This window comes from Tachysurus fulvidraco, chromosome 1 (assembly GCF_022655615.1).
Source record: "Tachysurus fulvidraco isolate hzauxx_2018 chromosome 1, HZAU_PFXX_2.0, whole genome shotgun sequence".
NCBI classification, from domain to species: Eukaryota; Metazoa; Chordata; class Actinopteri; order Siluriformes; family Bagridae; genus Tachysurus; species Tachysurus fulvidraco.
Genome location: NC_062518.1, coordinates 45,133,711 through 45,422,068, shown reverse-complemented (window position 1 = coordinate 45,422,068; position 288,358 = coordinate 45,133,711). Strand labels below are relative to the sequence as shown.

Genomic DNA, 288,358 nt, shown 5'->3' with positions numbered 1-288,358 from the left:
GGACAACCACCTAGCAATGCATTACAATAGTCTAGTCTGGAGGTCATGAATGCATGAACTTGCTATTCTGCATTAGATACAGCTAAGATTTTACTATAGTGCATGTGTTTTTCTCTAACCTTTCTTAATAGGATGGGGCAACAGTCTGTGTGTCTCACTGTGGTGTACATGCTTTGTGTCTCTGCAAGAACACAGGAAGTGTTTAAGGAAGGTTTTAACACACTCCTTTGCTCTATTAGGCAGTCAGTCATTAGAAGAACAGAATGGAGCTCAGTCCATTATCTGTGCTGCTCTGTGAGTAAATGTTCTGTTGGTGTCCATTAAGTTATATTAAGTTCATCTGCTGTTTGAATGTGTTTAAATGATGAGCTTGTTCTGTGATTAGGACATTGTGTGTACTTGGATCTAGTGTAAATTAGTCAATTAATTTGTGGCCTGCTGTTACAACTTCTCATGATCATTTGATCTGCTAAAAAATGACTGGAAGGTATTTATATTTATGCTCGTTGAAATGAGCCTGTAATGAGCCTTCTGTTGCTGTTTCCTGTTCAAAAATGTTTTAAGTAAACCAGTGATCAGTGACTCTAATTCGAGGTAAGAACTCTTTCATTACATCTCTACATTTCACATAACAAGCATCATGACTTTAAATAGTGCAATAAAAACATTTTTACATCAGTAGAAGCAGATTTGACTGACAGACACTTCAGTCAGTGTGTCAAAGCATCTCAAATAAATATATAAATATAGTTCTTTAAGGAATACACACATTTTTTCAGGTTTTAATTTATTTAATATCAGATAAATTGGACCTAATATATTATAATAGACAATTTTATATGTTATGATGGATATATGTATCCATCATAGTTACATGATTAAGATAATTAAATTAATTTATGAGGTTTTGAAAGGAAGCAGTATCATTTGTACTACATAGAAGTAGTATAACAGAACACAGGTAGTGTCACGACGTGAAACAGGTTAGATCCAAATGCTGGTTTATTAGGCAGTATCCAAGACAGGCAAGGGTCACACATCAGGCAAACAACTACATCAAAGGAAATCCAAAAGCAGAAGTCAATAGTCCAGGCGTAGGTCAGGGCAGGTAGCGAACGTTCACAAACACAAAAAACAAGCAAGGTAAAAAACAGGAAAACAGACAGAACAGAATAAACGCTTAGTATGAAGACAGTGCTAACAATACCTCACAACACGAAAGAGTTCTGAGTGAGCTTAAATAGACCGTGTGATTACAAATAGGAAACAGGTGTGCTGTGCCGGGAGAACAGGAGGCCAGGGCGGCGCCGGCAGAGCAGGAGGCCAGGGTGGTGCCGGAGGCGGGGCCAGAGACCAGAGCAGGACCGGAGACCAGGGTGGTGCCGGAGGTGGAGCCAGAGACCAGAGCAGGACCGGAGACCAGGGTGGTGCCGGAGGTGGAGCCAGAGACCAGAGCAGGACCGGAGACCAGGGTGGTGCCGGAGGCGGAGCCAGAGACCAGAGCAGGACCAGAGACCAGGGTGGTGCTGGAGGCGGAGCCAGAGACCAGAACGGAGTTGGCAGCCAGGGTGGTGCTCTGGGCCTATAGACAGGGACAGGAGGTAGAAGGGCTGGCAAATCCAGCGAAACGAAACACCGGTCGGGTAAAACAGAAATGTACATAGGTTCAGGCCAGGCAGAGAGTTCAGTTAGTTTGGGTGTCACGATGTCGACTGCGTTCTCCGACTCAGTCATTTCGGTCGACTCGGCCAATTCGGCTGGTTCCGTCGGTTCGGCAGATTCCGTCGACCCGGTCGGTTCCGTCGACCCGGTCGGTTCGGCAGGTTCCGTCGACCCGGTCGGTTCGGCAGGTTCCGTCGACCCGGTCGGTTCGGCAGGTTCCGTCGACCCGGCTGGTTCGGCAGGTTCCGTCGACCCGGCTGGTTCGGCAGGTTCCGTCGACCCGGCTGGTTCCGGCAACCCGGCTGGTCCAGCTGGCGGCTTAGGGATGCCGGCCGCCCGAGCCGACCTCATCGGGGTATCCGCCAGTTTGGAGACCAGCCGGTTAGCACGGACCTCAGCTGAGCTCGCCGAGGGTTAGGGTTAGGGTTAGGGTTAGCTGAGCTTGCTTCTTTTTTTGTTAATCAGCGAATTGTGTTTAGCAGAAGGAGGTGTTTAAATGATGTGTGAATGTGTTAGTCACGAAAGAGACTCAGAGCTTTAATGCAGATGTAGGAAGAGTTTAATGACACACTAGGAAAGGAGTGAGTGGGGAACAAAGAAAGCAGCAAATCAAACAGTGAAGAAAAAAATATAAATATAGAACAATTAAAAGTATTGAAACTCAAAATGATAAAAGAAACAGAAATTGTTCCAAAAAGTGATTCACATCGATGTCAAAGCAGTCCAGGGTCAATACTGGAAAGGATTTAAGATAAATCCAAAAGAGCAAGCAGAGATCAAAAATGGAAATCAGTAAACAACACAAAAGCTCAATGTGTAACCTGTGTATTTTGTCACATGCTGGAAGAAACCAGTTCATGGCAGATAATCCTGTAACATTTTTGGAGCAATGTAATGTTTTGTGATCATGTGAAATGCAATTGTTTAAATTGATTTAATTGGCTACTCAGCATTCATGATGTGAACACACTTTTGCCTCTTACCTTTTATTAATTCCCGTACATGGTAAAAAAAGGTTACGCGTTGTTCAACTGAGTGCCAGGTGATTTGTGTCTTTAATTTCGGCAACAAAAGCCATGTGGTGTCAGAAGCAAAAACTAAGAAGTAGTCAGAATTTCGTGTTTCGGGAATTGATATGTGCATCGCCATGGCAAAGTTTCCCCCTCTCGAGCAGTACGAGTTTTCTAAATCCAAAGTATGGACGGACTGGAAACAGAGATTTGCTATGTATCGAGTTGCTTCATTGCTTACAGAGGACGATAAAGTTGTAGAGGTTAAAGCCCTAATTTATTCTATAGGAGTGGAGGCCGAGCACATATTTAAGTCATTAACGTTCAATAATGTTCAAATACTCTGTGGTAATGGCCAAATTATTTATGTAACATTATCTATAAACATGCTAAGTTTCATTCTAGAGTTCATCTTACTGTAGAAAGTGTGGAAGCATTCGTCAGACAGTTGTACGAGTTTGATTTTCCTTGAGAATGGCCTTTATGTTAAGCTTGAGAAATCGCAGTTCCATGTGAATACCATCTGTTTCCTAAGTTTTGTGGTCTCTTAGGATGGCCGGAGCATGGATCCCCTCCGGAACAATGCGGTCAAGGAATGGCCTCAGCCCTCCTCAGTCCGGGTGGTCCAACGTTTCTGGTCTTCACTAACTTTTTCCGGGGCTTTGTGCACAATTTTAGCACCTTGGACAGCCCACGTTGTGACTTGACCAAGACGCTTCAGGGGAGGTTTGTATCAACTTTTGAGGCCCAGGAGGCCTTTGAGGCCTTGAAGGAGAGGGTGATTTCCCGTGCTTCGGGCCCCTGAGCCAGAGATCCAGTTAATAGTGGATCCAGTTAATAATAAACACATTTTTGAGGGCACCCAGGAGCTGTGAGAACCTTGGAGTTCCTGCAGCACCGTTTCTGGTGGCCTTCGTGGCACAAAAATATGGCATTTAATGAATGAGACAAACACAACATAAAACTAACTACACAAACAAACAAAAGAAATAGAGAAACGAAGATGAAAATAAAATAAAACAAAAGAAATTAAAATTGGGGAAAGGGAGGAAGAGACTGGAAAGTAGATACTAGAGAAAGGAAGGAAAGGAATGGCAAGCTTAGACTCAAAAATTAATCGCACCCTAACTGGGAAATCGTCACAGAAACTTAAATTCACCTTAAGATTCAATGAAAGATTCCTACTTAAAATTATGCATCTAAATTGGTTGGTAAAGGAAACGGTTACTTGCATTGGCTTACTGCACAAGAGTCCGGATGCAACAGAGAAATCTCTGAAAAGTCAGTTAGGGTGGGGTCAGACGTTCTTCCAAGTTCTCCTGAAGATCAGAATAGTTGTCGTTCTTGGAAGTGAAGCTTGCCGGAACTTCTTTGAAGGAAGATGGAGCCATCTTGAAGCTGTTCCGAAAGTCTGACCACGGATTAGTGGTGTTTGTGACAATTTAAGGCTCAGAGCCCGACGGCATCGTCCGCGACGTCACACGGGACCTCCGATAAATATTCATATTATTTAATGAAAGTTTTATCGATTTTCTTACCGTTTTTCACAGCAGAAAGCTAACGAGCTAGCCATCACGGGGGTGTCTTTGTAGCCTTTACAGAAGGTTTTCTATCCAGCCTGGAACATGTGCATCTTTTCGGAGTTGTTCAGCAATAAATCAAAACGCTTACATCCCAGATTTATCCACTTGATGTCCATAATTTATAAATGTTCCATCATTTTTGCCGCTAGCTTGATGCTAGCTGCCATTTTGAATATCTCATAACATATTGCGTGAGGCTTTAACCAATGACAGGCTGATCCGTCTGCCACATTGGTGTGCGTCATTACGCATGAACCCCAGCTCTCTCCCACGGCAAGTAGTGTTGAGGAGAGAGAGAGAGAGAGAGAGAGAGAGAGAGAGAGAGAGAGAGAGAGAGATGCACGGCAGTTTTGAGTAGTTTTGTGGAGAAAGTTTGAGGAGAAAATTTGAGGAGAAAGTTTGAGGATACACGGAGTACAATGGATCGTCAGAGATATATTGACGCAAAGCAAGCGCTGGCCTTTTTTGAAGCCATGCAGGATGATGAATATTCAGGAGAAGAGAGCTTTTTGACTGATGAGGAACTCGATTACCAGGATGGTCTAGACCCCTCTGAACAGTAAGTGATATTTATTTATTTACTGTAAAAGTATAAATAAAAAATGTAATATGATAAAATAGAAATGCGCACAGCATTGTTATCTTATGTTTGAAATAAAATACAAAAACACTCATTGATCTGATATGTATGATCTAATATTATTTATTTGTTTTACAGTCGTGATAATGAAGAAGACACCAGCCCACCCACCCAAGCCAGACAGGAAAGCTCCGATTCTTCCGCTGTGGAGGGCCCTTCCACTTCTGCTGCAGCACCCCAGCCTTCCACTTCTGCTGCAGCACCCCAGCTTTCCACTTCTGCTACAGCACCCCAGCCTTCCACTTCTGCTGCAGCACCCAGCAGCTGCCAGGAATAGGACGGCTGCAGACACGGTCACGAGGGAGAGCGCTGTCAAGATCCAGATCCGGCAGCTTGAGGGGTCGACAGGGTCCTGAATCCACTAGGTCGAGATCTAGATCACCACAGCCAGCAGCCCCAACTCCATTATAGAATAGTGAGAGTCAGCCAGACATCCCACCAGTGCCCAAAAGGTTCGTCCCCACAAGAAAGCCAGGACATCAGCTCAGCCCCACATCCACATACACACCATTGGACTTTTTCAAACTTTTTGTCAGTGACAGTGCAGCAACCACTTTGTGTAATAACACAAACACAAACGCTGCAAAAAACATTGCCAGTGGCAAAAAATATTCCTGGAAAAACCTCACTGTTGAAGAATTTTTCAAATATTTAGGACTGACTTTCTTTTTTTGCACTGGTGAGACTGACAAATATCCGGGACTACTGGAGGACAAATACAATTTTCAGCCAACAGTTTCCCCACTCAGTGATGGCACGTGACAGGTATCAGGTCATTTCCTGGAACATCCACATGAGCGACCCTGATGAAGATGTCCACAACGACCGGAAGAGAGGGACACCAGCTTATGACCGGCTGTTTCGTCTGAAGCCCCTTTTAGATGACATCAAACATGCGTGCAGAGCATTTTATCACCCACAGCAGAACCTTTCAGTGGATGAGAGGATGGTGGCAACAAAGGCTCACACTGGCCTGACGCAATATATGAAGGCGAAGCCAACTAAGTGGGGCTTCAAACTTTTTGTGCTGGCAGACAGCAGCATTGGGTACACTGTAGACTTTGCTGTGTACACGGGGAAGTCTGAATTTGCTTCTGGTGTAGGACTGGCATACGACTCTGTTATGTCCCTCATGAACAAATCATCCCTAGGGAGTGGCTACAATGTGTATGTAGACTTCTACACAAGTCCAAAGCTATACATGGATCTCTACAGCATGAACTTTGGAGCATGTGGCACCTACAGGGACAACAGACGAGGATGCCCCCGCACAACCACAAATGCCATGACCAAAAAGGATCCTAGGGGCACCATCAGGTGGATCCGTGATGGCCCTCTGGTTTTTGTAAAGTGGATGGACACTCGGGAAGTCTCTGTCTGCTCCACAATTCACCTGGCCTTTTCTGGCAACACAGTTCAGAGAAGGGTAAGAACTCAGGATGGAGGCTGGGACACCAAATCTCTTCCATGCCCAACTGCTGTAACTGAGTACAACAAGCATATGGGAGGTGTTGATCTTTCTGTTCAACTCATCCAATACTACTCCGTTCACCATAAAACGAGATGGTACAGGACATTGTTTTACCATTTTTTGGACATTGCTGCGACCAACAGCTACTTACTTCACAAGGAAGTTTGTGCAGAGAAGCAGCAACAGCCCATGACCCACAGGGATTTTCTGGAGGAGCTGACTGCCCAACTCTGTGGTGTTACCGTTGCTGTTCCCACCACCCAGCAACAAAGTGACCATGTACCTGTGCCAACATCTGACCAAACTGATACCAGCAAGAAGGCCTCCTATGGTAGAAGGCAATGTGTGAATTGCAAACAGACAAGGCAAGTCAAACAGGCCACCCCCTGGAAATGCAAAGCCTGTCATGTGGCCCTCTGTGTGATTCCTGATAGGAACTGTTTTGAGGCTTGGCACCTGTAAATATCCAAAATCCAAAGAGGCCAAAAACACCTGGACTTTTTTTGGAAAAATGTAAATAGTTTTTCTTCTGTATAAGTTCTCATGTTTATTCCATGTTGGAGTTCCAGGACTCCAAAGACTTGAACAAACTGTTTTCCAGAGGAAATATGCTTAGCTTTTATTTATTTGTGTGTGTTTTCAATAAATATTTGAGTGATTTCCGTTTTATGTTTTCATTTGTCTTATGGTGCCATTACTTATTTTACATTCAGGTGACATCAATGCAACACAAATATACTGACAGTGCAACTTGTCTTGAAAAAAAAGAGGTGTGTCAATTGTCTGTGCACAACAGGGTTGATGTTTTACAAGCTTTTTAGTAAATAAAACCAGGCGGAAAATTAATTGTAAAAATACCTTTAGGTCTTAAAGGGTTAAAGGTCATGAACTCCACCCATCTTTGGGGAGATGACCAATACTTCGGTCAAGGTTTTGGAGGGAAAAACTCCCTTTGTTTCAGGTGTCTGTGGGCGTGGTTTAGCTATCAAACTTTTAGATGACTTTAAAGTTTGATCCAGTGTGTATTAAGACGGTATGGCACCTTTCGTGCTCAAATAAAATACACCATTGTTTTGAAAAAAGAGAAACCGATAATTTTGTGGTCATTTGGATACTAAACATGAAGGGTAATGACAGTATGAAGGCAGCGGTACATTACATACACAGATCAGTAATCGAAGGGTAACTGATGTTAATACGCTATTGTGTTCTTATAAAGGCAAAGAAACAAAAATGAAACATAGAACAAGATGCACTTTCATTAGGGAAGTAAAAAGAAAACGATAGCTTCGTATGCATTCTGACATCAGACCTTAAAGGGGCATACGGCATTAGAACAGGTATACATTAACATGCCATGATCAGTAAGATATGATGATAGAGTATAACAGATTTTAAAATACAATGTTGTTTTCTGACACATGAATAAAATACACCCTTGTCAGGAAATTAAGGAGCAAATAATTTTAAGTCAGGCAAGCCTTAACAGAAGAACACATTACAAAAAGGGTTATAAGAATGAGAACCTTATCTAACCTTAAGAGTACCTTATCTTCGGGTTTTATTAGTAAAAGGAATGTCTCATTGTGTTGTGTGTGTGTGTGTGTGTGTGTGTGTGTGTGTGTGTGTGTGTGTGTGTGAGTTCTGTTTGCAGACCCCAATGAGCCGCATGGGGTTATCTGGTCTTTGTGGAGGCTCCAGACATTCTGGAGCCAGGTGTGTGTGTAAAACTGGGTTGCTCATCGGTTAATTGAGGAGTAGATGTTGAAATTTAGGGTGCCTGGGACAAGAAATCTAAAATGACCTGTACCAGACGCTACATAGTATATCATATTCCTTTATCTTTTCTATGTTTACATCATTTTCTGTGTTTCTGTTTGTTTCAGTGCTGATTTCACTCATTCCAGAAACACATGCTGAAGGTATATATATTATATATTGCATTATTTTAAATTAATTTAAATTCATTTATTTATGTGTGCATTTCTGATTTGAATTAGAACTGAGAAGGGTGTGTTTGTACATTGACATACAAAGTTTAGCAGTTTCTTTAAAAAAAAAAGCAATTTTACAGGTATGAAGAACAGAAGTCACTTTAACTCAGATATATTTAGTCTTTTCTCTTATAACAGTTTATCTCATGTTTACTTTTACTTTGAAATCTCTGTGTATTCTCACACATTGTGTGGCTGCTGCTGAGAGAGACCAGAAATTTAGGGAAAACATCCTCATGAGTGACATTGGATAGTTTGACTATAAATTATTACTCTTCTATAACTTCATAGTACAAAATCAAATAGTGTTAAATGTGTTAAAAGGAACTTGAGTATCATTAAAGGTTCGAAGTCTATATCAAACTGATTTATCGACTGTTCAGATCTGAGACTCAACAATAATTGGAAGATAACCGTTCCATAACTGTGGGTCAGAAAGCTCTGCCACCGTTTGTAGTCTACATTATGGCACCAAGAAAGTTCTTTATGTGTGTTTATTAACACATATTTATTTTATAGGGCAACCTAAAGCTGTGTTGTCCATAAAGCCTGATAAACACGTGTACAGTGGCGAGACTGTTATTCTCAGATGTGACATAGAGGGAGGAGACACTAAGTGGACATACATCTGGTTTAAGAATAATTCCAGTCTCAACACAGAAGGAGGAAAAGGCAAACGGTATAAAGACATCAAAAAACAGGAGTTCAGTATCAAGTATGTTAAAGACCCTGACAGTGGTAACTACACCTGCAAAGGACAGATAAATAACTCTAAGAGCTCAGGGATCAGTGATGCAGTTACACTGACTGTATCAGGTGAGTCTGTGTCAACAACATCTGGATAGTTTTACACATGCAGTATAATTATAGTGAGTTAGTGTGATTAATAGTACATAGCTAACATTAAAGCAATAAATCTCATCATGTCTTGCCGCTGCTGTTATCTAACTCGTTAGATGATAATTTAATAAAACTTTCTGTATTTCTGTTATTTTAAACCAAATCATGAAATTAACTGTGTTTATGAGGGAGAGATTCACTCTCATATATGACAGACTAATAAAAGGTGATTCTACTTCTTTAGCAAAATAAATAAACCCCTGACTGATGATGACAAGAAGAATGAACTCATTCCTAATGCCTCCTCTAATTACATAATACAATTAGACTTATATAGGTATTTACTTTAAATATCTTTATAAATATTATTTTTATTTACTATTCCTTACTCCCATTATCTATTATAAATAGAGAGATTATGGTGTATGTATGACTTAAATGTACAGAGTTAAGAATAATTGTGTATTTAATGTGTAACAGAGAGACCACAGGCAGTACTGAGTGTATCTCCACAGAGCTGGCTGACTGAAGGAGACTCAGTGACTCTAAGCTGTGAGGTTACAGGCTCCTCTACAGACTGGACATTCAGCTGGTACGCAGTTGTTCCCTACAGAGACGGATTAACTGCAATAAATAATCATCTTGGCTATACCGTTCTTAATACCGTGCTGCTCTTAATCACACAGGAGTTTATAGGTGTTGAGGAGAGACAGGAGAACCACCCTTTAACACAAAATACAGCTATAGAAAGCCCACTGGTGAGGAAAACACAACAATGGTCTATTGGAATTGTTGAATATAGATTCATAAATTAAATATAAATGTGACAGCACTAAATTTAAATATGGAGAATCACAGCTGTGTTAATGTTTGATGTAAAAATCTTTATATTTAGCCTCCTGAATGAGGAATGTTTTGCGCAGCTGAATAACCCTAAGCATTGTAGAGGATTATTCTCATTCATATAGCACTGTGTAATTAAATGAGGAGTAAATGTGTTCACGTTATGCAATGAAAACACAATAAAAATAATACATAACAATAATTATAATGATCTGTGTTTAAGGTGAATCTCCTCCAGTCTCTCTGATCATCAATCCCAGCAGAAATCAACACTTTACTAATGACTCTCTCTCACTGAGCTGTGAGGACCAGAGTAAGTCTACTGGATGGACAGTGAGACGATGCACACGCAGTAAGAATGAGTCAGATTGTTCACACTGGGGATCAGTTACAGGATCTACATGTAACATCAGCTTCCTCTCCACATCTTACACTGGAGTTTACTGGTGTGAGTCTGAATCTGGAGAAAACAGTAATCCTGTCAACATCACAGTGCATGGTGAGTCTTCATGTAGTGTGTTTAATGTTAAAGGAAAAGGGAAATGATTCATTACAGAATATTTAGAACTCTGAGATTCTAACTGGAGAAAAACTGTTCAATGAGACACTTAACTGGGTTTTACAGTAAAATCAAACAGTGGTATAAATTCTCTCTTCTAGATGGTGATGTGATCCTGGAGAGCCCTGTGCATCCTGTTACTGAGGAACATCCTCTGACTCTACACTGTTTATATCGTACACCTAATGCCTCAAACCTCACAACTGTTTTCTATAAAGATGGATCAGTTCTCCAGAACCAGACTACAGGAGAGATGATAATCCAAACTGACTCAAAGTCGGATGAAGGTTTCTACCACTGTAAACACCCAGAGCAAGGAGAGTCACCGAAAAGCTGGGTCTCAGTCAGACGTGAGAAATCCATTTCTTCTGAGTTGATTTTCTCTTAATTTTCTCTGAGTTGATTTTCTCTTATATTTACAGCACTAATAAAACTTAAATCCTGCTTTCTTCTTTTCCTCTGTTATAGGTTCTAGGTCCACTAGTACAACCTTAGCTTCTATTCTGAGTTTGGCATTTCTGATCATTTTATTAATCGTCCTGCTGGGGTTCTGCAAAATAAAGAGAGGTCTGATAAATGCTTTAACTTTTTAGCAAATTTTAAGTTATTTGGAAATATAAAATTTATATAGTTATAGTTTAAAGTTTTTTAATATCTATTTAACTTACTTTCTAAATCTTGTTTAGAATATTAGAAACATTGAAATTAATTTGGTTCTTATTGAGTCCTGATTACACTGTATGAAATAAACTGAAGATTGCACAATATATAATTAATAGTTGCCAGTACAAACTACAGTAATCCATATCTAACAAAATTGTTATTATCATTATATACAGTTAATATTTGTAACTAATCTTCATTCTTTGGTTTTTGTAGTTACCCTACAGAGCTGTATACTTTACTTAATACTGTTAAAAAAAAAAAAAATTCATTAGTATTTACATGCTGTTCAGATATAGAATCTGTATCTCTCTCTTTATAGAAAAGCAGAAAACCAATAAGACATCAGAACTGAATCAGAGCCGATCAGGAGCTGAAGACTCTCAGTCAGGACAAACACCACTTCAGGCTGGTCAGACACTGTCTCAATGACTGTTTATTTCCACATTTGATTCTCAAAAATCTTTTTCGAATTTAATTTAACTTTTTTTTAGATATATTTATTCTGTTTTTGTAGGAAGCGATAATATTTATGACACTGTGGAACAGGCAGATATGTGAGCAACATATAGCTTTATTGCATATAAAGTGTGACTCTTGCATTAGGAGATTTAACTCTAGATTAACTCTATACAGTAAAGTACAGAAGTGTCTTGTAGAGACTAACACACTGCACTGTGTTCAGGTGAAGCTGCAGCTGATAGCAACGAAGCCACTTATGCGCAGGTCATGAAGAAAAAGAAGGCAAAGAGGAACAATGGTATTTTATATTAAATATGTATTTTATAGAGTATTTTTAATGCTACCAAAATGTATCCAAAAACATGTGTCCTTTATTACACGGATAATCTCATGCTACTCTTACTATAATACTATAATGGACAACATCACTGTGATGTGACCTGATGCTGTAATGACTAATGTATTAGGAAGCTGTTGATCAGTGTGATGTCTTTGTTCTCTGCTTCTGTAGATCTTGATGGTGAGCTCAGTGGTGGTGATGTGACTTATGCTCAACTTGAATTAAAACCAAAGAAGTCATCTATGCAAGAAAAAGGTACAGAAATTCATGTTAAATTTTGATACATTAAATTTTTTTCTCTAATTTAATTCAAGATATTTTGTTCTAATTAGAAAAAGCCAGTGTGGATGCTGATACTTTATACTCAGCAGTGAAGCTGAACAACCAGGTAAGACTGGTTCTCATTTTAAGCTCAATAACCATCTGATGTCATCAAACACAATGTAGTAAATTTATGTATTATATATGTATTATAAAACATACTTTCAAGTTAGCTGGGTCCAAGCTAGAGAGTTTTCCATTTGTTGTTTCCTTCTTCTGTTAGACAGTACTGTACATAATACTGTGAAAGCAAATGCTATTTACTTAAGTTACAATTATATTGCTCTCATATTGTTTCACTCAGAGCAGTTTGAAAAAGGTAAAGTTCATGTTCAAGTATAAATATTGAGCAAGGGAGACTGGTTCAGTGTGAAAGGCTGGGCAGAAGGATATTATCTGATGTTACACACCTGAAACTGGTTTCCTTATCTGTATTTATATGATCGATTTCTCTCTCTGCAGTGAGTCGGTGTATGGAGCTGATGGAGCTGTGGTTATATGACATGTTATTTCTGTAACTTCTGTTTTCTTTTGCTTATGAGCACTTTCTTTCACCTATCCCCCACATATGTAAGCACATACCTGCATTTAACTGTGTACATAGATAGAATAACAGTCTATTAACAATAATAACAATCTATTACATTATTTAGTGCAGTCCATCATGGTACACATGAAAACCTGTTTGGCCAGATGCAAAACCTGAGCTTATTAGTGAAACAGATGAGGGTGCTGGGAAGGAGAACCCAAACGCAGGCCAGGGTCCAAAAAAAAAAAATTTATTAACATAAAGGATAGTAATAAATGTCTATATATGAAAGCATAAATGCACAGAATGTAACCAGGCAAAGTCTTGGGCTGAACCCCCTACAGAACGCAGCGGCAAATGGATAGTCTAACGCCACGGCGTAACAGTCTAGAAACCGGAAGTCCGATATGACGAGAAAAAAAATAATCCAATCAGAAAAAGGCAGTAATCCACACAGGAAAAAGGTTAATCCGAAATGTCAATAACCGGAGCGCAAAAAACGGAAACAAAACAACCGGCAGCAGAGGATGAAAACGAAAGAAAAAAACTCACGTAAGGAATGACAGGAAAAAAAAGATAATCCGAGACGGGAAAATCCACACGGAAATAGAAAACGCGAGGCACAGATAACACTCGGACCGGAGGCTGGCAGGAGTGACTCAACAAAGCGACGTAGCGACGAGAGATCATCTGGCGAGAATCAAGCATGAACGGCGTGCTTAAATAGCACTGCCGAGTATAAAAGTCATGCGACAGGGAATGACGTCACCAGAGTGCGCCGCGAAGGTGAGCTTCGGATGAGTGCGCTGACAGTACACCCCCCTCCACGGGGCGTCTCACGACGTCCCACCTGGCTGGTCGGGGTGGTCACGATGGAACTGGGAGAGGAGGTCCGGGTCCAAGATGTGGCGTGCCGGAACCCAGGAGCGTTCCTCAGGGCCGTAACCCTCCCAGTCCACCAGGTACTGTAGACCCCTCCCACGGCGTCTGGAGCGCAGGAGCCGACGGACAGTAAACGCAGGGCCGCCATCAATGACCCGGGCGGGAGGAGGGGGTCTGGTGGAGGGAACCAGTGCACAGGCCTGGACAGGTTTCAGCCTGGAAACGTGAAAGGTGGGGTGGATGCGCAACACTCTGGGCAGCTTGAGCCGGACCACAGCTGGATTGATAACCTTAGATATAGGGAACGGTCCAATGAAACGGGGAGCCAGCATCCTGCATGCAATCTTCAACGGGAGGTTTTTGGTGGAAAGCCACACCCGTTGCCCGACACGGTAAGGAGGAGCGGGGCGGCGTCTGCGGTTGGCCCAGCGAGCATAACTCCGGGAAGATCTCAGCAAGGCGAGGCGGGCTCTTCTCCAGACTCGACGACAGCGCCTCACGAGGGCCAAGGCTGAGGGAACTGAGGCTTCTAGCTCCTGTGTGGAGAATAATGGGGGTTGATAGCCATAGGCAGCCTGAAAAGGGGAAAGACCCGTGGCAGCAGTAGGCAGAGAGTTATGGGCATACTCGACCCAAACAAGGTTGGAGGCCAAAGACGAATGATCCTCGGCACAGAGGAGGCGGAGCCCCGTCTCCAGCTCGTGGTTGAGCCGTTCCGTCTGCCCATTGGACTGGAGGTGAAACCCAGAGGAGAGGCTAATGGAGACGCCTAAGAGCTGGCAGAATTCCTTCCAAAAATTGGAGGTGAACTGGGGTCCTCTGTCCGAGATATTCCGGGGAATGCCATGGAGTCGGAAAACGTGTTGGAGGAGGAGCAACGCCGTTTCCTTGGCTGAAGGGAGTTTGGTCAGGGGGACAAAATGGACGAGCTTGGAAAAGCGATCGACCACAGAGAGGATAGCGGAGTAGCCATCAGAAAGAGGGAGGCTGGTGACGAAATCAAGTGAGATGTGGGACCAAGGTCTGCAAGGGATCGGCAGGGGCCGCAGGAGGCCGGCAGGGCGAGATCGGGAGCTCTTGTGTTGCGCACATACTGGGCAGGCAGTGCCAAATTCCCGTGCGTCATGTCTGAGCGAAGGCCACCAGAAACGACGCTGGAGAACCGATAGGGTCCGAGGGAAACCGGGATGACAGAAAAGCCGAGAGTTGTGACACCACTGAAGAACTTGGGAAAGGAGCTGGTCAGGGACATAAAGTTTGCCTTCAGGACAGTCAGTAGGGACCGGCAGGTTAGACACGGCTTGCTGAACCCTTCTCTCTATCCCGAGTCGAAGCGCCCCAACAGTGACAGAGGGGGGAAGAATGTGTTCAGCAACGGCCTCGACGGGATCGGGGGAGAACTGACGAGAGAGAGCATCTGGCTTCCCATTCTTCGTTCCCGGCCGATAAGACAGCACAAAGTTAAACCTGCCGAAAAAGAGTGCCCAACGAGCCTGTCGGGGTTTCAGTCTCTTGGCAGTCCGGAGATATTCAAGATTCTTATGGTCAGTCCAGACCAGAAACGGTAGTTCCGCACCCTCCAGCCAGTGCCGCCATTCCTCCAGGGCGAGTTTGACTGCCAGTACCTCACGTTCGCCGATAGTGTAGTTACGTTCAGACGAGGAGAGACGGCGTGAAAAGAAAGCACACGGGTGAAGTTTATTGTCCTTGACGTCCCTTTGAGACAAAACGGCCCCAACTCCGGTATCAGATGCATCAACCTCAACCACAAATTGTCGCGTGGAATCCGGCAAGGAGAGGATGGGGGCAGAGGTAAAAAGCTGCTTCAGCTTCTTGAAGGCTTGCTCGGCTTGAGGCCCCCAAGAATAAGGTTGAAGAGGAGAAGTGAGCTGGTGCAAGGGTGCAGCAACCGAGCTGTAACCCCGGATGGATCGCCGATAGAAATTAGCGAATCCCAAGAACTGCTGGAGCTGCTTACGTGTTCCAGGGCAGGGCCAGTCCCTAACAGCCTTGATTCTGTCAGGATCCATCCGAACACTCCCTGCTGCCAGAATGAAACCCAAGAAGGTGGTTTTCGTGACATGGAAATCACATTTCTCAGCCTTCACATATAACTGGTTCTGCAAAAGCCTCTGGAGCACTGCACGGATGTGACGGATGTGTTCCTACGGTGTGTGGGAAAAAATGAGGATGTCGTCCAAGTAAACAAACACAAATAGGTTTAACATGTCCCGTAAAACGTCGTTAACCAGTGCTTGGAATACTGCTGGGGCATTGGTGAGGCCAAACGGCATCACCCGGTACTCGTAATGGCCAGTGGGAGTGTTGAATGCGGTCTTCCATTCGTCGCCCTCACGGATGCGGACTAGGTGATAGGCGTTCCGAAGGTCCAGCTTGGAGAAAATGGTGGCCCCCTGAAGGAGCTCAAAAGCGGAGGCCATGAGAGGCAATGGGTAGCGATTTTTAATGGTGATGGCGTTCAGACCCCGATAGTCAATACGGGGTCGTAGAGTCCCATCCTTCTTCTCCACAAAGAAAAAACCCGCACCGGCTGGGGATGAAGACGGGCGGATAATGCCTGACTCTAAGGACTCCTGTATATACTGGGTCATGGCTTCCCTTTCAGGCTTGGATAGGTGGTACAGGCTCCCCCGGGGGGGGCAGTGCCTGGCAGGAGGTCGATAGCACAGTCATAAGGTCTGTGTGGTGGTAGGGAAGTGGCACAAGCTCTACTGAACACTTGTCCCAGATCATGGTATTCAGCAGGCACCAGAGAGAGATCGGGGGGCAGGTCCTCCTTGACTGATAACGAGCGGGGTGCCAAGGTGGTCAGGCAATGAGCCTGGCAGTAGATCCCCCAACCAAGGACCCGGCCACTGGACCAATCCAGGTGAGGGTTATGTTTCTGCAGCCAAGGTAATCCAAACATGACTGGTGCGTGTGGCGAAGGGATAACGAGGAAGGAGATCCACTCCATGTGTTCATTGGTGACGGACACCAGCAGGGGCTTGGTGCGGTAGCGAGCTCGGTGAAGGATATGGCCATCCAGGGCCCGTACCTGGAGACTGGCGGGTAGAGGTTCAGTCTCGATCTCCAGCTGACGCACTAACTCCTCATCAAGGAACTCCGCGTCAGCTCCAGAGTCAACGAAGACCGCTAGATCATGTTCTTGGCTCTTGATCTGGAAACGGGCTCGGAGAAGTGGCTTGGGGGAGGCTAAACACCAGAGGCTCGCCGCGGGCTCCTCCGTCAATGGCGAGCCCTGTCTTTTGCTGGGCATGCGAAGGCAAAGTGTCTTGCCTTGCCACAGTAGAGACAGAGGTCGTGGGCCTGGCGCCGCTCCTTCTCTGCTGCGGACAGGAGACGCCGTCCTATCTCCATGAGTTGAGGAGGTGGAGGCGAGTGTGATCTGTAAGACTCCGAGCGGGTCTTGACATATGGGTTTCTGGGAGGCCCATATGACCTGTCTGGTTCGACAGGGGGCTTGGCATACGGGGTTCTGGGATGCCAGGAACGGGTTGGGCGTCCCTCCTCTCTTCGTTCCTGGATACAGCGATCGATCCTGGTTGCCAGACAAACCAGGTCGTCAAGCTCTTGAGGGAGTTCTCGGGCCGCGAGTTCATCCTTCACCTGGGGGGACAAGCCGTGGTAGAACGCGTCGTAGAGCGCCGTGGGGCATCCACAGCATACTCAGCCACTGAGCGGGACCCCTGAGATGATTCGAACAAGGCTCGAGTGGCGTCCATCTTAGGCAGAGTGGAGTCGAAAACCTTGCGCAGCTCAGCCGAAAAGGCATAGAACGAGAAGCAGATGACTGACTGACGTTCCCACTCTGCTGTTGCCCATATCTTGGCCTTCCCAGATAACAAAGAGATAACGTACGCTACCTTAGACCGATCCGAAGGGAAGGAGGAGGGTTGGAGCTCGAAGATCACTGAGCACTGCATCAAAAATGCACGGCAAAGTCCCGCCTCACCAGAAAAACGCTCGGGATGGGGCAGATGTGGCTCCCGAATGGGGTTTATGTTCTGCTCGACCACGGGTCGGGCGGGCTGGGCAGGTGGCCTCGTAAAAGGCGAGGAGGCCTGTGTCGTGGTGAGCATGCTCATGTGCCGAATGAGCTCACTGGTGGATGCGGCTATCTCTTTGAGTTGGCGCTCATGCGCAGCGGAGGATTTGGACAAGGAGTCGAGCTGGGACTGCATCTCCTGAGATCCTGCTGGGTTCATTATTGGCCAGATGATACTATCAGTGAAACAGATGAGGGTGCTGGGAAGGAGAACCCAAACGCAGGCCAGGGTCCAAAAAAAAGAAAATTTATTAACATAAAGGATAGTAATAAATGTCTATATATGAAAGCATAAATGCACAGAATGTAACCAGGCAAAGTCTTGGGCTGAACCCCCTACAGAACGCAGCGGCAAATGGATAGTCTGACGCCATGGCGTAACAGTCTAGAAACCGGAAGTCCGATATGACGAGAAAAAAAAATAATCCAATCAGAAAAAGGCAGTAATCCACATCGGAAAAAGGTTAATCCGAAATGTCAATAACCGGAGCGCAAAAAACGGAAACAAAACAACCGGCAGCAGAGGATGAAAACGAAAGAAAAAAACTCACGTAAGGAATGACAGGAAAAAAAAGATAATCTGAGACGGGAAAATCCACACGGAAATAGAAAACGCGAGGCACAGATAACACTCGGACTGGAGGCTGGCAGGAGTGACTCAACAAAGCGACGTAGCGACGAGAGATGTCAGGATGCAGGGGGGTATGGACCCAAAAATGCAGAACACATACGACTTCCACAAAAAATAGATTTAATAAGGGAATGTTAATAATGTCAGGGAATAATCCAACACAGAAACAAATAGTCACAGAAAAAACAGGCCAAGCAAAATGTTCCAACAAGAGACTAAGAGAAGAATCCACAAACAAAATCAAGAAGAGCGAGTCCAGGAAAAAATCTTGAAGAAAACAAATGAATAATCCAACAAGGCCCTTAAGTCCACAGAAGGAAAAACAAAAAATAAATCCCACCAAAATGTCAGAAAAATAGGACTGATCCACAAATGAAATAAGCAAAAATACAAAAAAGTGTCTCTGGCTGACAAAGGCAAAAATGAGTAATCCAAAAAATAACAAAAGGGAAAATCCACGGTTTGACACACACCCGGCTGAAATCCAACACGGAAAAATGAAAGTGAAACTTACAGGCTGGAAAGGCATACACGATCGGTAACGCGATGAGACAATCTGGCAAGGAGTGTTTGCAGACCACGTGCTTATATAGTGAGGTGGATTATAAATTAGTGTAACCCGGAAGTGCCACAGCCAAGATGGCTGCCGCCCGGAAGTGGGCGTATAACATCTGACAGGGTAGGAAAAATATGAGAGTACCCTCCCTCCTATGGGCGTCTCACGACGACCGACCAGGCTGGTCGGGATGCAATCTGTGGAACTCGGTGATGAGGTCAGGATCAAGGATGTGACGAGCTGGTACCCAAGAACGCTCCTCAGGGCCATAGCCTTCCCAATCGACCAGGTACTGTATACCCCTCCCACGATGCCTGGAGCGTAGGAGGCGCCGGACAGTGAAAGCAGGGCCCCCATCAATGAACCAGGCGGGTGGAGGGGGTCTGGAGGAGGGAACCAAAGAGCAGGCCTGAACGGGCTTGAGGCGAGACACATGGAAAGTGGGATGTATACGTAAGCTGCTAGGAAGCTCGAGACGTACGGCTACTGGGTTGAGTATCTTGGCGATGGGGAATGGTCCGACAAAGCGAGGAGTGAGCTTGCGACAAGACCCCTTGATAGGAAGGTCCTTGGTGCATAGCCATACCCTTTGGCCGACACGGTACTTAGGTGCCGGACGCCGGTTGCTGTTAGCCCACCGGGCATAGTTCTGTGAGGACTTAAGAAGCACCTCACGAGCTCTTCTCCAGGTGTGACGGCAACGTTTGGCTAGGGCGAGAGCAGAGGGGACAGAAGCCTCGAATTCTTGGGATGAAAAAAGAGGTGGTTGGTATCCATAAGCAGCTTGGAACGGAGACATGCCTGTGGCTGAGGAGGGCAAGGAGTTGTGGGCGTACTCCACCCATACCAACTTGGTGGACCAGGACTCAGGTTGCTCAGCACATAAGATGCGAAGACCTGCCTCCAAATCTTGATTACAACGCTCAACCTGACCATTGGTCTGGGGGTGGAATCCAGATGACAGGCTGACTGAGGCCCCCAGTAGTCGACAGAACTCTCGCCAGAATCCTGATGTGAACTGAGGTCCTCGATCAGAAACAATGTCCCTAGGCAAGCCATGCAGTCGAAAGACGTGCTGGAGGAGAAGCAGAGCAGTCTCCTTGGCAGAAGGGAGCTTGGGTAATGATACAAAGTGCACCATCTTCGAGAACCGATCCATGACAGAGAGGATGGTGGTCTGGCCAGCCGAGGGAGGTAATCCAGTAATAAAATCCACGGCAATGTGAGACCACAGTCGACGAGGGACAGGAAGAGGACAAAGGAACCCAGCAGGTGGAGTATGAGAGCTCTTATGTTGAGCACAGGTGGTACATGCCCCCACAAACTGGCGAACGTCCCGGCGGAGGGTGGGCCACCAGAACCGCTGTTGAACGGTTGCCAAGGTGCGGGACACACCGGGGTGACAGAAAAAAGGCGAGCAATGACATCCCTGGAGAACCTGGGAGCGTAGACTATTGGGGACAAAAAGTCTGTTTGCAGGACAATTGCTGGGAGTGGCTTGCCCAGAGGTGGCCTGACGGACCTTCCTCTCGATATCTAGTTGAAGAATCCGGACGGTCACTGAAGTGGGAAGGACACTTTCGGTGCTACAATCCTCCTCTTCTGGGGAGTATAAGCGTGACAGGGCATCAGGTTTACCATTCTTGGATCCTGGACGATAAGACAGGGTGAAGTTAAACCGGCCAAAGAAGAGACCCCAGCGAGCTTGCCGTGCGTTCAGACGTTTGGCCGTTCTGAGATATTCCAAGTTGCGGTGGTCGGTCCAAACAATGAAAGGTTGATTCGCCCCCTCCAACCAGTGACGCCACTCCTCAAGGGCGAGTTTAACAGCCAGAAGCTCCCGGTCCCCAATGGCATAGTTCCGTTCTGCTGGGGTGAGACGGCGAGAGAAGAAGGCACAGGGGTGGACCCGATTGTCCTTGGATGACCTCTGAGAGAGAACGGCTCCTACCCCCTGATTAGATGCATCGACTTCAACGATAAACTGGAGGGCTGGATCAGGTAGAGTCAATATGGGGGCAGAGGTGAAGAGCTCCTTAAGCCTATTAAAGGCCAGCTCGGCCTCCGAGTTCCAGGTGAAGGTCTGAAGAGTGGAGGTGAGCCGATGGAGAGGGGCGGCAACCCCACTGAAGCCCCGTATAAATCGCCGATAAAAGTTGGCAAATCCTAAGAACCTTTGAAGCTCCTTGCGTGACCTAGGGCGTGGCCAATCCTTGACTGCCGTAATACGAACTGGATCCATCTGGATGCTGCCTACTGAGAGAACAAACCCCAGGAAGGTGGTCTGTTTAACATTAAACTCGCATTTCTCAGCCTTTACAAACAAATGATTCTCCTGCAAGCGTTGCAACACGGTCCGGACATGCACTTGATGTTCCTCCAGGGAACGGGAAAAGATGAGTATATCGTCGAGATATACAAAGACGTACTGGTTAAGCATCTCCCGTAGAACGTCGTTTACCAGCGCCTGAAACACCGTCGGGGCATTGGTGAGGCCGAACGGCATGACAAGATATTCATAATGACCAGTGGGAGTGTTAAAAGCAGTCTTCCACTCATCACCCTCCCTGATGCGCACCAGATGATAGGCGTTCCGGAGATCGAGTTTGGAAAAGATAGTGGCCCCCTGGAGCAGTTCAAAAGCAGAAGACATAAGAGGCAGTGGGTATCGGTTCTTAATTGTTATGGCATTAAGTGACCTATAGTCAATGCAGGGTCGCAGTGAACCATCCTTCTTACCGACAAAGAAGAACCCGGCTCCAGCCGGGGAGGAGGACGGACGAATAAGACCAGCAGCCAGTGATTCCTGAATGTATGTAGTCATGGCCTCCCTTTCTGGCCCTGTGAGGCTGAATAGACGACCACGAGGAGGAGAAGTCCCGGGAAGGAGATCAATGGCGCAATCGAGTGGTCGGTGGGGGGGTAAGGAGGAGGCCTGTGCTTTACTGAAAACCCTCTTGAAGTCATGGTAAACAGGCGGCACTGAACTGAGGTCCGGAGAATCATTGGGGTCAGAGGAGGAACTGGGTGCAGGGGGCTGGAGACAGTGAGATTGACAATAGGTACCCCACTTAAGGACACACCCACTGCTCCAGTCCAGATGAGGATTGTGTTGGCAAAGCCACGGGAAGCCCAACATGACAGGTGTCTGAGGGGAAGCAATGACCAGAAATGACAGCCTCTCATGATGATGTTCTGCTATGGTGACTTGGAGCAGCTTGGTGCGATGAGTGGCCTGATGGAGGATATGACCATCCAGGGCACGAACGATGAGTGAACAAGGCAAACGTTCAGTCTCAATACCCAGTTGATGTACCAGTTCACGGTCCATGAATTGTGAATCAGCTCCTGAATCTAAAAAGGCCGCCAAGTCGTGAGTCTGGCTGTCAAGCGTGATCCGAAGCTTTAGAAGAGGCTTAGAAGGGACTGAGTGCTGTTGGCTCACCACTGCCCCCTTGCTCAATGGCGAGCCTGACCTTTTGCCGGGCAAGAGAAGGCCATATGCCCAGCCTGTCCACAGTATAGGCATAGTCCGTTGACCATGCGCCTCTCCTTCTCACTGGCTGGAATGTGCCACCGACCAATTTCCATGGGTGTGGCAGAGGATGAGGGTTGTGGGGAATTTGGCAGAGGAGAAAAGCTGGGGTGAGGGGTAGTTCTCCAGACATGCTGAGGAGTTCTCACAGCCCTTCGCTCCCGGATCCTTCGGTCGACTCGAGTGGCTAGAGAAATGAGATCATCCAATCCATGGGGTAGCTCCCGGCCAGCGAGTTCGTCCTTAAGCTCAGGAGAGAGTCCCCGATAGAAGGCGTCATAGAGAGCCGTGGGATTCCATCCACTATCAGCCGCGGCTGTGCAGAACCCGACTGCATACTCTGCCACCGAACAGCTTCCCTGTGCAGTCTCGAACAGTGTCCGGGCCGCATCTTGCTGCGGGAGCGTGGTGTCAAAAACCCTCCGTAATTCAGAGGAGAAAGCTTCGACTGAGGAGCAGATGGGTGACTGCCGTTCCCATTCTGCAGTGGCCCACAACGTTGCCTTGCCAGACAGGAGGGAGATAATGTAGGCCACTCTGGAGCGCTCTGAGGGAAAAGAGGAGGGTTGGAGCTCAAAGACGACCGCACATTGCATGAGGAAGGCTCGGCACAATCCTGGTTCACCATTGAAGTGTTCAGGAGGTAGCAGATGTGGCTCTCGGACCGGGGGCATGACTGGAGGAGTTTCGGGTGGTGTGGGGGCTGAGGCAGCAGGACTGGAGAGAGAGCCAACACGTCGTATGAGTTCATGAGTGACTTTGGTGAGATCCTGTAACTGCTTCTCATGGGCTGCAGAAGATTGTGATAGGTTCGAGAGAATAGTGGGCAAGTCTGGTGCTTCTGCTGAGTCCATGGTTGGCCAGATTGTACTGTCAGGATGCAGGGGGGTATGGACCCAAAAATGCAGAACACATACGACTTCCACAAAAAATAGATTTAATAAGGGAATGTTAATAATGTCAGGGAATAATCCAACACAGAAACAAATAGTCACAGAAAAAACAGGCCAAGCAAAATGTTCCAACAAGAGACTAAGAGAAGAATCCACAAACAAAATCAAGAAGAGCGAGTCCAGGAAAAAATCTTGAAGAAAACAAATGAATAATCCAACAAGGCCCACAGAAGGAAAAACAAAAAATAAATCCCACCAAAATGTCAGAAAAATAGGACTGATCCACAAATGAAATAAGCAAAAATACAAAAAAGTGTCTCTGGCTGACAAAGGCAAAAATGAGTAATCCAAAAAATAACAAAAGGGAAAATCCACGGTTTGACACACACCCGGCTGAAATCCAACACGGAAAAATGAAAGTGAAACTTACAGGCCGGAAAGGCATACACGATCGGTAACGCGATGAGACAATCTGGCAAGGAGTGTTTGCAGACCGCGTGCTTATATAGTGAGGTGGATTATAAATTAGTGTAACCCGGAAGTGCCACAGCCAAGATGGCTGCCGCCCGGAAGTGGGCGTATAACATCTGACAGGGTAGGAAAAATATGACAGAGATCATCTGGCGAGAATCAAGCATGAACGGCGTGCTTAAATAGCACTGCCGAGTATAAAAGTCATGCGACAGGGAATGACGTCACCAGAGTGCGCCGCGAAGGTGAGCTTCGGATGAGTGCGCTGACAGAGCTAGGCAAATTAAAAGGCTCAATAGAAGAAGAACAGAAGACAAACTTCTCTTGGAGTACAGATTTAGCTATGAGTTTTAAATGCTTTAGTCAATGCCTTCTAGACTGGATACTTGCAGTCTGTTCTTCACTGTCCTGCTGTTTCTTTAAGCAACCTTCAGCTTACCCTTAGCACCAGGAAAGTCACAGCATATTACCTTCATACTTACTTAGACTAAATTGGTTGGCTATTAAATTCTACGTTGACTGTCATTCTTATGCCATATAAAGCTCATATCTTGTTTTGTTTATAGAATATAACAAATAATTCTTAAAATGTATATATATATACTGCAAAATCCTTTTATTATTAAGCTATAGTTATTTGACTTAAGAAGCTTATTTTAGCACTGTAAGGACATGCATATAGATGTATAAGTATGCATTTATGAATTAGTTATAAAGTAGTTATTAATGAATTTCTAATTAGTTATTTGAAAATTACTTTTTTTTACATAATCTTTCTTTGCCAACTGCAATTTGTAATGTCAATAATGTACTTTTAGATCTATTCATTAATTAAAATAGTTGAATCATTCAATCCTGTTACCATGTGACTTATTTAAAGACCTCCTTGCAAAAAAACTGCACCATTTCCTACATTAATTTTGTTTGGCGGTCAAGTTTTTACCAATAGTTAGTAATTAGCTTGTAATTAGTTTTGGTGCTTTGCATGCAGTGTGGAGAAGGTACACGCAGACTATGAAAACAGTGGGGAACTCATGTCTTAAATAAAATGTCATGCATATATCAGTCACAAAGTCTACCAGTAACAAGCAGTAATTAACAATGAAACAAGCACAGTGTTCTTGCTCAAGTCTGTTATGATGTAAACAAACGAGTCCCCAACAAAATACTTTGTGCAAAAAGCTGCATTTCTTTTAACTTGAAACCAAGAGAGAAGTCTAGCTGAATTTCGAGATTCAAGAACTCTGTTTCTGAGCCACTTCTCTATCAGAACAAAGGTGCAGCAATCTCTAAACACATGCCATGTAGTCTCCTGGAGCCAAGTGTAATCCAATATGCAAACATTGGAGAGTGGGGTGGACTGGAAATCTAGCCAGCTTGGTTTGTTTGTTGTTGGTTTGTCGGAGGATTGTTTACCCTCTCCTATCATGGACTCCCACCATCTAGCCATGATTCCACTTTCTTTGCATCACTTTTGCTTTACCCTTTTCCAGCCCTCAGAAACTGGGAGGCCTGGATGGCCTGGTCCACACAGCAAGCAGCGATTGCTTACCTTCCCCAGCAAATTGTCATGTTGACTGTGGCATGGTTTCTGTACTGTATCATTGTTTTGTGCTCGTATACATGAACACCATTTTCATGATGTTCATGTGGAAAGCAAAAGTTGGGCTCCAGAATGGCAGCATCTGTTGGGCCACCTGAAGGCCACCTTGTCAACCTCTGGAGGGGTCTCTGAGCTGGAGGCCACCTGTCAGCCTCTAGAGAGAGCTTGGTGCTGGAGGCTGCACTGTTGGCCTTTGGAGGCTCACTGGGTCCTATCTAGGTGCCTAGATTTCTTTTTGAAAATAATGCTTTGCTGAAACCTGTCCAAAGGATAACTTAAACTCTGGATTTTTTTTTGGTCAGAGATACTAAAAGATGGAACAAGTAGAACAGAATTTTAGGTTTACTATTCAAACACAGAATGCTGTGTCAATTTTATTATGTAAATTTGTTCTCATTTATCTCTAATGAGCAAGCCTGGGGTGACTGTGGCAAGGAAAAATTCCCTTAGGTTGTATGAGATCATGAGAGGAACCAGACTCAAAAAGGAACCTACACTTTTTTGGGAAAAAACACAGTGTATTTCTAAATTATTGTAAACACTGGAGAGTGAAATAAAATTAATTAATGTACTTTTTACACTTATATACAGACAATTTGGTATGCAAATATGCGGGGGTAAAAACGGACCCGAGTGCAGGATAGCGTAAATAAAACAGGGATTTATTAACTAAAAAAAAAACATGAAACATGGACACAGACTGGCGACAGGACAAAACAGAAGACAACAGAGGATTCTGCACTGCTCAATCCAATGATTGTGCTTCAACTGATGAGCTGACATGATGATATGTCTGCTAGACATTCTGAAATTTGAGCAGAAGATGTGGTATATTAGGGGAAAAAGGATAGGATAAATTGAGTGACATCAGCAAAGTAATGACAAGAGAACCCATGTGAGGAAATAACTTACAAGATAGTAAGGATCTAAGGAGAAAAGAAGAGGTGTGACAAGAGTGTCTTGTCGTTGACTGCAACAAATGCTGCCGAAAGGTTGAGGAGGATGAGGACAGGTGACGCATGTAGTGATGCATGTAGTTTCTTAGAAACAGCCAAAAGGGCAGTCTCTGTAAAATGTGGATGGTAGATGACGACGATGATGAGGTTGATTGGAGAGGTAACTGAAACTGCAGGGAATTCAAAAGAACTCCATGTCTGTTATAAGAAGGGTTTAGTTTGATGTGTAAATACTCTCAGTAACTATGATAGTTCAACAGGTAAGAGTACAAGTAGAGAAAGCATAAAACACAGGGTTTAAGTCATCCAATGAGAGTAAATGTTGGACAGTAATGTTGGAATCTGTACCTTATCTTATTTGTCCTGCTTTCATCTGCTGCTCTGTGACTGAAATGTCTTTAGCTGCTGTGTTGAGCTTCTGCTGGTGTTTCTGGTACACAGAAAGGTTTTAATAAAACCATGTGAGCATACAGCTAGACATACTGAGAAAATGCCTTTCAACCTACATTTTCATTTTTGTTACTGTTATGGTTATATGGATCCTGCAGTATTATTCAGTGTCAGTAGAGGATCTCAGTGCAGTGAAGGTCAGGAGTAAATAAGGAATCAAAGAGTGTTATTACTCTTTCTGCATGTCTTCACACAGGTACACTGATGTACAGGACTAACACAACACTTTAAATAAATCTGAAACTGTTTCACATCTCAGCTGATTGCTGTTTTGCACAATACTTTACATGTAATATAAGTATCATGTAACTTCTGCTATAATACTAATGTTTATTCCAATGTTTCCTCACACGCAATATTGTTTGAACATAGAGTATGTACACTGGTCTGCACAGATTCTGTTTATTGTGTATTGTCTTTTGTGTGATCTCTTGTATTTTTTGTTTGCACTGTCTTTTTGTCCTGCACTGTCTATCTGTCTTTTTGTCTTGTCCTGCACTGTTTGCACTAGGCACTTTATGTGGCTAAGACTTACTTACTAAGTCCTTAGCTATGTCTTTGATTCTGTCAATGTAGCACCATGGTCCTGGAGAAACATTGTCTCATTTCACTGTGTACTGCAACAGCTATATATGGTTGAAATGACAATAAAAGCTTCTTGACTTGACTAAAATCCCTAGACCTGCTGCTCTGTGTGTTTAGATGGATGGAGGTTTGGATGTTTGATTTAAGGTTGCATCTTGTAATTCCCAACATGGAACAGAAATGAAAATGCCTTCTAAACTTGAAAAACCTATTAACAGGGTAGCTTTCACATCTATGTGTTCCACACCAGTTTCTTTATTTGCTTTATTTTACCTCTCACCACTCTAGTTTTCTGGGTTTATCAGGTACAATGACAGATGCACAATGATATTCAGTCTTAATATTCCTTTCTCCAAGCACACCATCCAGGTTAGCATTAGAGCAAACTGGACAACCTGAGAAAAAGCTTTTTAAATACTTTGATGAGAAGAGAGAAAATAAAAACACTTGGATAGGCGAATGTCGCCATCTGGTGGCTAAAACATTTAACAATAGTGGACGTGGCTCCATGATGTCACACTGAAAAAAGGAAAGTAATAAATCTCACTAGCTTTCAGTTTCTTTAACAGACACAACACAAACTTCAGGATCCTGGAATATGTGTGTAAAGACGCTAATGTAAGCTCAATCTCAGTTTTATATATTTTATAAATGTATAAATTTCTCAACAAGGCAATGGAGAAGCCTTTTAAATTTAGACGTACTCTAACATTGAATACCTTAATGCTGGCTCACTAGGTTACATACTGAAGATACCATTTTAAAACTTTTGTTCAAAGTTGCAATGAAAAAGTGTCAAAGGTTGTATTTTTTTTTTGTTTTTTTAATGCAAAAGATAAAGAAAGAATAAGAATAAGTAGGTCTTCAACCGCCGCTTGAAAATAACCAGTGACTCAGCTGTCCGGACCTTTAGGGAAGTTCATTCCACCACCTTGGTGCCAGAACAGAGAAGAGTCTTGTAGTATGCTTGCCTCTTACCCTGAGAGATGGTGGAACCAGTCGAGCAGTGCTGTGCGGTTGCAGTGCGAGGAATGATGAGGGCTTTGAGGTAAGAGGGAGCTGGTCCATTTTTGGCTTTGTAGGCCAGCATCAGTGTTTTGAATATGATGCGTGCAGCTACCGGAAGCCAGTGTAGGGATCACAGCAACGGGATGGTATGTGAGAACTTTGGCAGGTTGAAGACAAGCCGGGCAGTTGCATTTTGGATCATTTGCAGAGGACAAATTGTGTTCATAGGTAGACCTGCCAGCAGTGCATTGCAGTAATCCAGTCTAGAAATGACAAGAGACTGAACAAGTACCTGAGCAGTCTGTGTGGACAAAAATGGCCGAATCCTTCTAATGTTGTAGAAAAGAAATATTATATGTGTATGACCTGTATTCTCTTGCCAAATGAATGATACTGGGTGACAGAGATTCAGTATGAATACAAAGGAAAATTTTATATAATAAATAAACAAACAAAATAAATAAACAAAAACTATTTTGAAAAAATCTTAATCTGTGGCCTTCCATTAGCATTGACTTCATAATACACAATCCCTGTGTCACAAAGTGACATGGTGAAAGAAAGGCAAGTGAGGATCCAATTGCAGTTACTCATTTAATAAACAAAACATAAACAGGCAGGCAAAACACTGAACGGGACAGGGAACAGGAACAGGCAACAGAATACACTAAACACCAACAACGACTCACAACAGGGGAATGAACAAACAGTGTATATATAGTAAACAGGGACCAATCACAAAGCAGAGACAATCAGAGACAAAGACAAAACACCTGGGGAAGAGATGGAATGCAATTAATGTCCATGGTAAGGAATGAGTGGGTGGAGCAAACAATTAACATCAAGGAGAGACGGCAGAGAAACAAGGGGAAACACAGACAGACACGTTACACCCTGTTTGTGTTTCAAACTGCACTTTTAACACAAAAATACATATTAATCACAAGAATCAAACTTTTGGACAATAAATAGATTTTTTTATTATTTGTTTTTTCTGAGCCAGAAATCGCTAAAGTTAATACAAAAATATCTAAGACATAAAAACTATGCAAGTTTTTTTGTGTCTGTGTGTTTAAAATGGTCTATTTTTAAAATAAAAGTGTTGTTTATCACAATGTTTCATTTGATATAAATGTTTACTGCCACCTATTTTTTAATACCAATATTTACCATATGCCTGATCGGATTTATTCAAATAATTTCATCTAATAAAAAAATCTTATTCAGAGAGGTTTCCTCATAATGATTAAGCTTTCACTATTACATATTAATTGACTGCTGCATATCTTAAACAGCTACAACCTGTTTTCTAGTTTCTGAAGGCTGATCCATTTACAAATAGTTCAAGGTCTGTATGGTGTCTCCTGCAAATTAGACCTGCAAATTTAATTTACAACTGTTACATGGTCGTGATGTTCTCCATCAACTTCTGTGAAAGAAGACTGACAGAGTTTAGCTGTCATGATTCAGCCCTTACTTTGGCTACGTGCAGTTGTTTGTTTACGTTTCTCGTCACGTGTCTGCCCCGCCTTCGTCTGCTCCTCCCTGTCTACACACCTGTTTCCCATTGTTATTAACCTGTCTATTTAACTGTGCCGCGTTGCCTTGTGCAGCGTGGAATCTACTTTGGTCTTTGTCCTGTCTCTAGTCTGTGTCCTGTGTCCTGTTTCGTGTTCCTCTATTATTAAATCCTGTTTGTTTGGCTATCCTGCGCTTGGGTCCGCTTCCTTACCACGCGTCATGACATTAGTACAGTACAGTGTTTTATTTTAACATTTGGCAGTTCAAGTAAAATAGTGTGAAATCTCAGCCATCGTGCTGTAGACATATAGGGTAATTTCACTGTATTCTACAATGTCTTTGATGTACATTGAAGCATTTATTGCCTTTTTAGCTGTTCCTACAGACCCTAAATACTAAGGCAGTCCCACTGCCACTGGATCCAGTTTAGTTTAAAAAATGTCTACTGGCCTTAATTTTTCCTTCATGATTTTGCCATAATACTGATCTCATACTTCCACTTTTTTATTCACACATATAGATCTACTATCTGCATGAATAATTTAGTTTGGACCTGGTATATCTAATCTGGGTGTGGATTGTAAGTTTAGTTTCAACTCTTACAAAGGCCTTTTCTTTTTCAGATGTCCTACTAAGTGCACTGTGGACCTGTAGACCCTTCCCATGAGCCATTGCACTCAAGGGAGCCTCGAGGATTGCATAATTATGTATAAAGGTTCTGCAATAAGAACACATGTCTAAAAATGACATTAGTTTCGTTATTTTGGGCGTTGGATTGTTTTGTATAACTCTGTTTTCTTGAGCATGAGCATGCTCAATGTCCTTTAGTGCCCAGGGACGGTGTACTAGCATGGGGTCTCCATCCTTCCCCACTACTTCCACCATGGGCATTTTAATCACACTCTGAAGTTGCTGTTTAACGTCCAAAGTCGAAGCCTTTTCTTCAACTGGCTCAGGATCAGCATTCTCCTTCTGTTTTCCTCTCTGAAGTGCACACCTGTTGACATGACGTAGCCGCTCCCAGACGTGGTCGAGGAGGCGGTCCATCCAGGTCAGAATCATCTGAAAAAAGACTTAAGAAACTGGAGACTTTGTGAGCTTCTCATTGTACTCTGTGTATTCTGTAAATATTGTGTAAATAATCTCTTTGGATTAGATTGTGCTTTTCTTAAAACTTTCTCCTCACATGTGAAAAGATGTCCTTTACATTTACCCTCTTCGTCTTCTTATCTTTTTCAATTTGGAGTAGATAATATTTCTGTGAGTGTTTCAGGCTAACACTGCTTCCATCAGCGAAGACACACTCCGTCACTCATCACATTATTTGTGATACAGAATCAGGACCATAATTAGTTCTCATATAATTCATATTAGGTCATTTGACACACACTGTGTTTTTACTGAGCTTGCTTACTGTTGCCCATCTTAGTTTAATGTTGACAGTCTCTGTGCCTGTACTCTGTGATGTGTGTGTGTGTGTACTTTATCTTTTGTTTTGGCCTTTTCTATTTTCCCCTAACCTGCCTTGCTCTCCGGAGAGTCTACGCCGAGCTCGTCAGCTCTTAGCGGCGAGTTTTCTGAAAACCTCGCAAACAAGACACCTTTAGCACCTAATCCCAGATTAGTGCCGTGCTTTACTTTTTATTTCTAGGCCATGCACTAGGTGCCAATCCAGGTACCTGACTTATCGACAGATCCAGATCTAAATCCTGTCTTTACAGCCCTTTTCACACAGAGACAACCAACAATATAGATTTACTATTCAACAGTAATAAATTTAACTAGGGTTCTCTGGAAAAACACTTACAACTTTACAATTCAAATAAAAAAAATTCTCTCACCTTCCACGTGTCCAATTACTTTTGATTCCAGCGTTGAGGCGGCTCACGGTGAACTCCTGAGTCCTCTCATGCTCATGGCCAATTTTGCAGTTTGAGGTAAAGTTAACAGCCTCCATGTCGCCTGCAGTTCGCGTGCTCAGGAGTTCCCATAGCCGATCCTCAAGCACGGAATCCTGCCGACAACGCCGGCCTGTAGTGGAAGTTTTGAGGTTTGAGAGAATTTAAGCATAAAATATCACACTGGTAGGCACAGGCAAGAGTAAAAAAGGTTTCACATATTTATTGTGTTTAGTTGCGCAGCAAGACCCAACACTCCACATGTAACATGAGAGAGGAAGGGCCCTCCTCATGTATAACATCAGGATTTTATAGACAGAATTTAAACAAAGAAGACATGTATGTGCAAAGAAGACTGCTGATGTGCTAGCATATTAGCTTAACAAAATATTTATTCATTGCTAGTCAGATCAATTATTGGGGCATATGTTGTGCAAAGTATTAGTCTTAACAGATCAGTTTTAATGTGTTACATGAAAAAAACTGCCGAGTGTGTATCTGTGTCCACTAAAATACAAGTAGTACAACAGAACACAGGAAGTGGTAAAACTTTAACACACACCACTGCTCTGTCAGTCAGTCAGTCATTAGAGGGACAGGATGGAGCTCAGTTCACTGCCTGTGATGCTCTGTGAGTAAATGTTCTCTTTGTGTCTTCATTAGAGTGAGTGGTGGGGTATAAAGTTGTTCATCTGCAGTCTGAATGTCCTGAGTGATGATCTTATTGTGTGATTAGGACATTGTGTGTACTTCATCATGACTGTTCAGGTAGATCAGTGTCTCCATATCTGTTATGAGAAGGGTTTAGTGATTTTGATGTAAAAATACTCTCAGTAACTATGATAGTTCAACAGGTAAGAGTACAAGTAGGGAAAGCATAAAACACAAGGTTTAAGTCATTTAACGAGTGTAAATGACTCAGTAATGTTGGAATCTTTACCTTATCTTCTTTGTCCTGCTTTCATCTGCTGCTATGTGACAAATTCTCATGATCATTTGATCTGCTAAAAAAAATAGTTGCATTTGTACTTTCATATGTAATTTATAATAATTAATATTGTTGTGACTGAAATGTCTTTAGCTGCTGTGTTGAGCTTCTGCTGTTTCCGGTACACAGAGATGTTTTTAAAAAAACATGTTAGCATTAACTAGTCATACTGAGAAAATGCCTTACAACCTACATTTTCATGTTTTTTACTGTTATGGTTATATAATTTACTTATTAGTGTTAAAAACAACTTTGCAGTTAAATACACACATCAATTGCCTTTGATACACAGAGGGCAGTGACGATGTTAAAGGCCTGTGAGCAGAGACAAGTTGCCAATTGTGGTTCAGCAAATTTTTCAGCAGAAGGAGGTGTGAAAATGATGTGTGAGGGAGATAATTGACTTTTAAAAAATGACCCTAAGTATGGTGGAGAAACATAATTCCACTAATAAGTATTGTACACAAAGTTCATCAAAAAAATTAACCATATGAGGAAAAAAAGAAAGATTAAAGCCAGGTCTGTGCAGAAGAGACTCCTGGGTAATAGAGTGTGTTCGGAAAGACAAGAAGTATATATTTATTATGTTCTTGCCCAGTCTTTATGAGTGCAATATTTATTTTTAACTGAGAGCTACACTTGGGCTTCCTGAAGAAATAATATTGCATCATGCAGAACATGCAGCATGCTCTCTTCCACAATGAAAGGCAAAATTTTTGCAGAAACAAACACATCTCATTAGCCTTGCACACACAGGGAAGTTACAGAGGCCTGAAAGCAGAGACAAGCTGTCAGTTGTGGTTTTGCTTCTTTTTTGTTAAATCAGCTAATCGTGTTCAGCAGAAGGAGGTGTTTAAATGATGTGTGAGAGCATTAGTCACGAAAGAGACTCTGAGAGGTTAAATGCAGATGTAGGGAGAGTTTAAGGACACACTAGGAAAGGAGTGAGTGGGGAACAAAGAAAGCAGCAAATCAAATAGTGAAGCAAAATATACAACAACAACAACAGAACAAAAGACAAACAGAAATAGCTCCAAAAAGTTATTTACTTCGATGTCAAAGCAGTCCAAGGACAATTGCGGTGAGGCATAAGAGATAAATCCAAAAGAATAAGCAAAGATCAATGATAATCAGTAAATAACACAAAAGCTCAATCTGTAATCTGTGTATTTTGTCACATGCTGGAGGAAACCAGTTCATGCCAGATAATCCTGCAACTTCTTTAATGTTAATGTTGGTCACTCTACAACATCTTTTTTTTTTAATCCCGCACATGTTTAATAAAAAGGTTACGCATTATTCAACTAAGTGCCGGTGATTTGTGTCGTTAATCTAAGCAACAAACGCCACGTGGTGTTTGAAGCAAATACTAAGTAGTAGTCTGTATTTTGGGTTGCAAGTTGTTACGAGGACTGAATTGTACATCGCCATGGCAAAGTTTACCTCTCCTGAGTAGTTAAACTTTTCGAAGCCGATGCATGAACGGACTGGAAACAGAGGTATCGAGTTGCTTTGTTGCTTATGGAGGAAAATAAAGTTGTACAGGTAAATGCCCTAATTTATTCGATGTGAGCGGAGGCCGAGCACATATTCAAGTCATTAAGGTTTTATAACAAGTTTATTGAAGGAGATCGGTAATCATTATCTTGAGCGATTGTGGTAGTCTACCCACACCAGTAAGTTGTTATTGTTATAGAATATAAGAATAATAATAAAGCGTCCCCACATGTTTAATAAAAAGGTTTCGTGGATTTGTGCAGTTACTCTCGGTCACAAAGGCCACATTGGTGATGTCAGGTTTTTCTCCACATCTGAATGATGATATTCAAAGTGTTACCTGGTACATGTACTGTTTTGGAAATACTTTTATACCCATCTCTTGATCAATATTTTTCAATCGCTTTGCAGAACATGATATTTACTTTAGTCTTTTCCACTTAACTTATAAATTATGCAAATTAGTATATCGTATTCCTTTATTACTGTACATGAGTTTAGTTTGTCAAAGCTGTTCTGCTTTCAGTCATACACCGTATCTTTTCTATGTTTACATCATGTTGTGTGTTTCTGTTTGTTTCAGTGCTGATTTCACTCATTCCAGAAACACATGCTGAAGGTATACAGTATATATATTATATATTGCCTTATTTTAAATGATTTAAATTAATTTATTTATGTGTGCATTTCTGATTTGAATTAGAACTGAGAACGGAGTGTTTGTACATTGACATACAAAGTTTAGTTTCATTAAAAAAAGCAATTTTACATGTATGAAGAACAGAATTCACTTCATCTCAGTTATATTTAGTCTTTTCTCTTACAGTATAACAGTTAGTTTTTCTTTGAACTCTCTGTGTATTCTCACACATTGTGTGGCTGATGCTGAGAGAAACCAGACTTTTAGGGAACACATCCTCATCTGAGTGACAATGGATAGTTTGACTGTAAATTATTACTCTTCTATAACTTCATAGTACTGAATCAAATAGTGTTACATGTGTTAAAATGGGTCTTAAGTATCATTAAAGGTTTGAAGTTGAATCTATATCAAACTTATTTATCGACTGTTCAGATCTGAGACTCAACAATAATTGGAAGACTGTTCCATAACTGTGGGTCAGAAAGCTCTGCCACCTTCTGTAGTCTACATGATGGCACCAAGAAAGTTCTTTATGTGTGTTTATTAACACCATATTTATTTTATAGGGCAACCTAAAGCTGTGTTGTCCATAAAGCCTGAAAAACATGTGTACACTGGCGAGAATATCACTCTCAGATGTAACATAGAGGGAGGAGACATTAAGTGGACATACATCTGGTTTAAGAATAATTCCAGTCTACAAACTGAAGGAGGGAAAGACGGACAGTATAAAAACAGCACACAGCAGGAGATCAGTATCAAGTCTGTTAAGGACAGTGGTAACTACACCTGCAAAGGACATATTGGAGACTCTCAGAGCTCAGAGATGAGTGATGCAGTTACACTGAATGTATCAGGTGAGTCTGTGGCAACAACATCTGGATAGTTTTACACATGCAGTATAATTATAGTGAGGCAGTGATTAATAGTACACAGCTAACATTAAAGCAGTAAATCTCATCGTGTCTTGCCCCTGCTATTATGTATCTCATTAGATGATAATTTAATAAAACTTTCTGTATGTTATTGTAAACCAAATCATGAAATTAACTGTGTGTTTATGAGGGAGAGATTCAAAATAAATAAAACCCCAGCTGATGATGACAAGAAGAATGAACTCATTCCTAATGCCTCCTCTAATTACACAGTACAATTAGACTTATATAGGTATTTACTTTATTACATGATTGTATCTTTATAAATGTTATTTTAATTTACTATTCCTCACCCCTTACATGATCTATTATACATAGAGAGATTGTTGTGTATTTATGACTTAAATGTATAAGAATAATTGTGAATTTCCTGTGTAACAGAGAGACCACGGCCAGAACTGAGTGTATCTCCACACAGCTGGCTGACTGAAGGAGACTCAGTAACTCTAAGCTGTAAAGTTACAAACTCCCCTACAGACTGGACATTCAGCTGGTACAGAGTTAATCTCAGTAGATCCAGTCCTGGCTGTATAAAGACTAATCCAGTGCTCCTCTCAGACAGCAGCAGAGGATCTGGTGGTTCCTACACTCTCAGTCCTGCTGCTCTTAAACACACAGGAGTTTATAGGTGTAGAGGAGAGACAGGGGAACGACCCTTTAACACAAACCACAGCCCTAAAAATCCAGTATGGATCACTGGTGAGGAAAACACAACAATGGTCTATTGGAATGTTGAATATAATCAATGTTTGATGTAAAAAAATATATATATTTAGCCTTCTGATTGAGGAATGTTTTACACAGCTGAATAACTAAATTAACTAAAATATAGTTTCATAAATTAAATATAAAAATGTCATCAATTAATTTAAATCAAGCATCGCGGTAGTTCAGGCAGGCCACGTAATAAGCTGCATCAGCTCCTAATCAGCTGTCCACGAGGCGCACCAATCTGGCACGACTTCCGTAATTTCCCCTCCTTTAAATCCTCGCCTTCGAGCCGCTCCTATGCATCGCTGCTGCTGCGATCCAACACCCTCCTCTGTCCCCGACTCCTCCAGCCAGAACCTGTCGCCAGCGCCGATTAAAATCTTCACGTATCGCCCCCATTTATTTATGCATCATAAAAAAATAAAATAAATAAAAAATAAACCTGTAACAAGCTATGCGCACTTCGCGCATTTCCGGCGCAGGCGCACGGACAGGGGTATGGGAAAAATTCTCCCAGAACAGAACCATCCCGCCAACACTAACTGTATGCTCACTAACCTTCATTTACAAAGTGGTCCTGACTTAATTATGGAGAATCACAGCTGTGTTAATGTTTGAAGTAAAAATCTTTATATTCAGCCTCCTGAATGACGAATGTTTTACACAGCTGAATAACCCTAAGCACTGGTAGAGGATTATTCTCATTCATATAGCACTGTGTAATTAAATGAGGAGTAAATGAGTTCAAGTTATGCCACTAAAACACAACCATAATAATATATAACAATAATTATAATGATCTGTGTTTAAGGTGAATCTCCTCCAGTGTCTCTGATCATCAATCCCAGCAGAACTCAACACTTTACTAATGACTCTCTCTCACTGAGCTGTGAGGACCAGAGTAAGTCTACTGGATGGACAGTGAGACGATACACACGCAGTAAGAATGAGTCAGATTGTTCACACTGGGGATCAGTTACAGGATCTACAAGTAACATCAGCTTCTTCTCCACATCCTACACTGGAGTTTACTGGTGTGAGTCTGAATCTGGTGAAAACAGTAATCCTGTCAACATCACAGTGCATGGTGAGTCTTCATGTAGTGTGTTTAATGTTAAAGGAAAAAGGAAATGATTCATTACAGAATATTTAGAAAGCTGAGATTCTAACTGGAGAAAAACTGTTCAATGAGACACTTAACTGGGTTTTACAGTGAAATCAAACAGTGGTGTAAATTCTCTCTTCTAGATGGTGATGTGATCCTGGAGAGTCCTGTCCAACCTGTGACTGAGGGACATCCTCTGACTCTACGCTGTTTAAATCGTACATCTAATGCCTCAAACCTCACAACTGTTTTCTATAAAAATGGAACAGTTCTCCAGAACCAGACTACAGGAGAGATGATCATCCAAACTGTCTCAAAGTCAGATGAAGGTTTCTACCACTGTGAACACCCAGAGAGACGAGAGTCACCGAAAAGCTGGGTCTCAGTCAGACGTGAGAAATCAATTTCTTCTGAGTTGATTTTCTCTTAATGACAGTTGATATTTACAGCACTAAATCCTGCTTTCTTCTTTTCCTCTGTTATAGGTTCTAGGTCCGCTAGTACTACCTTAGCTTCTATACTGAGTTTGACATTTCTGATCCTTTTATTAATCTTACTGCTGGGGTTCTGCAAAATAAAGAGAGGTCTGATAAATTCTTTAACTTTTTAAGCAAATATTAAGTTATTTGGAAATATAAAATTCATAAAAAGTGGATTTTTACATAGTTTTTTTTATATCTATTTAACTTACTTTCTAAATCTTGCTTAGAATATTAGAAACATTGAAATTAATTTGTTTTATTTAATTCTGATTGAGTCCTGATTACACTGTATGGAATAAAATGAAGATTGCACAATATATAATTAATAGTTGCCAGAACAATCACAGTAATCCATATCTAACAAAATTGTTATCATTATATACAGTTAATATTTGTAACTAATCTTCACTCTTTAGTTATTTGTAGTTACCCTACAGAGCTGTATACTGTACTCAGTACTGTGTAAAAAAAGTTTCCATTAGTATTCACACCCTGTTCAGATACAGAATCTGTCTCTCTCTATAGAAAAGCAGAAAACCAATCAGACCTCAGAACTGAATCAGAGCCGATCAGGAGCTGAAGACTCTCAGTCAGGACACACACCACTTCAGGCTGGTCAGACACTGTCTCAATGACTGTTTATTTCCACATTTGATTTTTAAAAATCATTTTAAAATTTAATTTAATATTTTTTTATGTATATATTTATTCTGTTTACTGTAGGAAGTGATAATAATTATGACACTGTGGAACAGGCAGATATGAGAAGAACAGGTAGCTTTATTGCATATAAAGTGTGATTTCCTCTGGCATTAGGAGATTTAACTCTAGATTAACTCTATACATTAAAGTACAGAAGTTTCTTGTAGAGACTAACACACTGCACTGTGTTCAGGTGAAGCTGCAGCTGAGAGCAACGAAGCCACTTACGCGCAGGTCATGAAGGAAAAGAAAGCTGAGAGGAACAATGGTACTTTAGATTAAACAGTATTATATAGAGTATTTTTAATGCTATCAAAAATGTATCAAAAACATTTGTCCTTTATTATACTGATGATCGATTTCATGGTACTCTTACTATAATACTATAATGGACAACATCACTGTGGTGTGACCTGATGCTGTAATGACTAATGTATTAGGAAGCTGTTGATCAGTGTGATGTCTTTGTTCTCTGCTTCTGTAGATCCTGACATTGAGCTCAGTGGTAGTGATGTGACTTATGCTCAACTTGAAGTAAAACCAAAGAAGTCGTCTATGCAAGAAAAAGGTACAGAAATTCATATTAAAATTTAATAGATTTCTTTTTTTTTATTTATTTAATTCAAGATATTTTGCTCTAATTAGAAAAAGCCAGTGTGGATGCTGATACTTTATACTCAGCAGTGAAGCTGAACAACAAGGTAAGACTAATTTGCATTTTAAGCTCAATAACTAGCTGATGTCATCAAACACCATGTAGTAAATTAATGTATTATACATGTATTATAAAACATACTTTCTAGTTAGCTGGATTCAAGCTAGAGAGTTTTCCATTTATGTTTTCCTTCTTCTGTTAGACAGTGCCGTACATCATACTGTGAAATCAAATTATGGCTCTCCTATTGTTTCACTCGGAGGAGTTTGAAAAGTAAAGTTCACATTTGATCACGTTTCACTTTTCAATGAAAGATCAGAAGTAATGTGATGTCGGTTTGTAAGCAAGCTTCATGTCACAACTTACAGGTGCTAGAGAAACACCTATTAGTCAGAAGAGAGTCTGAGCATTAATTCCAGTATAAATATTGAGCAAGGGAGACTGGTTCAGTGTGAAGGGCTGGGCAGAGGGATATTATCTGATGTTACCCACCTGATCCTGGTTTCCTAATCTGTTTTAATATGATCGCTTTCTCTCTCTGCAGTGAGTCGGTGTATGGAGCTGATGGAGCTGTGGTTATATGACATGTTATTTCTGTTACTTCTGTTTTCTTTTGCTTATGAGCACTTTCTTTCACCTCCCACATATGTAAGCACATACCTGCATTTAACTGTGTACATAGAATAACAGTCTATTAACAATAATAACAATCTATTACATTATTTAGTGCAGTCCATCATGGTACACATGAAAACGTGTTTGGCCAGATGCAAAACCTGAGCTAGGCAAAATAAAAGATTCGATAGTAGAAGAACAGAAGACAAATTTCTTTTGGGCTACCGATTTAGCTCTGAGTTTTAAAATGCTTTAGTCAATGCCTTCTGGACTGGATATGTGCAGTCTGTTCTTCACTGTCCTACTGTTTCTTTAAGCAAGCATCAGCTTATCCTTAGCACCAGGAAAGTCACAGCATATTACCTTCAGACTAAGTTGATTGCCTATTTATTTCTACATTGACTAATGTCATTCTTATGCAACTTAAAGCTCATATCTTGGTTTGTTTATAGCACATAGGAATAAAATTCTTAATATTCTTATATATATATATAACTTTATACTGCAAAATCATTTTATTATTAAAGCTATGCTTATTGACGTATTTTAGCACTGTAAGGTCATGCATATAGATCATGTATAAGTATGCATTCATGCATTAATTATAAAGTAGTTATTAATTAATTTCTAATTAGTTATTTGGAAATTACTTTTTTTTTACATAATCTTTCTTTGCCAAATGCAATTTGTAATGTCAATAATGTACTTTTAGATCTATTCATTAAAATAGTTGAATCATTCAATCCTGTTACCATGTTACTTATTTAAAGACCTCCTTGCAAAAAACTGCACTATCTCATACATTAATTTTGTTAGATGGTCAAGGTTTTACCAATAGTTAGTAATTAGCTTGTAATTAGTTTTACTGCTTTGCATGCAGTGTGGAGAATGTACATGCAGACTATGAAAACAGTGGGGAACTCATGTCTTAAATAAAATGTCATGCAAATATCAGTCACAAAGTCTACTAGTAACAAGCAGTAATTAGAAACAAGCACAGTGTTCTTGCTCAAGTGTGTGATGATGAAAACAAACGAGTCACCGACAAAATACTTTGCAAAAAGCTGCATTTCTTTTAACTTGAAACCAAGAGAAAAGTCTAGCTGAATTTCGAGATTCAATAACTCTGTTGCTGAGACACATGCCATTTAGTCTCCTGGAGTCAAGTGTAATCCAAGGAGCAAACAATGGTTTGTTTGTTGTTGGTTTGTTGGACGTTTGTTTACCCTATCCTATCATGGACTCCCCCTATCTAGCCATGATTCCACTTTCTTTGCATCACTTTTGCTTTCCCCTTTTCCAGCCATCAGCCACTGGGAGGCATGGAGGGCCTGGTCCACAAGCAGAGATTACTTACCTTCACCACCAGATTGTCATGTTGACTGTGGCATAGTTTCTGTACTGTATCATTGTTTTGTGCTCGTAGACAAGAACACCATTTTTATGATGTTCATCTGTGCCTCTTTTCCACCGGAAAGAACCGGGTGTTGGTTCAGAGCTAGCTCTGGTGCTGGTTCAAAGTTGGTTCCACTGGCAAACCTTCTAAGAACTGGTTTGCCTTTCCACCGGCTAGAGAGCCATCAGAGCGCTGAGTGTGACATCACTGTATATGTGTCACGTGTCCCAGCAACACTAGCGCAGCAGCGGCAAACACAAACACAACAACAATGGCAGATGTTGCTTTACTGTTAATGCTCATGGCTTTGCGAACATACATTGTAATCGAGGTTGTAATCGATAAAGTACATAACGTTATTTTATCATTACCACAGAAAAACGTTAGCCTTAGCATGTAGCTACCTACTATCATGTGTGCTGATAATGTATCATATTGCGGTAAAGTAAAAGTGTATTAAACATTAGTATACTTAAGGTATGTTATCAATTGCCTGAACAGTAGCCCCGCCCCCCAGCCCTGCCCACAGCCCCTGACACAAGCGGTTCTTAAGTCTAAACCAGCAACTTTTTGGTGCTACTTAAGAACCACTTTTCCTGGTTCAGAGCCAGTGCTTTGGCGGTCAAAACAGAAAGAACTGGTTCTAAATTAGGCTCTGGCTCCGAAAGAGCACTCAAACTGCCTCGGTGGAAAAGGGGCAGTGGAAAGCAAAAGTTGGGGTCCTAAATGGCACCATCTGCTGGGCCACCCAAAGGCCACCCTGTCAACCTCTGGAGGGATCTTTGAGCTGGAGGCCATCTGTCAGCCTCTAGAGAGAGCTTGGTTCTGGAGGCTGCCCTTTTCGCCTCACTGGGTCCTTTACTATAGATTTTCTAAAAGCACATTGTGTTTGCCTAGATATCTTTCTGAAAATAATTTGCTGACACCAGTCCACTGCTCTGGTCATCAAGACGTGTGTCGGGGGTTGTGCTCGGCCCATCAGCTTGGCTGTGGATGTCGCTCGGCCCTTCAGCATGGCTGTGGACATCGCTCGGCCCTTCAGCTCAGCTGTGGACGTCGCTCGGTCCGCTCTGGCTGCCTTGCCGTGTGTCTTGCTCCCAAACCTGTCTTGCCGTGTTTCTCGCTTCACCATCTACCTCGCTATGTGCCTTGCCCCCATCGGGACTGTCGTTAAGATGGGATTGGTGCCTCGGGAGCCGTGCCTTGAGGGGGGTACTGTCAGGACTCAGTCCGGACTTTCGGCTATGTGCGTTTGTGTATGTTCCGTGTCTGCCCCGACCCGCCTTTGTCTGCTACTCCCCGTATCTACACACCTTTTTCCCATTTTTAAATGTTTGTGTAGCCGGTCAACTCAATTACTTATTACGTATGTATCAGAAATAACAAAATACTCATTAACAGTATGAAATACATTAAGTATTTATACCAACATCTTAAGCGATACAGTTTTATATCTACATACAAATATAACAAACACAAGGTTATGCACCAAGAAAATAAAGAAATGGCGGATGTTGCTTTACTGTTAATGCTCATGGCTTTGCGAACATACATTGGAATCCAAACGCGGCGTGTACGTGCAGGCGTGTACGTGCAGGCGTGCTAACGGACAACGTGGCACTGCATTCCCTCAGTTACAAACACAACTTCCACTGCAGGTAAAACACTTTCACATTATATTCTGACACAATAAACAGCGTTTTATTGTACTATATATATATATACAGTCTCGTTCAGACTGAAGCGAGAGCGTGCAGCACTGACGTCACAGACGAAACGCCCACAAAACTTAAAGAAATAAAATAACTTCACTGTTCCCCATTTCCCTTTTATTCTTCGAATACATCATTATTGATCTCAACCAAAAACAAGGATTTTGCGTGAATTAAAAATAAATAAATTAATACACATCTCTTTTAACACCGGTTACTGTACATAAGGTGTATTTAACCGTGTCATTGTACCGTCATTGGAATGTACAGTGTTCGTCTTTATTTCATCGTCCTTTGTTTTGTTTAGTTTTCATCTGTGTTCCTGTTATATGTATTTTGTATTAAACCCTATTCATTTGAAGCTATCCTGCGTATGGGTCTGTCTCCCTCCTCCCGGTTGTGACAACTTAACAGTTAGCCAGTATAAGAAAATTGAAAAAATTGAAATGTAAAATTGAAGTTACATTCATTTACATTTACAGTATTTGGCAGATGCCCTTATCCAGAGCGACATACAAAAGTGCTTTAAAGACTCTCTCAATTAATGCATTAACACTGGTGCACTAGTTTACAGAACTGGGATACCATCAACCTAAACGTCTGTTTTTTAATATACACATGAAGCAAACAGGGTAAATAAGTGCTAGTTCAAGTATTTCAGGAAGCGGTAGTTATTCACCCATCATTTGAAAATAGACAGTGACTCAGCTGTTCAGACATCTAGGGGTAGTTTATTATTCATTGACTGAACAAGCACCTGAGCAGCATGTGTAAATAAAAATAGCCAACACCTTCTGATGTTGTAGAGAAGCAACATGTGAGGAAAAGGACAGTTGATTGTCCATGTTTACCCCAAGCTTGTGAGTCATGACCAAAGGTGATATCAGATTGTATAGGGATATTGCAAGATCCTGGCCTTGGGATGAATGACCTGGGATGACCAGGAGTTCAATTTTGCATGGATTGAGCTTCAACTGATTAGCTGACATCCACAATGATATGTCTGCTAGACATTCTGAAATCTGAATTTCAGTTTAAATTATTTGATGCAGTCAAAAGATTGAGGAAGAGGAGAGATGACAACTTAGGTGATGTAGCAGTGTGTAGTTTCTTAGTGACAGTCAAAAGGGCAGTCTCTGTAAAATGTGGATGGTAGATGAAGATGATGATGAGGTTTATTTGTTTATTTGTTTATTTATATGGATCCCATTGGCTGAAAGTTAGAATCAGCTATCAGCTAGTCTTCCTGGGGTCCACTCTAAAAAAAAAAAAATTACATTACAACAATAACAACATTTCAATCATCACAATTGATAATATATATATATATATATATATATATATATATATATACACACACATATGCATACTCATACATACATAAAATCTGGTTTTAATTCATACCAGGACTAGACATAAATACAATATGATTTATAATTACATTAATCAAGACATATAAAAACCTACATCAACACATAACACCGTAGACTACTTTTAAATGACAGCTTATTACGAAGCTTACAAACTTCAATGGGAATGTTATTCCAGATGACAATAGCTCTATACAGGACAGTTTTCTTCATAAAATTAGTTTTTGAGTGGGGAGTCATTTTATGACCTTTATTTGCCTTTCTGGTGTTATGATTGTGCACAGAATTACAGTACACTATCTGATTAAACAGAGAAATAGGCATTTTCATTGTCAATGTATTATATAATATGGTGCTTAAGGTAACTGTTATTCTTTGGTTTAATACATCTGATACATCTAATCTCTACTTGTTTTAATTGAGCAGCCCAGAACAAGTCTTGCTGCTTTATTTTGCACAATTTGTATTTTTGTCAACTCCTTTTTAGATGCTGAGGACCACACCTCAGTACAGTGTGACAAATGACATAATATTAATGACTCTGTAACTATTTTTAAAGTGTCCTGATTCACATAATGACAACATTTTTTAGTTACTGCAATGCCGCGTCCCATTCGGTTACAGTAACAATAGTATTTATGTGATCTGTCCAAGAAAGACTACTATCAATAACCAAACCCAACAGTTTAGCCTTCTCTACTTGTTGTATTCTTTGCCTGGCTATACATAACTTTAATTCCGATCCAAGCATCATTATATGTTTTGATCCAATAATCATACTTTTAGTTTTGGATATATTTAATACTAATTTGTTTCCACTAACCCACTCATACACCGAATCTAATTCTCTAGAAAGAACATGATTAAACTTATCACATGAATCTGAAGCATAGTAAACAGTTGAGTCATCTGCAAACATCGTCATTGATACTTTTTTAACAGTTAAAGGCATATCATTAATAAAAACAGAAAACAAAAGAGGACCCAAACAACTTCCTTGTGGTACACCGCATGCTAAAGCTTTATAATTAGATAAAGAACCATTATAAAAAACCTGCTGAGTTCTGTGGGAAAGATAACTTTTCATCAATGCAACAGCAGAAGGAGTGAAGCCATAGCTCTTCAATTTCTCAATTAAAATATTGTGGTCTATTACATCAAAAGCAGCACTAAAGTCCAACATGACACTCCAACTACTTCAGAATTATCCATACTTCTAAGCCATCCATTGGTCATCTGTGTGAGAGCTTTACATGTAGAATGTGCCTTTCTATATGCATGCTGAAACATAGTCATCAAATTATTTTTCTGGAAATAATTACTAATTTGTGTATGAATAATCATTTCCATATATTTACTGAGTGCAGGCAAAATACTTATAGGTCTACAGTTCTGCCCATTGGTCGATTGTCTTTTATCAATGGAATAATTTTCCCTACCTTCCACAGAGTGGGATAAATCCTACTCGCTATACACTGATTAAATATATGACACAATGGATCAGTAATATACTCTGCTGTTTTATTCAATACTAGGCTGTCCAAGTTGTCTGTGCCTGGACTACCATATGTTGGAAGAGACTTTAACAGGGCCATCACTTCTGCAGTTTGCACACAATTAAAGTTAAAGTTATACATTTTATTAGCCATGATTTCATTTTTGATCAGTTTACAGTAATTAAAGTCTTGTGTTCCAAAACCTTTTCTTAAATTACTAACTTTATTTATAAAATAATTATTAAAATAGTCTGCAATATCTTTAGATTCTGTTATAAAACCTCCATCAGACTCTACAAAAGAAGGGGATGCATTTCTTTTTCTACCCATAATTCCATTTAAGATATGCCAAAGCTTTTTGCCATCATATTTAACACTGTCAATTCTGTTTTTGTAATACTCTTTCCTTTTCCTTTTATTCATTTTAGTAACTTGGTTCCTTAATTTACAATATTTTAATCTGTCCTCTAATAATCTTGTTTTCACAGACACTTGTTTAGCCTCATCTCTTTGCGTCATCATATTTTTCAATGTTGAATCAATCCAGTATGTGTTTTGCAGTATGTGTTTTTATTACCATATTTTTCATCGGTGCATATTTATCAACAATGCTCAAAAGCATACTCATAAAAATATCCAAGGAAGCTCCTGGGTTGTGGCCACTGTACACATCTTTCCAATCGACATTTTTTACTTCTCCCACAATCCTTTCAATTGCAAACACTTTATAAAACCTTTTTAAGTACCAAAAATAGCTTTAGCTTTAGGGACTTTAACTTTTTTGTTAACAGCAATGAGATTATGATCACTAAACCCTACTGGTGTTGACACAACGTCAGTACACAGTTCTGGTACAGTACATTAGTGTAAATGTGGTCAATAAATGTTGCTGCTGTAATGCCCACCTTGTTGCTAAAGATTCTTGTTGGCACATTAACTATTTGATGTAAATTGCAGACACTTATATAGGAAACTAATTTCTTTTTTCTTTGTGCATCTGTTATCATTCCAATCAATGTTCATATCACCAAGCAAGTAAAGTTCACAATTTTCATCAGAGACATTATCGAGCATTTCACCTAAGCATGTCAGATAGTCCACGTGTGCATTGGGAGGTCTATAACAACATCCCACAAGCACTGGTTTCATATAAGGTACATGGACTTCTACCCATATAGCTTCAATGTCATTGTGTATTAAATTTTGTTTTAACTTACAAGGAATGTTACTTTGCACAAAGATGGCCACATTTATTTCTATCCTTTCTAAACACATTAAAACCTTTAACTGGTAATTCAGAGTTTAGAATAGAACTGTCAAGATGTGTCTCAGATAGGGCTAATATATTAATTGAATACTTGTACACTAAATTATTAATGTCTTGTATTTTGTTCTTTATACTACAAATGTTTAGATGTGCCAAAACCAAACCTTTACTAGTTTTGGTTGTACACATTAGTGTGATATAAGAATCTAATTTAAAATACGTCAGAATTATAATATAACATTATTTTACACTGAATTATGTCTTAGTCCCAGATCCTTTCCTCTCTAGGCAAAATTACCAATTTATCATACCTTAGTATTGCCTTTTCACCTTGGGCTCTAGCAGCTTTAAGTTTAGGCCACAGTTCCTTTCTTCTCTGAAGCACAGCCCCAGAGAAATCTTCATTTATGTAAATGTTAGTCCCCTTGAGTTTTTTAGCAGAGGAAAGAATACGTTGTTTGTCTTTGAGGCGCAGCAGATTCACCATAACTCTCCTGGGCCTTCCACCCTCCTTTTACTGACCTATCCTTTGGACACGCTCTGTTTCAATCTTCCCATCCAGTCCCAGATTATTGGAGAACATGTGCTGCACCTTCTGTTCCAACCCACTCCAACTCTCTTCCTTATCATCCATTATACTGTCAATGACTAAATTTTTCCTTTTAAGTTGATTTTCAATGTAGTCAAGCTTAGTGAACATTCCATCAATGTCATGTTTTAAATTCATTATGTCGTTTTCAAAAGATTTTATTTTGGCTTCAGTTTCTTTATGTCCAGATTTCATCTCCTCCATCATATGTTGTGTGAATTCCAAACTTGTCTTCAACTCCTGTATATCCCGTATAACACCATCCAGTCTCTTGTTTGTTCCCTCCATAATCACTTGCATGAACATTTTAAAGTTTTCTTGTTGCTGAGTTAGCATGTCTTTATAAAACTCTCTCTGCTGCGCCAGCATTTGGGAGAGTACATTCATGGTGACAACAGACTCATCCTCACACAATGCAGCTTTAGTTTGCTTAGGAGGCATGATCTTACCAAGATGTACAAAAGGTGATTGTTGTAGTTGAATGTTAGCAAAAACTACTGATGTCCAGGCCCTTCTCCAGCAGAGGCCTACTAAGCCTACTAGGCCAAGAAGCCTCTTGACTTAGTTTAACACCACGCTCCTTATTTAGAATTTTTTATACTCCACTAGACACAAAAAGCATAAATAGAACTTGCTTCAACAAATAAGTCACTGCTAAGACTTCCAAAAGGATTTCACAGATATTTGTTGGATGTCACAGAGATGCTTTTAGCTGTGAATGACTGCTATGAGCTCGGGTTTAGATTCAGTTGGCTGTATGGACAATGAAAATAGAAAAAAAGGTTGATTGGAGAGGTAACTTAAACTGCAGGGAATTCAAAAGAAGAGATGATTAAATGAAACAAAACCAAGAGGAAACAGTAGACCTGTACAGGTACCACCACCCATGCCTGTTTCTCATGGTGAGTGAGAGAAAGCATAGACAGTGGATAGGGCAGCATGTGTAATGGTGCAACACCTTCATATTTCTTATATTGGGTCATATTTTCTTGACCTAGTAGGAACTCTGGTGGCTGCATTTTGGACTTACTGTTGCGTGTTTATTGAACATGTAGGACAACCACCTAGCAATGCATTACAATAGTCTAGTCTGGAGGTCATAAATGCATGAACTAGCTTTACTGCCTTAGATACAGATAAGATTTTACTATGGTGCAAGTGTTTTTTTCTCTATCCTTTCTTGATAGGATGGGGCAACAGTCTGTGTCTCTCTGCGGTGTGCATGATTTCTGTCTCTGCAAGAACACAGGAAGTGTTAAAGGAAGGTTTTAACACACTCCACTGCTCTATCAGACAGTTAGTCATTAGAGGAACAGAATGGAGATCAGTCCATTCTTTGTGATGCTCTGTAAGTAAATGTTCTCTTTGTGTCTTCATTAGAGTGAATGATGGGGTATAAAGTTGTTCATCCGCAGTCTGAATGTCCTGAGTGATGAGCTTATTGTGTGATTTAGGACATTGTGTGTACTTCATCATGACTGTTCAGGTGGATCAGTGTCTCCATATCTGTTATTAGAAGGGTTTCGTTTGATGCGTAAATACTCTCAGTAACTACGATAGTTCACCAGGTAAGTGTACAAGTAGACAAGGTTTAAATCATCTAATGACTGTAAATGACCCAGTAATGTTGGAATATGTACCTTATCTTCTTTGTCCTGCTTTCATCTGCTGACAAATTCTCATTATCATTTGATCTGCTAAGAAAATAGTTGCATTTGTACTTGGATAAGTGGAAGTTATTGTTGTGACTGAAATGTGTTGAGCTTCTGCTGGTGTTTCCGGTACACAGAAATGTTTTAAAAAAGAAAAAGCATTAACTAGACATACTGTGAAAATGTCTTATGACCTAGATTTTCATTTGTGTTACTGTTATGGTTATATAATTTACTTATTAGTGTTAAAAACAACTTTGCAGATAAATACATACAATCATTAGCCTTTGATACACAGAGGGCAGTGACGATGTTAAAGGCCTGTGAGCAGAGACAAGTTGGCAATTGTGGTTTAGCAAAGTTTTCAGCAGAAGGAGGTGTGCGGGAGATAACTCACTTTTAAAAAATTACCCTAAGTGTGGTGGAGAAACATAATTCCACTAATAAGTACTGTACACAAAGTTCATCAAAAAATGTAACCATCTCAGAACAAGAGAAAAATTAAAGCCAGGGTCTGTGCAGAAGAGACTCCTGGGTACTAGAGTGTGTTCAGGAAAGACGAGAAGTATATATTTATTATGTTCTTGCCCACTTTTTATGAGTGCAATATCTATTTTTAATTGAGAGCTACATTTGGGCTCCCTGAAGAAATAATATTGCATCATGCAGAACATGCAGCATGCTCTCTTCCACAATGAAATTCAACATTTTTGCAGAAATAAACACATCTCATTAGCCTTGCACACATAGGGACGTTACAGAGGCCTGAGGTCTGAAAGTGGGGTTTTGCTTCTTTCTTCTTCTTCTTTCTTTGCTTCTTTTTTTTGTTAAATCAACTAACTGTGTTTAGCAGAAGGAGGTGCTTAAGTGATGTGTGAATGTGTTAGTCACGAAAGAGACTCTGAGAGATTGAATGCAGATGTAGGAAGAGTTTAATGACACACTAGGAAAGGAGTGAGTGGGGAACAAAGAAAGCAGCAAATCAAACAGTGAAGTAAAATATAGAACAATTAAAAGTATTGAAACTCAAAATGATAAAAGAAACAGAAATTGTTCCAAAAAGTGATTCACATCGATGTCAAAGCAGTCCAGGGTCAATAACAGTGAGGAATTAGAGATAAATCCAAAAGAGCAAGTGGAGATCAAAAATGGAAATCAGTAAATAACACAAAATCTCAATGTGTAGTCTGTGCATTTTGTCACATGCTGGAAGAAACCAGTTCATGCCAGATAATCCTGCAACTCTATTAATGTTTCTGTTGGTCAGCATCCATGATAAGTTTTCTTCTTGGCCTTTAGTCATTTTTGGAGCAATGTACAGTAATGTTTTGGTCGTCATGTGAAATGGAATTGTTTAAATTGATTTAACTGGCTACTCAGCATGTATGATGTGAACACACTTGCGCCTCTTACATTTTTTTTAAGCCAACAAGGTTACACGTTGTTCAACTAATTGCTGGGTGATTTGTGTCGTTAATCTCCACAACAAACACAACATGGTGTCAGAATTTCGGATTGCGAGTTTTTGCAATGACTGGCAAAGTTCGCCATGGCAAAGTTTACCCCTCCTAAGCAGTTATGCCCCTTTTTCCACCAAGGCAGTTTGGTCAGACATCTAGAGCACTGGCTCTGAATCAGGAAAAGTGGTTCTTACTGTAAGCGGCACCAAAACATTACTGGTCTAGACTTAAGAACCGCTTGCGTCAGGGGCTGGGGGCGGGGATACTGTGACCAATAAGACAAAAGAGAACTTTCTGGTGGAAATGGGGGCATTAAACTTTTCCAAGCCAGAAGGTAGGTATCGAGTTGCTTCGTTGCTTATGGAGGAGGATAAAGTTGTACAGGTAAAAGCCCTAATTTATTCGATGGGAGCGGAGGCCGAGCACATATTTAAGTCATTAATGTTCAAGAACGAGGTTATTAAAGGAGATAGCGAGCTAAGCGGGATGAGCTAGCTAAGTTCCATTCTAGAATTTAACTTCCTTGAGAAAGCCTCTTACCTTTTTTTATTATACGTGTTAAAGTAAAAACAGTTACGCGTTGTTCAACTGAGTGCAAGGTGATTTGTGTCGTTAATTTCGGCAACAAAAGCCATGTGGTGTCAGAAGCAAAAACTAAGTAGTTGTCAGAATTTCATTTTGCTAGTTGTTTTTGGGATTGATGTGTGCATTGCCATGACAAAGTCCCACCCCCACCCCACCCCACCGAGCAATTTGAGTTTTCCAAACCTGAAATATGAACAGACTGGAAACAGAGGTTTGCTAGGTATCGAGTTGCTTTATTGCTTAAGGAGGAGGATAAAGTACAGGTTAATGTACAGGTTAATGCCCTAATTTATTCTATGGGAGGAATCACTGAGCTGGAGGCTGCCCTGTTGGCTCATGGAGGCTCACTGATTTTCTAAAAGCACATTGTGTTTGCCTAGATTTATTTTTGTAAATAATGCTGGCACCTGTCCAAAGAAATTAAACTCTGGATTTTATTATTATTATTTTTTAATAATACATATTATAATATAATATAAATTATTATAAACACTGGAGTGTGTGAATTACGATAAACAACAGAGTGTGATTACAAATGATGTCCTTTTTTCCATTATATTGAGACAATTTGGAATGGGAGCTAAAGCTTTTAGAGCCTTATAAGTAAATAGCAACAGTTTGTAATTGTTTCTATACATAACAATTAGAAAGAATAAGAGTGATAAAATTGAATTTATATGTTCATTTACATTTACAGTATTTGGCAGATGCCCTTATCTAGAGCAACATACAAAAGTGCTTCAAATGAAATGCTTCAGCTCTCAATGAATACATTAACACTGGTGCACTAGTTTATAGACTTGGGATACCATCAACCTAAAAGTCTGCTTCTGCAGCGTGGAAGTCATTTTTCTTGTCGTTGGTGAAGTTGGAACAGAAGTCAGACAATATCAAAAACTTAACCCGAATGATTTGTTGCAATAGTGACTGTGGAGGTTCTTTGTGGACATAGCACTTGCATGGTGCGTGGTCACGAATAAACAAGAACTCATAAACTTGTGTTGCTGCTTTTAGATAATATATATACTTGTTTACAAAAGTAAAAGTAGATTACTACATGTATAATGTCAAATTGTTTAGATTGAGCCAAAACCAGTGACAGACACTGACTTTTCCAAACCAGTCAGGCAAACAGTAGAGTAGTTCAGAGTAGGAGCTGGTCACCTCTACTGTAGTCTCACCAAGGAAGATTTTAGGTTCTTGAAGGTAAGAAAAATATTTGCTGATGAATGACAATACAAAACAAATGAATTATGTACTTATTGGGTTTCATTGCTAGTCACATACATAAATATAGCCACACACACCTGTATACAGTATGAGGGCTCAACATGAATAATCTCTGGCAAGTGGTTTAATTTCAAAATAATGATAAAAGTAAACGTATCCTTGCATTTTTTAGTAACATGTAAAAAAGTTCAGAAAAATACATTTCTGAATTGCTAGGTGGACTCCAGCCTTATCACTTTACTGCTGCAATGCAGGTGTTTTTGAATGCAACAACTAGCCAGAAACAGAAAGTTTCAAGGACCAAAGACATCACCGTCCAATCCAGTCTTCTTGTAAAAACACATTTTTCTCTTCTGTTTTTAGTTTTCAAAGTCTCTACGATTAGGAAATGTAATCTCTGTCCAAATGTCAGAATTATTATCTGCTACCACATATTTACTCTTGGTATATAGTATTTGGTACAATACTGCATTTTTTTTTTTTTTTTTTAGTTTAATGCATCGAAATTGTGGTATTTTCACACGCTGAATCGTTGTAATATTTACATCATGTTCTTTATTTCTGCTCATTTTTAGTGCTGATTTCACTTCCACCAGAAACACTTGCTGAAGGTGATTTTATAAACAATTACTATGTAAAACTTAATTTTAATTAATTTATTCAAAAAAGAATTAACTCTAAGTTAATAACAAATAGTATATATGTTTTCAAATGTTTTTGTCCAGTTAAATTTCTAATTTTCATTAACAAGAGATTTTTTTTATAGGGAGTCCTAAACCTTTGGTGTCCATAAAACCAGATAAACATGTTTTCACTTGTGAGAGAGTTATTCTCAGATGTGACATACAGGGAGCAGATGATGTTGAGTGGACATACAGCTGGTATAAGAATGGCATTCTCTATGCGAGTAAAGATAAAATCAACACAATGCAGGAGGTCAGTATCAGCTGTGTTATAACAACTGACAGTGGTACCTATACCTGTAGAGGACATGGGAGAGACTCTCAGAGCTCAGCGATCAGTGATGCTGTTACACTGACTGTATCAGGTGAGTCTGTGGCAACATCCAGATTTTACATTTGAATTTCTTAGAAGTTGATTTGAGGGCTTTCTAATGAATTCCAAAGTTTTATATGAGAATTTAGTCATTTCAAGAGACTTGGCCTTGCGATTTTGACCTACAAATATAAAAGCAGATTGTTAATACTTAACAGTGTGTAAGGTGTTTCATAAAAACAATATCATAAAAAATGGTAGAAGAGGAGATGTGTTACTCTACATATTGATTAATTGTGCAAGCACTGCAATTATTCATAGACAGGCAGATAGATAGAGAGATAGATAGATAGATAGATAGATAGATAGATAGATAGATAGATAGATAGATAGATAGATAGATAGATAGATAGATAGATAGATAGATAGATAGATAGATAGATAGATAGATAGATAGAGCATCAATGATACCTTATAACAGACAGTGAAAATCCAGTTATCATTTTGAGCAGCTTCCCATTAAGAGAAACTGCTGAGTTACAAAATGCATCAGTTTGTGTTATCAATTAACAATTGGTTATTTATTTTTTTTTTTTATTAAAGAGTCCCATTAACTGCACAAGTAAATCAAATACGCAATATCTGCATTTGCATTGAGGAAATGTTACACTGAGCTCTCCATTACAGCCGGTCTACACATGCTCACCATGTTCTTAACTTACACAATGTGCTTGTGCAATGTTACCTCAATGAAGTCTTTATGAACAAAGAAGAAAAAACAGAGGCCTGGCACACCAAAGTAATCAACACTGAGCACCTCCCACCCTGAGCAATGGATTAGAGATTGATTGATCGTGAAATATTTTAAACAATTAAGTACATCATTATTAATAAGTGTAAATACATACATGTATATTTCAATATTCACAGCATACTTGTGAATGTGTATATATACATACAGATTTATAATGTATTTCCTGTGTAACAGAGACTCCGCTGCCAGTACTGAGTGTATCTCCACAGAGCTGGCTGACTGAAGGAGACTCAGTGATTCTAAGCTGTGAGGTTACAGACTCCTCAACAAATTGGACATTCAACTGGTACAGAGATGTTCCCCAAAGACACAATGATGGCCATATTACCTACAGAGCAGTTCTTCTTCCAAACAACAATAGGCGCTCTGGAGGCAAATACACTATCAGTCCTGCTGCTCTTAAACACACAGGAGTTTATTTGTGCAGAGGAGAGAGACGAGAACCAGCCTTTCACACATTTTACAGCAATCTACAGCCACTATTTATCACTGGTATATCTAGATGTATATATTATTTGTAGTCCAAATGTTTGGTGTAAAAAAAGCTTTCTATTCTTCCTGTATCACTCTCTGTCACAATTTTCATAATAAAAATCTCTTTCCTTTCAATCAGTTTTTATAGTAAAAATACAACTAAACATCATAACAATAAAGAAACCCATTTAAATTAAATAAAATGTGTTCAATGTCAGTTACAATGTCAGTAATTAAATGGAATTTAAATCATAAACAGTCATAATAATGCATGTGATTTGTAATGATCTGTGTTTAAGGTGAATCTCCTCCAGTCTCTCTGATCAGCAATCCCAACAGAACTGAAAATTTAACTACTAATGACTTTCTAACACTGAGATGTGAGGACCAGAGTAAATCTTCTGAATGGATAGTGAGACAATACACACAAAAATGGGGACTGTCAGTTTGTTCAGATTATGGATCAGTTACAGGATCTACATGTAACATCAGCCCCCTATCTACATTCTACACTGGAGTTTACTGGTGTGAGTCTGAATCTGAAGAAAACAGTAATCCTGTTAACATCACAGTTCATGGTGAGTCTTCATGTCGTTTGTTTAATGTTAAAGGAAAAGGGAAATGTTTCACTGCAGAATTTTCAGAACTCTGGGCTAAATTATTCAACGAGAGATACTTAACTGTTCTCACTGTTTTAATTGTTCTATATGTTTTACCATTCTAAATACCAAATATAATTTTGAGTTAATCTTTTGATCTCTTTACATAATTGAAGAAATATTGTGTTCAGTTTCTGAAAATCAGTTGAAAAAAAATTTCTTTCTTAAAAAAAACAAAAACAAAACAAAACAAAAACCCAAATAAAATATGATTATAATTATAATTAAAGTGACTTATACTGCTTCAGGTCCATCACATGTAGAAGCTCCATTCTCCATGCTGGTGACCATCATTCTGCTGGTCATATGTTACAGAGCTCGAGGTAAGACCTTTTTCAGTACATCTGGGCCTCTGGAACATGCACCCAAAGCACAAGGACTTTGGGTGCCTCTCCTCTCCTGATTTCACAGCCTCTCCTTTAAGTCCTCAAAGGCCTCCTGGGCCTAAACGGTCTATACGAACTTCCCCTGAAAGTTTCTTGGTCGGGGTGTAAAGTGGGCTTGCCAAGGTGCTAAAATTGTGCACAAAGGACTGGATGAAATAGGTGAAGCCCAAAAAGTGTCTCTAGGGCTGCAAGGACTAAGGAGGGCTGAGGCCACTCTTTGATTGCCTTGGTCCAAAGTCCGTCCTCTGGGACAGGTCCATTGGCCCTGGTGGGGGGGGGGGCAGAGTGGAGTGACCCTCTGAGGAAGCTCTGGGGGCACTGACAGACCCTTGCTCTGCGTAAGGTGAGCTGGTCTGTCTGCATAGTTATGGGCCTCACAGCCAATGGGTACCCATCCAGGACATGAACCGGTAGGGGCTGCGGAAGTGCCTGCAAAAGCACCTTCAAGCTGCTGGCCAAGCCCTCATATATAAAATTTCCTGCTGTCCCTGAGTCAAAGAAGGCCCGGAGGTTCACCTTCTTACCTCCCCATAAGAGGAGGGTGGCAGATAAGAAAAGGCCGGAGCTGTGAGGTGTCACATCTTGGACCAACGCAGGCCCCTCTACCTGAGAGGGCCCCTGCCATTTTAACTTGTTGGAGTGAGTGCTCTTGGGCAGGGACCAGGGGGTCTCTGAATGGGATGGGTTGTTGTACTGAGTTAGGCCCGTGGAACCCACCTGCATAGGTTCTGATGGATGCTCCAGGTACTTGGGATGTGCATAAGCAAATGCGTGTTCCTGCTGGGGCTGCCTTTTTGCTTGTCGCTCGGTTCAACGCTCCAAAAAGTGATTGTCTACGTGTATAGTATGGTGGTACAGGCCGGATTGCGAGCCACTAGCTCATTTTTTAGCTCCTTCTGGAGGGCCAGATAGATCCATCCTGAGCCGGCCGCAACAGTTCGTAAATTGATGGTATAGATGGCAATCATATGGCAAAGATGGTATAGATGGCAAAGCACCAGTTAGTGCTTCACAGAGCATTGACTGCCTTGCCAAATGACCGTAGCCCAGGCCAGCACCCTGACTGATAAAAGAGCGACCATATAGACAATTGTGGCCTTCTCAGAAGGGAACTAAGAGGGCTGCATCTCAATCAACAACAAACACTGCATGATAAATGTGTTGCAGCCTCCCAAATGCCCCACAAAGGGCTTGGAGAAACTTTGTCTTATTTCACTCTGTACTGCAACAACTAAAAATGGTTGAAATGACAATAAAAGCTTCTTAACTTGACTTGACTCTCTGTGCACTCTGATACGTATTACCACCCAGAAACTTTGGCACAGACTACGTCCACACACCGTGCGACGAAACTCGGGGTCAAAAAGCATCATGCGCAGGTGCCACAAGTTGCGCTAATTACAGGCAAATGACCGAGTGGCTATAAAGAGGCATGGTGGTGTCCACGATTTTGTGATGTTAGAGTGGTACAGTAGCATTTAATGCAGCAATAGGACACCCTGATATATTGTGATTGTATATTTATACTCACACCCTCCAGTGCCACCCAAATGAGGATTGGTTTCCCTTTGAGTCTGGTTTCTCTCAAGGTTTCTTCCTTCCATTCAAGGGAAATTTTCCTGTAAAGCTGCTTTGTGACAATGTGAATTGTAAAAAGCGCTATACGAATAAACTTGAATTGAATTGAATATTTTATTTGTACAACAAGAATCGCTGACATAGTTACTGATTATGCCTGAATAAATTATATTTATTTTCCAACAACTTTTTGCTGAAGAATGGTCACAAGCATTAAAATAATTACTCTTTAAACTGTGTTTAGGATGATAACAGATGCTGTTTGGTTTTTTTTCTGGTATAAACACTTGGAATAAACTGACCTTGTTATATCTTTAACAGCTCGCCCTGATGAAAACAGAATTGAGAATGCAGTCATAGAAGAATGAGCAAATTCCACGTATGAAAAGAGGAATTATTTTCAGGATTTAATAATAATGCTGATTTATTGTTTGATTGGTACAGTATGTTGTTTGTAGTGCAGTATCTTACAGTCTGCTTTGTTGTTGTAATATTTTGATGCAGTGTGTGAGAATTGAGAATCTCAAAACATTTCATGTACCATTACTGGTGTTCATTGCTGAGTAGCTTTAAGTTTTGTATTTTGTTTGGCTTTTCTTTTCGGGTGTATGAACTTAAATTGTAGTTGTGTGAAGAGTTTGTTTTTTTTTCTGTTTGCAATAATGTGTCATATATAATACAAGAAAACTATAGTAAACTCTTGTCTAATTTGTTCCTGTTTAAATATTTTAATTTTGTATTTTTTTAGAATGGCTTCTTAAATATTCATTGAGCACAAATAAACAAACAAATAAACAAACAAATAAATAAGTAAATAATAATAATAATAATAATAATAATAATAATAATAATAATAATAATAATAATAATAATAATAAACCAATGTGTACATTGTTTCTATTGTGACAGCAGATAACTCCATCCTGCAGTATTATTCAATGTATGTGGAGAATCTTAGCGTAGTCAAGTTCCCCGGGTAAAATTGAAGGGAGGAGGAGCACAACAAGTGCAACGAAAGAGGGTGGTGCATATGACTTGAGAGGACTTACAGGATTTTTTGCTTCAGCTTGTATTACAATCGAGAAAAATATTTCCAGACATAAATATTGTAATCTACCTCAGACAATGAGGTATCAGGAAAATCTTACTGGCACTCAAAGTTTGTAGTGATTCCCCAGTACCAGTTCGTGTAAAATATCTGAGCTTTGTTGGTCCGTTGGTTTCACCTTGTGGTCAAAATTATGCTTAGTGCAATAATTGATTTAATTCCTCTTCAATATACAATTTATCATGGTGGCAAACAGTTTATACAATAGGGGTATAACTTTTTCAAACAAAAGTTCACCTGTACCATGAATAAGTAACACTTTTTCTTATTTTTCTCTTTTCATGTTAAAAAAAATCACCTGGCATTAAGAAAATGGAACAACAATGTAATGACAATGTAATTAATGTTGCTGCTTTTTAAACATTACTTTTTACAGTGTGCATATCACCACTAAAATAGAACCCTGCATCCACACAGCCCTGACCATAAGCAAGCACAGGAAGTTGTAAGTGGTAAGGCTGTAACACACACCACTGCTCTGTCAGTCAGTCAGTCATTATAGGGACAGGATGGAGCTCAGTTCACTGCCTGTGATGCTCTGTAAGTAAATGTTCTCTTTGTGTCTTCATTAGAGTGAGTGGTGGGGTATAAAGTTGTTCATCTGCAGTCTGAAAGTCTTGAGTGATGATCTTATTGTGTGATTAAGACATTGTGTGTACTTCATCATGACTGTTCAGGTGGATCAGTGTCTCCATATCTGTTATGAGAAGGGTTTAGTTTGATGTGTAAATACTCAGTAACTATGATAGTCCAACAGGTAAGAGTACAAGTAGAGACACAGGGTTTAAATCATCTAATGGGTGTAAACTATTGTGTAATGTTTAAATCTGCACCTGATCTTCTGTGTCCTGAAGTCATCTGCTGTTCTGTGACAAACTCCCATGAACATTTGATCTGCTAATAGCGAATGTTGGTGTTTCTACTTTCATCAAATTAATTCAAGGTTGTGACTGATATAAAATATCAGCTGCCATATTGAGCTTCTGGTGGTGTTTCCTGTAAACAGAAAGATGTACACAATAGCATGTTAGCATTAACTAGACTTACTGAACAAATGCCTTATAATGTACGTTTTCGTCACTGTTAATTATATTATTTACTTATGACTTTAAAAAAAAACAACAGATATGCAGAAACATACATATCTCATTATCCTTGGTCACCCACAGGGCAGTGACATCGTTAGAGGCATGTGAGCAGAGATAAGTTGGCATTTCTGGTTTTGCTTCTATTTTTGTTCATTCAGAAACACAAAAGAACAAAAGGAAAACACAAATAGTCACAAAACATGATTCAAGTCAAGTTCAAAATAGTCCAGGTTCAATAAAGGCAAACAGGGTAATCCAAGGCGAGGCAAAAGAAACAAAACTGAAAGAACAAAATGGAATAAATAGTAAATTCAAAGGCTTGGTATATTTCCAAGCATCCCTTATACATAGTGGCATATAAAAGGGCTTTGATGTCTCTAGCAATGAATACATTAACACTAGTTCACTAGGTCACAGACTTAGAATACCATCAGCCTAAAAACTGTGTAGGGTGGAATCATTTTTTTTTAAATAACTAGATACAGCAATACATAAAAAATATGTGTTTCGTAAGAGGTAGGTCTTCAGACGGCCAATGACTTAGCTGTTCGGACATCTAGGGTAAGTTCTACCACCCTGGTGCCAGAACAGAAAGGAAAAAAGAAACTCCCATCTCTTGATAATGTTGCAGCCACAGTAATAGCACAGGGTGCATATTTTGAAACCAACTGAAAGTTCAGAGTACATATAGAGAGTGCTCTGTAAATGGAGCTAGATCAGTCCCAAGTGTGAGTCATTAGTAACCAGGGAATAAAGAATATAGAAGTGCAATGCAAGTTTTCAATTCAAGTTTATTTGTATTTACAATTGACATTGTCTCAAAGCAGCTTTACAGAACATAAACATAGTACAAAATGTTAATTTAAAGAATAATATCAAGATTAATATTAGATATATTTAGTTCACAAGAAATGCAAGTGGGTTCTAGGCTTTGGAGTCAGTCTACCTGGTTGTTTGGAGCTGGGTGATTTTTACTAACATGGAGAGTATGGTACATGTGTACAACTGTGTGTTGTATGTCTTTATACATGTGGGGCCATCAGAACTTTGATCTCAGGAGGTGTTAGGTTCTCTGGGTTCCAGAGTGACAGGTGGCCAGGGAGCTAGGGGTCCAGGTGATAAGTGTAGTATGAAATGGGGTGATAATAAAAAGATAACTTGGCAGCCAGGTAGCTGGGATCAAACGTGTAGAGATGTAGAGGGGACGATCAAATTGGGCTGTGGCCAAATGAGGCATGAACAGAGAAACAGGTACTAGACTCAAGACAATGGAAAGGTCTTTGGTAAGCAATCATAGGTTTAAAGGTTTGGTAACAATACATGTGACAATAAAATAGAATACATGTCAGGGGTTAAATAAACAGATTAAACAAAGGGAAAAACTCAAAAGGTGCAGGCAATAAGGACACGTAAGGGAAACAACCAATGACAGAACATGGCAGGAGACAGGAAAGAATCAAAACAAAACACACATGGTAAGATATATAAAGCAATAAAAACAAAGAACAAAAGTGGAAATTTTCTTGATAATGTCACTGTGGTGCACCATTTTCTCCATGACTGGATTTTCAAAGTGTTTCATGGCACATGATGTTTTTAAAATTCCTTTATACCCCTCTTTTAATTTCTCTTTTTAGAAAGTGAGATCTCATACATGCTGTGCAAGCTGTTTGCAGACTGTGACATTTACATTCAATTACAAATGAAGTAGCTCAGTGTATTTTATTCCAGTTCAGTTTGTCATAGCTTTGCTACTTTCAGTCATCTTTTCCATGTTTACATCATGTTCTTTATTTCTGTTCTGTTTTAGTGCTGATTTCACACATTCCAGTGCCACATGCTCAAGGTGATATTTGTGATTGTGTGTGTGTGTGTGTGATATTTAAATGTATTTTTTATATTTATTTATTTAGTTAACACACCCATCTGCATGATCTCTGGATAGTTTGACTATAAATCATTATTCTTCTACATTAATGAGTCAAATAGTGCAAAATGTGTTAAAACACCATTTGAGATTTGAAAATCAACTTTAAGTAAAAAAAAATTGAGACTGTTGGAACAATAATTGGAAGACAGTTTTATAACTCTGGGTCTGTTACAGTGAGACAAAGGCGAGTGAGGATCCAAATGCAGATTTAGATTTTTAATAATCCAACACACGAAACAGATAAACAGACAGGCAACACAAGGCAGAACACTGAGCGAACAGGCAACGGGAACATAGAACAGAAACACACAATATACCAACAACGACTAACACCAGGGAAGTGAACAAACAGAGTAGATATAGCAAACAGGAACCAATCACAAAGCGGAGACAATTAGAGACTAAGACAAAACACCTGGGGAAGAGATTGAGTGCAATTAGTGTCCCTGGTAACAAATGAGTGGGCGGAGCAAACAATCAACAGCAGAGCAAGACAGCAGACAGAAACAGGGCACAAACACAGACAGACTCAGTAGAGGGTCATACAACTCCTCCTTCTGTAGCTTTAATTATTTATGGCACCAACAACCTTCTTTATGTGTAGTTTATTAACAGCATATTAGTATCAAGTCTGTTAGAGACTATTACAGTGGTAACTACACCTGCAAAGGACATAGGAGAGACTAGTCAGGTGAGTCAGTGAAAACAACATCTGGATAGTTTTACACATGCAGTATAATTATGGTGAGTCAGTGTGATTTAATAGTACACAGCTAGCATTAAAGCAGAATTCAGTAAATCCCATCTTGTATTGATCCACAATTATGTAATTCTAAATCTAATTTTTTTGTCAATCTAAAAAATTATAGTTTTATTTGGGAATTCAAACCATTTATGAAGAGACAATGACTACTACATTGCTTTCAGTGATTCATTCAGGATTACAGTGAGAGATACTTTCACCACGGCTTTCAAATCAATGATTGCTGTTAATAAATATTTTACATAACTGTTCAAGTTATTCTAGACCAGGGGTCAACAACCCGTGGCTGGTCTAGAATAACGGAGCCACAAGTGGCTCTTTCATCCCTCTGCTGTGGCTCCCTGTAGATTTGGAACATAAATATTTAATTTAAATTTCTTAAATTTTTTATTTAGTTATTTTTTTTTTTTAAATCTAATTTTTTTTAAAGAATGAATATATATATATATATATATATATATATATATATATATATATATATATATATATATATTACAATAATACATATAAATCTTACATTTTTTAATAAACGAATATAAATATAAATTTTTTTAATAAAAAATGTAATGTAAAAAGCAGACGCATTTTTTTGTTTGCTGCAGCCGAATTTCAAATTTTTATGTTATGAATACGAAGAGGACTCACTTAGACATTGAACATTTTATTTGAAAGTAGCCTTCAACGCAGCGTCTTTTTTTGTTAAGTTTAGTTTAGTTCAAACTGTTCAAAATATTTTTATTTGCTTGCAGAAATAAAATTTTGTTTACTCTGTAGCATTCATTGATTTTATAAATGCAACACACTACAGTTTTTTTATATAAAGGTAAAAAACGTATTATGCAGGGTTATCTTCATTTTAAATGTCAAAAGGGTTTTGTGGCTCCCTGTGTTTTTTTTTTCTGTGGGAAATGGGTCCAAATGGCTCTTTGAGTTCAAGGTTGTCGACCCCTGTTCTAGACTGATAAAACAAGATTCACTCTCATATGCTAAATACGCACAAGGGAACACAAGATAAAAATGTTCACAGCATTGATTTTATTTATAGTGTATAACATCAAGCTAATGTTTAGTGCAAAAATCTCTCATCACTCTCCTGAGTAAGGAATATTTAACACAGCAGAATAAAACTAAGCACTGGTAGAGGATTATTCTCATTCAAATAGTGAATGTGATTTATAATGATCTGTGTTTAAGGTGAATCTCCTCCAATCTCTCTGATCATCAATCCCAGAAGAACTCAATACTTTATTAATGACTCTCTCTCACTGAGTTGTGAGGACCAGAGTAACTCTACTGGATGGACAGTGAGACGATACACACACAGTGAGAGAGTGTTAGATTGTTCACACTGGGGATCAGTTACAGGATCTACATGTAACATCAGCTTCCTCTCCACATCCTACACTGGAGTTTACTGGTGTGAGTCTGAATCTGGAGAAAACAGTAATCCTGTCAACATCACAGTGCATGGTGAGTCTTCATGTAGTGTGTTTAATGTTTAAGGAAAAGGGAACTGATTCAGTACAAAATATTCAGAATTTCCAACTCAGAATTCGCAACCTTACGTATTTAACCCGGTTCCTTGAGAAGGGAACGAGACGCTGCGTTAGTGCTGACGCTATGGGAGTGATTTGCATCCCAGGGCATGTAAATTTGGTATGGACGTGGCCGATGCTCCGTCTGTGCGCCTTCCCCCGGTAGCTCTGCTCCTGCAAGCCCTAGCCAGAGTGTGCCACGACTGGGTCAACCTACTCCTAGTTGCCCCTCGATGGCCCTCTTGAGTTGATTCATGGGAGGTTCCCGTCAGGGAGGATCCCCTCTCTCAGGTGCAGGAGGCAATCCTACATCCCCGCCCAGAGATGTGGAAGCTCTGGGTCTGGCCCCTGAGGGGGACCAGTTCCTAGAGGCAGGCCTCTCATCTGAGGTGACCGAGACTCTACTGAATGCTAGGGCTCCCTCCACTAGGAAGCTATATGCTCTGAAGTGGAGGCTTTTTCGCCTCTGGTGCGATGAACACTGTCAGGATCCAGGTCACTTCCTGGTCGGTACAGTGCTGTAGTTCCTGCAGTCTTGCTTTTCTCTGGGCCTGTCCCCATCTACTTTAAAGGTGTACATGGCTGCCATCGCTGCAAACCATGAACCTGTCCTCGGGGCCTCCTTGGGTAGGCAGCCTCTGGTCTCTCGCTTTTTGTGTGGTGTTAGGCGACTGAGGCCTTCCTGCAGACCATGCCTTTCTTCCTGGGACCTCTCTGTGGTCCTGGAGGGGTTGCTGGAAGCCCACTTTGAGCCCATGGAGTCAGCCTCTGAGAAGTTTTCCCTGAAGTTGGCTCTGCTCCTAGCCTTGGCCTCTCTCAAGCCTTGTCGATCGCCCCCGCCTGCCTATATTTTTTCCCCTGGCATGTCCAAGGCTATAACCGGTTGTCCAGTCATACTGTGGGCCTACTGTCCCCCACCCCATGAGTTGGCGGACCAGGAGAGGCTGCAATTGCTTTGCCCACTGAGGGCCTTGAGGACTTATTTCCATCGCACTAGCTTGTGGAGTAACTCCTCCACCCTTTTTGTCTGTCTTGGGGGCCAGAATAAGGGTAATCCGGTTTCCAAGCAGTGCCTGGCTCCCTGGGTAGTGGAGGCCATTAGCTCAGGCCTTTGAGGTGCGCGGTCTTGGCTCGCCTCTTGGCATCAGGGCTTGCCTCGTCCTGTGCCTTGGCCAGGGGTGTTCCCTTTTGAAGATATTTGTGATGCGGCAGGTTGGTCCTCTCCGCACACCTTTATCAGGTTCTATAACTTGGACTTGGACCCCACTCCAGGGTCCCAGGTCCTGCAGGGCCTTTGATGGTCTGTTCCCGGTCTGTTCGCGCTCTGTAATGGCCTCTGGCACAGTCATCGACCGGTGCATGGTGGCGTGGGTATTGGCATTCCCATAGCGTCAGCACTGACACAGCATAGAGTTCCCTCGAAAGGGAACTGTTCAACAATGCCCCTTTTCCACCGAGGCAGTTCGAGTGCTGGTTCGGAGCCAGAGCCTAATTTAGAACCAGTTCTTTCTGTTTCAGAGTGAAAACAAACAGTTATGTAAATTCTGTCTTCTAGCTGCTTATGTGATCCTGGAGAGTCCTGTCAATCCTGTGATTGAGGGACATCCACTGACTCTACAATGTTTATATCGCAACCCAAACACCTCAAAACTCCGAGCTGATTTCTATAAAGATGGATCAGTTCTCCAGAACGAGACTACAGGAGAGATGATCATCCAAACTGTCTCAAAGTCACATGAAGGTTTTTACTACTATAAACCCCCAGAGCGAAGAGAGTCACAGAGAAGCTGGTTCTCAGACAGATGTGAGAAATCCATTTCTGTTGATCTGATTTTCTCTTAATGACACAATTTAGATGTACATTGTTCAACATCTTAAATTCTGCTCTTTTTCTTTCCTCAGTCTTGGGTTCTAGGTCCAGTAATCGAATAGTACTTGAAGCACTTTTTCTACTGCTTTTATTTTTGTTCCTTTCATTAATCTTCCTGCTGTTGTGCTGCACAAGAGGTTTGATAAATGCTTTAGTTCTACAGAGTATAGTACTTAGTTAGAAAATAGAGTATAAAGTAAATATTGAGTTATTTTGAAATATTAATTTGATAAAATTGTTTAATAAACTTGTTAAGATTATTGAAAACATTTAAAATAATTTAGCCAGAGTCCTGAAAATTTGTAACTATTACTCACTGCTTAGTTGTTTTAGTTTTTACCCAACAGAGCTATATGCTGTACTCAAGACTGTGTAAAAGAAAGTGTTTCCATTAGTATTTACACCCTGTTCAGATGTAGAACCTGTTTCTCTCTATAGAAAATCAGACAACAGAGCAGAATCAGAGCCGGTCAGAATCTGAACCCATACCACTCCAGGCTGGTCAGACAATAACAATAACATCTCAAAAATTGTTTATACTTAAATTTCTTTCTAATTTCTTCTAGTATTTCTTTAAAAAATGTGTTCTGTTTTTTAGTAGGAAGTGCTAATATGTGTGCTGCTGTGAATCAGGCAGATATGAAAGAAACAGGTAGCTTTATTTCATTTCTGACATTTCCTCTTGCATTAGTAGATTAAGTAGCTCTAGATTAACTCTATACAGTATAATACAAAACTGTCTTGTAGAGACTAAAACACTGCACTGTGTTCAGGTGAAGCTGCAGCTGAGATCAGTGAAGCAACGTGCATGCAGGTCACAAAGGAAAAGAAGGCAAACAGGAATAATGGTATTTAACATTTGTTATGTACAATGGGGCGCGGGGTTGTCTGATGTTGCAGATCTGATGCTGCACACCCGAATCTGTTTTTTACGTGATCTCTTTCTCTCTCCGCAGTGAGTCATGTATCAGTGTATGGAACTGATGGAGCTAAGGTTATATGACAGATGGCTGAAAAACTGTAATTTGTGTTGGTCTGTTTTTTTTGTTTTTTTTTTTGTTTGTTTTTTTTCTTATGAGCAGTATAATATTCAGCTTTTAAATCTATAAGCAGGTGTAGGGACTGGGGACTGTTATGTACAAAGTGGTGGAGGGAGATGATACCAGTTCAGTACAGCATCACTGAAAATAAATGTTTGGCCTTGATCCTGATCCTTAGCCTCAGCAAAGTCCTCTTAAATTAAAGCCATGCTTATTGACTGTTTTTTTAAGCACTGAAATGTCATTTAGTATAGCATGCATTACAATGTAAAACGTGGTGTGTTTTGCAGCTAATTGTTTAAAAAGTAGTTACTATATAGTTCTAAATTACTTATTTGGAAATTAGTCTGTATGTTTTTTTTTTTTTTTTACATAATCATTTCTTTGCTATCTGTCATTTGAAATGTTCCTTTTTAATGTATTCATTAATTAAAATCTTTTAACCATTCGCTCAATGTCACTTGTTTAAAGACCTCCATTCAACAAAAGTGCACCACTTCAGAAAAAACTTTAACAGTTTAATAAAGTTGATCAATAGTTAGTAATTAGTTAGCACCTAATTACTTATTAAAAAATGGTTCTGTACTTTTTACATCACTATTTTTACATAAAAAATCCTTTGCATTTCAGGGCATCATGAAGAGAATGATGGGTGTCAATGATGGGGATTCTATCCAGAGAAGAAATTTATCTATGGAAATGTTTTGTTGGATATGTCAGGGATATTAAAAGTAAAATGCTTTTAATATAAAAAGCATATTTTAATATTATAAATGAAGGCTGTGTTCTTTTAAGATGTGTTGTATTATTATAATTGGTTTCCTTACAGTCTTCTTTTACTTTTGTCTTTTCCCATTAGAGGTCGAATCATCTGTTTCCACCTTACTCTATCCTCTGCATCCACTACTTTTGCACCAATTACATTCATATATATATATATAAATATATTCATATATCTCCCCTTTGGCCTTCCTCTTGACCTCTTCGCTGGAGACTCCAGCTCCAACTAGAAACACAAGATGGGACACATGGACTCGATCACTAAGAACTTTACTTCCAGTTCTTGTTCCCCCTTCCAAATACAGTGGGGCAAATTTGTAATTGATACACTGGCAATTTTTCAAGTTTTCCCACTTACAGTACAAAGCATAGAGAGATATGTAATTTTCATCATAGTTACACCTCAACTGTGAGAGGCAGAATTTTATAAAATTAAAGAAAATCACATTGTATGATTTTTAAATAATAAATTTAAATTTTATTGCATTAAATAAGTATTTTATCACCTACCAACCAGCAAGAATTCTGGCTCTTACAGACCTGTTTGTCTTTAAGAAGCCCTCCTATCCTCCACTCATTACCTGTATTAATTGCACCTGTTTGGAATCGTTACCTGTAAAAAAGACACCTGTCCACACCCTCCATCAGACTCCAACCTCTCCACTATGAGCAAGACCATAGGAAACCAGGGACAAAACTGTAGACCTGCACAAGGCTGGGATGGGCTACAGGACAATAGGCAATCAGCTTGGTGAGAAGGCAACAACTGTTGGTGCAGTTATTAGAAAATGGAAGATATCCTAGGTAACTCATGGAGTCATGATAATATCATTGATCCTGAGAAAGGTAAGGGATCAGCCTAGAACTACATTGGAGGACCTGGTCAATGATCTGAAGACCTCACTTTTGCTTCACTGACTTTTTCCAGTGTGAGCTCAGGGTCAAATTGGCAACTTTCAGACAGTCAAGCACCCTGTATGCCAATAACAATTCTGTCCCTTATCAGTTTGTCCATTAGGGCTCCAAATTGACAATACTGTCTCCTGCTTCTTGATTATGTCTATTCAAAAATCATGTTATGTTTGCTTACACAGGCCGTGTGAATGCCGTTTTTAGTCTCATATGACTTTTTTCTCCTCTGTCAGGGGAAGAACATTTATGATATCCTCAGCTTTGTCGCCGATGGTATTCATAAATGTATTAATTGATATTCTTGTGACTGCTTATCCAAACATCTATTTGGGCCATTTAATAATTTGGGAAAGAGAGTTCCCCTTTCTTAGTCCTAACACAACAGATTTCAACATGTAACACACTTTTATGTGAGGGTGCTAGGAAAAAACCCTTCTTTCCAAAAATGAATATGTCTGGGACTTAGTTTTGCGAAAGTACAGCTAAAAAAAACACAACACCTCTGAAATAATATCCTTTGTCCTGATGAGACCAAGATGAAGATGTTTGGACATATTGGCAAATGTCAGACACAGTTTATTGACATAAATGCACCATATGGTGGTGGAGCACAGATTTGGACTTGATTTGCAACCAAAGAAAAATTGGGACCTGGGAAGCAGTCAGTGAGACAACATAAAAAGTGTATACCAAAATATTCTTGATACAAACTGTATAATTCAACAGGACAATGAGGACAATTTCTCAAACACACAGCAATGTGAATAGCTAAATAAGAAAAAAAAAATCTAGATGGTGCAGATTTATCTCATGGAGGCTGTGTGTAAATAAATGCCTTCAAATAGCAAACTTGATATTAATATTAAATTCCTAACAAAAATGTTAAACAAACATTAACTGTCATTAATAAATAAAAAATCATTAAAAACATTAACTAAAAAAGAGGGGATGGGCTAGATGGGCATACAACTATAACTTCTACTTAATGGCTAGATAATTAGAGATCAAATGAAGTACATGGCCTGTTTAGTGAGACAAATGTTAGTTGTGTGAGTTAGTTGTCTGTCAGCTGCTCGTCGACATCCTGAAGTGTATTTCAAGCAGTTACTGGATGGTAGTGGCTACACCCAAGTGAAATAAAACAGAATTGCAAAGCCATTTCATAATCACAATTCAGGTTCTTTCAACAGAACACCATCTTCTTCTCCAAGTGTAGACACTACGACTTCCACTGAAGAAACTAAAGATAACATACAGCAGGTAAATTCTGTGGGAGTAGGAATAAGTGGAAAATGAATAATTTTTTAATTTTTTTTATTTTGTAGCCCACAAAAATGCAATATTTATTTTAGATTTCAGCTGTCTTGTTTACCCTGTTAAAGGTTTGTGTAAGTTGTTGGGATCGGGCATGTATAGAAGGTATATTATGCAATAAACTGGTTTAACAACAGTTTTTAGAAGAGGTGAATAGGGCAGCTGTTTATTTGTTCTAAGAAGCATATATGTATACAATATGTCACATTTTCTCTAATGGAAAGCTTGCTTATAAGCTTTAAATAAAGAATGTGCCTTGGATCAAGATAAAAAAAAATAAATGAGTGTGAGGTTTTTATTTTAATGTGACACTTTATAGCACATCTTGTGGCAGGTTTTATTAAAATTCCCACTTTGGAGGCGACTTAGGATCCTCAATCATATTCAACTCATCCTGTCTCATGATGGGAAACAAGTGAAATACTGACACATATAGCAGAATCTATCTGATAACTCAGAGAGGTTTAATTATGCCTGTGTGTTGGGAAAGGAAGGATTCTCCACTGGGAGTTTTTACTATGAGTTGCAGGTTACATGGAATGCATTGTGGGATTTAGGAGAACCCTGAGAGTCTGCTAACAGGAAAGTGCAGAATGCATACAGCCCCCAAGATGGATACTTGTGTGTGTGGCTGAGGAATGAAACTGAATATGAGTCTGGTGAATCTACTCATGTTTGCCTCTCAATGAAACAGCCTCCTCAGAAAGTGGGGATGTTTGTGAATGATGAGGAAGGTCTAACCTCCTTCTATGATGTGAATGGAATTTCTATCGGTTCTTTCAGTGGCCAGACTTCCACTGAGAAACATTATCCATACTATTAGCCCTTGTTGCAATGGTATTGAAAATATAGCACCTCTTTGTCTTACCCTTTAAAACTTGTAATGAACAATTTTTACATTAAAAATAATAAGGAAAATCTGGAGAGTCTTCATTTTAGCATAAATAAAAATCTATAAATGTATTAAAAAGAAAGTAAAATGTTAAGTTATTAAGTGACATTGTTTTAGTGACATTATAGGGTTTCGAATAGGGATTTATTAGTTGTCTAGGATGTTTTTTCAAGGTAACATGTTGGCAGTAACAACAGCATATAGCTTCTGTTGCTGGGGTAAGAGAGACATACTGTATCATGTTTCATTACAGAGGAAGGAAGACATTTCGCAATGTTTTATCTTGACCTAAACAGTGAGAACAGAATCTCACAAAAGACTAAACTAGCTCAAGTTCAAGTTCTCAGTATGTTACATTTGGTTCACCTTAATGTACAGTAAAATTGATGCAAACTGATACCATCAGCGCCAGCAACAAGCTGTCTCCATTCGCAACAACTGTCATGGATGGGGGACTGGCTTCGTCTCTGTTTATATCCTGATGTGTCTTTTGTTTGTTCATGTGTTTACCCAACTTTATTTATACCTGTTCCCACCTCTGCACACCTGTTCCTCATGTCTCCCCAATTACCTGCCTATTTAATCTTGTGGTCTTGCATCTGTTTTTGTCCTTGTTGTTCTGTGCCTGTGTCCTTGTTGTTTCTGGGGGTTTGTTCTCTGTTTTTTGCTCTTGTGTTTTGGTTTTGTTGTACCCTGTTTATATTGTATTTTTGCTTAGTTTTTTCCTCTCATATTTCACTGTGTTAGGTCAATCATATATTTTTTTAATAAAACCACTGTTGGTTAGCACGTTTGCCTCACACCTCCAGGGTTGGGGGTACGATTCCCGCCTCCGCCATGTGTGTGTGGAGTTTGCATGTTCTCCCTGTGCCTTAGGGGTTTCCTCCGGGTACTCCGGTTTCCTCCTCCGGTCCAAAGACATGCATGGTAGGTTGATTGGCATCTCTGGAAAATTGTCCATTGTGTGTGAGTGTGTGAGTGAATGAGAGTGTGTGTGTGCCCTGCGATGGGTTGGCACTCCGTCCAGGGTGTATCCTGCCTTGATACCCGATGACGCCCGAGATAGGCACAGGCTCCCCATGACCTGAGAAGTACGGATAAGCGGTAGAAAATCAATGAATGAATGAAACCACTGTTTACCTGCCATCCCTGAATTTGGGTCTGATTTTGCTCCTGTGGAGGAAACAGAATTCAAGATGAATCCAGATGCATTTTTCTGTAGTATAGAATGCTGCATTGAGATCAGTTAGTACAAGGAAAAGAAAACAGCCCTAGTCAATAAAATGTAATTTACTACTTTGCTGTTCTGTAATGTGGCCTGAAATCTAACTCATTGCTAAGACAAAACATTACAAGCTACAAATCAACATCAATTGTAACAAATCATTAAAAGTATATTTACAGAGATGAAGGATATACAGAGTTAAAATAATGTATTTTTGATATATTCTTAAAAAAGTAAAAAGAGAATTTGTGTCTTTCTTTCTTCGCCATTTAGCCTCGCCAACAACTTTGTCAATGGATGATATAATCATTATGGAAGCTGCTTCAGAGTTCTAAAGAACAGAACTGTAGTTTGTTGTTAATATGAAGAAATATATAAAAAATATAAAGTACCTGTACTGTAAAGCATGGTTGGAAAAAATATGATCCAACACATTTGCAAGTTTGTTTAATTCAAAGGTAAAAGTGGTTGAATCAATGCACATTTGTAGATGTAATTTTGGTCATTCAGTGATTAAAGCTTAGAGTTAAAGAGCAATATTTTGCACACAAGGCCTCATTCCATTTGCCCATAATAACCCCCCCACCCTGCCGACAACACACACACACACACACACACACACACACACACACACACACACACACACACACACACACACACACACAGCATGTTGCCATAGCTAGAGTATGTTAAGAAAGACACAGTTCAGGAACTTTGGCAATCTATAAGCTTTGGCCAAGTCAAAATGCTACCCTGCATGTGCACCTTCTTATCTTTCCACCTCGAATTGTGAGTATTTGCAGTAGATCACTTTTTTTTTTCAACATCCTACACTAATTTACAGTTAATGTTTAATTTACATTGCATGTACCATTTGCAATTTAGCAAAATAGTAATATTTTTTATGTTTATTCTCCTAATTTTCATACTTTACAGGGCAGGTTGGCAATAAATTACTGTTAAATCTACAGTACATTTCCACATCCAGTTACGCCCAGTGAAAATGTGTTCAATCTATGGACAAAGAAAAAGTGTGGATATCTAAAAATATATATATATATATATATTTTTATAATATCCAACACAAAATCCATTGACCTCCTCTGCCGTTATTTTTACATTTTTGTATGTGACTGAGGGGGTGAAAAAAAGCAAGTGATTTTTCTTGTAAGAGGAAGGAACAAGCACAGAAATGTATGTAATAAAAGAGAAGTTAACGCACACACCCTCTCTCTCTCTCTCTCCCTGTGAGAACACAGGATGTGGTAAATCTTTAACACACACCTCTGCGCTGCCAGTCAGTCAGTCATTAGAGGGACAGGATGGAGTTCAGTCCAATTCCTGTGATGCTCTGTAAGTAAATGTTCTCTTTGTGTCTTCATTAGAGTGAGTGGTGGTGTATAAAGTTGATCATCTGCAGTCTGAATGTCATGTGTGATGAGCTTATTGTGTGATTAGGACATTGTGTGTACTTCATCATGATGTCTCAGGTGGATCAGTGCGTTTGTTGGCTGTTCTGGATTAACTTCTCTTTTTAGTTTAGTTTGGCAGTAAATAAGAGGAGGTGGTGGGATATGTGAGAGAAATAAACTGATTTAAAAATGACTGTAATGCTGAAAGATTGTCAAAATGAAAATTGATCATTCTTGTTCACATTTGAATATTTAAAAAATGTACACATACATTAACTGTGGTCTTGCTTACTTTTCTGAAATGAATTACACTTTGTGTGACTAGGGATCTGAGCATCACTGTATGTAATATACGCAGTGTTTTATCATACACTGAATCTTTTACATGATAACATCATGTTCTGTTTTTCTGTTCTTTTTTAGGGCTGATTTCACTTATACCAGCAGCACAAGCTGAAGGTGACTTATATATGTATACATTGTATTGACATGTACATGTTTAATTGAATTAGAGGAGAGACATTATGTATTGTTAGATACCATATTGAGATTGTGTTTGTTTTTATCAATATCATGTCATGTCTGTAAAAAAAGGAAGTTACTTTAACTCAGTTCATCTCGTGTTGAGTTTGACTTTGTGTTTCTTGGTGAATCCACTCACATCATTTTGCTCTTGATTTTCCTTTTTGGAAATATTTCAGTCAAAATAGGTAGAATTATACAACAATAAAAGAACGGCCGACAAAACTGTAGTATGGAAAGGAATGCATAGTTTAGCTTTACTTTCATGTGACTCTTTAGTTATACATCTATTCAGTGTTAAAACTTTTATTTTTAATGAAATCTTTCATAGTTTTATGTGAAATGGTTCTGATCATCTCTGTAGACTGTAAAGCTGTTGTGTCCATAAAACCTGCTGCGCATGTGTTCACTGGAGACAGAGGTGTTACTTTCAGATGTGACATACAGGGACTAACCACTGAGTGGACATACAGCTGGTATAAGAATAATACTCTACTCTACCAAGAGGGAGAAGGTAGAGGCAGTAAAGGCAGCACAACACAAGAGTTTATAATCAAGTCTGTTAAAGCCTCTGACAGTGGTAACTACACCTGCAGAGGACATATTGGAGACTCTCAGAGCTCGGAGATCAGTGATGCAGTTACCCTGACTGTATCAGGTGAGTCTGTGGCAACATCTGGATTTTATAACACTTACAATCTTGTTTCAATTGCTTAACTTTCATTTTTTCTGACAAAAACTGTTCAAACGAAGTAAATGTAACAGTTTTACAGTTGTGTATTTCCTGTGTAACAGAGAGACCACAGGCAGTATTGAGTGTATCTCCACACAGCTGGCTGACTGAAGGAGACTCAGTGACTCTAAGCTGTAAAGTTACAAACTCCTCGACAGACTGGACATTCAGCTGGTACACAGTTGTTCCCTACAGCGACAGTGAAGGTGCTATCAGACCTACTCCAGTGCTCCTGTCAGATAGCAGCAGAGGATCTGGAGGCTCCTACACTCTCAGTTATACTGCTATTAATCACACAGCTGTTTATAGGTGCAGAGGAGAGAGAGTAGAACCAGCCCGTACCTCAAAGTACAGCAATCTAAAACCACTATGGATCACTGGTGAGGAAAATTAACACTGGTGTGTTGGAATGTAAACTATAGTAACATGATTTGTTTAAAAATCTTTATATTCAACCTGAGTGAGGAGGTTGCCAATTACTATCCAATTATCCAATTAGATTATTGTCCTCATTCAATTCAAAAAGCACCACATAATTAAATGAGGTGTAAATGTGTTCAGTGCAATGAAAACACAATCATAATAAAACATGTGAATCATAATGTGTTTAAGGTGAATCTCCTCCAGTCTCTCTGATCATCAATCCCAGCAGAACTCAACACTTTACTAAAGACTCTCTCTCACTGAGCTGTGAGGACCAGAGTAAGTCTACTGGATGGACAGTGAGACGATACACACACAGTGAGAGAGTGTTAGATTGTTCACACTGGGGATCAGTTACAGGATCTACATGTAACATCAGCTTCCTCTCCACATCCTACACTGGAGTTTACTGGTGTGAGTCTGAATCTGGAGAAAACAGTAATCCTGTCAACATCACAGTGCATGGTGAGTCTTCATGTAGTGTGTTTAATGTTAAAGGAAAAGGGAAATGACTCATTACAAATTATTCAGAAATATTCAGAATTCCATTCCAACATTCCAACTGGGAGGAAAAACTGTTTAACAAGAGACACTTAACTGATTTCTGGATACTTAATGACACATCTCTAGGTTTATATTGGAGCACAGTACATAGTACACATTTGCTGAGGGGGTGCAAGATCAGTGTTGAAACTCCCACCCCATGTGACCCCACTCCATTCCCAATATTAAGAGATTTGACACTAAACAAAATCAAAAAGATATAATAAAGTCTTTAAGACATATCTTTTTTCTGGCACTAAGCAACCATCACCATTACATGCACATCAGTAGACCTATATTCAGCACTGTGCAGTTCTTTCTGATATTGTCTTGGACAGCATTCTGCATTATTCGAGGATGAGGCAAGCCAATAATAATTCATCTTTGTATAATTTTAAACTTTTGCTTTGTTTCTTATGTTCTGTAAATCTGCTTCGAGATGATGTCCATTGTTAAATGCAATACACAAATACATTTGAATTGAATTGAATTATAACTATGAATAACTATGTTGTGCTTGGTGGTGGGAAGCTAAATTTAAATGCTTTGCTCCTCAAGATGATCATTTTGGTCATGTGTCAGTGATAGAATTACAGAGTAATGTCAGAGGCTGGGCAGAGGATCTCTTAATATGAGATCATACTAATTTTGAATGAACTCATTTCAAATGTTTCCTTTTGGTATTTCTTTAACAAATAATGTTTGCCTTATGTTTTACCATAGATTACCATTTTGCCACTGCATACCCCATTTGTGTGCCCCTTGCTTTTCACTCCTTATTGAGAGTTTTCAGTCAATTCCAGACCTCAAAACACACTAATGAATTTTGTTTTCACAATGAAAATTATTTCTAGATAGTGATGTGATCCTGGAGAGTCCTGTCAATCCTGTGACTGAGGGACATCCTCTGACTCTACGCTGTTTATATCACAACCCAAATTCCTCAAACCTCCGAACTATTTTCTATAAAGATGGATCAGTTATCCAGAACCAGACTACAGGAGAGATGATCATCCAAACTGTCTCAAAGTCAGATGAAGGTTTCTACCAGTGTAAACATCAACAGAGTAGAAAGTCACTGAAAAGCTGGGTCTCAGTCAGACGTGAGAAATCTATTACTTCTGATATGATTTTCGATTAATGGCACGGTTTTAATGTACAGTGTTCAACATCTTAAATTCTGCTCTCTTCCATTCTTCTGTCTCAGGTCCTAGGTCCACTAGCAGAACAGTAGGACTGGCTTTGGGACTTAGTTTGGCGTTTTTGTTCATTTTATTAATCTTCCTGCTGTGGTTCTACAAAATAAAGAAAGGTTTGGTAAATCTTTCCACTCAGTTCTACAGAATATAATCAGAATTTTGATCATGGGGCATTCTGCAAATATTAATTAATAAATATTAACTTAAAAAAGAATCTTTAGTATATTTGACACATTTAAATTGATCCAGAATGTAACCTAACTATAATATTATTATGTTATTATGTTAAATTATATTTATAGTGATAATTAGATTTATTATATTTCACTGTTGACTTGAGTGTTTTTATGTAGTTACTCTACAGAGCTGCATGTGCACAAGACTATGTAAAGAAAGTGTTTCCATTAGCATGTACACCCTGTTCAGATGTAGAATCTGTTTGTCTCTCTACAGAAAAGCAGAAAACCAATCAGACATCAGAACTGAATCAGAACCGGTCAGGAGCTGAAAACTCTCAGTCAGGACACACACGACTTCAGGCTGGTCAGACACTGTCTCAATGACTGTTTATTTCTACATTTGATTTTAAAATGTCCATTCCTGGTCTTTGGAATATTTCTTCTGTTTTCTGTAGGAAGTGTTCATATGTATGCTGCTGGGGATGAGTTTTTGTGTAATTTCATTTCCGACATCTCCTCTTGCATTACTAGGTTAACTCTAGATTAACTCTATGCAATAAAGTACAGAAGTGTCTTCTAGAAGAAGACTAACATACCGCACTGTGTTCAGGTGAAGCCACTTACACAGAGAAAAAGAAGGCATATAGGATGGCTTTGTGGTTAGCACGTTTGCCTCACACCTACAGGGTTGGGGTTCGATTCCCGCCTCCGCCTTGTGTGTGTGGAGTTTGCATGTTCTACTCGTGCCTTGGGGGTTTCCAAAAACATGCATGGTAGGTTGATTGGCATCTCTGGAAAATTGTCCCTGGTGTGTGAGTGAATGAGAGTGTGTGTGTGCCCTGCGATGGGCTGGCTCTCCGTCCAGGGTGTATCCTGCCTTGATGCCCAATGACGCCTGAGATAGGCACAGGCTCCCTGTGACCTGAGGTAGTTCGGATAAAGCGGTAGAAATTGAGTGAGTGAGTGAATTTCCTCTATCATAACCCATGTGTGCTTTTTAATACAATCAACTCTGTTCTTGATGCCTCACAGTCTGCTTGCTTGGAAGCCTCCTCTGAGTTGCCACTATCAGGCCTCTTATCTCTCCTACTGGTACTGACACCTGTGTTGTTTTTTGTTTTTTGTTTTTTGACTGTTTTCAACCGGTAACTATGTCACGTTTAAAGGATGTGGTTTGCCATAACAACCCCCCAGGTTCTCCCTGTGATTCTGCTACCCCTCAATTGTCTAAAAAGGTTTTCCCTTGTATAGGGCATTTGGTTCTCAATATTGTTAGTTAGTTTATCCTCTGGTGTGGTTCCTACTGATCTTAAACATGCAGTAGTACAACCACATATCAAGAAACGTGGTCTGGTTCACTCTGTGCTAGCTACAGTACAGCTCCAGGCCTACCTCCAGACTGCCCTTCCTTTCTAAGGTTTTAGAAAAAAATCGTATAAACACGACATACTGGATGTTTTACAATTCAGCTTTAAAACATGGCAAAGCACAGGGCTTTCTTAAGGGCTCTTAATGACATCCTCATTGTGTCTGATGCTGGTGACTTTGTGATCCTTGTCCTGCTATACCTTACTGCTGCCTTTGACACAGTTGACCATTCTAATTAATATTCTAATATCCCGCCTAGATCAAATTGTGATTGGTATTCGTTGCCCTGTTTTAGAGAACTTTTTCTGTGGGTCTTGCTGGTATTGGATCCTCCACTGCTTCTTTGTCCTACGGGGATCCACAGGACTCGGTTCTGGGACCATTAATCTTTTTGCTTTATTTGCTTCCACTGGTTGCCTGTATTTAATTGAAAGTTGAAGGTTTAACTGAAAGTTCTTTAAAATGTTTTTGAACCTTTAAATGGCCTCACCCCATCGTACCTTTTCTGAACTGCTCCACCCTTACACTCATGCCCATTCGCACAGGTCAGCTGATCAAATGTTCCTTGACACTGAAGATCTAAGAGGAAGCTCAGTGGGGACTGTGCCTTCTCTGTTGCTGCCCCTAGGCTATGGAACATCTTGCTTCCGCACATCAGACAGGCATCCACTGTTTCCATGTTTAAAAATGACTGAAATCTTATTTTTATTCTCTGGCATTTGTGCAACCATGAATTATTATTGCTATTATTTTATTTATTTATTATTTATTTATTTATCTGCATTTTATGGTGTACAGCACTTTGGGTCAGCTGTGGCTGTTTTTAAAGTGCTTTATAAATATATTATTATTATTATTATTATTATTATTATTATTATTATTATTATGAGCATGATGTAAGGAATAAAACTTAATACGGTGCTTTCGATTAAGAAAATAATCAACGGTGGGATGTTAGGATAAGTTATTGTTATTGCTTAGATGTTGATTTTTTTTATTTGAATTTAGAGGTTGTTTCCTAATCAGGCTCTTGTGGTATATGTGATTTTATTGACTGATGTATTCCAAGGTTGTTCATGGAGTTATTCTTTACTACTGCAGATGCAGATGCTGAACACAGTGTTAGTGATGTGACTTACGCTACTATTGAAATAAAACCGAAGAAAAACTCAGAAACAAATAAAGGTACAGCAAGTCAAGAATTAATGTCAGTTATCGTCTGAATCCTTCCATTTGTTATTATGTTTTAATTAGCTATGATGTTATTTCCAGATTTTGTTCAGTATAATATTTCAAGATTTCTTCCAATTAGAAAAAGCCAGTGTGGGCGTTCATACTGTATACTCAGAGCTGAAGCTGGGTGTGAAGGTAAAACTTGATAACAGCATGTTTTAAAGCATAACAGACAAATCAAACAACATGAAGTAAGGAATATGTGTTGGGTAGAATCTGGTGACGTGTTTACACCTTGTACACAAAAACTCCACCTCCAGCTACCTAGAGAACTTTCCATCATCTTGTTTTGCTTAGTCAGTTATAATAGCTAGCTATGAACATTCGAAGTAGTCAAAATGTTTTTATGACACTGTTTTTAGAATCCCGCGTTTGTCTCTTTTTCCCTTCCCTGATTAGAAGGTAACTCCTGCCTCTGGCTAATCAGAACCCTCCACACACACTGGCACAACTGAACAGAGAAAAACACTAACACAGGAGAAATCTAAGTCTGCATCCAAATGTATTCCAGTATTTCAGGAAGGGGGAGTGGTTTACAGTGGAGAGGTTAATGTTGCACACCTGAATCTGACCTTGATTTATATGATCTTGTTCTCTCTCTGCAGGTGGCACTGGACCGAGCTTGAATATCTGGACACTTCCGCTATGGTGTGCAGGGGTAGCTGTGCCAGAGCCGGAAACAGTTTTGATCAGAATGGTGTGTGTGTGTGTGTGTGTATATATATACACACACACACACACTCACGCATATTCTTATATAATTGCATATATTTAAATATCTATTCAAATATAAGTAGTTACTTCCATCATAGAATGACGTTTTAGATGAATTGGAATGTTTGGGAAAGAGGTATTTGAGAGGCATGATTGCAAAATGCAAACACATTAACACACACACACAAATTAAATTAGTACAGTTGAACACAGGTGATTCCAACATCAGGCCATCCTTGGCTCCACCCTCCTTTCACAAACCAGCACTTCACCACTCCCCACACTTCCACAGATGTTTTCTACATCAAAGGATTTATATATATTATAGAAGAAATAGTTATATCGTTAACTATGAGTGTTTTATCTGCGTGTCAAAATGTTTTCTTTTTTATTGCTTATTTTATTTAATTGTGCATTAATACATTCTACTTTTTGGGAAATTATTTACTAGAAATTTTAATCTATTTTCCTACTTTGACTACAGTGTGTAGTTCATCACATCGACTATGGATTAACTGTAATGACCAGAATAATCTGAGATAGAATTACATCTTTGAGTCATTTATCACACTCTCTATTTTTGCTTTTAGACATCATTTTTTTCATTGTTCATCTTGAAATGTTCATCTTGTTACCTGTCTTTAAATAAAGGCCACGTTGTTTGATGTTGTTTCCCATATGGAAAAGTTTTGTTAAAAACACATGATACTTATCTGCATATATGGTTATACCACATACACAAATTGCATAATATTAGTGTATTTTAGTTATTTAGTTTAGTTAATTAAATGCAAGAGTGAATGCACATTGCAGGTTATCTGATCTTTGCCATACAAAGACTGAACTGATATAACTCTAAACTGATACTGAGCTGAACAGATAAAGCTCTAATTTAACAAGACTCTGTAAATAGAGCCTCATGTGCGTAGTTAATGTCCTCTTAGCTAATATCCGTACCTAGCAAAATCCTCATGCCCTCCACAAGTTAGGCCCGGTGGAAAAGATACTAGTTTGGAAGTATCCCATTCAGGATCGGCAAACTGTCATAAAAGCCAGTTCTGCCATTCATAAGCTTTTTAAAACCTTCGCTCAACATTAGACCGTGGGACTTTGGAAAAAACACTTGTAGTATTGTGATTTGTCTACAAATGTCGTCTCTAGCATGTACTTGCTACCTGGGATGCTTCAAGTTCAAGTTTTCTTTATTGTCAACTCTTTCACATGTACAATACATACACAAAAAAAAAAAAGAATTGAAAATGTATTTCTCTCAGTCCCAAGGTGCAAAATAGCAATGAAATTTAAATAAAGTGCAAGGCATATGTAGATACAGTGAAGCATATGCAGACCAATGCTGCACAAAGTGACTGGTGCATGTTTTCGTATGTTAGTGGGAGGGGGGAGTGGAAGGACCTGGGGATGCGGGATCTGAAGGGGTGTGTTGGGTTCATAGATCTGTGGTGCCTGTGGCAGAAAAGAGAAGTGGAGGCAAGTTTGAGAGCGAGTTCAGCTTCCTGACAGCCTGATGAATGAAGCTGTCCTTCAATCTGTTGGTCCTGGCCCGGAGACTCCCCAGTCTCCTCCCTGATGGCAGCAGACTGAAGAAGCTGTGTAATGGGTGGGTGGGATCACCTGCAATGCAGAGGGCTTTTTGGGTGAGACGGGTCTCGTAAATGTCCTGGAGGGAGGGGAGAGAGACACCAATAATCCTCTCAGCTGCTCTCATTATGTGCTGTAGCGTCTTCCGGCAGGATGCGTTGCAAGCATTGTACCACACAGTGATGCAGCTCGATAGTATGCTCTCAATGGTGCCTCTGTAGAAGGTGTGCATGATGGGTGGCGTGGAAGTAGAGACGCTGCTGTGATTTCTTGGCCAGTGCTGCTGCGTTTCCAGTCCAGGAGAGGTCCCCTGTGATGACCACACCCAAGAACTTGGTGCTATTCACCATCTCCACAGTGGCACCGTTGATGGTCAGAGGAGCATGCTGAGTGTGCGTTCTCCTGAAGTCAACAACAATCTCCTTCGTCTTCTCCACGTTCAGAGAGAGATTGTTGTCAGTGCACCACCTGGCCAGGCGTCTCACCTCGTTCCTGTAGTTTGTCTCATCTTTGTTGCTAATGAGACCCACTACAGTCAAGTCATCCGCAAACTTGATAAAGAGGTTGGAGTTGTGTGATGGTGTGCAGTCATGGGTCAGCAGGTTGAAGAGAAGGGGGCTCAGCACACATCCTTGGGGGGCGACAGTGTTCAGTGTGATGTTGCTGGATGTGTTGCCGCCAGCCCGTACTGCCTGAGGTCTTCCAGTCAGAAAGTCCAATAGCCAGTTGCACAGTGAAGTGATGGACCCTAGCTGAAGCAGTTTATTACCGAGCTGTTGAGGGATGATAGTCTTGAATACTGAACTAAAGTCGATGAACAGCATTCTAATGTACAAGTCCTTTTTGTCCACATGAGTGAGTGCTGAATGCATGGCAGCATGGCATCATCAGTCAAGCGGTTGGGCCGATATGCAAACTGGAAGGGGTCCAGAGAGCGGGGGTAGGGCAGACTTGATATGGTGCATGACTAGCCATTCAAAGCACTTCATGATGATAGGAGTAAGTGCAACAGGACGGTAATCATTGAAGCATGATGGAGACGGCTTTTTCAGGACTGCAATGATGGTGGCAGCTTTGAAGCATGTGGGGACAACAGCTTGACTGAGTGAGATGTTAAAAATGTCAGTGAGTTCCACTGCACAGTCTCTCAGTACACGTCCAGGAATGTTGTCAGGACCCGGAGCTTTGAGTACATTGATCCTGAAGGATCTCACACTATCCGGGGTCAGCATCATTACCTGGTCACCGGGAGGAGGAGTTTTCTGGGCAATGGTGCTGTTTTGCTTCTCAAAGCGAGCAAAAAAGGTGTTCAGCTCATTCAGCAGAGAGATGTTACTGTCACAGGTCCGTGGTGGAGGCTTGTAGTCCGTAATGGTTTGTATCCCCTGCCACAGGCTCCGAGTGTACCACCACCAAAACCAGTCCTTCGCCCCTAGTGCTCAGGCCCTGCCAAGAAAGATATATGGTATCAACCACAGTCACATTAAAAACTAAAACAACAAGAAAACAAAAGTAAATAATTAAAGTTTCACAACCAATAAATAATTCCAATAAATCAAATAAAAATTTTAAATAAAATACTTCAAAAATAATAATATATTGTAAAACTAAAAAACAGATATGGAACAACCACAAAAGGAAAATAACCAAAAGATAACTTAGAAACCCGTTGAAAACAGATCTGGAAACACGTTTAGAAACATGTTTGGAAACACGTTTGGAAACAAATCTGGCAACCGGATTGAAACCCCGTTTGGAAGCTTGATTAAAAAAACCCGCTGGAAACAGGACAGCACTGCAGCCATACAAACGCGGAACACGCCAACTGGAATAATTACAGGCCGTCACGACACCTATAAACAAAGTGAGACTGTTACTGTTAGACATGTTCTCCCATTCTAATGCATATATGACTAAATACCTACCAATCGCAGATGTCAATGTTTTATAGAAAGCCAATGGAATCTTTCAACGCCGATACAAAACAGTGATCCAGCACTGTGTCAGGTTATCACAGCTTCTCCAATATCTATGCCCAATTTATGTGACAATACTAAGCAGATATTGCAGCGCGACTCGTAGGGTCAAGGCAGAAGTGCTCTCCAAACAAATCGCAGTCTCAAACACATTAAAACAAAGCACTTCTCATAATCAAGCACATGCAATAGCCAAGAAAACAACCAACAGCACGTTCTCCTTACCGTCTCAAGCACTCGCATCTAGTTCCGGGAAGTGACGGAAGCGCGTTAGCAACGCAGCAAATAACCAAGTGACGCATGCCAGGTAACCGTGCATGCTCCTGTTTTTATAACTCAGAGCTGCCAATCAGCTAATGCTGCACCTGCACCGTGACGTAATCAAAGTCACTCCCCCGCCACAATCTACCCCTTCATTTTGCATCGGCGCCCCGACGATGGACTAAAGATAAATGGCAATGAATGAAACTTCCTAACTCCAAGGCCTAAACAAAGCTGAAATGGTGTTGGACACAATCTCGGGATTACTGGTAACTCTATTCCTCACCTCTCCTACAGCTCGGGGAAGATGATGGACATTAGGATGCTGACCTGCCCCAACCCTGCCTGTCCGCCGAGGAGCAGCCACCTCCTCATGAGGGGAACCAAGTGGTACTTCACTTTCCCTCATGGCAAGATCCACACCACGTTCCGCTGGTTCTACCAAAACTACACCCACAGGAGGGATGCCCCCTGGCAGCGACTCTTGAACCTCAGGCAGGACTGAGTACCCAGCTTCCCGAGACACCATTCATTGAATAGTCCGAGGAGTCTCTGGCACCAATACCACCAAATAAATAACGGCCTCGTCGTACTCCTGAGCGTCTTCCTGATTCTCCACGCAATCAACAGATTGATCAACAGGCAAAACCTCCTTTTGAATGCAAGCCTTTAGCAGAGAACGATGCACTCTCCGTACCTTACCCAGATTTGTAACTGGTGCAATGGCATACACCACACCTCCCTCTTCGGGAGAACGGACCACCTGGTATAATACCGAACTCCACAAGTCTTGGATCTTGTGGTGCCCCGCACTACATGGTCTCTTAAGTAGACTAACTGACCTTCAGACAAAGGTAGATCTCGAACACCCTGGTCGTGCTGCGTCTTTCGCCGGTCTGCTGCAGCCTTCAGCCGTTCACGTGCCCCCTCAAAGGCGACCTGCAGTCGCCTACAATGTTCCACAACCCAACTGTGTATACTTCCTGCAGCTGGTTCGAACACCCTACCAAGCAGAAAGTCTACTGGCAACTGGGGTTCTTGACCAAACATAAGGTAATATGGGGTTTCTCCAGTTACTTGATAAGGAGTGGTGTTATAACAAAATACTACCTGTGACAAACAGGAAGCCCAGTCTCTCTTCCTAGAGCCTGGCAAGGTTCGCAACAAGTTATACAACGTGCGATTAAATCGCTCACATTGCCCATTACCCGCCGGATGGTATGGGGTACTACGAGACTTTTTCACCTGATAAAGCTCACAAAGCTGGCGAATGAGAGCAGATTCAAAGTTACGGCCCTGGTCTGAATGAATCCGCCCCAGGACTCCAAACTTATAAAACCACTCCTCAACCAAAACTTGCGCTACCGTCTCAGCTCTTTGATCACGTGTTGGGACTGCCATAGCGAATTTACTAAACACATCAGTCATCACTAATATGTTTTCCTGCCCAGAGTATGAAGGTTCATAACCCCCTCGTGTCACACTGGGGAACCAAATTCTGTCGGGAGAGAGCATCAGCATTACCATTACTCCTTCCTGACCTATATCTTACCTCAATGTCAAATGCAGCCAACTCAGCAGCCCAACGCTGTTCCGTGGCTCCAAGCTTCGCTGTAGCTAGATGACTCAGGGGGTTATTATCAGTGAACACAACACACTTGTGCCCCAAAAGATACTCCCTGAATTTTTCAACCATGGCCCACTTAAGCTCCAGAAACTCTAGTTTCATCGAGCTGTAATTAGTCATATTGCGCTCAGTGGGCCTTAGGCTCCGACTGGCATACGCTATAGGTCGAATCTTCCCTTCAAATTCTTGGGAGAGAACTGCCCCCAGACCCCCATGGCTCGCGTCGACTTCTAGAATGAAGGGCTTAGAAAATTCTGCATAAGCCAGCACCGGGGCAGATGTCAACCTCCCTTTTAGGGCCTCAAATGCAGTCTGACACTGCTCGGTCCACGCATGGGTCAAACTCTGCCCTCTTCGTTTACCTGACCTGCCTCCCACCTTTTCTGCAACCAGCCTATGTAGAGGTGCCACCAATTTGGCAAAACCCTCCACGAAGCGCCTATAATAACTTGCAAAACCAAGGAAGGTTCGTAACTCGGACACATCCTCAGGGCAACGCCATTGTGCAACCGCCTCAATTTTACCTGGATCAGTTGCTACCCCTTGTGCAGATATAACATGTCCCAGGTACTTCACTTCCGGCTTGAAGAAAGAGCATTTCTCCAACTTTGCCTTGAGTCCTTCCCTCTCCAGACGACCCAAGACCATCTCCAATCTCTCCAAGTGCTGAGCTGCAGAAGAAGAGAACACTACAACATCGTCAAGATATAGAAGCAGGGACTGACTCCGCTGATCACCAAATAGTCGCTCCATTAGCCTCTGGAATGTACTTGGAGCATTACAAAGGCCAAACGGCATACGGTTCCATTCGAATAACCCAAATGGTGTACAAAACGCAGTCTTTGACTTATCCTGCTCGGAAACAGGGACCTGCAGGTACCCGCTGGCTAAATCCAATGTGGAGAACCAGCGAGCCCTAGGTAGTGAATCCAAGGACTCCTCAATACGAGGCAGTGGAAATGCATCCTTCCTAGTCTTAGCATTCAGGTGACGGTAGTCTACACACATGCGCAGACTACCGTCCTTCTTTTTAACCAGCACTATCGGTGATGCATAAGGGCTGCAGCTCTTACGAACTATCCCAGCTTCCAACAACTGATTAATATGGGTTTTTACTATCTCATATTCTGAAGGGGGAATCCGTCGATATCGCTGATGCACCGGAACATTATCCAATAATGGGATATCATGGGAAATAAGGCGAGTGCAGCCTAGATCGCTCTCGTGACCCGAAAACACTGTCTGATATTTCTGCAATAGAGCTCGAACTTGACTCTGCTCCAGACTGGGCAAAACTGATAAGTCAAGAGATTCAATTTGTTGGAACAAGGGGGAACCCTCCACCACACACTGGGACTGGACTGCAACAACTACTGGCTTGTCTTCACTGACCCCTACTGGCAAACTTACCATATAAACCTCCCTCAAATTACCCACCACGGTTTTAGGGCGAAGTATTACTTCCACTGAGCCAAGATTCACTACAGGCACATAAACGGTCCCCCGTATTACTCTCACCAAAGCAGGTGATGCTAAAAGCCCAGCTGGAAGACCTGACTCGGGGGGCTCAAACAAAATGGTACCGCCAGAATACTGGGCCGAACAGGTTGCAGCAACCAGCTTCATGGTGCCACCTGGGATATGACACACCCTACGTCTGCGCACCCGCACCCACCCCACATGCTCGGAGAGCTCCCTAGCACTTACTTGATGACAATATTGCAAAGCACTTGACACACCAGGCAATTAGGTCACCGCAGGTAGATCAAAGAGAGCACTGCCATGCTGCCCAAAAAGCTCCTGATAACACCAGCCAAGGATGTTCATCCCCAACACCCCAGGGACATCCAGGCTCATGCCATCAGGAGGATCTCGAACCACCAGGACACCACACCCACTGACCAACCTTCCACAAAGTTCAACATCTTATTCCAAATATCCGACATACGGAATGGCAAGCCCATTGGCAGCACGATGTTGTAACCATTGACAATTTTGAAGGCGATCTTGACCCCACGGTTCAAAATGCCGTCGAAAACAGCTTTCAGTAATTGTTGACACCATCGAACCTGTATCCACTAAACAGGGCACCGAAACACCCCCCATAAGGGCACTTATAAGGGCACTCATATGTGGACAAGAGGAAATCAGGTTAGAAGCTATGCGGTGTGCACCTATCTTACTTGAGTCAATTCCTTCCCCACCCAGGCTATGACTTCGTAACCTGGTGGGAACTAGTTTTCCGACGGTCGGGGAGAACGTGGGCATCCATTCTCAGCTGTAGAGAACCTAGTCACAGGCTGGGGAGGGTGTGGGAACCTTCGCTCCCCATCACACTCTCGAGCAAAATGGCCCAGTCGTTGACACCGTCTACATATAACTGGCCCAGAATGAGGGGAACGACTACTTTATGTTTGAAACCGGGTGAAAGTTTGTGTGAGTTGGTTCAACTGTCGTTGTTGCTGTTGTAACATTTCCCTCAACTCACCCAGCTCTGACTGCTGTGACGCCCTAGCAATTTCGACCGGTGCTTCACCACGAACCCCATATTGAATGCCATATGCTAGTGGAACTGACTGGCTATGCCCTCTTGCTCCTCCAGGCATCCCCTCCTGTTCCCACCTAATTGCTTCGCTGCGAACCTCTAGTAAAGTAGCAGTAGGCTGGCAACGAACCAACTGCTTCAACTCTACGACATGTTCGACAAATTGATCCCGCAATAGGGTTTCTATATTAGGGATAGCATGAGGCGCCTTGTTCTTAACTTTTTCTACCAAACCCATAAGCGCGAGAGAAAATTCTAACAGGGTCTCACCCTCTTGTTGCTTTCTAGAAAAGAAGGCCTCTTGTAACGATACATACGACTGAGAACAGCCATAAAGATCACGCAATGCCCTAATAATCTTATCAGGGTCTCCGCGTTCTAAATCAGGACGATACCGGATCTCTTCCCGGGCCTCTCCCACAAAATGGTCAAATAGAAAGAATGCTTGATCTGCATTCGACATATAACGTACCCTCATGCACGCCTGTGCCTCCTCGACCCATTCGTCAATGCCCTTACCCGTTTTACCATTAAACTTTGGGCACCGTCGATCTCGCGGCATGAAAACGAAATGTTCAGGTGCACCAGCACCAGATGGTTGCGTTGTAACAGGCAGAACAGTGGAGGTACTAGGTAAGGCAGCATCAGGGCCAGGCAGCACAACCGGTGCCTGGGCCTGCTGCAACCTTGCATTGTCAGCTCTTAACTGGGCTACCAAATCCCTCAGTTCTTGTAATTCATCCTCCATCTTTGTATTTACAAATTTCTTCCTAGAGAAAACTTACCACAGGAGAGAAGAGAACACTGAATGAGACAACTCTGGCCCAATGCACTGCTGCCCTGTTTCCAAAAAAACAAAACCCAAAATACACAAGACAAATCAAAACCAATGTCTCTGACTCAGAATTATAGTGATCCTGCCGACTACGCCACTATGTGGCTGTACGAGGGGGGGGATATGAAGGTGCTAGAACATTTATTACTAAAATACAAATAAAGATATCCGTTTCGACTACGCCACCTTGGGAATTTCACCCAAAGAATTTAAAAAGGGACACCTACAACTGGCATTCACAAGTTCATATAATCAATTAGAGTCAGAGACATAGGTGACAATACAAAATTCTCTTTATTGACACCATTAAAACATTAGAATAACTAAAAAAATACATTCAGCCAAACAAGCTACAATTCTCGTTCTTGAACAGGTTGAGAGACAGGGATTAGAGCTTAGCAGCATAGAAAAGCAGAAAATCAGACCATACTCCTAAATCACTGTACTTCACTGTGTACACACACATGCACCCACACACAGTGAGATAGCCACTGCACACTTGTGAGGAAATACCACCACCAAAACCAGTCCTTCGCCCCTAGTGCTCAGGCCCTGCCAAGAAAGATATGGTATCAACCACAGTCACATTAAAAACTAAAACAACAAGAAAACAAAAGTAAATAATTAAAGTTTCACAACCAATAAATAATTCCAATAAATCAAATCAAAATTTTAAATAAAATACTTCAAAAATAATAATATATTGTAAAACTAAAAACAGATATGGAACAACCACAAAAGGAAAATAACCAAAAGATAACTTAGAAACCCGTTGAAAACAGATCTGGAAACACGTTTAGAAACATGTTTGGAAACACGTTTGGAAACAAATCTGGCAACCGAATTGAAACCCCGTTTGGAAACTTGATTAAAAAAACCCGCTGGAAACAGGACAGCACTGCAGCCATACAAACGCGGAACACGCCAACTGGAATAATTACAGGCCATCACGACACCTATAAACAAAGTGAGACTGTTGCTGTTAGACATGTTCTCCCATTCTAATGCATATATGAATAAATACCTATGTGGGAAAATAATTTTAAGTCATTGTTTTATTTCCTTTTAGTTCTAGCATATTTCTGTGGATAATATAGAAGCCCAATCAAGTGACAAGGCTAGTTAAATTCAAACTTTACATTAGACTTGTGGTTTCTGTATCTCATAAATATCGAAGGAAAGGGGCAAGGTAACTCAGGGTATCATCTGTCTCTTTGCGCCATTTATCCTATTGTTATGTTAATGTTATTAAGGGTGGGTGAAATTCCAGGATCTGGTGTGGGGGCTTTTACATCCTTTCATGTTTTGATGGTCCACCGAGTGTTTTGTCGCTATCTGATGGAACTGCCCCTAAAATGTGTATATTTACAATGTATTACAACTTTAAGTCAGACTTGATGACTGCAGCGCCCGTGCCAGTACGCTCTGACTTGCAGACTCGTTTCATCGTGTATCTACAATAAAGACTACTGCACAAGGATATCCAAGTCTGGTCTTCTCTGGAAAAAGTTTACAACACCTAGCAATCGCAGATGTCAATGTTTTATAGAAAGCCAATGGAATCTTTCAACGCTGATACAAAACAGTGATCCAGCACTGTGTCAGGTTCTCACAGCTTCTCCAATATCTATGCCCAATTTATGTGACAATACTAAGCAGACATTGCAGCGTGACTCGTAGGGTCAAGGCAGAAGTGCTCTCCAAAGAAATTGCAGTCTCTAAAACACATTAAAACAATGCACTTCTCATAATCAAGCACATGCAATAGCCAAGAAAACAACCAACAGCGCGTTCTCCTTACCGTCTCAAGCACTCGCATCTAGTTACGGGAAGTGACGGAAGCGCGTTAGCGACGCAGCAAAAAACCAAGTGACGCATCCCAGGTAACCGTGCATGCTCCTGTTTTTATAACTCAGAGCTGCCAATCAGCTAATGCTGCACCGTGACGTAATCAAAGTCACTCCCCCACCACATAGGCAGTGACAGTTTCTGTGTACTCTTGGAGGTCTGTGGTGTTATTGTATGTGGCAGCCTGCTTAAACATATTCCAGTCGGTAGTGTCAAAGCAGTCTTGAAGAGCCTCCTATGACCCCTCAGGCCACACTTGAATTTGTTTCTGAACTGGTTTGGTGACTTGTATGCATGCATTAGCATGACAGTGATGTGGTCTGATGCACCAAGGTGGGGGAGGGGGAGGGCTTTGTAGGCTCCTTTCTGTGGGGTGTAAACAAAGTCCAAAATGTTATAACCTCGTGTTGGAAAGTTAGTGTGTTGGTGTATCATTTGAAATCCCCAGCTATGATGAGAAAAGCTTCAAGGTGTGCTGTCTGCTGCTCACTGATGTGTTGGTACAGTTCATACATCGTTCCTGTTGCTGTTGTTGGAGTTTGAGGGAATGTATACAGCAACGAGCAGAATGGCTGTATATTCCCTCGGCAGATAGAACGGGCGGCACCTAACACTCATAAACCCCACCAGGGGTGATCAGTGTTTGCAGACCACAACAGCATTGTGGCACCACGCATCGTTGATGTAAACACAAAGCTCACCGCCGTGAGCTTTTCCTCCCTCGACGAGAGCTCGGTCTGCTCGATAGCATGTTAGCTGATCGAGCTGAATAGCGTCGTCCGGAACGCTGTTGCTAAGCCATGTTTCCGTGAACACAAAAACACAACAGTCTCTTACAGATCTACGAGCCGAGCGTAGTAGTCGGATGTAATCCATTTTATTGTCTAAAGAGCGTACGTTAGCCAGTACGATGGTAGGGATAGCTGGCTTGTGTGGGTTAGCCGTTAGCTTGGCCCGGATACCTCCACGCTTACCCCTCTTCTGCTTTCTCTCACGCCTCATGTGGCGCTTCCGCCGCGGGCGAGATGTAGTAGTGGGGGTCGGTGATATTGTAGGCCTCCGGAGAAGACCGAGGTCCCGTAGCTATTCTATGTGCGCGGAGTTTAACTAAATGTGGTTCTTGCGACATCCAGCAGAAACTCACGGCTGTATGCGCGCTTAAGGACAGGTGGACGCGTTGTAGACGTCCAAAAACACTGCGACTCACGAGGTGAAAAACACGAAAGCACTGTTTTTCCGGGAGCGAGAGAAGCCGCTGCGTGTGCACGCGCCGCCATCTTGAATCTGGTGTCCAAGCCGCTTGCAGCATATCCCCACTACATAACATTAACAGCTTCAGCAGGTCCTCTAAAGCGGTGGTCCCCAACCTTTTTTTCGCCGTGGACCGGTCAACGTTTGATCATTTTACCGCGACCCGCGGTATAATAAAAAATAAAATTTTAATTTAATTGTATTTAAACATGCCCTTTTAACTCACTACAATGCTAAATCTATGAGAACCCTGAGCTTGTTTCTTTGCAACGAGACGGTTCCATCTGGGGTAACAGGAGACACCCGAAGTGTGTTGCTTATGTCCAGTTTATTCCATTGTTTTGTTTTGTTTTGGTTGCTGTCACTGCAGAAAACCCGCTTCACACAGATAACATGTCGGAAATGGCAATAGGGATTTAAGTGCTGAGGTGACAATCTCAGGGTATTCCGCCATGACTTTAATCCAGAACACCGGCATAGATTCTAACTTTCTAACGTCTGTTTCATGCTCATTTTTGCTCACTTTTGGGTTAAATTTGAGCAAACACAATATACATGTACACCAAGCACTGTTAAACATGACAAAGTACCGGTGAACAGAGAGAAGAGCGATACACACCTTCTCTCCACCAAAGCTACAACGCCACTGCCATGCATTCGTAAAGTGTAACTGAAGTGCCAAAAAACTTTATCATAATATATACATCACTGGATGTCACTAAAATTTGGTTCCTGCTTTAGATTGACTTCAACTAAAACTATAATGTATAAGCATAAAACACTCTCAGAGAATTAATCAACACCTTCTGACCAAACAGAACCTAGAATTCAACAGTGCGGTAAACAGCAAAGCTTCCTTATTCATCAGAAAGAGTAAAACAGAAAGAAAAGAAAAAAACACACACCTTGATGAAAGACAAACCAGGAACTCATCATCACCATCATCATCTTTATTCCCTGATCAGTTTCTTCATGTGGAAATGTTTATTGTTTCAGCTCAGTGATGGTGTACAATAAATTATATAAAGGCCATACAAGAATCTTTTCATTCTAGACAAAACCTTCAACTTAAGGCACTGAACAGTCAGTGAAAACATCATTGTCACTGTTGGTCATTTTGCCAAAATTCACACTTTGCTTAACAGTTAAAGCTCCATAAAGATAAGATCTAGATCTAGATAATGTTTCTTATCCTGATATTAAATAATATTGTAAGGCTTTTTTTCTGGTAAGAACAACAGTTAAATACACAAGAGTTAAAATGGATCTATAAAACTCAATGTGAAAATTTTAGCACCCTGAAAAACACCTTGCTTTTTAATTGAACAGTTAAAATAAGGCACTTGTGTATACGTTAATATTTTCCACCTGTGTAATATCACTGCTGGAAGTAAGTAAGACATTAAAAAAGTGCATTTTTTTCCCAGTATTATTAACTTAATTGTGACTATGTTAAGTTAAAGATATTCTGCTTTGGTTTTAGCTTTCAGTCTTTTTTTCTTGGCTGTTTACTGTTTCACCCCCTCATCTCTCAGTGGCAGTTCTGACACTTTGGGTGGCATCTCTGTTTATTCACATTACATCGGCAGCCTCCACTCGTGTCTCCGGGACCCTGTGACAAAAGACACGCAGTTCATATCCAAATTCCAATTGACTATCACACCGACTCTCTGAAAGACAAATGGGAGTCTTTCTATTGTTTGTTAAACCCTAAACCTAAAATGTTCTATTGTATGGAGTATAAAGCACACTATATGACCAAAGGTATGTAGACATCTGACCATCACCACCATGTGGTTCTACTACAAAGGCTTTAGCACACTATTGTCTAGAACGTCTGTGTATGCAGTAGAGTTACAATACTGTACAATACTAACAGTTTGGAGTAGAAGAACTCAAGTTTCCTTCACAGAGCCCTGACTCTGATCAAAAACTGGTTGTCTCCACATCCTTTGGCCATAAGGAAGCTTTTCAGCATTCTACACACACACACACACACACACACACACACATACACACACAGAGTTTCAAACAAGTGAGTGTTTGGTTCTGTACCCCGGGGCCCCAGCGTGGACCTCTGGTGACCCAGCAGATCTCGGTGTGACACACGGTGCAGCGCAGCCAATCACAGCCTTCCTTCTTCTGCACGATGATTCCACACTGAGGACAGTGCATCGCCTCGCCGGACTTCACCAGAGTCTGTTGCATGGACGGACAAGAAGTAAGCAAAAACCTGAAGGGATTTAGCACTGTGGAGTAAAAATCTGCACAGAACCATACTGAGATGATTCCACCTCATTCTGATGGCCAAAAGTGGTGCAGTGTGATGGTGGATAAATGTTTGGGGAAATAATAAACAATATTAGGGGCCATAGTTTACATTATATATTTGTATATGTAAACTATACAAAATATGTATAGTTTACATATTTTACATTACATTACATCTGATGACAAAAAAACAACATTCTATTCAACAGTATGTGTGAAATCTGACTCCTACATTGTTATCTAGCTGTACTACATCGCTGATGGTGACTTATTTACAATCTGATAAAGGTTAACCTCATGATATGCTAATTATCTGCTACTATGTCAAATATGATTGGCAGCAAAGCAGTTGGTGAAATAGAACGATTGACTTGTTGGTGAATTAGAATGATGATGATAGTTTGTGACCTTCAGAAGGTCTCTCGTTCTCCGGGCTGCCATGTCATTGATGGCACGAGCAGCAAGATCATCCTGGTACTGTTTACAATTCATCCCTTCATGAATTGCCTGACAGAGAGAAAGAAAGAATGTAGTTTGATTTCAGAAGTGTATTACATTATTAATGTGTGTGTGTGTGTGTGTGTGTGTGTGTGTGTGTGTGTGTGTGTGTTACCTTGCAGAGCAGACAGTTGTGCTTGTTACAGACGGGGCAGTGGAAGGTGTTGACCGTGTCCTCGTACACACACCAGCCTGGACAGTCAGTGGTGGCACAGTGATAACTGCCCTCACAGCGCGACTCGGCCATTGAGAGTCCTCGCTGCAGCCAGCGCTCGTACTCCTCACCCGAAACCAACTGACACACACACACATAAGAGAGAGAGATGTGAAGAACACATTATTTATACACAAAACCGATCCTGTTTATTGCAGAACTAAGATACAGAACATGTCTTTGTATTAATTAAATGATGCCTTTTAACATAATCAAGAAAAGTGCATTTTTGTGTTGACTGTCAAAAGAAAACAGCTGTGTGGGAGTGTAAGGATTTGTAGAGTGAATGAAAGTGTCTCACAGCTCGGATCTCTCTTTCCTGCAGTGTGCAGTCACATGCATATGCCTCGTCTCTGTAGGGACACGCCACCTGAGGATCCTCTGACAGCAGGATTACTGAACGCAAACATTCTCTACACACACACCCACACACACCCACACACATTTCTGATGTGATCATGTGATCAGAAGACTAATATTCACCCAATAATTAAGCATTCATTATGGAAATAACTTTAATGCATGCATTCTGGGCAGACAGACTCTTTCTGCTGAGGAGACTAAGGTGTTTTGGAGTGCAGAGAGAGCTACTGAAGACCTTTTTTGACTCTGTGGTGGCCTCAATCATCTTCTATGGAGTAGCCTGCTAGTGCAGCAGCATCTCTACTGCAGACAGGGGCCAAACTGATAAGGAAGGTCAGCTGAGTCCTGGGGATTCCCCTGCACACTGTACAAGAGGTGGGAGAAAGGAGGATGGTAGCTAAGCTATCATCAGTGATAAAGAATGACTCTAACCCCTTCATCTTTGAGCAGCTCCTGCAGTGACAGACTGTTACAAGTGTCTGAAGGATCCATACCAAAGGTCTTTTCTCCCTGCTGATATTAGATTATATAATCAAAGCTGCTCCCAGTGAACCAGACACCATAATGCACACTGTTATTACTGTCTTTTAAACTGAGCAATATTACCTAGTGTAATTTGTTTGATTGGATTTATACACTGTACTGTATATATTTGTACTATGTTTCTACTCTATATTTGCACGTTTTTTTGGTATATCTTATCTTAAACATTCCTCCAAAAAAAAACCTACCAACCATTCCCTAACAATCAATTATCCAATCACCCATTGACCATCACAATCTATCAGTCATTAACCAATCATTCCCCATCTATGAATCAGTCATTGAATCACCCAATAACCGTCACCCTGAGAAACCTTCTACTTCACAATCATCCACTGACCTTCCTCCAGTCATCCACCCAATCATCCACCAACATAACATACTGACCTTTCTCTAGTAATCCACCGATCATCCACCAATAACCTATTGACCTTCCTGAAGTCATGCACCAAACACCTACTGACCTTCCTCAAACAATACTCCAATCATCCACTGACTTTCCTCTGGTCATCCACCAATAGCCTCCCTATAATCATCCACAACTTGTTCACCATTCATCCATCATCTGGCCACCAATTACCTACAAACATCCACTCATCACCCAGCAAACATTTCTGAACCATCTACCACCTGTTCATCACCCAATCACTACCTCTCATCCAGTCACCCTACCAAGTACCAACCCCCCAACTCTCCATACTGGGTGTTCTTACCTGCAAAAGCAGTGAAGACACTCGCGTAGCAGGACTCCTTCTCCTGACTGAAGCTGTAAGTAACAAATCCTGCATTCGATGCTCTCTGCGTTGGGCACCAGCTCCTGACCATCCACCTCCACCAGCCGAGCATAGTTCTCCCTGCGCTCTGCTTCCTGGGCCTACACACACCCACATACACACACCATAGTGTTTTAATGCCCTTATACCACAATGATCAATTACAATGTTCAATTCATTAAACAACTTGTTATATAATAATACAAGAACATTTTGGGAACTTGAATAAACTATCTAGTGCATTGGACAATCTTTTAGGACAAATAACCCCTAATAAGCACTGCAACCATTGGCATTTTGTTATTCCAGATGCATAATTGTACAAATTAGGACATTTTCGATAAAATTGTCTGCCATATTTTAACATTTATTTTCTTGTCTTTTGTTGCATCAATGAATCAGAATCACTTTACACCGAGGGTTGAGGAAGTAGCAAGGTAAAACGGCAGAGAAACGTCTCCATGTTTGTCGCTTAACTGTTACATTTGTACAGCATGTCGGCACTGCGTAGTTTCAGTAATTAGAGGGTTGCGTTTCCTCATATTCAAAACTGGTTTAAAGTAAACACATCTGTGTTGAACATTAGAGAAATGCCATTTAAATTTTTTTCCCTTAATTTCTTGTCACACTACACTAGCGTAGACATTTTAACTGTGTGTTATATGGCTACATATAAACACTAAGAATTCCAAAGATGTAATGCACACTACTAAACAGAGACACAGATATACTAGCAAATATCCTGTATACTGAAACGTGCAGTGAAAATAATCAAGAAACAAGAAATCATTTCCTGTTTACATCACATGGTTTCTTTATTCAGCATACAGACATAAATAAGGCAGAAAGGTTTCCGGAAAGATTTGGTAGAGCCAAAAGTATGCAGTGAGACAGTAAACTGAAAGTAAGCATACGTTGCATATTTAATATCTCTTACACGTGGTGAGATATTATCCAGATGCATTATCCAGATGCGGAAACAAGGCTCTTCACTTCATGAACTCTGTATAGGTTCATGACTGCATAGCTGTCAGTTAACATCTCAACCCATCCTGAGCTTGACTGAATGTATCGCGTTAGCCGTAGTTGTACTGCATGCTACTGTACTGGCTCATGTGTCCACCAGTGTACATTGTCCATGTGGATAAAAGTCCCTGATTGTTTCATTCTAAACCTATTGTAAACCTATTTCTATAAGCCCAAGACACTACTATAAACTAGTGCTGTGTTATTAACATTTACTTCACATTATTTAGCAGATGAGATTAGTCAGCATTAGTGAGCATTAGTCCAGGTCTATGAACAAGCTAAACCCCAGTTACAGAGAAGTGAAGGCTGTAAGAGAGTATCCATGCGACTTCTTTATCATTACTTGGTATTAATATCCATCTTGGATGGAAGTGGAAAGAGAGACATTTACAAGCTGTATTTTTTGGGCTCACTTACAGTCACAAGGTAAAGCAGAACATAGCTGAGCCCTTCAATGTTGAAGGTGTAGGCACTTTGATTATTTTCTCGTGTAATATTTGACTTAAAGTCGTTTAGGAGTGATCGTATGTTCTTGCCGCTGCTTGGCTTTTAAAACTGATTCTGTTAAATAATCGTTACATCAGTGTGCGCATTGTATCAGCGTTAGTGTTTCTATAATAATTAACTTTCTTTTAACGTTCACAGTTGACATTCAAGTCTACGAATAAATGGATTTTAACATAAGGTGCCGTCATTCTGACGAAGTGAAGCATTGAGAACATTTACGGAAGGAGTTTCCAGTGTCAGCACTTTGTATCCTGAGACGGTCTTCATGCTCACACCCGTGCTTAGCGCCAGGAGCGATGCAATACATGCAAATATTCATAAAATTGTAAAAACCCACAAAATACCTTTCGAATTGTATGTTAGCCCACAATAGAACATTTGTCTTATTATCATCAAGGAATTTAACAGTAGCTAAAGATAAAGTATGTCCGAATAAACCGAACCAAGCATGATTACGTTCAGTGGAAGAAAGTCCCTCTAGCTCAGTTTATCATGCTAACAGCCCAGAAATCTGGTGTCTGAGAGGAGTTAATGTCAGGGAAACCCTTTATAATACATACATACTATCAAAACAAAAGTGCTTTGAGAATTAGAAGTGCTTTAAAAGAAACGGTGACCAAAAACCGCTGATTATATATTATGACGTGATTAAAACCGATGAGTTATCTTTAGCATTAAGTATAAATTCACTCCTTGTTTTCTCTAGGTAGCATTTCAGCTGAAACACGATAGATGAGATTGGCATGCATAAAGAGTACTTTGGCATGTTTTTTTTTTTCCCAGCTGTCCTGTGCAGATGTGCACTTCCTGTTATTGAAAAGTCTTTGTTCCTATGTGTATCTAAGAAAAGTCTCAGTAGACATTCAAGTTTCTTTCAAGTGTTAACATGTGTGATGTGTAAGGTATTGTATATGTGTGTGTGTATGTGTGTGTGTGTGTGTGTGTGTGTGTGTGTGTGTGTGTGTGTCAGTAGTCCTGGTCGAGGTTGTACTGTAGTGAGTTGCTGGCCCTCAGCTCCTCCCTCCTCCCTTTCTCCTTTAAAAAGAAAACCAGACAGAAGAGAAGAGCGTGAGACCGGAGAGCCAATCATATCCTGAGATCCTGCCTTCCCATAATGCATTAGATATGCTACGGCCTGCAGAAACGTCTCTGAACTAAAGGAACTTTGCCTTCATTTTCTCCAAGCTCTCCAGTTTAGCCAAGTAGCTTTTAAAGAAATAACAACAAGCTTCAAGGCTAACGTTGGAGTAAAGTAAAAAAAAAAAAAAAAAGCCTTAGAACTACCAGTTTAGTATCATGTAATAAACCTTAGCTTTGTCTTTCTTCTTTATTACAGATTTCGGTGCCTCACCACACAGCACTGGACAGTGGAGGGGGTGTGGCCATGGAAGGAGAAGTTGAAGTGTCTAAGAAGTTGTTTGGATGATAATGGAGGATTTATAAAGAATTATATGTCTATTTTATGAAACTGTTTAAATGACACAGAGGCTTTGAGGCATTAAAAAAACTAAAGACTTCAAACGCTTCCATTCTGGTGCAAACAAAAAGGCTAAACCTGCAAATCTCCTTCTTTTAAATCGCTGTTTCATCACTCACCCTGCAGTCTCCCTGTACTAGTTTGTGTGATGATGTGATTTATAATGTCTGGTTGTGCTTTGTGTGTATTTTGTGAGACTGTAGTTTAAATTCCTGTAAATCGAATGCCAATCTCATCTATTGAAACGGATATAATATTTTATAGTTACAGCTCCTGGAAGTTTAACAAGTGTGTGTGTGTGTGTGTGTGTGTGTGTGTGTGTGTGTGAGAGAGAGAGAGAGAGATGTCTGACCTGCTGGTACTGTCTGATGGCTTCTTTCTCCTGCTGGATGCGTCGCAGTTCCAGTGTATCGGGTCTGTAGCCTCCAGGCACCGTGTAACTCTCGGGTCTGTCCGTGCTGCACATCTCACAGCCGGGACGCGTCGGCTTGTTAATATAGGTACAGGTCGGACACGGCCAACCCGGCTATAAACGCACCCACGCAAACACACGTATTAAGGGTTTAATCCTATGGCAATTAATGCTATTACATAAAGAACTTTATATTACACTGCTAAATGTTACACACACACAGCACATTGTGGATTCAGGATTTTGATAGGATAACATTGACATGCATGTAATTATTATTATTAAACTCATGACCACTTTGTTCCTTGCTTTCACGTTTACGTCGGCATGTCACGGCTTGTTTCTCTCATGTGTAATGATTAAGCTATTTCTGATTTATGTACGTACGTATTTAATTCCCCATGTGTTTGTATTTAGAGAGAAGTATGCGCTTCGTTCTCTGGTGTCCGAGATTTTTGCTCTTTGTTTGCCAAGCCAGCAGTTTGTGTTGATTTTGATCAGTGATTGATTTTGTCTTGTTTTTTGACCTTTTCCTTTCCTAACCCCTGGTGATCTGTTTTAGACCTGTCTTTGCCTTGCATTCTGTCTGTTTGGATAAATAAATGCTCTCCTGCACTCGACGTTGTGTCTCTCTGCTTCTGAAAATGATCAGATTACTCGTGTGGGCAGAAAACCAGTAAAGTAGATTTCAAGAAAATAAAAGAAGTATACTGCTAATATATATATATATATATATATATATATATATATATATATATATATATATGTGTGTGTGTGTGTGTGTGTGTGTGTGTGTGTGTGTGTGTGTGTGTTTGTGTGTGTGATTGTCTGTACCTGTGTGTTAGTTCTGCTGGGCAAGAGAGCATCATTCAGCTGTGGCATCTGCAGATTAATCAGGTCACGGATTTCCCCCACGCCCAACCTCTCTGCCCCAGCCCTACTACTGCCTGAAAGGTCAAAGGTCAGGAGGTTAATCTAGACAAATTTCAGTAAGAAAGTAAGTAAGTAAGAATATAATATTTCTTAGTGTAAGACTGTAGTAAAATAATAATAAAGTTTATGATTGTCTTGTATTATTATATTGTTCTAATCGTAGATCATTTCAAGCATTTAGTTTGAAAAAAGAAGCAAAAATTTTCAACCAATAGGACAAGAGAATGTTAAGCTTAAAATGTGCAGAAGAATCACACATAAAAACACACACATACACATACACACACACACACATACACAGACATACACAGACACATACACAGACACATACACAGACACATACACAGACACATACACAGACACATACACAGACACATACACAGACACATACACAGACACATACACAGACACATACACAGACACATACACAGACACATACACAGACACACCGTTGTTGTTGTTGTGATGCGGGTGCAGTCTGGTAGGCAGTGTGCTGTAGGCTCTCAGTGCTGCGTCCGGACCGTTGCCGACAGACTGTGTGGAAGTGGGAGCGAGTGAGAAGTTCTCCTGATCGTGTCGCCTATGTCTGGACACCAGGTACAGGAAGGCGGTGTCTCCGTCCTGCTGCACACCGTAGGAAGCCAGAGAGCGAGAGTCGGTGCACAAACACTGACTGATGACCCAGCGCTGAACGTGTGGATGGAAACCGTACTGAACAAAGACCTACAGCATGGGAGGGAGGGGGTGGTGGTGGTGGTGGGGGGCAGATTACCCATCAGACAGTAAACAGGGGAGACAATATAATTGTAATTTAAATTTTAGTACATATTACAGCTGTGTCTTTGTCCCCTGGCAAAGTGTTTCACTCAGACACATTAGCAAAAGCATGCTCATAAAAGTCACTAGAAGCTGACTGATGACGTCATAAGACTAAATTCGTCAGGATACACGTTCTTATTCTCGCCCATGCTCACCTGCTGTTTAAGAGCAGCCACCGTGGAGTGGGGGAAGACTTTAACGGTGACACAACAGGAAGAGGAAGCGTCCTCCAACACCACTGACAAACTGGAGGACAAACAACAAGGCACTGCATCATATTCTGAGAAAAACATTATCAACTAAGGAATAAATCGGTTCAACGTAATAGAAGAGAAACATCAGCTAGAAGAAGGTTTTGTACCTGATCTCCTTGTTGGTGTAGTGTTTGTGATTCGGCTGAATGCACAGCGGTGTGTGCTGACGAGCCAGAGACTCCACACACACACACGCAGCCTCAACATCACCGGCCTCTATGGCACGAACCAGCCCCATACATAACTCCTCTACAGACAGAGAGGAATAGAGGAGTGAGTCGTGAACAAGTAAAGAGTGAGAGATGAGAAGAAGAGAACAGAAATGAAGAGAAAAACAGAACAAGTGTGTGTGTGTGTGTGTGTGTGTGTGTGAGACACAGTGCACTGTCATGAAAGACGTCTCACTCGCTGTTTGTTCAGTAAGTGCATGTGCACAACGTTTTGCACATGACTAAATTTGACTGGAATACATTTGAGTCAGTTTATATATCAAAAGCCTGCAGTTGGAATAAATTTATCCAGAGTGCAGAATTTATTGTGTGGGAGAGAGAAAGTATGAGAGAAGGTCTGTGATTTTTTTTTAATCTACACAATGCACAATCAAGACTTTTGTGCTTTGTTTGGAAGCAGGACGTACCAGTGCTGCACAGTGAGGCGGGCATTTGTACAACCAGGGGCTTGGGCAGCAGCTGTCCGTCATCTGCGGGAGAACCAACTGCCACTGAGGGGGAGGAGTCACACAGAGTCAGTGTGTGTGTGTGTGTGATGTGTATGTGTGTAAGTGTGTTTTAGCATTTGAGACTTGTTCGGCTTTACAAAACACATCATTATATTTCAGATGCTGGTAAAAGTGTGCTACTATTTGAATTCTGAAGATAAAAAAAAAATTAATTCCTAAAATTAAAATCATCTCTTTTTTGCCTAAAATCTTCCATTTTTTTCTAGGCATGTGTAGTAATGTTGTGCTTTATTTGAGTTCCCTCTGATTTAAGTCATTTTCCTTCTTAAAGGACAGATGTTGGTTAGTCAAATAAATATTAATTGACTTAATGCATTAGTCATTAAGGATTATGGTGCATTATAAGATGCTGGATATCACAGAATCTGTACTTATTTTACATAAATACACTCACATAGTGTAGAACATATATATAATATATAAATATTCAGGATTAACATGTGTGTTGTATACAATGTGGCTCGCGTACATGCAGGTTATAAGTGCTGTACTAAAGTGGTTCACATAAGAAGAAGTGTTAAATTCAATATTTAAAGAAGATAAGGAGTTTATCAGAACAACTGGTGAAATAAGTCTAAGATTGTTGACGTCATATCGGATTGTATTAACGATGGCGCGTCTCACCTCGCTGGGCCTCGCGGAGTGATGACATCATCACAGTGGCCCAGGCCTGCGCTTCCTGTTCGCTGCGGAAGTTAAAGGTGATACGTTCGTGAGGGGGAACGGCCAAGATCAGCTCATGACTCTGTGGGGTCTTGACTTCGTAGCGCACCGTCCTGAGATCAAACTCAGCGATGGACTAATAAGGGAAAAAAGGAAAGAAAAAAAGAGAGAGAGAGCGGATCACTGTAACAATATCACTACTCAGCACAATGACTCAGCATAGTGATTTTTTAATTAACATTTCTGGAAGAGACAGAGAATGTGTCTCTCTCGGTCGGTCTCTCTCTCAGTCTGTCTCTCCGTTTGGATTTACAATAATAAATATTAACAATAATGGATTGCATTAACAATAACATTAGTGAAGTATATTTTAAAATGTTCTACACCTCATTTTATCCAGCAAACCAATTTGTACGACAATGTAAAAATGACGCATCAGATGCTTTCCTTTTTCTTTTCTTTTATGTATGGTTACTCTTTTAAGATTTAGAACATTATGGCATTGCATTTTATCTGTTATTGAAACGAGAGAGAGAGAGAGAGAGAGAGAGAGAGAGAGAGAGAGAGAGAGAGAGAAACAGAGAGGGAGGGGGAGAGAGAGAGAGACACAGAGAGAGATACAGAGAGAGAGAGAGAGAGAGAGAGAAACAGAGAGAGAGAGAGAGAAACAGAGAGAGAGAGAGAGAGAAACAGAGAGAGAGAGAGAGAGAGAGAGAGAGAGAGAGAGAAACAGAGAGACACAGAGAGAGGCAAAAGAAACAGAGAGAGAGAGAAACAGAGAGACACAGAGAGAGGCAAAAGAAACAGAGAGAGAGAGAGAGAGAGAGAGAGAGAGAGAGTTATTGTAAACAGTAAGTGAACACGTGATACGAAATGTAACTCTTAAACTACTCCAAGTGGTCACGTGTTCACGTGTTGACGGTGATAATGCCTGCTTGTTACGGCGGTGTGAGTTTATTTTCTGCTCACCGCGTTAGTTCCGCTGGTGTTTCTCAGGGCCAGCCGGAATTCCCCCGCCTTCCCCGTGTCCATGCTGAGCTGCAGCCGCAGAGCTTCATCTCCACAGCCGGGCAAACACAGCGGCCGGATCCCGGAGTGACTCACCGACACTTTGACCGACATCAGCACGGTGCTGCATCCCGCCGCCGAGGCCTCCAGGACGGGTAAAGAGGAGGAAGGCGGCCCCGGGGACGGCTGTGGAGCTCCGGAGCTCTGCGACATTCCGCCACCGTCACCGTCGATAACTTCTCATTCCACCGCTTTTCCTTTTAAACCACTCTTATTATCGTGTTGTTGTTCTTCTTCCTACATATCTCTATAGCACACTCACATATAAATCGCATGTCTCGACATCTTAAGTACTTTCGCACAGAGCAGGAAGCCAGACGAAAGGACAGTTTCACTTCATCTCGGATTTACTTACTAACGTTCATGAGCTCTCTGTTATTACAAACACCTGCACTGCGCATGTGCGGACATTACGCGCTTGCGCAATGTCACAATCTCCTAGGGGGATTTTCTGTGGCGTGCAGCCAGTTTATAATCAGCACATTACATGCACATTACATTTACATCACATTTCTGTCCTTTAGCAGATTGATTCCTTTATCCAGAGTGACTTACACGTTTTATTTCAATTCATGCAACTGAGGGTTAAGGGCCTTGCAGTGGTAACTTGGTGGAATTGGAATTTGAACTCATGACCTTCTGATCAGTAGTCCAACACCCTAAGGACATCCCACAAAAAATTTACATTTCCAGCATTTGGCAGATGCCCTTATCCAGAGTCACTTACATTATGTCATCTTTATACAAATGAGGATTAAGGGCCTTGCTCAGAGGCCCAACAGTGGTAGCTTGGTGAAACTGGGATTCGAACTCATGACCTTCCTTCCGATCAGTAGTCCGACACCTTAACCACTAGGCTACCACATGCTTGTTAATACCTCATTAAGACCAGTTCAGAATAGGTGTTCGTTAAAAGAATAAAAAACATTTTTTTCTTTAAAAAAAATGGTGGATTAAAACAAGACAGAAAAAAGAGACTGGAAGTTATGACATGTGGTGTGTTATTTTCCTGTAACAGCAAGTCCTGAAGTGCTTTATTCATTTTTCACCACAGATATTTAACACTAATAACAGTGTTTAGTTATTAATAAATGACACATCAAAGTAAAGTCCACTTTCCTAAAGACTCTTATAAATGCTGCCACTGGAGAGTCACACATTAGTATTAGTGTAGTTATATATATATATATATATATATATATATATATATATATATATATATATATAGATTGAGCTCATTAATATGAACCTGTAATCTGTGACTTGAATTAAATAGAGTTTTAGTATAGGTTTAACAGATGTGGACACTAACTTTCTTTTTATTTATTTTTTCCAGGTAAACCTACTAGAAACTGCCCCCCCCCCCCCGATCAAAGTTTTATCTTATCCAAAATAAAAAAATACAAAATAGCACAGAAAATACCAGCATGATTTCTAACTTCTTATTGCACCACCTATTATGTGCACCAGCCCATTATTATAATTGGCTGGAACAGACCCTGATCTATAGATCATTTTGTAGATGTACATTGTATAAGAGGTCAGTAAAGGATGGATTTTGGGGATCAGCTTTGATCAGTGTTGTACTTGGGATTTTGTTGGCCACCCTTCCACTGTAGGTGTTAGTTTAGAGACAAAAAAGTATCCATGTGTTAATTGCTTTCACATCTTCATTATTATTAGCAGATGATAATAATCACTTTAACTGTCAATTTAACTCTGGACTTGCACAGCACAGTGCCACTTTTTACACACATTACTGCACATGGACACTTTAAGGACAATTACGAAATCATTTTTAATTTTTTTTACTGCCAATATCCTTTCACATATATTTTCATATTTCATTTAATATTTTATATTTTTATTTAATAGTTTTTATTTTATATAGTTCATACTTTTTATTTATCTACCTCCTTTTGGTTTTATTTTTATCCTTAATTCCATTCCTTTCTGTGTTTGAATACTGGACAGAAGTAAAAAGCTTTCCCTGCATATCATACTCTTTATGTATGTGTATGTGATGAATAAAATTTGATTTGATTTGATTTGTTTTGAGATGAGGTGGTGGCTATAGGGTTAAGACTCTGGGTTACTGATCAGAAGATGACTGCCACAGTTGGGCCCTTGAGCAAGGCCCTTAACCCTCTTTACTCCAGGGGTTATTGTTGTCTCATGTACAATACAGTACAGTGAAATTATATATTTACATATACCAAATTGTCAGGAAGCTGGGTGACTTTTTACATTACTACTGGCTTAACATGACCGACATGTTCTGATAATGCAGTACTTAGTTAATCAGGGTGATTGCCTGGGGAAACTGTTCCTGTGTCTGGCAGTTTTGGTAAACAAAGTTCTGTAGCATCTGCCAGAAGGGAGAAGCTGAAAGAGATTGTGTCCGGGTGTTAAGGGTCAGTAGTGATTTTTCCTGCCCGGTTTCTGGATCTTGTATCGTACAAGTACACTGTAAAAAATGATTTTTTGAACTTGTAAATAAAGATAGCATCATTTAAGTAAATTTTACAAACAAATACTATTTTGTCTTTTTACTTCAATATGTCACGTTTAATTCAATAAGCTACTTAAGGTTTCGTTTTTATTAATTGTGCTTAAATACATAGGTAAATTCAAATGGAACTGCTTAAGTAATATGTACTTAGTGTTTTGTCATTTAATGAATTAATGCAAAAAATAACAAAACCAAGTAAAACGTACTCAAAGAAGCCAGGCAATCTATGCGCATGCATTCCTGGTTGCGGTGTGGCGCAGAGGCAGAGGAGTGCAACGGAAAATCGTCTTGAAGACTGATTATTACACTGTAAGTTAATTAAATATTTGTTTATTGGTCAATTTAGCTACCTTTGCAGAAAATTATAGAACTATTAAGACTGGTGGCTAAAGAGTTAAGGCGTCAAGTGTTAATAGTTGACAGAGTTAAGTTTGCTAAGAACCGATTTGCACAAACATCTGTTATTAGCAAAATGAATCTGTGTCGAAAGGTAGGGTCTGGTCTGGTCTTGTCTGGTCCGGTCCTCGGCGCACAAACCGTTGATTTTAGAAAGCACTTTTAAACGGTGAGTGTAAATAGTCTAATATATAAATATCTTTCTGACAATAAATGATTACCCTAAAACCTATATTAGTTAATTGTTATTAAGTTGACTTAGTGTAAATGTGTTGATTGATGCTAGTTTTTTTTTTTTCTCATTTTCTGTCCGTTCACAGTAACAGGAGGGGGATGAGGCTGCAGCCGAACTCGACACTATCTCTGGGTTTTATGTCGCTTGTACTTCGACAAAGCTGCAGTTTCTCAACGGGTTTTTCTATAAAAGTGCGTACAGAAAGTAGAAGATGTCCGTCGCGACCGTTACGTTGTGAAAACAATTGAATTATTTTGTTGAACGTTTAAACCAGAAGACGTTATTGTTGTTTCTGTCCGTTCACAGTAACATGAGCTATTTCTGACCTGACAGAAATAGCTCATGTTACTATGAATATTTTGCTGGCATAAGTTTTTTTTTCTTGTCGGTTCATATAAGCGTGTATACATGTACATGTGCTTGTCGCTAACGCTAGCATATGTCTCAGGTGATTTTTCTGTCGGGTCATATAAGCGTGTATGCATGTACAGTACACGTGCTTGTCGCTAACACTAGAATATTCTCAGGTGATTTTTTTTTGTCGGTGCATATAAGCGTGTATGCATGTACACGTGCTTGTCGCTAATGCTAGCATATGTCTCAGGTGATTTTTTTTTTTTGTCGGTTCATATAAGCGTGTATGCATGTACATGTGCTTGTCGCTAACGCTAGCATCTCAGGTGATTTTTCTGTCGGGTCATATAAGCGTGTATGCACGTACATGTGCTTGTCGCTAACACTAGAATATTCTCAGGTGATTTTTTTTTTTGTCGGTTCATATAAGCGTGTATGCATGTACACGTGCTTGTCGCTAATGCTAGCATATGTCTCGGGTGTATTAAAATAACCGTTCAAAAATGTGCTTCTTAAAGTTTCTCTTTTATTATTTTTTGTTTGTTTCTAGTAGCAACTTAAACTGCTTAAAATATGTAATAATTTGCAGATGTTCATTAAGGTTTTACAGTGAATGTGATGGAAAAACATGGAAGCTACAGCAGAACTGTACCACTTCCTTGCCTACATCAAGATTGTCTGTGCACATTTAACTAAATTGATGCACTTAAGTTCCACTTTTCTAAGATTCTTCTTGTTGAAGAATGTATTTTCCTCGAAACACTGTATTGTATATTAAGTAGTGTAATTAATGACAGAAATTTTATTTTTGGCTGAACTAACCCTTTAAGTGCAAAGGGTGATCACACCAAATATTGATTTAGTCAATAGAAGGTAAATGAAAATTAATTTATGAAAACATTTTAAAGGCATCCCCACTTTACAGAATATTTACACAAGTGCCTAAAACGATTTACAGTACTGAAGCTTTGCAACTAGTTTAAGTGTCTTGCAGACACAGTTCTTCATTTCATAATTTTTTCATTCTTCATTTAATAACAGATTTAACCTCTGTGTGGGGCACTTATCACACAAAAATAAAGAGAACATACAACTTACTGTACAATATTGTAACCACTTTTTCACTCATTTGTGTATTTGACAGGATGTCAGAAGAGACATGATTGAAGATAGCTTCACCAATCATCTAATGAAGATCATTGTACTGGGCAGCACCGCAGGAGAGGAAGATGCCAACATAGCTGATGTCGTCATTGAGGGAACTGCGGTACTGTCGGGATGCAAGAATCTTACAAATGCCTGCCTTCTGCTCATGGGCTTCATTTACTCCCTGAACTTGAGCTATCCTTCAAAGCTAAGAAACACATTTGAACTGTTTCAGAAATTTTTTCTTGGACTGGATGCTTTGAAATTTTCTCCAAAAGTTAGCTCTTTGCAGAGAAAGCTATTGATGTAAGTCTGCTAGCTGGCCATTTTGTTTGGCATTGAGTGTATTTGCTTTTGTATACTTTTTGTATTTGCTAATTGTTTTTTAAGTGAGAATGTCCGCAAAAGACTTAAGCTAAAGTTGTACTGAACTGTTTCACATAGTTTGTCCATTGGTTTGATCATTTCTTTAATAAAAGTACTCAAGGAAAATGTCTGTCAGTGTTTTTTTATTTTTATTTTTTATTGAAGACATCAGTTATGATGCATCACAAATTATATTAGATATGTAGATATGTTAGAACATTTAAAGTAAAGGTTACTCAGGATAACTATAAAAGATAACTAGGCCTCTTGTGTAAAAAAAATGCAATAAATCATCATATATTTATAAGCATTACTTAAGTAATATTTACAAACAAAAAGTCAATAAAATTAACTGGGAATTCCCAAGTAAACTTAACAAATAAAAACTTAAAAATGTCTAATTAAACTTACTAGTAATTATGTTTAGGCTTTTACTTGGCAAATATTTGTAAATTTACTAGCCTTTTCTGAGTGAAAAAACTTTCCAAGTTTTTTTCAAGTAAATCCCACTCCAATTTTTTTACAGTGATGTTGCAGTCTGTTTCTGGATGTGCACAGGACAGATTTGATGACTGCAGTGCAGAACAGCATCAACAGCTCCTGTGGCAGACCAAACTTATTTAATTGGTGTAGAAAGTACATCCTCATTGGGGATAAATACATACTTACATACATACATACATTCATACATACTGTAAGAAATTACAGAAATTGCACCCAAATTCCACTCCAAGGTACACATCTAAAAAGAGCTCATTCCTAAGAAGTATCATAAGGTAATACATTTAGGACTCTAAACGTATAAATGTGATTCAATTATAAAATATGGGGACGGCGGCAGGACATTAGGGATCACCACGAACAAAGGGTCTACGTGACCACGATTACCATTTGAAGTGACCACTTGGTTGATAAACATACCAAGCCAAGGTCTACATGGCCGCGATTACCATTTAAAGTGACCACTTGGGTGCTAGCAATTGTAACAATACCAAGACAAGGTGTACGTGACCATGATTAACATTTAAAGACATCAGCTAGACAACAAGGTGTAGCCCAGCCATTTGGGAGGCATTCAGTTCTTACCGTCAATACACATTCAAAGCGAAACTTCATTTAAATTACCAAAAGGGAAAACTGTATATAAGGTTTGAGCAGAATTTGCTCTGGGTTCGTGTTCTTTCTGACTCCGACGAACCCAAAGTACGCCATGTATTTTGTCACTGCTATGCTGGAATAAACTTCTTGTTCTTTATTAAGATCTTCAACATCATCGTCTTATTTTTACACTACGCATTTTTTTCTTACAATACATACATACATACATACATACATACACACTGTGAACTATATATATATCTTAATTTTTTACTACATTAATTCTTTTTTTCTCCTTATGTTTAACTTCTATGTTTATGTTCTGTAAAGCTGCTTTGAGACGAAGCCCATTGTAAAAAGCGCTATACAAAATAAACTTGAATTGAATTGAATTGAATCCTCTGCTGGGCCTTTTTGATGATGGAGTTTATGTTGCACTCCCATTTCAGGTTTTGGGAAATGATAGTGCGCAGAAACTTGAAGGTCTCCACAGATGACACGAGGCTGTTGGATATTGCGAGGGGGAGTAGTGTTGAGGGGTCTTTCCTAAAGTCCACTTTCATCTCCATGGTTTTGAGAGTGTTTAACTCTAGGCTGTTCTGACTGCACCATAGCACCAGCCACTTCTAATGTTATTTATGTCTGTACTTTTGAGAGTCACCAAAAGCTGGAACCAAATTCCTCATGTGTGTCAACACACTTGGCCAATAAATTTGATTCTGATTCTGATTCTTATTCTGATCTCAGATGAGACCGATGAGCGTAGTATCATCTGCAAATTTCAGGGCTTTAACAGTTTGGTCATTTGAAGTGCGGTCATTAGTATAGAGTAATAATGTTATAGACACTATTTCAAACACAGCTGTTTAAAAAAAAATGTTTATTGTGTGTTGAATGGTTAATGGTGTGTGTGTGTGTGTGTGTGTGAGTGAGTGAGTGAGTGTATGTGTGTGTGTGTGTGTGTGTGTGTGTGTGAGTGAGTGAGTGAGTGTATGTGTGTGTGTGTGTGTGTGTGTGTGTGTGAGTGAGTGAGTGAGTGTATGTGTGTGTGTGTGTGTGTGTGTGTGTGTATTGCGATTGCTTATATTTTAAATCAATTTTTCCTCTGCATTTTTAAGAAAAGAAAACAAATGCTTGTGAACAATGATAGAAAATAGAGTGTAAAAAAATTCCCTATTATGTTCCCTATCCCTGCTGAATTTATGTGAATTTATACGTAATGTATTCACCTAAGCACACCGTTACACGACACCAACTATTATATTACATATATTTAGCTATTACATGTATAATATATTTATATATTTATACATATATATATAAAACAAAACACAAACAAATGGAAAAAAAATGCAAATGGACGTTTTCGACCAATCGATTCGATGTAAAATTTAAAGACGTTGAATATCTGACCAATGAACTGAAGGTTACGTTTAACAGATACAAAAGATAGCCAATCACGTATCGTGTGTCGAAGTGGGCGGGATTACTGTTGTGTGTGTGTTATTTAGAGACGCATAGAGGAGATTAGAATACCGAGCGGTTATATTTGTGTTAAATATCAAACCAAAAGCGGAATTAGAGCGTTATTTTCATCAGGTCGCGTCGATAAAAGCGACTGTGAGCAACCGACGGAGTGTTTTAGCTCCTGTTTTTGTCTGTAAAGCGGTTTAGACAGGAGGGGGATGAGGCTGCAGCCGAACTCGACACTATCTCTGGGTTTTATGTCGCTTGTACTTCGACAAAGCTGCAGTTTCTCAACGGGTTTTTCTATAAAAGTGCGTACAGAAAGTAGAAGATGTCCGTCGCGACCGTTACGTTGTGAAAACAATTGAATTATTTTGTTGAACGTTTAAACCAGAAGACGTTATTGTTGTTGCCGTAACCTTAAGGGTGAACCCGAGAGACTTCACAACAAATCTGCTTTATTTCTCCATTTTCATATCATCCGGGCTAGAAACTAAGGTAAGAAACACAAGTTACATCTTATTTGTGCTTCATTTACTCAAAATAATCCACCCGTAATCAGCCATTTTAATACCTATCTTTTACAAATACTGCTTAAACGCGTAATTTCTTTATTATGAGTTATGCGTTATATACAAATGTCATCTTTTAGATAGATTTATGCTCTCTTAAAAACAGCTTCTTTTTTTTGTTTTAAACCAGGAAGCTATAGTCGAGGACGCGTCCCAATTCGACTCGTGTTTAACACTCGGCCTAGGGCACTAGGGAGGGTGAAGGAGCCGTTCGTTGTGTAGCCTCTGTAGTGCACTAGTGTCGGGAGTAAGGAGGTTTGTTCGGACGAGACCGTGTTTAAAGAGAGGGAAGGGCGACCCAGGGCTTGTCTGATCAAAAGATCAACAACATTATAAATAAATTAAATAAAATAAATAAATAAACAAATAAAGGTTCTCTAGAAAGTGACGTTATTACATTGTAGGCTATATAAATACAACTTTAGTCTGATCAAAAGATCAACAACATTATAAATAAATAAATAATAACGTATACGTAAATAAATAAGTGACGTTATTATTTTTGTAGTGTATATAAATACAACTTTCTGAACATTTTATAAAAATTCTAAAAAAAATATTTGTGTAATTTTATATAAATATCCCTATCTCTAAAAGTCATAAATTTGTAAAAATAAATAAATAAAAATGTAAGATTGAACAATAGTTCAAAACGTATTACAGTCAGTTCAAAAGCATTCTATTTTGTACTAGATAATTTCCTAGAAGATTAGCTTATTGTTATTGATTTATTCTTTTTTTAAAGTACATAACAGTGAAGCTTAATGTAGTTAATTGATATTCATTCCTTAAAATTAATTTCAGACCCTTTTATTTTTGCTGTCAAAATAAAGACTATATATATATTACACATCTGTAATTATATTTATGGTTTGCATTTTTTTTTAAATTGCATGCAATATAATGATATATGAAAACAGTATTGCTTTTTCGATGACATTACAGTAAATAAAAAAAAAACTTGTCACATTGTTTTTTTAAGGGAAAAAAACGATCTATGCATGTTTCTTGTGTGTGTGTGTGTGTGTGTGTGTGTGTGTAAAATACAAATCCAGCTTTTTGTTTTATTTTCTAACACCACAGTTATACAGTGTGGTGCTGCAAAGCCTTTACCAGTGTCGAGCGCTGTCTCATGTCTTGTTTTGTTTGCTCATTGTTCAGCAATGAAGCTGTTGGAGAACTCGAGTTTTGAAGCGCTCAGCTCTCGGCTGTGTGTGGAAACTGGAGACTCGCACATCCTCGGCAGGTATTTGCCTCCTTATGCTTCTAACACAACAGAACACGCGTACACACCAAGGATGTTTGTAGTGTGGTAGTTAAATGTGGTGTGCACCCGTGTGTGAGAGTGCAATGCACTGAAATGTTTTTTTTATCACATACCTTTTCACACAATTAAACACAGCCTCTATTTCACTTCCACATTTTATTCAATGTGTTTTGCCTTGGTCTCAAGATTATACTTTTGCTTTTATGATCGTATGTACGAATGCGGTCTCTCTCTCTCTCTCTCTCTCTCTCTCTCTCTCTCTCTCTCTCTCTCTCTCTCTCTCTTACTCACTCACACACACACACACCTGATTATTACTAATACTTTAATTTAAGTGTAATATCAAATTTAGGTATGTGAAATTTACAAATGGTAAAAACTGAAAACAAGGGTGTGAATAAAACGATAAACGTTTGTTAACAGTTCAAATGATTCAGCGTCTCTTGTATCAGAACGAAACCGTTCCATCGGTTCGTAGCTCGATGACAAGCAGGAAATTACAGCTTGTAATCAGAGCTATAACAATCTCAAGCAGCTCCACCGTTACGGACTAACAACTAGCTGAATCGCTGCTGATGACGATGATAATCATAATGAATAATATTTTCATGTGCACACATTTAGAGATCACTTTGTCTTCTAAGTAGTACGACTAAATAAAACATCAAGAAGAACAGAAATACAGAGAGAAAGGAAGCACTTTGGTTAGAACCTGAAGTTTTGACCTGCGTTTCACAAAAGCTGTTTATAGTTGGTGCCAAAAGTATTATCAGAAGTTATTTGTGTCATTTTTCCTCTTGTGAAAATGATTTATATAAATGTACAGTCTTTATTTTAGTTTTTATTTACATGGTTTTTATAGAGAATTTTAAATGTGGGGCGGCTGAATTACTTGCTCTTGACAAGGCTTAGTATCGTGATGAGCGCCGTAAAGTCTGTGTGTGTGTGTGTGTGTGTGTGTGTGTGCACGAACACACGGTGCTGGGTTTTTTTTTTTTTGTTTGTTTTTTTTTTACACCTGCTGTGAGCGGATGCACCACATCTGTCTCTTTTTGAGACAGAACTGTTGCTTTCACAGAAATGCTGTTTTTCGGTTAGGCAGCACCCGTGGCTGTTAGGCGTGTCTGACTGACTGACTTACTGTGTGTGGTGTGTGCGAGCGTGGGTCCGAGCGTGTGTGCGAGCGTGTGTGCGAGCGTGTGTGCGAGCGTGTGTGCGAGCGTGGGTCCGAGCGTGTGTGCGAGCGTGGGTCCGAGCGTGTGTGGGTGGGTGTGTGCGAGCGTGGGTCCGAGCGTGTGTGGGTGGGTGTGTGCGAGCGTGGGTCCGAGCGTGTGTGGGTGGGTGTGTGCGAGCGTGGGTCCGAGCGTGTGTGGGTGGGTGTGTGCGAGCGTGGGTCCGAGCGTGGGTGCGAGCGTGTGTGGGTGGGTGTGTGCGAGCGTGGGTCCGAGCGTGTGTGGGTGGGTGTGTGCGAGCGTGGGTCCGAGCGTGGGTCCGAGCGTGGGTCCGAGCGTGTGTCCGAGCGTGGGTCCGAGCGTGTGTGGGTGGGTGTGTGCGAGCGTGGGTCCGAGTGTGTGTGGGTGGGTGTGTGCGAGCGTGGGTCTGAGCGTGAATGTGTGTGTGTGTGTCTGTGATCCCTCAGACAAGCACTGTGACGCAGTTTGTGGTATAGTGTAACATTTGCATGTGTGTATGACACATCCTTCAGTTACCACACACACATGCAGCTTTGTTCCATATGTGCTGCCAAGTTGGCATGACCTCCTTCCTGAATTACTCCACTCCACTCCGCGAGTGTCCAATGCTGCCTCATCGTGTGCAGAGCAGTAAAAAAACTGCTACAAACTGTATGTGCACCTGAAATATTGTGTTAAAAGAAAAGAAAGCATTTTGTGATTTTATTGCTACACTTCAGGATCATTAGATGCTTTGCAGTGTTTTATACACAGCTTGTGCAGCCTTAGCATGTCACTATTGAATAATATGAACACAATAAAACAAGTCTCTAACCTCCAAACACTGCTGGTTACAAATTTACAAGCGTGTGTGTTACAAAATGTTGAGGTAAGACCAGAAACATTTTTACGTAATTTAGCACTTTAGAACTTAGTTTAAATACAGTTTAAATACAGAGTCCACTTAGAAATGAGCCTGACTTTATTTCTGTTCTGTGGGGATGGATACAGGCTTTAATCCAGACTGTTCTCGGTCACATGTCTCTCATAAACCATTGTGACTTTTGCCCTTCACCTATAAATATGATCTGGGTTGTGTGTCTGGACCTGGCACAAGCTCTCCTCTTACATAACCCCACAGGACACACACACACACATACACACACACACACACACACCACAGTCTCCCTGTGTGACATTTCAACCCAGCTTCAAATAGCCCTCCAGATAAACACTGAGCCTCCTGTAACCACATCCAGCCTTTGCGCCCCACTGGCGTGTGCAGCTTCAAGAGCATCATTAAAACATCAGCTCTGTTTTCCAGACTCTGGCAAGGACTCGATTTCGAACGAGTTATCAAAATTCAGTTTGAACTCCTCTGTCCTGAAGACCCATGTGTGTGAAAAACGTAAAGCTGTAGCTTTACCTCGGATTGGAGACTCCTTCTACAGATATTAAATAAAAGGGTCCTTGCAGAAAATTCCAAAATTGCATGTTTTTCCATTTTTATTATTTTTATTGTCATTATTGTTAGCCTTACGTTTTGTTAAGCAATCGTGATACAAGTCCCGGGGAATGAGCTGTCGCTATAGAAACCGATGACTATAAACCCGACGAGACTCACTCAGGAATACTACTTTAGGGAAGTTACTGTGAGAATGTAATGGATACTGGCTTTAATACGTCTCAGGACCCGACAACGTTATTTGTAACTTGCGTAAAAGGAACCCTGTCGGAAATACACAAGCAGGTAGCTAGACGTGGAATAGAAGAGAGTAAAGGAAATAATCCTATGAAGGTTTGTATTATGCTGATCATGTTAGGAGACTTGTGTGGGTTGGTGTATAAAATAGCAGTGTAGAACAAAGCAGTTCAAATTTCCCTCTTCTTCTTTTCTTCCTTTCCATCCTAGGATCGAGAGCTACTCCTGTAAGATGGCTGGCGATGACAAGCACATGTTTAAGCAGTTCTGCCAGGAGGGGGAGCCACACGTGCTGGAGGCTCTTTCACCTCCACAAACCAGCAGTGCCCCGAGCCCTAACCTGTGAGTGCCTATGGCCTGTGTTTACAATAAATACACAAACACACACATACACACAGACCAAATTTACATGGACTTTACTCCCCAAACCTAAAAGTGTCACTCAGCACAGTGGTTAAGGTGTTGGGCTACTGATCGGAAGGTCATGGGTTCGAACCCCAGGTCCACAAAGCTGCCACTGCTGGGCCCCTGAGCAAGGCCCTTAACCCTCAGTTGCTCAGTTGTAAGTCACTCTGGATAAGGGTGTCTGCTAAATGTCGTAAATGTAAAGAGCTCTGTAGCTGTAGTTGTTTAACTTTACATTTTTTCTGTATAACTGTGGCTAGGACAATAGTTCCAGCCGTAACATTTAAGCGTAACGCGTCATGGTTTCCATAGTAACAACTCGTATGTCGGATGCGTGTGCCACGCAGTCTAAGACTAATAAAGGGAAAAAAAGAGATGTGAGAGAACAACTTTTGTTCTAATGCAAGTGAGAGCTGGAAAATGTTGACTTGTAATCTTTACACATTAATCATATAAAAAATCTACTTGCTTTTGTAATGAAGAACACTTCCAGTTGTGCTGTAAGTGTGCATATACCTCAAAACACTACCGGTATTATAGCTGGATTTTACTATAACAGCACAGCACTGAGCGATTTATTATCGCCTGCTATATCTGAAAGAAACTTAAAGGACTTAAAGGTTAAAGGACAGCAGCGAGACACGGCTCTTCCAACCCGAGCCGAGTGTCAGAAATAAGATCTCACCAAGCAACCGTCACTTAATCAGATGGCCACACGGCACGGGTCAGGGCTTTCCAGGCTACTAGAAATTTCCAAACAGATGGAACTGTAAACAGGGGTCGTGTTTCAGTGGGACAGAGAGCGTTGTTGTTTTCACACAGTCTGAGCAGGTAATGTGTAGGGTTCTGTTTGTTGTGAATGATAAACAACTGCATCATACAGTGGCTTAATTACACACGCACTTACAATACATCATGTCTCACCTCAACACCTTCTCTCAATATACTTTATTTCAGTGTGAGAACATTCCCTCTCTCTATCTCTCAGGTTGGGCAAGAGTGGCGATGAAGTGGAGAACCCACTAAGTGACAAGTGCTGCAGGAAGACTCTGTTCTACCTCATCACCACACTGAACGAATCATTCCGTCCCGATTACGACTTCAGCGCCGCCCGAGCCCACGAGTTCAGCCGTGAGCCGAGCTTCAACTGGGTGAGTCGACACACAGAGATGCAGGAGGCAGCGCAGGCTGTGTACCAGAAGTTGTGAAATGTTGATGAACATTTAAAGTATCATACATATCATAAAGACCCCTTCAGGAGTGATACATTTCTACCTTATTTTCTATTAAAACTGGTCTCTGCTGCAGTCTGGCTTGTGATCCGCCAGGTCATGACTTGAGAAACAGATGGTTCTAGCACTGAGACTTTACATGTCCTCATTTAGGGAAATTCTCGCCTGAAATACGAAATTGTGTAAGACTTGTTTGTGAAAAAGTGGAAACAGGATGCAGGAAGAACCTGTTTTCTGGTAACCTAATGCCCCTTTTCCACCGAGGCAGTTTGAGTGCTGGTTCGGAGCCAGAGCCTAATTTAGAACTAGCTCTTTCTGTTTCGACCACCAAAGCACCAGCTCCGAACCAGGAAAAGTGGTTCTTAAGTAGCACCAAAATGTTGTGGGTCTAGACTTAAGAACCGCTTGCGTCCTGGGCTGGGGGCAGGGCTACTGTTAGCACATTTGATAATGTACCTTAAGTATATTAATGTTTAATGCATTTTTACTTTACCACGATATGATACATTATCAGCACACATTATAGTAGGTAGCTACATGCTAAGGCTAATTTTTTTCTGTGTTAACGATAAAATAACGTTATGTACTTTATCGATTACAACCTCCGTTTATACAGATTACACGGAGCCGCACGTACTTGTTTTATTCGCCGCGTTTGGATGTTAATGTGGGTTCACAAAGCCATGAGCATTAACAGTAATGTAACATCCTCCATTGTTGTTGTGTTTGTGTTTGCCGCTGCTGCGGTAATGTTGCTGGGACACGTGACCCGTATACAGTGACGTCACACTCGGCTCTGTGATGGCTCTCTAGCCGGTGGAAAGACAAACCGGTTCTTAGAAGGTTCACCAGTGGAACCAACTTTGAACCAGCACCAGCGCTAGCTCTGAACCAGCACCCGGTTCTTTCCGGTGGAAAGATCACAGCAGATCACAGCTTTATATTAATGCACTCGTGTTAATGTGTCAGGTTTTGCTTTATTTAAATGATTTTGATGTGGCCAGAATGCAGGAAGTCTGCAACAGGATGTCTGCGTTTATACTGACGTGTGATTTATCATAAAATTTGATTTGATTTGTGTGTTTTTCCTCAGGTGGCCAATGCTGTGAATAGCAGCCTGTACTCGTCTGTAGGGGAGGAGTTTAACACTCTTGGTCCAGAGCTGTGGAACGCCATCGACCAGGAGATCAACCTGCAGAGCTGTGACATTTACAGGTGAGAGTGCGAGAGAGAGGGAGTGTGTGAGAGTGTGTTGACCGAGTGCGAGAGTGTGGTGAGAGAATGCGAGGGTGTGTGTGTGTGTGTGTTTTACAGATAAACCTTAAATAATTGTGTGGGTGTTTTTTTTTTTTTTTTAAGCTACAACCCGGATTTAGATTCAGACCCTTTTGGTGAAGAGGGCAACCTGTGGTCCTTCAACTATTTCTTCTACAATAAGAAACTCAAACGCATTGTTTTCTTCACCTGCCGCTCTGTCAGGTCAGGATAAACACACACACACACACACACACACACACACACTACTTTTAAAAACACTTTCAATACAAAATATCGTTTTGGTCAATATCAGTGCTTGATTTTGAATCTCTTTTTTTTTTCTTCCCATGTTCAGCGTCCTCAGTAGCTACGGTCGTGGTTGCCTTGACAACGAGCTGGACATGGAGCTGGATGATGATGAGGAGGAAGTGGATGGCTTCAGTGAGGACAGGTGAGATCACAGGACTTGCTAAGTCAACAGGAAGTGCAAAGGAAGAATGTAATAAGTTTTAAAGGTTAGGGGCTTTACAAGTTTCTCTCTCTCTCTCTCTCTCTCTCAGGTTCCCCCGAGCCCTGTGTGTGTAAATCCTGCTTGATCAGCAGCTAACAAGATGTCACCTTTTCTCTGCTCATTTGTGCAACCTTTCCTGGAGTTTGACAGACTGATGGATTTCATTTATCTGGGCTATATTAAAGTTTAAAGTTTAGCCATTAAAGTTTGAATATTATGAAAATAGTCATTGTAGTCATTTTCTATGTCTGCTTATGGATGGCTCTTTGGATACTTGGAGACCCCTTGTGGACATTCTGGAAATGTCAAGGAGATTAAATACAAGATGGCTGTTTGGTTAAATCTTCACACAAGCCTGAACTCTACATTCTGCTATTCATTGTCTGGCCTTTTTTTTTTTTTTTTTTTTTTTAGCAGGAAATGATGTCAGTACATCAACATGTCCTACATACACCAGCAGTTAAGATGGGAGGCGCTTGTCATAGTTAATGACCTTTGTCCAGTCATGTGAAATAATTTAAAGCCTGTGATTTGTGTCTTTTCTTTTCAGCATTTTTACTGATCTTTTCTGTCTTTATATTATTGTGTTCACCTTGTGTTTTTTTTTATATATATATATATTTTAACTGTGTGGTTATTTTTTTAATTCAAAGATTTTAACAGAATGGCTTTTATCGCACTGAAAGAATGTTTCTCGGGGGGACCTTCATGTGTGACCGATGCTGTGACGTTACACAGAAGTCTAAAGAATTGTGGACTGTTTCTCCGAAATCAAGGGCATCCTTTATAAACCTTTTTGTACGCGATCAGATTTGATTCTATTGACTTTTCATTAAAGGTGACGTACAAGTTACTTATAAAACCTTGAAACCCATGTGAAACTTTTGATTTAGGAAATGTGATGATGTAAATGTTTATTACATACACAAGTAGAAATAAACCTAGTGTGGATGAATTTATTTTTGTATGCGCTCATGCACCAGAGAGAACTTTATATCAGTTACTGTGATATTAGATGAGATGAGAACTTTCAATATCTGATGAAAGCTTAATTGGCAAGCTGTTAGTGTTCAGCAATACATTACATTGCAAGGAATCATTTGTCCTTTTAGTGTAATTTAAAGGCTAGATAAATCACTATTGATCCCAGAGGGAAATTTACAATTCATATGTTAACAGGACATTGTGTCACTTGTGACAAAACCTACATGAACCAGCCTCTCTTATTGACTCTTCATACTGTTCAGAGTTGTCCACATGACTGTGAGTGGTGCTGTCGCACAAACATCCAAACTAATCTGCTTTAAGACATTTGCAAATTAGCAAAATAAAACATTCTAAGTAACTACATAATGACAAACATGCTGCAAAACATACTAATACATACTAACACTATGATCGTTTGAAGATGGAATATCCAGAATTGCATATAATGCACCTGCATATGTGTCATTTCTCTTTGAGTGCTCATAACGGAATGGTCTTCCATTTATACATCTACATACAACACAATCTTTTTTAATCTCTGGACAATAGAACAAATGCTGTGGATGGCCTTTCTAATAGAATGTAATGTTTATTAGATAAAGAGTTTAGTTCCTCTCAGAATAAATCCACAGTCATTTGTCAACATTTGCAATAAATTCATTAACAATTACATCACTTTTTTTTTTTAGACATTTAGAGCCACGTTTTATTTTATATATACAGTGGTGTGAAAATATTTTGGCCCCCTTCCTGATTTTTTTTTTTTGTTGTTGTTGCACATTTGTCACACTCTATTGTCATACTCTACTCTCAGATAATCAAACAAATTTAAATATTAGTCTGTGATAACACATATAAACACAACATGCAGTTTTTTAATGAAGGTTTTTATTATTAAGTGAAAATAAAAGAATTAACACATAAAATTTTAATGTAAAAAGTTAAAACAAAACAGACCTGAGTTTAATTTCTCTAGCCACAGCCAGACCTGGTTACTGCCACACCTGTTCGCAATCAAGATATCACTTAAAGGTGCCCTTCCACACAAAACCATTTTTACTTGTATATGTGTTAGGTCCATATGTGTTTGTGTTGTGTCGGGAATGTGAAAATGAACTGCTACCTCCCCGGTCAGCTCTAGCCACTTTAAAGAAATAAGCGGAGAAATCAGGTCAATTAGAAAAGCTGCTCAGTGTGACATAGAAATGATCGAGCTCATTAATATTCATGAGCTCTCCCACTTAAGACCACGCCCACAGAATTCGTGTAGCTCAGTGAGTTTCCTATACAGCAAGGACGGCTGAACGTCAATATACCCGAAGAAGCCATTCTGCCGCAATTCCAGGTGATTGTAAACAAAGTTCCTCTAGCCTAGGCTACTTATTGCACTGGGTGAATGAATAGTCATGCTCTCATATCCTTAGCCAATCGGAGCCAAGCAGCATAACTTATTGAATATTAATGAGAACTGGTGCAAATCGAGCTGAGTCTTCCTGCAGGCTTTCTATACCACACTAAAATAGCTTGAAACAAGGTAACCAAGACATTTTTTCCACAAAAATGTTAAATGTTAAACTTCAGACATTGCCACAAAAGTAATGAAATACGTGTGGCAGGGCATCTTTATATAAATAAATAAAACCTGACTGACAAAGCAAAGCAGACCAAAAGATCCTCAAAATCTACACATCAATGCTGAGAAATTCAGGAACAAATGAGAAAGAAGGTTATTGAGATCTATCAATCTGAAAAATGTCAAAGCCATTTCTAAAGCTTTGGGACTCCAGCAAACCACAGTGAGAGCCATTACAGAACAGTGGTGAATATTCCCAGGAGTGGCCGACCGACCAAAATTACCACAAGAGCACAGCATCGACTCATCCAAGATGTCACAAAAGACCCCATAACAACATCCAAAGAACTGCAGGCCTCACTTACCTTAGTTAATGTTAGTGTTCATGACTCCACCATAAGAAAGAGACTGGGAAAAATGGCCTGCATGGCAGAGTTCAAAGAAGAAAACCACTGCCGAGCAAAGAAAAAAAAAACATGAAGGCTGGTCTCAGATTTGCCAGAAAACATATTGATGATCCACAAGACTTTTGGGAAAATACTCTGTGGACTGATGAGACAAAAGTTGAACAATTTAAAAAGGTGCGTTTACCATTACATCTGGCATAAAAGTAACACTACATTTCAGAAAAAGAACATAATACCAACAGTAAAATATGGTGGTGGTAGTGTGATGGTCTGGGGCTGTCTCTAAAAAGCACTGGCCTATGCGAATACTTGCTTCGTTAAAGCCAACATCAAAGTTTTTGTTGCGTAGAACTTTACAAATCTAGTTTTTACTTGTTATCTTTGACTAATATTTACATTTGTTTGATGGTCTGAAACATAAAAGTGTGAAAACATGCAAAAAAAAAAATCAGGAAGGGGCAAACACTTTTCACACCATTGTTTACTTATTTTCTCTGGCTTTAAGTTAATAAGCAAGCACCCTACACACTCCAGGTGCATTTCCCTGTTTAAAGGGCTGGGTCATTCAGGGTGACTTGTGTTTAATTCTTGGCTTAGGAGTCACTGTTCCTCTGGTCCCTTGCCCTCCCACTCAATGAGGTATGCAAGATTTCAGAACTTTCAGAATGAATTCAAGAAGGACTTACTGTACCTGAGTATGCTGGCTTACCTTCATCCTTCAATATTATGGAGAGGGTAGGGATGGCAGGCTTGAGACATGAGATGTGAAGACAGAGATGTGGGCCTGTGGAGAGAAAGGGTCTATTTGCATGTGACCTTATTCCACTGCTAACATATCTGGGGCTGGCAGAGGTTGTGGACAGCCCCACACCTTGTAGCTGGGTTGGCACAGGGGTTCTGTATTCTGAGGCAGTCTAATTGGTCTTTTTAATTGTGAATGGTTTGAGGGTGACCGTCTCTCTACATTGAAATCAGACAGTGGGGGAATTTGTAGTTGCTTGAGCAAGTGCAGAGCATTTGTGTTATTATCTGAATGCATGCTATGCAACATGTTTTTAGTGCCATGTTGTGATATAAATTGCATCATTAATTCAATACCCAAATTTCTTTCAAATAAATGCTTTGTATGTCTATACCCAGCAGGAAATGTCCAACTCTATATATACACTATATACTTTATACTGTACATCATTATACACACTAGGGGTGATAATCTTTTACACCCAAACTACAGTTCATTGGTTATTTGACATGAAGAACTGACAGTCAAACTAATTCTTAAAAACTGAACTAAAAAATGCTTGTTAGCAATGATAAAAAACTCAATTAACTATATGACTTAAAAATAAATATAGGCTACTACTAATTGCTGCAGGGTTAAGACTTGATCCAATGACTGAACTTTTGTGACACATCTCCAGAGACAGCATGATGTTGTGGTACAAATGAGTTATTGTTTAAACAAATTCTCAGAGTAGCTGCCAGGTTTGGTATCATTCAATAAAAGATCAATTTAAAAGATTAACAGCAGATCAATTTAGGGGAAAACACAGAACGTCAAACACAATCTATTTGATGACACTGACTTCATCAGTGTACACAGACACAGCTCACTGCAGAGAAAGAGAACATAAATGCATAAATATGACTAGAAAAACATTTCTCATGATATTGTCATCAATTATTGTACAAACTATAAGCAGCAAAAACAGGACAAATGAGAAGTGTTTGTTTCTGCACATTTATTGTTCTTAATTATAACATGAAAATAATAATTAGTGATAATTATTAAATAATGATTTGTGATTATTACAAAAAATTGTGATGTGCATTAGTTTGGTATACCAAAGAATTCGGAACAGCAAAGACAAAGGTGAACTGAACTGTTTTCCAGTTGCACACTAAGTAGAAGAAACAAGAACATTGCAGGCTGCAGGGGTTTGGAAATAACAGAGAATAACTGCGTGACCGTCGCCCTACTTGTGCGACGACAAGATTAGAGGAAGTTACGCACAGTGGAAGACACACACACACACACACATATAGCTCCATGTATAAATGGAGAACTGCCTTACATCCAAGTAACTCACTCTGTTCAGACTTTTGGGAAAAGACTGACTTCACACTTGCAAGTGTATTGAATAAAGAAGTTTGATATTCCACAGGACTCTGCTGCGTCCTGTGGATAGTTCACTTGAACTATTATCTCTGATTAATAGAATAGAATTTCCTCCACATTTTTCATTTACGGCATTTAGCAGACACCCTTATCCAGAGTAACTTACAACTGAGAGTTAAGGGCCTTGCTCAAGGGCCCAGCAGTGGCAGCTTGGTGGACCTGGGGTTCAAACCCATGACCTTCTGATCAGTAGCCCAACACCTTAACCACCTTAACCCTCATTCAGCCACTTTGGAGGGTTTTCGAGCATGAACCGCCTTTTTAAAGTCATGTTGCAACATATCATTAGGATTCAGGCAGGAATTTGACTGTTAACTGCAGCTTGAGGTCACAAACAGATGGCCGCACATTGTCCTTCAGGATTTTATGGTAGACCATATTTTACTGTTGGTAGGATGTTCTTTTTCTGAAATGCAGTGTTACTTTTATGCCAGATACAATGGGACACACACCTTCCAAAAAGTTCAACTTTTGTCTAATCAGTCCACACCATACATAGACAGTCCCTGAAGTGCCGCCAGTTATTAGTGAATCCAAAAGTCTTGGAGATCATCAAGATGTTTTCTGGCAAATCTGAGATCTTTTTACTCAGCAGTGATTTACATCTTGGAACTCTGCCATGCATTCTTAGTTGCCAACCCAGATATCTGTCAGCACTCTGTCCACCATTTCCTGGTTTGCTTCACTACTTCCAGGTTGGTGGCCATCTTGGATTTTCACTTCCAGGGCAGCAGCCATTTTAGGTGTTATGCACTATATAAGGATGCTGATTTCACATGGTTCCTTGCCAGATGATTTTCTCAGCTTGCCCTGTGATTCACCCTGCCTTGTTCCTGTTCTGCCCTGCCTAGTTTGACTCGGTTTGTTTCTAGTTTCTGTGTTTTTACCTGCCCTGTATTACTCTGCCTGCCTGTGTACCGGATTATTGGACTGCTTTTCACATTGTGTCTTTGCCTGCCCTGTATTACCCTGCCTGCCTGTGTACCAGATTATTGGACTGGTTTTCACTTTGTGTTTTTGCCTGCTCTGTATTCGTTGCTGGTCTCTGTACTGGATTAAAGACTGGTCTCTACACTGAAGGTTTGCCTGCATTGCCTGATTATAGTGTCAAGCTCATTAAAGACTTTTATTATTTACATTGGTGTCCTGCATTTGAGTCCTCCCTTCTGGCCCACCCTGAAAATATCCCCCTAAGGTCTGAGGACCATGGACCAAAATCAAAGGATTTTCAACTACTTTTCTTATAGTGGATGGGGATGGGTTAGAGGGACAGCACAGTACAGAGCTGTGCAAGCCCAAGCAATTGGTCTTGTTGGTGTTAGGCCTGCCACTTGCTCAACTTGCTTTTTCATGTTTTTGATATCATCTCGTCGTTTACTGTGTATGATCACACCACGCTGATGGAACTGCATTTTACAACTAATCGCCTCTTAAATACCCAGTCCTTTAAACCACCGCCACTGTTGACATTAATTCCTCCTTTCCTGAGATGCCCTGTCTGCTACCAGGCAGGAAGCACTGCAGAAGATGCTGCCGGAGAAGCAGGTTACATGTCAAGCTGAGGACTCACCTGGATTCTTCGTCTCTGAGGTGTCAAGATCAACTGGGATTTGGCAATTCTAGAAGATCGCGGGAATGCTATCGATGGCTTTGGCTGGTTGGCTCCAACACTGGTGTTCCATTTCCGTGTCCCTGCCGTGTTGAAACATCCACCACATTGTTGCCTGTCAACTTGTCCACATTCCGCATGGCACTTTGTAACACCAGATCGCTCAATAACAAAACATTTGTCCTCAATGATGTCATCTCCTCTCACAATCTGGATCTGTTTATCCTCACGGAAACCTGGCTTCCCCCAGGTGACATCAGCTCCTTTTCGGAAATCCTTCCCTCTGGTTACCTTTACCTAAACACTTCGTGGCAAATGAGTAGGGGCGGGGGGATAGCCACCATACATAGGCAGTCCCTGAAGTGCCGCCAGTTAGTATTTGTGCTTACACTACCCTGTCCGATTTTATGTGCAGTAATCTACCGCCTGCCCAAATTAAACAAGGATTTTTTTTTAATTGAGTTCTCAAACTTTCTAATCTGTGGTGACTTTAACATTCATGTTTGCTGCCCCTCTGATAAACCTGCTAATGAGTCTAAAAGTGCCTTAAATTCATTAGATCTGGCTCAGTCCATTTCCTGTCCCACCCATAGGTTAGGTCACACTCTTGACCTTATTATCTCTCGTGGGATGATGGTGTCAACTTGTGAGGTCCTGGATTTTCCCATCTCTGTCCATTCTATCATACAGTTTGACATTTGTGCTGTTTCACCTGCACCAACATCTACTGCCCCTCATCGCTGTCTACATCCTCTACAGTCGATTTTGTTGTTGCCTTCTCGGTTTCTGATCTGCTGAATTGGCATAGCCTCTGTCCTGACCGTTTCCTTGCCTCCTTCCATACCATCTTCTCCCAGATTATGGACTCTGTTGCGCCCTACAAGGTAAAGTCGACCAATGGTCCATTGGTCCCCTGGCTCAATGATACAACTCGGGCCCTCGGGAGCCGGTGTAGACAGGCTGAGCGAAAATGGAAGAAGGATAGGCTGCAGGTGTCACTGGAGATGTTTAGAGACAGTCTTGCCACCTATCAGAATGCACTGAAGGTAGCTAAAGGACAGTACCTTTCTGCTCTCATCAATAGCAATAGCCACTGCCCTGGGATTTTATTCAGCACTCGGTCATAAATCCGGTGTCTGTCGCCTTGAATGACGTTACTGTAAACACATGCAGTGCGTTCAAACAACATTTTTTGGACAAGGTTTTCTGTTAGGCAAGCCATTACACAAGTCCCCGTTGCTGACATGTCTACTCGTGCGGTGCTGTGTGCTAGAGAACTTTGATCCAGTTACTCTGGTGGACCTCAAAAAATCTGTCTGCGAAGAAGCCCACCACCTGCCCCTAGATGCTGTTCTTTCCAGGATTTAGAAGCAGGCTGATGACATCATAGGTCCCATCCTTGTCTCCTTCATAAACAGCTGTTTTAGGGAGGGTACTGTTCCTGCTGCTCTCAAACACACTACTGTTAGACTGTTGCTCAAGAAACCCAACCTTGATCCCTCCATACTATCCAACTTCCACCCTATATCTAACCTGTCATTTCTGTATAAGTTGATGGAGAAGCTTGTTTTCACCCAGCTTCAGTCTCACCTTCAACTGCACGGCATTGGTGACACATTTCAGTCCGGTTTCAGTTCGAGACATAGCACCGAATCAGCGTTATTGAGGGTCCATAATGATATTCCTGGAGCTCTGGATGGTAAAAGCTTGGTGGTTTTGCTGTTACTGGACCTAACCGCTGCATTTGACACCATGCCATCCTCATCTCTCCTCTTTAACATGTTGTCGGTCTGCAGGGTGCAGTGCTAAATTGGTTCTTATCATAACTCACGGACAGAACTTTTTCAGTAATGCTTAATGATTATTCTTCCTCGGTTGCTCCTCTGTCATCTGGTGTGCCTCATGGATCTATTCTTGGTCCTATTCTGTTCTCACTCTATATGCTGCCACTTGGTCAACTCATCTCCAATCACAACATTCAATTTAATTTCTATGCTGATGACCTCCAGATCTATCTTCCTTTGATTCTGAGTAATCATTCTGCATTGGACCCTCCCCATAATTGCCTTCAGGATTTCAAACAGTGGCTTTCCCAGAACTTCCTTCATCTGAATGAAGAAAAGACTGAGTAGATCCTGTTTAGCCCGGATTCACCCAGCAGTTCTCTTAGTTTTGGTCCTCTAACACCGGAGTTTGCACCTACCGTGTGTATCCTGGGTGTTATTTTTGAAAAGTATGCACTTCGATAAACAGATCAGTGCAGTAGTCAAGGCGAGCTTTTACCAGTTAAGACTACTCAGCAAGGTCAAATCATCCTTGTCCCAAGCTGACCTTGAAAAAGCTATACATGCCTTCAACAGCTCGAGGATCGACTACTGTAATGCTCTCTACACTAGACTTAATCAATCACTTCTCAATCGGCTCCAAATGGTACAAAACGCGGCAGCACGTCTTCTCTCTAACAGTTAAACAGTTAAAAGGTAGTTATTGCTTTCACACCTCCATCTTCACACCTTCTCTGCTGTTTCACAGCTAAATGTGCACCACAACATTAAAATTGGAAAATAAACCACATCCACAACCTGCTCTCTGTCCTCAGGCCTCTAACATGGCCACTGCTTTGTATGTAGTAATAAAAATGGAAATGTAGGTTAAAAGGCATTATTTCAGTAAGTCTAGTTAATGCTAACATAGATATGTTAAAACCTTTCTGAATACAGTAAACACCACCAGAAGACGTACAGGTACAGATTCAAGTACAGATTCCAACAATACAGACTCATTTACATTCAGAAGATTTAAACCATTAAGCTGAGAACAGAGTCTGCATGATGTGTAAATCAGGTTCAGTATCTGGACTTCTGACTACAACCCCTCTTGTAAGTAGGTAGGCAGTTCATTTTTGGAACATCAATATAAGAAGGGTTTTTACCCATTTGACATATGAACAATTCAGTTCAAAATATATAAGTGTCAGTTGTGGTGTGATTGCCTGCTTTTATCTCTCTGAACACCCTAAAAATATTATTTATTCCATTCCCACAGTTATTTTCACACCTCCTCCCCTTTTTTCACACCACAACATGAAAATAGAAAATAAACCACATCCACATCCTGCTCTCTGCTCTGAGGCCTCTAACACGGTCACTGTTTTGTGTGTACAGGACTAATGAGAAGTGTTTGTTTCTGCACAATTGTTGTTCTTACTTATTTTTTACACAGATTCACAAATAATCATTAATATTTTTTTAATGTTATGTATTACTTTGGTATCAATGTGTATTATAGTGAAAATGATGTACAGATATGTTTCTCTCACAGACCATAAAAGTAACAAAAGTGGAATTATAGGTTATAAGGCACTTTCTCTGGATTTCTAGTTAATGATAATTAAGCTTTATGTATACAGGAAACATGACCAGAAGAGACCATCATCACCAACAGATTCCGACACTACAGACTCCTTTACACTCATTATATGATTTAAACACTGTGAGAGCATATCAGAGAGAGAGAGTGAGAGAGTGAGAGAGAGAGAGAGAGAGAGAGAGAGAGAGAGAGAGAGAGAGAGCACAACTGTCTATAACCTTTCTTGGATGTCTGGTGTATATGACAGGTGCAGGACTTATACATATGAACTGTCAATTCTGTTAGAAAGTTGTCAGTGTTGGTTGTGCTGTGTGGTTGTCTGTCATAACATAATTATTGCTGTTATTGTTTACCGTCCAAATCTTTTGACAAATTGATTGTTGCTTTGGCAAATCTTAAAACATTTATAAGCTGAATTGAAAAATAAACAAACAAATAAAAACAAATTACCCAGGTAATAATGTCCTCCTATGCAAATCTAATCGTAACCATGGATTTTGTCTTGGTGGTGCTGCTGTACCTAGCTGACAAAAAATTGTGTTCGCACATAAGCAACTCAGATCAGGCGGAAGGTTATATCCATGTGATGTAAGTGGACTAGTGGCGGACTAGGGTGATCGGGCGGGACTAATTCCCAGTTTCCTCTCTTGCAGCAGCAGTAATAGTAAAGCAGTAAAAGTCACAATGAAGGAGATGATCAAAAAACATGCTTCAGAGCTCATTAATCATGCAGCAGTGAGAAAGGGATGGAATGGTGTTTGTTATTTATTATCCACTGCAGTGTGAGTTCACTTTTGTTTTCAGCATTTTTGGGCACACACCAGTGTTACATGGTAGTGAATGTGAAGTATAGCTTTCTAGAACCAGCGAAGCTTTCAGCACAATTCAGAAAAAGGTTGATTACTCGAAGCTTTTCAAATCGGAGCTCGATGAGGACCTCTGCTGGTGAAAGTGAGAGAAAACTCTAAACATTTTGTATTGTGCAAGTGGACATTTTTACTGTTTGTTAAAAAAATAAAATACAAACACGTCCGCACATGCACATTACACAATTATAATAAATCTGTGGCCTACAGACCAATGTACTGTATATGGGCAAGGCTTATGGAAGCTTTGTGCATAATTATGATTGTGTTCAAAACAAGAAGTGTTATTTTGAATGACTGCGGCTTGGTAACTGGGACCAGTGCAGTGCTTTGAAACAGTGGGAGTATGTATGTAAATGACAGTGAAACTGCTTAAAGAAATGCAGACACAGTGGAAGCTACTCAAACTTGCGTACAGCAGTCTATAAAACAAACTTAATAAACGAATAATAGGCACCATTAATGATGCATTTAGGAATAATAAATATGTTACAGTATGCTAACATGAAAAGGACATCCCCGTTGGCCATGGGTACATTAGGCGTCTTCTCAGAATAATATGAAATATATGAATTAGAACAAAACTGTTGCATATCGCATTGGTCACAATTCATTTCAGCAGTCAAGTAGTCTAGAATACACTAAAACCATAGTCTTTGGCTAGAGAGGTGGGCATATAATTACCCAATCACAAGTATTCTTCTTACAATATTATGTATAATTTTACTTATTTCACATTAAGACATTGTTAAACCTTTAATGCTTTACTTTATTAGGATTAACATAATTTATAGTGAAGACTAACACATTGAGCAATTGTTAAAAATAGGCAAAATATCTAAATATATATTAATTTCCCACTTTCTTATTATTCACTTGCTCATTTGTGCAATTATGAAAATCAGACAGTCATGTAGCAGACCACAATTCATACACTGATCAGAAAAATACACACAAACCAGTCTATAAAGATTACACAAACAAAAAGAAAGCTTGTTGGTAAGAGAGTGTATTCACAATACATCCAACAATGATTTACTCCTTCACAGCATGCAGGCTAATGCAGTCTTTAGAAAGCAGGAAAAATCTGACAAAGCAGTCATGTGTTTTACAGTCAGGACTTCAGTGAATAATATGAGTCGGTACATGTAAGTGAACAAGAATGATTAGTTTATGAACAAAATATAACTAAAATAAATTAATGACATCTGACAGAGAATTTTTCAGTCAAAATACCTGACTTTTAAAATCTTTTACTATTACAGGACGTTTCAGTGTAGAATCAGTTGCAGAGTGAAACCACATCATTGTGCAGCAGATATGAAAGAAATCAATCTAAATTTTATCTATATTTTTTCACATACAGAAATTCATTACAAAGATGCATTTATTAAACAGTCTCTGTTGTCATATCTCCAAAGTTAACCGTGATAATGATGTCTGTAGTAATGGCCTGAAGGAACAGTAAAGAAATATAATCACACAAAATATTCTGTGAAGATATGTGTTAACTTGTTAACATTATAACTTCTCTTTCCTATAATAAGAACAATAAAATGAGAGCAAATTTATTAACATCCACCTTTCTTGTACACCTATAAAGGTATGTTAACTCTCTCGGATGGTTTATTTATGTTTATTTATGGTTTTGTGATTTAGCCCCCCACCATGAAGTACAGATTATTTTAATCAGAATGTGACAATGATTATAATTTAATTTATTAATGAATGACACACTGAACTTTTCATCCATTTATAGTTACATTTTCTGTTGTGGAAAGTCTGACAAACTAGTTAGTTCCTGTTCTTGTCACATTAGAGGGCTGGAGGCAGATACAAGTGTAGAAGTTCATTTATTTAAAGAAATTATAAAACTGTGACACAGAAATGAAGCAAAAACAAACACTAGATCAGGACATCTGCAGACTAAAAACACACAGCAGTAACAACAGTTACAAGACAAATACATGGTGAAACAAAGTGGTTTAAATACACTGACAAATCAAGTGTGAAAGTGAATGTTGCTTCTATTTTTCTAAGTGATCGGAATTCTGGCATTCCCGGTTCGGAAGCTCAAAGTGGCCTTTTTCCCCATCGACTTCCATTATAAACTTTGGAGGTTTATAACTTGGTAAGTTTTTGAGCGATTTTAAACCCAACTCGGACAGGTTCCTTAGGACCTTACTCCGGACGAAGTTTTATTTCGGGGTTCCGATGGAACTTTCAGTTTTCCCGTAGTTGATGATCGAACATTCCATAGACTTGAATGGGGAATTCCGGAAATTCTTCTAAGCTCTCACACTCGCAGCGTGCGCAGAACTCAGGCACGGCTTCTCTCTGTGTGTTCTATGCAGTATAATAATAAGTAGAATCCCATAATGACTGCAGAATTGACATGAAATGTCCAAACCTTCAGTAGCCACTTTTTGCCGAAAGTTTTGGCACCCCACTGGGTATTCTGGTGACGTCACTTGACACCACATGACGTCACATGTAGCCCCGCCCCCAAAACAATGAAATCAAAAATTTGCACAACATGGACATGTGACATATCAAAACACTCAGCACATTGAGGGGAACTGGCCCACGGGTATTCTGGTCACGTAACGTGACGTCACGTGTAGCCCCGCCCCCAAAAATAGCAAAATCAAAAATTTGCACAACATGGACATGTGACATATCAAAACACTCAGCACAATGAGGGGAACTGCCCTACGGGTATTCTGGTCACGTCACGTGACGTCACGTGATGTCACATGTAGCCCCGCCCCAAAACAAACAAAATTAAAAATTTGCACAACATGGACATGTGACATATCAAAACAATCAGCACAATGAGGGGAACTGCCCCACGGGTATTCTGGTCATGTCACGTGACGTCATGTGATGTCACATGTAGCCCCGCCCACAAAACAAGCGAAATTAAAAATAAGCACAACATGGACATGTGACAAATCAAAACACTCAACACAATGAGGGGAACTGCCCCACGGGTATTCTGGTCATGTCACGTGACATCACGTGTAGCACCGCTCCCAAAACCAGCGAAATTAAAAATTCACGTCACGTCACGTGAAAATTTAAAATTTGCACAACATGGATATGTGACATATCAAAACACTTAGCACAATGAGGGGAACTGCCCCACGGGTATTATGGTCATGTCACATGCTCATGTCCGCTCACCTCCAAAAGTATTGGCACCCTTGAGGTCCAGTAGCTTTTACAATCTTTCTGTCCACTCACCTCCAATTGCACCGGCCTTTGCGAATACTTGCACCGTCAAAGCCAACATCAAAGTTTGTCGCGACGAACTTTACAAATCTAGTTATTATTCTTATATTCTATAACAATAACAACTTACTGGTGTGGGTAGACTACCACAATCCCTCGAGATAATGATTACCGATCTCCTCCAATAAACTTGTTATAAAACCTTAATGACTTGAATATGTGCTCGGCCTCCACTCACATCGAATAAATTAAGCAAACAAAGCAACTCGATACCTCTATTTCCAGTCCGTCCACGCATCGGCTTCGAAAAGTTTAACTACTCAGAAGAGGTAAACTTTGCCTTGGCGATATACAATTCAGTCCTCATAACAACTTGCAACCCAAAATACAGACTACTACTTAGTATTTGCTTCTAACACTACGTGGCAATTGTTGCTGAGATTAATGACACAAATCACCGGCACTTAGTTGAACAATGCGTAACCTTTTTATTAAACGTGCGGGATTAAAAAAAAAGATGTTGTAGAGTGACCAACATTAACATTAAAGAAGTTGCAGGATTATCTGGCATGAACTGGTTTCCTCCAGCATGTGACAAAATACACAGATTACAGATTGAGCTTTTGTGTTATTTACTGATTATCATTGATCTTTGCTTACTCTTTTGGATTTATCTCTTATGCCTCACCGCAATTGACCCTGGACTGCTTTGACATCGATGTAAATAACTTTTTGGAGCTATTTCTGTTTGTCTTTTGTTCTACTGTATATTTTACTTCACTGTTTGATTTGCTGCTTTCTTTGTTCCCCACTCACTCCTTTCCTAGTGTGTCATTAAACTCTCCCAACATCTACATTTAACCTCTCAGAGTCTCTTTCATGACGAATGCTCTCACACATCATTTAAGCACCTCCTTCTGCTGAACACGATTAGCTGATTTAACAAATAAAGAAGCAAAACCACAACTGACAGCTTGTCTCTGCTTTCAGGCCTCTGTAACATCCCTGTGTGTGCAAGGCTAATGAGACGTGTTTGTTTCTGCAAAAATTTTGCATTTCATTGTGGAAGAGAGCATGCTGCATGTTCTGAATGATGCAATATTATTTCTTCAGGAAGCCCAAATGTAGCTCTCAGTTAAAAATAAATATTGCACTCATAAAGACTGGGCAAGAACATAATGAATATATACTTCTCGTCTTTCCTGAACACACTCTAGTACCCAGGAGTCTCTTCTGCAAAGACCTGTCTTCAATTTTTCTTTTTTTTTCATATGGTTAATTTTTTTGATGAACTTTGTGTACAATACTTATTAGTGGAATTATGTTTCTCCACCATACTTAGGGTAATTTTTTAAAGTCAATTATCTCCCTCACACATCAGTTTCACACCTCCTTCCGCTGAAAATTTTGCTGACCACAATTGCCAACTTGTCTCTGCTCACAGGCCTTTAACATCGTCACTGCCCTCTGTGTATCAAAGGCTAATAATGTGTATTTAACTGCAAAGTTGTTTTTAACACTAATAAGTAAATGATATAACCATAACAGTAAAAAACATGAAAATGTAGGTTGTAAGGAATTTTTTCAGTATGTCTAATTAATGCTAACATGTTTTTTTTAAACATTTCTGTGTACCGGAAACAGCAGAAGCTCAACACAGCAGCTAAGACATTTCAGTCACAACAATATGAAATTACTTATGAAAGTACAAATGCAACTATTTTCTTTTAGCAGATCAAATGATCATGAGAATTAATCACAGATCAGAAGATGAAAGCAGGACAAAGAAGATAAGGTGCAGATTCCAATATTACTGAGTCATTTACACTCGTTAAATGACTTAAACCTTGTGTTTTATGCTTTCCCTACTTGTACTCTTACCTGTTGAACTGTCATAGTTACTGAGAGTATTTACACATCAAACTAAACCCTTCTCATAACAGATATGGAGACACTGATCCACCTGAACAGTCATGATGAAGTACACACAATGTCCTAATCACACAATAAGATCATCACTCAGGACATTCAGACTGCAGATGAACAACTTTATACCCCACCACTCACTCTAATGAAGACACAAAGAGAACATTTACTCACAGAGCATCACAGGCAGTGAACTGAGCTCCATCCTGTCCCTCTAATGACTGACTGACTGACAGAGCAGTGGTGTGTGTTAAAGCCTTACCACTTCCTGTGTTCTGTTGTACTACTTGTATTTTAGTGGACACAGATACACACTCGGCAGTTTTTTTCATGTAACACATTAAAACTGATCTGTTAAGACTAATACTTTGCACAACATATGCCCCAATAATTGATCTGACTAGCAATGAATAAATATTTGTTAAGCTAATATGCTAGCACATCAGCAGTCTTCTTTGCACATACATGTCTTCTTTGTTTAAATTCTGTCTATAAAATCCTGATGTTATACATGAGGAGGGCCCTTCCTCTCTCATGTTACATGTGGAGTGTTGGGTCTTGCTGCGCAACTAAACACAATAAATATGTGAAACCTTTTTTACTCTTGCCTGTGCCTACCAGTGTGATATTTTATGCTTAAATTCTCTCAAACCTCAAAACTTCCACTACAGGCCGGCGTTGTCGGCAGGATTCCGTGCTTGAGGATCGGCTATGGGAACTCCTGAGCACGCGAACTGCAGGCGACATGGAGGCTGTTAACTTTACCTCAAACTGCAAAATTGGCCATGAGCATGAGAGGACTCAGGAGTTCACCGTGAGCCGCCTCAACGCTGGAATCAAAAGTAATTGGACACGTGGAAGGTGAGAGAATTTTTTTATTTGAATTGTAAAGTTGTAAGTGTTTTTCCAGAGAACCCTAGTTAAATTTATTACTGTTGAATAGTAAATCTATATTGTTGGTTGTCTCTGTGTGAAAAGGGCTGTAAAGACAGGATTTAGATCTGGATCTGTCGACAAGTCAGGTACCTGGATTGGCACCTAGTGCATGGCCTAGAAATAAAAAGTAAAGCACGGCACTAATCTGGGATTAGGTGCTAAAGGTGTCTTGTTTGCGAGGTTTTCAGAAAACCCGCCGCTAAGAGCTGACGAGCTCGGTGTAGACTCTCCGGAGAGCAAGGCAGGTTAGGGGAAAATAGAAAAGGCCAAAACAAAAGATAAAGTACACACACACACATCACAGAGTACAGGCACAGAGACTGTCAACATTAAACTAAGATGGGCAACAGTAAGCAAGCTCAGTAAAAACACAGTGTGTGTCAAATGACCTAATATGAATTATATGAGAACTAATTATGGTCCTGATTCTGTATCACATTTAATGTGATGAGTGACGGAGTGTGTCTTCGCTGATGGAAGCAGTGTTAGCCTGAAACACTCACAGAAATATTATCTACTCCAAATTGAAAAAGATAAGAAGATGAAGAGGGTAAATGTAAAGGACATCTTTTCACATGTGAGGAGAAAGTTTTAAGAAAAGCACAATCTAATCCAAAGAGATTATTTACACAATATTTACAGAATACACAGAGTACAATGAGAAGCTCACAAAGTCTCCAGTTTCTTAAGTCTTTTTTCAGATGATCCTGACCTGGATGGACCGCCTCCTCGACCACGTCTGGGAGCGGCTACGTCATGTCAACAGGTGTGCACTTCAGAGAGGAAAACAGAAGGAGAATGCTGATCCTGAGCCAGTTGAAGAAAAAGGCTTCGACTTCGGACGTTAAACAGCAACTTCAGAGTGTGATTAAAATGCCCATGGTGGAAGTAGTGGGGAAGGATGGAGACCCCATGCTAGTACACCGTCCCTGGGCACTAAAGGACATTGAGCATGCTCATGCTCAAGAAAACAGAGTTGCAGATATACAAAACAATCCAACGCCCAAAATAACGAAACTAATGTCATTTTTAGACATGTGTTCTTATTGCAGAACCTTTATACATAATTATGCAATCCTCGAGGCTCCCTTGAGTGCAATGGCTCATGGGAAGGGTCTACAGGTCCACAGTGCACTTAGTAGGACATCTGAAAAAGAAAAGGCCTTTGTAAGAGTTGAAACTAGCCTTACAATCCACACACAGATTAGATATACCAGGTCCAAACTAAATTATTCATGCAGATAGTAGATCTATATGTGTGAATAAAAAAGTGGGGGTATGACATCAGTATTATGGCAAAATCATGAAGTAAAAATTAAGGCCAGTAGACATTTTTTTAACTAAACTGGATCCAGTGGCAGTGGGACTGCCTTAGTATTTAGGGTCTGTAGGAACAGCTAAAAAGGCAATAAATGCTTCAATGCTTTAATGTACATCAAAGACATTGTAGAATACAGTGAAATTACCCTATATGTCTACAGCACGATGGCTGAGATTTCACACTATTTTACTTGAACTGCCAAATGTTAAAATAAAACACTGTACTGTACTAATGTCATGACGCGTGGTAAGGAAGCGGACCCAAGCGCAGGATAGCCAAACAAACAGGATTTAATAATAGAGGAACACGAAACAGGACACAGGACACAGACTAGAGACAGGACAAAGACCAAAGTAGATTCCACGCTGCACAAGGCAACGCGGCACAGTTAAATAGACAGGTTAATAACAATGGGAAACAGGTGTGTAGACAGGGAGGAGCAGACGAAGGCGGGGCAGACACGTGACGAGAAACGTAAACAAACAACTGCACGTAGCCAAAGTCCGGGCTGAATCATGACAGCTAAACTCTGTCTTCTTTCACAGAAGTTGATGGAGAACATCACGACCATGTAACAGTTGTAAATTAAATTTGCAGGTCTAATTTGCAGGAGACACCATACAGACCTTGAACTATTTGTAAATGGATCAGCCTTCAGAAACTAGAAAACAGGTTGTAGCTGTTTAAGATATGCAGCAGTCAATTAATATGTAATAGTGAAAGCTTAATCATTATGAGGAAACTTCTCTGAATAAGATTTTTTTATTAGATGAAATTATTTGAATAAATCCGATCAGGCATATGGTAAATATTGGTATTAAAAAATAGGTGGCAGTAAACATTTATATCAAATGAAACATTGTGATAAACAACACTTTAATTTTAAAAATAGACCATTTTAAACACACAGACACAAAAAATCTTGCATAGTTTTTATGTCTTAGATATTTTTGTATTAACTTTAGCGATTTCTGGCTCAGAAAAAAACAAATAATAAAAAAATCTATTTATTGTCCAAAAGTTTGATTCTTGTGATTAATATGTATTTTTGTGTTAAAAGTGCAGTTTGAAACACAAACAGGGTGTAACGTGTCTGTCTGTGTTTCCCCTTGTTTCTCTGACGTCTCTCCCTGATGTTAATTGTTTTGCTCCGCGCACTCATTCCTTTCCATGGACATTAATTGATTTCCATCTCTTCCCCAGGTGTTTTGTGTTTGTCTCTGATTGTCTCTGCTTTGTGATTGGTCCCTGTTTACTATATATATACACTGTTTGTTCATTCCCCTGTTGTGAGTCGTTGTTGGTGTTTAGTGTATTCTGTTGTCCGTTTCCTGTTCCCTGTCCTGTTCAGTGTTTTGCCTGCCTGTTTATGTTTTGTTTATTAAATTAGTAACTGCAATTGGATCCTCACTTGCCTTTCTTTCACCATGTCACTTCGTGACACAGGGATTGTGTATTATGAAGTCAATGCTAATGGAGGGCCACAGATTAAGATTTTTTCAAAATAGTTTTTGTTAATTTATTTGTTTGTTTATTTATTATATAAAATTTTCCTTTGTATTCATACTGAATCTCTGTCACCCAGTATCATTCATTTGGCAAGAGAATACAGGTCATACACATATAATATTTCTTTTCTACAACATTAGAAGGATTCGGCCATTTTTGTCCACACAGACTGCTCAGGTACTTGTTCAGTCTCTTGTCATTTCTAGACTGGATTACTGCAATGCACTGCTGGCAGGTCTACCTATGAACACAATTTGTCCTCTGCAAATGATCCAAAATGCAACTGCCCGGCTTGTCTTCAACCTGCCAAAGTTCTCACATACCATCCCGCTGCTGTGATCCCTACACTGGCTTCCGGTAGCTGCACGCATCATATTCAAAACACTGATGCTGGCCTACAAAGCCAAAAATGGACCAGCTCCCTCTTACCTCAAAGCCCTCATCATTCCTCGCACTGCAACCGCACAGCACTGCTCGACTGGTTCCATCATCTCTCAGGGTAAGAGGCAAGCATACTACAAGACTCTTCTCTGTTCTGGCACCAAGGTGGTGGAATGAACTTCCCTAAAGGTCCGGACAGCTGAGTCACTGGTTATTTTCAAGCGGCGGTTGAAGACCTACTTATTCTTATTCTTTCTTTATCTTTTGCATTAAAAAAACAACAAAAAAATACAACCTTTGACACTTTTTCATTGCAACTTTGAACAAAAGTTTTAAAATGGTATCTTCAGTATGTAACCTAGTGAGCCAGCATTAAGGTATTCAATGTTAGAGTACGTCGCTCTGGATAGGGCGACTTCCAGATGCTGTAAATGTAAATATATAATCTCTTTTCGTCCAGTAGTTTTCTAGCAAGTGGAAATACTCACTAAATTTAAAAGGCTTCTCCATTGCCTTGTTGAGAAATTTATAAAACTGAGATTGAGCTTACATTAGCGTCTTTACACACATATTCCAGGATCCTGAAGTTTGTGTTGTGTCTGTTAAAGAAACAGAAAGCTAGTGAGATTTATTACTTTCCTTTTTTCAGTGTGACATCATGGAGCCACGCCCACTTTTGTTAAATGTTTTAGCCACCAGATGGCGACATTCGCCTATCCAAGTGTTTTTATTTTCTCTCTTCTCATCAAAGTATTTAAAAAGCTTTTTCTCAGGTTGTCCAGTTGCTCTAATGCTAGCCTGGATGGTGTGCTTGGAGAAAGGAATATTAAGACTGAATATCATTGTGAATCTGTCATTGTACCTGATAAACCCAGAGAAAACTAGAGTGGTGAGAGGTAAAATAAAGCAAATAAAGAAACTGATGTGGATCACATAGATGTGAAAGCTACCCTGTTAATAGGATTTTCAAGTTTAGAAGGCATTTTCATTTATGTTCCATGTTGGGAATTACAAGAGGCAACCTTAAATCAAACATCCAAACCTCCATCCATCTAAACACACAGAGCAGCAGGTCTATGGATTTTAGTCAAGTCAAGAAGCTTTTATTGTCATTTCAACCATATATAGCTGTTGCAGTACACAGTGAAATGAGACAATGTTTCTCCAGGACCATGGTGCTACATTGACAGAATCAAAGACATAGCTGAGGACTTAGTAAGTATGTCTTAGCCACATAAAGTGTCTGGTACAAACAGTGCAGGACAAGACAAAAAGACAGATAAACAGTGCAGGACAAAAAGACAGTGCAAACAAAAAATACAAGAGATCACACAAAGACAATACACAAAACACAATAAAGAGAATCTGTGCAGACCAGTGTAAATACTCTATGTTCAAACAATATTGCGTGTGAGGAAACATTGGAATAAACATTAGCATTATAGCAGAAGTTAGCTAGACTTCTCTCTTGGTTTCAAGTTAAAAGAAATGCAGCTTTTTGCACAAGTATTTTGTTGGGGACTCGTTTTGTTACATCATCACAGACTTGAGCAAGAACACTGGTGCTTGTTTCATTGTTAATTAGTGCTTGTTACTGGTAGACTTGTGTCTGATATATGCATGACATTTTATTTAAGACATGAGTTCCCCACTGTTTTCATAGTCTGCGTGTACCTTCTCCACACTGCATGCAAAGCACCAAAACTAATTACAAGCTAATTACTAACTATTGGTAAAAACTTGACCGCCAAACAAAATTAATGTAGGAAATGGTGCAGTTTTTTTGCAAGGAGGTCTTTAAATAAGTCACATGGTAACAGGATTGAATGAATTCAACTATTTTAATTAATGAATAGATCTAAAAGTACATTATTGACATTACAAATTGCAGTTGGCAAAGAAAGATTATGTAAAAAAAAGTAATTTTCAAATAACTAATTAGAAATTCATTAATAACTACTTTATAACTAATTCATAAATGCATACTTATACATCTATATGCATGTCCTTACAGTGCTAAAATAATCTTCTTAAGTCAAATAACTATAGCTTAATAATAAAAGGATTTTGCAGTATATATATATATATATATATATATATATATATATATATATATATATATATATATATATATATATATATATACACATTTTAAGAATTATTTGTTATATTCTATAAACAAAACAGATATGAGCTTTATATGGCATAAGAATGACAGTCAACGTAGAATTTAATAGCCAACCAATTTAGTCTAAGTAAGTATGAAGGTAATATGCTGTGACTTTCCTGGTGCTAAGGGTAAGCTGAAGGTTGCTTAAAGAAACAGCAGGACAGTGAAGAACAGACTGCAAGTATCCAGTCTAGAAGGCATTGACTAAAGCATTTAAAACTCATAGCTAAATCTGTACTCCAAGAGAAGTTTGTCTTCTGTTCTTCTTCTATTGAGCCTTTTAATTTGCCTAGCTCTGTCAGCGCACTCATCCGAAGCTCACCTTCGCGGCGCACTCTGGTGACGTCATTCCCTGTCGCATGACTTTTATACTTGGCAGTGCTATTTAAGCACGCCGTTCATGCTTGATTCTCGCCAGATGATCTCTCGTCGCTACGTCGCTTTGTTGAGTCACTCCTGCCAGCCTCCGGTCCGAGTGTTATCTGTGCCTCGCGTTTTCTATTTCCGTGTGGATTTTCCCGTCTCGGATTATCTTTTTTTTCCTGTCATTCCTTACGTGAGTTTTTTTCTTTCGTTTTATCCTCTGCTGCCGGTTGTTTTGTTTCCGTTTTTTGCGCTCCGGTTATTGACATTTCGGATTACCCTTTTTCCTGTGTGGATTACTGCCTTTTTCTGATTGGATTATTTTTTTTCTCGTCATATCGGACTTCCGGTTTCTAGACTGTTACGCCGTGGCGTCAGACTATCCATTTGCCGCTGCGTTCTGTAGGGAGTTCAGCCCAAGACTTTGCCTGGTTACATTCTGTGCATTTCTGCTTTCATATATAGACATTTATTATTATCCTTTATGTTAATAAATTTTCTTTTTTTTGGACCCTGGCCTGCGTTTGGGTTCTCCTTCCCAGCACCCTCATCTGTTTCACTGATAGTATCATCTGGCCAATAATGAACCCAGCAGGATCTCAGGAGATGCAGTCCCAGCTCGATTCCTTGTCCAAATCCTCCGCTGCGCATGAGCGCCAACTCAAAGAGATTGCCGCATCCACCAATGAGCTCATTCGGCACATGAGCATGCTCACCACGACACAGGCCTCCTCGCCTTTTACGAGGCCACCTGCCTAGCCCGCCCAACCCGTGGTCGAGCAGAACATAAACCCCATTCGGGAGCCACATCTGCCCCATCCCGAGCGTTTTTCTGGTGAGGCGGGACTTTGCCGTGCATTTTTGATGCAGTGCTCAGTGATCTTCGAGCTCCAACCCTCCTCCTTCCCTTCGGATCGGTCTAAGGTAGCGTACGTTATCTCTTTGTTATCTGGGAAGGCAACAGCAGAGTGGGAAGATATGGGCAACAGCAGAGTGGGAACGTCAGTCAGTCATCTGCTTCTCGTTCGATGCCTTTTCGGCTGAGCTGCGCAAGGTTTTCGACTCCACTCTGCCTAAGATGGACGCCACTCGAGCCTTGTTCGAATCATCTCAGGGGTCCCGCTCAGTGGCTGAGTATGCTGTGGATTTCCGCATGGCAGCTGGAGACAGTGGCTGGAACCCCACAGCACTCTACGACGCGTTCTTACCGCGGCTTGTCCCCCCAGGTGAAGGATGAACTCGCGGCCCGAGAACTCCCTCGAGAGCTTGACGACCTGGTTTGTCTGGCAACCAGGATCGATCGCCGTATCCAGGAACGAAGAGAGGAGGGATGCCCAACCCGTTCCTAGCATCCCAGAACCCCGTATGCCAAGCCCCCTGTCGAACCAGACAGGTCATATGGGCCTCCCAGAAACCCATATGTCAAGACCCGCTCGGAGTCTTACAGATCACACTCGCCTCCACCTCCTCAACTCATTGAGATAGGACGGCGTCTCCTGTCCGCAGCAGAGAAGGAGCGGCGCCAGGCCACGACCTCTGTCTCTACTGTGGCAAGGCAGGACACTTTGCCTTCGCATGCCCAGCAAAAGACAGGGCTCGCCGTTGACGGAGGAGCCCGCGGCTAGCCTCTGGTGTTTAGCCTCCCCCAAGCCACTTCTCCGAGCCCGTTTCCAGTTCAAGAGCCAAGAACATGATCTAGCGGTCTTCGTTGACTCTGGAGCTGACGCGGAGTTCCTTGATGAGGAGTTAGTGCGTCAGCTGGAGATCGAGACTGAACCTCTACCCGCCAGTCTCCAGGTACGGGCCCTGGATGGCCATATCCTTCCCCGAGCTCGCTACCGCACCAAGCCCCTGCTGGTGTCCGTCACCAATGAACACATGGAGTGGATCTCCTTCCTCGTTATCCCTTCGCCACACGCACCAGTCATGTTTGGATTACCTTGGCTGCAGAAACATAACCCTCACCTGGATTGGTCCAGTGGCCGGGTCCTTGGTTGGGGATCTACTGCCAGGCTCATTGCCTGACCACCTTGGCACCCCGCTCGTTATCAGTCAAGGAGGACCTGCCCCCCGATCTCTCTCTGGTGCCTGCTGAATACCATGATCTGGGACAAGTGTTCAGTAGAGCTTGTGCCACTTCCCTACCACCACACAGACCTTATGACTGTGCTATTGACCTCCTGCCAGGCACTGCCCCCCCCCCCCCCCCCCCCGGGGGGGCGCCTGTACCACCTATCCAAGCCTGAAAGGGAAGCCATGACCCAGTATATACAGGAGTCCTTAGAGTCAGGCATTATCCGCCCGTCTTCATCCCCAGCCGGTGCAGGTTTTTTCTTTGTGGAGAAGAAGGATGGGACTCTACGACCCTGTATTGACTATCGGGGTCTGAACGCCATCACCATTAAAAATCGCTACCCATTGCCTCTCATGGCCTCCGCTTTTGAGCTCCTTCAGGGGGCCACCATTTTCTCCAAGCTGGACCTTCGGAACGCCTATCACCTAGTCCGCATCCGTGAGGGCGACGAATGGAAGACCGCATTCAACACTCCCACTGGCCATTACGAGTACCGGGTGATGCCGTTTGGCCTCACCAATGCCCCAGCAGTATTCCAAGCACTGGTTAACGACGTTTTACGGGACATGTTAAACCTATTTGTGTTTGTTTACTTGGACGACATCCTCATTTTTTCCCGCACACCTGAGGAACACATCCGTCACGTCCGTGCAGTGCTCCAGAGGCTTTTGCAGAACCAGTTATATGTGAAGGCTGAGAAATGTGATTTCCATGTCACGAAAACCACCATCTTGGGTTTCATTCTGGCAGCAGGGAGTGTTCGGATGGATCCTGACAGAATCAAGGCTGTTAGGGACTGGCCCTGCCCTGGAACACGTAAGCAGCTCCAGCAGTTCTTGGGATTCGCTAATTTCTATCGGCGATTCATCCGGGGTTACAGCTCGGTTGCTGCATCCTTGCACCAGCTCACTTCTCCTCTTCAACTTTATTCTTGGGGGCCTCAAGCCGAGCAAGCCTTCAAGAAGCTGAAGCAGCTTTTTACCTCTGCCTCCATCCTCTCCTTGCCGGATTCCACGCGACAATTTGTGGTTGAGGTTGATGCATCTGATACCGGAGTTGGGGCCGTTTTGTCTCAAAGGGACGTCAAGGACAATAAACTTCACCCGTGTGCTTTCTTTTCACGCTGTCTCTCCTCGTCTGAACGTAACTACACTATCGGCGAACGTGAGGTACTGGCAGTCAAACTCGCCCTGGAGGAATGGCGGCACTGGCTGGAGGGTGCGGAACTACCGTTTCTGGTCTGGACTGACCATAAGAATCTTGAATATCTCCGGACTGCCAAGAGACTGAAACCCCGACAGGCTCGTTGGGCACTCTTTTTCGGCAGGTTTAACTTTGTGCTGTCTTATCGGCCGGGAACGAAGAATGGGAAGCCAGATGCTCTCTCTCGTCAGTTCTCCCCCGATCCCGTCGAGGCCGTTGCTGAACACATTCTTCCCCCCTCTGTCACTGTTGGGGCGCTTCGACTCGGGATAGAGAGAAGGGTTCAGCAAGCCGTGTCTAACCTGCCGGTCCCTACTGACTGTCCTGAAGGCAAACTTTATGTCCCTGACCAGCTCCGTTCCCAAGTTCTTCAGTGGTGTCACAACTCTCGGCTTTTCTGTCATCCCGGTTTCCCTCGGACCTTATCGGTTCTCCAGCGGCGTTTCTGGTGGCCTTCGCTCAGACATGACGCACGGGAATTTGTCACTGCCTGCCCAGTATGTGCGCAACACAAGAGCTCCCGATCTCGCCCTGCCGGCCTCCTGCCGATCCCTTGCAGACCTTGGTCCCACATCTCACTTGATTTCGTCACCGGCCTCCCTCTTTCTGATGGCTACTCTGCTATCCTCTCTGTGGTCGATCGCTTTTCCAAGCTCGTCCATTTTGTCCCCCTGACCAAACTCCCTTCAGCCAAGGAAACGGCGTTGCTCCTCCTCCAACACGTTTTCCGGCTCCATGGCATTCCCCGGAATATAGTCTCAGACAGAGGACCCCAGTTCACCTCCAATTTTTGGAAGGAATTCTGCCAGCTCTTAGGCGTCTCCATTAGCCTCTCCTCTGGGTTTCACCCCCAGTCCAATGGGCAGATGGAACGGCTCAACCAGGAGCTGGAGACGGGGCTCCGCCTCCTCTGTGCCGAGGATCATTCGTCTTGGGCCTCCAACCTTGTTTGGGTCGAGTATGCCCATAACTCTCTGCCTACTGCTGCCACGGGTCTTTCCCCTTTTCAGGCTGCCTATGGCTATCAACCCCCATTATTCTCCACACAGGAGCTAGAAGCCTCAGTTCCCTCAGCCTTGGCCCTCGTGAGGCGCTGTCGTCGAGTCTGGAGAAGAGCCCGCCTCGCCTTGCTGAGATCTTCCCGGAGTTATGCTCGCTGGGCCAACCGCAGACGCCGCCCCGCTCCTCCTTACCGTGTCGGGCAACGGGTGTGGCTTTCCACCAAAGACCTCCCGTTGAAGATTGCATGCAGGAAGCTGGCTCCCCGTTTCATTGGACCGTTCCCTATATCTAAGGTTATCAATCCAGCTGTGGTCCGGCTCAAGCTGCCCAGAGTGTTGCGCATCCACCCCACCTTTCACGTTTCCAGGCTGAAACCTGTCCAGGCCTGTGCACTGGTTCCCTCCACCAGACCCCCTCCTCCCGCCAGGGTCATTGATGGCTGCCCTGCGTTTACTGTCCGTCGGCTCCTGCGCTCCAGACGCCGTGGGAGGGGTCTACAGTACCTGGTGGACTGGGAGGGTTACGGCCCTGAGGAACGCTCCTGGGTTCCGGCACGCCACATCTTGGACCCGGACCTCCTCTCCCAGTTCCATCGTGACCACCCCGACCAGCCAGGTGGGACGTCGTGAGACGCCCCGTGGAGGGGGGGGGGGGGGGGGCTACTGTCAGCGCACTCATCCGAAGCTCACCTTCGCGGCGCACTCTGGTGACGTCATTCCCTGTCGCATGACTTTTATACTCGGCAGTGCTATTTAAGCACGCCGTTCATGCTTGATTCTCGCCAGATGATCTCTCGTCGCTACATCGCTTTGTTGAGTCACTCCTGCCAGCCTCCGGTCCGAGTGTTATCTGTGCCTCGCGTTTTCTATTTCCGTGTGGATTTTCCTGTCTCGGATTACCTTTTTTTTCCTGTCATTCCTTACGTGAGTTTTTTTCTTTCGTTTTCATCCTCTGCTGCCGGTTGTTTTGTTTCCGTTTTTTGCGCTCCGGTTATTGACATTTCGGATTACCCTTTTTCCTGTGTGGATTACTGCCTTTTTCTGATTGGATTATTTTTTTTCTCGTCATATCGGACTTCCGGTTTCTAGACTGTTACGCCGTGGCGTCACACTATCCATTTGCCGCTGCGTTCTGTAGGGAGTTCAGCCCAAGACTTTTCCTGGTTACATTCTGTGCATTTATGCTTTCATATATAGACATTTATTACTATCCTTTATGTTAATAAATTTTCTTTTTTTTGGACCCTGGCCTGCGTATGGGTTCTCCTTCCCAGCACCCTCATCTGTTTCACTGATAAGCTCAGGTTTTGCATCTGGCCAAACAGGTTTTCATGTGTACCATGATGGACTGCACTAAATAATGTAATAGATTGTTATTATTGTTAATAGACTGTTATTCTATCTATGTACACAGTTAAATGCAGGTATGTGCTTACATATGTGGGGGATAGGTGAAAGAAAGTGCTCATAAGCAAAAGAAAACAGAAGTTACAGAAATAACATGTCATATAACCACAGCTCCATCAGCTCCATACACCGACTCACTGCAGAGAGAGAAATCGATCATATAAATACAGATAAGGAAACCAGTTTCAGGTGTGTAACATCAGATAATATCCTTCTGCCCAGCCTTTCACACTGAACCAGTCTCCCTTGCTCAATATTTATACTTGAACATGAACTTTACCTTTTTCAAACTGCTCTGAGTGAAACAATATGAGAGCAATATAATTGTAACTTAAGTAAATAGCATTTGCTTTCACAGTATTATGTACAGTACTGTCTAACAGAAGAAGGAAACAACAAATGGAAAACTCTCTAGCTTGGACCCAGCTAACTAGAAAGTATGTTTTATAATACATGTATAATACATAAATTTACTACATGGTGTTTGATGACATCAGCTAGTTATTGAGCTTAAAATGAGAACCATTCTTACCTTGTTGTTCGGCTTCACTGCTGAGTATAAAGTATCAGCATCCACACTGGCTTTTTCTAATTAGAACAAAATATCTTGAATTAAATTAGAGAAAAAAATTGAATGTATCAAAATTTAACATGAATTTCTGTACCTTTTTCTTGCATAGACGACTTCTTTGGTTTTACTTCAAGTTGAGCATAAGTCACATCACTACCACTGAGCTCAATGTCAGGATCTACAGAAGCAGAGAACAAAGACATCACACTGATCAACAGCTTCCTAATACATTAGTCATTACAGCATCAGGTCACACCACAGTGATGTTGTCCATTATAGTGTTATAGTAAGAGTAGCATGAGATTATCCGTGTAATAAAGGACACATGTTTTTGGATACATTTTGGTAGCATTAAAAATACTCTATAAAATACATATTTAATATAAAATACCATTGTTCCCCTTTGCCTTCTTTTTCTTCATGACCTGCGCATAAGTGGCTTCGTTGCTCTCAGCTGCAGCTTCACCTGAACACAGTGCAGTGTGTTAGTCTCTACAAGACACTTCTGTACTTTACTGTATAGAGTTAATCTAGAGTTAAATCTCCTAATGCAAGAGTCAAACTTTATATGCAATAAAGCTATATGTTGCTCACATATCTGCCTGTTCCACAGTGTCATAAATATTATCGCTTCCTACAAAAACAGAATAAATATATCTAAAAAAAAGTTAAATTAAATTCGAAAAAGATTTTTGAGAATCAAATGTGGAAATAAACAGTCATTGAGACAGTGTCTGACCAGCCTGAAGTGGTGTTTGTCCTGACTGAGAGTCTTCAGCTCCTGATCGGCTCTGATTCAGTTCTGATGTCTTATTGGTTTTCTGCTTTTCTATAAAGAGAGAGATACAGATTCTATATCTGAACAGCATGTAAATACTAATGGATTTTTTTTTTTTAACAGTATTAAGTAAAGTATACAGCTCTGTAGGGTAACTACAAAAACCAAAGAATGAAGATTAGTTAGAAATATTAACTGTATATAATGATAACAATTTTGTTAGATATGGATTACTGTACTTTGTACTGGCAACTATTAATTATATATTGTGTAATCTTCAGTTTATTTCATACAGTGTAATAAGGACTCAATAAGAACCAAATTAATTTCAATGTTTCTAATATTCTAAACAAGATTTAGAAAGTAAGTTAAATAGATATTAAAAAACTTTAAACTATAACTATATAAATTTTATATTTCCAAATAACTTAATATTTGCTAAAAAGTTAAAGCATTTATCAGACCTCTCTTTATTTTGCAGAACCCCAGCAGGACGATTAATAAAATGATCAGAAATGCCAAACTCAGAATAGAAGCTAAGGTTGTACTAGTGGACCTAGAACCTATAACAGAGGAAAAGAAGAAAGCAGGATTTAAGTTTTATTAGTGCTGTAAATATAAGAGAAAATCAACTCAGAGAAAATTAAGAGAAAATCAACTCAGAAGAAATGGATTTCTCACGTCTGACTGAGACCCAGCTTTTCGGTGACTCTCCTCGCTCTGGGTGTTTACAGTGGTAGAAACCTTCATCCGACTTTGAGTCAGTTTGGATGATCATCTCTCCTGTAGTATGTTTCTGGAGAACTGATCCATCTTTATAGAAAACAGTTGTGAGGTTTGAGGCATTAGGTGTACGATATAAACAGTGTAGAGTCAGAGGATGTTCCTCAGTCACAGGATGGACAGGACTCTCCAGGATCACATCACCATCTAGAAGAGAGAATTTATACCACTGTTTGATTTTACTGTAAAACCCAGTTAAGTGTCTCATTGAACAGTTTTTCTCCAGTTAGAATCTCAGAGTTCTAAATATTCTGTAATGAATCATTTCCCTTTTCCTTTAACATTAAACACAGTACATGAAGACTCACCATGCACTGTGATGTTGACAGGATTACTGTTTTCTTCAGATTCAGACTCACACCAGTAAACTCCAGTGTAGGATGTGGAGAGGAAGCTGATGTTACATGTAGAGCCTGTAACTGATCCCCAGTGTGAACAATCTGACTCATTCTTACTGCGTGTGTATCGTCTCACTGTCCATCCAGTAGACTTACTCTGGTCCTCACAGCTCAGTGAGAGAGAGTCATTAGTAAAGTGTTGAGTTCTGCTGGGATTGATGATCAGATAGACTGGAGGAAATTCACCTTAAACACGGATCATTATAATTTTGTCAGAGACGCAGGGATAAAAACAGACCCAACTACAAGATAGCGTAAAAATAAACAAGATTTTTTTAACTAAAAACATGAAACAAGGTCGCAGACAATACAAGAACAGACATAAGACGACATCAGAAGACAAGGATTCCACGCTGCCATAAGCAACGCAGCATGATTAAACCGGACAATGAACACATGAGGAACATGTGTGCAGAGACGGGGAGGAGTAAACAAAGGCGGGGCAGACACGTGACAGGGAACATAAACAAGAGCATGTTGTCAAAGTCCTGACAATAATTGTTGTTATGTATTATTATGTATGTGTTTTCATGGCATAACTTGAACACATTTACTCCTCATTTAATTACATGAATGAGAATAATCCTCTACCACTTAGGGTTATTCAGCTGCGGAAAACATTCCACATTCAGGAGGCTGAATATAATGATTTTTACATTAAACATTAACACAGCTGTGATTCTTCATATTTAAATTCAGTGCTGTCACTTTTATATTTTATTTATGAATCTATATTCAACAATTCCAATAGACCATTGTTGTGTTTTCCTCACCAGTGATCCATAGAGGCTTTCTATAGCTGTATTTTGTGTAAAAGGGTGGTTCTCCTGTCTCTCCTCTACACCTATAAACTCCTGTGTGATTAAGAGCAGCAGGACTGAGAGTGTATTTGCCTCCTGATCCTCTGCTGCTGTCTGAGAGGAGCTCCACATACACGGTATAGCCAAGATGATTATTTATTGCAGTTAATCCGTCTCTGTAGGGAACAACTGTGTACCAGCTGAATGTCCAGTCTCTAGAGGTGTCTGTAACCTCACAGCTTAGAGTCACTGAGTCTCCTTCAGTCAGCCAGCTGTGTGGAGATACACTCAGTACTGGCCTTGGTCTTTCTGTTACACAGGAAATTCACAATTATTCTTAACTCTGTACATACACAATAATCTCTCTATGTATAATAGATAATGTAAGGAATAAGGAATAGTAAATAAAATTTATGAATCTCTCCCTCATAAACACACAGATAATTTCATGATTTGGTTTAAAATAACAGAAATACAGAAAGTTTTATTAAATTATCATCTAATGAGATACATAATAGCAGGGGCAAGACACGATGAGATTTACTGCTTTAATGTTAGCTGTGTACTATTAATCACTGCCTCACTATAATTATACTGCATGTGTAAAACTATCCAGATGTTGTTGCCACAGACTCACCTGATACAGTCAGTGTAACTGCATCACTGATCTCTGAGCTCTGAGAGTTATGGCTCTGTCCTTTGCAGGTGTAGTTACCACTGTCAGAGTCTTTAACAGACTTGATACTGAACTCCTGCTTTTTGCTCTTTTTTTTCTGTTTGCCTTTTCCTTCTTCCGTGTTGAGACTGGAATTATTCTTAAACCAGATGTATGTCCACTCAGTGTCTCCTCCCTCTATGTCACATCTGAGAGTGATATTCTCGCCAGTGTACACATGTTTATCAGGCTTTATGGACAACACAGCTTTAGGTTGCTCTATAAAATAAACATGGTGTTAATAAACACACATAAAGAACTTTCTTGGTGCCACTAAATAATGTAGACTACAGAAGGTGGCTGATCATTTTAACCCACAGTTATGGCACAATTATTTTCCAATTATTGTTCCAACAGTCTCAGGGTTAAAGTTTAGCCTGAAACCTATTTGTTTACACATGGTTGAGTCTCAGATCTGAACAGTCGATAACTTCAAACCTTTACTTAAGTCCCTTTTAACACATTTGACACTATTTGATTCAGTTATATGAAGTTATAGAAGAGTAATAATTTACAGTCAAACTATCCAATGTCACTCAGATGAGGATGTGTTCCCTAAACTTCTGGTTTCTCTCAGCAGCAGCCACACAATGTGTGAGAATACACCAAGAGTTCAAAGTAAGACTAAATATGAGATAAACTGTTATAAGAGAAAAGACCGAATATAGCTGAGTTAAAGTGACTTCTGTTCTTCATACCTGTAAAATTGCTTTTTTTAAAGAAACTGCTAAACTTTGTATATCAATGTACAAACACATCCTTCTCAGTTCTAATTCAAATTAGAAATACACACATAAATAATAAATAAAAAAAGAAATAAATTTAAATCAAATATATAACATATATATACCTTTAGCATGTGTTTCTGGACTGAGTGAAATCAGCACTGAAACAAACAGAAACACAGAACATGATGTAAACATAGAAAAGATATGGTGTATGACTGAAAGCAGCACAGCTTTGACAAACTAAACTCAGGTAATAAAGGAATACGATATACTAATTTGCATAATTTATGAGTTATATGGAAAAGATTAAAGTAAATATCATGTTCTGCAAAGCAATTGAAAAATATTAATCAAGAGAGGGCTATAAATGTATTTGTGTAAAATCTAAAAAAAAAAGTAATAGACAGAAGTGTATTCACATCATGAATTAAGCCAATTAAGTCAACTTAAACAATTCCATTTCATATGTTATATCCCCCCTTTTTTTAAGCAAATATAACAATAACATTAATTCTCTTTGTTTTGTCTTTTTCTATTTATTGTTATCCAACAACCACAACCACAACCTTCCATCATGTTCCACTAAGCCCATCACTGCTGTTGTCTGCATCAATGACTGTTGGCTAGGCAGGTCGAAAAACTCTTAAAACAAAATTATCACGTCTTCACGTCTAAAACACTTGCCTTTGCGGTGGCCGCCAACATTGGCCACACTCTGACTTGAGCAGTTTGGTAAGTACAGCAACTCACTAACATTTTGTGGAGGAAAGATAGCTGTAATAGCCTTGACCCTCTCTGGGCTTAGAGCAATGCCATCCTTGGTCACTACCTGTCCATGCACTCACAGGTACCCACTCAGTCAGGTCTGTTACTTTCTCAATTATGCCCATTGATGCCATCCTTTTCAGCTCCCCTTCTAATTAGGGAGTAGGGAAATGAGGACCCTCTGTGCTGTATGGTTGTGCACCTTCTTTCAGGGTGAAACCCCTTTTAATGTACCCATGCCACTAAACATATTGACTTCATCAATGTACTTAATTATACCTACTTTGGTTGCCACTGTTCAGCTAAGGAGGTTTTCTCCCCTCGTTTTGACTACTACAAAATGAAAGCAGCGTTTTCATAGCTGGCCATTGATATGGGCTTAGGCTTGTTCTGTAAAGTTTCATAGGTAGCTTCAGATATCACTGACGTGTCAGCACCAGAGCACCTTTTGAATGAAAATAGTGTAAGGTTAGAGTGGTGTGCCACTGTGGCTCATCCTCTGCTATCAATAAACCCATGCTTTATTTCTGCTCGACTAACCCTAAGAACATACATTCATCCTCATCAGCCTCAGTTATCTCTTGTACTTCTGCTTCTGAGTGGCATACTGCAAAGTGTTCAGTGTTATTACACTTCATGCATATTTTCCTTTTGCATGACATTGTCATAATGATTTTGACCACGTCTTGTGCATGTTCCTTTTCTCATCTTTTTGTGTATTTTTGCTAAGTTGCCTTTTGGGTTCTTTCTTTCTAACTGTTTTCAGGCTATCCACATGCTCCGTGCTTTTTGCTCCCTCTGTGTTTTCTGATTTTATTAATTCACAATGTTTGGCCATTCCAACTGCAGTGTCAGGGCACTTTTCATTTGATGTTTTTGTGATACAAGTTCATCACGATTTCAAGGTCACGCATCTGTTCCTCTTTCTGTTCACCAAAATGAGTTTGTACAACTGTCTGATGAATGCTTCCACATTTTCTAAAAGAAGTTAAATTCTAGAATGGAACTTAGCTAGCTCATCCCACTTAGCTCGCTATCTCCTTTAATAACCTCGTTATTGAACATTAATGACTTAAAAATGTGCTCGGCCTCCGCTCCCATTGAATAAATTAGGGCTTTTACCTGTACAACTTTATCCTCCTCCATAAGCAACGAAGCAACTCGATACCTACCTTCTGGCTTGGAAAAGTCTAATGCCCCCTTTTCCACCAGAAAGTTCTCTTTTGTCTTATTGGTCACAGTAGCCCCACCCCCAGCCCCTGACACAAGTGGTTCTTAAGTCTATACCAGCAAGCTACTTAAGAACCATTTTCCTGATTCAGAGCCAGTGCTCTGGGTGTAGAAAAAGAATGAACTGATTTTAAAATTAGGCTCTGGCTCTGAAACAGCACTCAAACTGCCTTGGTGAAAAAAGGGTCATAACTGCTTAGGAGAGGTAAACTTTGCCATGGCGAACTTTGCCAGTCATCGCAAAAACTCGCAATCCGAAATTCCGACACCATGTTGTGTTTGTTGTGGAGATTAATGACACAAATCACCAAGCAATCCGTTGAACAACGTGTAACCTTTTTATTAAACACTTGTGGGCTTAAAAATAATGTAAGAAGCTCAAGTGTGTTCACATCATACATGCAGATAACCAATTATGTCAACTTTAACAATTCCATTTCACATGACAACCAAGAACGTTACGACTTGAAAACACTTATCATGGATGTTGAAGAGTGACCAACATTAACATTAAATAAGATTATATGGCATGAACTGGTTTCTTTCAGCAATTGACAAAATACACATTGAGCTTATGTGTTGTTTAAAGATTATGATTTATCTCTGCTTGCTCTTTTGGATTTATCTCTTATGCCTTGCCGCTATTGACCCTGGACTGCTTGCACATCAATGTGAATCACTTTGTGGAACTATTTCTATTTGTCTTGAGTTCTATATTTTACTTCACTGTTTGATTTGCTGCTTTCGTTGTTCCCCACTCACTCCTTCCCTAGTGGGTCATTAAACTCTCCATAGATCTGTATTCACCCTCTCAGAGTCTCTTTCATGACTAACAAGCTCACACATCATTTAAACACCTCCTTCTGCTAAACACGATTCACAGATTTTACAAAAATAGAAGCAAAACCACAACTGACTCTGTAGGCCTCTGTAACTTCCCCATGTGTGCACTTCATTGTGGAAGAGAGCATGCTGCATGTTCTGCATGATACAATATTATTTCTTCAGGAAGCCCAAGTGTAGCTCTCAATTTAAAAAAATACTTCGTCTTTTTTGTACACACTCTAGTACCCAGGAGCCTCTTCTGCACAGACCCTGCTTGAATTTTTCTTTTGTTCTTAGATGGTTACATGATGGAGGGGCACGGTGGCTTATTGGTTAGCACGTTCGCCTCACACCTCCAAGGTTGGGGTTCGATTCCCGCCTCCGACTTGTGTGTGTGGAGTTTGCATGTTCTCCCTGTGCCTCGGGGGTTTCCTCCGGGTACTCCGGTTTCCCCCCGGTCCAAAGACATGCATGGTAGGTAGATTGGCATCTCTGGAAAATTGTCCGTAGTGTGTGATGGAATGAGAGTGTGTGTTTGTGCCCTGCGATGGGATGGCACTCCGTCCAGGGTGTATCCTGCCTTGATGCCCCATGAGGCACAGGCACCCCGTGACCCGAGAAGTTCGGATAAGCGGTAGAAAATGAATGAATGAATGGTTACATTTTTTGATGAACTTTGTGTACAATACTTATTAGTGGAATTATGTTTCTTCACCATACTTAGGGTCATTTTTTTAAAGTGAGTTATCTCCCTCACACATCATTTACACACCTCCTTCTGCTGAAAACTTTGCTAAACCACAATTGCCAACTTGTCTCTGCTCACAGGCCTTTAACATCGTCACTGCCCTCTGTGTATAAAAGGCAGGCATTTTCTCAGTATGTCTAGCTGTATGCTCACATGGTTTTATTAAAACATTTCTGTGTACCAGAAACACAAGCAGAAGCTCAACACAGCAGCTAAAGACATTTCAGTCACAACAATAACTTCCACTTATCAAAGTACAAATGCAACTATTTTCTTATAGCAGATCAAATGATCATGAGAATTTGTCATAGAGCAGCAGATGAAAGCAGGACAAATAAGATAAGGTACAGATTCCAACATTACTGAGTCATTTACACTCATTAGATGATTTAAACCTTGTCTACTTGTACTCTTACCTGTTGAACTATCATAGTTACTGAGAGTATTTACGCATCAAACTAAACCCTTCTAATAACAGATATGGAGACACTGATCCACCTGAACAGTCATGATGAAGTACACACAATGTCCTAATCACACAATAAGATCATCACACTGGACATTCAGACTGCAGATGAACAACTTTATACCCAATCACTCACTCTATTGAAGACACAAAGAGAACATTTACTTACAGACCATCACAGGCAGTGAACTGAGCTCCATCTTGTCCCTCTAATGACTGACTGACTAAAAGAGCAGTGGTGTGTGTTAAAGCCTTACCACTTCCTGTGTTTCTATTTTAGTGAAACAGATACAAACTTGGCAGTTTTTTTCATGTAACACATTAAAACTGATCTGTTAAGATTAATACTTGGCACAACATATACCCCAATAATTGATCTGACTAGCAATGATTAAATATTTTGTTAAGCTAATATGCTAGAGCATCAGCAGTACTGTTTTTATTTATTTAAATTTGAATGCAATGCAAAAATAGTCCTTTAAATCCATTTTTTTTTTTTTTTGGTTTGTAAAGTTTGTTTTTGTATGTTTTTGAATGAATTCATTGTGCATTGAGGTTGAGATACATTTGTAATGAAGTCAGACTTATTTACATTAAAGTTCTAGCAGACTAGGGGGGTGATGATGTCTAAGGCCTGTGACTCATGCTGTGGTGATGCTTGGTACTTGACTGGAGATGACTTTATAATCAACATTAGACACTCTGTCACCTGTGAAGCTCCTCTACAGCAAGAAGAGCAAGAAAATACACAGTGCAGATTTTTCATTAGGTTTGAGTCTTCTTGAGACACATTGTACAGAAATGTAAAAGTAATGTGGTAATAGACACATACTGTAGTTATAAACAAGTATGACCCTGCTAGCATGGTTAGACAGAGAAAGAGATTAAAGTGTGATTAGTGTTCTGTGGTATGCTGAGGAAAATGCAATTAATGTAATGGTAAAAATCCTTGAATGACCACTAGGTGTCACTGTGTGCATACTGTTGTTAATAAGCTCTCATCTGTTACTGTAAGAGAAGCAGAAGAGTTCTTTGGCTAAAAAGGAAGAAAGCCCATGCAGTGCTTTGTGAGGCTGAAAGACCTTAATGTGTTTATTAAGTCATCCAACATTTATTAAGTTGGCTGAACTTTGCACAAGACACGACATTCTTGGACTAAGATGGGATTTAGAAAATGTGGTTAACAAGGTATTTGAAGGAAATAAGGACTGCAGAGAAACCATTATAACCAGATAAATAAACATTATATATATATATATATATATATATATATATATATATATATATATATATATATATATATTTATATATATATATATATATATATATGCAATGTCATAAGATGAAGCAAAGCTCACACACCTGCATATTGCTGAATTCTTTTCAGATCTGTTTGAAAAAGAGTAAACAAATTAGATATGATATATATGTTAGATAGATTATATATGTATAGAAACAAATTAGTAATCAAATTAGATTTCATAAATTATTATTTAAAATCACATTACGAATCAATGGGGTGAACAAGGGATTGAAAAGGAAAACTAAAATGATTAAATGCATTAAGGTGTGAGTCTGGAGCATCCGTACAGAAATTGGAATTATTTGTATGTTGGTATTTTTATTTCATTTTATTATTATTTTTTGAATATGCAACATTGAACTTTGTACTGCAGCCAGCCACAAGAGGGCATCAGAAACTAGTGTAGTATTAGTTTCTAGTACTAGTTTCAAATGTATTTTTGGAACCACTGTAATAAAAAAAGAAGTGAAATTAAAGTAAAATAAAAGTAGCTGTGGTGAAATTCATAATAATTATATTCATGATGACTTTAAAAGAATAAAAGACCATCAGAGTTTTTAATTAAATCTTTTCATTCACAAGAAGTATAGCAAATTTGTTAAAGTTAACTTGATAAGGAACAGCAAAGGAAACCAGTGTTTCAGTTTTGCCAGATATAAACACATTTCATTTCACAGTTTATATGTTTATATCATCTGATATTTGCACAAAGAAGTTTACACAGATATTACTGAGCAACATCACTCATCGCAACTGTGTCAGTTACATTGCCAGTGAACAAGACCTAGGTTTGTGTATCTTATTAAGAATATCATGGTGCACAAAGGACTGTACCCTGCCAATATGAAGCATTTTAATTATAACATAGGCCTTGTATGCAATGTTCTTCAAGAAATGTTTAACTTAAAATAACTGTTAAAATTAAATGACCAGCACAAATAACCTTATTGACAACCAAGTAACATGTTCTTACCAAAGTCAGCAAACTGGCCTATCTCCTTGTTGAGAGACTCCAGAAGCTGAGACAGAACTCTCCTCAACAGCTCCACACTCTGTTTATTGGTGCAGTCCTTTTGAATAAAAGTATATTGTTTTTTGGAAAAGAAGTTGGTTTATTGATAGGACCTGGTGAAAACTTTTTTGCATTCTGAGGTGTTTCTGACTTTTTCAGATGTTAAAAACATATTTAACCTCTTCTGGCATTGTTCCTTGCTGAGTCTATTATAAACATATATAATCCATTAAATATTCCCAAAACCCTGACTTTTCTATGTCTAAATGTGTTTCATCTTTTTGACTTGACATTTTTGCTTTGTAGGACTCATCAGCCTGTGAGTGGAACTGACATATAAAACACCTCCAACAGTTTCCCATGTTTCTGACAGAGTAATGCTCCAGGTTTTCCACAGAAATAATCAGTTTATGCTGTTTTTGATATCAACTTCAGGTTGAAAAGTATTACAGAGTGAAACCCCACAGGACTCTCACACCCTCAGAATTTCACACCCTCAGAATTTCCCTAACATTTTTTCCCTTAACTAACTTTAACTTTAGCTGATTTCTTGAGAAGAGTGAAGACAGTTCAGAAATGAAACTGATCTCAATTAATCTTCTGTGAATTCCCTCTGTATAAACTGATTGCAAAATCACAGTGGCTGTGTAAACAAGATTCTTTAAGGCTCATGTAGTGGTTGTGTCCAATCTCTGATACAAAATAGGAGAGAGAGAGAGAGAGAGAGAGAGAGAGAGAGAGAGAGAGAGAGAGAGAGAGAGAGAGAGAGAGAGAGAGAGAGAGAGAAATGGCTCTTGATTAAAGATTAAACTTGGTAATTAAAAACATTAAATAGTAGTGATAATAAACATAAATTAGATATAAAATATTCTAAATTTTAATGAACTTGAAATAAGTTTAAGGAACATCAAAACACACACATATATATATATGTATGCGTCGAAATGCTATGGGAATGAGTGTCCAATCACGCCACACTGACCAGACCCTGCGTAGAGAGTGAGGGCCTTGGCACCTGCACGTAGGACAGAGGAGCCCGGGGTGGCTCTGAGGTCAAAGTCATAGAACCTGACGAAGGTCAGCGGGGTGGACCAACCCGCAGCGCCACAGATGTCTTGGAGTGCCACTCCAGCAGACTAGGCCGTAGAGGCCGCCACACTCCGGGTGGAGTGAGCTCCGACCCCAAAGAGTGTGTGGAAGCCAGAGGGCTTGTGAGCCGACAATCGCATCCACTACCCATCTGCTCAACGTCTGAATAGCGGCCGGGAAACCCTTCCTGTTAGGGCCATAGCAGACGAGCAGCTGCACCGATTCTCTCCACGGACTTGTCCTCGGAACAATGAAGTATGGGCTGTAAAAGCCTGACTCTCGAACCGAGGGGGGGACCACCTCGATGGCTCCTTTCCTCAGGAGTGTGTGCACTTCTTGTTCCAGGACCAGAGCCTGCTCAGGTCCCACCAGGACCCACCGGGAAACTCCTGGCAGCTCCTCCCAAGCTGTCAGAAAGTTCCTCAGGGGAACCAGCCCCTCAGGGGTCAGACACTCAGAGCAGCTGGGGCCAAGCCCTGCAGCTGATGGCGCCTCGCGAGAGGTGGCGGACCCTCCCCCTCCACAACGAACCTTCGGGTGGAAAGGTGGGGAGAGAACAACTGGATTGAAGCCGCGCCCTGAAGCACATCTTGTGGCAGGGCTGACTGCCCGGCCTCCATGACCCAAACGGCCGGAGCCACGTACTGCGGCCGTTGACACCTCCTGAGAGGCGGCAGGTCTCCCCCACCCGTACCGAGACTCTGGAGGGAGGTGCCGCTGGAGGGGGGCCGTGCTCTGGAGCACATCCTGTGGCAGAGCCAACGGCCTAGCACCCTGGTGGTGCAGGGGAGGTATGGGCACCGTCACGTGAGGTGTGCCCCATCCCCCCAACCGTAGACCGTCAGGAACTACGCACCACTGCCTGTTTGTCAGAGGCGAGAATGACCCTCAGGTCACCCTGCCTAGAGTGTCGACTCGGGCCCTTAGGCCCCGCCCGCCGAACAGCCCCACGAGATCGGCGAGGGAGGTACTGCTGAAACGCAGCCGACTACTTTTTAGACTGGAACTTGTGTACGACCGCCATTACAGCATCGCCAAACAGTCCAGGAGGAGCCATCGGTGCATTCAGTAGCACAGCTCGATCCTTGTCCGTGCAATGCGAGCAATCGACTCCCTCGAGAGCCGATTGTGCATGCTCCACTCCCAAGCAGACAACGCATCGATCATGCGAATCCTTCCCGGTAATAAAACGGGGACACAGAAAAACACACTTTCGGAATTTTTGTCTGCCAGCCATCACTCGATCAGCAAAACACAGTATCAGAAAAACAGCGCTTACCTGAACGAGCAGAAGCTAGCGTCTTGTCCATCTCGCAGCCATTTGTAGCTTTCTGTTTACGCGACGTCACCCGCCAATGACGTCACATCCCAATGCCTATTGGACAGATTACACATGTGGTTCTGAGCGCGGTCACGCAGGGGCTTTCCCATAGCATTTCGACGCAGCTCGAGTTCTGAAAGGGAACCAAAAAATCTTAATTACAGATTTGTGCGTCTAGTAGGCAGAAATTCACACAATCATCAACAGACTGTTTTATGATCCTCCACATATTTAATAAAAAGAAAACAGGGTTATTTTGCAGGAATTGTTGATTTTATTATAATCTATAATATTTAATATAGTCAATAAATTATCAGTTTATTTATTCATAATCTGTAACTGTTTATTCAGGAGTAGTTGTTGATCGAGATGGAGTTATGTCTCTCTTTTCTTAAAAAGACAAAAACCTTTTTACAAATGAACTGTTGGCCTATCATTTACATTGATGAATATGATACATCATTACACAACAAATATTTACATTTTAAAATAGACAATAATTTCCTGTAAGCACTGAGCACTGAGCCACTGAGACATGACAAATGACAAATGGCTTGCATTTATTCAACCACCTCCACCTCCACTACTGAATGAACTTCCATGATGTTTTTACTCCATAGATCAATAATGAAATAGTCACCAAAGGCACAGACATGATCCACTAATTTTTGAACGTCAACAATAGGACAATTTTTTTATTATAATTTTTTATTTTTTTTTATAACCACAGATATTTTTCCATCAAGTTTCACCAAAAGTCTTAAGCCCCGTTCACACTGCAGGTAAAAGTGGCCCAAATCTGATTTTTTTTGGGGTCAAGTGACCAGGTCAGACTTCTTCAGGAGTAATGTGAACACTCCGATCTTGCCCAGATCTGATTTTTTCAAATCAGATTCAGACCACTTCCATATGTGTGAACAACCAAGGCGGATTTAATGCGACTTTTGTGTCAATCTACATCTACGCCTACAAAATGGATCAAATAATCAAAAGTTGATCCGACAATTTTCAACGTCTCTGTGCTGCCATTACACAAACATTTAGAAAGAAAAGCGAAAATGCTTACTTCCTCCATAACTTCGCCAACTTTAGCGCAACGGCGTGCTGTGTGTGACGTCATTGTTATTGTTTGTTTGCGCATTCGGGTCAGTTCGAAACAGCAAACAGTTCACACTGGTATCTGATATAGGCCACATTTTAAAAGGTAATGTGAACAGCCAAACAAAAAAATCAAATCTGAGCAAAATATCCAAATTGAGCATTAAGACTTGCAGTGTGAACGTGGCTTTAGATATTCCAATATGCATTGTGCTTTCTGGTGTTTTATTGTGAATCAGTTTGCTAGCCCAGAAGCCTGATCATTGACAGTGCAATCAGTAAAATAAGAAAACAGAGATTATAGTCAAATAAATACTAAAATGTACAGACAAAATGTGTACATTCTTCACCCAGTTCACTGTGTTTGGATTAATTTATTCTTTCCATAATCCCAACTAATCTGCCAATCTGATCTGTGTAGTTATATCCAGTAATTGAACAATTCATCAGTAAAGCAGGAACTAAAAAAAAGTTTTGTGTTTTTTTTGGCTACATTTAAATATGTACCTGCAGTGCATTTGGTGCTTAAAAAATCATTGGAGACTGAAAATGAATACTCTATGTGAGAAACATTAAATATCTCACAGTGACCACAAAGCGTTCTTCAGTACATCAGTGATAAGACACGTTATTCACACGTACAGTATGTGTAAATCTGCTGTTACAGTCAAACTGATGATTAGATCAAGTGCATTAATTCAGATAGGGGAATTCAACAGTGTTATAATACGTATAAGAATTAAAAATGAAGCATAAAACAATAATTTTCTTCATATTGTTTTTTTCCCCCAAATTTTATTCATCACATACTCAGTCATACACAGCAGGTTATGTTCGTGTTTTTTTTTAAAAAAGAAGAAAAAAAGAGATAAGACAAGATCAAAAATAATACTAGAACTTATCTGTCCACAATATAATAAGACACAAGCATGTGAGCTCTGGTGATAAACTGTTACATTGTTTTAAATATTTCTCTAGAAAAAGATTTAAACATATGAATAAATTGATGCGGTTAATAAGGGACCCTACATGTCACCAGGGCTCCTTCAACCTAAAGCAGTGGTGATCTTACTGTATTCTCTGGCACTGAAAAGGACAGCTGCAATACAGCCATAGACCTCTATTGTAATCAGAGAATGCGGAAGTAATGCATGCTGTGTTCAAACTGTAAAAAATCAATCAATCAATCGATTAGTCAATTACTTAATCAATTAATTAATTGCTTAAATATTTAATTAATCAATTACTTAATCGATTAACTGATTAATCGATTAAATAATAATGATAATAATAATTACAGAACATGTAAAGTTTATGTTCTGTGATTTTATTAAGTTAAAAGTGTAAGCTAACAAGAATTAGTACAAGTTTAGTGCACAAAAAAAGGTGAAAAAGTGAATGGTAGCCAGCTGAACTAGATTTCCTGGTTTGCTTGTGACTGTCAAGGTTATTCCTTGGTTAATTCATTCATAACGCACACCATCTGTGCACCATCAGGGTAACTGTGAAAAAATATGCAAAGGTACTGTACAGCTTTACCTCCATTTCACTGCTAAAACTGTGATGAACAGTCTGTCATCACAAGTCTCTGAGTAAGTTATGCTACTAATGGTAGCATATTATGGCATACATGGAGTTTAAGAAACAAGAAGTATGTCACTATGCTTTTGGCTTCGTATAACCAAGTTTTGATGAAAATGGATCTCACTGAACTGTTCAACAGGTGTGATGATCAGTGGTGATGAATTTCTACCTGCATCACTGAGGAAGGGTGGAAGCTTGGGTAGAGTTTATGAGTAAAACACTGACCAGTGAAAAGTAAATATTACACATGGCATCAACATCATAAAAGAAGATGACCTTTATTGTAGTCCACAAACACTCTGATCTTCTGAGGAGCCTGTTTCAAGACGAGGGGAACATGGGGAGACTCACAAGCCTCGTATCTAATATTTAGTCCAGTATCCATTTTACAGACATGCTATAATGCTTCCTTTCCTGTTAATGGACTCTCGAGCCACTCCTAACATCCACTTGTCTTCCCACTGACCAGCAACTCGTATTCAAATTTCCCGGAGGAGAATTTTCCCTGTACATCAGGAAAACGATCAAATCTCTCTGGGTTATCTGGGAGAATCTGTCGCTTTCCTTCGTGGCTCACTTGTTTCTAATCATCAAAAAGGAGAAGTTTAGAATTTGCTGTATCAGGATCCAAAGTCACATCGACTAAAAGAGGCACATAATAATATAAACTGCTTACAGTATACTGTATACAGTAGTGAATATGTATAGATTATTGTCATGTGATCAATAAGAGCTCACACACTTGCATATTGCTGAAATTTATTCAGCTCACTCACTCACTCATTTTCTACCGCTTATCCGAACTTAGGCACGGGGAGCTTGTGCCTATCTCAGCCGTCATCGGGCATCAAGGCAGGATACACCCTGGACGGAGTGCCAACCCATCACAGGTCACACACACGCTCTCATTCACTCACGCAATCACACACTACGGACAATTTTCCAGAGATGCCAATCAACCTACCATGCATGTCTTTGGACCGGGAGAGGAAACCGGAGTACCCGGAGGAAACCCCCGAGGCACGGGGAGAACATGCAAACTCCACACACACAAGGCGGAGGTGGGAATCGAACCCCGACCCTGGAGGTGTGCGGCGAACGTGCTAACCACTAAGCCACCATGCCCCCCCCCCCATTTCTTCAGCTCTGTTTGTTAAAAAAATATATATATATTAGATATTTTTATTATATTAAATTATTAGAATAAATTCAATTCAATTCAAGTTTATTTGTATAGCGCTTTTTACAATAGACATTGTCTCAAAGCAGCTTTACAGAACATAAACATAGAGCAGAAGGTAAACATAATTAATGATCAAGGAAATAACGAATAATAAAAGAAATAAGAATTAACAGAACAAAAATTCTAGATTATTATTAGATATATAAAGTTCACAATGTGTATGTACTTATTCCCCTATGAGCAAGTCTGAGGTGACTCAGGCAGCAGTGGCAAGGAAAAACTCCCTTAAATTGGTAAAGGAAGAAACCTTGAGAGGAACCGGACTCAAGAGGGAACGCATCCTCATATGGGTGACACTGGGGGTGTGATTGTAATATACAGTCATTTAAATGTTGTATTGGTGTAAGGATCATGGACTTCGGATCTCCTTAGTATCACAGAGTCTAACTGGAGATGTCTCAGGATTCTTAGAGTCGGCCTCGACTCAGTGGACGTCCAAAGGCTTCGTCCCACAGAGGACGTTGGGAGCTGGTACAGTGTCTGGATGCCTCGGGATGGGTACAAAGAGAGAAGCAGTGGAAAGGGTTTAACATTCATAAATTAACTGTTCATAAAGATGTGCAGGTCTGATGTACCGGTGCATGATATTATAGGATGTATCATGTGTACGCCTGACTAAAGAGATGAGTTTTTAATCTACATTTAAACTGGGAAAGTGTGTCTGAGCCCCGAACACTATCAGGAAGACTATTCCAAAGTTTGGGAGCTAAATACGAAAACGCTCTACCACCTTTAGTAGTCTTAGATATTCTGGGAACTACCAAAAGTCCTGAGTTTTGTGATCTCAGAGAGCGTGAAGGATTGTAACGTGTTAGAAGTCTAGTTAGATACATGGGAGCTAAACCATTAAGAGCCGATCAGTCATATGGTAAATATTGGTATTGAAAATACAAGACAGTAAACATTTATATCAAATGAAACACTGTGATAAACAACACATTTATTTTAAAAAAACATACAATTGTTTACACACAAAAATATATTGCATAGTTTTTATGTCTTATATATTTGTTGGATTAAATTTACGCATTTCTGGCTCAGAAAAAAAATAATAAATAAATAAAAAAATCTCTTTTCGTCCCGTAGTTTTCTAGCAAGTAGAAATACTCAGCCAATTTAAAAGGCTTCTCCATTGCCTTATTGAGAAATTCATAAAACTGAGATTGAGCTTACATTAACACATTAGCACTAGCACATTAACACATTAGCACTAGCACATTAACACATTAGCACATTAACACATTAAAACTAGCACATTAACACTAGCACATTAACACATTAGCTCATTAACAAATTAGAACAATAGCACATTAACACATTAGCGCATTAACACTAACACATTAGCACATTAACACTAGCACATTAACATTAGCACATTAAGTCTAACACAACACATTAGCACATAATACTAACACATTGGCATTTCGGACAACATTGGCCGGCCCTGTTTGATTCACTTTCAACCATAGATGTCCCAAATCCTGTTTTTCAGGCACTGCAACATTGTCATCGAGTTGATAATCAGTCCTCTGTGGTACGTTCAGGAAGAGTTAGAGTGCAAGGGCAGAGACCATGTCGCATCCCAGGTGGCATGATGAAGTTTGTGGCAGCAAATTGTTCTGAAAAATATGCCAAGAGTACTGTTCTTTTTGAACCTCCAGAGTCTGGGTTGCCAGCTGGTTTGTTGGCTTCTCCTGTACTAGTGCAGGTTATCCGAGGTACTGTTTATTTACCTGTAGTAAATGTGGTAACCACTGATATGTTGCTCTATGCTAACACTGTTTTGGGTACACTAAATCATGTTTGTGTGGTTAGTTTGCCATCAGGAGTTAGTGAGGTTCGGTCTGTAGTGACCACCGTGGGCTTCCCAAATTGTGTAGTGATCTCCGGTGTTAAAGCACAAATTGATGCACTCGACTTGTCTGTGTTGTCAGAAGCAGAACAGGGTCCGGTGAGGGACCTGCTTTACCGGTTCCAGTCTGTGTTTTCCAATCATGAGGGTGATTTAGGATGTACCGGCTTGATTTCCCAGGACATTCCTCTGTTAGATACTGTTCCCATCCGGAGCGGTACAGGCGTATACCTCCTTCAGAATATGAAGTGGTGAAGTCCCATATCAATCAGTTGTTGGAGGCTGATGTTATAAGGGAGAGTTGTAGCCCATATGCATCCCCAATTGTCCTTGTTAAAAAGAAAGACTGTAGTCTGTGGATGTGCGTCGACTACCGTCAGTTGAACACAAAGACCTGGAAGGACGCCTTCCCTTTGCCGCGTATCGAGGAGTTGTTGGACTCTTTGACAAAGGCCTGCTGGTTTTCCACTATGGACTTGGCTAGTGGGTACAATCAGGTCCCTGTCACTGAGAGAGACAAGCCCAAGACCGCATTTTGAACTCCTTTCGGATTGTTCGAATGGAACCGCATGCCCTTTGGGCTTTGCAACACCCCGAGCACCTTCCAGCGTCTAATGGAACGGATGTTTGGTTTACTTCTGTACCTTGATGACATCATAGTCTTCTCTTCCTCAGTGTCGCAGCAGTTAGAGCAGTTGGAGGTAGTTCTAAGTCGTCTAGAACATGAGGGTCTGAAGGCTAAATTGGGTAAATGTGCATTTTTCCAATGTGAAGTAAAGTATCTGGGACATGTCATCTCGGCCCAGGGTGTATCCACGGACCCCAGTAAAATTGAGGCCGTAGTTAACTGGCAACGTCCCACCAGTGTGCAGGAGTTGCGTTCATTTTTAGGCTTTGCAAGCTATTACCGCCGCTTTGTTGAGGGGTTTGCAAAATTGGCAGCCCCTCTGCACATGTTGGTAGCTGAATGGGCTGCTGCTAAGCCTAAAGCACGAACTGGGCAGGGTTTTTCTAGTGCCTGGATTGAACAGTGCCAGCAGTGTTTTGATGAGCTGAAGAGTAGGCTTACTTCTGCCCCAGTACTGGCTTATGCCAACTTTTCCCTGCCTTTTATCTTGGAGGTAGATGCCAGTCATTGTAGCTTAGGAGCTGTTCTCTCCCAGGAACAGGAAGGTAAGGTACGGCCATTTTCTTATGCTAGCCGCAGTCTTAGGCCTACTGAGCGTAATATGTCCAATTACAGCTCCATGAAGCTCGAGTTTTTGGCGCTCAAGTGGGCCTTGACTGAGAAATTTAGGGAGTACTTGTTAGGACAGAAGTGTATTGTGTATACGGACAACAACCCTCTCAGCCATCTGGCCACTGCAAAGCTTGGGGCTACAGAGCAGCACTGGGCTGCTCAGCTATCAGCATTTGATTTTAATATGCGGTATCGGCCAGGGAGGAGTAACCGGAATGCTGATGCCCTTTCCAGACAGGACCTTGCTAGTCTCAGTGCGGTAGAGGTTTGTTACCAGGGACGGAAGTTCCAGAGGTCTTGGCACAAGCGTCAGGGGCAGATTTAGTGACACCAGCTACTCAAGCTGTTGTGTCTGTTTTTCCTAGTCTGGTGGGTGATATGAAGGCATTGCAGGAGGCAGATCTGGTGATTGGGGAGATTTTGGTGTTCTGGAGACTAGGAACACTCCCCAGTTTTGAAGAGCAATGCCAGCTGTCCAAAGCCACCCTAGTCTTACTGCGTCAGTGGGATCGGTTGCTGGATAAGGAAGGGGTTCTACATCGCTGTGTGTTTCGTTCTAAAGGTGGTGAAGAGATTCTCCAGGTAGTTCTACCAGCTGTCTTGTGTAAGGAAGTTTTGACTCAAGTGCACCAGGGACATGAGCACCAAGGGGTCGAACGGACCACCGAGCTAGTGCGACAGCATCCGATGTAGCTTAGTGGTGTCGGGAGTGTGAAAGGTGTCAGGTCGCTAAGGATACGCAGCCGGTAGCTCACAGCTTCATGGGTCATCTGTTGGCCTCTAGGCCAAATGAGATCTTGGCCATTGATTTTACACTGCTGGAACCATCTCGCTCAGGATTGGAAAATGTTTTGGTAATGACCGTTGTCTTTACAAAATACACCCTGGTGGTCCCTACTCGGAATCAGCGTGCTCAGACAGTGGCTCGCACATTGGTGGTGGAGTGGTTCTATAAGTTTGGTGTCCCTGGACACATTCATTCTGATCAGGGCCACAGCTTTGAGTCCTCTTTAATACAACAGCTCTGTAGTCTCTATCAGATTGAGAAGTCCCACACTACCCCATACCATCCAGCAGGTAATGGGCAGTGTGAACGTTTTAACAGGACACTACATAATCTCCTACGCACTCTACTGCTCGCTCGAAAGGCAGATTGGCTCTCTGCTCTCCCACAGGAACTCTTCTGCTATAACACTACCCCCCATCAAGTGACCAGGCGAGCTAATGCGGATCATCATTCCAATCGACACCACCTCCCTCGGGCAGTGGAAGCGGGGGGGGGGGGGGGGTGTGTTTCAATGGAAGCTCCTGCATCTAATGCTGTTTCTGCCCTTTTCAGGCCCTGGCACTAAGTCATTCCCTTGCCATTATGGGGTTGTGTCCATTGTCGGGGCGACGATGCAAGATCTAGGGGTAGATTGTAGTAGGGCAGTCTAGGTACCGCCCTATTAAACGCGGTTTTCACCTGAATGACAGGTGCGACAGCCTATTGGCTGCTGCTCCGGGTGTATTCAAAGCGTAGTTTATGTCACCTGGGTACGCCTCGTACAACTATTGTGTGTGGGTGTGCGCGCACAGCTTGCGGGAGGTATTCTGCTAGTGTCTGTGCACTATCTAAGGTGTATTTGTTTATAGCCAGGTTATGGTCCCGATTGGTACAACATTGCTGTTGGGTACAGGCTGTCCTTCACTCCATGTTGTGTGTGCTCTGGATCACCTGCATATTAGCAGTTCGTTGATTACGGATAAAGCTGTGAGTAACTGAACCCGTGTGTTTAGCGCTCTACTTCCGGGTATGTATATTTAGTCCTTTTGAGCATTATTGGGGGGGTGTCTTTGACGACTGATTTTATTAACTTTTGTTTATTTTAGTGCATCTACTTGCGAGCACTTCGTTGCGGTGGACTGCAGGACGAATGCTCCTTAGACCACGTTAAGACTGCAATGTTTGTTCTGCTGCTATTTTTATCTCCGTGACCGTTTGTATCTGATTACTTTCTGGTTTTGTGTTTCACGCTTATGCTGGTGGTTTAGGTGAAGCGTGGTTAGTCCGAGCCGTCATTTAAGCGAGAGGTGCCGTTAACGGTGCCGGCTTAGCTTCACCGGCTGTTACATTGCCACCAGTGGCCTGTTCGTTTTTGTTTAATTTTTATCTGAGTTTTCCTTGTTGAAGGCTCTTTTCAGTTTTTGTCCTTTTGTTTTTTTTTTATTTAATGTGCTTTAATTTGAAGACTGTTGTCTTCACATGTATTGTTTGCTTTATTTCCTCTTTTTTTGGTTTTGTTCTTCTCTTTTAACCTCTTGCTGCTCCATGGCATGACTAGGTTTGAGCTATTGGCACGAACCTAGTATTTACATCCTTCTGTCTGACCCCTGTGGCCAGTAAATTGTCCATTGTGTTCCCCTTTACAGTGTGAACTTATTCTAACGCGAGTTGTTGGGTTGAATGTGAGTTGACCTAATTGTGTTTTGTTTCATTCTTTTTTGTTCATTTCAGGAGCTGAAGGCCCCAGTGAGGGAAGCTAGCTGTCTTGGCCCTGTGGTGGTGGTGTTTCTCACAGTGTGTTTTTGCTATTGAAATCTGCGTCTCCCTCACTTAGAGTGGGTGTGGTGTGAGTGTTTGTGAGTGGTGTGTTTTAGGATACTCACTGGTCAGCTAGCTGCCCTACTGGTAAGCCTCAGCCGGAAAGTTTCTTGTTTTTCTTTATTTCTTGTCTTTGTTTGGTCAACAGTTTTTTATTATTTTAACTAGTCATTGTGCAATAAAAGTATTTTGTATTTATATTCATGTCTCCTGTGTTCAGTGGTAACGAACCTGTGTGCTATATTTTGGGTACAAATTTCCCCGTTTATAAAAATGGGGTGGCGTAGTCTGCTCTAATTTTTAGTTGTATATTGTGTCAATTCTTGCCCTCCACTGCCCCGCCACATAAAGTATTGTGCAAAACAGAAATCAGCTGAAATGTGAGACACTATGTGCAAAGAACAAATAAACATTGTGCAACACAGCATGTAAACAGTTTGATGGATGTCTCATGGAAGTGTGTGTTTCGTGTAGGTCTGTACAGTCCATACCATTGATGTGTGCATGTTGTGCTCAGTACAGTTCCATTCAGTTATTGAGGAGCCTGATAGCTTGTGAAAAGAAACTGTTACACAGTCTGATCGTGAGGGCTCGAATGATAGAGATTTTCTCAGCTGTCCTCACTATCCGCTGCAGGGTCTTGCGATCCGAGATGGTGCAGCTCCCAAACCAGACAGTGAAGCAGCTGCTTAGAATACTCTCAATGGTCCCTCTGTAAAACGTAGTCAGAATGGGGGAAGGAGATGTGCCTTTCTCTAAACACCAAGAAATTTGGTTCTCTTGATGATCTCTACAGATGATCCGTCGATGTTCAGCAGAAAGTGGTCTCTCTATACTCTTCTGAAGTCAACAACCATCTCTTTAGTTTGATCTACATTCAGAGACAGGTTGTTGGCTCTACACCAGTTAGTTAGCTGTTGCACCTCCTCTCTGTATGCTGACTCGTCGTTCTTGCTGGTGAGACCCACCACGGTCGTGTCATCGGCAAACTTGATATGGTTCGATCTGTGCATTGTTGTGAGTCAGCAAGGAAATATGACAAATTCAGTCATAATTCAATTATTACAATTAAATTTATTTATAATACATTGTTTTGGGATTTATTATTTACACTGCCTTTGAAATATGCACATAAAAGCTATTAAATTATTTGCCCTTTTATTCACATACTGCTATTTATTTGAACACAACTGTGTTATGATGTTCTATCAGGGTTTTACAGTGAATCCATTTATTTCACTTCATAAGTAGCTTGTTATTGGCTGTAATGTTGACTTCCTGATTTGTTTACAGTGTTGTGTTAGTGTACCTGTGTGTAGACATGCAGAAAGAGTAATAACACTTCTGTTTGATTCCTCATTTTACTCCTGACCTTCACTGCACTGAGATCCTCTACTGACACTGAATAATACTGCAGGATCCAGTTATCTGACTTTAAGATAAAACTTTATTAATCCCATGTGAGAAATTCCAATGTTCCAGCAGGAGACAAACATTTTCACAATGAAAAGACAGCAATATAACAGCAGTGAATACATAATGATGCATTTATTTAATTGATCAAACATTTCATCCATAAATCTCCTCACACAACGACAATTAAAGTTCACACAGCTGAAACATCAACCAAAACTAATAACAGCGTCTAACTGAGATTGTAAGCCTACAACTTAATATTCAACTAGAGAAAATCTCACAAGAAATAGAAAACACAGCAGTACAAATACAGAAGTGGTAGAATTAATACTGAGAAAACAAAACAATTAGTTCTGCACCATATTTCAGATAACAGTCAATAAACATAGTATGTATACAATATAAAACAAGTTTAACTATTGAATAAATCTCAATCCCCCAATGATGCTAGTTTCCAGTTTGCAATTAATCCTGTTTTCCAAAACTTTGTCTTTTTTAAAAGATGTAATTCTCAGTGTTTACTCATGAGGAGGTTTGTAGGCTTTAACTAAACAAATCCCTACATAACAGTGACGATGTCCAGAAGACGATGAGCAAATAACAGCAGGAGATTAAAATGACAAATCAGTATTATTAATCAACACAAAACCATAAAGAAAATAAAATCTGAAATTATATATTTCAGTAAATGTTTATACTTTTTATAGATGACTTTTTTTCTCACTCCTCTATGACTGCATTCTCAATCCTGTCTTCATCATTGTGATCTGTTAAAGAAATAATAAAAAAAGTCTTTCATTGAATTTTTCCCAGATATCTCAGAGAAAAGAAAAGTTGCATTTGATTTCATCCTAAACACAGTTCAAATATATTTTTTTTATTTGAATTTGATATTAAAATACGATGTGAGAAAAAAGTTTTTACTTTTCCTAAAGTTAAAATGTTTTTCTTGTGCAAATTAAACTCATGATGCTTGTTATGTTAATTGTAGAATACGTACTGAAAGAATTCTTACCTCGAGCTCTGTAACATATGACCAGCAGAATGATGGTCACCAGCAGATACGGAGAGGCCGTCACCACACTACAGATCAGCATGAGCACTGAGAATGGAGCTTCTACAGGTGATGGACCTAAAGCAGAATAAAATAATAATTATAATCATCTTTAATTCCTTCTTAACTATTTCGATGATTTAACTGAATCTGCAGTACAAATAAATTAATTTACACCTGTGTGCACAAGTATAACATAGAATATGATATGTGCACACTATAAATCTATATCTCTAATTTATTTATATACAACTTAAAACCCTCTAAACCTGTGGAGTCTGCCTACACTAACTCATGAGAAACATGCAACTGAATTATATATACAGATATATATGAACACTGAATATGGATTACTATTTAAATTTATACTCATTTACAGGTACTAGTTAAACTAGTATATATTACTAACATACATGTTTTTATCCTCAGAACATTTCCCTTTTCCTTTAACATTAAACACACTACATGAAGACTCACCATGCACTGTGATGTTGACAGGATTACTGTTTTCTCCAGATTCAGACACACACCAGTAAACTCCAGTGTAGGATATGGAGAGGAAGCTGATGTTACATGTAGATCCTGTAACTGATCCCCAGTGTGAACAATCTAACACTCTCTCACTGTGTGTGTATCGTCTCACTGTCCATCCAGTAGACTTACTCTGGTCCTCACAGCTCAGTGAGAGAGAGTCATTAGTAAAGTGTTGAGTTCTGCTGGGATTGATGATCAGAGAGACTGAAGGAGATTCACCTTAAACACAGATCATAGATATCACAGATTATAATTATTTTTATCTATTATTATGATTGTGTTTTCATGGCATAACTTAAACACATTCATTCCTCAATCTATCTATATTCAACATTCCAATAGACCATTGTTGTGTTTTCCTCACCAGTGATCCATACTGGCTTTCCAGAGCTGTATTTTGTGTAAAAGGGTCGTTCTCCTCTCTCTCCTCTACACATATAAACTACTGTGTGTTTAAGAGCAGCAGGACTGAGAGTGTAGGAACCACCAGATCCTCTGCTGCTGTCTGAGAGGAGCACTTTATTAGTCTTGATATTGCTAGGACTGGATCTATTGAGAACATCTCTGTACCAGCTGAATGTCCAGTCTGTCCAGTTTGTAACTTTACAGCTTAGAGTTACTGAGTCTCCTTCAGTCAGCCAGCTGTGTGGAGATACACTCAGTACTGGCCGTGGTCTCTCTGTTACACAAGAAATACACAATTATTCTTAAATCTGTACATTTAAGTCATACATACACAATAATCTCTCTATTTATAATAGATAATAGAAGTAAGGAATAGTAAATAAAAATAATATTTATAAAGATATAATTACGTAATAGACTAAATACCTATATAAGTCTAATTGTACTATGTAATTAGAGGAGGCATTAGGAATGAGTTCATTCTTCTTGTCATCATCAGTCGGGGGTTTATTTATTTTGCTAAAGAAGTGGAATCATCTTCTACTAGTCTGTCATTTATGAGAGTGAATCTCTCCCTCATAAACACAGTTAATTTCATGATTTGGTTTAAAATACCAGAAATACAGAAAGTTTTATTAAATTATCATCTAATGAGTTAGATAATAGCAGGGGCAAGACACGATGAGATTTACTGCTTTAACGTTAGCTGTGTACTATTAATCACTGCCTCACTATAATTATACTGCATGTGTAAAATTATCCAGATGTTGTTGCCACAGACTCACCTGATACAGTCAGTGTAACTGCATCACTGATCCCTGAGCTCTGAGAGTTATGGCTCTGTCCTTTGCAGGTGTAGTTACCACTGTCAGAGTCATTAACAGACTTGATACTGAACTCCTGCTTTTTGCTGTCTTTATACCGTTTGCCTTTTCCTTCTTCCGTGTTGAGACTGGAATTATTCTTAAACCAGATGTATGTCCACTCAGTGTCTCCTCCCTCTATGTCACATCTGAGAGTGATATTCTCGCCACTGTACACGTGTTTATCAGGTTTTATGGACAACACAGCTTTAGGTTGCCCTATAAAAATGTTAATAAATACACAAAGAACTTTCTTGGTGCCATAATGTATACTACAGAAGGTGGCAGAGCTTTCTGACCCACAGTTATGGAACAGTCTTCCAATTATTGTTGAGTCTCAGATCTGAACAGTCGATAAATAAGTTTGATATAGATTCAACTTCAAACCTTCACTTAAGTACCTTTTAACACATTTAGCACTATTTGATTCTGTACTATGAAGTTATAGAAGAGTAATAATTTATAGTCAAACTATACAATGTCACTCAGATGAGGATGTGTTCCCTAAACTTCTGGTTTCTCTCAGCAGCAGCCACACAATGTGTGAGAATACACCAAGAGTTCAAAGTAAGACTAAATATGAGATACACTGTTATAAGAGAAAAGACCGAATATAACTGAGTTAAAGTGACTTCTGTTCTTCATACCTGTAAAATTGCTTTTTTTTAATGAAAGTGCTAAACTTTGTATGTCAATGTACAAACACACCCTTCTCAGTTCTAATTCAAATCAGAAATGCACACATAAATAAATAAATTTAAATCATTTAAAATAAGGCAATATATAATATATATACTGTATACCTTCAGCATGTGTTTCTGGAATGAGTGAAATCAGCACTGAAACAAACAGAAACACACAACATGATGTAAACATAGAAAAGATACGGTGTATGACTGAAAGCAGCACAGCTTTGACAAACTAAACTCAGGTAATAAAGGAATACGATATACTAATTTGCATAATTTATACGTTAAGTGGAAAAGACTAAAGTAAATATCATGTTCTGCAAAGCGATTGAAAAATATTGATCAAGAGAAGGGTATAAAAGTATTTCCAAAACAGTACATGTACAAGGTAACACTTTGAATATCATCATTCAGATGTGGAGAAAAAACTGACATCACCAATGTGGCCTTTGTGACCGAGAGTAACTGCACAAATCCACGAAACCTTTTTATTAAACATGTGGGGACGCTTTATTATGTTGGCTTTGTAGAAGCCAACATTCTGATTTCCGTTATAAGCTTATTATTATTATTATTATTATTATTATTATTATTATTATTATTATGATGTTGGCTTTGTAGAAGCCAACATTCTGTTTTCCTATTTCAGCGTAGACAAAAATTTATAAAATTTAATGCTGCCTAGGGCTTTCGAGCCACATGCACCAAATTCAGATGTGTTGTAGATGCTGGTCTGAAGTTTGTTGCTATTACTTTTCTAAGCGATCCGAGTACCAGTACTTCCGGTACCGGGTCTCAAATTGGCCTTTTTTCCCATAGACTCCCATTATAACTTTGGAGGTTTATAACTCGGCAAGCTTTCGACCTATCTACACCAAACTCGGCCAGCTCCTTTAGGGTGATACTCTGAACAAAGTTTTAAATCGGTGTACCGACTGGCCTTTCGTTTGTGCCGCAGCCCCGCCCACAAATATGCAAAATCAAAAAACTTTTTACAACATGGACATGTGACGTATCAAAACACTCAGAACAATGAGGAGAACTTCCTCAGGAGTATTCGGATGACATCACATGCTCGTCTCAACTTGCCCCAAATGTTTTGGCACCCTATCTTTCTGTCCATTTGCCTCCAAAAGTAACACTGACCCTTATGTCCACTTACCTCCAAAAAGCTTTGCAAATATTTGCCTCGTCAAAGCAAACATCAAAGTTTGTCGCGACAAACTTTATAAATCTAGTTATTATTATTATGTTGGCTTTGTAGAAGCTAACATTCTGATTTCCGTTATAAGCTTATTATTATTATTATTATTATTAATATTATTATTATTATTATTATTATTATTATTATTATTATTATTATTATTAGACAAAAATGTATTTAAAAAAAATGCGGCCTAGGGCGTTTGAGCCACATGCACCAAATTCAGATATGTCGTAGACCCTGGTCTGAAGTTTGTTGCTTCTATTTTTCTAAGAGATCGGAATTCCGGCATTCCCGGTACGGAAGCTCAAAGTGGCCTTTTTTCCCATAGACTTCCATTATAAACTTTTGAGGTTTATAACTCGGCAAGTTTTCGAGCGATTTACACCGAACTCGGACAGGTTCTTTAGGACCTTACTCCGGACGAAGTTTTTATTTCGGACTTCCAACGGAATTTTCGGTTTTCCGGTAGTCGACGATCGAACATCCCATAGACTTGAATGGGGAATTCCGAAAATTCCTCTAAGCTCTCACACACACAGCGTGCGCAGAGCTCAGGCACGGCTTCTCTCTCTGTGATCCACTCAGTATAATAATAAGTAGAATCCCATAATGACTGCAGTATTGACATGAAATGTCCAAACCCTCAGTAGCCACTTTTTGCCAAAAGTACTGTCACCCCACCGGGTATTCTGGTGACGTCACTTGACACCACATGACGTCACATGTAGCCCCGCCCCCAAAACAATGAAATCAAAAATTTGCACAACATGGACATGTGACATATCAAAACACTCAGCACATTGAGGGGAACTGGCCCACGGGTATTCTGGTCACGTAACGTGACGTCACGTGTAGCCCCGCCCCCAAAAATAGCAAAATCAAAAATTTGCACAACATGGACATGTGACATATCAAAACACTCAGCACAATGAGGGGAACTGCCCTACGGGTATTCTGGTCACGTCACGTGACGTCACGTGATGTCACATGTAGCCCCGCCCCAAAACAAACAAAATTAAAAATTTGCACAACATGGACATGTGACATATCAAAACAATCAGCACAATGAGGGGAACTGCCCCACGGGTATTCTGGTCATGTCACGTGACGTCATGTGATGTCACATGTAGCCCCGCCCACAAAACAAGCGAAATTAAAAATAAGCACAACATGGACATGTGACAAATCAAAACACTCAACACAATGAGGGGAACTGCCCCACGGGTATTCTGGTCATGTCACGTGACATCACGTGTAGCACCGCTCCCAAAACCAGCGAAATTAAAAATTCACGTCACGTCACGTGAAAATTTAAAATTTGCACAACATGGATATGTGACATATCAAAACACTTAGCACAATGAGGGGAACTGCCCCACGGGTATTATGGTCATGTCACATGCTCATGTCCGCTCACCTCCAAAAGTATTGGCACCCTTGAGGTCCAGTAGCTTTTACAATCTTTCTGTCCACTCACCTCCAAATTGCACCGGCCTTTGCGAATACTTGCACCGTCAAAGCCAACATCAAAGTTTGTCGCGACGAACTTTACAAATCTAGTTATTATTCTTATATTCTATAACAATAACAACTTACTGGTGTGGGTAGACTACCACAATCCCTCGAGATAATGATTACCGATCTCCTCCAATAAACTTGTTATAAAACCTTAATGACTTGAATATGTGCTCGGCCTCCACTCACATCGAATAAATTAAGCAAACAAAGCAACTCGATACCTCTATTTCCAGTCCGTCCACGCATCGGCTTCGAAAAGTTTAACTACTCAGAAGAGGTAAACTTTGCCTTGGCGATATACAATTCAGTCCTCATAACAACTTGCAACCCAAAATACAGACTACTACTTAGTATTTGCTTCTAACACTACGTGGCAATTGTTGCTGAGATTAATGACACAAATCACCGGCACTTAGTTGAACAATGCGTAACCTTTTTATTAAACGTGCGGGATTAAAAAAAAAGATGTTGTAGAGTGACCAACATTAACATTAAAGAAGTTGCAGGATTATCTGGCATGAACTGGTTTCCTCCAGCATGTGACAAAATACACAGATTACAGATTGAGCTTTTGTGTTATTTACTGATTATCATTGATCTTTGCTTACTCTTTTGGATTTATCTCTTATGCCTCACCGCAATTGACCCTGGACTGCTTTGACATCGATGTAAATAACTTTTTGGAGCTATTTCTGTTTGTCTTTTGTTCTACTGTATATTTTACTTCACTGTTTGATTTGCTGCTTTCTTTGTTCCCCACTCACTCCTTTCCTAGTGTGTCATTAAACTCTCCCAACATCTACATTTAACCTCTCAGAGTCTCTTTCATGACGAATGCTCTCACACATCATTTAAGCACCTCCTTCTGCTGAACACGATTAGCTGATTTAACAAATAAAGAAGCAAAACCACAACTGACAGCTTGTCTCTGCTTTCAGGCCTCTGTAACATCCCTGTGTGTGCAAGGCTAATGAGACGTGTTTGTTTCTGCAAAAATTTTGCATTTCATTGTGGAAGAGAGCATGCTGCATGTTCTGCATGATGCAATATTATTTCTTCAGGAAGCCCAAATGTAGCTCTCAGTTAAAAATAAATATTGCACTCATAAAGACTGGGCAAGAACATAATGAATATATACTTCTCGTCTTTCCTGAACACACTCTAGTACCCAGGAGTCTCTTCTGCAAAGACCTGTCTTCAATTTTTCTTTTTTTTTCATATGGTTAATTTTTTTGATGAACTTTGTGTACAATACTTATTAGTGGAATTATGTTTCTCCACCATACTTAGGGTAATTTTTTAAAAGTCAATTATCTCCCTCACACATCAGTTTCACACCTCCTTCCGCTGAAAATTTTGCTGACCACAATTGCCAACTTGTCTCTGCTCACAGGCCTTTAACATCGTCACTGCCCTCTGTGTATCAAAGGCTAATAATGTGTATTTAACTGCAAAGTTGTTTTTAACACTAATAAGTAAATGATATAACCATAACAGTAAAAAACATGAAAATGTAGGTTGTAAGGAATTTTTTCAGTATGTCTAATTAATGCTAACATGTTTTTTTTAAACATTTCTGTGTACCGGAAACAGCAGAAGCTCAACACAGCAGCTAAAGACATTTCAGTCACAACAATATGAAATTACTTATGAAAGTACAAATGCAACTATTTTCTTTTAGCAGATCAAATGATCATGAGAATTAATCACAGATCAGAAGATGAAAGCAGGACAAAGAAGATAAGGTGCAGATTCCAATATTACTGAGTCATTTACACTCGTTAAATGACTTAAACCTTGTGTTTTATGCTTTCCCTACTTGTACTCTTACCTGTTGAACTGTCATAGTTACTGAGAGTATTTACACATCAAACTAAACCCTTCTCATAACAGATATGGAGACACTGATCCACCTGAACAGTCATGATGAAGTACACACAATGTCCTAATCACACAATAAGATCATCACTCAGGACATTCAGACTGCAGATGAACAACTTTATACCCCACCACTCACTCTAATGAAGACACAAAGAGAACATTTACTCACAGAGCATCACAGGCAGTGAACTGAGCTCCATCCTGTCCCTCTAATGACTGACTGACTGACAGAGCAGTGGTGTGTGTTAAAGCCTTACCACTTCCTGTGTTCTGTTGTACTACTTGTATTTTAGTGGACACAGATACACACTCGGCAGTTTTTTTCATGTAACACATTAAAACTGATCTGTTAAGACTAATACTTTGCACAACATATGCCCCAATAATTGATCTGACTAGCAATGAATAAATATTTTGTTAAGCTAATATGCTAGCACATCAGCAGTCTTCTTTGCACATACATGTCTTCTTTGTTTAAATTCTGTCTATAAAATCCTGATGTTATACATGAGGAGGGCCCTTCCTCTCTCATGTTACATGTGGAGTGTTGGGTCTTGCTGCGCAACTAAACACAATAAATATGTGAAACCTTTTTTACTCTTGCCTGTGCCTACCAGTGTGATATTTTATGCTTAAATTCTCTCAAACCTCAAAACTTCCACTACAGGCCGGCGTTGTCGGCAGGATTCCGTGCTTGAGGATCGGCTATGGGAACTCCTGAGCACGCGAACTGCAGGCGACATGGAGGCTGTTAACTTTACCTCAAACTGCAAAATTGGCCATGAGCATGAGAGGACTCAGGAGTTCACCGTGAGCCGCCTCAACGCTGGAATCAAAAGTAATTGGACACGTGGAAGGTGAGAGAATTTTTTTTATTTGAATTGTAAAGTTGTAAGTGTTTTTCCAGAGAACCCTAGTTAAATTTATTACTGTTGAATAGTAAATCTATATTGTTGGTTGTCTCTGTGTGAAAAGGGCTGTAAAGACAGGATTTAGATCTGGATCTGTCGACAAGTCAGGTACCTGGATTGGCACCTAGTGCATGGCCTAGAAATAAAAAGTAAAGCACGGCACTAATCTGGGATTAGGTGCTAAAGGTGTCTTGTTTGCGAGGTTTTCAGAAAACCCGCCGCTAAGAGCTGACGAGCTCGGTGTAGACTCTCCGGAGAGCAAGGCAGGTTAGGGGAAAATAGAAAAGGCCAAAACAAAAGATAAAGTACACACACACACACACACACACACATCACAGAGTACAGGCACAGAGACTGTCAACATTAAACTAAGATGGGCAACAGTAAGCAAGCTCAGTAAAAACACAGTGTGTGTCAAATGACCTAATATGAATTATATGAGAACTAATTATGGTCCTGATTCTGTATCACATTTAATGTGATGAGTGACGGAGTGTGTCTTCGCTGATGGAAGCAGTGTTAGCCTGAAACACTCACAGAAATATTATCTACTCCAAATTGAAAAAGATAAGAAGATGAAGAGGGTAAATGTAAAGGACATCTTTTCACATGTGAGGAGAAAGTTTTAAGAAAAGCACAATCTAATCCAAAGAGATTATTTACACAATATTTACAGAATACACAGAGTACAATGAGAAGCTCACAAAGTCTCCAGTTTCTTAAGTCTTTTTTCAGATGATCCTGACCTGGATGGACCGCCTCCTCGACCACGTCTGGGAGCGGCTACGTCATGTCAACAGGTGTGCACTTCAGAGAGGAAAACAGAAGGAGAATGCTGATCCTGAGCCAGTTGAAGAAAAGGCTTCGACTTTGGACGTTAAACAGCAACTTCAGAGTGTGATTAAAATGCCCATGGTGGAAGTAGTGGGGAAGGATGGAGACCCCATGCTAGTACACCGTCCCTGGGCACTAAAGGACATTGAGCATGCTCATGCTCAAGAAAACAGAGTTGCAGATATACAAAACAATCCAACGCCCAAAATAACGAAACTAATGTCATTTTTAGACATGTGTTCTTATTGCAGAACCTTTATACATAATTATGCAATCCTCGAGGCTCCCTTGAGTGCAATGGCTCATGGGAAGGGTCTACAGGTCCACAGTGCACTTAGTAGGACATCTGAAAAAGAAAAGGCCTTTGTAAGAGTTGAAACTAGCCTTACAATCCACACACAGATTAGATATACCAGGTCCAAACTAAATTATTCATGCAGATAGTAGATCTATATGTGTGAATAAAAAAGTGGGGGTATGACATCAGTATTATGGCAAAATCATGAAGTAAAAATTAAGGCCAGTAGACATTTTTTTAACTAAACTGGATCCAGTGGCAGTGGGACTGCCTTAGTATTTAGGGTCTGTAGGAACAGCTAAAAAGGCAATAAATGCTTCAATGCTTTAATGTACATCAAAGACATTGTAGAATACAGTGAAATTACCCTATATGTCTACAGCACGATGGCTGAGATTTCACACTATTTTACTTGAACTGCCAAATGTTAAAATAAAACACTGTACTGTACTAATGTCATGACGCGTGGTAAGGAAGCGGACCCAAGCGCAGGATAGCCAAACAAACAGGATTTAATAATAGAGGAACACGAAACAGGACACAGGACACAGACTAGAGACAGGACAAAGACCAAAGTAGATTCCACGCTGCACAAGGCAACGCGGCACAGTTAAATAGACAGGTTAATAACAATGGGAAACAGGTGTGTAGACAGGGAGGAGCAGACGAAGGCGGGGCAGACACGTGACGAGAAACGTAAACAAACAACTGCACGTAGCCAAAGTCCGGGCTGAATCATGACAGCTAAACTCTGTCTTCTTTCACAGAAGTTGATGGAGAACATCACGACCATGTAACAGTAAACCATGTAAATTAAATTTGCAGGTCTAATTTGCAGGAGACACCATACAGACCTTGAACTATTTGTAAATGGATCAGCCTTCAGAAACTAGAAAACAGGTTGTAGCTGTTTAAGATATGCAGCAGTCAATTAATATGTAATAGTGAAAGCTTAATCATTATGAGGAAACTTCTCTGAATAAGATTTTTTTATTAGATGAAATTATTTGAATAAATCCGATCAGGCATATGGTAAATATTGGTATTAAAAAATAGGTGGCAGTAAACATTTATATCAAATGAAACATTGTGATAAACAACACTTTAATTTTAAAAATAGACCATTTTAAACACACAGACACAAAAAATCTTGCATAGTTTTTATGTCTTAGATATTTTTGTATTAACTTTAGCGATTTCTGGCTCAGAAAAAAACAAATAATAAAAAAATCTATTTATTGTCCAAAAGTTTGATTCTTGTGATTAATATGTATTTTTGTGTTAAAAGTGCAGTTTGAAACACAAACAGGGTGTAACGTGTCTGTCTGTGTTTCCCCTTGTTTCTCTGACGTCTCTCCCTGATGTTAATTGTTTGCTCCGCGCACTCATTCCTTTCCATGGACATTAATTGATTTCCATCTCTTCCCCAGGTGTTTTGTGTTTGTCTCTGATTGTCTCTGCTTTGTGATTGGTCCCTGTTTACTATATATATACACTGTTTGTTCATTCCCCTGTTGTGAGTCGTTGTTGGTGTTTAGTGTATTCTGTTGTCCGTTCCTGTTCCCTGTCCTGTTCAGTGTTTTGCCTGCCTGTTTATGTTTTGTTTATTAAATTAGTAACTGCAATTGGATCCTCACTTGCCTTTCTTTCACCATGTCACTTCGTGACACAGGGATTGTGTATTATGAAGTCAATGCTAATGGAGGGCCACAGATTAAGATTTTTTCAAAATAGTTTTTGTTAATTTATTTGTTTGTTTATTTATTATATAAAATTTTCCTTTGTATTCATACTGAATCTCTGTCACCCAGTATCATTCATTTGGCAAGAGAATACAGGTCATACACATATAATATTTCTTTTCTACAACATTAGAAGGATTCGGCCATTTTTGTCCACACAGACTGCTCAGGTACTTGTTCAGTCTCTTGTCATTTCTAGACTGGATTACTGCAATGCACTGCTGGCAGGTCTACCTATGAACACAATTTGTCCTCTGCAAATGATCCAAAATGCAACTGCCCGGCTTGTCTTCAACCTGCCAAAGTTCTCACATACCATCCCGCTGCTGTGATCCCTACACTGGCTTCCGGTAGCTGCACGCATCATATTCAAAACACTGATGCTGGCCTACAAAGCCAAAAATGGACCAGCTCCCTCTTACCTCAAAGCCCTCATCATTCCTCGCACTGCAACCGCACAGCACTGCTCGACTGGTTCCATCATCTCTCAGGGTAAGAGGCAAGCATACTACAAGACTCTTCTCTGTTCTGGCACCAAGGTGGTGGAATGAACTTCCCTAAAGGTCCGGACAGCTGAGTCACTGGTTATTTTCAAGCGGCGGTTGAAGACCTACTTATTCTTATTCTTTCTTTATCTTTTGCATTAAAAAAACAACAAAAAAAATACAACCTTTGACACTTTTTCATTGCAACTTTGAACAAAAGTTTTAAAATGGTATCTTCAGTATGTAACCTAGTGAGCCAGCATTAAGGTATTCAATGTTAGAGTACGTCGCTCTGGATAAGGGCGACTTCCAGATGCTGTAAATGTAAATATATAATCTCTTTTCGTCCAGTAGTTTTCTAGCAAGTGGAAATACTCACTAAATTTAAAAGGCTTCTCCATTGCCTTGTTGAGAAATTTATAAAACTGAGATTGAGCTTACATTAGCGTCTTTACACACATATTCCAGGATCCTGAAGTTTGTGTTGTGTCTGTTAAAGAAACAGAAAGCTAGTGAGATTTATTACTTTCCTTTTTTCAGTGTGACATCATGGAGCCACGCCCACTTTTGTTAAATGTTTTAGCCACCAGATGGCGACATTCGCCTATCCAAGTGTTTTTATTTTCTCTCTTCTCATCAAAGTATTTAAAAAGCTTTTTCTCAGGTTGTCCAGTTTGCTCTAATGCTAGCCTGGATGGTGTGCTTGGAGAAAGGAATATTAAGACTGAATATCATTGTGAATCTGTCATTGTACCTGATAAACCCAGAAAACTAGAGTGGTGAGAGGTAAAATAAAGCAAATAAAGAAACTGATGTGGATCACATAGATGTGAAAGCTACCCTGTTAATAGGATTTTCAAGTTTAGAAGGCATTTTCATTTATGTTCCATGTTGGGAATTACAAGAGGCAACCTTAAATCAAACATCCAAACCTCCATCCATCTAAACACACAGAGCAGCAGGTCTATGGATTTTAGTCAAGTCAAGAAGCTTTTATTGTCATTTCAACCATATATAGCTGTTGCAGTACACAGTGAAATGAGACAATGTTTCTCCAGGACCATGGTGCTACATTGACAGAATCAAAGACATAGCTGAGGACTTAGTAAGTATGTCTTAGCCACATAAAGTGTCTGGTACAAACAGTGCAGGACAAGACAAAAAGACAGATAAACAGTGCAGGACAAAAAGACAGTGCAAACAAAAAATACAAGAGATCACACAAAAGACAATACACAAAACACAATAAAGAGAATCTGTGCAGACCAGTGTAAATACTCTATGTTCAAACAATATTGCGTGTGAGGAAACATTGGAATAAACATTAGCATTATAGCAGAAGTTAGCTAGACTTCTCTCTTGGTTTCAAGTTAAAAGAAAAGCAGCTTTTTGCACAAAGTATTTTGTTGGGGACTAGTTTGTTTACATCATCACAGACTTGAGCAAGAACACTGTGCTTGTTTCATTGTTAATTAGTGCTTGTTACTGGTAGACTTTGTGACTGATATATGCATGACATTTTATTTAAGACATTAGTTCCCCACTGTTTTCATAGTCTGCGTGTACCTTCTCCACACTGCATGCAAAGCATCAAAACTAATTACAAGCTAATTACTAACTATTGATAAAACCTTGACCGTCAAACAAAATTAACGTATGAAATGGTGCAGTTCTTTGCAAGGAGGTCTTTAAATAAGTCACATCGTAACAGGATTGAATGATTCAACTATTTTAATTAATGAATAGATTTAAAAGTACATTACTGACATTACAAATGGCTGTTGGCAAAGAAAGAATTACGTTAAAAAAGTAATTTAATTCATAACTAACTTTATAACTAATGCATAAATGCATACTTATACATGATCTATATGCATGTCTTTACAGTGCTAAAATACATCAATAAGCATAGCTTTAATAATAAAAGGATTTTATATATATATATATATATATATATATATATATATATATATATATATATATATATATATATATATAATTATTTGTTATATTCTATAAACAAAACAAGATATGAGCTTTAAATGGCATAAGAATGAAAGTCAACGTAGAATTTAATAGGCAACCAATTTAGTCTAAGTAAGTATGAAGGTAATATGCTGTGACTTTCCTGGTGCTAATCATAAGCTGATGCTTGCTTAAAGAAACAGCAGGACAGTGAAGAACAGACTGCAAGTATCCAGTCTAGAAGGCATTGACTAAAGCATTTAAAACTTAGAGCTAAATCTGTACTCCAAGAGAAGTTTGTCTTCTGTTCTTCTTCTATTGAGCCTTTTATTTTGCCTAGCTCAGGTTTTGCATCTGGCCAAACACGTTTTCACGTGTACCATGATGGACTGCACTAAATAATGTAATAGATTGTTATTATTGTTAATAAACTGTTATTCTATCTATGTACACAGTTAAATGCAGGTATGTGCTTACATATATGGGGGGTAGGTGAAAGAAAGTGTTCATAAGCAAAAGAAAACAGAAATAACAGAAATAACATGTCATATAACCAGAGCTCCATCAGCTCCATACACCGACTCACTGCAGAGAGAGAAAGCGGTCATATAAATACAGATAAGGAAACCAGTTTCAGGTGTGTAACATCAGATAATATCCCTCTGCCCAGCCTTTCACACTGAACCAGTCTACCTTGCTCAGTATTTATACTGGAATTAATGCTCAGACTCTCTTCTGACTAATAGGTGTTTCTCTAGCACCTGTAAGTTGTGACATGAAGCTTGCTTACAAACCGACATCACATTACTTCTGATCTTTAATTGAAAAGTGAAACGTGATCAAATGTGAACTTTACTTATTCAAACTGCTCTGAGTGAAACAATATGAGAGCAATGTAATTGTAACTTAAGGACGTAACAGTTGATTTCACAGTATGATGTACGGCACTGTCTAACAGAAGAAGGAAAACATGAATGGAAATCTCTCTAGCTTGGACTCAGCTAACTAGAAAGTATGTTTTTTAATACATATATTATACATAAATTTACTACATGGTGTTTGATTACATCAGCTAGTTATTGAGCTTAAAATGCAAACCAGTCTTACCTTGTTGTTCAGCTTCACTGCTGAGTATAAAGTATCAGCATCCACACTGGCTTTTTCTAATTAGAACAAAATATCTTGAATTAAATTTGAGGAAAAAAAAGAAAAAGAAAAATTTAACATGAATTTCTGTACCTTTTTCTCGCATAGACGACTTCTTTGGTTTTAATTCAAGTTGAGCATAAGTCACATCACCACCACTGAGTTCACCATCAAGATCTACAGAAGCAGAGAACAAAGACATCACACTGATCAACAGCTTCCTAATACATTAGTCATTACAGCATCAGGTCACATCACAGTGATGTTGTCCATTATAGTATTATAGTAAGAGTAGCATGAGATTATCCGTATAATAAAGGACAAATGTTTTTGGATACATTTTGGTAGCATTAAAAATACTCTATAAAATACATATTTAATATAAAATACCATTGTTCCTCTTTGCCTTCTTTTTCTTCATGACCTGCGCGTAAGTGGCTTCGTTGCTCTCAGCTGCAGCTTTTAGTCTCTACAAGACTCTTCTGTACTTTTTGTAACTGTTAATCTAGAGTTAAATCTCCTAATGCAAGAGTCACACATTATATGTAATAATGCTACCTGTTCCTCTCATATCTGCCTGTTCTACAGTGTCATGAATATTATCACTTCCTACAGAAAACAGAATAAATATATAGAAAAAATGTAATTAAATTCTAAAAAGATTTTTAAAACAGTGTCTGACCAGCCTGAAGTGGTGTGTGTCCTGACTGAGAGTCTTCAGCTCCTGATCGGCTCTGATTCAGTTCTGATGTCTTATTGGTTTTCTGCTTTTCTATAAAGAGAGAGATACAGATTCTATATCTGAACAGCGTGTAAATACTAATGGATTTTTTTTTTTTTAACAGTATTGAGTAAAGTATACAGCTCTGTAGGGTAACTACAAAAACCAAAGAATGAAGATTAGTTACAAATATTAACTGTATATAATGATAATAACAATTTTGTTAGATATGGATTACTGTACTTTGTACTGGCAACTATTAATTATATATTGTGCAATCTTCAGTTTATTTCATACAGTGTAATCAGGACTCAATAAGAACCAAATTAATTTCAATGTTTCTAATATTCTAAACAAGATTTAGAAAGTAAGTTAAATAGATATTAAAAAACTTTAAACTATAACTATATAAATTTTATATTTCCAAATAACTTAAAATTTGCTAAAAAGTTAAAGCATTTATCAGACCTCTCTTTATTTTGCAGAACCCCAGCAGGACGATTAATAAAATGATCAGAAATGCCAAACTCAGAATAGAAGCTAAGGTTGTACTAGTGGACCTAGAACCTATAACAGAGGAAAAGAAGAAAGCAGGATATAAGTTTTATTAGTGCTGTAAATATAAGAGAAAATCAACTCAGAGAAAATTAAGAGAAAATCAACTCAGAAGAAATGGATTTCTCACGTCTGACTGAGACCCAGCTTTTCGGTGATTCTCCTCTCTCTGGGTGTTTACAGTGGTAGAAACCTTCATCCGACTTTGAGACAGTTTGGATGATCATCTCTCCTGTAGTCTGGTTCTGGGGAACTGATCCATCTTTATAGAAAACAGTTGTGAGGTTTGAGGCATTAGGTGTACGATATAAACAGTGTAGAGTCAGAGGATGTTCCTCAGTCACAGGATGGACAGGACTCTCCAGGATCACATCACCATCTAGAAGAGAGAATTTACACCACTGCTTGATTTCACTGTAAAACTCAGTTAAGTGTCTCATTGAACAGTTTTTCTCCAGTTAGAATCTCAGCTTTCTAAATATTCTGTAATTAATCATTTCCCTTTTCCTTTAACATTAAACACACTACATGAAGACTCACCATGCACTGTGATGTTGACAGGATTACTGTTTTCTCCAGATTCAGACACACACCAGTAAACTCCAGTGTAGGATGTGGAGAGGAAGCTGATGTTACATGTAGATCCTGTAACTGATCCCCAGTGTGAACAATCTGACTCATTCTTACTGCGTGTGTATCGTCTCACTGTCCATCCAGTAGACTTACTCTGGTCCTCACAGCTCAGTGAGAGAGAGTCATTAGTAAAGTGTTGAGTTCTGCTGGGATTGATGATCAGAGAGATTGGAGGAGATTCACCTTAAACACAGATCATTATAATTTTGTCAGAGACGCAGGGATAAAAACAGACCCAACTACAGGATAACGTAAAAATAAACAAGATTTTTTTAACTAAAAACATGAAATACAAGAACAGACATAAGTCAAGGATTCCACGCTGCCATAAGCAACGCAGCATGATTAAACAGGACAATGAACACATGAGGAACATGTGTGCAGAGACGGGGAGGAGTGAACAAGTGCGGGCAGACACGTGACAGGGAACATAAACAAGAGCATGTTGTCAAAGTCCTGACAATAATTGTTGTTATGTATTATTATGTATGTGTTTTCATGGCATAACTTGAACACATTTACTCCTCATTTAATTACATGAATGAGAATAATCCTCTACCACTTAGGGTTATTCAGCTGCGGAAAACATTCCACATTCAGGAGGCTGAATATAACGATTTTTACATTAAACATTAACACAGCTGTGATTCTTCATATTTAAATTCAGTGCTGTCACTTTTATATTTTATTTATGAATCTATATTCAACAATTCCAATAGACCATTGTTGTGTTTTCCTCACCAGTGATCCATAGAGGCTTTCTATAGCTGTATTTTGTGTAAAAGGGTGGTTCTCCTGTCTCTCCTCTACACCTATAAACTCCTGTGTGATTAAGAGCAGCAGGACTGAGAGTGTATTTGCCTCCTGATCCTCTGCTGCTGTCTGAGAGGAGCTCCACATACATGGTATAGCCAAGATGATTATTTATTGCAGTTAATCCATCTCTGTAGGGAACAACTGTGTACCAGCTGAATGTCCAGTCTGTAGAGGAGTCTGTAACCTCACAGCTTAGAGTCACTGAGTCTCCTTCAGTCAGCCAGCTGTGTGGAGATACACTCAGTACTGGCCTTGGTCTTTCTGTTACACAGGAAATTCACAATTATTCTTAACTCTGTACATACACAATAATCTCTCTATGTATAATAGATCATGTAAGGAATAAGGAATAGTAAATAAAATTTATGAATCTCTCCCTCATAAACACACAGTTAATTTCATGATTTGGTTTAAAATAACAGTAATACAGAAAGTTTTATTAAATTATCATCTAATGAGATACATAATAGCAGGGGCAAGACATGATGAGATTTACTGCTTTAATGTTAGCTGTGTACTATTAATCACTGCCTCACTATAATTATACTGCATGTGTAAAACTATCCAGATGTTGTTGCCACAGACTCACCTGATACAGTCAGTGTAACTGCATCACTCATCTCTGAGCTCTGAGAGTTATTTATCTGTCCTTTGCAGGTGTAGTTACCACTGTCAGAGTCTTTAACAGACTTGATATTGAACTCCTGCTGTGTGTTGTCTTTATACCGTTTGCCTTTTCCTTCTTCCGTGTTGAGACTGGAATTATTCTTAAACCAGATGTATTTCCACTTAGTGTCTCCTCCCTCTATGTCACATCTGAGAGTGATATTCTCGCCAGTGTACACATGTTTATCAGGCTTTATGGACAACACAGCTTTAGGTTGCTCTATAAAATAAATGTGTTAATAAACACACATAAAGAACTTTCTTGGTGCCTTAAATAATATAGACTACAGAAGGTGGCTGATCATTTTGACCCACAGTATTGGAACAATTATTTTCCAATTATTGTTCCAACAGTCTCAGGGTTAAAGTTTAGCCTGAAACCTATTTGTTTACACATGGTTGAGTCTCAGATCTGAACAGTCGATAACTTCAAACCTTTACTTATGTCCCTTTTAACACATTTGACACTATTTGATTCAGTACTATGAAGTTATAGAAGAGTAATAATTTATAGTCAAACTATCCAATGTCACTCAGATGAGGATGTGTTCCCTAAACTTCTGGTTTCTCTCAGCAGCAGCCACACAATGTGTGAGAATACACCAAGAGTTCAAAGTAAGACTAAATATGAGATACACTGTTATAAGAGAAAAGACCGAATATAACTGAGTTAAAGTGACTTCTGTTCTTCATAGCTGTAAAATTGCTTTTTTTTAAAGAAACTGCTAAACTTTGTATATCAATGTACAAACACATCCTTCTCAGTTCTAATTCAAATTAGAAATACACACATAAATAATAAATAAAAAAAGAAATAAATTTAAATCAAATATATTATATATATATATATATATATATATATATATATATATATATATATATATATATATATATATATATATATATATATATACCTTTAGCATGTGTTTCTGGACTGAGTGAAATCAGCACTGAAACAAACAGAAACACAGAACATGATGTAAACATAGAAAAGATACGATGTATGACTGAAAGCAGCACAGCTTTGACAAACTAAACTCAGGTAATAAAGGAATACGATATACTAATTTGCATAATTTATGAGTTATAAGGAAAAGATTAAAGTAAATATCATGTTCTGCAAAGCAATTGAAAAATATTAATCAAGAGAGGGCTATAAAAGTATTTGTGTAAAATCTAAAAAAAAAAGTAATAGACAGAAGTGTATTCACATCATGAATTAAGCCAATTAAGTCAACTTAAACAATTCCATTTCACATGTTATACCCCCCTTTTTTTAAGCAAATATAACAATAACATTAATTCTCTTTGTTTTGTCTTTTTCTATTTATTGTTATCCAACAACCACAACCACAACCTTCCATCATGTTCCACCAAGCCCATCAGTGCTGTTGTCTGCATCAATGACTGTTGGCTAGGCAGGTCGAAAAACTCTTAAAACAAAATTATCACGTCTTCACGTCTGAAACACTTGCCTTTGCGGTGGCCGCCAACATTGGCCACACTCTGACTTGAGCAGTTTGGTAAGTACAGCAACTCACTAACATTTTGTGGAGGAAAGATAGCTGTAATAGCCTTGACCCTCTCTGGGCTTAGAGCAATGCCATCCTTGGTCACTACCTGTCCATGCACTCACAGGTACCCACTCAGTCAGGTCTGTTACTTTCTCAATTATGCCCATTGATGCCATCCTTTTCAGCTCCCCTTCTAATTAGGGAGTAGGGAAATGAGGACCCTCTGTGCTGTATGGTTGTGCACCTTCTTTCAGGGTGAAACCCCTTTTAATGTACCCATGCCACTAAACATATTGACTTCATCAATGCCCTTAATTATACCTAGTTTGGTTGCCACTGTTCAGCTAAGGAGGTTTTCTCCCCTCGTTTTGACTACTACAACATGAAAGCAGCGTTTTCATAGCTGCCCATTGATATGGGCTTAGGCTTGTTCTGTAAAGTTTCATAGGTAGCTTCAGATATCACTAACGTGTCAGCACCAGAGCACCTTTTGAATGAAAATAGTGTAAGGTTAGAGTGGTGTGCCACTGTGGCTCATCCTCTGCTATCAATAAACCCATGCTTTATTTCTGCTCGACTAACCCTAAGAACATACATTCATCCTCATCAGCCTCAGTTATCTCTTGTACTTCTGCTTCTGAGTGGCATACTGCAAAGTGTTCAATGTTATTACACTTCATGCATATTTTCCTTTTGCATGACATTGTCATAATGATTTTGACCACGTCTTGTGCATGTTCCTTTTCTCATCTTTTTGTGTATTTTTGCTAAGTTGCCTTTTGGGTTCTTTCTTTCTAACTGTTTTCAGGCTATCCACATGCTCCGTGCTTTTTGCTCCCTCTGTGTTTTCTGATTTTATTAATTCACAATGTTTGGCCATTCCAACTGCAGTGTCAGGGCACTTTTCATTTGATGTTTTTGTGATACAAGTTCAGCACGATTTCAAGGTCACGCATCTGTTCCTCTTTCTGTTCACCAAAATGAGTTTGTACAACTGTCTGATGAATGCTTCCACACTTTCTAAAAGAAGTTAAATTCTAGAATGGATCTTAGCTAGCTCATCCCGCTTAGCTCGCTATCTCCTTTAATAACCTCATTATTGAACATTAATGACTTAAAAATGTGCTCGGCCTCCGCTCCCATCGAATAAATTAGGGCTTTTACCTGTACAACTTTATCCTCCTCCATAAGCAACGAAGCAACTCGATACCTACCTTCTGGCGTGGAAAAGTCTAATGCCCCCCATTTCCACAAGAAAGTTCTCTTTTGTCTTATTGGTCACAGTAGCCCCGCCCCCAGCCCCTCATGCAAGCGGTTCTTAAGTCTAGACCAGCAATGTTTTGGTGCTACTTAATTAAGAACCACTTTTCCTGATTCAGAGCCAGTGCTCTGGGTGTAGAAAAAGAAAGAACTGATTTTAAAATTAGGCTCTGGCTCTGAAACAGCACTCAAACTGCCTTGGTGGAAAAAGGGTCATAACTGCTTAGGAGGGGTAAACTTTGCCATGGCGAACTTTGCCAGTCATCGCAAAAACTCGTAATCCGAAATTCCGACACCATGTTGTGTTTGTTGTGGAGATTAATGACACAAATCACCAAGCAATTAGTTGAACAACGTGTAACCTTTTTATTAAACACTTGTGGGCTTAAAAATAATGTAAGAGACTCAAGTGTGTTCAGATCATACATGCGTAACTAATTATGTCAACTTAAACAATTCCATTTCACATGACAACCAAGAACGTTACGACTTGAAAACACTTATCATGGATGTGGAGGAGTGACCAACATTAACATTAAAGAAGTATTATCTGGCATGAATTCGTTTCTTTCAGCAATTGACAAAATACACATTGACCTTTTGTGTTGTTTAAAGATTATGATTTATCTCTGCTTGCTCTTTTGGATTTATCTCTTATGCCTTGCCGCTATTGACCCTGGACTGCTTGCACATCAATGTGAATCACTTTGTGGAACTATTTCTGTTTGTCTTGAGTTCTTTATTTTACTTCACTGTTTGATTTGCTGCTTTCTTTGTTCCCCACTCACTCCTTCCCTAGTGGGTCATTAAACTCTCCTTACATCTGCATTTAACCTCTCAGAGTCTCTTTCATTTACATTTACATTTACATTTACATTTACATTTACAGCATTTGGCAGACGCCCTTATCCAGAACGATGTACGTACTTTCATGACTAATGATCTCACACATCATTTAAATACATTCTTCTGCTAAACACAATTCTCAGATTTCACAAAAATAGAAGCAAAACCACAACTGACTCTGTAGGCCTCTGTAACTTCCCCATGTGTGCACATCATTGTGGAAGAGAGCATGCTACATGTTCTGCATGATTCAATATTATTTCTTCAGGAAGCCCAAGTGTAGCTCTCAATTAAAAAAAATACTTCGTCTATTTTGTACACACTCTAGTACCCAGGAGTCTCTTCTGCACAGACCTTGCATGAATTTTTTTTTGGTTCTTAGATGGTTACATTTTGGGGGGGGCATTGTGGCTTAGTGGTTAGCACGTTCGCCTCACACCTCCAGGGTTGGGGTTCGATTCCCGCCTCCGCCTTGTGTGTGTGGAGTTTGCATGTTCTCCCCGTGCCTCGGGGGTTTCCTCCGGGTACTCCGGTTCCCCCCCGGTCCAAAGACATGCATGGTAGGTAGATTGGCATCTCTGTAAAATTGTCCGTAGTGTGTGATGGAATGAAAGTGTGTGTTTGTGCCCTGCGATGGGTTGGCACTCCGTCCAGGGTGTATCCTGCCTTGATGCCCCATGAGGCACAGGCTCCCCGTGACCCGAGAAGTTCGGATAAGCGGTAGAAAATGAATGAATGAATGGTTACATTTTTTGATGAACTTTGTGTACAATACTTATTAGTGGAATTATGTTTCTTCACCATACTTAGGGTCATTTTCGTAAAGTGAGTTATCTCCCTCTCAAATCATTTTCACACCTCCTTCTGCTGAAAACTTTGCTAAACCACAATTGCTAACTTGTCTCTGCTCACAGTTCTTTAACATCGTCACGGCATTTTCTCAGTATGTCTAGTTAATGCTAACATGGTTTTGTTAAAACATTTCTGTGTACCAGAAACACCAGCAGAAGCTCAACACAGCAGCTAAAGACATTTCAGTCACAACAATAACTTCCACTTATCAAAGTACAAATGCAACTATTTTCTTATAGCAGATCAAATGATCATGAGAATTTGTCACAGAGCAGCAGATGAAAGCAGGACAAATAAGATAAGGTACATATTCCAACATTACTGAGTCATTTACAGTCATTAGATGATTCAAACCTTGTCTACTTGTACTCTTACCTGTTGAACTATCATAGTTACTGAGAGTATTTACGCATCAAACTAAACCCTTCTCATAACAGATATGGAGACGCTGATCCACCTGAACAGTCATGATGAAGTACACACAATGTCCTAATCACACAATAAGCTCATCATTCAGGACAATCAGACTGCAGATGAACAACTTTATATCCCACCACTCACTCTAATGAAGACACAAAGAGAACATTTACTTACAGAGCATCACAGGGAGTGAACTGAGCTCCATCCTGTCCCTCTAATGACTGACTGACTGACAGAGCAGTGGTGTGTGTTAAAGCCTTACCACTTCCTGTGTTTCTATTTTAGTGGAAACAGATACAAACTTGGAAGCTTTTTTCATATAAAACATTAAAACTGATCTGTTAAGACTAATACTTTGCACAACATATACCCCAATAATTGATCTGACTAGCAATGCATAAATATTTTGTCAAGCTAATATGCTAGAGCATCAGCAGTACTGTTTTTATTTATAATAATTTGAATGCAATGCAAAAACAGTCCTTTTATTCCATTATTTATTTTTGTTCATAAAGTTTGTTTTTGTATGTTTTTGAACGAATTCATTATGCATTGAGGTTGAGATACATTTGTAATGAGGTCAGACTTATTTATATCAATGTTCTAGCAGACTAGGGGTGTGATGATGTCTAAGGCCTGTGACTCATGCTGTGGTGATGCTTGGTACTTGACTGGAGATGACTTCATAATCAACATTAGACACTTTGTCACCTGTGTAGCTCCTCTACAGCATGAAGAACAAGAAAATACACAATGCAGATTTTTCATTAGGTTTGAGTCTTCGTGAGACACATTGTACAGAGATGTAATAGTAGTGTGGTAATAGACACATAGTTATAACCCTGCTAGCACAGTTAGACAGAGAGGGAGGTTAAAGTGTGATTAGTGTTCTGTGGTATGCTGAGGAAAATGCAATTAATGTAAAGGTAAAAATCCTTGAATGACCACTAGGTGTCACTGTGTGCATACTGTTGTTAATAAGATCTCACCTGTTACTGTAAGAGAAGCAGAAGAGTTCTTTGGCTAAAAAGGAAGAAAGCCCATGCAGTGCTTTGTGAGGCTGAAAGACCTTAATGTTTTTATTAAGTCATCCAACATTTATTAAGTTGGCTGAACTTTGCACAAGACACTACATTTTTGGATTAAGATGGGATTTAGAAAATGTGGTTAACAAGGTATTTGAAAGAAACAAAGTCTGCAGAGAAACCAGTATAAAGAAATAAACAAAAAAATAATCAACTATGTCTACAGGAACTATTGGATCACTGACAGCATTTGATGCAAAGGCTCAGACATTCAAAGAATATTGTATCATACTGGAACAATTTATTACAACAAATTGCATTAAAGATAAGGGTAAACAAGACCAGCCTACAGTTTAATGTGCAACCTTCTCAGTTCCACAAAACCAATTGAAAGAAGCTACCAGTAGCTGAAGTGAGCCCAGTGAGATAGTTCAGAGATTTAGCTTACACTTCAGAACAAGGAACCCTATAGAAAATGTTTGTTGGTAGCTGAAACTAGTGTGGAAAACGTTCCATGTTGCATGATGGGAATTTGATTTCAAGGTTTTGGTAGAAATGACAAGGGAGATACAGTAGCGTGAGTCCATTCAGTGCTTTATATTTCAGAAGTAGCATTTTATAATCAATCGATAATTAAAATATTATTTCTTCAACATTCTGGCCTAAGTTTGCTAATTCTACTAATTCTGCCTCCTAATTGAAGCTTGTTTATTCACCTACTGGAATATCCAGAAAATAAGATATTACAACAATCCGACTCAGAGTTAAGAAAAACATGAACTAGTTTTTTTCACATTGTGTTGTGATATTTATTATATCTATATATGAGCTCAGGCATGTAAAAACAATGGTTGAGGCAACATTGGGATCATTGATGAGGACTGTTAGGAGCCCAAACATATTAAGTGCTTGGACAAGTTTGTGACCATAAATCTTATACACTCATGATGGCGTATGTATTGTTAAGTCCAGAAAATTATATACATGTAAACCTAAGAAATAAGATATGCTTTTTTACTATCTTTTACTATAATTTTAGTTTAAATTTAGACTGACAAAGTATTGGTTTGCCAAGATTATATTAGTTTACTATAGACTATGAATTTTGAAATAGAAGAGATAACAGATAAGCATTTATTTGTTAACAAAATATTTTTATTATTTCATCACAATTTGATAAAATAAACATGTAAAATAAAATAGCATGTTCTGAATCTCAGTAAAACATCTCTGATACAAGGGTGTATTGTTTGGGGCAACACTGAAGTAAACAGCTCAAGTCAATTGTGTAAGAGGCATGATGATCAGTGGTGCTGAGTTTTTACCATGATGATTGCGTGAAGGACTGAAGAATGGATAAAGTTTCTCAGTGAAAGTCTGACCAGTGAAAGAGTAAATAAGAGACATGTCATCAACAGCATAGAAGGAGACCAGACCTGCTTTATAATCCACAAACACCCCCACCTTCTGGGGAGCCTGTTGCAAGGAGAGGCTAACAGATATTTAATCTTGTTTCTCAGCCACACCGTCCAGTATCCATTCTTAGGGCTGGTTATTATTTGCCCTTTCCTGCTAACAGACTCTTGGGCCACTCCTAAATCCCACTTAGTCTTTTCTCTGACCTGCACCTCATAGTAAAATCTCCCTGAGGAGAATCCTTCCTTTCCCAGCACACAGGCACAATAATCAAACCTCTCTGGTTTATGAAGAAGATTCTGTTGCAAGTCTTCATGTCTTACTTGTTTCCCATCTTGAGACAGGATGAGTTCAGGATGAGCTGTATCAGGATCCAGAGTCACATCCACTGAAAGAAAGAGACACAATTGACATCCGTTTTATTACATTATATAGTGTGTAAAATACGTATATTATATAGTGTGTAACATACGTATATTATATAGTGTGTAATATATATATATATATATATATATATATATATATATATATATATATATATATATATATATATATATGCAATGTCATAAGATGAAGCAAGGCTTACACACCTGCATATTGCTGAATTCTTTTCATATCTGTTTGAAAAAGAGTAATCAAATTAGATACAATATATATGGTAGATTATATATGGTATAGAAACAAATTAGAATCAAGTTAGTAATCAAATTAGATTTTATAAATTATTATTTAAAAATCAAATTAGGAATAAATAATTATTTTAACCAACATTCAGAGTGGGTGGGCCTTTTATGAAACAGGGTGAACAAGAGTTTGAAAAGAAAAACTAAATTGATTAAATGTATTAAGTGAATCAAGATCATCTGTACAGAAATTGGAATTTTTTGGTTGTTGGTATATTTATTTATTTATTTATTTATTTATTTATTTATTTATTTATTTATTTATTTTTAATATGCAACATTGAACTTTGTACTGCAGCCAGCCTCGAGAAGGCATCAGAAACTAGTCATTGGAAGAAGCCAAGTGTCGGAACTCAGAGCCGGTCTCCAAGTCGACACATCGCAGGGTGATCTCTTCTCTTAGGCATTTAGTTAAATTTCACTGTTAACTCTATAATTACTACAAAAATACTGAGAAAACTCCTCAGACCTGGATGAGAATGAGCAAACTTCTTTATTGTGGTCAATCAGCCAACAAATTATAATTTGCCAAATTCAAAGTAACAAATTGCCAAATTAAAAGTAACAAATTGCCAAATTAAAAGTAACAAATTGCCAAATTCAAAGTAACAAATGAAAACCCCCAAAAAGAGCATGTCATGCAAAATCAATCAAGAAAAACAAGAACTCTCGCGACGTCCTTGCAAAAATAAAAACCACCCACCTTGACCTGCGGACACGGGCATGCGCCCGCGTGCGCACACGCGCCCCTACGCGCACACACACCTTCACCCCCGAAGAACCAAAAAAAAAACCTCAGATATCTTCTCAATATATACCCTGGCACTCCTAGGAGCCCAGGTGCCATATCACCTTATTTACCGGAATCATCTCCTATGTTTTCTAAATACACTGACCCAATTTCCCCTTATTTCCCATTACCTTTCACCCATATGCCCATTTATGGATTTTCCTTCCCTTATTTTTCATGACCTCAGACTAAACACCTGGGCCGTCTTCAGTCTGCACAACAAATTTATGAGCACCACATGCCCATTTATGGATTTTCCTCCCCTTATTTTTCAGGGCCTAGGTCTGTGGACCACTGTTTTTTTTTTCATTCTACATAACATGTTATTGCTATGGACCAAGGTCTGAGAACCATGGTGTTTTTCATTTTCCATAACAATTTATGAGCTAAGGTCTGGGAACAATGGTATTTTCCCTTCTACATAACAAGTTGTTATTACAAATGTGCTCAGACTGACTAGGCCTAACAGCCCCGAATCTGGTTGCAATAAATGTCTTTGGCCTACAACATCACCTACATATGTCTTATGACAGCAATTGTAATATTTTGCAAGGCCTAATACTTTACTTTGGTTATAGTATTGTAAGGAATAATATTTTAATTATTTCTACTAAGATTTTTTCCAACACAAGGATTCACTTGAATTTTTTTATTTTTCCTTTGATTATAAGGTTTAGGCTAAGGTTTCTTTCAAATTTATTATTGGAACCACTTTAATAAAAAAATGAAGTGAAATTAAAGTAAAATAAAAGTAGCTGTGGTGAAATTCATAAAAATTTTATTCATGACGATTTTAAAAGAATAAAAGTCCCATCAGAGTTTTTAATTAAATCTTTTCATTCACACAGAACTATAGCAAATTATTTAAAGTTCTTTAAAGTTAAAGTTAATGTTAAGGAACAGCAAAGGAAACCAGTGTTCCAGTTTTGCCAGATATAAACACATTGCATTTAACATTTTATATGTTTATATCATCTGATACTCCTGTGGGCCCACCACCTGCAGGAGAAACCGTAAGGGGCTGGTGCAACGTCGATTGGGTGGCAGTCGAAGGCGGGAGCCTCGGCGACCCAATCTCCGGACACGGAATCTGACTCTAGGGACATGGAATGTCACCTCGCTGGGGGGAAGGAGCCTGAGCTGGTGCAGGAGGTTGAGAGATACTGACTAGAGATAGTTGGCTCACCTCCACACACAGCTTGGGCTCTGGAACCCAACTCCTCGAGAGAGGCTGGACTCTCTACTACTCTGGAGTTGCCCGTGGTGAGAGGCGGCGGGCTGGTGTGGGCTTGCTCATAGCCCCCCAGCTCAGCAGCCATGTGTTGGAGTTTACCCCGGTGAACGAGAGGGTCGTTTCCCTGCGCTTTCGGGTCGGGGAGAGGTCTCTCACTGTTATTTGTGCTTGTACTCTTCTGGGCATGTCCAACCGGAAGGAGGCCCCGGGGAAGACCTAGGACACTCTGGAGGTACTATGTCTCTCGGCTGGCCTGGGAACGCCTCGGTATTCCCCCGGAAGAGCTGGAGGAAGTGTCTGGGGAGAGGGAAGTCTGGGTGTCCCTGCGTAAACTGCTGCCCCTTCAACCCGGCCCCGGATAAGCGGTAGAAATGGTGAGGACTGGTGAAGACTTTTTTGCATTCTGAGGTGTTTCTGACTTTTTTTTGTCCTTTTAAACATCTTTAACCTCTTCTGACATTGTTCCTTGCTTAGTCTATTATAAATATATATAATCCATTAAATATTCCAAAAACCCTGACTTTTCTATGTCTAACTGTGTCTCACCTTTTTTGCTTTGTAGGACTCATCAGTCTGTGAGTGGAACTGACATATACAGATTTGGTCGTCTCTGCAAAACACCTCCAACAGTTTCCCATGTTTCTGACAGTGTAATGCTCCAGGTTAATCAGTATATCATTAATCAGTTCATGCTTTTTGATATCAACTTCAGGTTGAAAAGTATTACAGAGTGAAACCCTACTCAGACTTTCACACCCTCAGAATTTCACACCCTTAGTATTTCCCTATCATTTTTTCCTTAACTAACTTTAAATTTAGCTGATTTCTTGAGAAGAGTGAAGACAGTTCAGAAACTGCTCTCAATTAATCTTCTGGGAATTTCCTCTGTATAAACTGCAAAATCACAGTGGCTGCCACAGTGGCATACTTTAAGGCTCATTTAGAGAGAGAGAGAGAGAGACAGAGAGAGAGACAGAGAGAGAGAGACAGAGAGAGAGAGACAGAGAGAGAGAGACAGAGAGAGAGAGAGAGAAATGGCTCTGATTAAACTCGGTAATTAAACATTAAATAATAGTGATAATAAACATAAAATAGATATAAAATATTCTAAATTTGAATGAACTTGAAGTTTAAGGAACATAAAAACACCTTAATATATATAAACACATTAATATATATATATATATATATATATATATATATATATATATATATATATATATATATTAATAGCCAATACACACAATGTCCAATTTACACAACAATCACATCATTTAACACATTTAAAGCAGAATAATTAATTAATGCAGCAGATTTACTTAATACAACTTAATAGACACAAATAGAACATTTACTCACAGAGCATCACAAAGAATGAACAGAGTTCCATTCTGTTCCTCTAATGACTGACTGCCTAATAGAGCAGTGGAGTATGTTAAAGCCTTCCTTAAACACTTCCTGTATTCTTGCAGAGACAGAAAGCATGCACACCGCAGAGAGACACACAGACTGTTGCCCCATCCTATTAAGAAAAGTTAGAGAAAAACACCTGCACCATCAGAGCCGATTGGCCCTATACGCTCACAACACAAGTACGCTCAAGTAAGTTCAAGGAACATCAAAACAAAGAAATAAATAAATACATTTATATATATACATACATTTATGTGATTCTAGGCCTTACAGACACAGAGTTGCAGAGGCTAGAATGGAGGATTTTTATTTCCGTCTGAGTTGTTTACCTGATAAACCGATTACATACATTGCTGTATTTAATGATGGTAGGAACACAACAACTGAGGGTCATAGCCACATGTCTTGGCTTTCACCAAAAAAAAATGTCAAAAGACTCAAAAATGGATTTTATATGAATATTTTTCTACGGACATGTCCGTACGTTCATGTTTTTCTTGTTTATTTGTTTACTGTATAACTTTGTATAAAAAGTCTGCATGCTTAGTTCAAAAGTCCTATAACAAAGACACCACCTCTGCCTAGAAGCCTGCTGTGAAAAAAGGCCTGTAAACTGACACCCTGAGGTTTGAGAGTGTGAAAAGTTCGAGAATTGCGCAATAAAGTTGAAAAAAATTAATATGCGCACGCTCATTGCACAGCCCAAACTCACCAGATGTATCATGTTGCATCTCGTTGGAATCGTCTCCTTATTGGCTAAAGAGCTATGATGCTCGCGAAACATCAAATCGCTACTGGAGTTAGCAATTGTCAGTCATAGGGAGGGTGTCCCACATAGCATGGAGAGACATCACTGGCTTCTTAGCTTCCTATCTCTGCACCACAGGCACTGGTTGGCTCATGAGAGGGCTTGTTTGATTTGTTAGACCTTCGACTACAAATCTGACGCGTTTTGTAAGTTTTGTAAGCCTCCAATGAGAAGTTAGAGTCGAAACAAAGGACAGAAGTGAACCGCTGTTTACAGTTTCCGGTCAGAAACGTAATACTCGTGGGGCGAGCAAAGCGTTTTAGATTAAAAGGCTTACCCCAGTTCCTTAGACTCGTGGGGATTTTTTTACAAGCATTTGTTTTGGAAAATACATTAACATTAGTGACAATGTGAAGAAAGGGAAATTGCATTTAAGGTAAGTAAACAAACCGAACTAGCGCCACCTAGTTCAGGTGGCTATCAAATGGTTAAATTACTATGACTGCTATAAATCATATTATGCTTTGTGTGTGCGCTTACTAAAATCCTGAGAGTCTAAGCTTTCAAACAGTATATAATTTAACTGTGTATTTAGAGGATTTAATGCTCAAAAGTTACAATGAAGTTACAATGAATTTGATGCAGTCTCGCCTCCTAGCGGTGGTGGCTCGTTCACGAGACGGCGACCTGATAAGTGGTAAGCACTTTTGTATGTCCCTCTGGAAAAGGGCATCTGCCAAATACTGTAAATGTAAATGAACATATAACTTCAACCGTATCATTGTTATACTGGCTATCTGTTTAGTATATAAACAATTACAAACTGTTGCTATTTATTTACACGTCTCTAAAAAGTTTCGCTCCATTCCAAATTGTCTGTATATAACTGTAAATGTGACAGGTTAAAGGAAATACTATGGGCTAAAAGGTTCTAGTAAATTAGCAGGACGTGAGTATCTTAAAATACCTAAAGTTAAAAATAAGGATAAAGTGTTAAAAAGTTAAAATCTGACATGTACAAAGGGTAAAACTTGTAAGAGTAATATCTAAACATTATATTAATTACTTCATGTTGTTGTGCCAAATTTAAGGGTAAAAAGTGTTAATCTGTGATCGCCAAAGTGATCTTAATCTATGCGTGTAGGTTCCCTTTTGAGTCTGGTTCCTCTCACAATTTCTATCTCATACAAGCTAAGGGACTTCCTTGTCACAGTCGCCACAGGCTTGCTCATTAGAGATAAATGCAAATAAATTTACATAAAAAATTTATGTTTTGTAAAGCTGCTCGGCCGTTGTTAAATGCACTACACGAAAAAAATTGAAATCACATGAAATTAAATTGACACAGCATTCTGAGTTTGAAAAGTAAACCTAAAATTCTGTTCTACCTGTTCCATCTCTTAGTATCTCTGACAAAAAACAAAAAAAAAAAACAGTTTAATTTGTCCTTTGGACTGGTGTCAGCAAAGCATTATTTTCAAAAAGAAATCTAGGCAAACACAATGGGCTTTTATAATCAATTGTAAAGAACCCAGTGAGCCTCCAAAGGCAAACAGGGCAGCCTCCAGTGCCAAGCTCTCTCTAGAGGCTGACAGGTGGCCTCCAGCTCAGAGACCCCTCCAGAGGTTGACAGGGTGGCCTTCAGGTGGCCCAACAGTTGCTGCCATTCTGGAGCCCAACTTTAGCTTTCCACATGAACATCATAAAAAATGTGTTCATGTCTATGAGCACAAAACAATGATACAGAATAAAAACCAAGCCACAGCCAACATGACAATTTGCTGGGGAAGGTAAGCAATCTCTGTTTGCTGTGTGGACCAGGCCCTCCAGGCCTCCCAGTTTCTGATGTCTGGGAGAGGGTAAAGCAAAGGTCATGCAAAGAAAGTGTGAATCATGTCTAGATGGTGGGAGTCCATGATAGGATAGGGTAAACAAACCCTAGCTGGGTAGATCTCCAGTCCATCCCACTCCTTGTTATATATGATTGCTAAATGTATGTTTGTGCACAGACTTGAGAAGAACACTGTGCTTGTTTCTAATTACTGCTTGTTACTGGTAGACTTTGTGACTGATATATTCATGACATTTATTTAAGACATCTGTTCCCTACTGTTTTCATAGTCTGTGTTTACATTCTCCACACTGCATGAGGCAGGGCATCCAAACTAATTACAAACTAATTACAAGCTAAACTATTGATAAAACCTTGACAAAATGAATGTATGAAATAGTGCAGTTTTTTGCAAGGAGGTCTTTAAATAAGTGACATTGTAACAGGATTGAATAATTCAACTATTTTATTTAATGAATAGATTAAAAACATTAATGACATTACAAATGGCAGTTGGCAAAGAAAGAATTATGTAAAAAAAAAGAAATATAAAGTAATTTCCAAATAACTAATTAGAAATTAATTACTAATTACTTTATAACTAATGCATAAATGCATACTTATACATGTTCTATATGCATGTCCTTACAGTGCTAAAATACATCAATAAGCATAGCTTTAATAATAAAAGGATTTTGCAGTATACAGTAATATATATCTACATTTTAAGAATCGTTTGTTATATGCTATGAACAAACCAAGATATGAGCTTTAAATAGCATGAGAATGACATTGGTCAATGTAGAATATCATAGGCAACCAATATAATGTAGTCTAAGTAAGTACGAAGGCAATATGATGTGACTTTCCTGGTGCTAAGGATTAGCTGAAGGTTGCTTAAAGAAACAGCAGGAGAGTGAACATTCAATAGAAGGCATCCAATAAAGCATTTAAAACTCAGAGCTAAATCTGTAGTCCAAGAGAAGTTCTTCTGTTCTTCTATTGAGTCTTTTATTTTGCCTAGCTCAGGATTTTCATCTGGCCAAACACGTTTTCATGTGTACCATGATGGACTGCACTAAATAATTGTTAAAAGATTGTTATTCTATATGTACACAGTTAAGTGCAGGTATGTGCTTACATATGTGGGAGATAGGTGAAAGAAAGTGCTCATAAGCAAAAGAAAACAGAAGTAACAGAAATAACATGTCATATAACCACAGCTCCATCAGCTCCATACACCGACTCACTGCAGAGAGAGAAATCGATCATATAAATACAGATAAGGAAACCAGTTTCAGGTGTGTAACATCAGATAATATCCCTCTGCCCAGCCTTTCACACTGAACTGTCTCCCTTGCACAATATTTATACTTGAACATGAACTTTACTTTTCAAACTGCTCTGAGTGAAACAATATGAGAGCAGTATAATTGTAACTTAAGTAAATAGCATTTGATTTCACAGTATTATGTACAGTACTGTCTAACAGAAGATGGAAAACACAAATGGAAAAGTCTCTAGCTTGGACCCAGCTAACTAGAAAGTATGGTTTATTATACATATATTATACATAAATTTACTACATGATGACATCAGCTAGTTATTGAGCTTAAAATGCAAACCAGTCTTACCTTGTTGTTCAGGTTCACTGCTGAGTATAAAGTATCAGCATCCACACTGGCTTTGTCTAATTAGAGCAAAAGATCTTGAATTAAATTGGAGAAAAAATTTTAATGTATCAAAATTTAACATGAATTTCTGTACCTTTTTCTTGCATAGACGACTTCTTTGGTTTTAATTCAAGTTGAGCATAAGTCACATCACTACCACTAAGCTCAATGTCAGGATCTACAGAAGCAGAGAACAAAGACATCACACTGATCAACAGCTTCCTAATACATTAGTCATTACAGCATCAGGTCACACCACAGTGATGTTGTCCATTATAGTATTATAGTAAGAGTAGCATGAGATTATCCGTATAATAAAGGACACATGTTTTTGGATACATTTTGGTAGCATTAAAAATACTCTATAAAATGCATATTTAATATAAAATACCATTGTTCCTCTTTGCCTTCTTTTTCTTCATGACCTGCACATAAGTGGCTTCGTTGCTCTCAGCTGCAGCTTCACCTGAACACATGACACTTCTGTGCTTTACAGTATAAAGTAAATCTGGAGTTAAATCTCCTAATGCAAGAGTAAATCACACTTTATATGCAATAAAGCTACCTGTTCCTCTCATATCTGCCTGTTCCACAGTGTCATAAATATGATCACTTCCTACAGAAAACAGAGTAAATATATATAAAAAGTGTAATTAAATTCTAAAAAGATTTTTAAAAATCAATGTGGTAATAAACAGTCATTGAGACAGTGTCTGACCAGCTTGAAGTGGTGTGTGTCCTGAGTGAGAGTCTTCAGCTCCTGATCGGCTCTGATTCAGTTCTGATGTCTGATTGGTTTTCTGCTTTTCTATAGAGAGAGAGACAGATTCTATATCTGTACAGGGTGTGAATACTAATGGAAACTTTTTTACACAGTCTTGAAGATTAGTTACAAATATTAACTGTATGTAATGACAATAACAATTAGATAGTGATTACTGTAGTTTGTTCTGGAAACTATTAATTATATATTGTGCAATCTTCATTTTATGTCATACAGTTTAATCAGGACTCAGTCAGAACCAAATTAATTTCAATGTTTCTAATATTCTAAACAAGATTTAGAAAGTATTTTAAAAAGATAGAAAAAATAAAAAATAAACTTTTTATAAATTTTATATTTCCAAATATCTTAATATTTGATAAAAAGTTAAAGCATTTATCAGACCTCTCTTTATTTTGCAGAACCGCAGCAGGACGATTAATAAAATGATCAGAAATGCCAAGCTCAGTAAAGAAGCTAAGGTTCTACTAGTAGACCTAGAACCTATAACAGAGGAAAGGAAGAAAGCAGGATTTAAGTTTTATTAGTGCTGTACATATAAACTGTGTCATTAAGAGAAAATCAACTCAGAAGAAATGGATTTCTCACGTCTGACTGAGACCCAGCTTTTCGGTGACTCTCGTCTCTCTGAGTGTTTACAGTGGTAGAAACCTTCATCTGACTTTGAGACAGTTTGGATGATCATCTCTCCTGTAGTCTGGTTCTGGAGAACTGTTCCATTTTTATACAAATCAGCTCGGAGGTTTGAGGGATTAGGTGTACGATATAAACATCGTAGAGTCAGAGGATGTCCCTCAGTCACAGGATGGACAGGACTCTCCAGGATCACACCACCAGCTAGAAGAGAGAATTTACACCACTGTTTGATTTCACTGTAAAAAAAAAGTGTCTCTTATTGATAATTTTTTTTCTCCAGTTAGAGTCTCAGAGTTCTGAATATTCTGTAATGAATATTTTTTTCCCTTTAATATTAAACACACTACATGAAGACTCACCATGCACTGTGATGTTGACAGGATTACTGTTTTCTCCAGATTCAGACACACACCAGTAAACTCCAGTGTAGGATGTGGAGAGGAAGCTGATGGTACATGTAGATCCTGTAACTGATCCCCAGTGTGAACAATCTAACACACTCTCACTGTGTGTGTATCGTCTCACTGTCCATCCAGTAGACTTACTCTGGTCCTCACAGCTCAGTGAGAGAGTGTCATTAGCAAAGTGTTGAGTTCTGCTGGGATTGATGATCAGAGAGACTGGAGGAGATTCACCTTAAACACAGATCATTATAATTATTGTAATGTATTATTATGATTGTGTTTTCATTGCATAACTTGAACACATTTACTTTTCATTTAATTACACAGTGCTATATGAATGAGAATAATCCTCTACCAGTGTTTAGGGTTATTCAGCTATGTAAAACATTCCTCAATCAGGAGGCTAAATATAAAGATTTTTTACATCAAACATTGATTATATTCAACATTCCAATAGACCATTGTTGTGTTTTCCTCACCAGTGATCCATAGGGGCAATCTAGAGCTGTATTTTGTGTAAAAGGGTCGTTCTCCTTTCTCTCCTCTACACCTATAAACTCCTGTGTGTTTAAGAGAAGCAGGACTGAGAGTGTATTTGCCTTCAGATCCTCTGCTGCTGTCTGAGAGGAGCATTGGATTAGTCTTGATATTGCTAGGACTGGATCTATTGAGAACATCTCTGTACCATCTGAATGTCCAGTCTGAAGAGGAGTTTGTAACTTTACAGCTTAGAGTCACTGAGTCTCCTTCAGTCAGCCATCTCTGTGGAAATACACTGAGTACTGCCTGTGGTCTCTCTGTTACACAGGAAATACACAATTATTCTTAACTCTGTATATTTAAGTCATACATACACAACAATCTCTCTATGTATAATAGATTGTGTAAGGAGTAAGGAATAGTAAATTAATATAATATTCATAAAGATACAATTATGTAATAAAGTAAATACCTATATAAGTCTAATTGTACTATGTAATTAGAGTAGGCATTAGGAGTTAGTTCATTCTTCTTGTCATCATCAGTCTTGGGTTTATTTATTTTGCTAAATAATGGAATCATCTTCTACTAGTCTGTCATTTATGAGAGTGAATCTAAAACAACATAAATACAGAAAGTTTTATTAAATTATCATCTAATGAGTTAGATAATAGCAGGGGAAGACACGATGAGATTTACTGCTTTAATGTTAGCTGTGTACTATTAATTAAACTGACTCACTATAATTACACTGCATGTGTAAAACTATCCAGATGTTGTTGCCACAGACTCACCTGATACAGTCAGTGTAACTGCATCACTGATCCCTGAGCTCTGAGAGTTATGTCTCTGTCCTTTGCAGGTGTAGTTACCACTGTCAAGGTCTTTAACAGACTTGATACTGAACTCTTGCTTTTTGCTGTCTTTATACCGTTTGCCTTTTCCTTCTTCTGTGTTGAGACTGGAATTATTCTTAAACCAGATGTATGTCCACTCAGTGTCTCCTCCCTCTATGTCACATCTGAGAGTGATATTCTCGCCACTGTACACGTGTTTATCAGGCTTTATGGACAACACAGCTTTAGATTGCCCTTTAAAATAAATGTGTTAATAAACACACATAAAGAACTTTCTTGGTGCCTTAAATAATGTAGACTAAAGAATGTGGCAGAGCTTTCTGACCCACAGTTATGGAACAGTCTTCAACAGTCTCAGGGTTAAAGTCTAGGCTGAAACCTATTTATTTACACATGGTTGTCTCAGATCTAAACAGTCTATACCTTCAGTTTGATATAGACTCAACTTCAAACCTTGAACAATACTTAAGACCCATTTTAACACATTTAACACTATTTGATTCAGTACTATGAAGTTATAGAAGAGTAATAATTTATAGTCAAACTATCCAATGTCACTCAGATGAGGATGTGTTCTCTAAAATTCTGGTTTCTCTCAGCAGCAGCCACACAATGTGTTAGAATACACAGAGAGTTCAAAGTAAAACTAAACATGAGATAAACTGTTATAAGAGAAAAGACTGAATATAACTGAGTTAAAGTGACTTCTGTTCTTCATACCTGTAAAATTGCTTTTTTAAAGAAACTGCTAAACTTTGTATATCAATGTACAAACACATCCTTCTCAGTTCTAATTCAAATTAGAAATACACACATAAATAATAAATAAAAAAAGAAATAAATTTAAATCAAATATATAATATATATACCTTTAGCATGTGTTTCTGGACTGAGTGAAATCAGCACTGAAACAAACAGAAACACAGAACATGATGTAAACATAGAAAAGATACGGTGTATGACTGAAAGCAGCACAGCTTTGACAAACTGAACTCATGTAATAAAGGATTATGATATACTAATTTGCATAATTTATAAGTTATATGGAAAAGATTAAAGTAAATGTCATTTACAAAAAGCAATTGAAAAATATTAATCAAGAGAGGGCTATAAAAGTATTTGTGTAAAATCTAAAAAAAAAAAAGGTAATAGACAGAAGTGTGTTCACATCATGCATGTACAGGAGCCAATTAAGTCAACTTAAACAATTCCATTTCACGTTATATCCCCTTTTTTTAAGCAAACATAACAATAACATTAATTCTCTTTGTTTTGTCTTTTTCTATTTATTGTTGTTCCAACAACCACAACCACAACCTTCCATCATGATTCCACCAAGCCCATAACTGCTGTTGTCTGCATCAATGACTGTTGGCTAGGCAGGTCGAAAAACTCTTAAAACAAAATTATCTGCTTCACGTCTGAATCACTTGCCTTTGCGGTGGCCGCCAACATTGGCCACACTCTGACTTGAGCAGTTTGGTAAGTACAGCCCAGTGAAGTCATTGAAAGATATCAGTTGCTGATGTAATGCCAAATGTTAGCCATTTAAAAGAGTACCTACCTAGAGGTGTGATAAAGGTGGTCAAATGAGCTATTTTCATCTAGAGGTATTTGCCAAAATCTACTTTCTGCATCTAAACTGAAGAAAACTGTACTCTTGGCTAGCTTAGGGAGCATATCATTCAAGGGAAGTAAGATGAACTTTTTGCGTTTCACATTCTCATTATTTTCAAGTTCACACAGATTCTTCTCTTTCCATTTTTCTTTATTTCCAGAACCATAGACATGCACTCACAGGTGCCCACTCAGTCGGGTCAGTTACTGTACTTTCTCAATTATGCCCACTGATTCCATCCTTTTCAGCTCCCCTTCTACTTTAGGGAGTAGGGAAATGAGGACCCTCTGAGGTGCAGCTGTGCTGTATGGTTGTGCACCTTCTTTCAGGGTGAAACTCCTTTTAATGTACCCATGCCACTAAACATATTGACTTCACTGATCTGTTTGTCTTGAGTTCTATATTCTACTTAACTGTTTGATTTGCTGCTTTCTTTGTTCCCCACTCACTCCTTTCCTAGTGTGTCATTAAACTCTCTCTACATCTGCATTCAACCTCTCAGAGTCTCTTTCATGACTAATGCTCTCTCACACCATTTAAACACTTCCTTCTGCTAAACACGATTCGTTGATTTAACAAAAATAGAAGCAAAACAACTGACTGTAGGCCTCTGTACAGTAACTTCCCCATGTGTGCACTTCATTGTGGAAGAGAGCATGCTGCACGTTCTGCATGATGCAAATTGTACTTCTTCAGGAAGTCCAAGTGTAGCTCTTAATTAATAAAATATTGCACTCATAAAGAGTGGGCAAGAACATAATGAATTTATATTTCTCGTCTTTCCTGAACACACTCTAGTACCCAGGAGTCTCTTCTGCACATACCCTGGCCTTAATTTTTTTTTTGTACTTAGATGGTTAAATTTTTTTGATGAACTTTGTGTACAATACTTAGTAGTGGTATTACAGTATGTTTCTCCACCATACTTAGGGTAATTTTTTTAAAAGTCAGTTACAGTGTCTCCCTCACACATCATTTTCACACCTTCTGCTGAAAACTTTGCTGAACAACAATTTCCACCTTGTCTCTGCTCACAGGCCTTTAACATCGTCACTGCCCTCTGTGTATCAAAGGCTAATTATGTGTTTTCTTCCAGCAAAGTTGCTTTTAACACTAATAAATTATATAACCATAACAGTATCAAAAATGAAAATGTAGGTTATAAGGCATTTTCTCAGTATGACTAGTTAATGCTAACATGGTTTTGTTAAAACACTTCGGTGTACCGGAAACACCAGCAGAAGCTCAACACAGCAGCTAAAGACATTTCAGTCACAAAAATAACTTCCACTTATCAAAGTACAAATGCAACTCTTTTCTTTTATCAGATCAAATGATTATGAAAATTTGTCACAGAGCAGCAGATGAAAGCAGGACAAAGAAGATAAGGTACAGATTCCAACATTACTGGGTCTTTAGATGATTTAAACCCTGTGTTTTAAACTTGCCCTACTTGTACTCTTACCTGTTGAACTATCATAGTTACTGAGAGTATTTACACATCAAACTAAACACTTCTCATATCAGATATGGAGACACTGATCCACCTGAACAGTCATGATGAAGTACACACAATGTCCTAATCACACAATAAGCTCATCACTTAGGACATTCAGACTGCAGATGAACAACTTTATACACCATCACTCACTCTAATGAAGACACAAAGAGAACATTTACTCACAGAGCATCACAGGCAGTGAACTGATCTCCATCCTGTCAATCTAATGACTGACTGACTGGCAGAGCAGAAGTGTGTGTTAAAGCCTTACCACTTCCTCTGTTCTGTTATGCTATTTCTATTTTAGTGGACACAGATACCAACTTGGCAGTTTTTTTCATGTAACACATTAAAACTGATCTGTTAAGACTAACACTTGGCACAACATAGTATACCCAAATAATTGATCTGACTAGCAATGCATAAATGTTTTGTCAAGCTAATATGTTAGAGCATCAGCAGTACTGTTTTTATTTATTTAAATTTGAATGCAATGCAAAAATAGTCCTTTTAATCCAATTTTTTTTTGGTTTGTAAAGTTTGTTTTTGTATGTTTTTGAATGAATTCATTGTGCATTGAGGTTGAGATACATTTGTAATGAGGTCAGACTTATTTACATTAAAGTTCTAGCAGACTAGGGGTGTGATGATGTCTAAGGCCTGTGACTCATGCTGTGGTGATGCTTGGTACTTGACTGGAGATGATTTTATAATCAACATTGGACACTTTGTCACCTGTGTAGCTCCTCTACAGCATGAAGAGCAAGAAAATACACAATGCAGATTTTTCATTAGGTTTGAGTCTTCTTGAGACACATTGTACAGAAATGTAAAAGTAGTGTGGTAATAGACACATACTGTAGTTATAAACAAGTATAACCCTGCTAGCGTGGTTAGACAGAGAAAGAGATTAAAATGTGATTAGTGTTCTGTGGTATGCTGAGGAAAATGCAATTAATGTAAAGGAAAAAATCCTGCAATGACCACTAGGTGTCAATGTGTGCATACTGTTGTTAATAAGCTCTCATCTGTTACTGTAAGAGAAGCAGAAGAGTTCTTTGGCTAAAAAGGAAGAAAGCCCATGCAGTGCTTTGTGAGGCTGAAAGACCTTAATTTTTTTATTAAGTCATCCAACATTTATTAAGTTGGCTGAACTTTGCACAAGACACTACATTTTTGGATTAAGATGGGATTTATTTTGTGGTTATTTTGTACAAAAATGTGGTTAACAAGGTATTTGAAGGAAATAAGGACTGCAGAGAAACCATTATAAACAGATAAATAAACAAATAAATAATTAAACAAACAAACTATGTCTACAGGAACTATTGGATCACTGACAGCATTTGATGTAAAGGCTCAGACATTCAAAGAGTATTGTATGATACTGGAACAATTTATTAAAGCAAATAAAAAGATAAGGTTAAACAAAACCAACCTTCTCAGTTCCACAAAACCAACTGAAAGAAGCTACCAGTAGCCCAGTGAGATAGTTCAGAGATTTAGCTTACACTTCAGAACAAGGAACTCTATAGAAAATGTTTGTTGGTAGTGAAAACTAGTGTGGAAAATGTTCCAAGTTGCATGATGGGAATTTTATTTCAAGGTTTTGGTAGAAATGACAAGGGAGATACAGCTTGTAGGCTGCTTTGTTTACTTGTTTGTATATTCTGAAAAGGGTCAGTGTATGTGAAACTAAATTTCTTGCACACATGTGGCTGTCAGAGGTCATGGGTAGCAACCATACTCTTTCTTCAAGTTGATACTGGAATACTATATGAGACTATATATGAGCTCAGGCATGTACTCTAAAAACAATGGTTGAGGCAACATTGGGATCATTGATGAGGACTGTTAGGAGCCCAAACATATTAAGTGCTTGGACAAGTGACCATAAATCTTATACAGTACACTCATGATGGAGCATGTGTTGTTAAGTCAAGAAAATTATATACAGGTAAACCTAATAAAAAGATATGCTATTGGCAGGAAACTTTTACTATCATTTTAGTTTAAATTTAGACTGACAAAATATTGGTTTGCCAAGATTATATTAACTTACTATAGACTATGAATTTTCAAATAGAAGAGATAACAGATAAGCATTTATTTGTTAACAAAATATTTTTATTCTTTCATCACAATTTTATAAATTAAACATGTTAAATAAAATAGTATGTCCCTCAGTAATTTCAGTAAAACTTCTCTGATAGTGTATTGTTTGTGGTAATGTTAAAGTAAACAGTTCAAGTCAATTGTGTAAGAGGCATGATGATCAGTGGTGCTGAGTTTTTACCATGATAATTGCGTGAAGGACTGAAGAATGGATAAAGTTTCTCAGTGAAAGTCTGAACAGTGAAAGAGTAAATAAGAGACATGTCATCAACAGCATAGAAGGAGACCAGACCTGCTTTATAATCCACAAACACTCCCACCTTCTGGGGAGCCTGTTTCAAGGAGAGGGGAACAGGGGGAGAATCACAAGCCTCATATTTAATCTTGTTTCTCAGCCACACCGTCCAGTATCCATTCTTAGGGCTGGTTATTATTTGCCCTTTCCTGCTGACAGACTCTTGGGCCACTCCTAAATCCCACTTAGTAATCCCACTAGACCTGCACCTTATAGTAAAATCTCCCCGAGGAGAATCCTTCCTTTCCCAGTACACAGGCACAATAATCAAACCTCTCTGGGTTATGAAGGAGATTCTGTCACAAGTCTCCATGTCTTACTTGTTTCCCATCTTGAGACAGGATGAGTTCAGGATGAGCTGTATCAGGATCCAGAGTCAGAGTCACATCCACTGAAAGAAAGAGACACAATTGACATTCATTTTATTACATTATATAGTGTGTGACATACTCTGTGTGTGTGTGTGTGTGTATATATACATACATATATATATATATATATATATATATATATATATATATATATATATATATATATATATATATATATATATATATATATATATAAGATGAAGCAAAGCTCACACACCTGCATATTGCTGAATTCTTTTCAGATCTGTTTGAAGAAGAGTAATCAAATCAGATACGATATATATGGTTGATAGAATCAAATTAGTAATCAAATTAGATCTTATAAATTATTATTTAGTTATTTAAAAGAAAAACTAAAATAATTAGTTAGTCAAAAGGCGTGAGTCAAGAGTACATAAATTGGAATTATTTGGTTGTTGGTATTTTAATTTAATTTTGTTTGTTTTTTGAATATGCAACATTGAACTTTGTACTGAAGCCAGCCACTAGAGGGCATCAGAAACTAGTCATTGGAAGAAGTCAAGGATTCACTGTTTTTTTTCCCTTTTTGCTGTTTTCTTTCAAATGTATTTTTGGAACCACTGTAATAAAAAAGAAGTGGAATTAAAGTAAAACAAAAGTAGCTGTGTTGAAATTCATAATAATTATATTCATGACGATTTCAAGAGAATAAAAAGACCCATCAGAGTTTTTAATTAAATCTTTTCATTCACACAAAAGTATAGCAAATTCTTTAAAGTTAATCTGATAAGGAACAGCAAAGGAAATCAGTGTTTCAGTTTTGCCAGATATAAACACATTTCATTTCACAGTTTATATGTTTATATCATCTAATATTTGCCCAGAGAAGTTTACACAGACATTACTGAGCACCATCACTCATCGCAATTGTGTCAGTTAAATTGCCAGTGAACAAGACCTGAGTTTGTGTATCATATTAAGAATATCATGGTGTACAGAGGACTGTACGCTGCCAATATGGAGCATTTTAATTATAAAATAATGTAGGCCTTGTATGCAATGTTCTTCAAGAAATGTAAGTTTAACATTTAAAATTAAATGACCGTCACAAATAATCTTAATGACAACCATGTAACATGTTCTTATCAAAGTCAGAAAACTGGCCTTGTTGAGAGACTCCAGAAGTTGAGACAGAACTCTCCTCAACAGCTCCACACTCTGTTTACTGGTGAAGTGAAGTGAAGTGAAGTGACATACGGCTAAGTATGGTAACCCATACTCAGAATATGTTCTCTGCATTTAACCCATCCAAAGTGCACACACACAGCAGTGAACACACACACACAGAGCAGTGGGCAGCCATTTTATGCTGCGGCGCCCGGGGAGCAGTTGGGGGGTTCGGTGCCTTGCTCAAGGGCACCTCAGTCGTGGCCGGCCCGATACTCGAACCCACAACCATCGGGTTACGAGTCAGACTCTCTAACCATTAGGCCACGACTGCATTAATTGGTGCAGTCTTTTTGAATAAAATAAGTATATAGTTTTTTCACCCATTAAGAAGTTGGATTATTGATAGGACCTGGTGAAGACTTTTTTGCATTCTGAGGTGTTTCTGAGAGAGAGAGAGAGAGAGAGAGAGAGAGAGAGAGAGAGAGAGAGAGAGGGGGGGGGGGGGCTCTTGATTAAACTTGGTAATTAAACATTAACTAGTAGTGATAATAGACATAAATATCAGTATATAAGTATATATATATATATATACGTATATATATATATATATATATATATATATATATATATATTTTTTTTTTTTTTTTTTTTTTTTTTTTTTTTTAATGATTCTAAACATGTAACATATATTCATTTTTTTAGAATTTAACCAGAGTTGTTCAAGCTCTTTGGTGGTTTTCAACTGAAATGACCTGCATTTTCAATTCCTAACAGCTTTAAACTGTACCTTTCATAAAATTACACCATGAAGCCACTCCCATTGGTTCCTTTCAAAAATAAACAAAACAAACAAAAAAAAACCTTAATTACAGATTTGTAAAAAATTCATAAAATTCATGAATTTATGAAATTCAAATCCACAAAATCATCAACAGCCTGTTTTATGATCTAAACAAAAAGATAACAGGGTTATTTTGCAGGAATTGTTGATCTTATTATAAGCTATAATATCTAATATAGTCAATAAATTATCAGTTTATTTATTCATGATCTGTAACTGTTTATTCAGGAGTAGTTGTTGATCGAGATGGAGTTATGTCTCTCTTTTCTTTAAAAGACAAAACTGTTGGTCAGTCATTTACATTGATAAATATGATACATCATTACACAACAAATATTTACACTTTAAAATAGACAATAATTTCCTGCCAGCACTGTGCCACTGAGACATGACAAATGACAAATGGCTTGCGTTTATACAACCACCTCCGCCTCCACTACTGAATGAACTTCCCTGATGTGTTTACTCCATAGATCAATAGTAAAATAGTCACCAAAAGCACAGACATGACAACTGGACAATTTTTTTCATTACAATCCCAGATATTTTTCCATCAAGTTTCACCAAAAGTCTTAGATATCCCAATATGCATTGTGTTTTCTGGTGTTTTATTTTGAATCAGTTTGCTAGCCCAGAAGCCTGATCATTAATAGTGCAATCAGTAAAATAAGAAAACAGAGATTATTGTCAAATAAATACTAAAATGTACATAGATATATAATTGTCAGACAAAATGTGTACATGCTTCACCCAGTTCACTGTGTTTGGATTAATTTATTCTTGCCATAATCCCAACTAATCTGCCAATCTGATCTGTGTAGTTATATCTAGTAATTCAACAATTCATCAGTAAAGCAGGAACTAAACGTTTTTTTGTTTGTTTGTTTGTTTGTTTTTTGGCTACATTTAACAGTATGTACCTGCAGTGCTTTTGGTGCTTAAAAAAACATTGGAGACTGAAAATGAATACTCTATGTGAGAAACATTAAATATCTCACAGTGACCACAAAGTGTTCTTCACTACATAAGTGATAAGACACGTTATTCACACTTATGTGTAAATCTGCTGTTATAGTCAAACTGATGATTAGATCGAGTGCATTAATTCAGACTGGAGAATTTAACTGTCAGGGAGCTCCCTGATTCTTCTCCCGTGCGGGCCTTGCCCGCAAGGAGTTGCTTGCCGGCTTACTAATTACACACACCTGACTCTCATTACACTCTCATCACACCACCATTTATATACCCCTCTCACACCCTCACTCACTGTCCGTTAATATCTATGGTACGGCTGTGCATTCCTTGATGCTCCAGTGTGTATTTTCAGCTTCGCGCTTCTCCTATGTGCTCCCCAGGATATTACACAGACTGCCCTTCATTTCTACTCAGGACTTTGTGGGCCGCGCTTTCTGCGAGTTACGTGTTTTTTGGGTATATAAACTCTGTTTGCTTTCACTCCGGCTTCCGCATCTGTATCTAGCATAACAGAATAACGGACCGTAAGAAAAAGAACTAACAAGAAGGAAAGGACCATCCGGTCTTACCTGACAATGGAGAACCGACCCAGCACCTCCTCCGATCCGGTTCGGGATCTCATCACCGCGCTTCGAGTCGCCTTTCCATCCACCGTGGCTCGTCCTGACCCCCCTGCTATCACCGGCAGCCCCATGGCGCTCCCGGGAACTTTTTCGGGAGAAATTTCAGTGTGCCGTGGCTTCCTACTCCAGGTAAACCTTTTTATAGAGATGCAGCCGCAGCGCTTTCCTTCCGAGCGGTCCATAGTAGCGTTCCTCATCTCACTCCTGTCCGGAAGAGCGCTAGCTTGGGCTATCCATCGCTCCAGCTGTGTTCCATGGGTTCATGAATGAAGTGGTCCGACCCTACCTACAAAAGTACGTCATGGTTTACATTGATGACATTTTGATGACATCTTGAACCTCCATGAGCAGGTGCAGTTTCTGGGCTACGTCATCAGTGCATAGGGAATACAGATGGACGAAAGGAAGGTTAAAGCAGTAAGGAACTGACCCATCACAGAGACTATTAAGGAGCTCTAATGCTTCCTGGGCTTTGCAAACTTCTATCGTCAGTATATCCAGGGTTACAGCCAGATCACCGCTCCCCTCACTTCTCTCCTCAGGGGTAAGGCACGGACCCTGAAGTGGACCTAGGAGGCCCAGGGGGCATTCAGAGAGCTCGGCCAGTGCTTCTGCTCTGCCCCATGTTACGTCATCCAGACCCCCGAAGGCCCTCTGTGGTTGAGGTAGACACCTCCTCGACAGGAGTGCGAGCTGCTCTTTCCCAGCAGTCAGGCACCCCACCACAGCTCCGTCCGTGTGCCAGGGGAGAAGAGGACAGTCCAGCTCATTAAGGCGCTTTACTGGTGGCCGAGGATGGCAGAGCAGGTTACCCGCTACGTCCAGGAGTGTGCCACCTGCGCAATGGCCAATGTACCACACCACCTGCCCTTCGGCAAGTTGGTGCTGCTCCCTGTCCCTTCATGACCATATATCGGCAGGGTCTGTCTCCAGAAATAAAACAAGCTATGGCGGTATTTGAGGACACTATTGGATTGGAGGACTTCATTAAGAAGCCCATTGGCCTTTCTCAGAGGCTGGCGGCGTGCCACCCCATGTTACCAACCCCAGGGGTCCCAACAGGACCTACTACCACCTCAGACACCGAACCTATGCAGCTCTCAGAGACTGTCCCAGAGGGAGAAGAACAGACGCCTGGCGTCTGGTGAAGGCCTGTATTGTGGGAACCCAGGTCACTCCATCGCCAGATGTCCCACGCGCCCAGCTCGAGCAGAGGTGAGTACAGTAGAATTTCCGAGAAACATATCTACTCTGTCTACAATCACCTTGACACTTCTAACTCCTGCTCTCTCTCTTTCCATGGATGCTCTGGTGGACTCCGGCCCGGCGGGGAACTTCATCTCGCAAGCCTGCCTCACCAGCTTATGGCTCCCCCGAGAGAGGGTTTCCCAGGACTTAGCCGTCCAGACCATCCAGGTATGCCCACTGAGTCAGGGCTGGGTCAAGTTCTGTGCGCCGGTAGTGACTCTACAGGTGGGACTGTTCCACCAGGAGGAAATCTGGTTCATGGTGCTCGACGATTCCACCGTCAACGTGATCCTGGGAAGGCCTACCCCTTCTACCCCTTTCCGCTCCCGAACATCGAGCGATGGAGGAGTATGTCCAGCAGGCTCTCCAGCAGGGGTTCATCACCAAGTCATCCTCCCCGGCTGCTTCGAGCTTTTTCTTTGTAGGGAAGAAGGATGGGGGCCTGCGTCCGTGCATAGACTACCAACAGCTGAACTACCGCCCAGACCTCTCCTTTCCCTTACCCTCTCCCGCTTGTTCCAGCAGCTCTCAAGGCCCTAAGGGAGGCATGTGTGTTCACCAAGCTCAATCTCAAGCTTTCATCACGCCCTCCGGACACTACCAATATCGGATCATACCGTACGGCCTATCCATCGCTCCAGCTGTGTTCCATGGGTTCATGAACAAAGTGCTCCGACCCTACCTACAAAGGTTCATCATGGTGTACATCGATGACATCCTGATCTACTCCAAGAACCTGGAGGAGCACCATACCCACGTACGTGAGGTTCTAGGGGCACTTCGTTCCCAACAGCTCTACCTTAACCTCTCAAAGTGTGAGTTCCACCGTGAGGAGGTGCAGTTTCTGGGCTACGTCATCAGTGCACGGGGAATACAGATGGACGAGAGAAAGTTTAGAGCAGTAAGGAACTGGCCCTTCCCGGAGACGATTAAGGAGCTCCAACGCTTCTTGGGCTTCGCCAACTTTTATCGGCGGTTCATCCAGGGGTACAGCCAGATCACCACTCCCCTCACATCTCTCCTCAGGGGTAAGGCACAGTCCCTGAGGTGGACCAAGGAGGCCCAGGGGGCATTCAAGGTGCTCCGCCAGCGCTTCTGCTCCGCCCCCATGTTATGTCACCCAGACTCCCGGAGGCCCTTTGTGGTTGAGGTAGATGCCTCCTCGACAGGGGTGGGGGCCGCTCTCTCTCAGCGGTCAGGCACCCCACCACAGCTCCATCCATGCGCCTTCTTCTCACACAAGCTCTCTGCGGCGGAACAGAACTACGACATCGGAAACCGTGAGTTACTGGCAATAAAACTTGCACTGGTTAGAGGGCGCAGAGCACCAGTTTACCGTGGTCACTGACCACAAGAATCTCCAGTACTTGCGGGAGGCCCGGAGACTCAATCCCATCCAGACCCCATCCTTCCTCCTTCGATCATCGTGGGGCCTATTGTCTGGGACGTGGACAGTGAAAGGGTGCCCCGAGGGTGCCCCGAGGGACGTGTCTTTGTCCCCACCTCCTGCCGTCGGGGGTTAATCCAGTCGGTCCGTGAGGGACCAGGCACGGGCCACCCGGGAGAGAGGAGGACAGTCCAGCTTCTTCAGGCGAGTTACTGGTGGCCGAGGATGGCAGAGGAGGTGACCCACTATGTCCAGGAGTGTGCCACCTGCGCCATGGCAAAGGTACCATGCCACCTGCCCGTCAGCAAGTTGGTGCCGCTTCCCGTACCTCAGCACCCCTGGTCACACCTAGGGATAGACTTCGTGACCGACCTGCCACAGTCAGGAGGTAACACATGCATCTTGGTAGCGGTGGACAGCTTCTACAAGGCCTGCCGCTTGGTGCCTCTGAAGGGCCTGCCCACAGCCCTCGAAACTGCCGAGGCCCTCTTCCACCATGTGTTCAGGAACTTTGGTCTCCCGGAGGAAATAGTTTCAGACCGTGGGCCCCAGTTCACGTCTCAGGTTTGGCGGGCTTTCTTCCAGCTCCAAGGGGTGTCGATCAATCTGACGTCAGGGTACCACCCGCATTCTAACGGCCAGTCGAACGTAAGATTCAGGAGCTGAACCGATATTTAAGGACTTACTGCAGCCAGGATCAGGGGGATTGGGCTCGTTTCTTGCCCTGGGCAGAATATGCTCAGAACTCGGTCCGCCAGGACGCCACGGGCCTCACCCCTTTCCAATGCATGCTGGGATTCCAGCCGCCCCTGTTCCCATGGTCAGACGAGCCTAGCGACGTGACATTGGTGGACACCTGGTACCGGGAGAGCCACCGGGTCTGGGAGTCAGCACACACCCAGCTGCGTCGGGCTCTCCGACACACGCCGGCACGCTGATGCTCGGCGTCTAGAGTCTCCTCATAACCGCCCCGGGGATAGGGTGTGGCTCTCCACGAAGGACCTGAAGATGAAGCTGCCAAGCCGCAAGCTTAGCCCCAGGTTCATTGGGCCTTTCAGGATCTCCAGGAAGATCAGCGACATTTCATACCGGCTGGAGCTGCCGTCAAGGTACCGCATACACCCCACCTTTCACGTGTCCTTGCTTAAACCTTGTGACTCATCTGTCTCTCGCCCTCCAGGTGACCTCGTGGCGCCCGTCCAGTCGGAAGTCATGGCTCAGCCTGGCGTCTACGTGGTGCGGGAAGTCCTGGACTCCAGGCGGCGCGGAGGTTGCCTCGAATACCTGGTAGACTGGGAGGGTTACGGCTCAGAGGATTGGTCATGGGTGGCCTGGCAGGACGTGCTGGACCCAAGTCTGCTGGTGGAGTTCCATGCTGCCCACCCGCACCGCCCGGCGCCCAGGGCTAAGGGTTGTCCTCATCGCCGGGTCAGGGCGTCCGGTGCCACCCCTGGGGGAGGGGGTGGTGTCAGGGAGCTCTCTGACTCTTCTCCCGTGCGTGCCCCACACGCATGGAGCGGCTCGCCGGCTTACTAATTGCACACACCTGACTCTCATTTCACTCTCATCAACCACCAAATATAATCCCCTCTCTCACTCCCACCCACCGTCAGTTATTATCCATGGTTTGGCTGTTCATTCCTCTTGACTCTCGTGTTCGTGTTCAGCTTTGTGCTTCTCCTAAGCACTCCCCTGGGTATTACACCGATTGCCTTTCTTCCCAATACTCTGGACTTTGTGGGCCGCGCTTCCACCGCGCACCACCGGATAACACAGACTGCCTTCCTAACTCTGGACCTCTGTGGGCCGTGCTTCCACCACGCACCACCAGATTACTCTACTTCCGTGTTTTCTTGCAAATAAACTCTGTTTGCTTTCACTCTGGCTTCCTCCTCTGTGTCTCGCATAACAAATGGACCCTACATGTCACCAGAGCTCCTTCAACCTAAAGCAGTTATGATCTTACTGTATACTCTGGCACTGAAAAGACAGCTGCAACACAGCTATAGACCGCTATTGTAATCAGTAAATGCGGAAGTAACGCATGCTGTTTTCAAACTGGGAAAATTAATTAATTATTTATTGATGATAATAATAATTACAGAACAGATTTTATGCAGCCAGATTACTTAATGTTTCTAGTTATGTAACATCTAGTTAGAGTCTAATTGTAGTTAGCTAGCTAGAGCAACACTTCACTAGTACCATAAGCCTATGAAATCAGACATGAGGTGTTAGCTGCATTAATATCAAATATCAGATATCAGATATCAGGTTTCAGACTTACATAAATATCAAATAAACTGCAATTAACATGCAAAGTTTATGTTCTGTGATTTTATTTCTTTATAAATTTAACAACAGTTAGTACAAGTTTAGTGCACTAAAAAAGTGAAAAAGTCAATGGTAGCCAGCTGAACTACAGTAGATATAATGGCTTGCTTGTGACTGTCAAGGTTACGGGTCGCCGTGCTGTGCACGGCACGGAAGTAGAAGTGACCACTAGGGGATGACCCAGAAACAAGCTTCAATTCAACTTTAAAGCATCAAATCCTCCAAAAACACGAAAAAATCTATTTACCTAGTAAAGTTTATACTCTCAATAATTTTTTAAGCCCACACACAAAGCACAATATGATTCACAGCCTTCATACAATTACAAAAAAAATTTCGGACAAAACTGACCTAGGTGGCGCTAGACCGGTTTTTCCCTTACCTTTAGACGCGTCTCTTTCTTCACTGGGGTAATATATTCCAACACAAATAATCCACAAAAATCCACACAGGCCCAAGGAATTGAAATCTGTAAAAAAAAATCTGTAACTTTTAATCCAAAACGCTCTGGTCGCGCCACAAATATTCCGTTAGTGTTCTGAAAACTGGAAACAGAAGTGCACCATCATCTTGTTTTGCCGCTCTAACTCCTAATTGGGATATTCAAAAATTCAAAGTCTACGTCATATTTATAGCCCAGGTCCTAACGAATCAAATAAGCCCTCATTTGAGCCAATCGGTGTATGGCAGAGATAGACAGCTGGGAAGCCAATGGTGGCATGACCTAATTTTTGGGAACTCGCTTTTGACTGACAATTACTCCTTCCAATAGCAATGAAATGGGCTGGGACCTATACAGCCGTTTAGCCAACAAGCAGACGATTCCAACGGTATATGACATGCATTACCTTCTTTGCCTGTGTCTGCGTGAACTGGATGCGCAGGAGAATTCTTGCGTAATCCTTGACCTTTTGTCGCTCTCACAGCTCAGGGTGTCAAGTTACAGGCCTGTTTTCACACCAGAGTGATAGAGAGAGAGTCTAGGCTTATTTACGGCTTGTCAGACTGAGCCTGCAGCCTTTTATTTCAAAGTTATACAGTAAACAAATACACAAAAATGCTGCACCAGACGACCATGTCCGTAGAAAAATATTTTTATTGAAGCCATTTTTGGGTCTTTTGACTTGAATTTTTTTTGGTGAAAGTCAAGACATATGGCTATGACTCTCAGTTGTTATTTGGTCCCTAACATGTTCCAGAAAAATAAGATTAATCAGTTTATCAGGTAAACAACCCAGGCGGAAATGAAAACCTGCATTCAAACCCCTGTAACTTTGTGCCAGTAAGGCCTAGAATCAATCTGAAACTAGTTTCTGAAACTAGAGAATCTCTTCTTTCAAATGAGACAGGCTTACCCCTGTATGTCAAAGTATGTGGGAGCTGTACCACTTTTTGTTGGGTAGGTCATGTAGGTGAAAAAGCTGCAAAAGGGGGGCAATGCTTAAAGGGGTTAAATCAGTACTAACGCACACCATTCTGTCATTCCAAGTCCCTGAGTAAGTTGTTACTATACTAATGGTAGCATATTATGGCATACATGGAGTTTAAGAAACAAGAAGTATGTCACTATGCTTTTGGCTTCACATAACCAAGTTTTGATGAGAATGGATCTCACTGAAATGTTCAACATGTGTGATGATCAGTGATTATTTCTACCTCCATCACTGAGGAAGGGGCGGAAGCTTGGGCAGAGTTTATGAGTAAAACACTGACCAGTGAAAGAGTAAATATGAGACATGGCATCAACATCATAAAAGATCAGACCTTTATTGTAGTCGACAAACACTCTGATCTTCTGAGGAGCCTGTTTCAAGACGAGGGGGAACATGGGGAGACTCACAAGCCTTGTATCTAATCTTTAGTCCAGTATCCATTTTCCAGACATACTATAATGCTTCCTTTCTTGTTAATGGACTCTCGAGCCACTCCTAACATCCACTTGTCTTCCAACTGACTAGCACCTTGTATTAAAATTTCCCGGAGGAGAATCCCTCTTTTCCCTGTACATCAGAAAAACGATCAAATCTCTCTGGGTTATCTGGGAGAATCTGTCGCTTTCCTTCATGGCTTACTTGTTTCTGATCATCAGAAAGGAGAAGTTTAGAATCTGCTTTGTCAGGATCCAGAGTCACATTGACTAAAAGAGACACATAATAATATAAACTAGTTACAGTATACTATACAGTAGTGAATATGTATAGATTATTGTCATGTGATCAATAAGAGCTCACACACTTACATATTGCTGAAATTTTTTCAGCTCTTTTTGTAAAAAAAAAAATAAAAATAAGATTTTTTTATTAGATGAAATTATTAGAATAAATCCGATCAGTCATATGGTAAATATTGGTATAGAAAATAGAAAGCAGTAAACATTCATATCAAATGAAACACTGATAAAAAAAATATATACCATTTTTTTCACACAAAAAAATCTATTTCTTAGATATTTGCTGTATTAATTTTATACATTCCTGGTTCAGAAGAAAAAAAAAACAAATGTAGCGATTTTGGCTTGCGAAGCAAGGTAAATATTTATAAGTAACTATATTGTGTTATAGTGACTTCTAAATATTTTAACCTAAGTTGAAATTAACGGTAATGGAATTAACGTTACACTTATTTGGTCTGTTCGTCCGGCGAACAGGCCGTGTAACCTTTATTGATTCTATGAAGGCAGTATCTTCCCGGCCAAGAAAGATTCGCTTCCCTTTTACTTTATACCGTAATTTAAATTAAATTAACTTAATAGAGCATGTAATTCAGACCAGATGTTGCAGGTACCTTACTCAGAGACAATCACTTGTGTAACAAAAATATGGCATTTGATGAATGAGACAAACACAACATAAAACTAACTACACAAACAAACAAAATAAATAGGGAAAATGAAGATGAAAATAAAATAAAACAAAATAAATTAAAATTGGGGAAAGGGAGGAAGAGACTGGAAAGAAGAAATTAGAGAAAGGAAGGAAAGGAATGGCAAGCTTAGACTCAAAAATTAATCACACCCTAACTGGGAAATCATCACAGAAACTTAAATTCACCTCAAGACACAATACAAGGTTCACACTTAAAATATGCATCTAAATTGGTTGGTAAAGGAAACGGTTACTTGCATTGGCTTACTGCACAAGAGTCCGGAAGCAACAGAGAAATCTCTGAAAAGTCAGTTAGGGTGGGGTCAGACGTTCTTCCAAGTTCTCCTGAATATCAGAATAGTTGTCGTTCTTGGAAGTGAAGCTTGCAGGAACTTCTTTGAAAGAAGGTGGAGTCGTCTCCAAGCTGTTCCCGAAAGTCTGACCACGGATTGGTGGTGTTTGTGACAATTTAAAGGTCGTGAACTCCACCCATCTTTGGGGAGATGACCAATACTTCGGTCAAGATTTCGGAGGGAAAAAACTCCCTTTGTTTCAGGTGTCTCTGGGCGTGGTTTAGCTATCAAACTTTTAGATGACTTTAAAGTTTTATCCAAGGTGTATTAAGACAGTATGGCACCTTTCGTGCTCAAATAATCGCCACATCGCTGTTTGCTTTGCGGATGCAGCGTGTGGTGTACAGTAAGTGTCCATGATAGAGGGAAGAGAGACTCCAATGATCTTCTCAGATACCCTCACTATCCGGTGCAGGGTTTTGCAATCTGAGATGGTGCAGGTCCCAAACCAGACAGTGATGCAGCTGCTCAGAATGCTCCCAATGGTCCCACTGTAAAAAGTATTCAAGATGGGGGGAGGGATATGGGCTTTTCTCAGCCTTTGTAAGAGGTAGAGACACTGCTGGGCTGTCTTGGTTGTGGAGCTGGTGTTGAGTGACCAGGTGAAGTTCACCGCTGGATAAACACCAAGAAATTTGGTGCTCTTGATGATCTCTACAGATGATCCGTTGATGTTCAGGGGACCCACCACGGTCGTGTCATCGGCGAACTTGAAGATATGGCTCAATCTGTGCATTGCTGCACAGTCGTGAGTCAGCAAGCAAATATCACAAATTCAGACTTTTCTCAGACAGTTTATTTGCATTGTTTAATACAATTATTACAATTACATTTATTTATAATACTTTGTTTTGGAATTTAATATTTATACTGTCTTTGAAATATGGACATAAAAGCTATTAAAATATTTGCCCTTTTATTAACATACTGCTTTTTATTTGAACACAACTGTGTGATGATGTTCTATCAGGGTTTTACAGTGAATCCACTTCACTTCATAAATAGCTTGTTATTGGCTGCATTGTTAACTTCCTGATTTATTTACAGTGTTGTATTAGTCCTGTACATCAGTGTACCAGTGTGTAGACATGCAGAAAGAGTAATAACACATCTGTTTGATTCCTCACTAAGCCAGAGCTTGAGACCAGGGTCTCCATGACCCTCTTAAATCTCTCATAATGTATTTACTGTGTTCTCTGAAAATTAAAATGTCATACATGTATACGACTGTCCCATCATGTCCAAGCAACATCTCTGACATTTTACATTGAAAGATATCAGTAGCTGATGTGATGCCAAATGTTAGCCATTTAAAAGAGTACCTACCTAGCGGTGTGATAAAGGTGGTCAAACGAGCACTATTTCCATCTAGAGGTATTTGCCAAAATCCTCTTTCTGCATCTAAACTGAAGAAAACTGTACTCTTGGCTAGCTTGGGGAGCATATTGTCCAAGGGAAGTAAGATGAACTTCTTGCGTTTCACATTCTCATTAAGTAATTTTAAGTTCACGCAGATTCTTCCTCTATTTCCAGAACCATAGACATGCACTCATAGGTGCCCACTCAGTCGGGTCTGTTACTTTTTAGATTATGCCCATTGATTCCATCCTTTTCAGTTCCCTTTCTAATTAGGGAGTAGGGAAATGAGGACCCTCTGAGGTGCAGCTGTGCTGTATGGTTGTGCACCTTCTTTCAGGGTGAAACTCCTTTTAATGTACCCATGCCACTAAACATATCGACTTCATTGAATTGTTTGTCGAGTTCTATATTCTACTTCACTGTTTGATTTTCTGCTTTCTTTGTTCCCCACTCACTCCTTTCCTAGTGTGTCATTAAACTTTCTCTACATCTGCATTCAACCTCTCAGAGTCTCTTTCATGACTAATGCTCTCTCACATCATTTAAACACCTCCTTCTGCTAAACACAATTTGTTGATTTAACGAAAATAGAAGCAAAACCACTGACTGTAGGCCTCTGTACAGTAACTTCCCCATGTGTGCACTTCATTGTGGAAGAGAGAATGCTGCACGTTCTGCATGATGCAAATTTTATTTCTTCAGGAAGCCCAAGTGTAGCTCTCAATTTAAAAAAATATTGCACTCATAAAGAGTGAGCAAGAACATAATGAATTTATACTTCTCGTCTTTCACAACAATTTCCACTTCCACTTATCAAAGTACAAATGCAACTATTTTCTTTTAGCAGATCAAATGATCATGAGAATTTGTTCCTGTAAAGATCAGCAGATGAAAGCAGGACTAAGAAGGTAAGGTAAAGATTCCAACATTACTGAGTCATTTACCATCATTAGATGATTTAAACCCTGTGTTTTAAACTTGCTCTACTTGTACTCTTACCTGTTGAACTATCATAGTTACTGAGAGTATTTACACATCAAACTAAACCCTTCTTATAACAGATATGGAGACGCTGATCCACTTGAACAGTCATGATGAAGTACACACAATGTCCTAAATCACACAATAAGCTCATCATTCAGGACATTCAGACTGCAGATGAACAACTTTATAACCCACCACTCATTCTAATGAAGACACAAAGAGAACATTTACTCACAGAGCATCACAGGCAGTGAACTGAGCTCCATCCTGTCCCTCTAATGACTGACTGACTGGCAGAGCAGTGGTGTGTGTTAAAGCTTTACCACTTCCTGTGTTCTGTTTTTCTATTTCTATTTTAGTGGACACAGATACCAACTTTGCAGTTTTTTTCATGTAACACATTAAAACTGATCTGTTAAGACTAATACTTTGCACAACATATACCAAAATAATTGATCTGACTAGCAATGCATAAATGTTTTGTCAAGCTAATATGTTAGAGCATCAGAAGTACTGTTTTTATTTATTTAAATTTGAATGCAGAGCATAAATAGTCCTTTTAATCCATTTTTTGTAAAGTTTGTAAAGTTTGTTTTTGTATGTTTTTGAATGAATAATGAATAAATGAATTCATTATGCATTGAGGTTGAGGATACATTTGTAATGAAGTCAGACTTATTTATATTAAAGTTCTAGCAGACTAGGGGTGTGATGATGTCTAAGGCCTGTGACTCATGCTGTGGTGATGCTTGGTACTTGACTGGAGATGCAGAAACTTCATAATTAACATTGGTCAATTTGTCACCTGTGTAGCTCCTCTACAGCATGAAGAGCAAGAAAATACACAATGCAGATTTTTCATTAGGTTTGAGTCTTCTTGAGACACATTGTACAGAGATGTAAAAGTAGTGTGGTAATAGACACATAGTTATAACCCTGCTAGCACAGTTAGACAGAGAGGGAGGTTAAAGTGTGATTAATGTTCTGTGGTATGCTGAGGAAAATGCAATTAATGTTATGGCAAAAATCCTTGAATGACCACTAGGTGTCAATGTGTGCATACTGTTGTTAATAAGATCTCATCTGTTACTGTAAGAGAAGCAGAAGAGTTCTTTGGCTAAAAAGGAAGAAAGCCCATGCAGTGCTTTGTGAGGCTGAAAGACCTTAATGTGTTTATCAAGTCATCCAACATTTATTAAGTTGGCTTAACTTTGCACAAGACACTACATTTTTGGATTAAGATGGGATTTTTTTGTGGTTATTTTGTACAAAATTGTGGTTAACAAAGTATTTGAAGGAAATAAGGACTGCAGAGAAACCATTATAAACAGATAAATAAACAAATAAATAATTAAACAAACAAACTATGTCTACAGGAACTTTTGGATCACTGACAGCATTTGATGCAAAGGCTCAGACATTCAAAGAGTATCGTATGATTTTATCGAACAATTTATTAAAGCAAATAAAAAAGATAAGGGTAAACAAATCCACCCTTCTCAGTTCCACAAAACCAACTGAAAGAAGCTACCAGTAGCCCAGTGAGATAGTTCAGAGATTTAGCTTACACTTCAGAACAAGGAACCCTATAGAAAATGTTTGTTGGTAGTGAAAACTAGTGTGGAAAATGTTCCAAGTTGCATGATGGGAATTTTATTTCAAGGTTTTGGTAGAAATGACAAGGGAGATACAGCTTGTTGGCTGCTTTGTTTACTTGTTTGTATATTCTGAAAAGGGTCAGTGTATGTGAAACTAAATTTCTTGCACACATGTGGCTGTCAGAGGTCATGGGTAGCAACCATACTCTTTTTTCAAGTTGATACTGGGGAGCCAGTCCACTATGGCAGTCAGCATGGTTCTGGAAAGGTTTGTAAGGCTTGCTCAAGTCAGTTATGTGGCAAAACCAGTCATCCCACAGGTAATGTAGCATGAGTCCATTCAGTGCTTTATATTTCAGAAGTAGCATTTTATAATCAATCGATAAGTAAAAGATTAGATCTTCCACATTCTGGCCTAACTTTGCTAATTCCACTAATTCTGCCTCCTAACTGGAGTTTGCTTATTTACCTACTGGAATATCCAGAAAATAAGATATTACAATACTGTAATCCAACTCAGAGGTAAGAAAAACATGAACTAGTTTTTTCACATTGCGTTGTGATATTTCTTATATCTATATATGAGCTCAGGCATGTAAAAACAATGGTTGAGGCAACATTGGAATCATTGATGAGGACTGTTAGGAACCCAAACATATTAAGTGCTTGGACAAGTTGATGACCATAAATCTTATACAGTACACTCATGTCAAGAAAATGATATACAGGTAAACCTAATAAAAAGATATGCTATTGGCAGGAAACTTTTACTATCATTTTAGTTTAAATTTAGACTGACAAAGTATTGGTTTGCCAAGATTATATTAGCTTACTATAGACTATGAATTTTGAAATAGAAGAGATAACAGATAAGCATTTATTTGTTAACAAAATATTTTTATTATTTCATCACAATTTGATAAAATAAACATATAAAATAAAATAGCATGTCCTGAATATCAGTAAAACATGTCTGATAAAAGGGTGTATTGTTTGAGGCAATGCTGAAGTAAACAGCTCAAGTCAATTGTGTAAGAGGCATGATGATCAGTGGTGCTGAGTTTTTACCATGATAATTGCGTGAAGGACTGAAGAATGGATAAAGTTTCTCAGTGAAAGTCTGACCAGTGAAAGAGTAAATAAGAGACTTTTCATCAACATCATAGAAGGAGACTAGACCTGCCTTATAATCCACAAACACTCCCACCTTCTGGGGAGCCTGTTTCAAGGAGAGGGGAACAGGGGGAGAATCACAAGCCTCATATTTAATCTTGTTTCTCAGCCACACCGTCCAGTATCCATTCTTAGGGCTGGTTATTATTTGCCCTTTCCTGCTAACAGACTCTTGGGCCACTCCTAAATCCCACTTAGTCTTTTCTCTGACCTGCACCTCATAGTAAAATCTCCCTGAGGAGAATCCTTCCTTTCCCAGCACACAGGCACAATAATCAAACCTCTCTGGTTTATGAAGGAGATTCTGTCGCAAGTCTTCATGTCTTACTTGTTTCCCATCTTGAGACAGGATGAGTTCAGGATGAGCTGTATCAGGATCCAGAGTCACATCCACTGAAAGAAAGAGACACAATTGACATCCGTTTTATCACACACCTATATAGTTTGTGACATACGTATATTATATAGTGTGTAATATATATATATATATATATATATATATATATATATATATATATATATATATATATATATATATATATATATATGCAATGTCATAAGATGAAGCAAGGCTCACACACCTGCATATTGCTGAATTCTTTTCAGATCTGTTTGAAAAAGAGCAATCAAATTAGATACAATATATAGTAGATTATATATGGTATAGAAACAAATTAGAATCAAGTTTGTAATCAAATTAGATTTTATAAATTATTATTTAAAAATCAAATTAGGAATAAATAATTATTTTAACCAGTGTTGAGGCCAGAACTTGTACAGTGGGTGTGCCTTTTATGAAACAGGGTGAACACGGGTTTGAAAAGGAAAACTAAAATTATTAAATGCATTAAGGCATGAGTCAAGAGCATCTGAACAGAAATTGGAATTATTTGGTTGTTGGTATTTTTATTTTTTGGATATGCAACATTGAACTTTGTACTGCAGCCAGCCACTAGAGGGCATCAGAAACTAGTCATTGGAAGAAGCCAAGGATTCGCTTGACTTTTTGTTTTTTCCTTTGATTGTTTTCCTATGGTTTCTTTCAAATTTATTATTGATGAATAAAGACCATCAGAGTTTTTAATTAAATCCTTTCATTCACACAGAACTATAGCAAATTAGTTACAGTTAATCTGATAAGGAACAGCAAAGGAAACCAGTGTTCCAGTTTTGCCCAATATAAACACATTTATGTCATCTGATATTTGGCTAGACATTGCACAGAATAGTTTACACAGACATTACTGAGCACCATCACTCATCGCAACTGTGTCAGTTAAATTGCCAGCGAACAAGACCTGGGTTTGTGTATCTTATTAAGAATATCATGGTGCACAGAGGACTGTACCCTGCCAATATGGAGCATTTTAATTATATAATAATGTAGGCCTTGTATGCAATGTTCTTCAACAAATGTTTAAAGTAAAATAAAAGTTAAAATTAAATCATCAGAAATAACCTTAATGACAACCAAGTTACTGTACATGTTCTTACCAAAGTCAGCAAACTGGCCTATCTCCTTGTTGAGAGACTCCAGAAGCTGAGACAGAACTCTCCTCAACAGCTCCACACACTGTTTATTGGTGCAGTCCTTTTGAATAAAAGAAGTATATTGATTTTTTGGCCCATTAAGAAGATGGATTATTGATAGGACCTGGTGAAGACTTTTTTGCATTCTGAGGTGTTTCTGACTTTTTCAGTGTCTTTTTAAACATCTTTAACATCTTCATGCATTGTTCCTACCTGAGTCTATTATAAATATATACAATCTAATAAATATTCCAAAAACTCTGACTTTTATATGGATTTATTTCTATGTCTAAATGTATCTCACCTTTTTGACTTGAATTTTTTGCTTTGTAAGAATCGTCAGTCTGTGAGTGGAACTGAAATATACAGATTCCGTCGTCTCTGCAGAACACCTCCAACGGTGTCCCATGTTTCTGACAGAGTAATGCTGGTCTCCAGGTTTTCCACAAAATTAATCAGTTCATGCTTTTTTATATCAACTTCAGGTTGAAAAGTATTATAGAGTGAAACAACACATGAATCTCACACCCTCAGAATTCCACACCCTCAGAATTTCCCTAACATGTTTTTCCTTAACTAACTTTAACTTTATCTGATTTCTTGAGAAGCGTGAAGACAGTTCTGAAATGAAACTGATCTCAATTAAACTTCTGGGAATTCCCTCTGTATAAACTGATTGCAAAACCATAGTGGCTGTGCACACAAGACTCTGTAAGGCTCATGTAGAGAGAGAGAGGGGGGATGGCTCTTGATTAAACTCAGTAACTAAATAGTAAATAATAATGATAATAAACATAAATTAGATATAAAATATTATAAATTTGAATGAACTTGAAAAAAATTTAACATCCAAATACCTTTAAATAAAAACAAAAAAAAAACAAAAAACAATCCATATACAATATATATATATATATATATATATATATATATATATATATATATATATATATATATATATTGTATATGGATTAAATATATATATTGTATATGGATATTAAGTTAAAGCAATATATGCAGAAATTATAATAAATTATATTTATTATATTATAATAAATTATAATAATATATGAGTTCCTTTTTAAATTATTCTAAACATGCCCTATCAGTGACACTACAATATATTATATTAAATAAACAATCAATTATTTTATTAAATATTCAATATATATTTATTTTCTTAGAATTTACCCAGAGTTGTTCGAGGTCTTTGATGGTGTTCAGCTGAAATGATCTGCATTTTCAATTCCAAACAGCTTTAAACTGTACCTTTCGTTTCACCTAAATTACATCATGAAGCCACTCCCATTGGTTTCCTTTCAAAAATAAACCAACAAATCTTAATTGCAGATTTGTGCCTCTAGTAGGCAGAAATTCACACAATCATCAGCAGCCTGTCTTATGATCCTCCACATATTTAATAAATAGAAAAGAGTTATTTAATGAATGAATCTTATTATAATCTATACAATTTAATTTAATCAATAAATTATCAGTTTATTTATTCATGATCTGTTTATTCAGGAGTAGTTGATGATCGAGATGGAGTTCTGTCTCTCTTTGCTAAAAGAAAAAAAACTTTTTACAAATTAACTGTTGGTCAATCATTTACATTGATAAATATGATACATCATTACTCAACAAATATTTAAATTTTAAAATAGACAATAATTTATTGTTATCTGGGAGAATCTGTCGCTTCCCTTCATGGCCCACTTATTTCTGATCATCAAAAAGGAGAAGTTTAGAATTTGCTGTATCAGGATCCAGAGTCACATTGACTAAAAGAGGGACATAATAATATAAACTGGTTACAGTATACTATACAATATGTATAGATTATTGTCATGCGATCAATGAGTTCACAAAAATAAAAATAAAAAATAATAATTAGATAATTTTTTATTAGATCAAATTATTAGAATAAATGTGATCAGTCATATGGTAAATATTGGTATTGAAAATAGGAGGCAGTAAACATTTATATCAAATGAAACACTGTGATAAAAAAACACTTTTATTTAAAAAAAACTTTTTTTTACAAACAAAAATATTTTGCATAGTTTTTATGCCTTATATATTTGTTGTCTTAACTTTATGCATTTCTGGCTCAGAAAAAAAAATTATAATAAATAATAAAAAATCTCTTTTCGTCCAGTAGTTTTCTAGCAAGTAGAAATACTCACCAAATTTAAAAGGCTTCTCCATTGCCTTGTTGAGAAATTTATAAAGCTGAGATTGAGCTTACATTAGCATCTTCACACACATATTTCAGGATCCTAAAGTTTGTGTTGTGTCCGTAAAAGAAAGGGAAAGCTATTGAGATGTGTGATATCTTGGAGCCACGCCCACTATTTTTAAAAGTTCTCCAGGAGTTGGTTCTGTGTTTTCATTGTAATTAAAAATAAACTAGTGAGGAACACATAGATGTGAACGCTACCCTGGTAATAGTATGATTTTCAAGCTTAGAAGGCATTTTCTTCTCTGTTCTTGGTTGAGCATTGGGAATTTCAAGTTGCAACCTTATAACCACTCTGTTCAAACTTAAACCAAAGTTAGATATATATCTGAATTGTGTGTGTGGGTATTTAAATGAACTCTCATCCACCTTAAACCCTCATTAAATATAATAAAACAGTGTTACTCAGCTTTACAATCATACACAAATCTTTGAGCAATATATTTTGGATGAATTCAGAATGTTGACAAAAACAGTTTTATCTGCGTAGATGTCCAGTTTTGAGAAGACCAGAAACGCTGATGACAAAAGCAAACAATGTTTTTACAAAGAAGTTATTTGTTTATCCGTGTTGAGTTAAATCTTTTTAAAGCATCTCCATCAACATACACTCGTATAAGGTAGCTAGATTCTTTCAACTCCAGTAAGCCTTCACAGATTCAATCCATTGTCCGTATTATGCTTTAAGCATGAAACGGAATGGACACAAAAGGCCCTTAATGGCAATAGAAACAATAGTTTCCCATCAAGAGGCCTTTCAAAGAAGCCATTACAAACACTGGTAAAGCACAAACTCTGGTGGAAGCCATACCTTTTTCTTCTACTAGCCTACTACCTTATATACACTCAACACACTCAAAGTTGCCCCCTATAGGTAAGGAATGGAACTATATCTAGTAGCAGGCTAGACCTGTTACAACCTTGAATCAAACACAACCTTGTTCATGTGAGAACATACCAGTCCAGTGAAACAATGGAACGGAACCCATCTAATCACACTCTTTCCTGAGAAATGAGAGAGCGGCAAGTCTAGGGATTTTAGATTTGCGATCTTAGAGTAATCAGTTATGATCAATATGTGTAGTAAAAATGTCAATTTGTTGAAAATCAAAACACAATATGATCCTAAAGAAATCCAATTTTAACCATTTTAACAGTTTTAACAATGAATTTATTATGTGGGTAGACATTTTTGAATGATTAGGGAGAAATATTAATTTAATTTTAAAAAATCTAGCCAATGGGTTGCAAGACAGTGACTTCTGTGTCGATCCCAATCTGGGAAAATAGAGAGAGTTGCATCAGGAAGGGCATCTGGTGTAAAACATGCCAAATGTATTAAAAGAATGTCAGACAAAAGTTATAAATTGATGTGGTGATGTTGAATGTGGTCAGTCAGGAGAGATTCTGGAGTGAGATGATAGAGAATATTCCCAGATGGGAGAGAGTAGTGATTAGAGCAGACTTCAACGGGCATGTTGGTGAGGGGAACAGAGGTGATGTGGAAGCGATGGGCAGGTTTGGTGTAGTAAAGGAACCTAGAAGGACAGATGGTGGTAGACTTTGCTAAGCAGGTGGAAGTAGATGTAGTTTACACTTATTTGGTGGTGGAATGAGGCAGTACAGGACAGCATTCAGAGGAAGAGGCTGGCTAAAAAGACCAGTGATGAAAATAGACAGAATTAAAGGGAATCCAAATGCAGAGTCAAGAGGGACATGGCAAAGGCTAGACACGAGGGAAAGTGATAAGGACTTGTACAAGACAGGGAGATAGACATTAGAAGGATGTGCAACAGATAAGGGTGATTACTGTAAATATAGAGATGGAAAGGTTCTAACAGGTGAGGAGAGTGTGCAGAGAAGCTGGAAGGAATATTTTGAGGAGCTGATAAATGAGGAAAATGAGAGGGAAAGAAGAGAAGGGGAAGGTGAAATAGTAGAGTAGAAAACAGGAAATATTAGAAAGGATGAGGTGAGGAAGGCTCCAAGGTTAATAAAGATGTTGAGGATCTCTTTAGGAGTGACAAGGATGGACAGGATTAGAAACGAGCACATCAGGTTGACAGCTCAGTTTGGCTGTTTTGGGGACAAGGCCAGAGAGGCTAGATTGAGATTGTTAGGATTTAACCGGGGATAGGAGGCAAATGTGACACAGAAGCCGCTTGGAGTCAGGTGAAGGGTGATTTATTAGTGCCCACACTCAGTAAGACCATAGCATTTACTTGGTACACCACCTACAAACACCAACTGTTACAATAACCCACCCAGACTGACTGTATGGGAGCCATTTTATTCTCTTAGTCCCGCCCCTGGATCTAACCATTCTGAAATTGGTAGGGGGTTCTCTCCTCTAACTATAGGAACATGGGCAACAATCAGTGGCCAACAACATCTGCATTAATGAAAATAAATAAACACAAACATACAATTCAACACATGTCCAACCCCCATTAAGACTTTCACCACCAAAACAATACATTTTTATACAGGCATGAACTGGTGACCCATATTACATCACACAAAAATGGCTTCTCAGCATGTTAAGTGTATAAAAGTCCCAGGTTGTATATTGCACAGGTTTGGAAAATGGAAGCTGGTGAGTGTTTGCAATCTTTGTGTGCGTATATATATATATACACACATGTTGCCCAATAAATAATAGTAGTGATAAATGAAAACTTGTGTCTATGGTTATTTCAAGTCACAGTGCCTTAATACTCAACTTACACTGTGACAGAATGGTTTGGATATGTACAGAGGAGGGAGATGGTTATAAAGGTAGAAGGATTTTGGAAATGGAGCTGTCAGGTAAGAGGTCAAGGGGAAGGACAAAGAGGAGATACCCTAATGGGAAAATCCAAAAGTAGAAGATCAATTTAATTGTAAACTTTGTCATTTTTGTTCCCTATTTTTTATTTCTGTAAATCTTCATTGACACAATGTACATGGTGAAAAGTACAAAACAAATACAATTGTTTTGAAATATATTTTTTGTTTTACACATCAAAGAAAAAACATGATCTTTCCAAAAATCTTTACTCATTTATGTAGTTTTATTTTCTAATATTTTCTGGTTGCAGACACCAAGTAAAATAAAATATAATAGTATATAATATTTAATTAAATATCTTCTAACCTCAAAAGCAGTTGTCTAATTTCTGCATATATTGCTTTAATTTTCATTCCGTGAAGTTATGTAGAAAAATAATGTTCAATAGACGTGATGACTAGCGGTCCTGAGTTTTTACTGCCGTTATTAAGACAAGGGCTAAAGAATGGATAGAGTTTCTCAGTGAAAGTCTGACCAGTGAAAGAGTAAATATGAGATTTGGCCTCAACATCATAGAAGGAGATCAAACCTTCCTCATAATCCACGAAGATCCCCACCTTCTGAGGAGCCTGTTTCAGTGTAAGGGGAATTAGGTGAGAATCACAAGCCTTATATTCAGTCCTATTTCTCAGCATCACAACCCAGTATCCATTCTTTGGATTGAATATAATTTCCCCTTTCCTGTTTCCAGACTCTCTGGCCACTCCTAAATCCCAAGCTGTTTTTCCTCTGACTTGCACGTCATAATAAATTCTCCCTGAGGAGAAGCCCTCTTTTCCCAGAACATTGACACAACGCTTAAACCTCTCTGGGTTATCAGGTACATTCTGTCCTTTGGTCTCGTATCTCACTTGTTTCCTATCATTAGACAGAATAAGTTTAGAATTTGCTGTATCAGGATCCAGAGTCACGTCCACTGTGAGAAAGAGAGAGAGTTAATATTATTCAAGGTTTAATATCAAATACAGGTATATTTAGTTATAAATTGAATGAAAGCCAACATGCCTGCATATTGTTGATATATCTTCAGTTCTATTGGGGGGGGAAAAATCACTGTTACACACCATTTTTATTATAATTAAATTCTAAGAGTAATCTGTCATAATCTAAGCATATTTCCAAAATGGAAAGGTAGAAAAAACGTATTAGATGCTATTATAAACATATCATAGACATATCACAATTTCGTATTGTAACACAGATGTTGTGTGTATTATATCATTTCCTCTATTCTGTTAAAATGTAAATGTTTCCTGAAACATATAGTGTGAAGTTCCACCTATGTGAGGGACATCTGTGAAGGACCTGCTGCATTCCCTCTTAGCTTGTATTGGCTGGGTTTATGTGTGGTGTTGCCTCGCTGGGTAGGAAGATTTTAAATGCCCCGTGCTTTATTAGAAGCACCATGGTCCTGAAGGAATGTCTTTTCATTTCACAGTGCACTGCACCAGGTATTTATGGTTGGAATGACAAAAGATTATTCACTTGATTAGTGGCCTGGATGTTGAGAGTTCAATAATTACAGACTTCTCCATGCTATGTATGTCAGGACTCAGCCCGGACTTTGGCCACGTGTTCTTATTTTTGTTCCCTGTCACGAGTCTGCCCGTCCTTGTTAACTCCTCCCCATCTCTGCACACCTGTTCCTCATGTGTTCATTGCTATTTAACTGTGCCGCGTTGCCTTGAACAGCGCAGAATCCTCTGTTGTCTTTTGTGGTTTGACTCCTGTCTGGTTTTGTATTTGTCCCTGTTTTGTGTTTTTAAGTTATTAAAACCTGTTTATTTTACGCTATCCTGCATTTGGGTCTCTTTTTACCACTGCGTTACTGACAATGTAATAACATGTTTTTGTCCTTCAGGCCAGAGAAACTATGCTTCAGCTCAAGTGGTTCCCTCAAGTCATTAAAGAAAGGATATAAGAAAATGAAAGATTGTATGCAATAAGAAGGAGTGTGACCAGGTCTACCAATCAGCAACCGGGTAGAGATGTTCCTCTCATAGGTGGATTTCAAACATGAGTTGGAGAAAGAGTTCTTCTGATTCTACAGATTCTTTCTGATGTTGCAGTTACAAGAACTCACCAATCTCTGGGAGCTTTTTAATCTCCTCATTGAGAGACTCCTGAAGCTGACGCAGAGCTCTCCTCAGTGGCTCTACACTCAGAGGAGAATGAATTCTGACATTATTCCAGTTGGTGTTGTGTAAAGGTCCATGGAGAAATGGGTAAATCTAAAGTCCAGAGAGAAAAAAAAATCCCTCATGAGCACCGATGTTCTGCTGTATAATATTATTATAGAGAAAGGGAGTGTCTCTAACCTGTAGGAACTTAAGGTGATCCTGTGTATTTATGAGCTGTATCATGTCATTGTTTTTTGTCTTCAGCTCAGCGATCTCCTGTTCCAGCTCTCTGATCAATTGTTCTGCCTGCCTCTCTGCTGCTTTCTGCTTTTCTTCAATCAACTTAAGTATGTCAGCCTGGCTTCTCTCAATGCAGCGCATCAGAGCACTGAACATCTTCATGCTTTCTGTTTTTTCTTTGTCTGAGTGTTTCTACCATAGTAATAGATTGTGTTATTTTTTTTCTTGGAGAATTCAGTTCTAGTTAGTAATTACTAGTTTAGAAACATAGTTTTAACTCACTTTATTGAGTTCAATAGACTGTTTGAGCACCTCAATCTTTTCCTCTTGGTTCTGGATCATCTTCTGAACATGTTTCTGTGTCTCCCGAAGGTGACTCTAATATAATGATGCAAATATGATGCCACAATTAGAACTAGTCCATTTAGAATTGTCAGAACAACAAATATCATTTCAGACTATATAAACCTCTCACCTTCTTCTCTTGAATTTCCTCCTCCATAGGAACAGTTTTGTGAGTTTTGTGGTCTCCCAAAATACAGAACTGACACACACACATCTGGTCATCTCTACAGAACAGCTGAAGGGGTCTCTCATGTTTCTGGCAGATGTAGTCCTCCAGGTTCTCCACAGGGTCGATCAGTTTGTGTTTTTTTAATTTAACTGTAGTTTTATGGGGCAACAGATGAGTAATGCATAAAGAAACCCCACAGTCCAGGCAGGACCTTAGAGCCTCAGCCTTTTCCTTGGTGCAGGTGTCACAGAGAACTCCTTTAGGTTTGAGGTATGAAGGTTGATCTGCTATGCTGCTGGATTTCAACTGAACTGACATCTTAAACTGAGTACACAGTTCAGAAATAAAGGTATTCACACGGAGCTTTGGTCTTTTGGGGAATTCTGCTAAGCACATTGGACACTGGTAATGTGAAGTACTGTCCCAGAACTCGTTGAGACAGATCATACAGAAGTTGTGTCCACACGGAGTAGAGACAGGATCGGTGAACACATCCAGACAGATGGAGCACTGGAGCTGCTCTTCATGTAAGAGACCACTAGACGAAGCCATGACTAACAGAAGAAACGAAAATATTAGTTTTAGAAGAGGCCTCATTTTACTGATACAAGTACAGGGCTATCAAGTGTCACGCACTGAGAGTGACAGTCACTCATTTTGGTCTTTTGTCACACTCTCCCACCACACATTCTAACGCAGAAAAACTTTTTGACTATTTATCATATATTTTAATATGCCGCAGCGCCCAAAATGTATCTATCCGTACCGCTGTGTTTCTATGGTACCAGGCAGGAATCAAGCGCGTCTCCCCTGGAGTTCTTAGTCGAGCCTGGCACTTATCAGCAAATCAAAAAAAGAGGCTACACAATAGCCAATCAGAACAAATTGAACCCATATTGTATATGGGTAAGATTTAACTCTCACACACACACACACACACACACACACACACACACACACACACACACACACACACACACACACACACACACAGACACACACACACACACAATCCCACAAATGGAAATTGAACAAATTGTATTTGGTTAAAATGTGGTCAGTGAACCATTTTTATTTATTTATTTATTTATTTATTTGTTTGTTTGTTTGTTTGTTGGGGGGGGTTCCGCTGGGGGTTGGAGATGTCACTTTTGCATATGTAAACTTGAGAGCCCTGCAAGTATATGGCAAGTCTTTTACCGAAATATGATAGTGATGTTTATGTAATGTAAACAAATAGCATTAAAACAATTAACATTCACACAGCCTCTCCTTAACCTGTTTCTCTACTTTATTATTACAGGAATGCATTCTCCAAATCCAATCCTCACCTATCCACATAAGTTGTTTTTATTAATAAAATTGTATATATATTTTTAACTATCATTGTTGTAACATTTAAATCAATTTAAACAAAACACAGGACAAGTGTTACAATCAGTATTAGAACATTGCTGAACAGTTTGCAAAATTAGCATGCAATAATAGAAAGAAAACTTTTTAAATTTTTTTATTTTACCTTTTTCCCCCTGTCCGTTTTTATCTTTTTTGTCCTCCCCCAGATTTCACCTCCACTTCGATAAAAACCATAGGTGCCTTAGCATAGAGATGTTGTTCTGATAAAGGTATCTGTGTTCTGGTTAGAAACTGGTTATGGAGTTAGTGATTGCCTAACCTGAGTGACATCACAAGGCCACTCCTAGTGTTTTTGTTTAGATTTTTTTTTTTAACATGGCAGATGTCAGACATTCGTGTATCGTGTATGAATCCTTCTGTTACAGAATGAGAACTGTGAGTCACAGGGGTGGTTCCTCCTTTCGTCATTGTCTGCCCAGTAAATAGGTGTGAAGACATGTAGCACACAGAGGTGTGTTCAGAAATAAACAAATGTTAAATCCAGTGTAAGTTACATAAAAGTGTCTGAGATTAAGCTGCACATCTTTTTTTTTTTAAATGAGCAGAATCTGCCTCACTATGTTTGTCTAAGTATTCTAAATCATTATGTACAGTTGTTACTGAGATGTGACCAGCTTGTTGCTGTTCCAGCCATACAATCAGTAATTTTCCACCTATGACCAGTAAAAGCCACAAAAATGTCTCCCAGTTGCTTCTCTGTTCATGGAGTGAAGTCAAATCAACATACCTTCACATACTATAAACGTTCCCGGTCTCTATATTTAAATTAGATTTTGGCATTACTGGCTTTAGATCAGTTAATATACAGACACATACTGTACTTGCTTAAATCCATAACACTGATCATGCTAAGCTTGATTTTTCTTATATTTCCTCATTTGTATATCACATTGGATAAAAGCATCTGCTAAATAAATAAATGTAAATGTACGACCACTGTTTTAGAAGGTACCCATCATCCTTAGGAGTAATCGTTCATTAAATTGGTGTTAAATGACTAATAAAACTTGCTATTGTCTGCTGTTCTATATAGCAGAACGGTATTAGTATTAATTCTAAGGTTTGACTATTAGAACTAAAACACACAACAGATACACTTTTTATGGATGTGTCTATAGTTATTTCTCTTTTCTGCATGTAAAACATAGCAAGATGGCAAATTACAACTTCCGAGGCACTAAAAACACAGTTGTATATAGTTAGATGATGATGGTGCAGCTCCAGAGATTTTTTCCTCCTGATCTCAGGTTACTCTCTGTGCGGGGTTCTGCATGTTTTCCCGAAATCCTTATCGTCCACCATTTTCCTTCAAACTCTCAAAATATGCCTGAATGTGAACGTGTTCCCAGGATAGACTGGGATCCCTGGCCAAAATGAAGCACTTACTGAAGTGTTTGTACCGAAGGTGATCTTAACTTCCACATACTGTATCATACCAGTATTGGATACCAGTTAACAGTATAGAGGAGAGTCTGGTGGAAACTCAGGATTAATCATGGATCAGACGTGACCTTACCTTTAAGATTATTAGATGGTTGAGTTCACAAATTTGGGGGTTTGCAAGTAGAGTACAGACTTATGTGTTACTTCTGTCATATCCCAAGTGAATGACAATTTGTTGACTAGATTCTCATTTTCTGCATAAAATTTTGGAAACCTGCAGCTTTCTCTAGTACGTTCTCATGTTGCTGGATAACATGAATACTACAGTAACTACTGTTCATGATAGTTTCCTATCTTAATGAACATCTTAATTTTATTCTTGTTTTATATTAGTATTACCAATTCTTGACATAGCAGGATGTTTAGCTTAACATATTGACAGGATAAATTTTCATTTGTTTTAAAAATTTTCTTTTCTTTTTCTTTCTTTTTTTTTTTTTTTTTACAATTTCCTAGATTATTTTTAAGGACATTTTCAATCATTTATTGCTCACATATTAGTCACATGATGTCACATGTTTAATTGAATTCACTTCAGTTTCAGAGCATTACAAATGTTGAAATGTACTTTTCACACATTTTCATCTTACAGACCTGATGTGTATATGATTTTTTTAGCATTGTGATGATCACAAAAATACAGTTTACAGATTAACATCTGAACGTTAAAAGAAAAAGTAAAAATCCTCTCTGGAGAGGGGAAAAAATAAACACATGATCTAGACAAACCTGATAAACCTAAAAATAATCTCAGAGCAGCACTGACACTTAGGGAAGGAATTAAGGAAGCATGATGATATTAAAAAACAGAGGTGTGTCTTGAAAAATGAAGCTTGAACCAGATTCACACATGAACTAGTAGTGATGGGTGAGAAATATATGTCTGGTTCATTTTTATTATAAATATATTTCAGTTGTGAAACAAGTCACATTAAACTTCATCTGAGCTTAAATTGGCTGGATAATGCACATCACACACACACACACACGCACAATGACATTTTCAAAAATACGTAAACAAACACACTCTAGTGGTATATAACAAGTAAATGAATTATTTTGAGAATATTTATCTAGTTTCTAAATGTGCAAATTTTACTCAATAAATCATTTTATCATTCGTGTTCCCACAATTCTTTCTATACTGTGGTCCCTAATGGAGGCCTTTCAAATATTTTACATCAATTCAGCTAATTTGCTCCTGACCCATGGATCAATTGTCTACACACTGCTTTAGATTGGACTACACCACTGACATTAAAACAAAATAAATGTAAAAACCTCTCTCTTAGTAGCTGTTAACTTAGTTCTTTTTTATGGGGTAAAGTTTTTAGTTTGCACAGGTGTGATGATCAGTGGTGCTGAGTTTTTACCTGTATCAACATTATTGAAGGAGATCGGGTCATCCTCATAATCCTCGAACACACCGACCTTATGAGGAGCCTGTTTCAAGTAGGAACAGAAGGAGTCACAGACCTTATATTCAGTGTTATTCCTAAGACTTATCTCATCTCCCCTTTCAAATGAACAGACTCTCGGGCCACTCCTATATCCCACATATTCTTCCATTTGACCTGCAACTCATGGTAAAATCTCTCTGAGGAGAATCCATCCTTTCCCAATATGAAGGGACAATGATCTAATTGCTTCCTGTTATCTGCTAGTTTTTGTCGCTTGTCTCCATGGCATCACTTGTTTTCTATCATCAGGTAGGATGAGAGCAGGATTTCTTGTATCAGGATTCAGAGTCACATCCACTGAGAGAAAAAGACAACTTCAAAATTCAAAATAATAATAATGAATTAAAAAAAAAAAAAAAAGGTTAAGAAACCACACACCTGCATATTGTTGAATTTGCTTCTTTTCTGTTTGGATAAATTAAAAGACATTATTACTGTACATTCTGTAAAATATAATTTTTTGCTTGTAAACATCAGGTTTGTTAGACAATTGGAAACAAATTCCATCTCCAAAAGCAAGACAGATTCTTTTGTTAATAAAACAGAATCTCAGCTTTCAATTACTGATATTTACAGCTAGATGTAACAACAAACATGTAACCTTTGGTTGTAAACCACCTATTTTCTAGGTGAGGAAACATATAGAATGCTCTAGGATAGCATTAGTGTATTTAACACCTAATATTTGTTTTTGTTTTTTTTTATTGCTTGCTTGCAATATCTGAATCAAAGTGGTGATCCAGTTTCATCATCATGTTGGGTTTTACCACAGCTTCTTTGTTTTTTTGGGTTTTTTTTTTAGTCAGCTAAACAATTATGTGTAATACATATACAATACTGTGCGAAAGTTTTAGGCCGGTGTGAAAAAATGGTGTAAACAAAGAATGCATTCAGAAATATAAATAATGAGTGTTTTTTTCTGTCAATTTACAAAATGCAAAGTGAGCAAACAAAAGAAAAATCTAAATCAAATCAATATATGGTGGGTTTTTTTTTTTTGCCTTCAAACCAGCATGAAGTGATGGCATGGCCCCCACAGAGCCCTGATCTCAACATCATCCAGTGTGTCTGGGATAACATGAAGAGACAGAAGGATGTGAGAAAGCTGACATCTACAGAAGATCTGTGGTCAGTTCTCCAAGATGTTTGGAACAACCTACCGGCCGAGTTCCTTCAAAAAGTGTGTGCAAGTGTACCTAGAAGAAAGTCGTGGCCACTGCAGGTGCCTGATGAACTCTTCAGTCTGCCCCTCTGCTGCTTTCTGCTCCTCCTCCATCACCTTAAGCAGCTCAGCCTGGATTTTCTTAATGCAGTCAATCAGAGCAGTGAATATCTTTACAACATCTATTTTCTTCTCTGTGGTGTTGTAAAAAGAGTAAAAAATAACTGTAAATATTTTCTCAGCACTTCATGTTGACTGATTAAGAAACCTAATTGAGAAATCACATGTATTAAACGTGTCAGGATTTAGTGTTCATTGCAGTACAGAGTCAGCACTGGTTAAACTAGTAAATTACAAGGGTTGTTTACCCTACATAAATCGATCTATCCATTCATCTATCCATTCATCCACCCATCCATCCATCCATCCATCCATCCATGCATCAACATGTTCTTTATAATATCCATTTGTATTTTGGTCCATCTATTCATTCTCCCTTCCATTTTGATGAGAAGCCCTGGTTCTAAGCATGAAACTTGCCCAAATACAGTACCTCAAACATGGTCTCATGACACCAAACAGTATCTTCACTGGATCACTTTCATGCTTTCTTGTGGACCTTTTGAGCAAAAAGCCACTCTCCCATGAAGTTTTCAACTATGACTCTGTATATACTGTATGTCTGGTTGCACCATAACACCACTGTACCACGCATCTCCTTCAGAGTGTGTTGGTATTACCATGACACTACAATGACAGATCAACTAAGGTGGTTATTATTCATAAAATAGACATATTTTAATTATTTCACAGGTGAATGCCAAATATATCAGTCTTTGTAAAAACAATGTAATTCAACCAGAGCTTCAGGGCCCGGGATGTTAAATTCATTAGATAAACAACATCGTTTCATTTATAAATACTTTGATTTTGAAAATCTAATGTAATAGAACATGAGTACTTTTTAACTTTTAATTTTTTACACATTTTTAGCCAATCCAGATGATATTAGTGTTAGCTATGAGAGCAACAGAAAAGTGTTCATTGGATGAGGGGATATCAATGTCCTTGGGAATCTTCACATTCGTCTCATCGCCCAGTGGTCAACCTGCCAGGGATTGATCTGGATGGTCAGCTAGTGATTCATGGGATTGTTATGGATAGAGCTGCCTGGAGACTGTCATGGCTTCTATGAACCAATGTTTTGTCAGTCAGTTGTATGGTCTGGTCTTTATCAGAAATCATTTGAAGACTTTGACAGGAAGGGATTAGTGTTGGGCCTGTGGTGAACTCAGACTTTGCGCTGACCCATTGGTTCCTCAGGAGCTCTTGGTTGCACTATTATAAACTGTTGTATAAAGGACATTATTTACATTTACATTATATATTGTCCATTGTCACCCAAAATAGGATGGATTCCCTTCTGAGCTTAGTTCCCCTCAAGATTTCTTCCTCATATCATCTCAGGGAGTTTTTCCTTGCCATCATCACCTCTGAGTTGCTCATTAGGGATAGGGATAGATATATAGAATTTTAAATTTTAAATTCATAATTTTAAATTAAATTTAAACTTTAATTGTATGTATTCATTTATTTATATTACATTTGTACTACGTATACTTCAATTGCACATTTCAAGCACATTTATACATACAAATTGTATATATTGTTTACTTCAATTGCACATTTTTCTCACACTTGCACATTTGTACATACAAATTGCCTATATTTGTATATGTATATTTCAATTGCACATTTCACACCTGTAAATGTGTACATACAATTTCGTCTATATTGTATATGTTATTCTGTTACACTGTGGAAATTCTCTCACTAAAACAAATTCCTCGCATGTGAAAACATGCCTGGCAATAAAGCTCTTTCTGATTCTGATATTTATTTATTTATTTCTTCTTCTTCTTCTTCTTCTTCTTCTTCTTCTTCTTCTTCTTCTTCTTCTTCTATAATTATTTATTTCTCTCTCTTCTGTTTCTATACTTCTGTTCTCTTTGAGACAATGGGAATTGTTAAAAGTGCTATACAAATAAATTGAATTTGAATTTAACCTTGTACAGTATGTGTGTGAAATAAAGACACCCAATGCCAGTGTACAAACTCAGCCTTGGGCTCATTTATTGACTTTTAATAAGTGTATCCTGTTCCATTAGATTACTGTTCCTCTTTTGTCCAGCGCAACATACAAAAGAAATTCAAAAAATATACCATTTTGGAAGTGAAAATAACTCATGTAAAACAAACAATAATAAAGAAATCAGAATTTCAACTAAATCCAAATTGTGCAAAATAATGAATAATTATTACATCAAATGAATTCCACATTAGGAATAGTTCCAAGTGTCATAAAATGGCTGGACAAGAGCCATTTTACATACTTACTTAATGTTTCAAAAGTATTGTGGGAAAGGAATAAATAAAAGATTGAACATTCTTTGGCACCTCAACTATCTGACTTTCACATTTTCCTCTCAAATTTGTGATTTGCTTCCACCTGTAAATTGCTTTTTGTATCATATCTAATAAACCAATACAATTTAAATGTTCCAATGAACATGTATAGTCACACCATTGAAGCAGTGTTGTATGCAGTAGGCTATAAGGTAAGTAGTGATTGTTCATATGAAGTTTACTCAAGTGGAAGAATGTAAGTTTACTAGCACTATGCATTATATTGTGAAAAAGTAGATTGTCTTCATATCAAAACCTTAAATTTTCTCTGGACTCAATGATAAATACATGTCTGACCTTTGGAACGAAACAAAAAAAATTGAAATGGCATTCATGACGATTTATGGTGATTTTATATCTTTGCCTACATTGACGCTAATGCATCTTAAGGAGGGGGTCCCCTGTACCAAGATGGCGGCTCAATTGACGCATTCGTTCCAATGTACTGCACTATACATCTAGTGTATATATCTATGGGCTTTACCTAGCAGTTTGTTCATTATATTGTGATTGGCCCTTTTCCCACTTATTCCCACATCTGCAGGTTATACTGAGTATTATGATTGGATAAAGGGGTGGAGTTTAGAAATGCAGTTCGGTGTGAGAGTTTTGTTTTTTGTCTCCTGCAGGTTTTAAGGCTAATATAGAGTAAATAACCACTGACAAAGTGTGTTAAAGGGAGGACTGGGAGGAATTCATGGACCAGTTGGGACTTACCTCGGACGTTGCTATGGAGTATCGTTGCTATGGCGATGAAGGATCGCGCTGCTGTTCGGTAAATGAGGGACTACAGAAAGATGTACAGCTTCAGAGTAGGGAAATTTTGTGTTCCAGCCGCCTGGAAATCCGCTCAGGTGATCTGTGTATTGTTTTATTTCAGCTCGTAAGGGTGAAGAGGCCATTTTCTGTTTTAAAGGCCACCACGATTTAAACCCTATATCGTGTCACTTTGTGCTGTTATACACACAAAATTAAATATGTTATATTTAATTCACATTAAAGCCTTTTTCAGTATAACACATAGCAAAACACATTCAGTAAAGAAGGAAAATTTCTTTATTGATATTTGGGTAGCTCTTAAAAGAGCTGTTGTTTGTTTAGTTCGGTGTTGAACGTTTAACTGACTAAGCCGTAAGGAGGGCTTTGGCCGGTGTTATGGCCAGTTTGGCTGGCGTTTCCCCAGTGGGATCAAAGGTCCTGAGGCGGCATGATGATCGACCCCGCCTGGATGTTGTAGTCCGTCAGGTTTTGACCGTCATCCATGACGGTGTCGCCTTCTATCAGGATCTGGCGGTCCTGTGAGATCCCTTTTAGGGCAGTTATGGCGGTCTTGGCGTCTTTAATCCTGCCTCCTGGCTAGACCTGGATGGGGAAGACGTCGCCGAACTGGGTCTCCACAAAGATATCATCCATCTAGAAATGTAATTTGAAATGCGAGCTTGGTTCACGTGCCCTACTTTTATACTCTCTCTTTACGCTCGCGCTGTCTTCTTGCTGCCACGAGAGCCAATCAGAGACGCCGTGGTGACCTACAATTGGTCAGATCAGCGGCGCTCGTGCCTAGTTAAACATCAAATCAGTGACTGTTAAGATTACCTCAGAAAACGCGGGAAAGTCCATCTGAAATGTTTATAACATATTAATTAAATTACATTTATTACTTATTATAAGTTAAACAATTTTTTTGTTACTAGCAAGCAGGTCAGCCTATTGAACCTATTGTATCATTTACTCTGAGGAAAAAAATTGCTTACATTCCGGCGCTTTTATTTTTTTATTTTTTTTTTTTTAACCATGGTCAGTTTTAAAATTCGCGCCCAATATGCAGGGACACAGTGTTGATTGGTTGGTTGGGTTGTTTTCTGCATTACGTCATTGGTGAGGCATCTGAATGGAATGTTACTGCCACAGAAACAGCAGTGATGTTAGCTAATGGCTAATATTAGTTAATTCCTTTCTTTTCTAGGGGCAGTGTGAGATTTGTACACAAACTGATTTTATTATTTTATATTACACTTTTATAGTTATGAGTCCCCCAAAGGTCATTTTGAAGAGTCCAGTTCATATTTGTGCTGTAAATATGAACTATATAATCTCCTTATGCATGGTGTATGCAGGAGCCTGTTCCCCTGTAATATTAGTGTAAGAGACTAGTCATGTAGGTGAAACTTGTCATACATAATGAATGCAATGTAAATAGATCACCAGCACTACTTTAGTGCATTATTAACCCTCACGGTGATATCATGTCACAGCAGGTTAAAGTACAGTTTAAAGTAAGAGAAACGTGTGTTTAGACTACATCTGTATGACACTCACTCATGAGACTAGACCTATAGTGTTCCCAAGCCCCGGTGAGGTGGGACGAGTGCGAAAGGGCAATGCCTGCACTCTGAGCACCAATATACGTCAAGTAGGGTGAAGGTTCACTTAAAGTTTAGTGCTGTCCACATGAATCACCCGACACACGTCCTAAATTTCCTGTCACCCAACATAAGTAGACATTACTAGATTCAGTTGAAATAAAATAAAGTAAAAATCTTTTTAATATTTCACTATTTTTTTTTTACTTTAAAACAAGTGAACAAATAGAACAAATAACAGATTTAAAAAAAAAAAAAAACGGACATGTCCTTATTGTCCACTCCTGCGGCGGAGCACCAGAATAATGATGGACCCCTCCTGGAGCAGCCACTGGTAGTGTGGGGGTATCCCTTTTAGGGTAAAGATCATTCTTGATCATTCAGAGCCATTGTGTTCAGGGCATACACCACATCAGTGTTGATGTCACAGGTCCTGAGGCAGACCACCAGCATAATTGTCGACCCCTGCTGCTAAAACCCTATATTGAATCATTTTCTGCTGCTGTTACGTGCTGTGTTTGTCGGTTTGGTGTTGTGTTTTTTCATTCATGCCAGTTCGCTCGTGTTCCTGTTAAACTTGACTCCATTTGATAACGTGTGCTGATTTGTTTGTTGTGTTGTGTTGTTTTGTGTTGTTTTTCCATTTGTATGTCCGACTGTTCATGTAACCCAACTTGTTTGTCACTTGTTCTGCATCTGTATGTTAGTGTTCATTCGCCCTGTGTATGTGACATTGTTTATATTGGGGAAAGTGGACAGGTAAGTACGTCATGTGACATACATTGTGCAACACATAGGTAATCATTTCTGTATTAGACCTCTGTACGTTTTGTTTGGGTAGGTAGTGTAGGGTAGTTAGGGTGTCGTTCGACTCTAAAGGTTTGTCTCATTACTTTTCCTTTATAGCTTAAGTTAGAGGGTTAAAAACAAGTTAGAGTGGTTTTGTTTTGCTTATTTCTTTGTTTTGGCACCGCTCAGTGTCCCTTTCCCCTTTTGTGTCTTCGTCTGTTTTCTGTAAATATTGTAAATATTATCATCACCTTTTTTCACTTGTCACCACCACTTGTATATTAATAGATACAGGTTTTGCCCACTATTTGTTGTCTTTGTCATTGATTTCCACATACACACCAAAAATCAAACCTTATAATCATTTCATGTTGTTACATCCCATCCATACCCCTAAACACCCTCTGGGATCGTGACAACTACTAAACCCCTATATTGAATCACTTTGTTCTGCTGAAACATTAATGTAGCCCTATTAGGATTATATTAAGTTTAATTTCTTTTATTTTCATGTAATGGGGCATTTATGATTGTTTGTGGTCCATATAATATCATAACTGTGTCTGTGTATACTGATAAAATAATTGTGCACGTCCCTTTTAAGAGTTACTGTATGCATAAGGTTTGTTAGTAATGCACTGGTTCAAAACGTGGCTTTACCTAGCAGTTTGTTCATTATATTGTGATTGGCCCTTTTCCCACTTATTCCAACCTCTGCAGGTTATACTGAGTATTATGATTGGATAAAGGGGTTGAGTTTAGAACTGCAGTTCGGTGTGAGAGTTTTGTTTTTTGTCTCCTGCAGGTTTTAAGGCTAATATAGAGTAAATAACCACTGACAAAGTGTGTTAAAGCGTCTGTATTTGGCTGAGTGTTATTACTACTTTTATTTATTTTATTTGTGTATATAATCTGTACAAGAGTAAAGTTTACGAGTTGTTTCTTCTGAGTGCTGCACAGAGCAGCCGAAGCTACGCTAATTCTCGTGACTATCTGACTGCTTTCCTACAGTCCAACATTGCGTTTAGTTTAGTTAACGATGTGACTGGGAGGAATTCATGGACCAGTTGGGACTTACCTCGGACGTTGTTATGGCGATAAAGGATCGCGCTGCTGTTCGGTAGAGGAGGGAAATTTGTGTTCCAGCTGCCTGGGAATCCATTCAGGTGATCTGTTTATTGTGTTATTTCAGCTCGTAAGGCCACCACATGCTATAAACCCTATATTGATATTGTTATACACATACAACATTAAATATAATATTATATTTAATTCACATTAAAGCCTATGTTCAGTATAACACATAGCAAAACACATTCTGTAAAGAAGGAACATCTCTTTATTTATATTTGGGTAGCTCTTGAAAGAGCTGTTGTTTTTTTAGATCGGTGTTGAAAGTACTGACTAAGCCATAAGGAGGGCTTTGGCCGGTTTTATGGTCAGTTTGGCTGGCGTTTCCTCAGTGTCAAAGGTCCTGAGGCGGAGCGCCAGCATGATGGTCGACCCCGCCTGGAAGTTGTAGTCGGTCAGGTTGTGACCATCATCCAGGACTGTGTCGCCCATGAGCAGCCACTGGTGCTCCGGGGAATCCCTATGAGGTCCTGGACCCTCTCCTTGACCCTTAGGATGGTGTCTCCCTCTTCGACACCAAGGTTGAACGCGGTCTCAGTGAGGGTTTTCACCAAAATGATGAAATCTGCCATTGTAATCTATATGGAAAAATAATAATAATTAAAATTAGACACTACATTAATATACAACAAGTAATATTATAATATAATATAAACTAAGACACTACAAATAATATAAATATAATTTCCTCTGAGAAAAAAAAAATACTTACATTCTGCTGCTGAATTTGAAATGCACGCTTGGTTCATGTGACCTACTTTTTACACTATTTACGCCTGTGCTGTCATTCTGCCATGAGAGCCAATCAGAGACGCCATGGTGACCTACAGCTCTTATTTAATTGGTCAGATCAGCGGCGCTCGTGCCTAGTTAAACGTCAAATCAGCGACTGTTAAGATTACCTCAGAAAACGCGGGAAAGTCCATCTGAAATGTTTATAACATATTAATTAAATCACATTTATTACTTATTATAAGTTAAACAGAATTTTAGTTACTAGCAAGCAGGTCACCTGTAACCTATTGATCAACTCATATCGGCGAAATATATTAATGGCTGTTAATCCTACAAAGCATATCGTTAGGTTTGTCTGTATAAATATTTCCTCTGAGGGAAAAAAATTACGGTGCTTTTTTTTTTTTAACCGTAGTCAGTTTTAAAATTCGTGCCCAATATGCGCGATTTGCAGATTTGGGCCAGATAAACAGCTCAGCTTAGGCCCAGATTAGTTTGTGTTTGTCGGTCCAGATATGGCCCACAGCTCCTTTGCCAAAACTGAACCAAAGCAGTTCCATAAGTTTACCAAGCATGAGCCAAATGTAATTTATGTGGCCCAGATATGGCACACCTCTTCTTTGAAAGAACTGAACCAAAGGAGTGCCATAACTCCACCAAACATGAGACAAATAATACAATTTAATGTGGCCCAAATATGAGCCTTATATGCAATTTGAGTTCTGTTAAAATCTATTGGCCCATATGTGCCACACATGAAGCTGACAGTATGTAAAAGTCTTATTAACTTAAAGGTAAAGGTAAAACTCAACAACAAATGTACTCAAAACAATTTACTTCAAAACAAGTGTTTAAATAATTACAGCTTTAAGAGTGAACATAAGAATACATTTAAGAATGTATATGTATTCATCTCAGAGTAATAAAAATCACAGAAAAAAGTACAAAAAAATCAGATTAACTTGTACAGAGAACTTGAATTGAGAAATTGAGTTTTGATGTGCCTAATGAGGGTCGGCAGTGTTTTGTTGGGCCTCTTGTTTCTTCATTCGCTCCCTCCTACCCCCCTCTCGGTCTCCAGTGAGGTGCAACCATCTAATTATGTTGATTGTCTTTATTTGATGCTTTTGCAGTAAGGGTATTCTGCCTGGCTGCACCTGCAATAAAGATGAATTTAAATAATGCTAGCAGAAATACAACCTGGAAGTTAGAGCTGGAGGATAATGGGGAAAAAAATTCATTTAATATAAATTTCCTCCTTTAATAATTGCAATAATTAACCCCCTCTGATTGGCCAAAAAAAATTTTTCTAGTATATTTTCGAAAGGAATTGCAAATTGTATTTTTCAATATGTGGACCATAATAATACCATAATTTCTTAGGACAAATTATTTAGATTTTGTTTTTATAATATATTTTTAGAATATTTTTTCACCAACTGGTTAAAATTTACACTGGATGTATTCAAAAAAGACACGCATGACTTTCAGTGCACGAGACAGATTCCAAGGGACCGTCTGCAAAGTGCAAATCCCGAAAAGCGAATACTAAAAAACAGTCAATAACCACCGTGATACACTGTACTGTCACCAAATTCAGCTCACACATCACCGATGTCCTGATAGTTATACTACAACACTTACTTGGGGGAAATGTGTTTTACTTTTTAAAAAAAAAAAAAAAACATAAAAATTATACAAGAAGACATTTCTCCCTGTTTTTAGTATTCGCTTTTCGGGTTTTGCACTTTGCAGACGGTCCCTTGGTTCGCACATAGAGACATACATATGTATTTTGAGGAAAATTGGGTTGTAGCTGCCTCTCTACATTATTACGATAGAAAAGAGGTGTTATTTGTGTAGTAACAGCGTTTAGCTCAGGAGTTATTGACTCGGGGAACCTCCAGTCTGTGAATTTGCGGCCAACTTTACTTAAGTACTGTTGATTCATAGCCAAAAACATTTTGTTGTTTGTTGTTATCTGGGCCATATACCTCAAAATGAGTTGTGAACCAAGAGAGCATTTCCCGCCGATTTTAAAGTTATGGCAAAACAAATATGGCCAAAATTTGGCCCATATCTGTATAGCCACGCCACATCTAGGCCATATGTGCCAGATAATACCCACATGTGGCCCAAACGTAATTGCTATCTGGGACAGTGCTGATTGGTTTTTTTTCTGCACTACGTCATTGGTGAGGCATCCGAATGGACTGCCACAGAAACAGCAGTGATGTTAGCTAATGGCTATAATTAGTTAATTCCTTTCTTTTCTATGGGCAATGTGAGATTTGTACACAAACTTATTTTAGTATTATATATTAAACTTTTATAGTTATGAGCCCCCGAAGGTTATTTTGAAGAGTCCAGTTCATATTTGTGCTGTAAATATGAACTATATAATCTCCTTTTGCATGTTCCCCTGTAATTTTGGTGTAAGAGACTAGTTCTGTAGGTGAAAGTTGTTAAACATAATGAATGCAATGTAAATAGATCACCAGCATCACTTTATTATTATTTATTATTATCACAATATTAACCCTCATGGTGTAATATCTTTTTGGTCAGAGCAGCATGTCACAGCAGGTTAAAATACAGTTGTTTACAAGGGATTAGACCCTTGTTCATGGACTTGGTGTATAACTACGTTATATTTGCACATAAAGACAATTTCACAATTTCAAATTTGCTTTACTGAAGTGGAGTTTCCCAGCTGAAGTCTTCTGAATGCTGACCTGTCCTGTATTATGCAAGAGTAAAAGTGCATGAAGAGAACTATGGACGTAGACAACTCATTAATAATTATATATATTAATGTGATGATTATTCTTTTTTTCTGGATATAACAATGCTATTCATGTTGTGTTTATATTAACATTCATCCAAGACTGACAGCAATTAGCAGGAATTATTTATAATTGTCCTTGCTACATCAGGTAAGGCTATTGCTAAAGATACTCTTCAGTTGTTGTATTTTTTATTTTTTTTTTGTCTAAATAAAAATAAAATATTTTGAAGCTTTGAATCCAAATGAACAACTTGATCAATAACATTGGAGTTTATATGAGTAGGAAAGGGAATATATATAAAATTATAATTATATAAGCTGTTTATAACAGTGAATTAAAATAGCTCCATCATTCTTTTTATAGTTGTCTTTATACAATGTACCCAGGTACATATCAAGTAAAGTTAGGTTTGTGTGATAGAACATCCTGTGGAATTTTATTATACATTCTTAAAGTCTTTATGTCCATTACTAGACTTTAACCAGTAGATGGCTATTGAGTCTTCTGTATAGAACTGTTCTATTCAAATCACATCTCTATTAAAATGCTGCCATCAACTGTTGCTATTGTATGTTTACAATAATCCACTTATTGTTTACATCTGCTTATTTGCACAATGGTCAATCTATTTTTATGTCCTGTAGTGTATGGAGTTGTCTTTCTGTGCTGTCTTTTGTCTTTCACTGTGTGCAATAAGTGCACACTATGCACTTTATGTAGCTAGGACAACTTAGGTTTCAGTCCTCAGCTCTGTGTTGCTCTATGTTGTGTTACGTAGCACGATGGTCCTGGAGAAATGTCTTATTTCACCGTGAAATCTTTACACTTTCTCTCTCTCTCTGTTGTAATGCTGATTCTGATTCAGTGTTGGACATTTATTTATATATTTATATACACACACACACACACACACACACATTGTGCATGTGCACACATTCCTCTTTAACTCATCCATGTGCAGAATGAAGTGCATGGAGTCAAGAGGACAAGGAACCCGTCGAAGGTATGGAGAGCAATCTGCAGCTCAGCTGCTTCATCAACCAAGAGGTCAAATATCTAGTAACTGGCATTAGATTGGTGAGTATCTGAAGTGTGTGTGTGTGTGTGTGTGGGGGGGGGGGGGGGGGTTATGACTTTGCATTCTGATTGGACAAAATTTGACCAATTTTCTATATTGCTCTTGTGTTAGTGCAGATTTGATACATAGGTTTATATTAAAGCATTTGAATGCTAATGTGCATATAATGTTATTTTTTCTATAGTAACAACTGACACTCAGGGATGTGCTGTAATAAAAGTATAACAGATTTTCTTTCTTTCTTTCTTTTCTGAGATTATACTAATCTTGTTAATATCTTTCTTTTTTCTTAATCCGGCCACTAAAAGAGGAAAGAATTTTTTTTCCGTCTCTACAGAGATAAAAAAAAATTATTTCCTCTTGTAGTCACAGGATTAAGAGAGAAATTTAGATAGACGCACTATACAAAATCGGTACAATGCTAAAAAGTTTGTTTGTGTTTTTTTTTTACAATACATGTTTGTTTATCTGTGTGTTCCAGTCTAAAATCAGTCGTCTCCCAGGGTACCTGACTGTTCAGATGGTTCGCTTCTACTACAAGGAGAGGGAGTCTGTTAATGCCTCAAGGTAAGATCACTTTACGTAACCTCAGTACACCACCTCAAGTATACACCCTTTGTTGTGCAGCATGTCCTGGACTCGGGAAAAAAGTTAGCCTTAGCATGTAGCTACCTACTATCATGAGTGCTGATAATTGATCATATTGCATAAAGTGTATTAAACATTAGTATACTTAAGGTACATTATCAAATGTGCTAACAGTAGCCCTGCCCACAGCCCCTGACACAAGCGGTTCTTAAGTCTAGACCAGCAACGTTTTGGTGCTACTTAAGAACCACTGGTTCAGAGGCGGTGCTTTGGTGGTTGAAAAGGAAAGAACTGGTTCTAAATTAGGCTCCGAACCTGCACTCAAACTGCCTCGGTGGAAAAGGGGCGTTAGTTCTGCAGCTAGGAAAATGTCAACCAAGTATATTTGGGTTCTGAGACATTTTGCACATAGGACGTGAAATTCCCCTTCATGCTGGACGTGTATGAGATGTGCACATGAGGTCTGTTTACCACCCAGTCTAGGGTTGGGCTGCATAGAGTTATAGCTCTGGATTCAGTGATTTGATACCTTTTATAAATGGGCAAAATCAAAGACACAATAAAATTTCTAGATAAGTGTATTGGTATATTTTCATAGATAAACAGTGTATACAATCAACAGTACAATGGTAGGGAGTTAGGGAAGTCCCACTGTATTTTTCTTTTCTTTGCTTTCAGGTAGAATTGTTTGAATTGTTTGTTTATTATTTTGGCCTGGGCCCACCCTCAAGTGACTCCGAAACACACAGGGGGAAAAAGTAGCCCAGTCCTAAAGAAATAAGGCAGCCACACGCCCACTGCCAGTGACACATTGAACAATATTACAGTGATATATACAGTATGCATATATACAAAGTGTAACCACAGCAACATTTACAGGGGTAAACCAAGCTCAGAGTCAGAAGTCAAAACCAGAACAAGAACTATCACAACAGCACAATAATCGATCTCTACAATCAACCAACACTACTAACACCCTCCACCTTTTTCTGCTGCTTCCTCTTTATATAGCAGATCAGTGATGTCGTTGATATGGGGGCAGGATCAGGGCAGGCTAGGGCAGGCTGGAAACTCTGGCCTGGAATCAACCTGCACACAGACATGTACATGAACACAATACAATACACAATTTTATGGTTTAAGGAATTGGAGGACAGAAAGCTGGAGGAACAGCAGCAGAAGGTAAGGTTTCAGCCACTCGTTTATCCTGTCCTTGTGTGTTCTGATGTCAGTAGTTACAATGCTGCTCCTTTCTGTTCCACAGATCAATAGGAAGGTCGAAGCTCCAAAAGAAGTGAAATATGAAGACTTTTCTTTTCCTAACGGTGTGTGTTTGTATGCATTTCTGTGTAAATGTTTATGTAAACATGGGTTAGACAACTGTGATAAAGTTTCATTTCTGTGCAGATCTGGCCTCCAATAATAGCGATTACTACGACCTGCAGGCTGTCCCGAAAGATCAGGGCCGCTCAAGCTCCTCTAGCCATTATGTCAGATGGGTCAAGAGGAAAGAAGGTGATTTCTCAAAAGAAATGAAAGTACAAATATTTAACTAACAGAACTCCACCGTAACCAGTCAGGCCACAGCTCCCACTCAGAACTCCACCGTAACCAGTCAGGCCACAGCTCCCACTCGGAACTCCACCATAACCAGTCAGGCCACAGCTCCCACTCAGAACTCAAAGGAGCGGGTGGGTGAATGTGTGAGTGCGTGAGTGAATGAATGAATGCATGACAGCACAGGCGTAAACAGAGAAGGTGCGCGAAAACAGAGTGTATAAAAATGGGGCACCTGAACAAAAAACTCTCTCACAACACTACAATCAACCAACACTACTAAAACTCTTCACCTTCTTCTTCTGCTTCCTCTTTATATAGCAGATCGGTGATGATGTCATCGATATGGGGGCAGGCTAGACATGAGCGTAAACAGAAGGTACACGAAAACAGTGTATAAAAGTAGGACACGTGAACCAAGCATGCATTTCAAATTCAGTTTCGGCGGAATGTAAGTCAGTTTTTTGTAGTCACTAGTAAACAAATACTTAAGTAAGCTTTATGTGCTGCTCACTTTTTTGGTAATGTAGTGTCTAATATTATATACGATTATTTTTCCATATAGATTTAAATGGAAATCTTTGTGGAGACCCAGGGAAGCAGGGTTGAAGACGTAAAGACCTAAGTGGGATTCCCCTAGACCACCAGATCCTGATCCTGGGTGACACCATCCTAGAGGACAATTGCACCCTGTCAGAATACAACATGCAGGAGGGGTCGACCGTCTGCTTGGTGATCTTAAATAAGCTTTATGTGCTGCTTACTATTTTTGGTAATGTAGTGTCTAATTTTATTTATTATTATTTTTCCATATAGATTTAAATGGAAAATCTGTGGAGACCCAGTTCGGCGACGTCTTCCCCTAGAGGTCCAGGCAGGAAGCAGGGTTGAAGACGTAAAGACCGCCATATCTGCCCTAAGTGGGATTCCCCTAGACCGCCAGATCCTGATCCTGGGCGACACTCCTGAGATGTGCACTGTGTACCGCTTCGACAGATATACGTTCAACACCGAATGACATAAACACAACAGCTCTTTTAAGGTTAAACCTTAAACCTTAGGCTTTGTTCATAGAACTTCAAGTAATTTTTATACAATTTTGTAAATCTGTTTTGTTTTTTTAAACTAGATCCCTCAAACATCTATCAGTGATATAATGAACACACTGAATGATATACAGGTACTGATATTCAATTGCACATAATATAATTTCATATAAGAGTAAATTTTTCCTGTGGCACCGTTGACCATGGACCACAAAATATGTAAAATCTAAAAAATAAATCTTAAAGTAATATAGATTCACACAGTGAGTGTATATAACAATATATATATATATATATATATATATATATATATATATATATATATATATATATATATATATAATCCTGTTTTTGTTTTTCTTTATTGTTTTTTTAATTATTTGTTTAATTTATAATTCATATTTTAATATAATTTAAAAATATATATATATTTTTTATTTAATTTTATTTTATATTCAAATTAATGTTACAGCATCACAAAATGATTCAATATAGGCTTATAGAAAGGAATTAACTAATATTAGCCATTAGCTAACATCACTGCTGTTTCTATAGCAGTAACATTCCATTCAGATGCCTCACCAATGATGTAAACAACCCAACCAACCAATCAGCACTGTGTCCCTGCAAATTGGGTACGAATTTTAAAACTGACCATGGTTTAATAAAAAAGCGCCGGAATGTAAGCATTTTTTTTCCTCAGAGGAAATGATATTTATACAGACAAATGGAGTTAAATATAACGATATGCTTTGTAGGATTAACAGCAGGTAATATATGTAAATATAACGATATGCTTTGTAGGATTAACAGCAGGTAATATATGTAAATATAACGATATGCTTTGGTGGATGTAATGTTTTTATGTGACCTGCTTGCTAGTGAATGATATGTTGGCTGTTTTAAAGACAAGAGAAACCCTTGATTGCTCCGCGAAAGAAGAAGCAACGTGTTTTATGTTGAAGGGAATTCTTAAAGACTTTTAGACATAAATAGGTTAAGAGTACAATTTTTCCTGTGACATTCGGACTCTTTTTTTGAAATCACTATTAAACAAACACTTAAATAAGCTTTATGTGCTGCTTTCTTTTTTGATAAAGTAGTGCCTAATTTTAATTATGATTATTTTTCCATATAGATTACAATGGAGACCTTTGTGGAAACACGGACTGACGATGAGGAAGACTCGATGACGTAGATTAAATTGATTCTCATCAGCTGCTGGTCGTAGAACTCGGGCAGCTTGAGAAGGTTCATGCAGGTGCTGGAGGTGGGATGGTGCTCCAGATCGTCCCCTCCATTACGATTGCAGAAGACAGGGTAGAGCTCTTGAAGATGAACCGGAGGTCCTTCTTTATCCCTTCTGTTCTTTCTCTCCCTTCTTCCTCTCCCTTCCTTCCCTTCCTCCCTCCCTTCCTTTCCTTCCTTCGTTTCCTTCCTTACTTCCATTGTTTCCTTCCATCTCTTCCTTTCTTTTCACTGGAGAGTGTTTCACTCCTCAGCTGTAAGTGTTTCTTCAGTTGAACCCTGACATGTTCTATAAAAATCTCTTCCTCCTTCTTTCTCTCTGTCTTCCGTTCCTTCTTTCATTTCTATCCTTACTTCCATTCATTTCTACAGGCACATCATAAAACACACATATGGGGCAAGAGAGGTTTAAACTGGAGGGCAAAGGACATAAAAAGGGAACATTTAGTGTATTTTTTTTGTTTGTTGTTTTGTGTGTGATATTTAAATTAACAATTGTTTCATATTAAGAAAATATTTATTAAAGTTACTACCGTGTGTGATTAGTGTAAAGAAACATTAGAGTGTGAATGGTGTAAATGTGAAGCTGCAGTTCTGCTGGTAGTAAGAGACTGTAAATGTTCATTAAAGATATGAAAAGAACAAACTTACCATCATCTGGTCCTGAACAACCTCTGTGTGTCGGACCAGAGCCGGTTCCATGGTCTGTTTATACACTGTTTATAAAAATAAATAAATACAAAATCCCACATCATTGTCTGTGATCGAAGTGTTGAATTATTAACACTATTTTCCACTTGTGATCTCAGGTGATACTGTACAGCACAAGTATTCCACTTTTTCACAGACCTCCGGAATAAAAACACTTTGGTGATGTTAAGTATGTACATGTCCACTGTGGGCTAATGCTTAAGGACACACTGACAGATTTTATTCCACATTCATGAACCTAAAACCCTTTATGTATATGAACAGAAAGAGAGTAACATCACTCTTCAGTTCATCTTTCAAGCAGCGCAAGCACCGGTTACAATCTGGCTAATGGCTCTTAGCTCACGAAGAACTGAACAAATCTACTGAAATCATGTTTTTATAAAGAAACACGTAAACTTAGCACTGCATGCTTTAACCAGGACTGAGAAATAGTTGTACCTTCGGGGACGGTCATGTACTCGATGACCACTGTCGTATTTTTCTCCATCGTCCGATTTAACACAACTGTCAATGATGACTGTGGTTGCAGTTCTGCCGGCTACCAGCAGGCGGCGCAGTTGACGATTCGCCACAGCCCTCCTAACTACATGGAAAATCTTCATTTTTATCTCTCCAAAGATCAAAAAGTATCTACGGCAAACACCGTACTCACTCAATTCAATGTACAACTAATCTCTGCTTTGAACTTTCACGTCGCTTCTCTTCACTTCTAAGTCATTGTACTCCATGACATTATTGACGTTTGAAAGAAAACATATAACGTATGATCATGATACAGTAGAGAAACACAGCTGACATCAATGTCTTATTATATGCAGTATATTAAGCTAAATAAATGAATAAAGCAACCAGTTAACATTTTTCATGTAAAAATAAACAGTAAAGAAAAACAATATGAACACATTTTAATGGATTGCCTGCTCTGAATATCTCCCGCACTTCTTTACAATACCTTTGCCACTAAGACATTTATTCACCTTACCTACTCACTGGTACACACTGACATGCAGTATTCACTCATTTCACAAGAGTGATTCTGATTCTGCTGGAATGGAGGAAGAACAAAGCAATATGTGTAGGATAGAGGCTTCTCCAGGACCAGAGTATGTAACAGGAGCTTTTCTAGAATGTATATGTATAATATTTCAGGAGCATTTCTTTAAGGTATATGGGGCTCAACCCCCAGAGGCCTGATAAAACATTACATATTGATATATCGGTCTCTGTGATTTAATCTAGCCAAACAGTAATGAATTAAAATCAGGGTTAGCTGATGTCTGAGAACAACGGTGTGAAAATCTCAACTGTCCTCACTGTTTTTGTCAGACTGATGTTCCTACAGTAGTTCCTACATATATAGTTCACAATGTGTATGTATTTATCCCCAATGAGCAAGTCTGAGGTGACTCAGGCAGCAGTGGCAAGGAAAAACTCCCTTAAATTAGTAAAGGAAGAATCCTTGAGAGGAACCGGACTCAGAGGGGAACCCATCCTCATATGGGTGACATAATGTACTGTTGTCTAGCATTTAGTCTCCAACCTCTTAAATTTTTGGTAATGATTACTAATTAGTAAAGATTTTGCGTATTGTCCCAGGGCAAAAAGGAGGGAATTGTGATGGATATTTTTACTAAGAAGCTGATTTTGAAGTTCTGACCTTCTGTGTGCATGACTAGAAGTTAGTTGTGACTAGAAATTGTTATTAACAAAAAATTGTTAGTATAAAATATTAGAGCATCAGAATGAGCTGGAGAGGAGTTGGCTCATAAACAACTCTAGGCAGACCCTTGTAATGGTAAGATTATCCTGATCAGGAGGCGATCGTGCATTGTGCATCTAGCTTCCTCTCTCATGCTACACAAGAAGCGTTGAGGTCTGTTGCGCAACAGCACAATTAAATTGTGAACCGTACACTGTTCTCTTGCCCGTGCCTACCAGTGTGCTATTTTCTCAAAATGTCCACAACACAACATTTTACAGCTGTACTTTTTCCTTTACTACAGCACAGTGACACACTGCCACAGAACCATTACTCTTACCATAAATACTCTTACCACTGACTGTAACCTCAGTTCATGTTCACATCAATCATCAGAATGAAACATTAGTAAACATATATTCTTCCTTTCTTTATTCTTATTTTCTGTCAGTTGCAGAGTCACTTCTTTGTGAAATCACACCGATCATGATGTGGATCCCGGGCTGCTCTCACTAAACCCAAGTGGTTGGTCCTGTTTCTGTAAAAACAGAGATTTCATATTTATGCTATTTTAACTGTGCCTTATTTTCTGGTCCATAAAAGACATGTGGTTTAGTACAGCAGACAAGGAAATGTAATGTAAGGGTTTTTCTCACTTACGTTCATTAGCTCATACTCTCTGTCAATTTCAAAGAGCTCCTTTTCCAGTTCCTTTACTGTTTTTCCAGCTCAGTCTCAGTATCTCCACCTTGTTTGTCAGGTCAGACCTCTCCTTCTGCAGCTGAGTGATGGTCTCCACATCCTTCTGATGTTTCTCGCACCTTCAGCCAGACTGAGCTGAGAGAACAACAATTAAGGCTCAGTGACTTTATTTACTTCTACACACATTCAGATGCTTATAATACTGACTTATTACTCAGGAGAATTGTCTAAATGAGTTAGTGGATAAGTAAGGAAAGATGCGAAGAAACAAGTACACACACACACACACACACACACACACACACACACACACACACACACAGTGTTTACAAAGAGTTTACTACAGTATCATTGTTTCATGAGAAGGAATGTATTCATCTCACTGTTTTTCGCCTCCAGTTGAGTGATGGTCTTCTTAATCTCATCATTCTCTGCTTGAAGGATGCTGTGAGCCTCTCGCTCCTAAAACACATACAGAGGACACATGAGGTTTAATTTGAGCACTTAATGCTTAAACAGAAGTAAAGTCCTCATGGTCTTGATAAAGGAGCTGATTGGTGCAAGGCTTTTCTCACTTACATTTACAAGTTCAACACACTGCAATAGTTTATCAAGGAGCTGTTTCTCCATGTCCTCCAATGATCCTTTCAGCTCCTCTATGTGTTTTGTCAGGTGAGTCTTCTCCATCTCCAGCTGATGGATAGTCTCCAAATACTTCTCAGCATCAGCCAGAGTGGCCTGAGCGAATAAGAATTAAGGCTCAGTGAATCAGAATCAGATTTATTGGCCAAGTTTGTTGACACACACAACGAAATTGGTTTTTGACTCTCAAAAGTACAGACGTAAATAACACTATACAACACAAGATAATACAGACTATACAAGACAATTCAGATGTGATACAATAGCCATTATGAGTACTAAATATGAATACAGAATATATAATATATAAGACTGATAAGTTCTGTGGGAAATACATAAATGTATTTACTTCTACTCACACATCCAGACACTTAAATACTGACTCATTACTCACGAGAATCGTTTAAATGTGTTGGAGGAATGAATCTAATCCATGAATCTGTTTAATCGGAATTGTGGTGGAATTTTTTACTTTAGAGATGTTTGTGAGGCCTTGTCCTTCTATGCTCATGACAGGTAGTTATTGTGACTAGAAATTGTCATTGCCAGTGGTTGTTTAAGATAAGATAAGATAAGATAAGATAAGATAAGATAAGATAAGATAAGATAAGATATATACCTTTATTCGTCCCACAATATAGAGTATATAAAAAAAACAAAAAGGTGTAAAAAGAGTAATGGTTACAAAGACGACATATTGCACACAGGTATTATTACACATTTTTCAAAATTTCTGTTATTGCACATGTTTAAAATACTTTTTTATTGTTATTATTGCAGTTAAACAGTAATACCAGTGTGTATTATATTGACTGGGATCAGCTTTGATTGTAAAGTCTAATAGCAGCAGGGAGAAAAGAGTTTTTAAGAGTTTTAAAGTTTTATTTTTGTTAAAATTGAGAAAATTTAAAGATACCCAAGCTTTCACGTCAGATAAGCACCCTAAGTGTTTCCAGCCCATCAAGATGAGGTTTTAGGGGTAAATAGACTTCAGTGTCGTCCGCATAGCAATGGAACGACAGCCCATGTTTCCTGAAAATAGACCCTAATGGGAGCATATATAATGTAAAAAGAATGGGAGCTAAAATAGATCCCTGAGGAACACCACAAGATACACAAGCACAAGTACAGCAGTCTCTGATGTATATTCCTCAATATTAACACTGAACTTATTATTTGACAGATAAGATTTAAACCATTCAAGGGCCACTCCTTTGATACCAGCACAACGCTCCCAAGAGAGCAAGACCAATGCAATGATTTATCGTATCAAAAGCCACACTCAGATCTAGCAGTACAAGTACAAGTACAAGTACAAACCCCAGAATCAGCAGCTATTAACACATCATTAAGAACCTATTTTTTAAAACCTGATTGAAAGAGCTCAAATACCTTATTTCTATCCAGAAAACTGCAATTGTTGCAACACTGTCTTCTCTAAAATCTTTGAAATAAAAGGCAAATTAGAAACAGGTCTAAAATTAGCCAAAACATTTAAGTCCATGTTTGGTTTCTTTAACAATAGCCGAACTATAGAATGTTTTAGCTTTTCCGGTACTATGCAAGTTTCCAGACTTCGATATATAATATTTAGTATATATTGATATATAATATTGAGACAATGTCTATTGTAAAAAGCGTTATACAAATAAACTTGAATTGAATTGAATTGAATATTTAAAAGATATGGTCCCAATGCAGAAAATACTTGTTTCAAAAGAAATGAGGGGATGGCATCCATAGTGGTGCCTGAAGGCTTTAATTGACCCACTATTTCTTGTAGATGAGAAAGAGAAAGAGGTTCAAATTGCTTAAACTCTGTCATACAAGCCACAGAGATAGAAGGGTCAGCAGAAGGACAAGATATTCCAGATCTGATATAGAGCAAGAACTCTTTTTACTGTTTTTAACTCTATTATTAATCCACCCGTTTATGAGTACCCTGCAGCGTCAAAGACTCTGTGTGATGATTTTCTGATTTTCTGACATTTTTTGTCAATAAGATTAGTAATGAGTTTCATAAAGTAGCTGGATCTTACTGCTCTCAATGCCTTTTAGTATTTTAACAATGACTCCCTTGATATTTCAAAAGAGACAGGAAGCTTATCTTTCTTCCATCTACGCTCTGCTCTTCTGCAGAACTGCCTCAAGGTGCGTATGTTGTCATCAATTCATGGCTCAGCTCTTGGATTAGATTTTAAGATCTTTACAGGAGCTACTGTGTTTAAAACATTCACACATGTAGAACTGAACTCTAACAAAAGCTCATCTGCACTTAATTCATACTGGTTTGCATCCATAGCTTGCATAATATCACAAAAAGCGGATTAGAAAAGTGTACTAGTAGTAGAATTGGTTAATCGTGATTAAGGATTTGCCTTTTAACTTGCAAGGAGTTTGATAATGTAGGAATAGAAAACATAACACATTTGTGATCAGAAAACCCATTATCCACTATCTCCAGATATTAAAGAGAAATACCATATGATAACACAAGATCAAGAGTGTGTCCACCTTGATGGGTAGGTACATTTATATGATGATCTAGATCAAAGGCATTTATCAAACGTAATCAACTCTTTGGCTGTGTATGTTAAAATCTCCAAGAAATAACAATTTCATACTTTAAAGTACTTTAAAGTACATAAGTTAAAGGCGGGGTCTCCGATTTTTGAAAGCCAATGTTGACATTTGAAATCACCAAAACAAACACTCCCCTAACCCAAATGGGTCCCACCCCTGTATTGATAGCTCCGCCCACACATACATACGTAACCCAGGCAAATAATGGAAAGAAATGTGTCTATCATAGCTGAAGGGAAGAACAATACGGTTGCAGATAAACAAACAAGCAAAAATGACACACAAGCATAATCTTGTAAAGGACAAAGGCATATATTAGTTCTGTGTAACAAAGCAAAACCAACGTTACTCACCTATCGAGAAGGAAAAAAGCACCTCGGCGTCTTCAGTAAAGTCGGCCACATATTCACAGGTCGGAGTTTCCCGAGTCAATAACTCCTGAGCTAAACGCTGTTACTACACAAAACGCGGTTGTAGCTGCCTCTCTACATTACTACAATAGAAAAGAGGTGTTATTTGTGTAGTAACAGCGTTTAGCTCAGGAGTTATTGACTCGGGAAACTCCAATCTGTGAATATGTGGCCAACTTCCTGCTCCTTCAGTTCTCTACAGTGCTGGAAAGCTGATCCTATATTAACACGTCCTACTTCTTGCCTTATCGTAAGCCTTTCTTCGCTGTCTTTGTTTTTATCCTCCATGTCAATGTTAAAACCGCTTTCTGCTAATGTCACACATGCGCACTGAACACTCTCTCTGCCGAATATTGACAAGCCCCTTTCTGCTCATTGGCTACACGTTTGTTTTGATTTTTGCTTTGATTTTTGTTTATTATTCGGCCCGACTCAGTTTTCTGAAGCATTTCTCAAAAATCTGAGACCCTGCCTTTAAAGTACAATTACATAGATTTAAGGTACTTCATACTTTAAATCACTCAAAACTCAAACTTCCACAACAAAATTAAAGTCCTCATCTTATTACTAAAATGCTGATTAGTGCAAGGCTTTTCTCACTTACATTTGTTATCTCGTCATACTCTCTGATAGACTCAAAGAACTCCTTATCCAGTTCCTCTACTGTGTCTCTCAGTATCTCCACCTTGTTTGTCAGGTCAGACCTCTCTTTCTGCAGCTGAGTGATGGCCTCCACATCGTTCTGATGTTTCTCTTCACCTTCAGCCTGACTGAGCTGAGAGAACAACAATTAAGGCTCAGTGACTTTATTTACTTCTACACACATTCAGACACTTGTAAATATTGACTCATTGGTGAAAAAGTGAGGAAAGATGTGAAGAACAAGTATACACACACACACACACACACACACACACACACACACACACACACACACACACACACACAAAGAGTTCACTACAGTATCATTGTTTCATGAGAAGGAATGTTTACCTTCAGTAACTCCTTCTGAATCAGAATCTTCTTTATCTCAGTGTTTTTCTCCTCCAGTTGAGTGATGGTCTTCTTCATCTCATCATTCTCTGCATGAAGGATGCTTTGAGCCTCTCGCTCCTAAAACACATACAGAGGACACATGAGGTTTAATTCGAGCACTTAATGCTTAAACAGAAGTAAAGTCCTCATGATCTTGATAAAGGAGATGATTGGTGCAAGGCTTTTCTCACTTACATTCACAAGTTCAACACACTGCATCAGTTTATCAAGGAGCTGTTTCTCCATGTCCTCCAATGATCCTTTCAGCTCCTCTATGTGTATTGTCAGGTGAGTCTTCTCCATCTCCAGCTGATGGATAGTCTCCAAATCCTTCTCAGCATCAGCCAGAGTGGCCTGAGAGAATAACACTTAAGGCTCAACGAATTTATTTACTTCTACACAAACATTCAGACACTTTTATATACTGTCTCATTACACAGGAGAATAGTCTAAATGTGTTGGTGGAAAGTGAGGAAAGATGTCACACCATGTTAAACACAACATGTTTAATTTATCCTAAGGTGTTCCAACAGTTTGAGGTCAGGACTCTGTGCAGGCCAGTCAAGTCAAACTCGCTCATCTACAATATGTCTTTATGGACCTTGATTTTTGCACAGGTGTGCAGTCATGTTGGAATAGGATGGGGAAATCCCCGAACTGTTCCCACAAGGTTGGGAGCATGAAATTGTCCAAAGTGTCTTGGTATGCAGAATCATTAAGAGTTCCTTCCACTGGAACTAAGGGGCTAAGCCCAACCCTTGAAAAACACCCCCTTACCATAATCCCCCATCCACCAAACATTACACTTGGCACAATGCAGTCAGGTATCAGTATCGTTCTCCTGACAACCACCAAACCCAGACTCCTCCATCGGATTTCCAGACAGAGAAGCTTGATTTGTCAATCCAGAGAACATGCCTCCACTGCTCTAGAGACCAGTGACGGTGTGCTTTACACCACTGCATCTGACACTTTGCATTGCACTTAAGGCTTAGATGCAGCTGCTCAGCCATTGAAACCCAGTCCATGAATCTGTTTAATTGGAATTAAAGTCCTCATCTTATTACTAAAGGGGCTGATTAGTGCAAGGCTTTTCTCACTTACATTTGTTAGCTCGTCATACTCTCTGATAGACTCAAAGAATTCCTTATCCAGTTCCTCTACTGTGTCTCTCAGTATCTCCACCTTGTTTGCCAGGTCAGACCTCTCCTTCTCCAGCTGAGTGATGGTCTCCACATCCTTCTGATGTTTCTCCTCCCCTTCAGCCAGACTGAGCTGAGAAAACAACAATTAAGGCTCAGTGACTTTATTTAATTCTACACACACATTCAGATAATACTGACTTATTACTCAGGAGAATAGTCTAGATGTCTTGGTGGAAAAGTGAGGAAAAATGTGAGGAAACAAGTGCACACAGATTCCTGAGAAAAAATGTTTACCTTCAGTAACTCCTCCTGGTGACTACACATCTACACACACATTCAGACACCTTTAAATACTGATTCATTACTCAGGAGAACAGTCTAAATTCTGAAAATGTGAGCAAATAAGCAGGTATAGCAGTCTAAGTTTAGTGAGATGAAATTTTTACCTTCTTTAGCTCATTATACTCGGTCTGAAGGAGGCTGTGAACCTCCCACTCTCGCTCACACTCCTAAAACACACAAATAAATAACACAAGATGGAAATTTGAGTGTTTAATGTTTAAACAGAGTTCAGAAGGAGAAAAAAATAAACAAGAGGATGGTTAATGTTAGGTTTTTTCACACTTACATTCATTAGCTCATACTCTGTGTCAAACTCAAAGGACTCGTTTTCCAGTTCTTCTACTGTGTCTCTCAGGATCTCCACCTGCTTTGTCAGGTCAGACCTCTCCTTCTCCAGCTGAGTGATGGTCTCCACATCCTTCTGATGTTTCTCCTCACCTTCAGCCAGAGTGAGCTGAGAGAACAAAACAATTAACGCTCAGTGACTTTTACTTCTACACACACATTCAGATGCTTATTATTCTGACTCATTGCTCAGGAGAATAGTGTAAATGTATTGGTTGGAAAAGTGGGAAAAAAATGTGAGGAAACAAATACACACACACACGAGTTTACAAAGAGTTCACTACTGTATCATTGTTTCATAAGAAGAAATGTTTACCTTCAGAAACTCCTCCTTCTGAATTAGAGTCTTCTTCATCTCACTGTTCTTCTCCTCCAGTTGAGTGATGGTCTTCTTCATCTCATCATTCTCTGCTTGAAGGATGCTGTGAGCCTTTCGCTCCTAAAACACATACAGAAAACATATGAGGTTTAATTTGAGCACTTAATGCTTAAACAGAAGTAAAGTCCTCATGGTCTTGATAAAGGAGCTGATTGGTGCAAGGCTTTTCTCACTTACATTTACAAGTTCAACACACTGCAATAGTTTATCAAGGAGCTGTTTCTCCATGTCCTCCAATGATCCTTTCAGCTCCTCTATGTGTTTTGTCAGGTGAGTCTTTTCCATCTCCAGCTGATGGATCGTCTCCAAATCCTTTTCAGCATCAGCCAGAGTGGCCTGGGAGAATAAGAATTAAGGCCCAATGAATTTATTTACTTCTACACAAACATTCAGACACTTTTAAATACTGACTTATTACTCAAGAGAATAGTCTAAATGTGTTGGAGGAAAGATGTGAGGAAACAAGTGCACACACACACACACACACACACACACACACACACACACACACGCATGTTTAATTCACCCTTAGGTGTTCCATCAGGTTGAGGTCAGGACTCTGTGCAGGCCAGTCAAGTTCCTCCACATCAAATAAATCAAATTAAATTGTATTTGTCACATGCACATACATACAGGGTACGATATGCAGTAAAATGTTTTATGCAACTGTCCGGTATAAGAATAAAGAATATAAAAAGTATAAAAAACAAAAAAATAAAAATAGAATAAAATAATAAGAATGTATAAACTATATAAAAAAACTATATAAGAAAACTATATAAAAATATGAAGAAATAATGTATATACATATACATAAAAATACATATACAAAAATGTGTATGGTTTTTAAAGATTGTCCTTAAAGTGTCCAGGTGTAAATAGTGTATAAAGTGGCACTGTGCTGTGCAAGTCCAGAGATAAAGTGTCCTTTGAATGTCCAGGTGAAGTATGGTGTGTAAATAGTGTATGGAGTGTATAAAGTGTATAAAGTGGCACTGTGCTGTGCAAGTCCAGAGTTAAAGTGACAGTGACAGTCCAGAATTAAAGTGTCAATGCAAAAAAAGTGGGGGTGCATAGAACAGTGGGGATGGAGAGAGGTCCAGTGTTAGATCCTGGGTGTCTCCTGGTTTAAGATCCGGAAGGCCTGCGGGAAGAAGCTTCCCCTCATCCTCTCTGTGTTTGCTTCCAGGGAGCGGAAGCGTTTCCCTGAACGCAACAAAGAAAAGAGTCCATTGTTGGGATGGCTGAGATCTTTTACAGTCGTCCTGGGTCTGGTCCGGCACCACGTGCTGTAGATGTCCCGCAGGTCAGGGAGCTCACTGTGGATGGTACGTTCAGCTGACCGCACCACCCTCTGGAGGGCTCGCCTGTCCTGCATGGTACTGTTCCCGAACCAGGAAGTGATGCTACCCATCAGGACGCTCTCAATGGTGCAGGTGTAGAAGGTCTTTAGCACCTGAGATGGTAGTTTGAAGTCCCTTAAGCGTCTCAGGTGGTACAGTCGCTGCCGGGCCTTCTTCACCAGGGTGTTGATGTGACAGGACCAAGACAGGTCCTGTGTGATGTAAACACCTAGGTACCGGAAACTGTCCACTCTCTCTACTGGGGTCCCGTTGATGTTAAGCGGTTGGTATGACCACTCCTGCTTTGTGCTGAAGTCCACTATCAACTCTTTAGTTTTGCTGACGTTCAGGAGAAGATTGTTCTCCTGGCACCATCTCTCCAGGTTTTTAGTTTCCTGTAAGTAGGCCGTCTCATCGTTGTTGGAGATCAGGCCCACCACAACAGTGTTGTCAGCAAACTTGATGATTGTGGTGGAGTTGGAAGTGGCCACACAGTCATAAGTGTACAGTGAGTACAGCAGGGGGCTCAGAACACAGCCCTGGGGGGCTCCAGTGCTGAGAGTGAAGGTGGATGATGTGTGTTTCCCCACCCGTACAGTTTGTGGTCTGTCAGGAAGTTTGAGATCCACTGACACAGCGGCAGGCTGAGTCTCAATTATGGTGTTGAATGCTGAACTGTAGTCCACAAACAGCATTTTCGCATAATTCCCTTTTCTGCAGTCCAGGTGGCTCATCGTTTTATGGAGAAGATGAGCAATGGCGCCCTCAGTAGAGCGGTTCTGGCAGTATGCGAACTGTAGTGAATCCAGTGTGTCTGGTAGTGATGCAGTGATGAAGTCTCTGACAAGTCTCTCAAAGCACTTCATCACTACTGAGGTCAGAGCTACAGGGCGGTAGTCGTTGAGGCAGGTGGGCTGGGGTTTCTTCGGGACAGGAACAATGGTGGACTGTTTGAAGCATGAAGGGACAACAGACTGTTCCAGTGAGAGGTTGAATATCTCAGTGAACACCGGTGCTAGCTGGTCAGCGCAGGCTTTCAGAACCCGACCTGTGATGCCGTCTGGTCCTGCTGCCTTCCTTGTATTCACTCTCTTGAATACCCTCCTCACATCATGCTCTGAGATGATGAACGTGTTTACATCTCCAGCTCTCTCAGCGTGCATGCTGTTTGAAGCAAGCGTAAAAGGTGTTTAGCTCGTCAGCCAGAGAAGCGTCCACATTCCCCATTCTAGAAGCAGGTGTTCTATAGTCAGTAATGTTCCTTAGTCCCTGCCACTGGCTCCCAGAGCCACCATGTTGGAACTGTGACTCTTGTTTCCTCCCATAGCGCCGCTTTGCTTAATTCACCGCTCTGCGCACACACTGATTGGTCAGTCCAGCACTCTGAACTAGAGCTTCCTGTTTCAGTCTTTGTTTGTAAACAGGCATGAGGAAGATGGCGGCATGGTCCGATTTCCCAAACGGTGGACGTGATTGTGCCTTGTAGCTGTTCTTAAATGGTGTGTAGCAGTGGTCCAGTGTCCTTTCGCCCCTGGTGGGGCAGGTGACGTGCCTCCTAAAGTTCGGTAGTGCGCGTTTGAGGTTGGCACTATTAAAGTCAGTCACCCACCACAATGAGTCCCGATGCTGTTTGGTGTAGTGTTAGTGTGTCGTGTAAGTCCCATACTGCAGTGTCCGTGTCCGCTTGAGGTGGAATATAAATGGCACTGACTATGACCGAGCTGAATTACCGGGGCAGATAGAAGGGCCGACATTTGTTGGTCAGTAGCCCCAGATTTGGTGTGGAGGAGCGTGTAAGAGGAACGATGCTCATGCTGTTGCACCAGTGTTTGTTCAACATCAGACACACTCCACCACCCCTTGACTTCCTCGACTCCAGTGTTCTGTCCATGCAATGAACCAAGAAAAACTCGGCCAGCTGGATGGTGTGGTCCGGTACCGCAGGGTTCAACCATGTCTCAGTGAAGCAGAGAAGGTTGCAGTCCCGAATGTCCCTCTGAAACTTGACCCTTGCCCTGAGGTCGTTGAGTTTGTTTTCCAGAGACTGGACATTGGCTAACAGGATACTAGTTAAGAGAGCGCGGTGTGCGCGTGCCCTCAGCCTGTTCCTGACACCGGCTCGTTTCCCTCGCAGATGCCGGTCCTTTGTTCCCCCTCAGGATCTCGCTCGGCCAGCATGGGTCCAAGTTTAAAAACAGCAAAGGGTGAGTGGATTGTACACCAATAGATATCAGAGTGTCTCAGTCATATCTAATGATGTCCATTTCTATAAGTAAAACTGTAGCTATTTAAATAAAAATCTAAAATAAATATCCATCCATCCATCCATTTTCTACCACTTATCTGGGACCAGGTCGCGGGGCAGCAGTCTAAGCAGGGATGCCCAGACTTCCCTCTCCCCAGACACTTCCTCCAGCTCTTCCGGGGGTATACCGAGGCGTTCCCAGGCCAGCCGAAAGATATAGTCCCTCCAGCGTGTCCTAGGTCCCTCACTCGTGAACAAGACCCCAAGATACTTAAACTCCTCCACTTGAGGCAGCTCTCCACCAACCTGAAGTGGACATGCCACCCTTTTCCGGCTGAGAACCATGGCCGCAGATTTGGAGGTGCTGATTCTCATCCCTGCCGCTTCACTCTCAGCTGCAAACCATCCCAGTGCACGCTGGAGGTCCTGATTTGAGGAAGCCAACAGGACAACATCATCTGCAAAAAGCAGATACAACATAGCGTGGTCCCCAAACCGAACTCCCTCCGGCCCCCGACTGCCTGTCCATATAAATAATGAACAGGACCGGTGACAAAGGGCAGCCCTGCTGGAGTCCAACATGCACCCCCCACAGGTCACCACGAGGGACACAGTCGAATGCCTTCTCCAGATCCACAAAGCACATGTAGACTGGTTGGGCAAACTCCCATGAACCCTCCAGCAGCCTGGCGAGGGTATAGAGATGGTCCAGTGTTCCACGACTGGGACGAAACCCGCATTGTTCCTTCTGCATCCGAGGTTCGACTATCGGCCGAATTCTCCTCTCCAGTATCCTGGCATAGACTTTTCCGGGGAGGCTGAGGAGTGTGATCCCTCTGTAGTTGGAACACACCCTCCGGTCCGGTCCCCCTTCTTAAACAGAGGGACCACCACCCCAGTCTGCCAGTCCAAAGGCACTGTCCCCAACCGCCACGCGATGTTGCAGAGGCATGTCAACCAAGACAGCCCCACTACATCCAGAGACTTGAGGTACTCAAGGCAGATCTCATCCACCCCCGGTGCCTTGCCACTGAGGAGCTTCTCAACTACCTCGTTGACCTCAGCTTGGGGGATCGACGAGTCCACAACTGAGTCCTCGGCCTCTGCTTCCTCAGTGGAAGATATGTGTCAGTGGGGTTGAGGAGAACCTCGAAGTACTCCTTCCACCGTCCGAGAATGTCCCCATTTGAAGTCAGCAAATTCCCACTCCTACTGTAAACAGTGTGAGCAGGGCACTGCTTCCCCGTCCTGAGACGCCGGACGGTTTGCCAGAATTTCTTCGAGGCCGACCGATAATCCTTCTCCATGGCCTCACCAAACTCCTCCCATACCCGAGTTTTTGCCTCCGCAACCACCCGGGCTGAAGCTCGCTTGGCCCTCCGGTACCTCTCAGCTCCCTCCGGAGTCCCCCGAGCCAACCAGGCTCGATAGGACTCCTTCTTCAGTTTGACAGCATCCCTTACATCCGGGGTCCACCACCGGGTTCGGGGGTTGCCACCACGACAGGCACCGGAGACCTTACGGCCACAGCTCCGAGCAGCCGCATCAACAATGGAAGTGGAGAACATGGTCCACTCGGACTCAATGTCTAAAACCTCCCTCGGGATCTGGTTGAAGCACTGCCGGAGGTGAGAGTTGAAGATCTCTCTGACAGGAGACTCTGCCAAACGTTCCCAGCAGACCCTCACAGTACATTTGGGTCTGCCAAGTCTGTTCAACTTCCTCCCCTGCCATCGGATCCAACTTACCACCAGGTGGTGATCAGTTGACAGCTCCGCCCCTCTCTTTACCCGAGTGTCCAAGACATACGGCCGGAGGTCAGATGAAACCTCCACAAAGTCGATCATCGACCTCCGACCTAGGGTGTCCTGGTGCCACGTGCACTGATGGACACCTTTATGCTTGAACATGGTGTTCGTTATGGACAAACTGTGACTAGCACAGAAGTCCAATAACAGAACACCACTCGGGTTCAGGTTGGGGGGGCTGTTCTTCCCAAACACGCCCCTCCAGGTGTCACTGTCACTGCCCACATGAGCGTTGAAGTCCCCCAATAGAACGACGGAGTCCCCAGTCGGAGCACTTTCCAGCACCCCTCCCAGAGACGACAAGAAGGTCGGGTACTCTACACTGCCATTTGGCCCGTAAGCACAAATAACAGTGAGAGACCTATCCCCGACCCGAAGGCGCAGGGTAACAACCCTCTCGTTCGCCGGGGTGAACTCCAATACATGGCGGCTGAGCTGGGGGGCTATGAGCAAGCCCACACACCAGCCCGCTGCCTCTCACCGCGGGCAACTCCAGAGTAGTAAAGAGTCCAGCCTCTCTCGAGGAGTTGGGTTCCAGAGCCCAGGCTGTGCGTGGAGGCGAGCCCATCTATCTCTAGTCGGTATCTCCAACCTCCCAGCGTGGTGACATTCCATGGCCCTAGAGCCAGATTCTGTGTCCGGAAATTGGGTCACCGAGGCCCCCGCCTTTGGCTGCCACCCAATCCACAATGCACCGGCCCCTTACGGTTTCTCCTGCAGGTGGTGGGTCCACTGGAGACTGGAAAATAAATTTAAAAAAAATAAGAAGACTAAAATAAACAAAAAAGTCAAATTGTAACCGGAGCAGTTGCGACGGCAGTCAACCTCACCGGTGCCATGTTGGTCAGAGCGCACAGAGCTTGATCAAACTCGCTCATCCATGTCTTTATGGACCTTGATTTTTGCACAGGTGTGCAGTCATGTTGGAACAGGAAGGGGCAATCCCTGAACTGTTCCCACAAGGTTGGGAGCAGGAAATTGTCTTGGTATGCGGAATCATTAAGAGTTCCTTCCACTGGAACTAAGGGGCCAAGCCCAGCTCTTGAAAAACAACCCCCTACAATAATCCCCCATCCACCAAACATTAAACTTGGCACAATGCAGTCAGGCAAGTACCATTCTCCTGACAACCACCAAACCCAGACTCCTCCATCGGATTTCCTGACAGAGAAGCTTGATTTGTCACTCCAGAGAACATGTCTCCACTGCTCTAGAGACCAGTGGCAGTGTGCTTTACACCACTGCATCTGACGCATTGCATTGCACTTAGTGATTTAAGGCTTAGATGCAGCTGCTCAGCAATTAAAACCCAGTCCATGAATCTGTTTAATTGGAATTAAAGTCCTCATCTTATTACTAAAAGGGCTGCTTAGTGCAAGGCTTTTCTCACTTACGTTCGTTAGCTCGTCAAACTCTCTGATAGACTCAAAGAACTCCTTATCCAATTCCTTTACTGTGTCTCTCAGTATCTCCACATGCTTTGTCAGGTCAGACCTCTCCTTCTGCAGCTGAGTAATGGTCTCCTCATCCTTCTGATGTTTCTCCACACCTTCAGCCAGAAAGAGCTGGGAGAACAACAATTAAGGCCCAATGAATTTATTTACTTCTACACACACATTCAGACACTTGTAAATACCGACTCATTACTCAGGAGAATAGTCTAAATGGACAGACGAGCACAAACTGTTTACAAAAAGTTCACTACAGTATCATTGTTTCATAAAAAGAAATGTTTACCTTTAGCAACTCCTCTTTCTGAATTAGAGTCTTCTTCATCTCACTGTTCTTCTCCTCCAGATGAGTGATGGTCTTCTTCATCTCATCATTCTCCGCATGAAGGATGCTGTGAGCCTCTCTGTCCTAAAACACATACAGAGGACATATGAGGTTTAATTCGAGCACTTAATGCTTAAACAGAAGTAAAGTCCTCATGGTCTTGATAAAGGAGCTGATTGGTGCAAGGCTTTTCTCACTTACATTCACAAGTTCAACACACTGCATCAGTTTATCAAGGAGCTGTTTCTCCATGTCCTCCAATGATCCTTTCAGCTCCTCTATGTGTTTTGTCAGGTGATTCTTCTCCATCTCCAGCTGATGGATCGTCTCCAAATCCTTCTCAGCATCAGCCAGAGTGGCCTGAGAGAATAACAATTAAGGCCCAATGAATTTATTTACTTCCACTCAAACATTCAGACACTTTTAAATAATGGCTCATTACTCAGGAGAATATTCTAAATGAATGTGTTGGTGGAGAGTGAGGAAAGATGTCACACCATGTTAAACACAACATGTTTAATTTATCCTAAGGTGTTCCATCAGATTGTGGTCATGACTCTGTGCAGGCCAGTCAAGTTCCTCCACATTAAACTCGCTCATCTACAATATGTCTTTATGGACCTTTATTTATGCACAGGTGTGCAGTCATGTTGGAACAGGAAGGGGAAATCCCCGAACTGTTCCCACAAGGTTGGGTGCAGGAAATTGTCCAAAGTGTCTTGGTATGCTGAATCACTAAGAGTTCCTTCCACTGGAACTAAGGGGCCAAGCCCAACCCTTGAAAAACAACCCCCTACCATAATCCCCATCCACCAAACATTACATTTGGCACAATGCAGTCAGGCAAGTACCGTTCTCCTGACAACCACCAAACCCAGACTCCTCCATCGGATTTCCAGACAGAGAAGCTTAGTTTGTCGCTCCAGAGAACATGTCTCCACTGCTCTAGAGACCAGTGGCAGTGTGCTTTATACCACTGCATCTGATGCTCTGCATTGCACTTAGTGATTTAAGGCTTAGATGCGGATGCTCGGCCATTGAAACCAAGTCCATGAATCTGTTTAATTAAAGTCCTCATCTTATTACTAAAGGGGCTGATTAGTGCAAGGCTTTTCTCACTTACATTTGTTATCTCGTCATACTCTCTGATAGACTCAAAGAACTCCTTATCCAGTTCCTCTACTGTGTCTCTTAGTATCTCCACCTTGTTTGCCAGGTCAGACCTCTCCTTCTGCAGCTGAATGATGGTCTCCTCATCCTTCTGATGTTTCTCCTCACCTTCAGCCTGACTGAGCTGAGAGAACAAAACAATTAAGGCTCAGTGACTTTATTTCTTCTACACACACATTCAGATGCTTATAATAACGACTTATTACTCAGGAGAATAGTCTAGATGTCTTGGTGGAAAAGTGAGGAAAGATGTGAGGAAACAAGTACACACACACACACACACACACACACACACACACACACACACACACACAGTGTTTACAAAAAGTTCACTAAATTTTTTACATTTACAGCATTTGGCAGACACACTTATCCAGTATTATTAGATACATTAACTCTGGTTCACTAGGTTATATACTTAAGATGCCAGTTGAAGCGTTTCATGAATAAGTAGGTCTTCAAACCGTCGTCTGAAAATAGCCATTGACTAAGCTGTCTGGACCCCTAAGGGAAGTTCATTCCACCACCTTGGTGCCAGAGCAGAAGTCTTTTTGTATACTTGCCTTTTACCCTGATGGTAAGAACCAGTCAAGCAGTGCTGATTGATCTGTGGGTGCAGGGTGCAGTGCGAGGAGTGATCAGGGCTTTGAGGTAATAGGGTAAGAGAAACAGTATCATTGTTTCATGAGAAGGAATGTTTACCTTCAGTAACTCCTCCTTCTGAATCAGAGTCTTCTTCATCTCACTGTTTTTCTCCTCCAGTTGAGTGATGGTCTTCTTAATCTCATAATTCTCTGCATGAAGGATGCTGTGAGCCTCTCGCTCCTAAAACACATACAGAAAACACATTTGAGTGCTTAATGCTTAAACAGAAGTAAACTCCTCATGGTCTTGATAAAGGAGCTGATTGGTGCAAGGCTTTTCTCACTTACATTCACAAGTTCAACACACTGCATCAGTTTATCAAGGAGCTGTTTCTCCATGTCCTCAAATGATCCTTTCAGCTCCTCTATGTGTTTTATCAGGTGAGTCTTCTCCATCTCCAGCTGATGGATCGTCTCCAAATCCTTCTCAGTATCAGCCAGAGTGGCCTGAGAGAATAACAATTAAGGCTCATTAAATGTATTTAATTCTACACACACATTCAAACACTTTTAAATACTGACTCATTACTAGGAGAATAGTCTAAATATATTGGAGGAAAGGGGAGGAAAAATGTGAAGAAACAAGTGCACACAGATTCCTGAGAAGAAATGTTTACTGTACCTTCAGTAACTCCTCCTGGTGACTACACCTCTACATACACATTCAGACACCTTTAAATACTGTTTCATTACTCAGGAGAACAATCTAAAGTCTGAAAATAATAAAATGTTCCTAAAACATGAAGAAACAAGCAGGTATAGAAGTCATAGTTTAATGAGAAGAAATGTTTACCTTCAGTAACTCCTTCTGGTCAAACAGAGTCCTCTTCTTCTCGTTGTTCTCTTCCTCCAGGTAAATGATGGACTCACTGTTCTCAGCCTGGAGGATAATGTGGGCCTCCTGCTCTCGCTCGTACACCTAAAACACACACATGTTGAAAAGTGGTTTAAATGCAGTCACATGTTAACATGAGAATAGCTTAAAAATTGGAGGACTCACAAAAAGTACACACACACACACACACACACACACACACACAGTTCACACAAGTAGATATGTGTTTCTGAGAAGAAATGTTTACCTTTAGTAACTCCTTTTCATGTGCCAGAGTCTTCATCATCTTCTTCTCCTCTTGGAGGAATCTGTGAGTCTCTCGATCTCTCTCACACGCCTAAAACACCCATGGGGTAAGAGAGGTTTAGACTTGACGGCAAATGACAAAAAAAATGGAACATTTAGAGCAGTGTTTTTTTAACCACTGTGCGCCGGCACATTAGTGTGCCGTGAGAGATTGTAAAGTGTGCCGTAGGAAATTATTAAATTTCACAAAATTACATAATAATTACACTATATACATACATACAGACACTTGACAATGGCATATTATTTGCAGACAATTAATGCTTTGTGAAATTAACGCTTTGTGAAATTTAATAATTTCCTACGGCACACCTTACGATCTCTCACGGCACACTAGTGTCACTCGTGTAGACACTCGTATACACATATGCAGTACATATATATATATCTGTATATACGAGTGTCTGTATAGACACTCGTATACGCATATGCAGTATATATATATATATATATATATATATATATCTATATATCTATATATATATATATATATATATAAATATATATATACACGAGTGTCTGCACTGATGGAGCTGCAGCCATGGATGGGTGTCATGGACAGGCACACCAAAGGCTTTGTAAGCAGAGTGCAGGAAGGAAACCCAGAAGATAACCCTTTACAAGAGGAGGAGGAGCTAACTGAACTAAGACAAAATCGTGATTTAAAGCTAAGCTTTGTTGATCTACCTTTGAACAGTTTTTGGTTGGCTGCTGCCAAGGAGTTCCACAAACAAAGCTATTTTGACATTGCTCCCATTTTCCATGGCTGTGTTAGCTTCTCAAACCTGACTGCTATAAAAACTAAAAAGAGATAGAGAGTGAGAGCTGTTGAGAAAGAGCTTTGCGTCTGTCTTTCTTCAACTCCTGTAGGATATCGGCTCTGTGTTCATCCAAACAGGCCCAGGTTTGACACCGAATGAGTAAAAATATGAAACATAAGAAGACTTTTTTCTTTGTGTTTATTTGATTCATATTCAAGACAGTCTGACAAGAATGACTATTTATTGGTAACATAGGCTACAGAGTTTAATTCTTTTAACATTTTCGGTTGGTGGTGTGCCTTGTGATTTTTTTCAATGAAAAAGAAACATACCTTGGTTCAAAAAAGGCTAAAAAAAAACCCACTGATTTTGAGTATTATTTGTGTGTGAGTGTGTGTGTATGTGTGTGTGTGTGTGTGTGTGTGTGTGTGTGTGTGTGTGTGTGTGTGTGTGTGTGTGTGTGTGTGTGATATTTATTAAAGTTACTACAGTGTGTGATTAGTGTAAAGAAACATTCGAATGTGAATGGTGTAAATGTGAAGCTGCAGTTCTGCTTTTAGTAAGAGACTGTAAATGTCCACTATGTTCACTATGGGGATATGAACAGAACAAACTTACCATCATCTGGTCCTGAACAACCTCTGTGGGTCGGACCAGAGCCGGTTCCGTGGTCTGTTCATATACTGGGTATAAAAATAAATAAATACAAAATTGTCCATGAATAAAGTGTTTGTTTGTTTATTTATTAACAATATTTTTCACTTGTGACCCTGGTGAAACTCTACAGAATTACAATTATTCCACTTTTAAACGAAGCTCCTGAATAAAAAGACTTTAGTGATGGTCAGTATCAGAGACAAGTAAACTGAGCACAGCATGTTTACACCAGGACTGAGACATAGTTGTACCTTGAGGGACGGTGGTTTGTTCTCCGTCGTCACGTTTAAAACAACAGTAAATGAAGGCTGTTGTGGCTGCAGCTTCAGCGGTTAACAGCAGGGGGCGCAATAGAAGATCCATTACCGCGTTAATAACTACACTGAAAAAAATCATTTTTTTAATCTCTACAAAGATCAGAGTAACTAAAACAAACAACTTATTGTCTCATAGTACGACAGATTTCTAAAGCTCAATGAATTTTTAACAATTCTGTGTCGGTTCTGTTCGCTTCTAAATCGATTCTACTATGTGACGTCACAGGCGTCGCCTGGCAACCGAAAAAAATGCGTGCGAACACGTGATACAGTTAAATAAACAAATAAACAAACAAACAAATAAATAAATAAATGAGCACCCCACTAAAGTGCATCACTATTTCTTATTAAATACATTACGTATATTGAGCTAAACGAATGAATAAAGCAGATAGTCAAATATTATTATTTAAAAATAAACAGTGAAGAAAAAATACTCTTTAACTCTGAAAGTTTTGTGATAAAGTGAGTCATTAGTCTCAGTTCAACACTTTCATTTTTTTGTTTGTTTGTTTTTCATCAGCTCCTTTCTGTGCTTGTGCCCTTCATTAAGCCACCTTGAGATATTAGGATCAGCAAGGCTCTCAAGTTTTGAAAACAGTCAAGCATGACATCTCCATTTATTATTTTGTGTGTGTGTGTGTGTGTGTGATTATATATATATATATATATATATATATATATATATATATATATATATATATATATATATATATATATAGAGAGAGAGAGAGAGAGAGAGAGAGAGAGAGAGAGAGAGAGAGAGAGAGAGAGAGAGAGATTATGACTGGTGGTGTTTATTGTAAGTATTCGTTGCCTTTTTGGACTCCTTTATCATTTGTAATGTTGCTCCCATTTAAAACAGTTCAGCTCAAGCCTGACATTTTTAGGGTCATGATTGAGGACAATGTCCTTTCCAGAGAGAAGCTGTTTCGTGTTGAGGTTTTGTTCAAACCGACCATCGAAAATACCCTCTCTAATGAATGCTTTTTTTTCATTGGTTGTTGCTTTATATCTTATCCAGATAGCTATTTTGTGATTGGTTATTGTGTAGCCTCTTTTTTTGATTTCCTGATAAGTGTCAGGCTTGACTAAGAACTCCAGGGGAGACACGCTTGATTCCTGCCCGGTTCCATAGAGACAGCGGTGTGGACAGAGACATTTTGGGTGCTGCAGCATAT

At 39.7% G+C, this 288,358-nt stretch overlaps 10 protein-coding genes and 3 long non-coding RNA genes across 35 annotated transcripts; 6 read left to right on the top strand and 7 right to left on the bottom strand.

Moving 5' to 3' along the window:
• Positions 1-30,670: 30,670 nt before the first annotated feature.
• LOC125138537 lies at positions 30,671-35,768 on the top strand. Its single transcript, XR_007137744.1, has 3 exons — positions 30,671-31,128; positions 35,044-35,079; positions 35,670-35,768. It is a non-coding gene; the product is annotated as an uncharacterized LOC125138537 (long non-coding RNA).
• Positions 35,769-37,565: 1,797 nt separating this feature from the next.
• On the top strand, positions 37,566-41,051 carry LOC113643302 (high affinity immunoglobulin epsilon receptor subunit alpha-like; the record flags this gene model as incomplete). The annotated part of the gene is made up of 9 exons (XM_047800017.1): positions 37,566-37,836; positions 37,998-38,246; positions 38,340-38,438; positions 38,862-38,951; positions 39,060-39,110; positions 39,232-39,306; positions 39,523-39,606; positions 39,684-39,739; positions 40,238-41,051. Coding segments are annotated over 9 exons (978 nt in total), but the record flags the coding sequence as incomplete, so codon positions are not given.
• A 25,748-nt stretch (positions 41,052-66,799) lies between these two features.
• Positions 66,800-67,754, top strand: LOC113643312. The gene is made up of 3 exons (XR_003440757.2): positions 66,800-66,918; positions 67,040-67,114; positions 67,223-67,754. It is a non-coding gene; the product is annotated as an uncharacterized LOC113643312 (long non-coding RNA).
• A 2,430-nt stretch (positions 67,755-70,184) lies between these two features.
• LOC113643300 (low affinity immunoglobulin gamma Fc region receptor II-like) lies at positions 70,185-81,420 on the top strand. Of its 9 annotated transcripts, none has more exons than XM_047799840.1 (12): positions 73,160-73,218; positions 73,689-73,782; positions 74,265-74,300; positions 74,728-75,021; positions 75,159-75,476; positions 75,709-75,984; positions 76,917-77,165; positions 77,270-77,374; positions 77,715-77,804; positions 79,910-79,993; positions 80,121-80,176; positions 80,647-81,420. In XM_047799840.1, exons 2-12 carry the CDS (start codon positions 73,752-73,754, stop codon positions 80,665-80,667), a joined length of 1,560 nt encoding a protein of 519 aa, XP_047655796.1. In that variant the 5' UTR covers positions 73,160-73,218; positions 73,689-73,751; the 3' UTR covers positions 80,668-81,420. The 9 variants fall into 9 exon arrangements, 6 of the variants coding, with proteins under 6 accessions (XP_027003291.2, XP_047655810.1, XP_047655800.1 ...); XR_007137690.1 differs by having other exon boundaries at positions 73,161-73,218; positions 77,270-77,379; XM_047799844.1 differs by having other exon boundaries at positions 73,159-73,218; positions 79,916-79,993; positions 80,121-80,787.
• Positions 81,421-93,626: 12,206 nt separating this feature from the next.
• On the bottom strand, positions 93,627-105,660 carry shrprbck1r (sharpin and rbck1 related). Its single transcript, XM_027147485.2, has 14 exons — positions 105,162-105,660; positions 104,154-104,328; positions 103,428-103,511; positions 102,898-103,039; positions 102,692-102,782; positions 102,167-102,440; positions 101,619-101,731; positions 100,725-100,898; positions 97,300-97,460; positions 95,982-96,093; positions 95,582-95,761; positions 95,377-95,475; positions 94,753-94,896; positions 93,627-94,309 (listed from the first exon to the last, which is right to left on the bottom strand). The coding sequence occupies exons 1-14, from the start codon at positions 105,411-105,413 to the stop codon at positions 94,229-94,231; spliced, it is 2,082 nt and encodes a 693-aa protein (XP_027003286.2). The 5' UTR covers positions 105,414-105,660; the 3' UTR covers positions 93,627-94,228.
• Positions 105,661-112,842: 7,182 nt separating this feature from the next.
• On the top strand, positions 112,843-121,911 carry maf1b (MAF1 homolog, negative regulator of RNA polymerase III b). The gene is made up of 8 exons (XM_027147501.2): positions 112,843-113,332; positions 114,568-114,652; positions 117,758-117,889; positions 118,941-119,103; positions 120,278-120,399; positions 120,544-120,663; positions 120,797-120,892; positions 121,002-121,911. Exons 2-8 carry the CDS (start codon positions 114,570-114,572, stop codon positions 121,024-121,026), a joined length of 741 nt encoding a protein of 246 aa, XP_027003302.1. The 5' UTR covers positions 112,843-113,332; positions 114,568-114,569; the 3' UTR covers positions 121,027-121,911.
• A 27,568-nt stretch (positions 121,912-149,479) lies between these two features.
• Positions 149,480-200,887, bottom strand: LOC113648508 (immunoglobulin superfamily member 1-like). The gene is made up of 14 exons (XM_047799885.1): positions 200,863-200,887; positions 200,596-200,660; positions 198,821-198,854; positions 177,676-177,711; positions 153,435-153,731; positions 152,771-153,106; positions 151,908-152,183; positions 151,498-151,746; positions 151,281-151,379; positions 150,778-150,867; positions 150,430-150,504; positions 150,133-150,216; positions 150,000-150,055; positions 149,480-149,604 (listed from the first exon to the last, which is right to left on the bottom strand). The coding sequence occupies exons 1-14, from the start codon at positions 200,885-200,887 to the stop codon at positions 149,602-149,604; spliced, it is 1,725 nt and encodes a 574-aa protein (XP_047655841.1). The 3' UTR covers positions 149,480-149,601.
• On the bottom strand, positions 188,480-198,038 carry LOC113648506 (Fc receptor-like protein 3). The gene is made up of 11 exons (XM_047799860.1): positions 198,006-198,038; positions 193,854-193,889; positions 192,863-193,159; positions 192,199-192,534; positions 191,365-191,640; positions 190,955-191,203; positions 190,738-190,836; positions 190,231-190,320; positions 189,642-189,725; positions 189,510-189,565; positions 188,480-188,987 (listed from the first exon to the last, which is right to left on the bottom strand). The coding sequence occupies exons 1-11, from the start codon at positions 198,034-198,036 to the stop codon at positions 188,985-188,987; spliced, it is 1,557 nt and encodes a 518-aa protein (XP_047655816.1). The 5' UTR covers positions 198,037-198,038; the 3' UTR covers positions 188,480-188,984.
• Positions 200,888-211,124: 10,237 nt separating the features above from the next.
• On the bottom strand, positions 211,125-215,156 carry LOC125138524 (V-set and immunoglobulin domain-containing protein 10-like). Of its 2 annotated transcripts, XM_047799996.1 has the most exons (5): positions 215,108-215,156; positions 212,675-212,710; positions 211,743-212,039; positions 211,421-211,562; positions 211,125-211,265 (listed from the first exon to the last, which is right to left on the bottom strand). In XM_047799996.1, the coding sequence occupies exons 1-4, from the start codon at positions 215,136-215,138 to the stop codon at positions 211,549-211,551; spliced, it is 378 nt and encodes a 125-aa protein (XP_047655952.1). In that variant the 5' UTR covers positions 215,139-215,156; the 3' UTR covers positions 211,125-211,265; positions 211,421-211,548. The 2 variants fall into 2 exon arrangements, with proteins under 2 accessions (XP_047655952.1, XP_047655950.1); XM_047799994.1 differs by lacking the exons at positions 211,125-211,265; positions 211,421-211,562 and having other exon boundaries at positions 211,570-212,039.
• A 75-nt stretch (positions 215,157-215,231) lies between these two features.
• LOC125138512 (E3 ubiquitin-protein ligase TRIM21-like) lies at positions 215,232-232,070 on the bottom strand. The gene is given in 4 exon segments (XM_047799961.1): positions 215,232-217,533; positions 217,535-217,725; positions 217,923-217,949; positions 232,040-232,070. Coding segments are annotated over 4 exon segments (612 nt in total). The 3' UTR covers positions 215,232-217,170.
• Positions 232,071-234,278: 2,208 nt separating this feature from the next.
• Positions 234,279-245,670, bottom strand: LOC113648510 (E3 ubiquitin-protein ligase TRIM39-like). 2 transcript variants are annotated; one of them, XM_047799755.1, is made up of 7 exons: positions 245,568-245,670; positions 244,010-244,602; positions 243,817-243,912; positions 243,493-243,726; positions 243,258-243,405; positions 235,157-235,183; positions 234,279-234,968 (listed from the first exon to the last, which is right to left on the bottom strand). In XM_047799755.1, exons 2-7 carry the CDS (start codon positions 244,598-244,600, stop codon positions 234,421-234,423), a joined length of 1,644 nt encoding a protein of 547 aa, XP_047655711.1. In that variant the 5' UTR covers positions 244,601-244,602; positions 245,568-245,670; the 3' UTR covers positions 234,279-234,420. The 2 variants fall into 2 exon arrangements, with proteins under 2 accessions (XP_047655711.1, XP_047655708.1); XM_047799752.1 differs by lacking the exons at positions 234,279-234,968; positions 235,157-235,183 and adding exons at positions 240,513-242,090; positions 242,180-242,206.
• Positions 245,671-260,836: 15,166 nt separating this feature from the next.
• Positions 260,837-266,074, top strand: LOC113648493. 8 transcript variants are annotated; one of them, XR_007137730.1, is made up of 10 exons: positions 260,962-261,447; positions 262,480-262,650; positions 262,733-262,793; positions 262,876-263,159; positions 263,347-263,476; positions 263,591-263,757; positions 263,842-264,067; positions 264,155-264,205; positions 264,627-264,706; positions 265,210-266,074. It is a non-coding gene; the product is annotated as an uncharacterized LOC113648493 (long non-coding RNA). The 8 variants fall into 8 exon arrangements; XR_007137731.1 differs by lacking the exons at positions 264,155-264,205; positions 264,627-264,706 and adding an exon at positions 260,837-260,879 and having other exon boundaries at positions 261,362-261,447; positions 262,483-262,650; XR_003441922.2 differs by lacking the exons at positions 264,155-264,205; positions 264,627-264,706 and adding an exon at positions 260,837-260,879 and having other exon boundaries at positions 261,362-261,447.
• Positions 266,075-268,141: 2,067 nt separating this feature from the next.
• LOC113648492 (myosin-11-like) lies at positions 268,142-287,524 on the bottom strand. Of its 6 annotated transcripts, XR_007144810.1 has the most exons (23): positions 287,112-287,515; positions 286,822-286,886; positions 285,384-285,473; positions 285,095-285,220; positions 284,590-284,748; positions 284,360-284,482; positions 283,611-283,781; positions 282,689-282,847; positions 282,449-282,571; positions 282,106-282,276; positions 275,493-275,651; positions 275,253-275,375; positions 274,878-275,045; positions 274,696-274,758; positions 274,544-274,573; positions 274,209-274,379; positions 273,300-273,458; positions 273,063-273,182; positions 272,674-272,844; positions 269,014-269,172; positions 268,818-268,896; positions 268,393-268,569; positions 268,142-268,270 (listed from the first exon to the last, which is right to left on the bottom strand). XR_007144810.1 is itself a non-coding variant. In XM_047823148.1 (22 exons), exons 1-22 carry the CDS (start codon positions 287,254-287,256, stop codon positions 268,556-268,558), a joined length of 2,748 nt encoding a protein of 915 aa, XP_047679104.1. In that variant the 5' UTR covers positions 287,257-287,515; the 3' UTR covers positions 268,392-268,555. The 6 variants fall into 6 exon arrangements, 2 of the variants coding, with proteins under 2 accessions (XP_047679104.1, XP_027011500.2); XR_007144811.1 differs by lacking the exon at positions 274,544-274,573 and having other exon boundaries at positions 287,112-287,513; XM_047823148.1 differs by lacking the exon at positions 268,142-268,270 and having other exon boundaries at positions 268,392-268,569.
• Between the last annotated feature and the right edge of the window lie 834 nt (positions 287,525-288,358).

Excerpts from the sequence above, each read along its gene's own strand:
- LOC113648506 (XM_047799860.1), bottom strand. The coding sequence starts at position 198,036 with ATGGAGCTCAGTTCACTCCCTGTGATGCTCT. Across the intron at positions 193,890-198,005 it reads TTCACTCCCTGTGATGCTCT|TGCTGATTTCACTCAGTCCA; the intron begins GTAAGTAAATGT and ends TGTTTGTTTCAG. Across the intron at positions 191,204-191,364 it reads TGTCAACATCACAGTGCATG|ATGGTGATGTGATCCTGGAG; the intron begins GTGAGTCTTCAT and ends TCTCTCTTCTAG.
- LOC113648492 (XM_047823148.1), bottom strand. The coding sequence starts at position 287,256 with ATGATTTTTTTCAGTGTAGTTATTAACGCGGTAATGGATCTTCTATTG. Across the intron at positions 274,759-274,877 it reads CAGAGTATGAGCTAATGAAT|GAGTGTGAGCGAGAGTGGGA; the intron begins GTAAGTGTGAAA and ends TGTGTGTTTTAG. Across the intron at positions 274,380-274,543 it reads ACCAGGAGGAGTTACTGAAG|CTCAGTCTGGCTGAAGGGGA; the intron begins GTAAACATTTTT and ends TTGTTTTCTCAG.
- LOC125138524 (XM_047799994.1), bottom strand. The coding sequence starts at position 215,138 with ATGGAGATCAGTTCACTGCCTGTGATGCTCT. Across the intron at positions 212,711-215,107 it reads TTCACTGCCTGTGATGCTCT|TGCTGATTTCACTCAGTCCA; the intron begins GTGAGTAAATGT and ends TGTTTGTTTCAG. Across the intron at positions 212,040-212,674 it reads TCCAGAAACACATGCTAAAG|GGCAATCTAAAGCTGTGTTG; the intron begins GTATATATATTA and ends TTTATTTTAAAG.
- LOC113648508 (XM_047799885.1), bottom strand. The coding sequence starts at position 200,887 with ATGAAAAGAATTCAGCAATATGCAG. Across the intron at positions 200,661-200,862 it reads AAGAATTCAGCAATATGCAG|TGGATGTGACTCTGGATCCT; the intron begins GTGTGTAAGCCT and ends TCTTTCTTTCAG. Across the intron at positions 150,217-150,429 it reads GAAGGCAAAGGGGAACAATG|ATCCTGACATTGAGCTCAGT; the intron begins GTATTTTATATT and ends CTGCTTCTGTAG.
- LOC113643300 (XM_027147490.2), top strand. The coding sequence starts at position 73,752 with ATGGAGTTCAGTCCAATTCCTGTGATGCTCT. Across the intron at positions 75,477-75,708 it reads AAAACCACTATGGATCACTG|GTGAATCTCCTCCAGTCTCT; the intron begins GTGAGGAAAATT and ends AATGTGTTTAAG. Across the intron at positions 77,375-77,714 it reads GTTCTACAAAATAAAGAAAG|AAAAGCAGAAAACCAATCAG; the intron begins GTTTGGTAAATC and ends GTCTCTCTACAG.
- maf1b (XM_027147501.2), top strand. The coding sequence starts at position 114,570 with ATGAAGCTGTTGGAGAACTCGAGTTTTGAAGCGCTCAGCTCTCGGCTG. Across the intron at positions 119,104-120,277 it reads GTGAGCCGAGCTTCAACTGG|GTGGCCAATGCTGTGAATAG; the intron begins GTGAGTCGACAC and ends GTTTTTCCTCAG. Across the intron at positions 120,400-120,543 it reads CAGAGCTGTGACATTTACAG|CTACAACCCGGATTTAGATT; the intron begins GTGAGAGTGCGA and ends TTTTTTTTTAAG.
- LOC113648510 (XM_047799752.1), bottom strand. The coding sequence starts at position 244,600 with ATGGCTTCGTCTAGTGGTCTCTTACATGAAGAGCAGCTCCAGTGCTCC. Across the intron at positions 243,727-243,816 it reads AGTCTATTGAACTCAATAAA|AAACACTCAGACAAAGAAAA; the intron begins GTGAGTTAAAAC and ends TTACTATGGTAG. Across the intron at positions 242,207-243,257 it reads TAAAAAGCTCCCAGAGATTG|AACTGAAGATATATCAACAA; the intron begins GTGAGTTCTTGT and ends CCCCCCCAATAG.
- shrprbck1r (XM_027147485.2), bottom strand. The coding sequence starts at position 105,413 with ATGTCGCAGAGCTCCGGAGCTCCACAGCCGTCCCCGGGGCCGCCTTCC. Across the intron at positions 104,329-105,161 it reads ACACCAGCGGAACTAACGCG|TCCATCGCTGAGTTTGATCT; the intron begins GTGAGCAGAAAA and ends TTCCCTTATTAG. Across the intron at positions 94,897-95,376 it reads GAACGAGAGACCTTCTGAAG|ACTCTGGTGAAGTCCGGCGA; the intron begins GTCACAAACTAT and ends TCCATGCAACAG.